The following is a 243465-nucleotide window of genomic DNA, read 5'->3' as shown; positions in this document are numbered from 1 at the left end:
ATTTGTGCCATTTATTTGCATGTTATTAAAATGTCAACTCTTATATCACTATCATTAGGACTGCAACCACAGAACTGAGCTAATGTGTCAGAGGCAGCAGCAGTTTCTGTTTATACACAACGTTTAGTTCAGTCTTTGTTATCAGGCACTTCTGCGAAGAAATCTATAGTATCTGCTTATTTAACTGTATTGATTAGCCTATTGTGAATGTTTATGTAAATTTTAGTGCATTTCTGCTGTGTGAACTCACTTTATAGTATAGCTCCATAAGTCCTACTGTTGTGTGATTCAGTCTAGACTTTTCAGTTGTTCCATGTCGTATTTCTGTAGGCAATGAAAGGATGGTCTAGAATGCTGGTTGTCAAACGTTTTTACTCAAGATCAAATACTAATATTGTGTGGTGGCAACTCAGACCAAATGTGTATCTATCATATTATCAGTAGGTAACCCACATAAATTAGTGGCCCCAGTAGATTAGCTACAGTATGGGCACGATAATTTGGACACTAGCCTGAAAGAACTGCTGCGCATTTTGCACTTACTTCTTTTGTTGATTAACTAAAGTATTTTTGCTCCAGTTTCTTTGCTGTTACCTTCCTTGTACCTTGTACGTTGTCTCTCCAACTTTTGTGATTGATATTTTTGGTATATCCATCCCTCTTCAATTTTATTGCGTACTGTGGTTTTCACTATTGCTGCAGAGAACTTCAAACTTACATAATCATTCCTCAGGACTTCAGTATCCCATTTCCTACTATGCTGACTCTTCCTGATGAATCTCCTAATCCTACTCTTCATCATTATTAAATCACTGTCTGAAACTGTATCTGCTCCTGGGTACACCTTACAGTCTAATATCTGATTTCAGATTCTCTAGCTGACCTTCTCCACTTCTGAATTTTGAACAATGTATTCGCTGTTACCACCTGAAGTTAACTGCAGAACTTTAGTAGTGTTTCCCCTCTCTCATTCCTACTACCATGTTCTCCTTAACCTTGGCTCTGTTCCTTCCCCCACCTCGAATTTCCATTCATACATGATTATTAGATGTTTGTCTCCATTAAGACCTGAATTACAGCTGCAATATCCTCAGATACTTTCTCTCTCTCTTCATCTTCAGCCTGTGACTTGAGCAAGTATTCTTGAACAAATGTTGATGGCGTATGTTTGCTACCAATTTTTATGAGAATAATCCAGTCACTAAATTGTCAAAAAGAATATGCTCTCTGCACTACATTCCCATTCGTGATGAATCCTAATTCGATTATACCAATTTCTGATGTGGTAGATGATACCCTATATTCATCTAAATATAAATCTCTATTTTCTTTCCATTTCACTTCACTGATCCACACTATATCTAATTTTAGCCTTTGCATTTTGCTTTTCAGATTTTCTAGCTTCCCAAAGACATCCAGACTACTGACATTCCTTCTGCCAATGGAAAAATCATTGTGACACTTTTTCACATAAAAGCCATATATCCTGTGGGTACACATTGTGCGTTTTTAATATACAGAGTGTACATAAAGTCTGGGAACGCTACGCTTTCAATTATTTATTGCACAAGAACCAAACATTGTACAGATATCATACATATGTAATTTTGAAGAGAAACTCTGAAAGTTTTTTTCGTGTATACCGCCATAGCCTAGTTTGGTAATTTGCTGATAGTCAGCGCTAGTCGCAAACATGGCGAGATCAGGTGCAGAGTGAACTTTCTGTGTGTTGGAGTTGGACAAAAACAAGTGTGCTACGGCTGTTCAATGGATGTTTAGAACCAAGTACGGTAAAAAGCCACCAACAAGGAAGGCCATTTACCACTGGCACAACAAATTCGTTTCGAAGGATTGCTTGTGTTGGGAAAAGAGAAGCGCATGTCCCAGTGTGAGTGAAGTGAGTGTGGATGCACGTACGAGAGACGTTCGTAAGGAGTCCAAAGAAATCGGTGCAACGTGCATCCTGTGAACTTGAAATGGCTCCAATGACAGTGTGGAAAGTCCTGCGACAGAAGCTGTCTACGAAACCATTCAAATTGGAGCTAGTGCAGAAGCTCAATGACGATGACAAAGACAAGTTTTGTTCACAGTTGCAACAACTGAATGAGGATGGGGATGGCATTGCTGATCGCTTAATTTTTGACGATGAAGCCACTTTTCACACTTATGGGAAAGTGAACAAGCATAACTGTCGAATCTGGGGTACAAAGCATCCACACGAATGCATTGAATTTGGCGTGATTCCCCAAAGGTAAACGTTTTTTGTGGCTTGTCACGTCGAAAACTGTATAGGTCATTTTTCTTTGCCCAGAGCACTGTCACTAGATATTCCTACTTGGACATGTTGCAGAAATGGCTGATGCCTCAAATGCAATCGTTCTCTCCATTCATCTTTCAACTGGATGGCGCCTCACCCCATATTCATTGTGAAGTTCGTGGGTACCTGAACACGAAGCTGCTGCATTGATGGATCATCCGTCCTACAGAAGGGGACAGCTGTTTCATGAAATGGCCTCCCCGATCACTTGATCTCACTCCGTTTGACTTTTTTCTGTGGGGACACATTAAAGATCTCTACTTTGTGATGTAGCAGAGCTCCGGAAGAGAGTACACGAGGCAACTCCCACAGTCGACTATGTCATGCTGGAACATTTATGGCAAGAATTCGATTACCGTATTGACATTTGCCGGGTCACTCATGGTTCATATATCAGATGTATGTAAAAAAAAAATCTTTCACAGTTACTCTTCAAAATGCAATATGTGTGACATCTGTACAATATTTAGTTCTTGTGCAATAACTAATTGAAAGTGTTCCCAGACTTTATGTACAGCCTGTATGATATTACTTAGTAGGTGAAAAAAATTTTGTGAAAAGAAGGTCATTTTAAAAATTTGTAAGAAGAAGCACATATTTATTAGCAAAACATAATTGCAATCTTACATGAAAAACACAGTGGAATCACTGACAACGTCGTAGAAGCATTACAGGAATAGAAGAAAGTGGACCTTTACAAGCTTTCCTACATACCTTTATGAGATGGTCTCTTCTCCTGCTCTGAGGAAACAGCTGTGAGCTGTACGAACTGGTTGATTTCTATGAGAAAAAGGAACAGTATTTTGCTTAATTTATGTGCAAAACATACAATATAAAATATACAAGTGTTAGCGACTTAGTTAATCGTCAAATATTTCAATACAAGCCAGTTCTGAACCAAAAAAGCACTTTATTTTAAAGATCGACTAATCTTCCTTCATGATTATCTGGAAGGAAGTTCCCAGACAAATAATGTTTTTATTGTTAAACCCATATCAATTCCTACAGTTCCTATTTCAGTACTTCTTCAGGCTACATATACACTTTTTGCCTTCAGAGCAACATAACTTCTGTCATTACAACTAAAAAGTTGGTAGGGCTTAACCACAACAGAACTTACTGAGTCTGAAGTATGCTACAGAGCTCACTTCAAAAAATAGAAAATATTCTCCGCTTGTGAGAAGCTCCTCTAGTTTTAATCATACTAAATTGTTTTGAGCAACTTGCCCCACCCTTCTACTCATGCTGAGGACATTCTTGGATGAAGTATATTTTCTGTCTCACTTTATTGATGCAACCGAAATTTCGAGTATGAAGTATATTCTCCATTTTATTCAAATGCACGAAGGTGGGTAACAATGTGTTTGCAAACTAAAAGGCCACAGATACAAAGCAATGGTTCAATTCGCTAAATGTTCTGGTTCCATAAAAACTCTCAGCAACTAAATGGTCTGTAAAAGATACACTCCAAGTAACACAACATAGTACTAAGCTGAAGGGCCCAGCATCTTATAATGAAGAAATATATAAGATTATGGGCTACCTAAAGTTCAACATCCTCTTAACACTGTGCTAATTTAAGCCATGTATTTCCATACACCCTATGATGTGTGTAATGAGAATGTGTATTTTATATTTTATATCTGGTCTGTTCTTCTTTGGATTGCATCATTGTCCTTTAGTCATCTCAGCAATAGCATATTGTGGGCGATCCTCTGTAAGACACTAGTTTATTGTGGATTTTAGATTAGATTAGATTAGATTAATACTTGTTCCATAGATCATGAATATGACACTTCTTAATGATGTGAAACGTGTCAGGTTAGTAAAAGATGTCTGTACAAGATATTACATTACACAAAATATAGCATGACACTAATTTTGGTTGGTTATCTGTCAGGATTTTGATGCTGTTTGGTAGGTGACCAAAGACTTTTGTGGCAGCATAATTTACCCCTTTCTGTGCCAAAGTTAGATTTAACCCTGCACAGTGAAGGTCATCCTTTCTCCTGGTGTTATAGCTATGCACACTGCTATTACTTTTGAACTGGGTTGGATTATTAACAACAAATTGTATAAGTGAATATATATACTGTGAGGTTACTGTGAGGATCCCTAGATCCTTAAATAGATGTCTGCAGGATGACAGTGGTTGGGCTCCAGCAATTATTCTGATTACACGTTTTTGAGCAATGAATACTTTTCTACTCAACCATGAATTACCCCAGAATATGATGCCATACGAAAGCAGTGAATGAAAGCAGGCATAGTAAGCTAATTTACTGAGATTCTTATCACCAAAATCTGCAATAACCCTAAAAGCATACGTAGCTGAACTCAGACGTTTCAGCAGACCATCAATGTGTTGCTTCCAGTTTAACCTCTCATCCAGGGCCACACCTAAAAATTTTGAAAATTCTACCTTAGCTACAGACTTCTGTCCAAAGTCCATATTTATTACTGGAGTTGTGCCATTTGCTGTACAGAACTGTATATATTGTGTTTTATCAAAATTTAAAGAGAGTCCGTTTGCTGAGAACCACTTAATAATTTTGTGAAAAACATCATTTACAATTACATCACTTAGTTCTTGGTTTTTGGATGTTATTACTATACTTGTATCATCAGCAAAAAGAACTAACTTTGCATCTTCATCAATATGGAATGGTAGTCATTAATGTACATCAAGAACAGTAAAGAACCTAAGACCGAACCCTGTGGGACCCTGTACTTGATAGCCCCCAGTTTGAGGAATCAGCTGTTGTTTTAACATTACATGAACCACTTATTTCAACTTACTGCATTCTTCCAGTTAAGTATGAATTAAACCATTTGTGCACTGCCCCCCTCAAACCATAATGATTTAGCTCATCTAAAAGAATTGCATGATTTACACAATCAAAGGCCTTTGAGAGATCACAAAAATACCAATGGGTGACGTCTGGTTATTCAGAGCATTTAATATTTGATCAGTGAAAGCGTATATATCATTTTCTGTTGAAAAGCCTTTCTGAAAACCAAACTGACATTTTGTTAGTACTTTATTTTTACAAATATGGGAGGCTACTCTTGAGTACATTACTTTCTCAAAAATTTTTGATAGAGCTGTCAGAAGAGAGATTGGGCGACAGTTGTTGACATCCGACGTATCCCCCTTTTTATGCAATGGTTTTACAATGGCATATTTCAGTCTATTGGGGAAAACACCCTGCTCCAAAAAGCTATTACATACGTGGCTGAGAATCCTACTTATCTGTGGGGAACAAGCTTTAAGTACCTTGCTGGAAATGCCATCAATTCCGCAAGAGCTTTTACTTTTCAGTGAGTTTATTATTTTACTAATTTCAGTGGGACAGGTTGGTGGAAATACAGTTGTTTTAAACTGCACAGGTATAGCCTCTTCTATTAGTAGCCTTGCCTCTTCTAGTGAAGATCTAGTTCCTATTTTCTCCACAACATTTAAAAAATGATTATTGAAAATATTTTCAATTTCTGATTGTTTGTTAGTACACTTGTCATTCAATTTTATGGCACTAAAGTCTTCCTGTGCTCTTGGTTGCCCTGTTTCCCTTTCAATAATATTCCAAATTGCTTTAATTTTATTATCAGACTTACTGATCTCAGACATGATACACATGCTTCTGGACTTTTTAATAACTTTTCTTAGTACCGCACAATAGTTTTTATAATATTGAACAATTTTGGGGTCAGTACTCCCTCTTGCTGTTAGATACAGTTCTCTTTTACGGTTGCAAGATATTCTTATTCCTTTAGTTAGCCAAGGTTTTTTACATGTTTTCTTGGAATTATGTTTAACTATTTTCTTGGGAAAACAATTTTCAAATACCCTTAAAAATGTATCTTGAAATAAGTTATATTTCAAGTTTGCATCAGGTTCCTTATACACTTCATCCCAGTCTAGCTGCTGTAGGCTTTCCCTAAAGTTTGCAATATTTATATTGTTAGTTGAACGTGCTGCTTTGAAATTCTGATTTGATATACTGCATGGAGCTATGTCATGTACTGTAACTAGCTGTGCACCATGATCTGAAAGACCATTATCAACAGGATAAGCATTTATGTCCTTAAACTTATCTTGGTCTGTAAAACAGTTATCTATCAATGTCCTGCTGTTCTTTGTTATCCGAGTAGGAAAATCAATGATGAAGCTCAAATTGAAAGAACTGAGTAATACTACAAGGTCATTCTTCCTATTACACACTTTCAGGGAACCAACATTGAAATCCCCTTGTCTGACAGATAGCACAACAAAGCATCCAAGTTTTCTAGAAATAGCTGGAAATTCCCTGAGGGGGACCTATACACTGTTACAATTATGAAAGTGCCATGATTTAGTTTAAGTTGAGTGGCACATGCTTCCATATGTTGCTCTACACAAAATTTTTTAGTTTCTAAATTTTTTACACTGTGGAAGCTTTTGACACATATGGCAACTCCTCCTCTCATCATATTATCTCTACTTACATGTGCAGCTAATTTGTACCCATTGATGCTAACCTTATGCATATCAGTGACAATGTGATGCTCAGACAGGCATAGTACATCTGTTACATTCTCAGTTTCTATATCTTCTAAACAAAGCAGAAGCTCTTCAATTTTATTCTTCAATCCCTCAATATTTTGATGAAATATACTAACATTATTTTTCACTTCACTTTTGAGAGTATCTTGAACTTTTTTAACATCTTTAGTACTTGCCTGGCTGAGTTTCCCACTGGACACTGATCTTACACTAAAAAAGAGTTTCCACCATGAGATGTAGTTCCTCCCCCCTTTAGATTTCCTGCTATCAGCCCAGCCAGTTTACCCTTCCCTTTCTTGTTGAGGTGTAGGCCATGTCTAGTATTGTCCCACCTACAGAGTGAATCAACAGGAACCACACCAATGTGTGACCCTGCACCAGATCCAAGCAGCCATTCCAACTCCAAATTAACTCTCCTGACAGAAGAGCTCAAATGAGGTCGGTCGTGGCGCTCCAGAACCGACACAAACCCAACACTGGTATGACTCGATGTTGATGCAATCTTTGTCAGGTCACACTCTATGCTGTACCCTGGATCTCTGTCAATACTGTTGCCCGGCCCACCCACAATAAACACGGTATCTTCCTTAGTAAAGCCTCTACATAGTGAACCTAAATCCTCTGTAACCTGCCCCAGTCCAGCACTAGGTTTGAAAAAACTTGTGACCTGGTATTCTGACCCTAATTCATCCTGCAGAAGTTGGCCCAGACCCCTAGCATGCGAACTACCTAGCAACAAGACTTTCTTTCTCTTTGCAGACATCCCTACATTCTTATTCAATCTGCTGCTGAAAGCTTGTTGAGCCCTGTCTACATCTACTTCTGTGAGAGGCTCATCAGTTTCTGACTGAAGCAACAGGTCAAACCTATTTTGTACATTAATAACAAAGCTGTCAGAAGAATTTCTTGGCCTGTTCCTTATGCCTGTTGCCACTTCCCACCCCTGTTTACCCTTCTCCCCCCTTAACCTGCCCAGTTCTCGCCTAGCCTCATCTAACTCAGCCTGAAGGGCAGCAATTTTCCCCTCCTGTTCCACAATCTTTCTATCTCTACTGCACTGATGAGTCTCGCTCATTTTCCCAGTTCCCACGCCACTACAATCGCCCCAATGAAAAAAGTTACTACATCCATCACACCAGACCCCGGAGCTAAAAATTCTATGGCACGTCAGGCACTTTACACTCATGGTACGAATCGATTTTAGTGACAGAAAGACAATTAAGTTACCGGAAAACAATGAAAATACGTATACGAAAAATTAGGCCAACTCGCGACAACGTAAACAGTGGTTCAGAAGTTTATTACTAGAAATTACTTAAGAGATTAGGATACTCTACAGATATAAAGGGGCAGCAAACGTATTTAGCACACTAAACAATCAGTAAATGCGCTTAAAATTGCGGTATGAAGTTTAATCTGAAAGCTCAAAAGTTCGGCCTGGCCGCGATATGTAAACTAAACGAACTTCACGAGATTACTGTGAAAATACGCGAGTAAGACAAAAACCTTTAATGGTACGCTTGAAGAGCACTATAGTTAACGTAATAAATTAGTTTAAAGTGTTAAAAACAGTTTATTACTACTTAAATTACTTATCTTGTATGAGAGCTGTGACTCAGACGTCTGTATAGCAGGCGCAGGGCTACCAATAGAAAAAAATGAAACAAAAGATAAGACAATGTTCCATTCCAGCCTGTGTATGACTACCATGATGCATTTTTGTTGTTTGTTTATGGCTGTATCCTTGATAAGTACTGTGTTATCTTCATATGTTTTTGTTTTATCATTGTATTCTTCAGTAATGAATAACCACCAATTTGTACTTGTTAATAACTACTATACAATGATGTATTTATTATCTTTATAATATTTGGCTAGTATTTTTAGCAGACTGTCATAGGTTGTAGCTTTTGATAATATTCACCACTTCATTCCACTTTGTATTTTTTCTGTAGGCTCATCACGTCTACTTTTATATATTGTCTGTTTCCTTGACATGTGCTGTGCGACTTTCTTAAATTTTTATTTTATCATTGTATCCTTCAATACTGAATCATAACCAATTTGTACTTGTTAATTACTATTATACGATGACACATTTATCATTCTTATAGTATCTGACTATAGGACTTTTTCATTGATTGACATAAGTTATAACTTATGAAAATATTCTCCGTTTCATGTCACATTGAGAATTTTCTGTAACCTCATCACATCTACTGCTATTTATTTTGTACTCAACTAGTATTAACACAAAGATACATGTACTTCATCAACATAGTTATTTTTCTTCCACATCCCTCATCTTTATCACCAAATTATCTGTGATGATTGAATAGTCTGAGCTGGCAACAGTAACTATTGATTTTGTTCATTAATTAAATTATATCACTTTTCCTAAGAGGACTTTTTAGCAGTTCCATAATAATGTTGGTGTAAAAAATGTATGCACTAGCCTCTTAATTTATTGTTCTAATAGTGAGTTACGTTTATCTGTCCTTGATACAACACTTAATGTTGTTGACATTTGAACACTGTTGTTTATATGGGCTTCATTTCTTACCTTGCTTTATATGTATCTATAACTTTTGGTTTTTTACTAGATTTTAACGTGTTCATCACAAAGTTGAAACTCTTTTGTACTGTACTCTAGAACAGAATCCAGACATTGTTTACTTCTAAACAGAAGAAACTAGTCAACAATTCAAAATAGTGTATTATACTATGTAATAAAATTGTAAAATAGACGCTGCAAGAAATAAAAGGTGCAAATGATTAAAAAAAACCTTGAACCAAAACCTAAAAAAATATTCAGTAAATAATAGCTACTATACTGTAAATGAATATTTAAAATAAATATAGATTTACCTTAATGTTAATGAACATCATACTGTGTAACAATTTATGATATGATTAGAAAAGTAGAACTAAGTATTGGAGCTATGAATACTGTAAGCGGAATGTTTATTTTAATAAGAAATATTGTACAAACGTTTGAAAACATCCATACAAATTTGTATTGTTCTATGGATGAATAAATAAATTAATAAATATGCCTAGTTAATGTCGATTTCTGCTTTCCACTGTTTCTCGTTGTAGTCTATGTGCTTTGCTAACACTGCTATTCCGTTGCCTGTTTACACCTCACTTTTACTAACGCAACTCGTCCTGTCGGTTTCTAATATCCTGTTATGTTATTTTTCAACCTGAACCTTGTGTCAATGAATGTACCAATAGCTGCATTCCTAATGTTTCTACTTTTGTAGTATATAAGGTGTATTTGTTCAAATTCTGTAAGTACTATAGTGAACTGTCATTTATATTTTATTTTTGTGATTGTAGTTATATTTTTGTAACGTTACTATATCAAGCTAAGATCCCCTGGGGACACTCTGACATGGGCCTGTAGAAATGAAGTAAAATAATTATTTAATATAATTACTTTTTATTTAGAACACAATTACATGGAATATGTTACAGCAGAAGTAGTCGGAACACCATGAGATTCAGAAGATTTCACTTTTTCCAGAAATTATTTTTTCCCTTATACATATTTATAAATTCCCATGCAAGTCAGCTTGTAGTTAAACTGGCACTGTGAGATTGGTCCTGGGTGTAGGCTGCTTTGTGGTGAGTTTGAGGCCATGATACATTGTGGCATCCAGTTTTATGGTACAGTCAAGGGAACTGAAAGATTGATGACACTTGGCAACTTTATAACCTGTTGTTAGTTCTGCAGCAGAAACAAGCAGTTTCTCCTGGGTATCTTCTTTAATCATGAAGATAGAAATGGGCTTGATGCCAATGCTACCGCGAATCTATTTGTATGATTCTTTTTAGAAGTGTAATGCCTCACATCTGTCTTACCTCCATGAGGTAGTGTGATGAAACAGCTACAAATCTCACACAACACTTCCTGATCTGTACGACCTTTCTTGACAAAAGACCACTCTTTTGTGCAATCATCCGAAAAGTGAAACTAGCTCTTTCCTTCCTAGAGCATTTTCGTAAGTTATTGTAAGTTTATTAGATGGTAAACAGTCGACAATAACATTTTAGTCATCGAAGTACTCATCACTATATGCTTCACGCCCTATATACCGCAGTAAACGCTTCAAATATTACTAAGTTGCCCTCATTGTTCATATTACGTTTAGAAAGAACTGTCTTATCTGATCACTATTCAAATGGGAACTGCCCGATTTTTCTGCATGGTGCTGCTTAAATAGTTCCAGCCCCATATTACTGGAGAAGTCTGACATTTTCTCGAATGATGGCGCTGTATCTAGGAGGTGCTTGCATTATCGATACAGGTTACGCAACATGCAACGCCATCTGTGAAATGACCTTGTCAACATAAACTTGTTGACATAAATAAAACTAACTGAGGCTGCATTCACATGCCACGCTAACAGATGGCATTACTCTGAGCCAAGATCATAAGAGTATTTTGCAAAATCGGGACAATATTGAGTCTTGTCAGGATGTCAGGACAAGAAGGTCCATAATGCTGACAGTGCTGATATATTGGGATGGATGGCAACCCTATATTCATGACACATGTTCCAGTTACGTTGAGAAAACCAGATGATGAAACATCCTGGCATACTAAAACTGTGTGCCGGACTGAGACTCGAACTAGGGACCTTTGCCTTTCATTGGAAAGTTCTCTACCAGCTGAGCTACCCAAGCACGACTCACAACCCATCCTCACAGTTGTGCTAGGCCATGTCTCCACAACTCCCTTCTCCCATGAGCGCGAGTTCTGCAAGGTATGCAGAAGAGCTTCTGTGAAGTTAGAAGGTAGGAAACGAGGTATTGGCGGAACTGAAGCTCTGAGGACAGCGTGAATCATTTGTGCATTATGATCACATGTCTGCAAGTCAAAAAATATTTGATCAATTAAGTTTCAGAGGTCTTTCCCAGTCTAGAGTATTTATGGGATGGTGGGTGATAAACTATGTGAATATAACAAATTAGTCAGTTTAGGTACAGTTTGAAAGGTTATTTTAAAGTTTATTTTGAAATGCCAAACTACAATAATATTTGCTTTGAAATTGCTTAATTCACTAAAGAGTCTTTCTACACTGTCCAAAAAGGCCATAAAATTACGTGATGAGGATCAGTATATGCACATAATGGTTCTCAAAGTTTGCAAACACGATCTTCAGACACTTTTTCAATGTTATTTATGTTATTGAAGTAATTTCTTTGCATTAAATTCCTTGCTTGATGTATGTGCATGGTCCTCCGCCTATAAAAGTCTCTCTACGGAAGCTACTAACAACTTCTAGCCCTAGCAGTACAAGCTTGGTTTTCTTTTAACCATTGTGCACTCATGCATGAAAGTGGAATACCCTTTAGCTGATCAAACATAGATACTTCTAATTCAGCAGTCGTACTGGTCACACCCTGAACATTCTGATAAAATATTGCGAATGATTTATTGTCCTTGAGAACTGTTGCACTACTCACCTCAATGTCTGGTTTCTACTTGTCTTCAATCAGAAAATCCTTATAGAATCCTAATGGTGACACTCTTCTTTTGCTTGATGGGTGGATGGTTTTTACCACTTCAGTTGGTTCAGTTGGTACTGTTGTTGCTGGTGACAGTGATGTAAGACGTCTTGTTGCTTCTGAAGATGATGATTGCTGTGCACTGGACCATGCTGTTGACTGACAAGCAGAATGTGGGAGAGTACTGGGGTCACTCTCTTTGCATCGTCCTAATGAATTTATGAGGACTCCGATTTTGTGGCATAGTAGCGTCTTACCATTAGTATTTAGATGTAGACCATGTTGCGTAAAATGTTCTCTCTCATGGGAATCTACAGATAAAAAGTCAGTTCTGGAATGCTTTGCAAATCTTTCAAACTGTCTAGCGGCGTTGATGATTTCATAATTCACAGATGAAGTGGTTATAAAATTGTGTCTATGAGGAATTTCAATGGCTATTACTGGTGTTCCCCTAGTAGAGTTCAAAACTTCTTTGAAATTGTTAGTGGCTTTGAATAATCGGTTTTGTGCACATCATTAGCATCCCCCATAATTGCTGTACATTGCAGTTACGTGGAGAGATTGTCAGCACTAGTGTTGCTTGTGATTTCTGCCAAACGTGCCCCAGGTTTTACAATGGAAACAGCATTTACTTGAAAATCATCACCTAAGATTCTAGCAAGGCCGCTTTCAAGACTACCAGGATATATCGTTACATTAAATCTGGAAATTTGCGAATTAAAATTCGTACTTATGTGCACATGTTTGTTTGGAAAGTTTGCCATACCTGAAGATAACTCTGCCTTCTATATGCTCTGTCCTTTGAATATTATATTTTTAAGCATATGACTGTATGTAGGCCTACTGTGTTCAGCAGGCATTTCAGATTTACCTGCACTCATTTCTGCCTCAATTGCACGACTGTTTACTGCTGAATTAAACATGTTTCATAGTGTGTAAATTGCTATGAAAGCTTGTCATCACTTTTAAGCAATTCAGGATACTGTTCACACATTTACACATCAGACTGTAGCGAGGTCAGTACACTTTCCGTTTGTCCGCTGGCGAACATTTCAAATGCAGACTGACGTCCTTTACACATAAACACGCCGTACTCCAAATTTGACCAATTTAAGTTATTATGATCAAAACAGTCTGTGTGGTACAGCTTTTGTAATGTAGAAAAAATTTGGATTCCTTTAAGAACAATTTTATGACATAATACACACTTTCAAGAAACACAAAGAAATTGGTTTTCACTGAATGATTTATACACACTTCAATACTGGACGCCATCTTGCGTTCTTTATCTTACAAATTAGAACATATGTCACACAATCTGATCTTTTAACATTGGGGAAGGTTCTTGTTAAGATACATATTTAAATAATGAGTATTTAGTTGGGAGTTTCTCATTTTCAAAGAAAGAAAAGGCAACATTGGTTTCAAAAATTGCAGTAAGTGTACCAGTTGAAGATATAATCCCTCTGTTTACATGGGGCTCCCAAAACTGGATTTTGTAAACTGATTTTCCAATATCACTTTTGGGTGATCATGTAAACACTTCAAAATCAATTTTGAAAATCTGCTTCTGGGATGCCGATTTTCCAATTCCGCAATCGATTTTCGCTCCCATGTAAACGCAATCGGTCTTGAAAAGTGCTTCAGCTGTTAGGTTTCGTCTTGTTTTTACAAATTTTTGGGCAATATGGATGGAGTGGCGTTCTGTACAGTGAAGTCTAAGCAGAAATATTAGACTGAAGTTGTTTACACCTAGTGTAATTGAAAATAAAAACGATTGTGCTGACTAAATTGCAGACTGTAACAGCTGTTTTCCAGGCGCCATATTTTACTGTCTAGCAAATCTGCGTCGCTTCAGGCCTTCACATATAAACGCGACAGCGAAAAATGGTTTCCGAAATTCAGTTTTAGTATTCCTGAAGCTGTGTCACATGTAAAGGAGATTACTGCTTCAATTCGAGTGCAAGATTGGCTGCCACAGTCACAATCACAAGAGTGTTATGCTAATACCACATTAATTATTTCAATGTACAAAGCATGTAAAATTTTATATATGTAACTATATAACATTGCTTTATATATATTGTACTCAAATGAATAAACAAATAAAATCAAGTCAAATAAGGCGAGGCAATATAGGATGTATCCATTGGCGTACATTTCCATTTATTAATACACACAGAATTTTTATACATTGCAGATAGCCCTTCCGAAATGAACCTAACCTTGTTGCCCACACATTACTTTGAAGCTTGGAAATAATTAAGTGTTGTAAACATCAAACAATTCCATTAAGTCACAGCAGCAAGGACACCAAATGCATGCTTTGTTCCAAGGAAGGCCTATCATGCTAAGACTCGATGCGGCTATAAAAGTCGATAGACATTCCCAATGTTCGAAGTTGTGCACGGGCATGTAGGTATCACTGCAGTGAACCTAATGTCTTCCATTTCAGGCAGTGACTATTTTTTGGGGAGACATTAGGTTCGTCATAATGATACTTCAATCAGTGATTTTACTACGATGTGAAAGTGCCCACTTTCGACTGTCTGGGATGTCTGTCGACCTTCATGGTCATATTAAGTGTGAGCGTGGCGAGCCTCCTGTGTGAGGATATATTAAACTATGAGTTTCTGGTTTCAGTAACTTCTGTGGACATTATCTTTCAGTAACTGCAATTTGTTACTGTTTCAAGTTGCAGTTAAGAAATTCACATCTATTTATACCTCTGCAACGTTAAAAGGCGATTTCTGCTATTTATCAACATAGATTTTACGCTGTGAGTGGCATGCAGTAGCAACTATGGCGATAAATTGCAGAAATAGCCTTTTAACATTGAGGAGATATATCAGCTAACGGGTATTTGTGGCGACACAAACCGTGCCAATGCAACAGAAGTGATTTGTTTTTGTCTCGAAAGTGTGTAAACGGAATAATTAAACAGTGTGTCATTGAGATCTTTTGGAATATGAAAGCGATAATAAATAAAAGTTAAATAAACTGAGCGAATAATGAAAATGCCATTCTCCCCTTATTATCTATTGCACAAGAATAATTACAGAGAGAATTGTATGGTTACGATTTCAAAACTATGTTTCATGGGGTCCACGAATGGAAAATAGGTATTAAAAATAGTCTAGTGTACATGTTTTGGAAAATATCATATGCATATTCAAATATACATTGCACAAGTAGAGTATGATGTTTTGGTGAAAATCGTACGGAGAAATATATCGGAATTAAATAAAAATTGCTCTTTTTATTAGCAGCAAAAGTGACACTGTAACCACAATGACAACAGAAAATCGAAGATATATTTTTCTGAAACTTCCTGGCAGATTAAAACTGTGTGCCGGACCAAGACTCGAATCAGGACTTTGCCTTTTGCGGGCAAGTGCTCTAACCAACTGAGCTACTCAAGCATGACTCATGTCCCATCCTCAGCTTCACTTCTTCCAGAACCTCGTCTCCTATATATTTTTTCTATTGTCACAGAAACGGCTATGCACAGAATAAAATATAAACATCTGGTGCACACATGTTACGAATCTATAAAATAAAACCATCAACAACGCGCAATACAACAAGCTCATATTTTTCAACACTCCCACTCTTGTTTTATTGAGTTTGTTTTTGAGAAGACTGAAAGATCTTTACTGTTCGACCTGAATTCGTTCCTAGCTAAAGGTTTGTAAACAAATCTGCCAGCAGTTAATCAGAACAAACATAACAAACTTCAGTCTCATTATTTTCAAAACATTCATGTACATAATGGTTTTAATGTTTATGAGTCTGATGCGTTTGTGATGTGTTTTTAATCAAGTGAAAAGCACTTTGATTGACGACATAAAATGTGGTTGGTTTTTCTAATTGAAAACCAAATTCGCTTAGAAAACTGCGCAACCTAATGACTTCAGTAGCAGCATCTGATGCTGCTATGTATTCAGCCTCTGTTGTTGATCTGGTTACAAGTTTCTGCCAGCATGAGCACCATGTCACAGGCCTGGGCTGCTAACAAGCTTACATAGCCTGTTGTTGACCAACGTGTGTCATCGTCATCAGTAAAATCGAAATAAGAGTAGACCATCACTCCAATCGATCCAGTCGGCTTTGTACCTCATGGCCAAGGCCTTGGTCAGGCCCTTGCTTCTCTGCAGATACTTTATAATGCTTTTAACAGCATGCCAATTATCAAGGCCTGGAATATTTAGAAACCTACTCACCATGTTCACAGCGTATATGATGTCTGGCCATGATGCAGTTGCTGCAAGCATTAAGCTGATGACTGTTTTTCTGTACAGCTTGCTGTCCACCTTATTTACCTAATTTGCGGGAGATTCTTTACCTGATTTGCAGGAGAAGGTCCACTGGGATTCATGGTGCCAGCCTCAAAAGGAGTAGAGTTCGGGTAGAAATTCTGAAGTAGATAATTGATGTTTCCTTGTTGAGCTATGTAGATTTCTTTTGCAAAATGGTTGTGTTCAACTTCCAGTTCACAGAAATATTTTCCATTGCCCACTGTAATTTAAAATATTGATGCTATGGTTGTCGAAAATGTTTTCCAATATTTTTGGCTTCTTACAGAGAATCCTGATGTCATCCATATAAAGTGCCAGGTAGATGACAGTATCAGATTTATAGCATGGAAAACGCATTTGTCTGCATTCAATTGCTCAAAACAACACTTTTCAGAAATTCTACAGAATTTTTATTCCAATTGTGTGGTGATTTTCTGAGTCCATACAGATTCTTATTCAATTTTCAAGCAATATTTGAGTCTTCTAAAACAAATCATTTTTGTTGCTACATATAGCTTTATTCTTTCAAATCCTCATTAAGGAAAACAGTCTTAACATCAAATTGTCTGATCTCCATAGCTCGTGAAGATGTTATGGATAATAAAAATCTGACTGAGTTGTACAAGACCACAGCAGAGAATGTCTCTTCACTCCTTCTCATTGCGAATAGCCTTTTGCACTTAATCTAGTTGTCAGTTTTGCGCTCAGAATTCTGCTTCACACTATAGACCCCCCTACATTCAGTTGCCTTATGCTTGTGTTGTAATGCTACAAGAACCCAAGTTTTGTTCTTCTTCAAAGGAGCCATTCACTCTTCCATTGCTTGCTTCCACTTTGATGATTCCTTTGACGCCATTGCTTCTTCAAAAGTTTGAGGTTCAAAGATAATGGCAGAGAAGGCTACGTCTTGCTCCCAAAAACAAGCAGGTGCTTGCAGATTAGATTGATTTCTCAGATTCATCCCTTCATTTTCTTCGACATGTTCACTAGTATCGCCTTCTTCAGAGTCCTATTGAACATATTCTGCAGGATGGTCCCCTGGGTAAAATTCAGCATATCTATAATCCATGATTAAGCCAAAGGTTCCTTCTTCACTGAGAAAGTCACTGCAGGAAATTGTTATTTTCTTCGGGTCAGGTTTGTAGAAGTGGTAATTGGTACTGCATCCATCACAGTGAACCATGATTTGTTTCTTCGATTTACTATCCCACTTTGACATAAACTGATCAGGAACCTGTACCCATGCTGATCAAATAGACTTCCTCATGTGTTTTTCCAAACCATATTTTCAAAAGGTGTAAAACTATTGTTTGCTTTACATGGTTGTCGATTTGAGATATGCTCTGCACAGTCCACTGCCTCTGCCCACAATTTGTGAGACAAGACTGTACTCAATAACACAGTCTATGCACACTCAGCAATGGACCAGTTTTCTCGCTCAATTCGGCCATTCTGCTGTGATGTATAGGGACTTATATTCTTATGTACTAGGGCGCCGATGACGTTGTTGCTTAGCGCCCTCACCCACAAATCATCATCACCATCTCATGTATTATTCCATTTTACTTGAAATAATCTTCAAATTGCTTGTTGATGGATTGGTTCTATTGACATATGCACAATTCTGATACTGATTCCAGTTTGTCTTTCTGGCAGTCTCTTAAATTCCAAAAACACAGGGAAAGTGTCATCCTCACTTTTAAGAAAATACACAAATCTGTATAAAGTGTAATCATACTTGATAACTATGTACAAATGGGCACCTCTAAGAGACGATTTTATCATCCATCCACCCAAATGTGTATGAATAAATTTGATAGGAACTTTTTATCTTGATTTTACAAATAAATGAAATGATTTTTTCTTCAGCTTCCCTCACTGACGTGATTCAGAACGATGATCTTCATCTTTATTCACATTGAAACATGAATTTAGTTCATGTCAGCCATATTCTTCAGACCTATGAAAATGATGTGTCCAAGTCACTCATGCCAGATGATTGTGGAACTAAAATAAGTAGTATTTGTCTGTATTACATATGGACATTTACACAACATTTGATAAAACTGACTGTCCATTTTAATTCCTATTGCAACTAGATCTTAATTTTGATCTTCCATTCTCTTGTCATCAAAAATAATTTCCATTCCTCTTTCTGTGACTGCTCCCACTGAAAATAAATTTGTCTTTACCTTAGCTTTGTATAATGTGTTTTCCAAAGTTTGAGGTTGCCATTTTCCCTCAACTAACGATAATACTTGGATGGATTCAGTCCCTTCCTTAACAATCAAATTGGCTCCAATAGGAGTGACATCATATGTTTTCGTGCAGCACTGTCAGCTAACCAAATATTTTAACAAGCTGGAGCAAAAACATTCACTTGTTCTGCACTCAAAGCTTGGGACTCATGAGTCTTAGTCTTGATATCAAGTTTTACTAAATGTTTTCTGCACTCAGATTTCAAATGTCCCCTTTCCATGACAGTAAGAATTTTCACCTGACCATGATCGATGAATTGTCATTCTTTGAATTGAACTTTATTATTTTGTCCACGTTAAACTCTGTGGTACCACTTGAATTTTCCTCCCATTCTAAAAGCTGTTAATCATCTTTCAATAACATTTTGGTTAAATTATCGAGCGTTTGTTGGTCTTCAGCACACGAGTCCCATCCTCACAAACATTCCAAATTTTGCCGACAGGCTTTCTGACATTTTATCGATATTGTCAGTTACTATAACAGGTTCTGAATATCAGCTAATGCTTGTACCATAGATTCAACTTGGCTTATTTGTTGTGCAATTGTGTCTACTGGCGACATTCCATAATCAGAAAATTTCCTCTTCAAGGTCATTTTATTAATTGTGGCCCAACTTTCAGTTGTTTTTATGCACATCATGTCACATTGTATTTGGTCAAATACCACTGCAGTAGAGAGAATAAACATCACCTTCGCAATTAAGTCCTCCCAAGCTATTTGACTCTAACCTGCATTCAGTTTGTTTAGACTTCCCCTCCACAATGACAATGAAGGTTGTCCACAAAAGATGAACAAAATACGACAGTTCCAGGATTCAATTCTTAAAACTTATGCATCATGGTTCTCTTGAATAAAACTCTGATCAAAAGCACTGCATTCACAAAAGAAAATACGTATACAATAGCCTGGGCCCATAACCTGATCCCTTACTAAAAACCACAGGCAGAAATAAAATGGAGAAAGTAAAAACTGCTTTCTTATTAAAAGCAGAAGTGACACCATAACTGCAATGAAGAAGAAAACCAAAGATATAGTTTTGTAATCTCACAGAAATGGCAATGCACAGAACAAACGAAAATGTCTTGTGCACTCACATTAAGAATTTTGAAAGCAAAGCCATCAGTAATAACACTCAATATAACAAGATCACTCTTGCCAACAGAAACATACTAGGTGATAGTACTCAGTGAAACAATTTTCAAATTATTCTGTATATACAAAATAATACTTTGAAATCAAATTTTTTAATTATAAAGTGAAAGAGACATATGGTATGTAGTGTATACATCACTTGCAAAAATATTGCTAATGCCAAAATACTCATAATTTGTAAATTATGGAAATTGTAGAAGCAGTTACTATCTGGCACCAAACACAAATATGTGCCATATTTTGTGCACATCACTTTTGTTGTTTTTTGACATTTGTTACATTTACATCGTGGAGATCTATCACAATAATTCGGCCAATTACCGCTTCTGTCCTTTCTGGTATTAGTATTTGGTTTACTTGCCTATCTTCTCTTTCTTGTATGTTTGCCTGGTGAACTACCCAGTGATTTTCTTTTGGATGGTTTTCCTGATTAGCATAAGGATTCAGCAACATCAGGCTTGAAATCAGAGGCTTCTGCTTTTCTCTTCAATACTATTTTCATCAGAAACTCTGTTACAGAGTAACCAAGCAATAACACAATTCATATCCAGGAAACAAAATAACAGCCTCATATAATGTTTCTTTGACTTGTTCTTAGTCATATACAGAGCTAGTGGAGAATCAAGGGTGTTGACAACCCCCCCCCCCCCGCCCGCCCTTAAATTTATCGTACACCTTCACAATTGTTGAGAATTATATTTGGGCACATTGTTTTTTGTCATATCTTGTAATCTGCTTTTTTGGGTATGTGCTGCTAAAGTGCTAAGTAGGATAACACATCTGTTGTCTTGCCATTTCATAAAAATCAAGTCTTGTACAGATGCTGAGGTAGTCAGTTCAACGGATGAGTCTCTTCCCTGTCTCTTCAAAGAAATGCCATCAAATTACTGAGCGATCCCACTTTTGCCAGCTTTTTCAAAAATCTTTGAAAAGGTTATGTTCAAATGTCTACTTAAGCACCTTAGTGAAAATAACATACTGTCAAAGTCACAGTTTGAGTTTCTTAAGGGTTCCGATATCGAGAAGGCTATTTACACTGGCATTGAAAACGTCCTTAATTCATTAGACAACAAATTAGAAGCAACTGGCATATTCTGTGACCTGTGAAAGGCTTTTGACTGTGTGAATCACAGCATTCTTTTAAGCAAATTAAAATCTTATGGCATAACTGGTAGTGCAGCAAAATGGTTTCAGTCATATCTTACCAATAGAAAACAAACGATGTCATTACGTAACTCTTCAGCAGTAGGCAATCAGACATCATCTGACTGGGAAGAAATTATCTGTGGTGTTCCCTGAGGTTCCATACAAGGTCCACTACATTTTCTTGTATATATTAATGACCTGTCATCTACTACATTACCAGATGCGACGTTTGTCTTAGTTGCAGATGATACGAACATTGCAATAAATAGTAAATCAAATATATACTTAGAAAGGGCAGCTAATCAAATTTTTACTGACATTAATAAGTGGTTCATAGCTAGTTCACTGTCATTAAACTTTGAAAAGACCCACAATATGCAGTTCACAACTTCCAAGAGATTTCCTTCTAGCATGTGTATAAAATATGATGACATAGAAATAGGAGAAGTTGAGAGTGTAAAATTCTTGGGATTACAACTTGATAATAAATTCAGTTGGGAGCGACATACTAAAGAACTGCTAAAGTGCCTAAACAGGTCTGTGTTTGCAATGCATATGGTGTCAGACATAGGAGATATAAATATAAAAAACTGGCATTTTAGGCCTATTTTCACTCCATGATGTCATATGATACAATATTTTGGGGTAACTCCACAAATTGAGAAAAACGTTTTTGGGTGTGGAAGCGTATAATAGGAGTAATGTGTAGTGTAAATCCAAGAACATCATGTCGAAACCTATTCAAAGAATCGGGCATACTAACCACAGCTTCTCAGTACATTTATTCCTTAATGAAATTAGTTGTAAATAATACATCGCTTTTTCCAACTAACTGCTTAGTACATAGTATCAATACTAGGAATAAGAACAATATACATAAAGATTTAAAATCATTTACTCTTGCCCAGAAAGGAAAAGTACTCAGCAACGCATATTTTGAATAAGTTACCAGCAACCATTAAGAGTTTAGTTTCAGACAAGGCACAATTTAAGCATAATTTAAACGAATTTTTGGTGGCCAACTCCTTCTATTCCATCCATGAATTTCTCAACAAGTGCAGTAGACCATTTTAATGAAAACTTATTATACTTTAATTTTTCACAATACTTGGTTTAACAGCCAAGAAACTAGCTACTATGTGAATGATGCAAGTATTAAACTTCTAAATATTAGAAGTTAATTTTAATTCATTTACATAATTTTACTGTATATTGACTGAGGATCATTAAAATTAATGAAACTCAAGTTTTTCTAATTACATTTTTGTAATTTGTTTATCTGACATGATTCACTCCCAGGAGGATCTCCTCTTTTGTGGGTCTATGGAATGAATAATTAATCTAATCGAATCAGATCTAATCTTCAGCATCCTAAGCACAACATTTCCACTTGCATTTATAATAGAAAGATGACTAGGTTGATCAAAGGTCCAGAAAAGACTTCAGAATCATAAATAATATCACCAGCACTTGCTAAGCAAAATATCATGTAATCCAATTTCCTGGGTTTCTGACGCTATTATGGCCTTTGAATGGCAAGATTTGTCCATCCACTGCAAGATGTTCCAAAGTTGGTATTTTCAATAAATTTTTTCGCAGAGTTTCTATTAGCACTGTAACACTGAGTATGTATCAGATGGATTAGGTAACTAAACACTGTCAACAAAATGTGAATATGTATTGTGCCTGCTTGTAAAGGCATTGTTTTTAATTACTCCAATTCCCCACCCCCACCCCCAACGCCCCTCACCTGTCACTATGTTATTTACACTTTACATGTGGACTCATAACAGCTTATAGTTGTGGTAAAGGCTTTCATTTCCAGAATTGGCCAATGACCTCTGGTCGTTTTTATTTTGTTTTATCTGTTGTAAAATTTTATACATTGTGTGTTCTGATTATTATACCAATAGCAGTATGACACTTATTCTTTGCAGATGTACACATTCCTACAAACATTTTTATTTTGTTTTGTTGTGCTAATTTGTTGGCACTAAATGTTTAGTTCTTTTTAATTATTTACACCATGCCGTGCATGTAGCTATATTAGCTCTTATGCACAGTGCTTTTCATTTAACAGGGATAGAATTGCACTCTTCAGGTAATTCGTTCTGCACTTGTCATCTTAAAGCTTTAGGGAAAACTTCATTTCACTCATACCGAAGTACCCCAGTCATACTGTAAACATTTGTGGAGTACCTATCACTCGACAATTAACTGGGAAAATTGCAATTTTGTTAGTGGTGGCCTTGATAAGACATCATGTGAAACATTACTAAATACCTTCTCTGTGCCTTCTCTGAAAAGCACCTAGAACCAATAGTTAGGAACCGCATTCATGATGAAACTATTTGAAATCTATTGGCAACAAATAGACCTGACTTCTCTGAGGATGTCCACTTCGAAAATCGTATCAGTGACTATGACACAGTTGTGGCAACAATGATCTCCAAAATACTGAGGACAACTGAAACAAGAAGAAAACTACATATATTGTGAAAATAGATAAAACATCATTAGAATCATACCTCAATGAAGAACTTGAAACTTTCAGCACAGGCCAGGAGCATGTAGAGGAACTCTGACTCAAGTTTGAAAAAATAGTTGACCATGCACTGGATAAATAAGTACCCAGTAGAACAGTTCACGAGGAGTGGGACACTCCATGATACATAGTCGCTGTAAAGAAACCTATAAATAAAAAGAGATTACTGTGTAATAGGTGTAAAACGAAGTGTAGGACTATAGATAAAGAGATGTCAAATGATACGCATTTGGCTGTGATGCCTCCAATAACTACTATAGTGGAATATTACCAAAAGGTCTTTCACAAAACTCAAAGATATTCTGATCATATGTAAAGGCTGTTAGTGGCACCAAAGATAGTGTCAAGTCCCTAGCGGATGAGACCGGAATTGAAATTGAGGGCAGCAAAGCAAAAGCTAAAATACGTAACTCTGTTTGCATTTGTCCCAGTTTAATTCTTGTACAACTGAAAATATGAATGGAAGAAGGATTTTTGAGAAACAGCTAAAGTCGATAAAATTCAACAAAGCTGCAGAGTCTCACTCGGAAAACCATGACCAGTTCTTGGAAAAAAGTAAAAGTCACACCCCTCTACAAAAAGGGCAGTAGAAGTGATCTGTGTAACTACCGTTCAATATCCTTGACATCAATTTGTTACTGAACCTTATTAAAAGCAGAAGTGACACCATAACTGCAATGAAGAAGAAAACCAAAGATATAGTTTTGTAATCTCACAGAAATGGCAATGCACAGAACAAACGAAAATGTCTTGTGCACTCACATTAAGAATTTTGAAAGCAAAGCCATCAGTAATAACACTCAATATAACAAGATCACTCTTGCCAACAGAAACATACTAGGTGATAGTACTCAGTGAAACAATTTTCAAATTATTCTGTATATACAAAATAATACTTTGAAATCAAATTTTTTAATTATAAAGTGAAAGAGACATATGGTATGTAGTGTATACATCACTTGCAAAAATATTGCTAATGCCAAAATACTCATAATTTGTAAATTATGGAAATTGTAGAAGCAGTTACTATCTGGCACCAAACACAAATATGTGCCATATTTTGTGCACATCACTTTTGTTGTTTTTTGACATTTGTTACATTTACATCGTGGAGATCTATCACAATAATTCGGCCAATTACCGCTTCTGTCCTTTCTGGTATTAGTATTTGGTTTACTTGCCTATCTTCTCTTTCTTGTATGTTTGCCTGGTGAACTACCCAGTGATTTTCTTTTGGATGGTTTTCCTGATTAGCATAAGGATTCAGCAACATCAGGCTTGAAATCAGAGGCTTCTGCTTTTCTCTTCAATACTATTTTCATCAGAAACTCTGTTACAGAGTAACCAAGCAATAACACAATTCATATCCAGGAAACAAAATAACAGCCTCATATAATGTTTCTTTGACTTGTTCTTAGTCATATACAGAGCTAGTGGAGAATCAAGGGTGTTGACAACCCCCCCCCCCCCCGCCCGCCCTTAAATTTATCGTACACCTTCACAATTGTTGAGAATTATATTTGGGCACATTGTTTTTTGTCATATCTTGTATTCTGCTTTTTTGGGTATGTGCTGCTAAAGTGCTAAGTAGGATAACACATCTGTTGTCTTGCCATTTCATAAAAATCAAGTCTTGTACAGATGCTGAGGTAGTCAGTTCAACGGATGAGTCTCTTCCCTGTCTCTTCAAAGAAATGCCATCAAATTACTGAGCGATCCCACTTTTGCCAGCTTTTTCAAAAATCTTTGAAAAGGTTATGTTCAAATGTCTACTTAAGCACCTTAGTGAAAATAACATACTGTCAAAGTCACAGTTTGAGTTTCTTAAGGGTTCCGATATCGAGAAGGCTATTTACACTGGCATTGAAAACGTCCTTAATTCATTAGACAACAAATTAGAAGCAACTGGCATATTCTGTGACCTGTGAAAGGCTTTTGACTGTGTGAATCACAGCATTCTTTTAAGCAAATTAAAATCTTATGGCATAACTGGTAGTGCAGCAAAATGGTTTCAGTCATATCTTACCAATAGAAAACAAACGATGTCATTACGTAACTCTTCAGCAGTAGGCAATCAGACATCATCTGACTGGGAAGAAATTATCTGTGGTGTTCCCTGAGGTTCCATACAAGGTCCACTACATTTTCTTGTATATATTAATGACCTGTCATCTACTACATTACCAGATGCGACGTTTGTCTTAGTTGCAGATGATACGAACATTGCAATAAATAGTAAATCAAATATATACTTAGAAAGGGCAGCTAATCAAATTTTTACTGACATTAATAAGTGGTTCATAGCTAGTTCACTGTCATTAAACTTTGAAAAGACCCACAATATGCAGTTCACAACTTCCAAGAGATTTCCTTCTAGCATGTGTATAAAATATGATGACATAGAAATAGGAGAAGTTGAGAGTGTAAAATTCTTGGGATTACAACTTGATAATAAATTCAGTTGGGAGCGACATACTAAAGAACTGCTAAAGTGCCTAAACAGGTCTGTGTTTGCAATGCATATGGTGTCAGACATAGGAGATATAAATATAAAAAACTGGCATTTTAGGCCTATTTTCACTCCATGATGTCATATGATACAATATTTTGGGGTAACTCCACAAATTGAGAAAAACGTTTTTGGGTGTGGAAGCGTATAATAGGAGTAATGTGTAGTGTAAATCCAAGAACATCATGTCGAAACCTATTCAAAGAATCGGGCATACTAACCACAGCTTCTCAGTACATTTATTCCTTAATGAAATTAGTTGTAAATAATACATCGCTTTTTCCAACTAACTGCTTAGTACATAGTATCAATACTAGGAATAAGAACAATATACATAAAGATTTAAAATCATTTACTCTTGCCCAGAAAGGAAAAGTACTCAGCAACGCATATTTTGAATAAGTTACCAGCAACCATTAAGAGTTTAGTTTCAGACAAGGCACAATTTAAGCATAATTTAAACGAATTTTTGGTGGCCAACTCCTTCTATTCCATCCATGAATTTCTCAACAAGTGCAGTAGACCATTTTAATGAAAACTTATTATACTTTAATTTTTCACAATACTTGGTTTAACAGCCAAGAAACTAGCTACTATGTGAATGATGCAAGTATTAAACTTCTAAATATTAGAAGTTAATTTTAATTCATTTACATAATTTTACTGTATATTGACTGAGGATCATTAAAATTAATGAAACTCAAGTTTTTCTAATTACATTTTTGTAATTTGTTTATCTGACATGATTCACTCCCAGGAGGATCTCCTCTTTTGTGGGTCTATGGAATGAATAATTAATCTAATCGAATCAGATCTAATCTTCAGCATCCTAAGCACAACATTTCCACTTGCATTTATAATAGAAAGATGACTAGGTTGATCAAAGGTCCAGAAAAGACTTCAGAATCATAAATAATATCACCAGCACTTGCTAAGCAAAATATCATGTAATCCAATTTCCTGGGTTTCTGACGCTATTATGGCCTTTGAATGGCAAGATTTGTCCATCCACTGCAAGATGTTCCAAAGTTGGTATTTTCAATAAATTTTTTCGCAGAGTTTCTATTAGCACTGTAACACTGAGTATGTATCAGATGGATTAGGTAACTAAACACTGTCAACAAAATGTGAATATGTATTGTGCCTGCTTGTAAAGGCATTGTTTTTAATTACTCCAATTCCCCACCCCCACCCCCAACGCCCCTCACCTGTCACTATGTTATTTACACTTTACATGTGGACTCATAACAGCTTATAGTTGTGGTAAAGGCTTTCATTTCCAGAATTGGCCAATGACCTCTGGTCGTTTTTATTTTGTTTTATCTGTTGTAAAATTTTATACATTGTGTGTTCTGATTATTATACCAATAGCAGTATGACACTTATTCTTTGCAGATGTACACATTCCTACAAACATTTTTATTTTGTTTTGTTGTGCTAATTTGTTGGCACTAAATGTTTAGTTCTTTTTAATTATTTACACCATGCCGTGCATGTAGCTATATTAGCTCTTATGCACAGTGCTTTTCATTTAACAGGGATAGAATTGCACTCTTCAGGTAATTCGTTCTGCACTTGTCATCTTAAAGCTTTAGGGAAAACTTCATTTCACTCATACCGAAGTACCCCAGTCATACTGTAAACATTTGTGGAGTACCTATCACTCGACAATTAACTGGGAAAATTGCAATTTTGTTAGTGGTGGCCTTGATAAGACATCATGTGAAACATTACTAAATACCTTCTCTGTGCCTTCTCTGAAAAGCACCTAGAACCAATAGTTAGGAACCGCATTCATGATGAAACTATTTGAAATCTATTGGCAACAAATAGACCTGACTTCTCTGAGGATGTCCACTTCGAAAATCGTATCAGTGACTATGACACAGTTGTGGCAACAATGATCTCCAAAATACTGAGGACAACTGAAACAAGAAGAAAACTACATATATTGTGAAAATAGATAAAACATCATTAGAATCATACCTCAATGAAGAACTTGAAACTTTCAGCACAGGCCAGGAGCATGTAGAGGAACTCTGACTCAAGTTTGAAAAAATAGTTGACCATGCACTGGATAAATAAGTACCCAGTAGAACAGTTCACGAGGAGTGGGACACTCCATGATACATAGTCGCTGTAAAGAAACCTATAAATAAAAAGAGATTACTGTGTAATAGGTGTAAAACGAAGTGTAGGACTATAGATAAAGAGATGTCAAATGATACGCATTTGGCTGTGATGCCTCCAATAACTACTATAGTGGAATATTACCAAAAGGTCTTTCACAAAACTCAAAGATATTCTGATCATATGTAAAGGCTGTTAGTGGCACCAAAGATAGTGTCAAGTCCCTAGCGGATGAGACCGGAATTGAAATTGAGGGCAGCAAAGCAAAAGCTAAAATACGTAACTCTGTTTGCATTTGTCCCAGTTTAATTCTTGTACAACTGAAAATATGAATGGAAGAAGGATTTTTGAGAAACAGCTAAAGTCGATAAAATTCAACAAAGCTGCAGAGTCTCACTCGGAAAACCATGACCAGTTCTTGGAAAAAAGTAAAAGTCACACCCCTCTACAAAAAGGGCAGTAGAAGTGATCTGTGTAACTACCGTTCAATATCCTTGACATCAATTTGTTACTGAACCTTAGAACATATTCTTAGCTCAAACACAATGAGGTATCTTGAACAGAATGACCTCCTCAATGCCAATCAGCATGGATTCCGAAAACCTCGATCATGTGAAACCTAACTCCCACTTTTCTCACATGACATACTGAAAGCATAGGGTCAAGGCAGTCAGGTAGATGCAGTACTTCTTGATTTCGGAAAAGCATTTGACTCAGTACCACACCTAAGCTTATTGTAAAAAATACTATCATATGGGGTCTCAAGTGAAAAATTGTGACTATATTGAGGACACAATATGTTATCCTGAATATAGAGTCATCGTCAGTTATACAACTAACTTCAGATGTGCTGTAGAGAAGCGTGTTGGACCCCTGCTGATCGTTTTGTATATCAATGGCCTTGTGGACAATATTAATAGTAACCTCAGAATTTTTGCAGATGCCGCAGTTACCCATGATGAAGTACTGTCTGAAACAAGCTGCATAAGTACTTAGTCAGATGGTGATATGATTTCAAAGCGGTGCTTTAAATGTTCAGAAATGTAAAATTGTGGACTTAACAAAACGAAAAAACGTAGTATCCTGTGACAATAATTCACTACTGACCATTAAAATTGCTACACCAAGAAGAAATGCAGATGATAAACAGGTATTCATTGGACAGATATATTTTACTAGAACTGACATGTGATTACATTTTCACGCAATTTGGGTCCATAGATTCTCAGGAATCACTACCCAGAACAGCCACATATGGTCGTAATAACGGCCTTGATTCGCCTGGGTATTGAGTCAAACAGAGCTTGGATAGCATGTACAGGTACAGCTGCCCATACAGCTTCAACACGATACCACAGTTCATCAAGAGTAGTGACTGGCATATTGTAACGAGCCAGTTGCTCGGCCACCAATGACCAGACTCTTCAATTGGTGAGAGATCTGGAGAATGTGCTCGCCAGGGTAGCAGTCGAACATTTTCTGTATCCAGAAAGGCCCATACACAACCTGCAACATGCGGTCGTGCATTATCCTGCTGAAATGTAGGGTTTCACAGGGATCGAATGAAGAGTAGAGCCATGGGTCGTAACACATCTGAAATGTAACGTCCACTGTTCAAAGCGCCATCAATGCGAACAAAAGTGACCGAGACATGTAACCAATGGCACCCCATACCAGTATGGTAATAACGAATACACGCTTCCAATGTGCGTTGACCGCGATGTCGCCAAACATGGATGCGACCATCGTGATGATGTAAACAGAACCGTAATTAATATGAAAAAATTACGTTTTATCATTCACCTTTGAGTACATGCTACTGCAAACGTCGTCGAACTGTTCGTGCAGATGGTTGTTGTCTTGCAAACGTCCCCATCTGTTGACTTAGGGTTCGAGATGTGGCTGCACGACCCGTTACAACCATACGGATAAGACACCTGTCATCTCGACTGCTAGTGATACGAGGCTATTGCGATCCAGCACGGCTTTCCGTATTACCCTCCTGAATCCACCGATTATTAGATTGTTTTTATAGGTTCTGGGACAGTAGGACAATTTTATAAAAAACAAAAAAATCTCTCATGAGTGCATCAATCACAATTTTCTTATTTTTCACAAAATTGTCCTAATCTCCCAGAACCTACAAAAACAATCTACTATCCCTTTTACCTTATAATAATATAATATAATAAAATAATATAATGATAGCAATAGTAAAAATCATATAGATTTATGACTTCCTGATTTGATAAACTTTCATCAAATTTAAAGAAAAATCAATTAAAAAATATTAAGAAGTATTTTTCTCCAGAATTATTTAATCTAGTAATTAGAAAAGGTGTTTATCTATGTGATTACATGGATTTTTGGAAAAAATTGAAGAAACACAATTACTAACAAAAGATAAATTTTATAGTGAGTTATATGATTGTGATATAAGTGATGAAGATTATGAACATGCAAAATAAATTTGGGAAAAATTCAATATTAAAAATCTTGGTGAATATCATGATTTATATCTTAAAACTGATGTATTATTGTTAAGTGATATTTTTGAAAATTTTAGAAAAACATGTATAAATACATATAATTTAGATCCTTCTTGGTATTTTACGGCACCAGCTTTATCATGGGATGCAATATTAAAAATTACTAATCAAAGACTTGAATTATTATATGATTATGATATGTTTCTAATGGTTGAGAAAGGAGTAAGAGGTGGAATATGACAATGTTGTAAAAGATATGTAAAAGCAATTAATAAATATTTAAAAGATTATAATAATAAAGAAATATCAAATTATATAACGTATCTAGATGCAAATAATTTACATGGTTATGCTACGAACCAATATTTACCATATGTCGGATTTAAAAGGGGAAGAACCAAATAATTTTAATTGTACAAAACTAAGCAAAATGTCAAACAATAATCAAGATGGATATATATTTGAAGTAGATCTAGAATGTCCAAAAGAATTACATGATTTACATAAAGATTTACCAGTAGCTCCTGAATCAAAAATGTGCCAGGTACAAATGAAAGTAAATTAAAAACTACTTTAGATAAAAAGTATAATTATGTAGTACATCATAGAAATCTTAAACAATATTTATCCTTAGGAATAAAACTTACAAAAATACATAAAGTTTTAAAATATAAACAATTTCATTGGTTAAATAAATATACAGATCTAAACACACAGTTAAGAACTTAAGCTACAAATGATTTTGAAAAAGATTTCTTTAAATTAATGATAATCCTGTATTTGGTAAAACAATGGAAAATCTAAGAAATAGACAAGATATAAAATTAGTTTCAAATAGTAAAATATGTGATAAACTTGTAGCTAAAGCAAACTTTAAACATAGAACTATATTTAATGAAAATCTAGCTGCTATTCATATGAATAAAACAAAAATAATATTTAATAAACCTATTTATGTTGGATTAAGTGTACTTGATTTATCTAAAGACTTAATGTATGATTTTCACTACAGAGTTATGAAACCTAAATATGGAGAAAATACTGAATTATGTTATCAACATACAGATAGTTATATTTACAATATTAAAACCGAAGATTTCTATGAAGATATGAAATCAATGATTGATTATTTTCATACAAGTGATTAGCCAACAGATAATATATATAATATTCCACAAGTAAACAAGAAAGTTGTTGGTAAAATGAAAGATGAATGTAATGGAAAAATAGTGGAAGAATTTTGTGGTTTAAGAGCAAAAATGTATGCTTATAAAGTTGGTGACAAAATAGAAAAGAAATCTAAAGGAATTAAAAAATGTGTTGTTAAAAACAAAATAAGTCTAGATGATTATAAAGATAGTTTATTTAACAATAAAGAACAATATAGAAAATTTAATTTAATTACAAGTGAAAAACATGAAATATATACAATCAAAGTGAACAAAAAAGCATGATAATAAAAGATATGTTTTAGAAAATAGAATAGATACATTACCATATGGTCATTACTCATTATTGAAAATCTAAGAAAAATTATTATATATAAATCTGATAAAATTCATTCTATATAAATGGAGACTATAATTTAGAAGCTTAATGATGTTAGTGTCTCAAAAGAGATTAAAAAAAATAACTGAACTAGAGATTAATGTTTATATAATGTTACTGACTGTGAATATTTAAATAGTAGATATGGAGAAAATATTTGTATGGAACTTAATAATCATTTTAAAGTAATTTTACCAAACAGATATATCAAATTAATTGATCCTTGGGAACTTGAAGTAATTAAAAATAGACGAATGAAAGTAAAATATAAAGGAATGAAGAAACTTAAAAATAGAAATAATGAATTTCATGATACAGAGTTCACAATGTAACAGATTTACGTCTGTTAACTAATACATTTACTTATGTTCACAATGTAAAATTTTTAAAGTAATTTACTTTCGTTTTAATCAGTTTGTTTGCATTCAAAAAGTAGGTGGAAGTAAAGTAATTTTCATACCTATCTGATTAAGATTTTTTTAAAAATTCAAGGTCTAAAAATGTAGACCTTGAAATAACATTTACTTCATCCATTTAATCTTATGGCTGCAAAAGCAGAAAGTAAATAATTTCATATACTTATTCGTTAATCCAATTTTAAAAAACACATTTTGCACAAAAGTTGGAAATAGGATAATTTTTGGAGCTAAGAAAATGATCTAAAAATGCTTTTTTAAAAAATTTGTTTCGAAAATAATTTTAAAAAACGTGTTTTTCACAGAAGTAAAAATAGGACGATTTTTAGGGCTAAGAAAATGATCTAAAATGCTTTTTTAAACTATTGTTTTGAAAATAATTTTAAAAAACACGTTTTCCACAAAAGGATAAAATAGGACAATCCTTGGGCCTAGAAAAAGTTGTAAAAAATAATTTTTATGTACTTATTCTTTAATATAATTTGAAAAACACGTTTTTCACAAAAGTCAAGAATAGGACAATTTTTGAAGCTTAGAAAATGATGTAAAAAATACCTTTTTTAAAAATTGTTTTTTAAGATAATAGTTAATTACCTAATATATTTAATTACCTTCCATTCACCTGTGGGAAATTTAAGTAAAATAAATGAATTTTACTATAGCTATTATTATATTATTATTGGGTAAAGGGATAGTAGATTGTTTTTGTAGGTTCTGGGAGATTAGGACAATTTTGTGAAAAATAAGAAAATTGTGAGTGACGCAGTCACGAGAGATTTTTTATTTTTCATAAAATTGTCCTAGTGTCCCAGACCCTACAAAAACAATCTACTCCGAGCCCATATTCTGCTAACAGTCATTGGATCTCAACCAACACGAGCAGCAATGTCGTGATAGGATAAATCGCAATTGCGATAGGCTACAATCCGACCTTTATCAAAGTCGGAAACGTGATGTTATGCATTTCTCCTCCTTACACGAGGCATCACAACAATTTTTCGCCAGGCAACGCCGGGCAACTGCTGTTTGTGTATGACAAATCGGTTGGAAACTTTCCTCATGTCAGCACATTGTTGGTGTCACCACCGGCGCCAACCTTGTGTGAATGCTCTGAAAAGCTAATCACTTGCATATCTTCTTCCTGTTGGTTAAATTTCGCGTCTGTAGCTCGTCATTTTCATGGTGTAGCAATTTTAATGGCCAGCAGTGTATTAATGAGTCACTGTTGGAATTGGCCAACTCATACATATACCAGAGCGTAATAGTTTGTAGAGATATGAAATGGAATGATAACATAGGGCCAGTTATGGGTAAAGCACATAGTTTATTGATAGAATACGGGGGAAGTTCAATCAGTCTACAAAGGAGACTGCCTACAGATAACTCTTGTGACTGGTTCTAGAATATTGCTCAAATGAGTAGGATCCATACCATATAGGCAAACATGGGATACTGAATGTATGCACAGAAGGGCATTATGAATGTTCACAGTTTGTTTGGTCTGTGGCAGAGTCTCACAGATTACTGGTGGAAATGAACTGGAATACTCTTGAAGATAGAAGTATAGTATTCTGAGAAAGTATATTAACAAAGCTCCAAAAACCAGCTTCAAATGATGACTCTAGGAATATATTACAACCCCCTACATATCTCTCACATAGGGATCGTGAAGATAAGCTTAGAATAATAACTGCATGTGCAGAGACATTCAGACAATCATTCTTCCCCTGCTACATACGTGAATTCAGTGGGAAAAACCATCATAAATAGTGCAATGAGACGTACCCTCCGCCATGCACCTCCTGGTGGTTTGCAAAGTATAGATGTAGATGAATATGTAGATGCAAACCACACTTATTTTTATAGTGATGGCTATTATTTTTTTATGTTTTATGTTTGTATGTACCACCAATAAAGCCTGTGTCACTGTGTAGCTGTATACTTTAATGTGCAACACCATTTGGCATCTAATACTTGTACCCTCGTTAGTTGTTACATTTTGAATGCTGTGAATTATACTAAGTAATTATTTTGCATTATGCTTATCCTCTGTAAACTTTTCTCACTTTCATTCTCATTCTTGGTTTAATTCTCTTTGTAAGTCATATATAAATCATACAATGGTGCTGCAGGCTGCCACACCCACTTTTGCAGTGCCATCTAGTGTTCAAAATTTGTTTTCTCGCATACTGTACTGCAATCTTTCATCAGTCTGCTAATGTTTGTCATCATTCCAAGATGTAGCTATTATGTCAACTGGTTACTTACAGTTCTAGGGCAGGCTGATCCAGCCTGAGAGCTCAAACTGGAAGCAGGCACGCTGCCGCAGGCACTGGCAGGCAGGAATGAGCAAACAGCTTGTGTATTTGCTCACAATCTGACTGGTGGACAAGGCTTGCCAAGCAGCTTACATGCAGCACTCTGAACAAAACACTGCCTAGGGAGAAGACCATGTACAAGGCAATAAGGGTGACTGATTATAATTAATAAAAAAACATTAATGTAAGCCTTAGTTACTTTAAGAAATACATTCTGCTTATTCACGAGTAATGAAATATTGGTTGTCAGTCCTCGAGCTGCCGCAAGATGCAGAATACTCGTAAGAGATGGTTCGTGCAGCTGGGACTTTTCTGCAGTTTTTACTCTCTTCATTATAGAAAACAGTTGTTCACAACCATATGTCGAGCTGAACAAAGATGTGATGTCAGCTGCATTCCTGAGTAGTTTGGGAATATCTGTTCTTGAGCAGTACGCTGTTTCAGACATCTGTCAGTTCTAGTTACATTTATGAAATATCAGTATGTGGCAGAACTGAAAATGGAGTGCCAAATAGTTTGAACTCATTTTGTAGGCATCGAATCTCTTGAAACCTCGCTTCAAAACGTTGACAAAGTTGTGCAATAATTTTTGATAATCACCAAAACTTATTTCTTCAGACAGTTAAAGGGATGAAAACCACTCAAAGTTTCAAATATCAAGTTGCATTTCAGATAAATCAAGTTTGTCCATGAATGAATTAATTTTATCGCATACATTAACAATTAATAGCTCCTTTCCTTGAAGTGAAGCATTTAAGCTATTTAAATGTCTTCTAATGTAAATTAGGAAAGCTAGGTCCACTACCCATGCCTCGTCACGACAGTTGCCTCTCTACTTCCATTTCCATAAACAATACAATCTCTTCACAAATTGCGAAAACTAGCTCAAGAACTTTGGCTCTGCTGAGGCACCGTACTGTGCAGTGATAAAGAATATCACCATAGGCTACTTCCTGGTCGTGCGAAAAGTGTTTGAAGTGGCTGTGGTTGACGGTGTGGCACCTTACAATATTTCACCGCAACCTTCATGATGCTGGCGCATTTTACACTTTCAGCACAAAGGGCTTCCTGGCGCACAAAACAGTGTATGCTTGATATTTCTTTCTGAAATTTCGTCTTGATGTTTTCCTCCAGACAAGTCACAAAACCTTGCTGGCTCCCAACCATTTGCAGGGCCTGTGTTCTGCAGACTCACAGACACCCTCAGATATGTCATGAACTCTGGTAGTGTATTCCATCAGTATCATCACTAGTGGCTCCTCGAAAACCTGTAGTCCCAAATTAACATCCCTCACAAATATCGCGAACTGAGCAACGTCTGTGACATCTGTGGTATCGTCAAGGGCTAACGAAATAGTTTTAAAAGTCTGGCAATTCTGCTTCTGTTGATTTTCCAAATGTGTGCTGATATTGTGGATCCTACGAGTTAACCATTTGCTTGGAGAGGTAAACTCCTTCAAATTCCATAATGTTTGCTGGTGCTAAGTACTCGACGACGGTGGTCAGACATGATTTCACCAAGATACCCACTGATAATGGTGTTCCAGTTGTTGCAATGATGTGTGCAGCATTGTAGCTCGCTTGAAGCGCCATATCATTTGACTATTCGTCGATATGAGCAATCTACAATAGTTGCATAAAACGTATGTAACAAACAAAATCAATAGATATATGGAAAGTATAGAAAAAGTGTGTATTCATTAGTTATATTTACTTATTTATTTTGGGTTAGTTTTACCTGTTGCTGAACTACGCCCGTCAGTTGCTCACCCTTGTGTTTCTTTCTTACGTTACTGTCTAGCTCTTCGTACTGTGTCATGTGAAGAGACATTTAGCGACGCTGTATATTATACTTCTTCGTCTTATTCAGAACTTGATGACACACTAGACACTGACGCAACACTTCTTTCTTAACAGACAAAAACCGTCCTTCTCAACTTGGCGAAAATGGGAATATGCTCTTCTACAACCCGTTATCGCCACTACATCCACTATGATGCCCTAGACGTAACTAAGCGACAGGTACTTAACGCAGCAGTGACCATGTGCATTGAAATGGTCCCTTGTGGGAGGCTTACCGCCTAGCGACTGGTCGTTGCACGAGCCCTTGAGCACTTACAGGTGGCCGTGCCCCATGGCGCTGACTGGGAACAGCTTGCTCTAGGGTACATAGCTTCTTATTATTGCAATGTTTTTAATTCTACGTCTAGATTGGTGTTGTAACCCATTTTTATTTCATATGTAGTCATGTGATTTATTTTATTTTAACAGATATCTGATGATGGAAACCCCAAAACACGTAATACTTGATTAATGAAGTCATTTTCCATTCAGTCAATGACGTTTTTCATCAGCGATCTTTACAGCAGCTTGCAGACTAAATAAATTTTTCAACATGGTCTCATATCTCCAAGGTGACTTTACATCACAGCTATGGGACATCGCAGTATCAAGTGCAGGTGAATGGCTCAGGTACACTATCTGAGCTAACATGAGATTTTGAAAATATGTATACCTAAATAAACACCTTGCAGTAGAATGTTAAATTTGTCCCACACAAATAGATTTTCTGTTGTTCAGCCGTTGATAAAGTCTTAGTTAAAACAAACCTGGTCCCATAACCTGACAAATTTTCTGTTTCTCATACCTAAATAACATTCACAGAATAATGACTCTATCAGTTGATTTTATTCAATTGAAAAAAATAACTGAAACAACTGAACAACGAGAAATAGCAAAAACCATGCTTTTAAATCTTTGAAGTTACTTAATGTAAGTCACAGATATAATCATTAAATTCCAATCTTGACAGTGCGTAATTTGTAAATTATTGACAATGACATTTCACTCCTGAGAGAGAGAGTGTTTTTATAATATACATGAAAATGAACATAAGATCTAATATAGGCCAATTTACTGTTGGTTATCACATTACATCAAGTCAAAACATTCCATAACGCATTTCAAATGGCAGAATTCACACAGGTCGTCAACGAGCCGCTGCGTTGCATCAAGATTTCTTCTGACAAAGTTTTGGGGGTCTCGTCGTCCGCTAACATCAGAAGTTAAGCCATTTTCGCTGTGCTGACTCGTCTTATAGTTGTTAATATTGTACTTTTGGGTTTTCTTAAACTTTGCTATTGTGCTATTCTTTTGGTGGCAGATTTTAAATGCCTCATGATGATTTGGATATTTTTTCCACTGATTGCTCTTCTTTATATGAAGTCAGCTATCCGAAAGTGGAAAATTATTTAGGTTTCACTATAATAAAATAGAGTTGATGCATACACTATATGTAAACAAAAAGGCATGTTGGTGAAGCATTTTTCATTAAATAACAATTCAAGCGAAAAAGTCAGCTCTAATGAAGAAGAAGAATACCGTTGTTTATGACTTATTAGTTATGTAAGAAAAAAATATAATAGATAAGGTAAACAGGCTCTATTTATTACATTATAAATATTTGTTTACATGTTTGTATGTAGAGAAGAGGCCTGTACCTTGGGCCAGCATGTACCTTGAGACAATGTTATATCTCTGGTCCTTACTCTGTAGCTTTATTCTTTTTCACACCGAAAGTTGCCCTCTATAATATGAATAGGCCCTATAGCCAGGTGTTGTTAAGGCCTGTTCTCAAGAAGCGATCTTTCTGTGCAGATATCTGCACAAATATCTGTGCAGATGTGGTATGTTCACACGACCTAACTTCTGTCACCATCTGACAGTGTAGAAAAGAAAAGATATTTCAGGGGCAAGCAACTACAACCTTAAAGTTTATTTCATTTATTCAGAAATGGAGGGAATTCTATTATGGTCTGTATTTGCAACTTGGGTTGCAAAAAACAAAAAGCGAACAAAGTGCCAGAAACGGAAAGACAGATCAAAATGGTCTAATAGTTGCTACTTAAGCAACAAGCAATGAAGTTTACGCACATAAATTTTTTTCCCGAGTTGTAGGGAGAACTAGACGACTGGCCTAATTATTGCAGGCTAGATGTAGCTCATAACTCTTACAGGAAATACTTTGTGAGGAGAGCAATTTCTCGACATATATGGCTGACTGTGACATTGAGATTCCTGGCAATAGGAGCTACAAGGACATAGAATTTGCTATTTCAACAGCAGAACAAGTGCTGTATGAAATCATACCCAACTTAGACAGGGATTCATAGTACCAGGTGATCAAAAAGTCAGTACAAATTTGAAAACTGAATAAATCATGGAATAATGTAGATAGAGAGGTAGAAATTGACACACATGCTTGGAATGACATGTCGTTTTATTAGAACCAGAAAAATACAAAAGTTCAAAAAATGTCCGACAGATGGCGTTCATATGATCAGAACAGCAATAATTAGCATAACAAAGTAAGACAAAGCAAAGATGAAGTTCTTTACAGGAAATACTCATTATGTCCACCATCATTCCTCAACGATAGCTGTAGTCGAGGAATAATGTTGTGAACAGCACTGTAAAACATGTCCAGAGTTATGGTGAGGCATTGGCGTCAGATGTTGTCTTTCAGCATCCCCAGAGATGTCAGTGGATCACAATATACTTGCGATTTCAGGTAACCCCAAAGCCAAAAATAGCACGGACTGAGGTCTGGGGACCTGGGAGGCCAAGCATGACGAAAGTGGCGGCTCAGCACACGATCATCGCCAAACGACGCGCGCAAGAGATCTTTCACGCGCCATCTGTCGGACATTTTGTGAACTTTGTTTTTTTTTGTTGTAATAAAACCCCATGTCATTCCAAGCATGTGTGTCAATTTTTACCTCTCTATCTACATTATTCCGTGGTTTATTAAGTTTTCAAATTTATACTGACTTCTTGATCACCCTGTATATCTGGAAAGTTGTATTATTGTGGTAGTGAATTCTACAGTTCACTTCTAAATCACTCTTGTTGTGAAATATATATTGCAAATAGCTCTTTAAGCTATCCTGAAGGATGATTTCATGAAGGCAATTACAGTACTGTACTGGCACCTCAGTTCTGACAAGTTACGTATGATATTTACATTGTTTTAGACATGTCTGAGAAACAGCATAGTCTTAGAAGCTATAGTTCAGTTTGTTCCTAAGACGAGATTTTCAATTTCCTGCCACACGTCTACCAGCGACATTTGCACCTGAATATAAAATTCCATTCTGAACAGGAATTCACAGCATAACTGGGAAGTTTTACTTGTAGTATCATGATAGTGAATTCTATAGTTCACCTCCAATTCACGCTTGTTATGAGCCACGTTTTGTATTAGAAAGTAAAAGAAGAGTACTAATAACTAAGTCCTTGAAGGCACTGTTCCAAGATCTTCCGTTATCAACTTAAAACAATATTCTCACTGCAGTCGTCTTTAGAACAAATAGGACCAACTTCTTTTTTTGCTATGCTCTCACATCTCTGAGTATGGCATAGAACAGTATACTGAGTGGAAGTATGCTAACAATCTCCTGGCACCAGATCGAATTGATTCCGATACTTTGCTTAGCTCTTTGTGGTAAGCAGTCCACAACGAATGTTTTTTTTTTTTCACTGTGTGGCGTTTTCTTGCTTGCATTAGTGTCATCTGCTCGTAATTTTTCTGTAAAATAGTTATAAGCAGCTGACTTCTTTTTCCCATCACTGTATTTTCTGATTTTGATTTTCCACAAAAGTAGATGACTTCTATACGTTTCGATCAATTCGGCAGTGAACTATCTAAACCACTGGCGTATATCTGTCATTTTAAAATTCGCTTTGCACACACAGACGAGAAACAACCAAGTCTGAAAAACAGCTGAGTCAATACGTTAGAGTGTCAGATTTGCGAAGTCTCTTGTCCACACACTCAAGCTTGTCTGTGCAGATATGATTTGATCCCACAGATTTGAGCAATTTCGCTCAAATTTCCAACTCCAGCGTCCAGATTTGTGTACATCTCATACCTGCACATATCTCCTTTCACACACAATGTGATGTGCGCAGGCAGATCATTCTGTGTGGGTGGGCCTTTATAGGAGTAATGAGCAATTACTTCTGGTTACTACATATATAATTGTGTGCCACACAGAAGCGTGTGCTTCTGTTTGTTCTTAATTCGAGTCTATTCCAGCTACACATACACAAATAGAATTCAAATGTTTATTAACATGAATTTTTAAGCCTAATTTATTTACCAGAAAAATAATTTTTATACATGTTTATTTGGATCTTCAATTTATGTACTTATGTTCAATGAAGTCTATTCATAATACATGCCTTGTTGACTTATTTTAAACTGAGACTCATCGTACAAGAGCACATTGTACTACCTCGAGCCAAATATAACATTTTGAAAAATTGTTTCATTTAATAAACTGATGATGTACTGCGATTCGTTTGATGAGAAATAAGACAAATGGTTGAATAACCATGTCAAATTTCGTGCTAATAAATGTCGATTTTTGGAAATGATGTTTCAATTCTCAGCACTTTACATACATAATGGACTAAGAACATACTGGTACCTTATGAAGTTTGCTTTGGCAATTAATAAACTTTATCACTGTTACTTCGTCAATTCCAATACTATAGTTTTTGTATGATAGCTGGTGACTCCTAACTTCACTTTCGCCATCTGGTACTAGGCTAAGTGAATTGACATGAAAAACAATGTAAATACACATGATGTGATGGTGTCATGATGTGATGGTATGGCCACTATGAATGACCTTGTGTACTTTCATTAAATTAATGAGAAGGTCCCAGAACCTTTTAGAAAAGCGCAGGAAAAAGATACAAGCAGTAACAGAATGTGAACCAATGCATCAGCTGCCTCCCAATTCATATGTTGATACCCTTATCTTCTATGCCACTGTGAATACATTCAGTACATGACTGTGTTTTTTAACTTACACTCCTAAAGACTTCAACTGGCGATCTGTCATTATTTTAATTTAATTGTAGCAAACTGTACCTATACTGACTCATCTTAGAAAGATCCTCAGTATTTGAAACAGGATGTATTAAGGGACAAGTTATAATATAATCCCCATGAAATATGAGCTTCAACTGAATTGATGGAATCCAGTACATCATGTTCTCAGAACTCAGTATGACTACAAAACTCGACAGACATCCCAATATTATGGGCATCATAGTGACATCACAGAGAGTTACCACTGGAGAGAGTTAATTAGTTTAGAGAGATCTACTTCAGATATATTAATTATTTATTCAAATCATGACCTGTTTTGGGATTTTAAAATACTGACACTGGTCATGGTTTGAATAAACAATTAGTACAACTGTAGCAAATCCCCCTAAATTAATTATCATGCCTCTCAGTTGCAGATGTGCTACATACCAAATCTATGCCATATGCCTTGTCTGTTCTATCTCCAGCGTCGTCAAGTATGGGTAACATGGCTATGAAAACCCACAAAAGGTCTAAAGTAATATACTGCATTATCAAATTGTGTGGGAAAAGAAAAATAATGTCGAAAAATACCTTCAGTCAAAGCAACACTTAATACATCAACGGGAAATTGCTGCTACTTCTCAACAGAAACAATCAATTGTTGAAAGCTTAGACAGAGCCAAGAGAAGAAAACAAGCAAAGATCATGTCAGATCACAAGTGCTGAAATTTTTGCAAAAGCAACATTCCATTCAGAAACCTCCATAATCACTTTTTGTTTACAGGTGATTTCAAGGTACTAAGCTTTGTCTTCTGGTAATTAGCATGACAACCTTTCATATTTATATAGCTGATCATTAAAAAATACAAAAGAAATTAGATGTGAATTTTTCCAAAAGTAGAGGCTAAATTTAGATTTATATATCTGATCATTTACAAAAAAAAGAATTAGATGCGAATTTTTCCAAAAGATTTCAGTTCCATTATAACACAATTATTATTCATTTGTATGAATGCAAGCTGTCTGTTCTTTTAGACATGTCTGAAAGAACCGATACCATGTGGAATCCGCAGCTGTGATATGTAAACCGATGGTGGATGGAGGGGGGGGGGGGGAGACAAGAAAGGGAAGGCGCTATCAATGTCAGTTGTGTTGAGGACTTTAAGTGGAATCAGTGGCAATGAGTGGAAAAGGGTGGCACACCAAGGTTTGAACCCAGGATCTCCTGATTACTAGGCAGTTGCATTAACCACTGTGCCATCCAAACACAGTGTTTATCACAATTGCATGGACTATCTCAGCACACCTCTCGGCTGACCCATATTCCCATATAGCACCACCTACCTGCAGTCTCCATCCATGACCTCCATGCTCCCTACTTTGAGACTCCCACAGGAGGTCAGACTTAATTGTGCACCAGCACTGAAGGTGGTAAAGTCATTGCTCATCAAGGCAAATCGATTATATGAATTTGTGGTTGTCTGTTCCTTCGGACATAAGCAAAATAATAGATACTGTATGTAATCTGCAGCTGTAACATATATTAACTAAGTTGAAGGTGGAGGCGGCGAGAAAGGAAAGGGGAGGAACTGTTGATGTCAGCTGCACTGGAGCTTTATGAGCGTCAGCGGTGATGAGTGAATATGTGTGCCTGACTGGGATTCGAACCTGGGACCTCCTGCTTACTAGGCATTGTGTTGACCACTGCACCATCTCTGTATGGACTACCTTGGCATGTCTCATAGCCGACCCACAATCTCACATAGCGCCACTTATCTGAAGTCCCTGTCCAGATCCTGCATGATGATGATGATGTTTGGTTTGTAGGGTGCTTAACTGTGCAGCCATCAGCGCTCATACAAAGTCCCAATTTTCACACAGTCAAATTTTTTCACATTGAAATCTAACCACTGTCACAAATGATGATGATGATGATGATGATGATATGATGAGGACAACACAAACACCCAGTCTCTGGGCAGAGAAAATCTCCAACCCGGCCAGGAATCGAACCCAGGAACCAGTGATACAGAGGCAGCAATGCTAGCCATTAGACCACAAGCTGTGGACCATGTCCTCCATGCTCGCTACTTTGAGTTTACAACAGAAGGTCGAATGCAATTGCACACTGATGGAGTCATTGCCCATCCAGGCAGACCTCTTATTTCGGACAAGTCTGAAGGTACAGGCACTGTGCAGTATCTGCAGCTGTGGTACATTTTATGTACATTAGCGAGACAAATCGATTATATGAATGTGTATTGTCTGTTTTTCGGAGAGGTCATATAGAACAAACACTATGCATTCATATAACTGGTTGGCTTTGATGGGCAATGGCTCCTCCACCTGCAGTGCAGTGTGCAATTGTGTACGGCCTCCCGCTGCAATCTCAAGATAGCGAGCTTGGAGGACACAGAAAGTGTCTGCAGATAAGTAGTGCTAGGTGCAAATGCAGGCTGGCCGAGTGGTGTGCCAAGATAATCTACTCAATAGTGATAAACAATGTTTCCAAATGGAGCAGTGGTTAATGCAACTGTACAGTAAGCAGGAGATTCTGGGTTTGAATCCTGGTCTGGTACACATTTGCGCTCACTGCCACTAATTCTGTATAATGTTTTGAATGCAGCTGACATCAATAGTTCTTTCCCTTTCCTGTCCTTCCCCCCCTTCCCCCCTTCCACCTTCAATTTACATAATAGTATTCATTTCCTTTATCTCAAGATAAAACAAGACTGCACGATTATTCAAAAAGATGGAACCAATTTAATTAACTGGCATTTCACAACATATATATGGGACATGAACAGCCTGTATACTGTAGGGAAGAGGAAGGTCCAATGTTTTTTTTTGTTTACCACTAGTTGCATAATATAATGCCCTACCTGCGATGTAATAGCATACTATTTTCTATCTAAGTATTAAGATTTAACGATATAATTTAAGCACTAAGTCATGAACTGTGCTGGAAGTCAGCGGATATGTACGCCAGGAATAATATGAGCGGCGTATCATTATTATCTGTGTTTTGTTCAAAGAATGGGCTCCGGTCTTTTCTCTCTCTTCTTCTTTAATTCTCAATGTTGTGCGCCTTTCTGACATCATCTTACGCCATCAGGCTCCTATTTTCTTCCAATTTGTTCAAATGAACTAAACTTGTATTCCTGTTAGGAATTTATTTAATCATTCCATTGTTATCGCCAACTGCGACTAATGATAGGATCTCATTATAAATACTTTATTCTTTCGCTCCAGAGTTGGGCTAAGATTATTGTAATTTCCAAGTATTTCGCCGAAATACGACACAATCTTTGCTATGTTCAAAACTGTGAGAATTATTCACAGAATGTTAGACTTCAGTTCAAAAAAACTTATTTTGTTAAATAATAATTGTTTAATTTAACATTTCTATTTCATTTCGTAGTAGCAATCACAAATTACCAAATTAAAAATGCTATAGATTTTTTTATAACATTTTTTCTTACGATGCCAACATGATACTCACGAGATTAAATTAAATCATTCTGAATCTCTCGCGAGGCGAGAAGCTGGTTAGAGTGTTCCTTGAGGTTACAAAAACGCAAATTAAACGCTTTTCAGCACACTACAAGTCTACTGACCTTCACTTCAAGGAATGAACGGCAAAAAATAGTAGAATAAACTAAGAAGTGATCATCTTATGCATTCGATAGTACTGTGCGCATTTTCTGATAAAAATAATTTTTGTTCGAAAAAACTAAAAAGTGGCTTGTGTGAAATACTTAATACGTTTACTTTTAGTTAATGATAAGGAGTGATACATCTAATTAATCCACATACTAATAGTTGTGAGAGATGTTTAAGTAATAAAGATAAGCAGTCTCATGTTCATAATTAAAAACAAAACAAAAAATCAAGAATAATTGGGACACATTAAGTTGAACAAATTCTGCTTAGTAATCAAAAAATGCTAATTTGTCCAAATTACGATAAGAACTTGAGATTTCGTCAGTCTGCTATTTCGAGACATAATTAGTTTGAAATATTTATTCAGTTACTGAATTATTACAAATATACGAATATACTTAAGTTTATTTTACATCTATTACAATTTACGCTAGCTGGAGCCTAAACTTCCATAATTCCACAATCATATTTATGAAATACCATAGTTAAAAACGTTAGTATATTTGGCGCTCAAAACGAGTGGCCACACGTAAGAATAAATTGTACCTAAAAATTTGAATGTCAATTTCTATTATAAAACTTGTATTTCTATTACATATATCCATCTGATGTACTGTACCACGACGTGGAAACAGTCAACCAATCCTGTTTATGACAAATTGTACATCTTTAAGGTAAAAACTGATTCAAATGAATTTTTGTTCTGTCAATATAGTAACTTTCTTTTATAGCATTCTTTTCCTTTGATTCTCTACAGAAAGTAAAATCTTAGTTAGTTGTAGTTTAGCTCAGTGATTTTGGAAGGGTGTGTTACGAAAAATCCAATTTTGCAAAAATCGACGTAAGATTGTTTTGCGCGTGAAGATAGAGAACATAAAATGGCCGATTTGGCCGCTCAATGATAAAAGAGCATCGTAGTCAGGAATATTATTTATTGTATTACTATTATTTACTGTTACTTATACATGTATGTTACTGTTAAATATTACTAGACAACATCAGATCCGAGTTAATGAATATGAAACAAGCTTCTGCACCTATTTTGAGCCAAGTTAATAAACTGGACAGTGATGTTGAAAATCTAAAAACTTCGCATTCCGCAGTAAAGTCGGATGTGGAAGAGTTAATATCTGCCGTTACAAATCTCAAAGTAAATAACCAAAAGATTTAAGACGAACAGCTACAATCTCACAAAAAGCAAATAAATATTGGAATATCCAACTGGATAACCACTAAGGAGACGGAACTTGATGCAAAAATTAATGTTGCCGGCGACAACGCTGTGCAGCGCGCACGGGAAAAAATATGTTCTGCCGTACTAGCGAATTTAGACGCCGCGTACAATGCGCGAGACGAACAAAAAGAATCAAACGAAGAAGTGCCTATGTGGAGACGGGAGATGAACAATCGCGTCCGAAATTTGGAGAATGCCGTTTCAACGGACAGCAGAACGGAAATGAATTTTCCTATGCAAGCAACCGACGAACGACGACAATGCACCGAAAACGACATTCGGGAATCAAAGAATATTCCAAATGCCAGACTTGTCGCCAGCAAAATGTAATTACGAAGACGAACGTATAATGAATTCAGCGAAGATTCTACTCAAACATCGCCATTTTCAAACATTTGCCGAGGAGAAGAAGTCCATTCAACCAATTGTATTTATACGTGCATTAAGGAATATCTTACCCAGATACTGGTCTGAATATCAATAAATTCAGTTCGTGATGTCACACATCACTGGTGACACGGCACTATGGGCAAGTGAAACCGCTAAACTATGCAATACGCTTGCGAATTCGAGAAAGCTTTCCTCGCAAGATATCGGTCAACAGGAAGTTTATACCCCGTAACTGTGCAATCCGAAAAAAGAGTGTTTGCGCAAGTATTTTGAACGATATATTGAGAAAACGAGATACTGGTCTGAGCCTATCTCACACAAAGAAGTACTACGTATATTAAAGACAAAATTACCGATCAACCTTAGGGAGAAGTTAATAACTGTACCAGATGAAGATTTGGAGCATTTTCTTTCGGTGATCGACTCTTTAGACCTAATTCAAGAAGACGCAAAGTCCTACAAAGCATTCATGAATAACTACAATAGTTGTCACCGTGTTGATAATCCGAGTAGTAATGAACAGAGTGAACATAATCAGCGCAGAAAAGGTCAATACGGCAAAACGAAGGTACCTGGTTACAACAATAATCCGAGCCATGTTTCGAATGACGCGAATACCGATTACGTAGCCAATAAACGGAATTATGGCGACGGTAACTCGGGAAACGGCACGAACTGTAAGCGCAAGGTCGGAAATGGAAATAATTACCATGACGCTAACCACGATAAAGACACCGTGGAAAAAGCTGAAGGAAATCAATGGAGCAACAACAACGGTCCTCCGAATCAGTCAAACACAAATCACAGCGAGTAGAACTACTCGCTATGTTGGCAGATTCGCAAATTTAGTCCATTTTCTGAAGTCTGTCTCTCCTAATTGGATCACTAATCTGCGTCCATTTTTTTAATATATTTGAGGATGTTCTATACTATGTTTCTACATTGTGGCATGTGACAACGTATTGTTCTATTAGTAAAAAATCGCCGATCCGCAGCTATTTCCGATCTTTTGTAATCTCAGTCTACTAGGCCTAATGCGCCAGTTAATTTGTAATCACATTTTAGACAAATACGTATGGCATCCGATGTGACATTTCACGATGATGAGTAATTACTTGTGGCGGTTTTAGTTAGGTCTATGAATAATAATTTTCAGAAATGTTACGAACACAAATTTATTTTATTACTAATGAGAGGGTGGTGATTACGGTTTCTTGGCTATATATTTTCTCCAATTTGTACAGAGACTACGGATTGTACCTACGGTTTATTTCGTAATTTAACAGTTTGTAGTACGCCTCTTGCGCCTGGCAGTGAAACGTAGAAGAAACGGGACGTTGAAACCGGCAGGCATTTGTATTGGACTGTGACGGGTTGGGGGCGAAGGGTACGAGGGTTTGGAATCGGGAAATCCTGTCGGCGGCCGGTTTAAGGATAACGGCACTGAAGAGAACCAAGCGGAAGGCTCTGCCGAAAAGCGAAGCGGGTACTGAGCGGCCGAAAAGGGAATCGGACACTGAGCTTTTTCCAGTTTTTTTTTTTCTAATAATTCCCTGACTTTTCCCGGTTTTCCAGAACGCTGGACACTCTGTATTATTAATTTACGACTTTCAATATCTGAGGAAGGAAAGGAAGACAGGAGCACCAACAAAAATTACGTGTGATCTGAAATATCCCCACAGCACCAATAAATGGTGGGCTCAATGTTTAACTGTCTTCTTACGGTGATATGAATGAAGGTATAAAAATTAACTTACAAAATTTCAACCAACAATGAAAACTCCATTCTTACATGTTTATTGCGGCTTAGTCACAGGCACATTTGGGAACAAAAACAGCATTTAGTCAACATAGTGATTTTCAGTAACATATGACTTTTTTTATCATATAATACAATCTTTTGCAACACATACATGTAAGTATAAAAATAATATTTTCTTTGTGTTTTCATGTTACTATGGAAATAATTTACAATAAAAAGATAGCTCTGTTGTTATATCTATTTTATATTTCATACTTGCTTCTTTTCTGGTAACAATTTTTCATATTATCCTAAATTCTGGAAAAAAATGCATTGCATTTAAATTAAATCCACAGAACATTGTTACAAAAAATATTCAAGACGCGACACATTTGTAACTTAAATTTGTAGCAACCTTGTTGCCAATATGGAATAAATAACATTAATAAAATATTTACAAAATAAAACATTTCTGGAAAAAATACTGCTCTACAGGCCTTGTACAAATTTCCCTACAAAATTATGGATTGTGAAACAAATACACAGTCGTGTTGCTAAGTGATCTTTCAGCTATTAACCTTTCAGTTCAATTAAGATATTAACCTTTCAGTTCAAGCCCATAAATAATTACACAGTGTCAGATCTTACACAAAACTTCTTAGCTGATACCTTTCTTCATAAACTTTGCAAAAGTGATGTAAGAAAAATATATATCTATAAAAAAACAGAACAAGGCAGTAAAAGTTTTCTATCATTTAACATTCAATTACAAATCCCCTACAAGGCCAATTACAAATTAAATTCTTGTGCTGCTACACATTTGGAGTTCTCATTTGTAAACTAATGTATGAAAAATATCAGATACTTTCATTACAATTCTTTCATGGCCAAATTCTCTGCACTGATGACAATCTTAAAAACACTCTTTTGACTCTCTAAAATGCAAGAACTCTACAACAATCTTACAGGTAGGGAATATGGACATACTTGAGATAAAACCATTCTATACTATTTATGGATCAGTGACTCAAGATTTTACACAGCAAAAACCTTTTTGATTAATATCACTACACAGTAAACTGCGTTAGGAGAGCACCCCATGGGAAATTGAGAAATCTAACTCTAGCATTTTTCTAAATTTTCTGGAAATCTTGAAGATATGCAAACAATTGACTTGTTGTACAGATTAAGTAGGCCACAAATAGCTGTAGTGTCAAATGATACAAGTAATGCAACAATTTATCAGTTCACAAAGCTAACAAGCACAATATGCACATTCTTTAATGATCAAGTGGTGACAAGTGTATACACAAATTCTCAGCTTCCACACTATATTTTTTTTATATTTAAGCACCAATTTAAAAATCAATCTGATAAAAATATACCTTTCTATTGTCATCTTATAAGCAATACAACATTCCTTACGAAGAAGGCAATAATGCCAGCATAAATATTTTGCAGGCAAGTACTACAAAAGTATCAAAAAAGCAGTATTAAAGCTCACTGACACTGTGAGCTCTGGGAAAAAATTATTGTATAACACAATCTAAAAAAAAAATTCCCTCTAGAAATTTTGCCTTTTCAACGAAGGCAATACAGAGCAATGTGTGTTTTCTTGGTCACTTCCACAGATTAAATAGTTCAAAAAATAAGATTGCACTGACAAGGTACTAATTAGTTAAAATGTGATAAATAGGCCACAATTCAGTCAGCATTTCACAGAAATTCTTGCATCCTACAAGTTTAAGCATCCATAAAACAATTTGTTCCACACAGACAGTTATTTTGGTTCTAATACATCAATAGGTCCCATGATACATGGGCATAAATGATATTGCTACGCGAACATAACACATATTGTTATATTCTGAAAATTGTCAGAATTTTCTTAAGCTAACATGAAATAGTTGCACATTAGAAGAACTACTAACACATAATTCATTGTTCATGTATCCTAAAGAAATGTAAAATTGTGACAGAAAACTTTCACAAGTTTATTGTGATTAAAACAATGAATAGCTTTAGGCAGTGTTCCCACCAGAATGCGGCCATATAATGCCCTCGACAACTGCCAATACTTTTGACAGCTGGACAATACATTTTTGAGGCACAAAAACTAGAGGTTGATGTACATGGCAACTTAAATCCTCAGTGGGCGGGGTTACAACAACTAGATAGAAGAGATGATATATGGAAAAAGACAACACAAACTGTAAACAACTTGCATCAACAAAAATAACAAACACCAAACACTATCAATAGTGAAGTTTTTGTTAAATGGTGTGGAAGTAATGTTACCTCTACTCCTTTGTTGCCTGAACAGGGAGAGATATGGATTCTGGGCAGAATGTAACCAAAAACCTCTACCTCTATTGATTAAACTGGGAAGTCACCTTATAAACAGAAATAGAGGTTTTTGCTTAAATTCGCCTAGAATCCTGCTCTCTCCCTGATCAAACAACAGAGGGAATAATTAGCACACTTCCTCATCTGCTGTTAATATATACTTCACTACTGTAATGTGTGGTATTGGTTATCTATAGTTGCGTGTCGCCCCCAGGTGTTTGCAGTTTGTTTTGTCTTTCTGCACACAGTCTTTTGTTTCCGGCTGACGTGACACCATCCACAAGGGAATTTAACATTCTGTGCGCAGTTTCATCTTTGCCCCGAAAATGGCAGGGTGTTCACTTGAAGTATTGGCCTTTGTCAAGTATGTTACCCGGCTGCATTGCTGTATGTTATTTGAACATATGATACACTGGGAGATGCTCAAGTTTCACATCCTTTGGCAGTATTGATGACAGATAATATAAAAGTAAAATGAAGTCTTACAGAAAAGATTACTACAAGAAGAAAGAAAAAAAAATATTTGTATTTTCAGCATAGTGAAAATGATTGTGGGCTTTGTAGTTCTTAATTACTGAGTAAACTGCACAGTACACATTCTCAAACTTTTAATATGATGGGTGAGGGAAAGTGGTGAGATAGCACAGTAATTAGTCTTTCATATTTACACACATCTTTGTGACAAAGCATTTTAACAAAAATAAATTGTACATTAAGATAAATGAAAAAGTCTGAGTTAATATGTTTCACTGAATCTGTACAGAAATTTGAATCTGTAAGGACAATTTGGAAGCTCAATGCTTAAAACTGTACAGGAGATTCCTACCACAACAGGAACTCTCATCACATTAGACCAACTTGTCATGTACTATTCATCTATGTTAGAGAAGATAACATAAAACAATTACATCTTTTATCACATAACTTCCTCTTGAAGTACTTACTTAATCATGTACATTTACTGTGTGAGCAAAAAGAAACCTCATGCATTTAAAATCAGATCACCTACAATATGAAGGAGAAGTGAAGTAATAAAGGAAAGAACAGAAACATTTCACTGCCACAGAAACATATTACACATTATCCATAAACAATGAACACAACCATGGTAGGGGGGATCAGACATGGATTTCACACAGCTTCTACAAATAACTACACACCAACAATGTAAATAAGCTAATGAGGAGCTTCCTGTGGTTGCGGTAGCTGCTGAGGTACAAATTCTTCAACTTCTTTGTAGACAAGTTCTGGAAGCCAATCACAAACTAGTAAAACAAGGTGAACTGCTACATGGTGAAACACATATTTCAACAAAACGTATAAGTTAATGATCTTTAGTAAGAAAGCCCTAAGTTACCTTTCCATTGTTCAACCGTTAATTCCATATCTTCAAAACTCTGATCATATGGTGCTGAAACAGGCTCATCAGTTGGATCAGCATACTGACTCAAGTACTTGTGACCCAGAGCTTGCTCTGCTGTGATTCTTTTGTCAGCATCCAGCTCCAACATTTTTTCTAATAGGTCAATAGCTTTAAACAAATACATGCTGAAATTACTTGACAATAGGGCTATAAATCAGAATGAAAGATTATATATATCTTTTCTCCACTATTAGTTTAAAATCTATGCCTAAACTTCTGAAATCAACAAAATAAGTAATCTATTCTTGTAGTTTCCTCCACACATTTAAAGTTAAGAAACAACTGTACCAATCTTTACACCAACAATCACTGTTATTACACACAGCTTCTGAGCGATTACAGTTCATAAATATTAAACAAGAAACAAAATTCAATGGCATTTGGATACTGATGCTGCACCTGCTGAAATGAAAACAAAAATTTAAATAAAATCAAGGTATATAAGGTTTAGGCAATAACGTCACCTCGGTGCTGGGCTCAAATGTTGCAGCACAACAGGAAAAGATTATTGCCGATAAAGAGATACCAGCAACAGACAGAGATCTGGCAACTCCAAGTGATACACAGAACATGCAACCAAAGTCGAGAGCAGAAGAGATCGTAACTTACACATGACAAAGACCATAGAATAAGAAAAATAATGAGAATGAAAAAGAAATTAAAACTATACAAAGAGAAAGCAAATGTGAAAAACAGATAAATGTCTGGACAAGAATATGGGGACATGACTTTGGCAGGGATAGATGTGCATCAAGTTTTCAAATTCTGTCAACAATGAGGTCATTAGCAATCAAGTAAAGCCACTTACAGGGCAAAGGTGGAGAAGAATATCAAGCATGTCTTTTCCAAAATAATAGCCTTTTTACAAATATCTCAGCTGTTGATGGCAGATAAATGAGAGCCCTCACTGACTTCGTAGATGCCAAAAAATGCACTAGAATACCAATACAAACTTTTTAGTCACAGTAGTAAATGACATTGAAAAATCTTGTGACCTGACGTGCCTGAGTTCATATCGAGTTCAGTCTGTGAACTCTATTTCCCAGATTTTCTTTCCTTCAATGAAAGATGAATACTCATGACTCCTGACTGCCACACTGTCCGATTCCCAGTGCTATTTGTGCAGAATGGTACTGATGAACAAGATTCGAGATTCATGTACGGCTCTACCTTAAGCTGCCTCACTCTTGCAATTTACGGTCATGCGCCCTTAATGTTGACATTTATATCACACATACAAATTTAACTTAATACACACAAGATCAGTCTTGGCGTGTTCCAGTAATACTTGGGCGTTGCAGGCAATTGTAAGAGAGAATTGTTTAAAACTCACCATTCATCCACTTCATTATGTTTTTTACATCATAAATACCTAATTTATCTTAAAATTTGGACATCCGGCTGCATTAGGTTTCTGCATGACAATGCTCTTATTAAAGTTCTGGATATTGTGAAGCTAAGCAGGTTAATGCATATTTGCCAAGCCATTCCACCATTCGTAATTGGATGGTGTGTAGAGACACAGATGTAGCTACTACAACTGTTCCATTTCTTGATCGACTTAAAAGATTCCTGCATTACACTGAAAGCTTTTTGAATATAAAAAAGATGAGATCTTTTTAAAGGACCCCATACCATGTTTCAGCATAAAGGAAACATTCTGTAACAGCATATATTCTGCCAACAGTTCATTGATTTCTTCACCATCACTGTTCTTAGAGGCTACATTCCGAAGATTTTTGGTTGGTTGGACATTGCTTCCAGAAAGGACATCCATTCCCCTGGATGTATTTTTAGGGAGATACGAATCATTAAGATTTCACAAATAACGAGAGGAAATACATGTTGACCTGAATAAACATTATATGTCTAAGGTTTGGCATGTGCCCCTCAGATAGCTTGGTAACAATTGCTTCATATTAACAATCCTATACCCAACTGGCACATAATACTCCTCGAATTTAAAGGGTTTTTACCAACTCTATGATCTCATTGGTACAGTCTAGATCTCTGTTCCCTATAATGGACAACATTACACTATTACTCTGCATGGTGCTCACTTCCGAGAGCTCAAGGCTATAGTTACAGAGTACTCACAGAATTTACCACAGTCCAGTTAAGAAATTCTGGTTTCACTAAACTATAATAATAATAATAATAATAATAATAATAATAATAATAATAATAATAATTATTATTATAGTTTAGTTTATTATTATTATTATTATTGTTGTTGTTGTTGTTGTTGTTGCTGCTGCTGCTGCGGCTTTTGTAATCTTCACTCAATAGACTGGTTTGATTCATCTCTCCACACTACTCAATCCCCTATAAGGCTCTTTAATCTATGCGTATCTACACCCTACATCACATTAAACATGCATACTGTACATCTACATCTACATCTACATTTATACTCCGCAAGCCAACCAACGGTGTGTGGCGGAGGGCACTTTACGTGCCACTGTCTTTACCTCCCTTTCCTATTCCACTCGCGTATGGTTTGCGGGAAGAACGACTGCCGGAAAGCCTCCGTGTGCGCTCGAATCTCTCTAATTTTACATTCGTGATCTCCTCGGGAGGTATAAGTAGGGGGAAGCAATATGTTCGATACCTCATACAGAAACGCACCCTCTCGAAACCTGGACAGCAAGTTACACTGCGATGCAGAGCGCCTCTCTTGAAGAGTCTGTGATGGTGCTAAACATCTCTGTAACGCTATCACGCTTACCAAATAACCCTGTGATGAAATGCGCCGCTCTTCTTTGGATCCTCTCTATCTCCTCTTTCAACCCCACCTAGTACGGATCCCACATTGATGAGCAATACTCAAGTATAGGTCGAACGAGCGTTTTGTAAGCCACCTCCTTTGTTGATGGACTACATTTTCTAAGGAATCTCTCAATGAATCTCAACTCCGCCTTACCAACAATTACTTTTATATGATCATTCCACTTCAAGTTGTTCCGTACGCATACTCCCAGATATTTTACAGAAGTAACTGCTACCAGTGTTTGTTCCGCTATCATATAATCATACAATAAAGGATCCTTCTTTCTATGTATTCACAATACATTACATTTGTCTATGTTAAGGGTCAGTTGCCACTCCCTGCACCAAGTGCCTATCCGCTGCAGATCTTCCTGCATTTCGCTGCAATTTTCTAATGCTGCAACTTCTCTGTATACTACAGCATCATCCGTGAAAAGCCGCATGGAACTTCCGACACTATCTACTAGGTCATTTATGTATATTGTGAAAAGCAATGGTCTTATAACACTCCCCTGTGGTACACCAGAGGTTACTTTGTCTGTTGACGTCTCTCCATTGAGAACAACATGCTGTGCTCTGTTTGCTAAAAACTCTTCAATCCAGCCACACAGCTGGTCTGATATTCCGTAGGCTCTTACTTTGTTTATCAGGCGACAGTGCAGAACTGTATCGAATGCCTTCCAGATGTCAAGGAAAATGGCATCTACCTGTGAGCCTGTATCTAATATTTTCTGGGTCTCATGAACAAATAAAGCGTGTTGGGTCTCACACGATCGCTGTTTCCGGAGTCCATGTTGATTCCTACAGAGTAGATTCTGGGTTTCTAGAAATGACATGATACGTGAGCAAAAAACATGTTCTAAAATTCTACAACAGATCGATATCAGAGATATAGGCCAATAGTTTTGCGCATCTGCTCTAAGACCCTTCTTGAAAACTGGGACCACCTGTGCTCTTTTCCAATCATTTGGAACCTTCCGTTCCTCTAGAGACTTGTGGTACACGGCTGTTAGAAGGGGGGCAAGTTCTTTCGCTTACTCTGTGTAGAATCGAATTGGTATCCTGTCAGGTCCAGTGGACTTTCCTCTGTTGAGTGATTTCAGTTGCTTTTCTATTCCTTGGACACTTATTTCGATGTCAGCCATTTTTTTGTTCGTGCAAGGTTTTAGAGAAGATACTGCAGTGCGGTCTTCCTCTGTGAAACAGCTTTGGAAAAAGGTGTTTAGTATTTCAGCTTTACGCGTGTCATCCTTTGTTTCAATGCCATCATCCCAGAGTGTCTGGATATGCTGTTTCGATCCACTTACTGATTTAATGTAAGACCAGACCTTCCTAGGATTTTCTGCCAAGTCGGTACATAGAATTTTACTTTCGAATTCACTGAACACTTCACGCCTTTGTCTTCCATTGCAATTTTAACCCACGACACATCCCTCCATTACCAAATTTACTGTTCCTTCATTATTCCAAGTGTGATATCAACCTGGGTTCTTTCAGTCAAGTTGTGTCTAAATCTTAAAAGTTCGCCTGACTCACAGTGTGAGAGTAATGGAAATGCTGAAAACTTTAAATTGGCAGACTCCTGAAAATAGGTGTCAGTTATCTCATGAAAGACAATTTACAAAGTTTCCAGAACCAGTATTATGTGAACACTAAGAGATATTATTCATCCCCTCATCTATCTCTCCAGTAGGGAATGTGAACATAACAATAATTACAGCACGCATGGAGGCCTTTAAGTCATGATTCTTGTGCTTTATATGGGACTGAAATTGGAAGAAACCCTAAAACATGGTATCATGCTAAGTGCTCTCTGACATGTACTTCACAGTGGTTTGAAGAGTACTGACGTAGATGCAGACCTACATGCACATCATCCAATCAAGGAAGGAACCTCTACAAAAGTTTCTTAAGGGCAAGTACAGAAGTAACCAAGAGAAATGATACACAGTAGGCAATGGCACACACTGTACTTAGAACATGAACTTAATAATATTTCAAGTTGCCGTTCTGGAAAAGAACAAAAATCAAAGAAATTACCTAGTGGATTGGCTCCTTTAAATACTTCTTTGAAGTCTTTCTTCTTTAATGGTGGTAATGACTGAATATAATTTCTTGCCTAAAATAGAAAAATAACACGGGTGAAAAACATATTATACCTACAGAAATAAAGTAAACACAATTTAACCATAAAATACTTAAAACTAGAACAATACAGATGACAGTGGGGCCTCTGATACATGACGCACTATCTATGGATTTCAACGCAGAAACAAAAAATTACAAATCAACGTTCTTACTTCTTATTTTGTTTCTGCATTGTTAACCATAATTTAAAGAGGCCAATGTCTACTTCAAGAAATATAATTCAACTGAATTATTTATCATTTAATTTTTTTCAGCTAGCTTTACAGTTTTTAAAGATGTCCCAAAACAAAAAGTTAACTTTCTTTAAATTCAAATCCTAAAACTCTAAAAAGAATCCAGTCAACAAGTTTCAATATTATGAAATTTTCATTCAATGTAATCCACAACACAACAGACGGAATATTTAATCTCATAAACAGTGTCAGCTTTACCTATAATATAATTCCATTCAGGTTAATACAAAACAACTGAAAAATAGGCAATTACTTTCAAACAAAAGCCACTGATGTACTTTCACTTTAATATCTTGCAGAACTGGAAATGGCTTAAACACACAGAACTAAGAAAGCTTGCTGATATTCACGATTTACTTTGAATATACAGTAAAAACCAGCAATATAAAACCAACATACAAAAGATAGTGAATATTATTTCCCAGTCTGATTCCAACAACAAATACACAAATCTGCTACAGACAGTGGAGGAACATCAGCTGTGATGTTTACCTCTAGCACCATTGCTATCATACAGGAAAGCAGTGAGACATTGCATGAGAAAATTTTGACCAGCACAGCATGTTAAAAACATGAAGCTGTGAACTGCAAACCTCACTTTTATGTATGCACCACTGTGAGGTACCCATGCTGTACAGACAAATCCATTCATTATCATGTGCACATTTTTGACTTCCTGGATAAACTTTAGGCTCATGCTCTTTGCTTGGTTGGAAGGTACCTTGTTAATGAGCTGACTATTCCCAGTGCAGTGTTTGGCTTATATCACAAAGACCTGCACAGCAAGTCTAACAGTGTACAGACCCTTAACAGGAATTGTTTTGATATTTATCATGCAATTAGAGATAATATTAATGAGACTTAGTAAAAGTAATTGAGAAGTTGCAGTATTTTGTGGCTACAATACTGAGTTCATCTATGACAGCACTAATTGTGGGCACCTAAAGTTACTGACATCCAGCTTTGGTCTGTTTCCCACAGTAGCACTGACAACAAGATCAGAAGAACATAGTGCAACAGCAGATGATAATTTATTTTTAAATCCAAAAGTGTGTCATGAAGCATATGTGGTTCCACAACAAATGATCTACCTGATGATGATAATCAAACAGCAGCAATGGATCACACCCTTGTCAACCTAGTTTAGCTAAGAAGGAAGAAGTACAGTTCCATGTGAGCATAAATGCTGATTCTGTAACACTATAGAGAGAGAATTTAGTAGACAGACAATGTAAAGAAGTTAACCACGCACACATAATAGAAATGTAATACTTTCCTTATAATATTCTGGCAACAGAAAGAACTTCCTTTCACAATAAATCAGGGACAGACAGTGTGTAAGCAGTGAGAAAGTTTGGGTAATAACTGGGATCAAATTATCCTGTGCCAGGAAGATATCAAGCATGAAATGAATCAACTTCGTAAGGCAAATCACGTTCAGTTCCCTGATGACAATAATGGGAAGACATATGATGTTAGATTCCAATTATTCAACACTAAATTAATTTTTTTCTAACAGCAGTAGAAAGCAATGGGACAAAAATATATCATCAACAATGGATCCATGAGATTTACTAAGGCAGGCCTTGCATATTCCCACAACAGGCATAACTTTTGCCAACTCAACTACTGGAAAGATAACAAAAAGCTTTATGTCACTGAGAAGCTATAGCTCTTCTAGCTACGAAGGTATATCAACCAAAGTACTTGATAGTACTCTCCTTGAGTTATCTTCATAATTACTCAATGTGTAAAGGTGTATTTGTTGAAATACTAAACTATGTAATGGTAACACCTAATTATAAAGCTTAGGATAAACAGTGACCTCTTAATTATAAACGTATCTCCCTCCTCCATGTACTCTCAAAATTTTCAGAGAAGCTAGTTAATAACAGAATACTGAACCACTTTTCTGACAACCTTTAAAAGGTGCCCAGTTTTGCTTCTGTAAGGACTTCTCAACAAACAAATCAATAAAAGATCTCATGAACTCAGGTCCGGTAGAACTAAAGAAAATTTACCCCAGCACCATTTTCTGTGACATCACCTAGGTCTTCAATACTGTGTGGATCATAAAACTCTACTAGGCAAATTACAGAGTTTTGGCATTAAAGATATCTCCTTTGCTTGGATGGAATCATACTCAAAATGTTGATATTAAAAAATAACACAGCAATAAAAATTAATTTTTACTGGAGTAATGTTAAATAAAGAATCTGATCTGGCTCACTCCTACAAATACTATTATGCTTGCAAGTGGTAAAATTATATCAATAAAGGACCCAAACACATCCGTACCTGAACAGTCAGGAGAACAGTGAAACAATCATACAAATGGTTTATGGCAAACATCTGAGCTTTTAACCCTACAAAAACCAATGTTATGCAAAAAAAGAGTTACAGGTACCAGACAGAAAGATCAACGGGAACACATTATGTGAAACAAAATGTATGAAACTTCTAGTCATCGAAACAGATAAAAAATGAGGTGGCACCAGCACAGGGATACATTAATGGGAAAGCTAAGTCTTACCTGCTTTGTGCTTTGTACATAGAAATCTTTCTCACTACAAAAGATGGGATTACTACCATACTAATAGTGTACTATAGCATAAATCTTTTAGGACAATGCACATGACGAGAAGCTGATAGCTTCTTACAGAAGCCTCTTCATGGGCAGTAGAATTCTTACATTTATTGACAACAGAATTACTCTGCAGTGGTATTTGTGGTTAGTAATAGGAGAAAATTAAAGACAAATTGACTTTCTACAACTTCTTCAGTAACAACAGCATCAATCAGAACTACAGCAAAAGAAGATCCAAGTGCTGCACAAACTACTGGATGAAGTGGAATCTGCTTTGCTCCCATAATTTGTGATTAGCAATAATAGTGAATTAAGGATAAACTGAGTTTCTGCAACATCAGTAACAACAGCACCAATCAGAACTACGACAAAAGATCTAATTCCTGCACAAACTATCTAAAGAAGTGAAACCTGGTCTGGTAACATAACTGCCTCCATTCAATTAAACAGCAGAGGTGGGGGGATTCCTATTTATGTTGCTTACAGTACCATTTTCACACTTTTCAGGAAATTTCCCTTTAATTGCTAATACCCAGTGACTCAACAATATAGCAAGGACTTCTCGATTAGAGAAGTTGGTTTTGCCAGACAAAAACATTCACTCCATGAGAATGAAGCTATTCAACACCACCTCGAAAAAGTTCTGTCAATCATTTAAGACTCTGAAGTCGCAACATATTGCAAAACAGAATATGGAAGTCAATTACTCATATTGCTAAACAGAATCTACATAATAGTTTGAATGTTATAACACTCCTCATTCACCTACAGCACCTGTTACAACCCACTTATAAATGGACAGGAGTATACCCTCCAGAGGACTTAGGTGTAATATGTGGTACAGTCATGAAGCCACTGTTTAAAACCACACACATACATAGAGTATCCCTCACAGCAAGAACAGCAAAAAAATTTCTCATCCAAGGTAGCCCTCTTGCCCTGGTCGCTTTTTAAAATACGTACTCCACAACTGACTGAACCATAGCAAGGAATATGCATATTGCCACATGATAATTTATTTCTTATTATCTGCCACACCTACTTTGCAAGATAACATCTGCCTTCCATAGGTGATACACCAACTACAAACATTATCAAGACAAGATGGCACCAGCATCTGAATACCAAACAAGCTCATTATTTATATGCAGATTAATATCTGTCTGTCTCCTACCAAATGGATATAGATGTATCAGGTTCTCTTAGGGGCTGAGCAATGTATATTCACGGATGTTCGAATATTAGTCTTTATAATTAAGAATTAAATTTTGGAAAATAAAATGACATTCAAAACACACATATCATGGAAAAGCCATTGACAGTGTCTTGTTTTTTCCAAACCTGACTCATTTTGTACACCATTAAGGACAATCAGATTATAATAGGGGACCTCAATGCACATGTTGGCACAGACAGGAAAGGATTCGAGGAGATAATGGGACCAGAGGGCTGAGGGAACCGAAATAGAGAAGGAAAATTGTTGCTGGAATTCTGCAAGAGGAATGGGCTGGCGATCGCAAATTCCTGGTACAAGAAGAGAAGTAGCCACAAAATAACTTGGTACAGTGGAGACTGGTCCCAAACTTCAGTAGTAGACTATGTACTAGTGGATAGGCAGATGATGAGCAGCCTCACAGATGTTAAGGTCATTCCATCTGAGGCCTTAGACAGTGACCATCGGCTGTTGGTAGCCACCCTGAGAGAGAAAAAAGATAGGAGGGCAACAGACATACAGGAGAAAAGGTTGAAGACATGGATGCTGAAAGAGGATGAACGGAGGACCCAGTACCAGACACTGATCAGGAAGAAGCTGCCAAAGGAAGATCAGAGAACAGTGGAAGAAGAATGGGGAGATTTTAAGAGGGCTCTAGTTGAGGCAGCTGAAACTGTGTGCGGAAGAACTAGCGCAAAGAGGAGAAGTAAGGAAACCCCATGGTGGAACAACATATGTAAAGAGGCAGTACTTCGAAAGAACAAAGCCTTCAGAGAATGGTTCCAGACCCGAACAGAGGAAGCTAGGGTAAAATATAAGGGAAGCAAGAAAGCGACACAGACCATAGTAAGGGCGGAGAAGAAGTGGATGGAAAAATGGACAAGAATGTTAGAAGAGGACAGTGAAGGGAACAAAAAAGTACTTTACACCATGGTAAGAAATAAGAGGAACGACAGAAGCGAGTGCCTGAGGATCATGGATAATAATGGAAGAGTTGTGGAGGAAATGCATGAGCTCAAAAAGATTTGGAAGGAGTACTTTGAAGATCTGTTGAATGCCGTCAAGCGGGTAACTAACAGCGATGGAGAACCTAAGGCAGCAGACGATTATAATAGTGGGGAAATTGATGACCTAACTTGGAATGAAGTGGAAGAAGCCATAAAGAGGATGAAAGGGGGCAAGGCACCAGGTTGGGACGAAGCAACAGTGGATATGATACGAGCAGCAGGAGAAGTAGGAACCCAGTGGCTATACAGAGTGCTGAGGGTGGTGTGGAAGGAGAACAGAATTCCTGAGGATTGGAAGAAATGAATTATAGTCCCGATCTTCAAGAAAGGGGATAAAAGGAGATGTGAGAACTACAGAGGAATCACCCTGCTATGCCACTGTGGAAAAATCTATGAAAAGATCCTGGAGAAGAGAATAAGAAGCAGTATTGAAAGTAGACTGCAAGAGGAGCAGTATGGTTTCCCACCGGGAAGATCAACAACGGACCTCATATTTGCGGTAAGGCAACTGCAGGAAAGGCACTATGAGTACGGGAAGGACTTAATCATGGCCTTTTTAGATATTGAGAAGGCGTATGACAGTATCTATAGGGACAAGCTCTGGCATGTGCTGAACGCAAAAGGGATAGATGAAGAGATAACACGAAAAGTCAGAAAAATGTATGAGGGAAGTGAGAGTTGTGTGAAAGTGGGGAGGGAACGTACTGCATGGTTCAAGCTGGAAAATGGGCTGCGACAGGGAAGTGCACTTTCGCCTTTATTGTTTATTATTGTTATGGATGAAATCCTACAGCAAGTATCAGATGCAATTGGAGATCATAAAATGAAAGCAGTGCTTTTTGCCGATGACCTGATGTTATGGGGAAATTGCGAGAAGGAGGTGCAAGAGCAGTTAGATGTATGGGAGGCAACGGCAGCACAATATGGAATGCATTTCTCTGCAAAGAAAAGTGAAATAATTGTCACAACAAGGAAGAAGAATAGGCCAAATGTGGATATAACTTGTGGAGGGGAAAAACTACAAGTGGTAGAGAACTTCAAGTACCTGGGAAGCATGATTGAAAGTAAGGGGGGAAACGCAATGGAAATAAATGAAAGGTGCAGAAAAGCAGGGCAGTTCTTCAAATGCATTAGGGGGCTTATTTGGAGCAAGGAGGTGCCACAGAAATCCAAGGGAATTATATACCGAACCTACTTTGTCCCCATATTGGCATATGGAAGTGAGACATGGGTAATGCACAAAAGCGACAAAAGTAGAATACAAGCTAGTGAAATGAAGTTCCAGAAGAGCAGGTTGAGTGTAACAAGACGAGACAGATTGCGAAATGTGTATGTGAGGGAAAGACTAAAGGAGGAACCAGTACAGGACAGGATAGAAAAATCAAGACTGCAGTGGTATGGACACATGAAGAGAATGGATGAGGGAAGAATTCCAAAGAGGATGTTTGATCTGCAACTGGAGGGGAAAAGGCCCAGGGGAAGACCAAGAGATAGATGGGCGAAGGGAGTGAAGGAATGTGTGACGAGAAGAGGAGAGAACTGGACGAAGGTGGAAGAGGGGGAATGGTGGAAAGACAGAACACGATGGAGAGGCTTGTGTTCCCGACAGACCCAGCCAGTGGCTGGAAACAGTCCAAGATGATGATGATGATAAGGACAATGATCAACTAGATCAAATCGAAACAGAGGCCATAACGATTTCCTATAAGGCTTGAAAATCTCAGTTTCCTTTCTGGTACCAAATTCCACCTTGTTACTGATTTATCTGCTGTTGGCCTTTTTCAGCCCCAGAGCTTGCTTGTCACGGAAGACTGATTGCTCAGCAACTATTCAGGAAAACCCCCACAATACTCCTAAAATGAGAACACTAATACATTTTTCAATTTCCCAGAATGGCCAGAACAGCTCCCAAAATGTGGTTTACTTCCAGAATGATGCAGAAGTCTTACATACCCTTGAGCACTTCGCGATTCTGAGTGCCCAGATTGGCAACAGTCACAATGAACCAGTGCAATTTCGACATGGGTACTTCCATTCATGCGACTTGTCAGTATTTTGAAAGAGAATTATATTATTTCTCTGTGAAATACTGCAAACTTTTCCCTCATATTTTGGCAATAACAGCAGACAGCTGAGGACTGCCTCATGTGTAGAATGATCAAACTGATTAGAGGATCAGTAAATATATCTTGATGGATTCTGAGAAGCATATACTGCTTGAAACAGCTTAAAGCAAAACAGCACAGAATCACTAAAGGAAAGCATAAATGGCTGTTTTCTCACACACAAATAATAGACAAATGACTGACAAGCTGAGTATTATTTAAGTACTGGTGCTTTAGGATTCAGGTATGTTAATGCCTGTGCTCCCTTCAACATGATTAAACATCGCACATCATGGCTGGGCAATTTATTGGAATCTGGTACAACAATAGTCAGTCAAAGCATTAGATTAACTAATGTCAATAGTCATGATTGTAGGGCTGCTTTCAAATAATTAGAAGCATTAAAACAACAACAGAGTACTGTTGTTTTTGAGTAGCAGTTCCTACCTCTTGCTCACATTTCATTAGAACTCTTGCTCACATCTCATTAGAAATATGCCACAGTGAAACTCAACTGAGGTGAGCCTTGCAAACAGTAACATTATAGCACTTCCTCCCACAGAGCTTAACTGAAGAAGAACAAACTGTGATGTGAGGAGATTAATATAATGATAAGCATTCACCCTGAACTGGAATCTTATTGAACATTCCTGTGATTCATTAGGAAGGTGCAGTGTAATACACAACACTTCTAACGATTGTCCCAGAACTTAAGCTACCCCTCTTTGAGAAGTGGTATAACATTCTCCAAAAATTCATCAAATCCTGACAGCAGGTGAGAATCAGCGTTGGCCAGTTATGATCATTGTGAACTATCAGGAAAACTTTTAACTTTTGAAGCTTTGCAAGACTGCAAACTATTTAACTAGTCCCAAAACTGTCATCTAACACACTGAGTCATACGGATAACATACACACAACACATACGTCAATATATTTCAACATATTATAAGCATCTCTTCCTACAATGGTTGATACCTCCACTGAGTTAACTGTTTTCACCACTGTACAATTGTTATGTAATAATGTATGCCAGCAGCATGCACATACTGAAATAAGTTAGAAAGTATACCACGTTACTTACATTACTTTACAATTTACAGACAAGAAGCAAACAAAGCATCATGTGATTTACCTGAATTACAAACATATTTACAAAATGCAAAATAAAACTATAAAAATAGCTATTAAAAATAAGTTAGCTTATGACAGTTACCTCCTCACTTGTTATTTTATCAATTGTCTCCTTAGTTGGAGTTCCACAAAGCACTAGAATGCGTGTTAAATGATCAATGTCTGCAGAAAAACTTTGTTAAGGATTCTAAGCATTACTAGCTACAATGGTTAAATATGTTAAAAATAATCTGATTCATAATGTTTACCAGTTGTAGTGTACTCCATACTCAACACAGGCAAGACAATGTGTCTGCACCACCTACAATCCTTGAAAGAGCATAATTCTCACACAGTAATTCCAAATATCGTCAGGGAAAACATAAGCCATTTATAAAATTACGCCCAAAGGTTATCGAACACACAAAATCCAATGTAAAACTATGAAATAGAAAATTTATATTGCAAGCTCTTATTAACCATCTACATCTCCACTTGATGAAACAAAAAAACGCAACCAGTGGAATATCTGCACGCAGAGAAAATGTTTAAAAGACTGACACTAGGAGGAATGTATTTTTGTGTTAAAACATTGTCCCTTTGTGTCTATATGATCTTCACTTTGGACTTCCTCTATGAAGTTATATCAGGGGAATGCCTGGAAAACTGAAGACTGTGAAAATAACTTATTGTTGTCATCTGTTCTAAACATTATAGAATCTCCGTGTCATATCACATACACTTCAAGAACAAAAATGTAATTTTGGACTTGGAAAGTTCACAAAAATGGAAACTAGTGTTTGACCAGTCGATCCTTAAAATACAATTGAAACCATGGAGCAAACAGTGGTCTTGTCTGCATCATGTCAGTACTAATTAAAAAGGGGATTTATTTTGCACTCTCGGAGCATGGTGCAAGGTGACAAAAACGTAATGATTCCAGCATATTTTTTAATTTTATTTAAAATTCTCAGCCTGCTCATTTGTTTCTCTTTCCAAATCTGCTAAGAAGAAACCACTCTTCTGAGACAAACTCTTCCTGCTGAAACAAATATTATACAGATAATTTGAGGTCACATTAAATTGGCAAGCAAGTATATAACTGAAATTAATTGTTCTTTAGAAGTTTTATAGAAGTGTTCTCCGGAAGATTCCTACAACTTCACTGCCAGTAAAAAAAACTAGTGCACCTAGAAATATGTAATCAATGTTCATCCAATGATGACATATGCCAACTGGAGGATAGCAGACATACTGATAATGGTTTCAACCTTGTTCGCCAACAGACAGTGAGGTGGCATAGCTACCAGTCTACCTCTCTCTACCCTCTAATAGGGAATGCTCACAGCCCGAAGGCTCAGTGTGATGCAAATGTTGAAGCAAGCAGGCAACCATGCCACAGAGACACACTCTTGCTTCCTACAAACAACTAAGAGAGTTTGGAAGGGGTCAAATTGTTGCCTTCTGAGTGGTGGGATGGTCTTTTCAGAGTACTGTCACACACGTGCTTCCTACAGCCAACTAAGTACGTTTGGAATGGGTTAAATTGTGGCTTTCTGAGTGGTGTAATGGTCCTTTTGGAGAATTGCCACACAATTTGAACAGAGTGCATCGGGTGTGCAATGTTGCTGGTATCAGTGCTCAGATGAAATTCTCATACCTGTAGACAAGGTTTTGTATGTCTGTACAGCACAGACATCCACCAAGATCATTGTATTTTAAGTGCAGCAATGGCAGATCATACAGCTACCACAGCACAGATAAGAGGACTTGTGAGCCCAGACGTGTCAACACGAGCTGTTGTGAACCAGTTATTAGCAGTGGAGCTATGAGCACGCACACCTCCAGCCTGTCTTCCAATCATGCCACAGCATTGAATGGTGCCATCAGAGAATCACTGGGAAGATGTAATGGCACGCGCTGGTCGCCAGTGATGAAAGCATATTCTGCCTGCATTCAAGTGTAGGTGAGTGCTGCCTTGTACAATGCATCTGTCCAAGACACACTAATCTCACCCCAGGCCTTATGGTCTGAGGTGTGTTAAAAAACAACATTCTTTCACTTTTGGTGTTTCTGGAGAGGACACTAACCAGCACTTGATATGTGCATAATGTTGTCAGACCCGTTCTTTTGCCATTCTTGCTACGGGAAAGTGATGTATCATTCCAACATGGTAATGCTCACCCACACAGTGCCTGTGGAACTCCATGTGCTCTATGCTCTGTAAGACGTGCAGCCACTTTCCTCACTAGCATGATCTCCGGACCTGTCTCTATTGGAGTACATGTCGGAAATGATGGGACAAGAATTGACTCTTCCATCAAATTTCGGGTGTGCAGCCGCATACATTCCACTTCTTCCAAACACTGACCAGCCGAGGTGACTGGGGCTCCAGCATTTGCTCCGTCCTTTCAGACCGTTGGACCGCACCACTGCGAATTTGGCCACAGATATACAAGATGCCACAGACATTGATTGGCAGCAAAGAGGTATGACATGTTGTTGTTATTGTTGTGGTCTTCAGTCCTGAGACTGGTTAAATGCAGCTCTCCATGCTAATCTATCCTGTGCAAGCTCCTTCATCTCTCAGTACCTACTGCAACCTACATCCTTCTGAATCTGCTTACTGTATTCATCTCTTGGTCTCCCTCTACAATTTTTACGCTCCACACTGCCCTCCAATGCTAAATTTGTGATCCCTCGATGCTTCAGGACATGTCCTACCAACCGATCCCTTCTTCTAGTCAAGTTGTGCCACAAACATCTCTTCTCCCCAGTCCTATTCAATACCTAATCTTCAACATTCTTCTGTAGCACCACATTTCGAAAGCTTCTATTCTCTTCTTGTCCAAACTATTTATTGTCCATGTTTCACTTCCATACATGGCTACACTCCATACAAATACTTTCAGAAACGACTTCCTGACACTTAAATCTATACTTGATGTTAACAAATTTCTCTTCTTCAGAAACGCTTTCCTTGCCATTGCCAGTCTACATTTTATATCCTCTCTACTTCGACCATCATCAGTTATTTTGCTCCCCAAATAGCAAAACTCATTTACTAATTTAAGTTTCTCATTTCCTAATCTAATTCCCTCAGCATCACCCGATTTAATTTGACTACATTCCATTATCCTTGTTTTACTTTTGTTGACGTTCATCTTATATCCTCCTTTCAAGACAGTGTCCATTCCATTCAACTGCTCTTCCAAGTCCTTTGCTGTCTCTGACAGAATTACAATGTCATCGGCGAACCTCAAAGTTTTTATTTCTTCTCCCTGGATTTTAATACCTTCTCCAAATTTTTCTTTTGTTTCCTTTACTGCTTGCCCAATATACAGATTGAATAACATCGGGGAGAGGCTACAACCCTGTCTCACTCCCTCCCCAACCACTGCTTCCCTTTCGTGCCCCTCGACTCTTATAACTGCCATCTGGTTTCTGTACAAATTGTAAATAGCCTTTCGCTCCCTGTATTTTACCCCTACCACCTTTAGAATTTGAAAGAGAGTATTCCAGTCAACACTGTCAAAAGCTTTCTCTAAGTCTACAAATGCTAGAAAAGTAGGTTTGCCTTTCCTTAATCTTTCTTCTAAGATAAGTCTTAAGGTCAGTATTGCCTCACGTGTTCCAACATTTCTACGGAATCCAAATTGATCTTCCCCGAGGTCGGCTTCTACCAGTTCTTCCATTCGTCTGTAAATAATTTGCGTTAGTATTTTGCAGTTGTGGCTTATTAAACTGATAGTTCGGTAATTTTCACATCCGTCAACACCTGCTTTCTTTGGGATTGGAATTATTATATTCTTCTTGAAGTCTGAGGGTATTTCGCCTGTTTCGTACATCTTGCTCACCAGAGGGTAGAGTTTTGTCAGGACTGGCTCTCCAAAGGCCGTCAGTAGTTCCAATGGAATGTTGTCTACTCCCGGGGCCTTGTTTCGACTCAGGTCTTTCAGTGCTCTGTCAAACTCTTCACGCAGTATCGTATCTCCCATTTCATCTTCATCTACATCCACTTCCATTTCCATAATATTGGACATAGGTATGACATATGCATGGGATATTTACGCACAAGTAGTTGCCACCATCCTTCGCAGATGAGGAGTGTACTCAGAACTCTGGTACACAGAGCACACGTCATTGCTGACGAGAGCAGTCTGGATGATGAGCTTTTACACCTGAGAAGAGTTTTTGAAGCCAACAGTACTCTCCACAGTAGATACATAAGGTACTACAAATGAAACCAACAGCGAAATAAGAAAAGCAGAAGAAGACATGGAAGGTTTTTAATCCATGACTTTTCTGCCATATGTGGGAAGCCTATTGTCAAAAATAGGACGGATCCTCAGTAAACACAAAGTGAAAGTGATTTTCCACCCTCCACCAAAGACAGCAGCACTGCTGGATTCCGTTAAAGATGATCTGGTGCTTCGGAATCCTGGGGTTTACAAGATCCCCTGTGAGTGCGGCCGTTCATACATTGGACAAATGACACGTACAGTCCAGGAGAGAGGCACAGGGCACCGCAAGTACACCCAGCTCTTACAACCTAATAAATCTGTGGTGGCAGAGCACTGCACTGTCACTGGGCACTCGTGGTGTACAATAATGTCGAAATTTTAGCCTCAAATTCATCTTTCTGGGACTCAGTAGCGAAAGCAGCAATTGAAATTTGGTTGGCAATGAATTTAATTAATAGAGATAGTGGCTTAAGCTTGGACAAATCATGGAATCCGGCAATTCCATAATAAACTCACAAAGACATCATGACGGTGCAGCTCGCAGTGATACATTGATATCACTGCATGGATCGACTTCGCGCTCATACAGCTAATTCCATACGTATGTCATACCTCTTTGCCACTGATCAAGGTTTTTGGCGCCTTGTGTATCTGTGGCCGAATTGGCAGTGGTGCGATCCGTGGGTTTAAAAGGATGGAGTAAGTGCTGGAGTGTCATTCACCTCGACTCACCCTGAAGATGGCTGGATGGTATTCAGCCGAAATATTAGAAGATAAAAGTCGAATGTATGCGGCTGCACGCCCGAAATTATTGGAACAGTCCTTGCACTGCAAAAATATGAAGATGCACGACAAGCATTGACTCGTGCGACTCATCGACCAACAACTCTTACAGAAATATGTGAACAGGACGAGCAGGCATGGCACAATGCATCCCAGGACAGGATTAGCCATCTGTACGATGCCAGAGTCAGCGTCTGCATTACCACACGTGGAGGCTACACCACATATAATATGGGTGTTTCACCATGGGTTGATACCTGGTACATCAGAACTGCTTGTGCTATTGATCTGTAAATGTAATCATTTTATGCACTCCATATGCACCATGCAACAATAAATCTTGAGTGGGTTGGAATCATCTAAAAGGGTGTAATAATTTCTTTTTTGCAATATAGATCAGATCATGCATTTAATAAGTTCTAAAACAGTTACTGTGTGAAGTAGCAGTCAGCATACATTAACATGCAAGTGTGTGAAGAACACTAATCGAGTATAGTGAAAAATTAAATTTAAGTGAATTTATGTACTTTAGCTTGATTTGTAACACATAGGAGTTCATATCTTCGTTCAGTGCTGCTGCAGATTTTATCCTCTGAAGAAGCAATCACTGTGGATGGTGGAGGGAGGGAGAAGGTAATAAATGAACGGATTCTCACAAAAACACTGACCAAAGTTCTGTTTGTGAAAACTATATAAATTTTAGCAGAAAATGTACAGTGAAAAACAAAGATGCTGTAACTTACCAAACAAGAAAGCGTTGGTATGTTGATAGACACAATAAGAAAAACACACACACACACACACACACACACACACACACACACACACACACACACACACATCCATCTGCACATATACAGACACAGGCAGACATATGTAAATGCAAAGAGGTTGGGCAGAGATGTCAGTCGAGGCGGAAGTAAAGAGGCAAAGATGTTGTTGAATGACAGGTGAGGTACGAGGGGCGGCAACTTGAAATTAGCGGAGGTTGAGGCCTGGTGGGTAACGTAGGCAGCACCTATGTTTTATATCAAGAAAATTCTACTATTTGCCCTGTGCATAGAAAAAATGGAGACCCTGAGAGACGACAGCCTTCTTGAATGATTAAATCAGTGTCATAAACACAAAACAAAGTTACTCCATTGTTAAATAAGAGAGACAAATTTCTATAAGGAACATTCTATATTCTACGGAAGTGATTATATGGGATCCAGTGGAAATTGTAACTGATACACAAATAACAGCCTCATAATCTTGAAGAGGCACTTTTTTTGAGGATTTTGTGTCCATTGCAAATAAAATGGAAGTAAGAAGCAATACTTCCTTTATGTAGAAAATCCAACGGACACACTGTTCAGTTTTTTGGGATCTGAGAAAGAAGAAAAAGAAGAAAACAAACAAGTTTCACTTTCCAATAAGGTGTATAAACTAAAACATAAATGAAAACTGTCGTATCAACTGACTGGGTGTGCATCAAACACAGATAATGCCTTCTGCTAATATGTGCTGTTCCTGCCTGATCTCACTGAGATTTCTTTCTGCAAGCAACTCAGCACTTCTGATGATGGGGTTTAGTGAGAAAGGAATTACTTACATTTAAGGCTGGTGTAAACAATGAAACGTATTTTTTAAAAGTCACAGCAGCATAATCTATTTATATTCAATATTGGCGAAAATTGGTCATATGAAATTGTCCCTCAATTTTAATCACTCTGTACAGTATTCTTTTTAATTCCAAATGATGGAATCTCAAGAGAGTAACTACATCAAACAGCTTCATCATTCACAGAAGTCTCATAAGCCATAATGAAAAATAACTGTAGCATGGAATATGTCGCAATGAGCACGAGAGGTGGGTGGCACATACATAGTGATGATAGGGGAAGATTATAAGGACACACCTAAACTACACTTCCAAATACTTACTTTATTCCAAGACTTTGCAGATTTTTAGCTCATCACATAAGGATTGCTTGAAAGCTAATCTAGTTACCATTTAGCCAATAACGAATTTCCACTCTGTAGCACAGAGTGCTGCGTTGATTTGAAACTTCCTGGCAGATTCAAACTGTGAGCCAGACAGAGGCTTTAATGTAGGGCCTTTACTTTTAACATGCTTGTCTGCCACTTGGCCACCAGCAGCAAAACTGCATGCTCAATGCTGTGTGGCTACCACTGGTCATATCAGAGCCTCATGCTTAGTGCCGTATGCCTGGCCTGGCAGTTAAACATCCATCACTAAACATGCAGCAATCAACATGTTACAGGGCAAGAGCTCCAATGACAGAGCTATCTGAGTGTGACTTCTGACCTGCCCTCACAGCTTTAGTTCCACCATTATGTCTGCTATCTTTCAACTGCAAAGCCTTGAGGGACTATCACTCCAGGAAAGAAAGGATATTGTGGAGAAATTTCAGGAGTGCTACACAAGATACGCACGAGAACTTCTGTGCAAGTTTTGAAGGTAAGAGAGATGTACTGGCAGAAGTAGGGCTGTGGGGATGGGTCACAAGCTGTGCTTGGATTGCACAGTCAGTAAAGCAAGTGCCCTTGGCAGGCAAATGTTACAGGTCCACACAGTTTTAATCTAACAACAAGTTTCATTTTTCACATGTCTGTCAGTGTTTTAGAATGACTGATATTTTGTGGGTAATGACCTAACTTCATTTTAATATTTTGCAGTGAACACATAGTGCGTACTGGGGCAATCACTCTGGTGTAGAAATAATTCAAAAGTCAAGATCGCCTAAATACTGTTTACTGGATAACCGGCTTCAACACATTAAAGATGCCATCATCGGATCTGAATGGTTTATATATGTTAATCTACATTCAGATCCGATGATGGCATCTTTAGTGTGTTGAAACCGGTTATTCAGTAAACAGTATTTAAGCGATCTTGGCTTTTGAATTATTCCTCATTTTAATATTTAGATTCCATCCAAGATTTCAAACTGATCTGGTTGTTCTTATGGATGACTTGTACAACTGCTGCTTTGGACTTTAAATTATCTGTATAGTGATGTTATCAATAAACACATATCAGATGGAGAGTTGAACCCAAATCCTTACCTATCACGATCCGTACTCTTACTTCCTGAGCTGTCAACATACGACAACCTACAACCAACCTTCACAGCCTCACTTCTACCATTACCTCTTTCATACTTTTAACTCCACAGAAATTCTTCCAAATTCCTCACTGAAATAGCACTCCTGGGGAAAAGGATGCAGTGGCTTAGCCAAAGCCTAAAGGCCATCCTCAGCTTTAATTTGACAGGAAATTTCTTAATAGTGGGTGTCTGTGTGTGTGAACACACATACTTTTGCCACAAAAAGAGCAGGAGCTCAACAGCTAGTGAGAACGCTGTTTCCTGTTACTTCTTTCTGTGCTCCATGTATCAGTCCAATGTAGGTGAGTGGTTGTCCTTCCCTTATTTTACGTATTACATAAAAAACACAAGATATTGTGCACTAAAACAGCACTGAAAATATTGTAGAACACCCTATAGACTTGTTTTCATTGGTAGAAGGCATTCGTTGAATACTGCTCTCTTTCCTCCCCAAAACACAAACATTCAAAACCACAATCTCAGCATTACATAATTTATGTAAATGAGTTGAAAATACAAATAAAAAGAATGCAGCATAGATAAACCTCTTGCAGAATGTGGACAAAGCTGTTGCATCAAGAACCATAATTATTTTGAAGGCACATAGGCCCTACGACAATCTTTCCAGGTGAAAAATCATTGTTCTGAGGACTATAGCTAAACCCCTAACAATAAACACCCAGAGAAATATTCTCTTTGTTCAGGTTAATCTTATTTTTACAATAACTAACCCAAGAATGTAATATATTATGTTATATCTGAAGCTGTCACTGTGATTGTCTGATGAAATTTTCCTAGTTTACAATCAAGTTCATAAATCTGTTTTTGTGTAGTGCCTTTCAATAACTAACCTAGCTTTATCTTCTTCAGGTGTTGCAAGTTCTGGTTTGTGTTACAATGCCTTCAATTTAAGTGAGACTGCGGATTTGACACCACGTATACGTGGATCTTTCTTGCCTTTTCAACTGTGTGAGGTGGAAAAAATGAAGGCGGATGTTTCACAGAACAACAAAGGGCACATAAAAAAATTCTCTTTGAAAAGATATAGAAGATGTCAGGAGATAAAAACTGTGATAAATAGCAGTGCGATGCAAAGTACAATTAACAGTCTCCTGGGAGCCCAGGCATACACAAGACCACCACTTGCAGCATCTGATCAACCATCCAAATAATGTGCACAACAGAATCATCAATTCAGCTGAAAAACATTGTATCAATAATGTAAAATATGCTGTAGGATTTAAGAGTATGTTTAAAACACATGAATGTAGCTGTATTTCAGCAGATTATGAAACAGAAAACTTTGTAATACTCTCCTTAATTCCAACAATATTAGTAAAGGATAAATTGCTACTCTCTGTAAAGATGAAATGTTGAGTTGCAGGCAGGTGTGATGAAAAGACAGTTACATATAAGCTTTTGGCCAAAGCCTTCTTCAGAAAAGACATACACACACATTCACACAACTGAGCACACCTCACACATGCATGATCGTACCTCTGGCTAGACTGCAACAGAAACACAGTAAATAAGAGCATCAATGAGTGTGTCAGGGAAGTGGGAGGAATAGTAGGGTTTGGGTTGGGCGGGGAGGGGGGGGGGTGGAGGGGAGAGAAATCGGTGCAGCTTGGTGGTGCATGCAGGGACTAGAGGTGGTGGGACAGGGCTGACAGAGGTGTGGATGGAGCCATCAGACACACGTTCTCCACTCCCAAAACCATTCTGGCCTCAACCAATGGTATCCTACTGCCCCACACCCTCCAAGCACTGTTTCCGCCTCCTCTGTCCTGTCACCACCTCAAAAATTGCCTCCCTTCATCCTCACTGAGTGCTGCTCTCTACCAGTGCATCAACTGATCTTTCCCCCTTCTCTGCTCTTTTTCTTTCCTTCTCTGCTCCTCTCCTTTCCGTGCCCAATTTTTTCCACCTCCTCTGTCCCCCCCCCCCCCCCCCCCCAAATGCTGTACCTGCCAGCACCATCCTCCCACCTCTAGTCCCTTTATGCCATGCCATGCAGTGCCAATTCCTCTCCCGTCACTCATACACTGCTATCCTTCCCCCTTTCACACCACACTCTGGATTGTCTTGCTCTGTTTCCAGGTGTTTCTGTTCCAGTGGCTGGAGGTAGTGGTCATGTGTGTGTGTGAACTATTCTTGCTTGTGTGAATGTGTTTTCATTTCTCTTTTCTGAAGAAGGCTTGGCTAAAAGGTTATTTGTACCAGTTTTTTCATCGTGCCTGTCAGCAACTCAATGTGTTATCTTGATGTTAAGTAGCAATCTATCCTTTTCTAATATTGTTGATATTCCTACCTGGACTTTTCATTGTTTGTTTTCTTCATTTTAGTAATTCACCGAGCTATTGCTCATCACCCATCATCATTATCTGTACACCATTAGAGAAATCCTAATATGAGGAAACATCATAACTTCCACTCAGACCTCTAAAAGAATTTATCATTCATCACTGAATTTTATTACACATGAAAAGACACAAACTAACTGGAAAAAAATAAATCTAAAGGGCATTCACATATTTACAAAAATGTGTCCCAAGGGCATACTGCTCCTTTTAACTTTCCATTCTGTCTCAATGTGCTCCATCACCTTCTATCAACATAGTGAATCAGACTTTCCACATCCAGTTCAGAATTTTCTTTCTGTTTCAGTACTTTTATGTCTTTCCTTCTCTTTGTTTATTATCTGCTCCTGATAAAAAGAGGTAAAAATCCTGAGAACTACAGATTAAATTTTTGCATTTTCAATTGTACGCCTGATATTTGCATTGTGCAATAAATATTTAAGTTCTGAGTGAAACTGCAATTTTGTTTCTGTCTGAGGAATGTCGCTTTACACTTGTCCATCGTGATTACTTAGTTTTTTTGTTTAACTGATGTTACTTCTTGTGGAAATTTGTTACTTTTTAAAGTGTCACTGATTCGATTATTTCCAAGCTAATTCTTTGCTTTCAACCCCTCACTCTCAGTTACAACGGATAAGTTACTGGTGGGCAACCTCTGAAAACTTATCAAAGAACATGGACAGATTCACTCTTCATTTACAGCTGATTTAACTGATTATATGGAAAGACTTTTAAATGTTTTACAACCATTGGTAAGTGACATTATAAATATGGTTTCTTTGTTACAATCATGATGCTACATTTTGATAAGACATCTATGCCTTAAACTTGGTTATTCATTGACGGTTTATGAGAAATGCATGAAGCAAACCTGCAGTATAATTTCAATGCTGTATTTTGTAAATTTCGAATTGCCAAGAAATGAAACTGTGGAAAATAGATATCACTACCACAAAACAAAACTTACAAATGATTTCCACATTCAAATAAATTGACATCATAGGCACAGAAATTAACTACAATGTATCCTTATGTAATCATGACTGGACAAAAATCATATTTTCATTTGCTATAACATATCTCCATGGAAAAATACTGTACCATAATTAATCAAATAGTGTGAAGTGAAGTGATTTAATGATTAATTCGTGCAACTGAACAACAGCAGTGTGTGTGGGGAAGGGACCTAGTGTCTTTGTCCAATGTCTAATTTGAGCTAAATCTGGCATTTGCTGTAAGTTGTCACACTTATCTCACAACTTAATAGTCAGGCAGGATCTTGGGATTATTGCACTCATTATACATCACACAGTGCAGAAAGGTGAGGACTCCATTAACTGGTTGATGTTGGAAATTCATGGGTACATGCTTCATAAGTTGTTGTTGTTGTTTGAACACTGCCACACTCAAGTAAGTACACACACATACATGTCAAATTCTAAAGCAAGGTGAGTCTTATTCCCCAATTGTAAAATAGAGTTTTTTATGTATTATGTGACACAAAATAATAACAAGGTACTTTCAGCTTGATCATAACCCTTAAATTCTGACTGTTGGAAAAACTCTAGTAACTGGAAAAGTTTCTGCACCATTAATAGTTCCTGTACACTTCTTATGACAGAACCTGTTGTTTCAGTCCAACCTTAGTTCTACATCAACAGTCACCAAATTTGAATCAGTACAGTCATCCCCCCCCTCCTCCCCCAAAGTGAACTGGTAGCTTTCACCTTGAGAAAAAGTTCTTTTACTAGATAATCTTTTTGGATGTGATACATTAACTGTACAGTCTTACTAGCAGAAAATTTCCCTTTATCCATTTCTGATTCTATATGCCCCTTTCCTACTGCAATATGTTCAACATTCATCATAAGTCACTGCTCTCCATTAAGTATAATACAAGGCCACAGTAAATACCAACTATGGACAGCATGTCAGAACATTCACCTGCTATTCAATGGTAAACTTTCCTCTGTAAGAAAAGCAATGTCAAACTGACAAATTCTTTTCAGTTTTCCATTTAGTGCTTTCTATTCTCCAATTACAGCTAATGGCATAAGAATCTTTATGCTAATAAAAGCAAGTCTGCACTGACTAATTTATTTCCCAATTGATTTTTTGCCAGCTCAGAACATATTCCAATGGAGAGAGCAACAAAATAGTACCAATTTTTATTTAGCAATTGTGCCTCAAATCTTTGTTGTGGCAAACTACAGTTTCAACTGGTTCATTAATCTATGTCTGCTATTTCAACACCTCTCTACAATTTGTCTCATATTAAATTTCAGACTGTGTCACTGTGTTTATTAACACTTTCTCACACCACTCTTACCATTTATGCAAGAAAGTGTTAACAACAGTCAGATATTTATGTATTTATTTTTTTTATTTACTGCTTCACTACCTATCAGTAATTTGTTTGGGTAATGAAGTCTTAACATAAATATTTACACGTCAACTTTACATGAAGTCTTCTGCAAGAGCATCATCACCACCATTATATCTTACTTCATTTATAACCCTTCGATAAAAACCTTGAAAAATAAATTTTGAGTTTACTCTTTTCACTCTTCTTTAAGGTTCTGGTATATGCCAGAAGTTTGACACAGCCCACTTTTATCAAGCGTCAATCCTCTAATAAAATATCCATCAAGCTGCTTGTATCTACAGACTCTTTCATATTTAACAGTACTGTGTGAAATTTTAACAACTTTTTTGCACTTAAAAGATTTTGGACTTTGGCCATTTACTTCCTAAAAATCAATAAAATGATAGCAAATGTCTACTGGTACCCAATGGCTCCCAATCCAATTACTGTTAATCTGTCCATAATTATCATGAAAGCAAAACAGCACACTTTGTTGTGCATCGCATCTCCCCTCAGATTGCTTCTACAAACATTTGCCTCTCAATCTTACACAGGCCAAACAAAAATACTTAAACAATTCACAGAAGATATACTCCATGAGCAATTGTACTGATGCTACATTCGCTATGAATTTTACATCTTAAATTCTCATTCTTATTCAATCATACTCTGAATTTACTCCTCAAATGTTTTAAAAATAGTTTGGAATCAGTAGAACTTTTCTACAGTGCTTGCACCCTTTGCTGGGCACTTTCTGAAAGTCATACGTAATTGTCCCTTGCCTCTCACTTCTTTGATGCTTCATACCTCATTTTATCACAAAGGACCATGCCCATGCTTCTGTAAATCAACTGCCACAGCTAAATACATGTCATCAAAGAATGGTGGCCTCTGAGGCAATACTGACCCTACAATTTATATTACAAGGAAAGAAGGGTGGGGTTGACTTTATGAAATCAGGTATCACGTCCTGTAGACTTTCACCTTAGTGGGCCCTCATTCAGGAGTAATTGATGAAAAAGAATTTCTGAATGTCTTGTGATCTTCTACAGCCTTTAAAATAACACTGAATTAGAGGAAGGTGCCACAGCATAGTGGTAAAGTTACTGTATTGATGAAGATTGTGGGTTGGAAACCTGTTGAGTACAATCTACTTTTTTATATCCTTATCAAAATAACTGCAATCATTATTTTTATTTAATAATTGGTTTAAATACAATTTTTTCATTGCTCATTCTTTACCATATTATTTTAATAATCCTATTAACTTTGTTTCTTTTTATTTCCCTTTATTTTTTTCATTTGAATTTTTGTTCAAGTGATCCTAAATATTTTTATTTAGCTATTGTGAGTCTGTCCCCTATGTTATTCAATCTGTATACTGAGCAGCAAGCAGTAAAGGAAACCAAGAAGAAATTTGGAAAGGGAATTAAAGTTCAGGGAAAAGAAATAAAAACTCTTCAGTTTTTCTGACAAAATTGCAATGGTCAGAGGATTTTGAGCAGCAGCTGAACAGAATGGACAGTGTCTTGAAAAGATATTATATTAGGTTGGTGCACAAGTTCATAGCATCTTTTCTTATGTTTAATAAAAACAACAGATACACATAATAGAGACTTAAGTCATCGGTAATATATTCTCCTCCACTTTTTACATCAGTCTACTAATGCTGGGGTTATTTTTTGATTCCGTGACTGTAGAAATCACTTGGTTTCGAGGCGGAGAACTCACCGAGTTTGGAACATATTTTCACTCAGAAAGGAAGTTCCTTGAAGGTTGTTTGATAGAGAATGGAAAAGTTGCAGATCTGAAGGCACAAGACCATGTGGATAAGGTGGGTACGGAATGACTTCCCAACCCAACTTGTGTATAGTGTTTTTTGTCAGTCTAGCAGATAAATGTCAGCAGCGATGATTACACTCTGGGGGAAGCAATTTCTAGAACACCACACCATCGCTGTTCAATCAGATGCATAAAATTATATTTTGGGGATGCAGGAAGGTCTCTGGTGGGGAATTGCTGCTTTGTTTGGGCTCAATCATTCCTCTCTTTTCCTTATGTTAGCATAAAGACACCAGTAATGATACAGGATAGGAATGGTCAGTGTTGTTTGTAAGCCAACTGCACATATGACCATCCACTGATTTTTGCAATTTTGGCTTAGTGCATGTGATACTCATACACCCAGTTATTGAACCTTCCCCATTGCATGCAAATGTCACATGATGGAATGATGACAGTTCATCACAGTCACCAGTTCTTGAGCACACTGATGTGGATTGTTGTGGATTAATGTGTTTAAAGCTCTTCATCAGATCCCAAAAGTCTTCTGAATGTGGAGATTCACTATTGCCAAAACAATCCTCCTTAAAACAAGAAAACAATTTTTTTGCTATGTCTTGTCCAATGACATTATCTCAATATACTGTGCAAATGTGTCTGACTGCCTCCACTGCTGTCACCCCTCTATTGAACTCAAATGGAAGAATAGTTCCAATTCTCCATTTGGCACTCCATTTTCTAGCATCTACTGCTCCACTCACTATCCCTATGTGACAAAATGAGTATATGTAAACTGAAATAGCACCAGTGAACTACAAATAAAAAATTACAATTGATAAATAAACCATATCAACCGGAATACCAACATGCAAAATAAAAACACTACCAACTTATGCACCAACCTATTAAGATGAACACTAACAAAAGTGAAACAAGGGTAATGGAATGTAGTCAAATAAAATCAGGCACTGCTGAGGGATTTAAATTGGAAAATGAGACAATAAAGGTAACAGATGAGTTTTGCTATTTGAACAGCAAAATAACTGATGATGGCTGAAGTAGAAAGATCATAAAATGCAAATTGGCATTAGCATGAAACATTTATGTAAAGAGAAAATTGTTAACAGTGAATGCAAGTTTAAGTGTTAGAAAGTCTTTTCTGAATTTATTTGTCTGGAATGTGGCCTTGTACAGAAGTAAAAACTGGATTATAATTAGTTCAGACAAGAGGGCCATACAGGATTTGAAACTTGGTGCTATAGAAAAATGCTGAAGAATACATGGGTAGATTGTGTAACTAATAAGAAAGTACTAAATAGAATTGAAGAAATAAGCAATTACAACGAAATGAATACCCCTAGCTGCATACAGGCATTGATATAAGTCAACGGGGACAGTTGAAAATGTGTGCTCCGGCCGGGACTCGAACCCGGGGTCTCCTCTCTATCCATCTGAGCCACCAAGGACCAGAGAGGATAGTGCGACTGCTGGGACTTATCTCTGACATGCCTCCTGTGAGACCCACATTCCCAACTTATTGTCCCGCACTATATTCATAGTGGCCCTGCCCATTATACTCATTACTCACGGCTTTTTGCTGATTCCCGTAAGAGTTCGGGCACTGTTTGTGCATCCCCACAGAAGAAGAAGGTCAAATGGCTGGTGAGCCTTATATATATAAAGACGGTATCTGTTCTTTCGGACATGTCCGAAAAGCTGCAGTAGTTATTCAGACATGATGAGGCTTACACAGGATATAGTAACATGGAGACCTGCATAAAACCTGTCTACGCATTGATGACCACAACAACTCTTCAGTGCTTAATTCTTGATAGCCATTTTACATGTTTCTCACCTACTTAGCTGTTGAGTGCATCTCCTGTAGCGCTTTACCTATCAGCAGTCCTTTATTTGCAGAATAATGATGTTTGTATCTGATGATGTACTACTTGCTCACAACTTCAATCTTGTCATAAACTTTTTCAAGCTATAGTACGTGCACACGCGCACGCGCACACACACACACACACACACACACACACACACACACACACACACACACAAAAGCGCGCGCGCGCCCCACATCACAGTGTCAGCTGGACACACAATCCTGTGATTGCCATTCGACAGATGGGGGTTACACTGGGTGGTGTGGTTAAGAGGGATGAGGAACAGGGGCAGGAACAGGAGAGGAAGTAGTATGGGCTAGACATGTGAGGCACATGTGCCAGAGCCTGGAGCAGAGTTATGCATGATGAAGGTGATGTGAAATGGGAGGGAGTAATATAACAGAGGAAGGGGGAAATTGGGTGGAGGGTGTGGGGACACTGGGTTAATGGAGACTGAGGCCAGGAGGATTAAGGATGCAAATGACATGTTGTAAGATAACTCCCATCTGCGTAGTTTACAAAAGCTGGTGGTGGAGGAAGGATCCAGATGACTTGAGTTGTGAAGCAGTTATTGAAATCTAGCATGTTGTGTTCAGCTCCATCTCATACCATGGGCAGTCACCTTTGTTTTTGGCCACAGTTTGGCAGTGGCCATTGATTCTGGTGGAGAGATGGCCCATTATCATACCACATCAAATGCTGTGCTGTGACTGGGTGGTTGCTTTTACTGGTGGCCCTACTTCTGATGGGTTGGATAAGCCCTCGACAGAACTGGAGTAGAAAGTGTCGGGTAAGTGGTTTGGGCAGGCCTTGCACCTGGGTCTTCCCCAAGGATATGATACCTTTAGCAAGGGGTTTGGATTGGGAGTGGCATAGGGATTGACCAGGATGCTGTGTATGTTGGGCAGGTGACGGAATACAGCTTTAGGAAGAGTGGGAAAGATCTTGGGTAGAGTGTCTCTCATTTCAGGGTATGAAGATAGATAATCAAAGCACTGCCAAAGAATATGGTTCAGTTGTTTCAGTTCAGGATGATACTGGGTAACAAAGGGGCACTGCTTTCTAGTTGATTCTTGGGGGTGGTGGTAGGATTAGGGGTGTGTGAGTACACAGCATGAAAAATTCGTTTGTGGACTAGGTTTGGGGGTCAGTGCCCATCTATGAAGGCCCTCTTGAGACCTTCAGCGTACTGAGGAATGGACTTCTTGTTGCTGCAGATATGTTGTCCAAGGGCGTCAAGGCTGCTTGGGAGGAATTATCTCGTGTGGTAGGGATGATAGCTGTCAAAATGTAGGTCCTGTTGGTGGTTAGTGGATGTATTATGAACAAATGTGTGAACGGAGACATCAGAGACGTGGAGGTCCCTAGGAAAGTGGCACACTGAGTTGAACAGGACCACGTGAAGCAGATTGGAGAGAAGTTGTTGAGGTTGTGGAGAAACAAGGATAGAGTGTCTTGTCCCTGAGTCCAGATCTTGAAGATATCATCAATGAACCTGAACCAGACAAGGGGTTTGGAGTTTTGGGAGGCTAGGAAGATTTCCTCTAAAGCCAGAAAAAAGGTTGGAGTAGCACGGTGTCCTGTCGGTGCCCATGGCTCTGCCACAGATTTAGCTATATACCTGGTGGTTGTGTGTCAGGATCTAGCTCGTAAGGTGAATGAGGTAGTGGGCTTGGTGTCTGAAGGACAGTGGGTGAGATAGTGTTCGATAGTGGCAACACCAGGGGCATGATGGATGTTGGTGTATAGGGTGACGAATAGAGATCCAGGAGGTAAAGGGGTGGGGATGGTGGAGAGATGGTGAAGAAAGTGGTCAGTTATCTTTGATGTGTGAGGCTACATTTGGTGCAATTGCTTCGATGTGTTGATCATGAAGAGCAGAAATTCTTTCTGCAGGACCACAATAATCAGCTACAAAGGGGCCTCCAGGACTGTTGGGTTTATCAATTTTGAGGAGCATGTTGGGTTTGGTGTATGGGGTGATGAGGCAGATGGACTTGGGGGAGAAGCTCTGTGATGAGTCTAGCAATTTCAGAAGGGACTGGAAGTTATGTTAGACTTCTGGGATGGGATCATTATGACAGAGCTTGTAGCTGGAGGAGTCAGACAGTTGGCAGAAGCCTTCTGTCAGATAGTCACTGTAATTCATCACGACAGTGGTGGAGTCTTTGGCTGCAGGGAGGATGATTAGGCCAGCATCTGTTTTGAGACTGTGTATGCCTGTCCATTCTTTTGCTGAAAGGTTAGTGTTCGTCACAAGGAACCCTGGGAACGCTTCTGTTATTCGGTGAGTGATCTCCCTTACTCCTGAATTATTTACATTCCACTAGAACTTTCTTACTATAGTAATCACTTAGATTGTTCTTGCCTTTACAGTATGAGACCGCACTAATCATATTAGTTACAGAGAAATCACAACCATCGTCTGATGGATATGCCATGGTAACATATAGCTGTTGTGTGTTAAATATTATATTTATGATACAAACTGGTGTCAAAAGACTGAACACAGAAAAGATTTAGCAAAGACAAAAGAAATAGGTTCACATAAAGCAAGGAAGGTATCGTTCAATCATGTCTCTCAGAACTTACCGATTCACTGGAAATTTTGTTCATAAACTCATCACAAGGGGTTCCAAGTATCTCCATAATAAGATTTAACTGATGGATATCTAAGAAGTGCTAAGGGTACCTCAAAGAAATGGTGCAGTATAAGTCATGCTTAAACAAATTCATATAAGTGCGGATAAATTAATACAACAAATATACACAAATAAAAATGGACTGGATTCACTACTAGAAATATGAAAACGCTACAAAGCAAACTATAACATAGTTTTAATGAAAAAAAGCATTCAAGCTATTTTGAAATTTATTGACTATGTTATTGACGTATTCTGAAATACAGTTCTGCCCACTCCAGGGAGCTATGAGTGCCTACATTGTGCTATCTATCCAACAGTCCATATCTACAATGAAATATGGCTATCATATTCATTACATTGTCCACTACAAAACCTCTAAAAACTGGCCAACACAAAAAAAAATGTTTACGCTATAAAATCTGTAACAACATCACTAACATGTATTAAAACTAGCATGAAAATTTTCTACAGCATAGTCCACACTTATATGAACATCAGCATCATATGTGCCAAAGCATTAAAGCAATGTTATACAAAAATGAATCAACATGCTTGTAAGTAACAAAATCAATGCTAAATATTAATTAAAGCTGAAAGAAACAAGCGAAAACACCTATACACTGTAAATCCATCAACAGCATGCTGAATTATTTTTATAGCAGTAAAATGAGGACCATCACATCTACTGAATCTGTATGATTTAACTTCATCAAGATCAGTACAGAATTCTTCATCTATATTCTAAGATTTTGCTGAATGATGGTCAGAATTCTTGCTGCATACATCGTGATCAATGTAATCTTTAATTCAACAAGCTGACACATGCAAAATTCATTTTCACACACTAACACACAGAACATCACGCCTCCACCCCTCTTATTGCCAGCAGTATAAGGGCAGATTATTAAATTACATTGTAATGTTAGATGATGCTAAGAAGAGCCAGAAATAGCTATCGCTAAGTTTAAAACTCTGTAAGAATTGCTTCACAATATGTTAGCCATATGACAGTCTTCCAGTTCTCATTCACAGATACTGTATAATTAAAGAGTCACCGCAGTTTTCTGCAGTGTAGCATCTGCTATGTAATTAAGTATAATAAAGTAAATCTGTGTGTGTCCCACAGTTCACAGTTACTGGAGTACAATTTCTAAATATACCAACTCCTGATCCAAAAAAAACTTTTACTGAGGGTTCACAGAACAGTATCTGCAGAAACAAAGATTCTAATAATAAGAAACAGATAAGTTCACCACATATGTTACTGATACATCAGTCCATTTCCTTTGACATATCGTGTATGTAGCTGAGCACATTTACATTTCCTACAATTGTTTGTAATGAGCCAGTTATGATCACTATTGTTTGCCTCAATACAGTTCTGTCTATTATGTCCACAAGCAAAAAAATAACCTACAATGCAATGTGAGCATGCATTTTGTTGTTATGAAGCAGCCACTTTGTGACACACAATTATTCTTCTTCTTACAACAGATATCAACAGAGAGGTGTAGTTCAAAAGTTGGCATGTCCTTTTATTTATTTTTAAGCAGAGAGACAATACATTGCAACCTATTTTTCAGTTCTGTTCAATTGTTTGGGATCTGTACCAGGTCACATTAAGAAAGAAATTAAGAAATTCAGAGGCGAGCTGCTAAGTTTGTTACTGGTAGGTTTGAACAACACGTGTTACTGAGATGCTTCAGGAACTCAAATGGAAATCCCTGGAGAGAAGGCAACATTCTTTTTGAGGAATGTTACTGAGAAATTTCACAATCTTGCATCTGAAGCTGACTGCAGAATGATTCTGTTGCCTCCTACATTCACTGCACAAAAGGACCATGAAGATATGATCCGAAAAACTGGGATTCATGTGGAGGCATACAGACAATTATTTTTCCCTCATTCTATTTGTGAGTGGAACACGAAATCAAATGACCAGTAGTGGTTCGGGATACCCTCCATCACATGCCATAAGGGGGATAGCAGAGTATCGACGCAGACGCAGATGAACAGTCTCAAGTAGGTATGCAAGATTTCTATGCTCATGTAGCTTCCAGTAATTACATTTACACACTTATGACCTATTGGCATGCATCCTAAATGAAACAAGACACTATGTGTACATTATTAAAAATTAATTGGACTTATCGGTTTTGAAGTAACATATTTTTGGCACCGTTTCCACAAGTTTTATGGAAAATTTAAAAATGTATTTTCACTGTGAAGTTAACAATTCTTCAAAATGTTAAAAAAGGTTTTTTTTTGTTTTTTTTTTTTTTTTTTTTAAAGAATGTGGACTTATAATTGATGTATGTTAATTACTAAGGGAATGAGATGATATCACACAGCAGTGATATTACACTGTCAATTTTTACACCGATTAGCCAGAACATTATGACCACCTGCTTAATAGCTGGTATATCCACTTTTGGCACAGATAACAGTGGTGACGCATCATGGCATGGAAGCAATGAGACCTTGGTAGGCCACAGGAGGAAGTTGGCACCAAATCTGCACATACAAATAACGCAATTCCCATAAATCCATAAATTCCAAGGAGGAATTTTTTTTTTTTGGGGGGGGGGGGGGGGGGGGAGGTGGGAGGGATGCAATGAGCTCTGATGCCATGTTCAATCACATCCAAGATGTACTTGATCAGGTTCAGATCTCGTGAGTTGGGGGGGGGGGGGGGGGGTTGGCAAGGCAGCGCACCATTTGGAACTCGCCACAGTGTTCCTCAAACCTCTCCGTCACACTCCTGGCCTTGTGAAATGGTGCATCATCTTGTTGAAAAATGTCACTGCCATTAGGTAACATAATCGTTATCAAGGAGAGTACGTGGTCTGCAACCAGTGCACGATACTTCCTGGTAGTCATGGTGCCTAGCACGAGCTCCACTGGACCCTTCAATGCCCACATAATGAAGCCTTCACCAGCTTGTCTCCGTCCTGTAGCACAGGTGTCAAGGATCTGTTCCCCTGGAAGTGATAGATTCACATCCTCCCATTGGCATGATGAAGGAAGTATCAGGATTCATCACACTGTGCAACGCTCTGCCACTGCACCAATGTCCAGTGTCGATGGCCAAACACCCATTTAAGTCGTAGTTGCTGAGGTCATGGTGTTAACATTGGCACACGCCTGGGTCGTTGGCTGCGGAGGGCCGTCATTAGGAGTGTTCAGTGCATTGTGTGTACAGGCACATGTCTACTCTGCCCAGCATTAAAGTCTGATGTTAGATGCACCACAGTTCGCTGCCTGTCCTGTTTTACCATTCTGCCCAGCCTACCATGTCCAACACCTATAACGAGGGATGGTTACTCGACCCACAACATCTGGACATTGTTTCATCTTGGTTTTGCCATGTGTTGAAGACACTCACCACAACACCCCTGGAACACCTGACAAGTCATACAGTTTCTGAAATCTCATCCCAAGCCTCCAGGCCATCACAATCTGCCCTCGGTCATACTCAGACAGATCACGTGCCTTCTCCATTCTATACACGGACAACACACTCACTGATGCAAGACGCATTGTGCGTGTGTCTGACTAGCAATCATTCCTCGCCAGGTGACACTGCTATTGCCCGGATGGGTTTATATCGATAGGTCAGTGCTCATGAGGTTCTGGCTGATCAGTGTATATGTGCTATTATAAGATAATAGTATCTGTCTGGCATGTAGCTGTAAACCTCAAACTCCTTAGTACTCATCACCGACTACAGCTTCTTAATAATACTGTTAAATGTTAGTGGCTTCAAACAAGTGAGTAAGCACAATACATTCAGAATATCGTAACAAGATTTTTGTCACAGATATTGACTACTACTTTACACAGTTCCCCAATTCCCTTCAAAAATTGCACAACTGATAACAAATTTTCATTTTGATAATATTTGATACAATGCGTCTTGAAGATGACATCTTTTACTGCTTCCCCCACCCCACCCCACAGGTACAAGTGGTAATCATAAATTTTTCACTACTACTTAAAAGAAAACAGTTAATTAATCAATTTATTGTCTGTTTGTGGGCACATGGCAGCAGCCCTGATACAGACTGGAATCCTTGCACTACATTAATATAGCATGCTGCCAAGAGCAGCCAAATCAAAACTGTGCAGTCTATTGGTAGTGTGGACTACTGTGCAGTAATTAATTCATTTCCACTGCTGATGAAAATTAATTACCACACAATACTATGCATTATCGATGGTTTGCACAATTTTGTTTTGAGTGTTCTAGCAGCTTGCTGCAATATTATGGTATGAGGATTTCAGTATGTACCAGGACTGCAGACAGGCACCTGCAAATAAAGTAAAAAAAAATTAAAAAATAATAATTATATAACCTTTTTTTTAAGGTGACAATTAAAACTTTATGAGTAGCCTCCCATAGAAGAAGGGGAGTTTAATTTTTTCTATATTCCTATGCCTATGTTTACAATGCAAAGGTTTTTATGGTCCTTGTTGAAAAGGTGCTTCCTGATATTCCAAAACCAACATTTGTTACGATAATGAGCCTATTTCTTTCAAAGTCTGACCACTTCCACTGCAGATTTTCTGTAAACACACACAAACACAAACACACACACACACACACACACACACACACACACACACACACACACACACACACACAAAAAACAGAGAGTGCATGTTGCATTCAGTAACAGATCCAACAAATGTTCTTATAAGATTCCTTAACAAATTATGCCAATACTTTTCTACCTGATATCAAGGTTATTACATTTCTTGTAGGGAACAGACTTTGCTTTCATAAGTTGCTGTGGTAATTTAATTTTCTACTTTTCATATCTGTTAGTGCAACTACAGCTTATAGTTGCACAGACAGGTTTTAAATACCTTTAATAACTGTAAAGCAACTACAGCCAGAAAATTAAGAACTTTATACTGCTCAATTATTGTAACGCAGTGTTAGAGCATTAGAAATGGAGATGATCTTTACATAACTTATATCATTGGTTGTGTAATGCCACAACTAATATTTTATATGAAACATGCAAAATGTACAAGTTGCAAGCAGATAAAATAAATGCAACATTTTACAACAATTAAAATGAAGCTTCATACACAAGCCAAGGAACAACAATGCAAACAAGGATTTATTTTTCTCTGACTGCATCAATGAATAAATAGAACAGGAAGGGCATATTGCAACCTTAAGTTGTGTATTAAAATTCTGGTGGACATGGTTATCCTTGCCGTGATGTAGCATTATGACTTGTGCCAGAGTTTAAATAATAATTGCTATTTGTGAATCTTTTCCTTTCCTCTAAAAACAAACATACTGGAAACATACCTATTGAAGTTTCAGTTGCATACAAACAGATCATCACCTGCATAAAAAACACTACTACCATGTAAAACAAAGCAGTAATATTTGCATTCAAGACCATGAACTATTAAATCTTAAAATATGTAATTTTCTGAAAAATACTCAATCTGAGGTATACAAAAATATCACCTACAAAGCACTAAACACCTGCAACTCCACTATTAATAAGAACAAAAAGGGGAGGGTGTTAAGAGTAACCTTTACTTACTGAAATGAGGAAAATTGTAAACATTAAATAGCCAACATTTCATTTCACACTTACACAGTACACAATAGAATATACAATGGCATCAACAATTATGTAGCAGTAAGCCCTTTTTAAATATAGTTAAATTTATACTACGATAATCCACGCACTGAGAAAATCAGTTTTTAAATGTTCATCATTCAATAGCAGTCACCTAAAAGCAAAAGGGAAATACAAAGACCCACTAAATTTGTTGCTCATAACTTTTTTTCTGACTGTTGATGAAGCTATGTAAATGCCTTTGATACAGTTAGCTTAAGAACTGAGCTGCTTACGAGTAATAATCACTTATCAGAAGTGAAATTAGCATTATTATACTTACCATGCATACCACTCTTTCTCTTTATGCAGGGAATTCAAACTGCCAAGTTTTCCTGATCAGCACAATGCAGAAATTAAGAACAAGAAGCACAGTTTTAGAAATACTGTATCCAACGTACTTAAAAAATTGAAAGAAGCTGGTACTGCATACAAATTTGCATAATGAGCAAATGATATTATTGAAAATGCACTGATATGCAAACAATGCTTACTCCATTTTCAAGAAGAAATGCCACATTAAGCTAACTAGCCTTTTGATGCAGAAATCTTGTATGGTAATTTGAGTTGAAAGTTATTCTTTCAAATACTTCAAGGGGTTCTTTCTCACATGTACATTAGTCTTTCAATTAACTCAATAGAACATAAATTTTATTTAAACATCAAAATTTATTTTTTACCCTCCTGTAATCATTCAAAAGAGTTAGTGTTACACTTCCTGCTGGTTCCATTGTTTTTGTAGTAACTTTCTTTTCTATTTTTTCTTTCTAAGAAATTTTACTGAGGCTTTTCCTTGATACTCTGTTATCTTAAATTGATCTCATCAATCACATAACTGTGTAATTACAGTGAAGAGCATGGATGAATAGTATTTTCTTAGAATCTGCCAACCATGAAATAAAGGAAGATTGCAATTTAACATCCTGTCAACAACAAGGTCAATAGAGACATAGTATGGGCTACGATCTGGGAAGGATGGCAAAGGAAATGGCTGTGTCCTTCCCAAAGGAGCTGTCTAGGTATTTTCTTTTAGCAATTTAAGGAAACCACAGCGAGCCTGAATCTGGCCATCTAAATGGGGATCTGATCTGCTGTCCTCCTGAGTGCAAGACAGTGTCTTGCCACTAAGTCATCTGGCTCGGTGCTTACCATGGGTCCATAAATAATACATCAAGTTGAATGAAGTAACAAATCCTGGTAATCGTCTCAACAGGTGAAATGCAGCCTCAAACCCTCTGCAGGAACCTACAGAAGTTGTAGAAGCTGCAGTCACACATAACTCTGCTCACTCTACTTTTCCAGTGCTGGTAAATAGTGAAACTAGAGCTGAATGCACGTTTCCTAATTTCTGGAAACCAAATTACATGGTTCCGCAATATTACAAAGTGAACACAAAATGATTTTTTATAGAATTCATACCAGAGAAAAGACTAGATTCAATATGTTCTAACCGAAGGAAAATAGTATATCGTTCTGAACAAGGAGACCTATCAGAGGCAAAACTAGTAAAATACTAAGCTCCAGAAAATGTGCTCGGAAAATCACTGTTTATGTTATGTAGGACTTTTACATTTGTTTTGATATAAAATCTCTTGTTTTACACAAACTAGTTTCAGCGTGATCTTTGAGTCATCAGTAGGTTTTCAATTGTTTTCCTTCACCTTTCCCATTTATCGCTAAACCATTTAAAAAGCTTGTGTTTCAAGATACAGAATCCCATGTAATTTAAGTTCGTTGGTTGGTGAATAGTCAGTATCTTCACTGAGATGAAATTTTGCTTTTATCGACACGTTCACAAACATAAATGTGTGACTGACTATCCATCACAGCGGCAGCATCAACATGGGATACACCTTAGGATAAAATCTAAGCATTTTGCAACATAGTAGACAAATCAATAACAACATGTTTGTATCGGCCCAGATAACGCAGACAATTCACAATGTCTGTAACAGACTTGGCCTGTTGTACAGTGTGTGTTGACGAATTCTAGCGAATGAACTGAACATCAAATGAATTGCAGAGGAGTTTGTCCTGTGCATTCTCAGCATTGACCAATGAAACCACAAAACTTAGACGTGCACTGAGCTGCAGTAAGATGAATCTTGGGTCTACAGCTATGACCCTGAAACGAAGCAGCAATCTTCACAACAGAAAACGACATCTTCTCCAAGACCAAGAGAAGCTTGATGAGTTGACAGCAACATAGAGTCAATGCTGACCTTTCAACATTCGGGGAATAGGGCTTAAGGAGTTTGTTCCATCTGATCACACCGCCGATGGGTAGTTTTACTGCACAATATTGAAGCGACTGAGGGAAAATGTTTGACACAAATGGCTAGAGTTGTGGAAAAAGAAAGACTGGTTGGTGCATCATGACAATGCACACCTCGCTTGTTTAGAAGGAATTCCTGGTCAGAAACAACATGGCACCGGTCCCCATTGCTCCCTCCTCACCAGATCTAGCCCCGTGCCACTTCTACCTGTTCCCGATGATGAAAATTACATTAAAAGCATGATGTTTTGACTCAATTGAAGACCTCCAAGTGGAATTGCAATGGGTTCTGAATATCTTTCATCCTGTAGGCTTCCAGGAGTGCTTCCAAAAATGAGAACAACACTTGGATCATTGCAGACATGCCCGTGGTTACTAATTTGAACATGGCGGAGGAAATTAGGACGTAAGAACAGTTTTCCGATTTTTACAATGAAATTCTCAGATATTTTGTGTAGCACCTCATACATAACACAAAGAGTCTCAACAAAATTAAAGGGGTGAAAAGATGCTGCATTCTTTAACTCCCCCATACTGGTTAGGCCTTAAGAGAAACACATGGATTCATAACAATAATGAAAATTCTTGGCTAGAACATCACATAAAATAAGGGAAAGGCAACCAGTCACTTACAGCAGACTGGTATGGGACACACAGACGCACATGACAACAAATAGTATTCACACTAACTTCAAGCTCTTGCTTTTTTTCTAGCAAAAGTGTACACGTACATGCACATGCCCCCGTGCGCACACACACGCACGCACGCACAAAGCATGCAACCAATCTGTCCGCTATAGGAGCATGGTGCCTTACCCTTATTTTATGAGTTTACATTCGGTACTACTAGTCTGCACGGATTTAAAACTGAATCACCACGTAAGTCAGGGTCAGAGTTGCTGAAACAATTCTTAGAAAAATATACTAAAATGACATTGCTTAGAATTCTATTGCTCAATCAAGTATTGAACCTTTAGTATTATTGCCCCATCTGGGTTCTTCCAGTGTTAACACAAGAGAGGAAGTTCAATGAAGACCAACATTATTTGCCTCGAGATAGATTAGTGTACAATATTAGACGCTGCCTCAACATATGCCAAAATGTTCAAAATAAGTGAAACCCACTCTTGAAATTTTAAAGCTGATTCTTCTGTCAGTGACAGAAAATACCATTGATCTATGTCTTCTATCGAAAGAAATATTTCAGTGGCAAAATGATAGAGAGTGTAGATCAAATGTTCATAATTCACTATTATAAGATACAAAGTTCACTACGGCACATAGGAATGGCAGCCCAGTTTTCATAAACTGGCATCAGTTGGAATTACAGTTTCTTTGGTTCATTTACAACATAAAGGTTTGCAATGATAGGTACATTTTTACGATAAATGATATTGCTCAGAGCATAAACTAAATCAAGAACTTTTTGGTAAAGGATACGATCTGTTCCTGGAAATAATGTCCTTCCTGTCAGCAACTCTGCCATTATACAGCCAACAGACCAGATATCAACTGTTAAGATAAATATCATCATTATATTTACATACTTTCTAATATATCAAAAAATAATAAATTTTTGAAAATAAAATATGATTCAATTGATAAAAAACTACTCACCAAGTGGTGGCAGGAGAATACACAAATAAAAGAGCTGTGCAAGGTTTTGGAGCCACTGGTTCCTCCTCCTGGCAAGATTGAAGGGGAAAGAAGAGGGAGAAAGGGAAGGAGTGGCGAGGGTTAGGGAATGGGGATAGTTCAGAAAAACTACCCAGACCCCTGGCTCAGGGAAAACTTACCGGACGGGATGAATAGGAAAAACTGATAGTTGGTAATTGTGCTGGATGAGAGTTGAAAAACTGATAGCTTTACGTTGCAAAATAGGGCAATAAGCAGGACAAGTTACTGACAAACCATCATGCAACAGTTAATAAAAATGGAAAGCTAAGCGGATCATATGAGGTAGAGGTGGGGGTGAGGGAAAAAAGAAAGGCATAAAATAAAAGGTATAGAATGCTGAAAGTGAATGATGAAAGGAATATTTGCTGAGAAACAATTCTGAGGCTGAAGAAATTAAAAAAAAAAAATTAATGTAAATTAAGGCCACTTGTGTGGCAAGAACCATGGACATTTTTAATGCCAGTTCCCATCTGTGGAGTTCTGAGAAACTGGTGTCTGGGAGAAGAATCCAGATGGTATATGTGTTGAAATGGGCACCAAGGTTTTGGCTGTCATGTTGTAGAGCATATTCTGGAAATCCCATATGTTGCCAGTGTACACCTTCTGTCAATGCCCATTTATCCTAACTAATAACTTGATGGTAGTCTTACCAGTACAGAAGGATGAACAGCGTTTACGTAACAGCTGGTACATGATGAACGTCATTTCACAAGTGGCTCTCCCTTTGATAATATATGTTCTGCCACTTGCAGGGCTGGTATAGATGGTGGTAGCAGGGTGCATAGGGCAAGCCCAGCAGTGTGGATCACAGAGGAAAAAAGGCTTGGGCGCAATAGGAGCACATGCTCTGAACAGGATAATGTGGAGATGGGGGTGGGGGGCTAAAAGCTATTCTAGGTGTGGCGGGAAAAATGCCTGATAGAATGGACCTCATTTCAGGGCATGATTTTCGGAAGTCATAACCTTGTTGAAGTAGCTGACTAATAGATTCAAGACCAGGATAAAACTGAGTGACAAGACGTGCATTCCCACGTTGTTTTTTGGTGGTATCAGCATTACCTGGACTGGATTGAATGGCCTGGGAAATCTGCTTTTCAATTAACCCAGTGGGGTAATTATTTGACATGTAAAGGATGGCAACAGTCAAAATGTAAGTACTGTTGTTTGTGTGTAGGTTTAATTTGAAGAGAAGCGTGTAGCTGACACTTGGTGCAGATGAGGTCAACATCAAGGAAAGTGGGATGGGATTCAGAACAGGATCTTGTGAAATTTAATTGTGAGAATGTATTAGGAGATACCAATAATTGTAAAAGGGTATAGCCTCACCATGAGTCCATGTGGCTCAGATGTCCTCAATGTATCTATACCAAACCTAAGGATCCCAGGAAAGGCCCCTCCAAGCAACCCATTTTAAGATTGGAATAAGAAGGATCATCATGGTTCCCATGGCTGTGCCCTTAATTTGTTTGTACGTCTGCCCCTCAAAAGTAAAGTAGTTGCTGGGAAGTATAAAGTTGATTAAGGTGAGCAGAGAGAACATCATAGGTTTGAAATAAGATGGACTTTGGCTGAGGTAATGTTCATCAGCAGACTGACCACATACATGGGAGGATGTTGGAACAGAGAGAGAGCAATGTGTGTGGTGGGAATGGGTGGGTGGTCACAGATTTTGGATGATCTTGGAAATGGTTAGTGCCTTTAATATAGGAGGGGAATCTTTGTAGTATATGTTGCAGGTGTTGATCAACTAAGGCAGATATATATTCAGTGGATGCTTGGAAGCCAGCAACAATGGGACGACCAGGGTGATTGGGTTTGTGGATCTTAAGAAGAAGGTAAAAGGTGAGAGTGTGTGGTTTGAGTGGGGTAAGAAGTTCTATGGACTGAGGTTTTAGTCCTTGTGAGGGGCCTGAGGTTTTAAGGAAGGACTGCAGGTCAGTGTGTACCACAGGGATAGAATCTTGATGGCAGATTCTGTACATACAGGTGCCAGAAAACGGGTGTAGTCACTCACTTACATGCTCCCGTAAAATGTATCACAGTGGTAGATCTCCCGAATGTGGGAAGTTTGGAAGGTAGGAGACGAGATACTGGCAGAAGTAAAACTGTGAGTACCGGGCGTGAGTCGTGCTTCGATAGCTCAGATGGTAGAGCACTTGCCCGCGAAAGGCAAAGGTCCCGAGTTCGAGTCTCGGTCGGGCACACAGTTTTAATCTGCCAGGAAGTTTCACAGTGGTAGATCCTTTGTCCACAAGCAGGCTATAATTGAGTCATCAGATTTTAGTGAACAAAGAGCCTGGAGTTCAGCAGTGGGGAGGATGCACATTTCTTTAGCCCCTATTTGTGTTTTATCCTGCCGCCACTTGGCGGGTATATTTTTTATCTATCCAATTATATTATATTTACACACTTCAACAGAAATTGGTGACTCCCTACTATTTAAAGACAATTTAACAAGTGTTTTTAGTGTTCTTTGGTGACATGAAACACTTGTGATATATTCTGTATACAAATCACTTAAAACTTCTCAGATAAAAAAAAAAAGATATCATTAAAGAGAGTTATAAGAAGTCTTATCAAGAGAACACTATATTACCTGTTTGATTGTAGTGCATCCAATTAAGCATTATCTCTGGTGCTCTGTACCACCGCGTAGCCACATATCCAGTCATTTCACTCTCTGTTGGCCGAGCTAAACCAAAATCTAGTATTTTCAATTCACAGTCTTCATTCACTGCGATATTCGATGGCTTAAGATCCTATTTAAGACCATCACAACAACATTAATTATCTTTTATTTAGTTTTATTATTATTACTTTTTCATAATGAAAAATTCACAATCAAAATTCTCATTCCAAATAGGCAACAATATAAGGCAAAGCAAATTGTCTCATCTCTTAATATACAGAAGTCATTTATGTTTGTTTGAAGTAAAAATTTCTGGAACTAACACAACACAAAGCATAATATCACATGCAATTAAAACTGTATTTCTAACTTAATAGTAAACTAATGGAAGAGGTTTTGATGACAAAGTAACATGCAGGACAAACCCAGCTGTGAAAAGCCGAAGATCATAAAGTATGAAGAAGTATTGAAGAGGCCTATGTCCAGCAGTGGATGATAAATAGTCAATAATGATCTCAGATGAATTGCTATTTTGAATGTGCATATAATTCAAGAATAAGGTACAAAGGAATTTGGCTTTCAGGACCAGGTTTTCTATGTTTCTGGTAGCTGAAGGCAATGATTTTTGTCAATAGACATTTTATTAAAAAAAAAAAGTGGGGGGGGGGGGGGGGAACCTCATAAGGCCTCATAGAGATATATGATTCAGTAAGATTTCAACAATAACACAATTATTTGTTAAGCACAGTGGCAATACTGGTCAACACGATTGTACACCTTCATATGCTCTAAGTAGTATAGATGAAATTAAGGGGCTTACTGGTATCAAACTATTGAAAGAGTACATGACAAACAACACACTATAATAATCTTCGCAATTTATGCTGTCTACAGCTGCACTGCCAGCCACAGCAACTGTCAATTCAGTTACATTTGCTTTATTTTGTGAACACTCATTCTTTTTATAGCATCTTTATCAAAATTTGTATTGGAGTTTCCTTTCTTTTGTGCCCGGGGAGGGGGTATCAGGGGTAAGGGTGCAGAAGATATGGCAAGAAGGCAAGGATCACACCTAATCAGCTTCAGGAGCATTAATAAACTATTGTTTTGTTGTGAGAGTGACTCTGATATTCTTATACTGTGATTTAGGAAATCTCTGTCTAATTGCCTGTCTTTGTCACTATGCAGTCTTCAGAATAACCAGTCTTTCACTGTTAATCTACAAAACTTGATAGGCACGACGATAGTATCTTCTAATTGTCCCATATCAAACTTTATAAGCGTAAAACTATGAATGTTATACATATTGCAAACTACATATGTAATGGAAAGTCCTGTGTGGAATACAAATAATGGAAATAGTAAAGGTAGCACCTCACTGTATATTTATATTGAGCCATCAACACACACACACACACACACACACACACACACACACACACTGAAAATGTAGACGTATTTCTCTGGGCCCACGGGACAATACAACAGCCATGCATGTGTGTGTGTGTGTGTGTGTGTGTGTGTGTGTGTGTGTGTGTGTGTGTGTGTGTGTGTTTCTGTCACCAGATCTGAAAAGTGTTCGAAAGCTTAGTAATGTTTTCAGTCTTGTTTATGTGACTATTGATGAACCAAAGCCTCCTCTATATGGTGATTTGTTACCTTTATTCCTTCCATCACATACTGCTAACTCTGCTATATAGACTTTCTAGACAGTTAAAGTTAATTACAGAAGTCGGATCTATACCACTATCCAATAATTACAACTGTAAGTACTCATTAAAGGAACAAAATAAGGAAATGTGGAGAAGATTTACATGGCATGGTGGGGGGACTGAGCACACAAAGCCACAAAACTCAAGGGCCATGCAACCATATAAAATAGTGAAAGTAAACTCACCCTATGAATTATTCCAGCTGAATGGATGTATTTCAGACCTCTCAGTATCTGATAAACTAGGAACTGTACGTGGTCATCAGTCAGTTTTTGTGTTCTTACAATATTGTTTAGGTCAGCACCCATTAAGTGAGTCACCAAGTAACTAAAACAAAAATCTTATTACAAACTGAATTTCAATATAAAAACAAGCAATGTAACATTACATAACATAAAGAAGACAATACGTCACATTACTGCAAACAAAAGATTAAATAGCGATAAGTAAAATAAGGGTAAGGCGGCCACAGATTGATGTGTGGCACATAGACACATCTAACACACAATTGTATTCACATTAGGTTTTGATCTTGTTCTTTTTCTAACAAAAGTACCCACATTCACACTCAACTAAACTGCCACCCAAATGCATGCCCCACAGCAAGACTGATTATTGAGAACAGTTGCCTAGGCAAATGGTAGTGGGGGGAGTGTAGTGAACAACACATGAGGCTAGGAGGGGAGGGGGGAGAGGGAGAGAATGCCAGGAAGCAGGAGGGAGAAGAAAGAGTGGCGGGAGAAGGCAGTGCATAATCTGGACGGGGAAGGAGTGGTGCACACCAAAGAGAAGGGAAAAGGTAAGTGAGGTTGTGGAAAATAGGCTAGTGGTTAACTAACAGTGAGTAACTTCAATGGTGTGCTTCCGGGTGTTCTGCAGAGTGGTTGTTTCCATTTTATGCACAATATATAACACAATTTACAGCTTGTTTTACAACTCAATCACTACATAAACAGCTGAATGCATTGTTGTAATAATTACACCGATGCCCTCTCAAGATCTTACCTCAACCAGTAAAATATACATAAAATTCAAATACCCAATTTCACAGCCAATCCCACTATTGAGACACTAGATTTTAAGTCAATGGCAGATGATGAGAAATGGACTAGACTCTTTATTGCAGAGGTTGCAACACTTACTATAATAGAAAACACTCACACTTACAATACTCTTCTGAGGGACACACTTCTCCTCCAAAAAAATTACCTGAAAAAGAATTCTTATCTCCATAACAGAAAAACTGTGCAGACAGAGACTTTTTTTAAATGCCAGCGACAGCCCTCAACTAACTTAACATTGTAGACACTTCAAGAAGTCAAAACAGATGTCCACATGCTGTTCCTTCCAAAGAAAAAACTCTTGTGCCACAGTTTATATCAGAGTCAGGTTATCAAGAGTTGAATGGTATGGGCATTCAATATGTTACAAATCTGCAGTATTCACTCATTCATCAACATTTAATAAACTGTTGTTATACAGAATTCATCAGAGCATTCAATCATAAAAACATGAGGTGGTGAGAAGAAATTCTCTGAATATTAAGTAACTGGATACATAAAAAAAAATTACTATCCAAGTGGCAGCAGCAGAAAACACACACACAAAAAAAAAAAGGTTTTACTTTGCAAGCTTTCAAATCCAGTGGCTCCTTCTTCTGGCAAAAGAGTTGAAAGGGAAGGAAGAGGGGGCAAGGAAAATGACTGGAGAGGTTTAGGAAAACGGGTAGAGTTCAGAAAAGTTACCCCGAACCCCAGATCAGGGGACACATACTGGGCGGGATGATAAGGAGCGACTGACTGTTCCTTCTCATCCTGTCCAGTAAGTGTCCCCTGATCCAGGCTACCGAATTCTACCCCTTTACCTAAGCCTCTCCCATCCTTTTCCTTCATCTCTCTTCCTTCCCCTTCAACCTTTCTGATGGAAGGAAGAGCCACTGGCTTCAAAAGCTTGCAAAATAAAACCTTTTTTATGCATCAGTTCTCATGCTGCGATTGGTGAATAATTTTAATTTTTTATTTATTCAGTTACATTCTATATTTTTAAGTGTAAAATTTGTTTCCACGATCACAGGTGGCTAGGCTGTATGGTAGGGACTCCTCGGTATGGAATGAGTGGCAGCTGTCAAAGTGGAAGTAGTGCTAGTGCTTAGTAGGATTGACATGGACAGAAGAACTGATGTAGCCATCTTTGAGGTGGAGGTCAACATCTAAAAAGGTGGCTTGTTGGGTTGAGTAGGACCAGGAGAAGCAAATGGGGGAGAAGTAGTTGAGGTTCTGGACGAATGTGAATAGGGTGTCCTCGATCCAGATTGAAAGGATGCCAACAATTAATCTGCAATTCCTTCCAAAACTAAATTTGGTGATCCCTTGATGCCTTGAAATGTGTCCTACTAACCGATCCCTTCCTCTAATCAAATTGTGCCACAAATTCCTCTTCTCCCCAATTCTATTCAGTACCTCCTCATTGATTACGTGGTATACCCAACAATCTTCAGCATTCTTCTGTAGACTTCCTGACACATAAATCTATATTTGATGTTAACAAATTTCTCTTTTTCTCAAACACTTTTCTTGCCATAGCCAGTCTACATTTTATATCCTCTCTACTTCAACCATCATCAGTTATTTTGCTTCCAAATAACAAAACGCATTTACTACTTTAAGTGTCCCATTTCCTAATCTAATTCCCTCTGCATCACCCGATTTAATTCAACTACATTGCATTCTTCTTGTTTTGCTTTTGTTAATGTTCATCTTTATCCTCCTTTTAAGACACTGTCCATTCCGATCAGCTGCTCTTCCAGGTCCTTTCCTGTCTCTACAAACCTGAAAGTTTTTATTTCTCCTCTATGGATTTTAATTCCTACTCCAAATTTTTCTTTTGTTTCCTTTACTGCTTGCTCAATATACAGATGGAATAGCATCGGGGAGAGGCTACAACCCTGTCTTACTCCCTTCCCAACCACTGCTTCCCTTTCATGCCCCTCGACTCTTATAACTGCCATCTGGTTTCTGTACAAATTGTAAATGGCCTTTTGCTCCCTGCATTTTACCCCTGCCACCTTCAGAATTTGAAAGAGAGTATTCCAGTCAACATTGTCAAAAGCTTTCTCTAAGTCTACAAATGCTAGAAACGTAGGTTTGCCTTTCCTTAATCTATTTTCTAAGATAAGTTGTAGGGTCAGTATTGCCTCGCGTGTTCCTACATTTCTACAGAATCCAATCTGATCTTCCCTGAGATCAGCTTCTAACAGTTTTCCATCTGTCTGTAAGGAATTCTGATTAATATTTTGCAATCATGACTTATTAAACTGATAGTTCGGTAATGTTCACACCTGCCAATATCTGCTTACTTTGGAATTGGAATTATTATGTTGTTCTTTAAGTCTGAAGGTATTTAGTCTGTCTCATAATCTTGGTCACCAGATGGAAGAGTTCTGTAATGGCTGGCTCTCCAAAGGCTATCAGGCTATCAGTAGTTCTAATGGAATGTTGTCTACTCCCATGGCCATGTTTTGACTAAGATCTTTAATTGCTCTTTCAAATTCTTCGTGCTATTTCAAATTCTCAAGCAGTGCCATATCTCCCATTTCAACTTCATCTACATCCTTTTCCATTTCCACAATATTGCCCCCAAGTACATTGCCCTTGTATAGACCCTCTACATACTCCTTCCACCTTTCGGCTTTCCCTTCTTTGCTTAGGATTGGTTTTCCATCAGAGCTCTTGATATTCATACAGGTGGTTCTCTTTCCTCCAAAGGTGTCTCTAATTTTCCTGCAGGCAATATCTATATTACTCCAAAGTGATATATGCTTCTACATCCTTACATCTATCCTCTAGCCATCCCTGCTTAACCATTTTGCACTTCCTCTCAATTACATTTTTTTAGACGTTTGTATTTCTATTCGCTTGCTTCATTAACTTCACTTTTATGTTTTCTCCTTTCATCAATTAAATATCTCTTCTGTTACCCAAGGATTTCTACTAGCCCTCATCTTTTTACCTACCTGATCCTCTGCTGTCCTCACTACTTCATCCCTCAAGGCTGCCCATTCTTCTCCTACTGTATTTCTTTTCCCTGTTCTTGCCAACTGTTTTCCAATGCTCTCTCTGAAACCCTCTACAGCTTCTGGTTCTTTCAATTTATCCAGGTCGCATCTCCTTAAATTCCTACCTTTTTGCAGTTTCTTCAGTTGTAATCTGCAGTTTGTAACCAATAAATTATGGTCAGAGTCCACACCTGCTCCTGGAAATGTCTTACAATTTAAAACCTGATTCCTAAATCTCTGTCTTATCATTACATAATCTATCTGAAAACTTCCAGTGTCTCCAAGCCTCTTCCATGTACACCACCTTCTTTCCTGTTCTTAAACCAAGTGTTAGCTATAATTAAGTTACACTATGTGCAAAATTCTACCAGGTGGCTTCCTCTTTCATTCTTTAACCCCCCCCCCCCCCAGTCCATATTCACCTACTACTTTTACCCAAGAGGACACCATCATCATTTAACCCTTGGGAAAAATTACAGCTGTAGTTTCCCCTCACTTTCAAGCGATTGCAGTATCAGTACAGAAAGATCAGTACAGAAAGATCATTTTGGTTGACGTTACAAGGCCAGATCAGTCAATCATCCAGACTGTTGGCCCTGCAACTACTGAAAAGGCTGCTGCCTCTCTTCAGGAACCACACATTTGTCTGGCCTCTCTGTTGTGGTTGCACCTATCTGTATCACTGAGGCATGCACACCTCCCTACCAACGGCAAGATCCGTGGTTCAGGAGGCCGCAGCATATTACCTTGAAAAAAAAAAAAGTAATGAAAAGGCTTAGGTCACAGAGATTGCTGCTGTTTGATATCACAAGCAACTGATCCTACACAGAAATTGTTATGTGCAGAAACATGATTTGTTATAGTCTACAATTATCTGCTACCACAGATGCAATAAGATGACAACACTTCATCGCACTAAACCATTAGTGTTCCTGAAAGTAAAACTATTTCCAGTAGTTTGGTATCCTTCAATATAAAAATGAACATGAAATTCTAATGGGAGAATCCCTTGAAATATCATTTCATATAGGCCTCATTAACTTTACAAGTTCAGTACTCTCACATAAAACAATTTAGAAATAGATTTTCCAACTGCCAATAATTATCACTGAGCTTGGGCCCGAATTGGCGGTCACGTGTGCGCAAGGTGTGCTTGCTTGTGTGAATGAATGGTGTGAGTTTCTTTATCCGATGAAGGCTGAGGCCAATAGCTTATGTGCAAGTGTCTTAATTGTGCCTGTCTGCCAATTAGCATGTTATCTTTACGGTAAGCAGCACCCAACTGCTGATATTCATACTGGAGTTTCCTTTCTTCAGTATACCAAATAAGATACTCCAATACATCATTCACATTATCCAACTCAAATACATGTAAACCCAATCAAGCTTCAACTATCTGTCAGTGTTTTGTTACAAATCACCTAAAATTCACCACTTGCGCTATTCTATTTCTGCACTATTTTTTGCTTCTGTATTTTCTCTATATAGGGTGTTACAATAAGGTACGGCCAAACTATCAGGAAACATTCCTCACACACAAATAAAGAAAAGATGTTATGTGGACATGTGTCCGGAAACGCTTAATTTTCATGTTAGAGCTCATTTTAGTTTCGTCCACCTACGCTCAATGGAGCAAGTTATCATGATTTCATACAGGATACTCTACCTGTGCTGCTAGAACATGTGCCTTTACAAGTACAACATAACATGTGGTTCATGCGCGATGGAGCTCCTGCACATTTTAGTCGAAGTGTTTGTACGCTTCTCAACAACAGATTTGGTGACCGATGGATTGGTAGAGGCGGACCAATTCCATGGCCTCCACGCTCTCCTGACCTCAACCCTCTTGACTTTCATTTATGGAGGCATTTGAAAGCTCTTGTCTACGCAACCCCGGTACCAAATGTAGAGACTCTTCGTGCTCGTATTGTGGACGGCTGTGATACAAAACGCCATTCTCCAGGGCTGCATCAGCGCATCAGGGATTCCATGCGACGGAGGGTGGATGCATGTATCCTCGCTAACGGAGGGCATTTCAAACATTTCCTGTAACAAAGTGCTTGAAGTCATGCTGCCTCGCTAACGGAGGACATTTTGAACATTTCCTGTAACAAAATGTTTGAAGTCACGCTGGTACGTTCTGTTGCTGTGTGTTTCCATTCCATGATTAATGTGATTTGAAGAGGAGTAATAAAATGAGCTCTAACATGGAAAGTAAGCGTTTCTGGACACATGTCCACATAACATATTTTCTTTCTTTGTGTGTGAGGAATGTTTCCTGAAAGTTTGGCCGTACCTTTTTGTAACACCCTGTATAAGAGCAGTACCTGATTATCACTTCCTAACATCACTTCGTCATTCAAATTTATCTTTTGTCAATTTTCAACACAACTGTTACCTTTCTAAAAATGTATTGTTTCCTTATTTCTAAATACTGTTGCACTCAAATAATAAGCTATGCTCGCACACGAAAAAGAAGTGAAAGTACATGATATGGTCAAGAGTGTGGTGTTGCTCTTCATTTACAAGACTGTTTAGAGGTCTACCATACTCAGTAATGATACTTCCTGATATGTAAAACAAACATACTAGCTGATATATAGGGTGAAGCGAAATTCGTGCACTCGGGTTTCGCAGTGCGATTCCTCACATGACAGGTGGTAAAAAAAATGCTCTCACAAAATTTCGTCTGGCACGTATATCCAGCGAAAAAGGACATTACAGAGTGGCAATCTGGCAACAGTGTAACAACACATATGGTAACTACCTCTGAAAGCACATTTTAATCATGCTGCATAGTTGGCACAGTGGATAGAGTTTTGGGTTAGCATGCAGGAGGTCCAGGGTTCAATCTTGGGTTGGAGTGCATTTTTTTTCCCTAATTTCATTCTGACATTTCATACTGTAATATACACCATTTATTACTTCACATGCACCCTAAATTTACAACATTTTGTAATGCTGAACACAACAAATACGTGGTTAGACAAATAAGAAATAGGCAGTTGACACAATTAATGGGACCATAGTGATAACACATACAAATAGTAACCGAGTTTGGACATTATTCGCAAAGCACATGCTAGTCCTACTGGTAACGTAAGGTCCTAACGAAATGTAATGGACCTGAACGAGGCAAGAATAATAGTTGGTACTAATCTATGTGACCACTGGAGGAGGGCACAAAGAAAACAGGTTTTGCTTCTAGTAGAGGAAGTGGTGCAAATAAACTCAAGCCCAAAAACATATTCTTGAACCCAGGATCGAACCCTTTACCTCCTGCATGCTATCCACGGCACCAACTGTACAGCACAACCTTACATGTTGACAGAGCTAGTTACTATACATGTAGTTACAGTGTTGCCAGATTGTCACTCTTTACCGTCCTTTTCTGCCGAATTACTCGAAGGACGAAATTTTGTGACAGACATTTTTTTATTGCAGGCATGTGAGGAGTCGCACTGCAAAGCCCGAGTGCACAAATTTCACTTCACCCTGTATATTACATCCGATTTTACATCAACCAGTACGATATTTCAATAAAATACATCACTGGGTAACACAACTTACGTGTTTAAACAATGCCCCATAATGTCTACACTTTATTTTCCACTTCACTTAATTCTACTGAGTCCACAGGTTCGTACAGGAACTGGACTTTTCCAAGTAAGTAATGTAACAAAATTAACAGCATACAATGATCACAATTAAAATTGTCATGATAATCACAAAAATCTAATTGCAGGCAAGAAAAAATTGTTCAATTCGAACTGTGAACTTACACATGTTGAAAGTCAGTTAAGGAAGTTCCTGGATGAAAAACATCGAGAAGCCCAATCACCTGCGAAAGACAATAACAGAAGTTAATGCGAATACTGGAGACGTGATTCAATACTATTGGTAATACTGACAATAAACATATACAACAATATAAATATTTTCTAAATATCAATTTACCATTTTACTGTTACTTTAACAAAAATATTTCTACATCTACATCGATACTCTGCAAATCAACTGAAGTGTCTGATAGTGGGTTCATCGAACCACCTTCACAATAATTCGTTATTATTCCACTCTCGAACAGCATGCAGAAAAAACGAACACCTATATCTTTCTGTGCGAGCTCTGATTTTCCCTTATTTTATTATGATGATTGTTTCTCCCTATGTAGGTCAGCGTCAACAAAATATTTTCCCATTCAGAGGAGAAAGTTGGTGATTGAAATTTAGTGAGAAGATTCTGCCACAGCGAAAAATGCCTTTGTTTTAATGAAGCCCATCTCAAATCCTGTATCATGTCTGTGACACTCTCTTGCTTATTTTGCGATAATACAAAACATGCTGCTCTTCATTGAACTTTCTCGAAGCATTCCGTTAATCCCACCTGGTGAGGATCCCAGCCACACAGCTGTACTCCAAAAGAGAATGGACAAGTGCAGTGTAGACAGTCTCTTTAGTAGATCTGTTACATTTTCTAAGTGTTCTGCCAATAACACGCTGTCTTTGGTTTGACTTCCCCACAGCATTTTCTATGTATTCTTTCCAATTTAAATTGTTCGTAATTGTAATTCCTAGGTATTTAGTTGAATTTGCAGCCTTTAGATTAGACTGATTTATCATGTAATCGAAGTTTAACCAATTACTTTTCCTTTTAGCACCCATGGATAACCTCACACTTTTCATTATTAAGGGTCAACTGCCAATTTTCACACCATTCAGATACCTTTTCTAAATTTGTTTCACAATTTGTTTTGATCTTCTGGTGAGTTTACTAGATAATAAATCATCTGCAAGAAACCTCCAAGACGGCTACACAGATGGTCTCCTAAATCATTTACATAGATGAGCAACTGCACAGGGCCTATAACACTACCTTGGGGAATGCGAGAAATCACTTCTGTTTTACTCGATGACTGTATCAGTTATTACGAACTGTGAGCTCTCTGACAGAAAATCATCACAAAACCAGTTACAATAACTGAGACGATATTCCATAAGCATGCAATTTCACTACAAACTGCTTGCATGGAATGGTGTCAGAGGCATTTTGGAAACCTAGAAATATGGAATAAATTTGAAAGCCCTTGTCAATAGCACTCAACTCTTCGCGTGAGTAAAGAGCTAGTTGTGTTTCACAAGAACAATGTTTTCTAGATCTGTGTTGACTGTGTGTCAATAGACCGTTCTCTTTGAGATAATTCATAATGTTTCAGCACAATATATGTTTCAAAACCCTGTTGTATATCAACGTTAATGATATGGGCCCGTAATTTAGTGATTTACTCCTACTGCCTTTCTTCAATATTGGTGTGACATGTGCAACTTTCCAGTCTTTGGGTACGGATCTTTCGTCAGGCAAACAGTTGTATATGATTGTTAAGTATGGAGCTATGCATCAGCATACTCTGAAAGGAACATAACTGGTATACAGTCTGGGCCAGAAGACTTGCTTTTAATAATTGATTTACGTTGCTTCACTACTCCTAGGATATCTACTTTTATGTTACTCATGTTAGCAACTGTTCTTGATTCAAATTATGGAATATTTACTTTTGTCATCATGGTGGAGGAATTTTGGAAGGCTGTGCTTTTGCAGCACTGTTGTTGGTAGTATTTCCATTGCTATCATACAGAGAAGGCATTGACTTTATCTTGCTGCTACCATACTTTACACACAATACTCTTTGGATTCCCTGCCAGGTTTCGAGAGAGAGTTTCGTTGTGGAAGCTATTGTAAGCATCTCGCATTGATGTCAGCGCTAAATTTTGAGCTTCTGTAAAAGATTGCCAATCTTGGAGATTTTGCGTTCATTTGAATTTGGCATGCTTTTTTCGTTGTTTCTACAACATGTTTAGTGCACATATCCTGCGGGGAGCATCTTATTACAAGAGTGGTACATCAAATGATTAAAAAAATCATTAAGAACTTATAGATCATAACAAATCAAAGCAACTGGCAACAAATACTGTTGTTTTAGATGACTGAGGGGACAGAGGTAACGGATAGCATAAATACATCAATTTGTTCTAAAATGAATTCATTACATAATATTCTGGATATACAATGGCTTCCAAACTTCAGAGATTACAGAAGCCCTTGTGGGAATTGACACTCAATTATGAGTACAGGTAACACACTATAAAAATTAATTATGGTTCTGTAAGTTTTGTTTTCTGATGAGAGGCTAGAGGCGATACTAGCGGAAAATTGGTGCTTCAATGTGCTTCACCTCTTGCTTTTCTGGTTGCAATATCACTCAGCTGAAAAGAATAGGTGATCTGAATTATCAGGTAATGCTTAGTCACACGAGTCAGTTTCTCACGCCTATCATATGGAGATGACGGGAGGAAGCAGTCATGATAGACTTTAAATGTTGTCTATTGGTTGGTTGGTTGGTTGTGTTTGGGGAAGGAGACCAGACAGCGAGGTCATCGGTCCCATCGGATTAGGGAAGGACGGGGAAGGAAGTCGGCCGTGCCCTTTGATTTAGTGAGCGATTTAGGGAAATCACGGAAAACCTAAATCAGGATGGCCAGACGCGGGATTGAACCGTCATCCTCCCGAATGCGAGTCCAGTGTCTAACCACTGCGCCACCTCGCTCGGTGTTGTCTATTGGATGTCATATTAAAAACTACTATCAATGAGCAAGGGATGGGAGAGAGGAGTTGGGTTCTCTTAGAGGCCTGTATGTAGCACAAAGCTGCTATCCACATCCACAAGTCCTTCACCTGCATCACCAAGTCGCTCACCTATCTTATTCAAATCTGGGGATATCACGGTTAACATTTGGGAAGATTAAGATATTGTTAATCATTTTAACATGTTACGTATGAAAATGAACTTAAAAAAAAGGAGGTATGGGTGAAGAAGCGGAGAGGCGTATGTATTTAAGTTTCAAGAACACTGCTGAATGAAATAAAATGAAAAAACTTTGCTCACATTAACAACTTTCCGAGTACATCATATGCTAGTTTCGAACATTTATACCCTTTTGTACAGTAAAATATTTGAAAACAGGATGAAAAAATGCAGAAAGCTGTATCACCAAGAGATGACCTTTTCATTACTCTTTGATTTTTGCAAACAATATTTACTACTTTTATTAGGCAAGTGTAACACATTTATATTTATGTTAACATTAAAAAATCAGCTAAAATTTAAAGAAATCAATACTGCCAATTCTACTTTCCCTTCTGGTGCAACAAAGTAATCAGTGAATTCATTTTTCACGTCAAACATTGGAAAATCCAGGATGGAATAATGACAATGTTATGAAAAAGTGTAGATTGCTACTCACCATATAGAGGAAATAAAGAGTTGTAGACAGGCACAACAAAAAGACTGCTAAACAAGAAACCTTTCAGCCAAGAAGCCTCCTTCTGAATTTGGCAAAACACACACACACACACACACACACACACACACACACACACACACGAAGTGCAACTTCACATATATGACCACTGTTTCTGGCTGGCGAGACAAGACTGCAAGCAACTGTGCATGATGGGAGAAGCAACCTGGGTGATGGGGGTAAGGAAGAGGCTGGAAGGTGGAGGGATAGCAGGGAAGGGACGTCGATCTGTTGTAGGATTTTAGAACATGTTTTTTGCTCGAGTATCATGTCATTTTTGGAAACCCAGAATCTACTATGTAGGAATCAACACGCATTCCGGAAACAGCGATCGTGTGAGACCCAACTCGCTTTATTTGTTCATGAGACCCAGAAAATATTAGATACAGGCTCCCAGGTAGATGCTATTTTTCTTGACTTCCGGAAGGCGTTCGATACAGTTCCGCACTGTCGCCTAATAAACAAAGTAAGAGCCTACGGAATATCAGACCAACTGTGTGGCTGGATTGAAGAGTTTTTAGCAAACAGAACACAGCATGTTGTTATCAATGGAGAGACGTCTACAGACGTTAAAGTAACCTCTGGCGTGCCACAGGGGAGTGTTATGGGACCATTGCTTTTTACAATATATATATAAATGACCTAGTAGATAGTGTCGGAAGTTCCATGCGGCTTTTCACGGATGGTGCTGTAGTATACAGAGAAGTTGCAGCATTAGAAAATTGTAGCGAAATGCAGGAAGATCTGCAGCGGATAGGCACTTGGTGCAGTGAGTGGCAACTGACCATTAACATAGACAAATGTAATGTATTGCGAATACATAGAAAGATGGATCCTTTATTGTATGATTATATGATAGCGGAACAAACACTGGTAGCAGTTACTTCTGTAAAATATCTGGGAGTATGCGTACTGAACAATTTGAAGTGGAATGATCATATAAAATTAATTGTTGGTAAGGTGGGTACCAGGTTGAGATTCATTGGGAGAGTCCCTAGAAAATGTAGTCCATCAACAAAGAAGGTGGCTTACAAAACGCTCTTTCGACCTATACTTGAGTATTGCTCATCAGTGTGGGATCTGTACCAGATTGGGTTGACGGAGGGGATAGGGAAGATCCAAAGAAGAGCGGCGCGTTTCGTCACAGGGTTATTTGGTAACTGTGATAGCGTTACGGAGATGTTTAACAAACTCAAGTGGCAGACTCTGAAAGAGAGGCGCTCTGCATCGCGGTGTAGCTTGCTCACCAGGTTTCGAGAGGGTGTGTTTCTGGATGAGGTATCGAATATATTGCTTCCCCCTACTTATACCTCCCGAGGAGATCACGAATGTAAAATTAGAGAGATTAGAGCGCACATGGAGGCTTTCAGACAGTCGTTCTTCCCGCGAACCATACGCGACTGGAACAGGAAAGGGAGGTAATGACAGTGGCACGTAAAGTGCCCTCCGCCACACACTGTTGGGTGGCTTGCGGAGTATAAATGTAGATGTAGATGGGATATGGGATGGTAAAATACTGCTTGTGGGGGGAGCATACAGGGATGATATCGTGAGAGTGTAGGGCAGCTAGGGGCAGTTGGAAGATTAGATGGGGGGTGGGGTTACAGGAGGGGGGGGGGGGAGGGGTGAGACGTAAAAATACTGGGAACGTGTTTGTGGAAGTGAAGGCTGTGTATCTGAGTGATGCTGCAAATGGCAAGAGGGACGGGGATAGGTGGGCAAATGACAATGGCTAATGAGGGTTGAGGCCAGCAGGTTATGGGAACATAGGATATATTGCAGGGAGAATTCCCACCCGCACAATTCAGAAACACTAATGTCAATAGGAAGGATTCAGATGGCACAGGCTATGAAGCAGACACTGAAATGAAGAATGTCGTATTGGGCAGCAACTATGTGGCCCAGCTGTTTCTTGGCCATAATTTGTCAATGGTCATTCATGAGGACCGACAGCTTGTTGGTTGTCATGGCCACATAGAATGCAACACACCACTGTGTGACAGTTGGGAAGGATAGTGAGTAGGCTCGACCACTGTTTTGAGCACAAGGTTTACCTGGCAGAAAGACTCCGCCAGCTGTCAGATTCGTCCACTTACAAACCCTGCCAACAATGACACATTCCAGACATTCAGCAGGATTCCCAGTCTCTCCTCAAATCCTTAGACCCATCCCAGAACCTCTCCCCAAAGACCCCCAAGAATCCCTGCTCTCATAAACTAACACATTCAGCCTACTACCCGCAACCTACCCTCCTACGTAGAAGATACCAACCAGTGCCTCTAACAACTCTCCATACTACCTGTTCCTTTACCACACGGTGCCCTGCATGTCACTACTGATGCCATCTCCATTTACACTAACATCCCTAATGCCCAAAGCTTTGCCACTATTGAACACTACTCTTCCCAACACCCAACAGATTCCAACCCTACAACCTCCTTCCTGGTGATCATGACCAACAATGTCCTCACCCATAATTCCTTCCCCTTTGAAGGCATCATCTACAAACAAATCCAGAGTATAGCAATGGGGACCTGCAAGGCAGCATTATATGCTGACCTATTCATGAGCCATCTAGAGGAATCCTTCCTGACCACCCATAATCTAAACCGCTCACCTGGTTCAGATTCACTTATGACATCTTCATGATCTGGATAGAGAGTAAGGATACTCTATCCACATTCCTCGAGAATCTCAACACCTTCTCCCCATTCACTTTACTTGGTCCTACTCGACCCAAAAAGTCACCTTCCTTGACGTTGACCTCCACCTCAAAGATGGCTACATCAGTACCTCTGCCCATATCAAACCTACCAAACAGCAATATTTCCACTTTGACAGCTGCCACCCATTCCATACCAAGATTCCTTTCCGTACAGCCCAGCCACCTGCAGTCACCGCATCTGTAGTGATGAGCAGTCCCTCTCAAAAAACACCAAGCATCTCACTGAGGCCTTCACAGACCATAATTACCCCCTCAATCTTGCACAGAAACATATCTCCCATGCCTTATGTCTTCAGTCACCCACCACCTCCCAAAGTCCCACCATCTGGCCACAGAGTAGCATTCCCCTCATGACTCAGTACCACCCAGGACTGGAGCGACTGAATCACATTTTCACCAAGGTTTCAACTACCTCTCATCATGCACTGAAATGATGAATTGTCCTGCCCAGTATCCTTCCCCACTGTAACAGACCTGGATGCAAGACCTGTCCCATACATTCTCCCACCACAACCTACTCAGTCTGGTCACAATAATCACCTATTCCATAAAAAGGAGGGCTACCTGTGAAGCCAGTCATGTGATCTACAAGTTAAGCTGCAACCACTGTGCTGCATTTTACGTGGGCATAACAACCAATAGGCTGTCAGTCTGCATGAATAGCCACCAACAAACTGTGGCTAAGAAACAGCTGGACAACCCAGCTGCTGAGCAGCACTGCCCAACACGACATACTTCATTTTAATGACTACTTCACAGCCTGTGCCGTCTGGATCCTTCCTACTGACACCACGTTTTCTGAATTGCGCAGGTAGGAATTCACCATGCACCACATCTTTAAGTTACCTTAACCCTCCTCGCCTCAATCTTCGTCAGTCATTGTCCATTGCCCACCTATACCTTTCCTTGCTTTCATTCCAGCACTACATAGCTACACAGTCTTCTATTCCACCAACGCACCCACAGTCTTTTTACTTCTCTCCTTTTCTGCCCCTCCCCCCCTCCCCTTTGCCTATCCTCCCACCTGCGCCTAGCTGCCCCACCCACTCTCCATCTCCCACAAGTGGCACTTTATCATCCACCATGCAAATCCTGCTATCCCTTCCGCACCCAGTCTCCTCCTTAGCCCCAGCACCCAGAGTGCTTCTACCACCATATGCAGTTGCTTGCAGTCTGGCCTCAGCAGCCAGATGCAGTGGTCACATGTGAGATTTGCATTTGTATGAAATGTGTGCATATCGTTTTTGTTTAATTCAGAAGAAAGCTTTTTGGCTGAAAGCTTATCTGTTTAACAGTCTTTTTGTTATGCCTGTCTGCAACTCTACATTTCCACAATAAGGTGGATAGCAATCTAACCTTTGCACTTCCTTAGCTTTGATGGCAAATTATAAATGTTTGGGGGTTCCAATGGCACTTTTGTTTCGGCCCAGCCGCCTTTGCACGTTTCTCCTTTTCAGCATTAACATTTTCGTACCAGTACTGAACATGCTAAATTGTTGCAAGTATTTGCTGAAGACACAAAAAAAAAGTTTCCACTAACTTGTGGAATCTACTTCTGCAGCTGACAAAACAGTCATGATCTGAATGAGGACTGAGCAATATGATGCTGCCAGGAGATTATGTGAAAAGAAACATATGATTGATCAGTTATTTTTAATCTGTCTGTGAACACTTCAATCACACCGGACTACTGAATGCAGAAGACTTTCACGAATACGTTGCTAATTTTTTGTGTTTCCTGTTCTGAGAAGAAATTAATGTTGCACGCAATGAGTAGCTCAGAAAAAGGAATTTTGAAATCTTGGTTTGTTCATTGAAATGGACAGTAATAAAGCATTCCTATTAAAACGTAATTGCTATTCACAAGCAAAATTTCTTTTTCCAACAGTGAAATGATAATTTGTCTAGAGAAGCTAGTGTAGTTGTCCTAGTTTCTGATTAACTGAGTGCTAAAAAAATTTGGATTCTCCACAACAAAATATTATCTGCTTCATACATATAACACCTGTGGAAAGACACTTCTGCTGTTTTACAGAAGAGAGTCCAAGGAATCATCTGGTCCCATTTACTGAGAGTAAATCTCAGCTTCATCTGTATATACTAGTGAGTGATAACCCTAACTTGACATTTTTTGTCAGCCAGTAGTCCAGTATTACAATAGGAATGACAGTATGATACAATCTCTGACATGTATCCTCACAAGAGATGTGGCCACTGGGTAAAAGTGAAAATTGTCTGCATATTGATGTGTTTAAGGCATCCTGCCAGAGAAGTATGGATATCAACCGTATATATGGCACATATTAATGGGCTAACGATAAACTTTTGAATGAAACCCTACGATATTTGATATGGGCCTATTACCTCAATGCTCAATCAATTGTATCCTCATTGAGCATGAAGCAGCCTGTAAGATGCTTGTGGTGCTGGTATCTGTAATTTTAAGAGTATGTAGCATATGTGCTATGCTGGAAATAGCACCTAATAATACACAACTGAGATATCAAAGAAAAGTGTGGCGAGATGGCAGAACTGGACAAACACAGTCAAAATGTCAGTCATAAATACTGAATGATTATCGCAAGTCTACTTTCCTTTTCTGGAGACATTTTGAGTACTAAGAAGTGCAAAGTCCCAAGTGACTGGAAAAAAGTGCAGGTGATTCCTATTCATAATACGGGTAAAATAAGGGACCCATAAAATTACAGACCAAATCCTTAACAATGATTTGTAGCAGAATTCTTGAACATATTCCAAGATTTAATGTAACAAATTTGCTTCAGGTGCAAAAGCTTCTGTCCACAAATTAGCATGGGCTTACAAGCTGACATGGTGCCCCACTGCAAACTATTAACAAATGTCTAAACACACAGAACAGGTTCCTCAACATGTGAGTGGATTGAAGACTGTAATAGAGCTGAGTGTGTTGTCCTCGGTGGTGGATGATCATTAGTGACAAGGGTACCTGGATGGACTGCCCCTGGGAAACATAATAGGACCACTCTTATTCCCTATATAAATGACCTGACCGACAAGGTGAGCAGCGATCTGCAGTTGTTTGCTGATGAGGCTGTGCTGCACAGGAAGGTGTAGTTCGTGAGTGACTACAGCAGGATTTTTTTTTTTTTTTTTTTTTTTATTTTTTTTTTTTTTATGAATTTGGCCAGCTATGGACCGCATACAACTTAAGACTTATGTGTTTCTTTTTCTTCCGTTCTTCCCAGTACTTCTTCATTTTCTCGCCAACTGCTCGTCTCTGCTCATCTGTCCACACTCTCTTGGGTCGAGGTTTTGGTGCATCTTCTTCATAGTTTGCGTTTTCTATAAGTAGCCTAAAGTTATTCCTGTCACGTATTATTTCTTCTGTAACACCTATTTTGTTGGCGTCTTTCTTCACTGCTTCTATCCACCCTACGGTGTTTTTCAGCTTACTAACGTAATTAAAAATTTTCTTTGTAATTCGTGTTTCTTCCATTCTTTTTAAATGTCCATAAAATTTTAGCCGTCTCTTCCTCATTGTATCTGTGATCTTTTCTGTATTTTTGTATAGGTCTTCATTTCTCCTTTTAATCCACCTGTTTTCCTTGTTTTTCTCAGGACCTAGAATTTTTCTTAATATTTTTCTCTCTCTTTTTTCTAGTTCTCTTAATTCGCCTTTCTTATTCAATGTTAGGCACTCTGATCCATATGTTGCTTGTGTCCTAATAACTGAAGTATAATGTTTAATCTTTGCTTGTATGGATACTGATTTTTTATTGTAGTAGTTTTGTGTTAATTTATATGCAAATTCCAACTTTTTTATTCTTTCTTTATTTGTTGTGCTATCCAGTCCATTAGCTTGGATCCACTCCCCCACGTATTTGAATCTATAAACTCTTTTAATTTTCCCATACTTTGTTTTCATAAACTTTTCTGTATTATGCTGTCAACAGCAGGATGCAAGATGACATAGACAAAATTTCTAGTTGGTGTGATTAACGGCAGCTTGCTCTAAACATAGAAAAATTTAAGTTAATGCTGAAGAGTAGGAAAAGCAGTCCTGTAATATTCAAATACAGCATTAGTAGCGTGTAGCTTGACACAGCCACTTCAATTAAATATCTAGTCTTACTGTTGCAAGGCAATATGAAATTGAATGAGCACTTCTAGTTTGTAGTAGGGAAGTCAAATGCTCATCTTCGTTTTGTTGGAAGAATCCCGTAATGTTCAAATACAATATAACAGTCACATTGATTAAATATCTAGGTATTACACTGCAAAGTGAGACGAAATAGAATGAGCATGTATTGATGGTAGTAGGGAAGCCAAATACTCATCATCGGTTTACTGAGAGAATTTTAGGAAAATATAGCTCACCTACAACAGAGAATGCTTGTAGAATAGTAGCGTGACATACTCTATAATGCTGCTAGAGTGTTTGGGATCCCATCAGGTAAGTTTAAAGGAATACATCAAAGTAATTCAGAGGCATGCTGCTAGATCTGTTACCAATATGTTCGATCATCATGTGAGTATTACTGAGACACTTCATGAACTCAAATGGTAATCCTTGAAGGGTTGATGGTGTTCTTTTTGCGCATATTCATTGATGATAACTTCACAATCTGGACTCAGGGCCAAGACAGCCTATCTTTGTTCCTTCACAACCTCAACACCTTCTCTCCCATCCACTTCATATGGTCCTCCTCAAAGCAGCGTGCCACCTTCCTAGATATTGAATTCCTCCTCTCTGATAGCTCCATCCACACCTCTGTCCACATTAAACCCACCAACCACCAACAGTACCTGCATTTTTACAGCTGTCATCTCTTTCACACCAAACCATCCCTCCCATTCAACCTGTCCATCTGGCAACAGCATAGCTGCAAGGACAGAAACTCCCTTGCTCAGTATGCTGAGGGTCTCACCAAAGCCTTCACAGACAAGCACTATCCTGCAGACCTAGTCCGCAAACAGATCTTCTGTTTCATTTCAGTTCACACCCCCAATCCTCCCACCAACCCCAAGAACCAGCCACAAAGGAGTGTCCCTTTCATCACCCAATACCATCCCAGACTGGAACAAATGAACAACATCCTTCACCAGGGCTTTGATTCTCTATCATCATGCACTGAAATGAGGAACATCCTACCCGTGATACTTCTCAGCCTCCTAAAGAGGTGTTCTGTCACCCAGCCTATCTCCACAACATCCTAGTCCATCCCTATGCCACTCCCAATCCCAACCCCTTTCCACAAGGATCATATTCTTGTGGAAGACCCAATCCATTCATCCAGCACTTCGCATTCCAGTCCTGTCACAGTTTTATCCTATCCCATCGGGGGCTGAGCCACTTGTGAAAGCAGCCGTGTCATTTATCAGCTCTGCTGCAACCATTGCACAGCTTTTTATGTTTGTGTTACTATCAACCACCTGTCCAGCAGGAAGAACAGTCACTGTCAAACTGTGGCCAAGAGGAAGACAAACCATCCTGTGGCACAATATGCAGCTGAATGTAACACACTCGATTCCAATGGCTGCTTCACTACCTGAGCCACCTGGTCTCTTCCCTCCACCACCAGCTTTTCTGAACTGTGCAGATGGGAGTTATCCTTACAACACATTCTCCGCTCCCACAATTATCCCAACCTCAACCTTTGGTAACATACTGTCCCCGAAACCTCCACCCAACAGTTTCCAACCCCTCTGTCCTACCAGCTCCTCCCCATTCTCATCTCCCACTCTGTTTATTTGCAGCCCCCTGTCAAAGTAACCATATGTCTTTCCCCATTCCTCTCCTTTTTTCCCTACCTCCCTCCCCTACAACTTCCTGATGGGGTGTCTGTTGACAGTCTAGTCCCTGCACACTCCAACAGACAGCATTCACTTCTCTCTCCACCCCTACACTACATCTCTTCCCTTTCTTCACCTCATCCAGATTGCTGCTTGCATCCCAGATGATAGATGCATTCCGGCCTAAGATGCCGGAGTTAGCAGTCATGTATGCATGAGGTGTGCTTGCTTCTGTGTGTGAATGGTATGTGTTGCTCTTTTACTAATGAAGACTGTGGCCAAAAGCTTTATGTTGCCTGTCTTCAACTCGACAAATTTTTCCTGCACTGTTGATATTCCTGTCTGGAGTTTCCATTGTTTGATTATAATTATTGTATCAATACTGAGATAAGGAGAAGTCTGGTCATACCATATCTTATAGTCCTTTCTCCCTAAGCTCCTACATCATCAAAACTCTGAAAAGTATTGTTAAAACATGACTGATTGGTATACTAGCTGTAACACAGCTATGTTTACATACACACTCTGAAAGCCACTGTATGGTGCATGGCAGGTGTACCTTGTACTACTACAAGTCATACAAAGAGAAAGAGAATGAGCGAGAGAGAGAGAGAGAGAGAGAAAGGGGGGGGGGGGTAGGTTTTTTTATTTTTTATCTGTGAGTGGAACAGGAAAGGAAATCACTACTAGCAGTACAAAGTATCCTCTATAATGCACCAAACAGTGGCTTGCAAAGTATGTATGTAGAAGTAGCTGTGTTCCAGCTAGTATACCAGTCAGTCATGTTTTAAAAATACTTTTCAGAGTATTGATGATGTAGGAGCTTGGAGAGAAAGGACTGTAAGATATGGCATGTTCAGATTCCTCCTTGTCTCAGTACTGGCCCAATGTCTTTGTGATCTGTGTTGTCAAGAGAGATTATGGAGGCCACATTTCATTGAAGACATGTAGCAGAAGTGTTCAAACTCCTGATAGCACATACGTGAGCATCAGGTAAGAAATGTCAACCCCAGGGGAGATGTTAAATTTTTGCTCAATTTCCAGTTGAAGTTCCTACATACTAACATTTTAACGGGAGTGCATAAACATTAATTTTCCACCATGGGACCAAATAAAACTTCTTGTGGCTTAATAGATAAGTGGTGATTATGTCCACAAATTCTTCTTTTCAACTTGAAACTCCATTTGTAATGTTACGAGCATATTTCCTGTTCATAAACCTCTTAAGTTTCCATCATATGTCTATCATGTTAGAACTGTAGTTTAGTAAGGTACAGAATGACAGCAAACTGTCTCTTTTGGCATTGTTTCAAGAATTACTGCTATCAACATGTTTGTATTTTGGAAAATGTGTGTGGATTGCTGTCTAAATACTCTAAATATTGCTCTAGCCCTCACCATACCAAACAATAAGACTGATTACTGCAATGCAATGTTTTTGGAATGGTCGTAGAAGTTGCTCTCTCTAATGTAAAAATAAGCAGGCACCTGTCATACATCTAATGAGTTAGGGAAGGAGATTAGTCATTTTCGTTTAACCATGTCAAATGGCCTTCACTATTCTATTTGTCACAGTTCATTTGACTGGATCAATTACATGGTGCAGGGGAGGCAAGTTTGCTATTAATGTGATCAGGATGAAATAATGATTCAATCACATGAGGTTTTTAAAGACTTCATAGTCACGTATCAGAGTGAGGGATGAACAGATAAAAATAGCTGCAGCTGAGCTTGTGAAATAAGAAGTTGATACCAAAATGTGGAAAATGTCACTTAAGAATAAAGGTTTTTGCTTTATGTTGGTAAGAAAATTAATGAGTTATTAACGTAACAATATTATGAGAAGGAAAGTTGCTACTCGCCATATAGTGGAGATACTGAGTTAGTCTGATCACAAATGTCTTTCAACTGGCAACCTCTAGCTGTAAAATGAGCACCGAGGTTGCTACAAAGTAATTGTGATGGTTGGATCTCTGTTAATATTTTCTGCCATACAAAATTTAAGTAGCTGATCTATGTGGACTGCTAAGGGTTGAAAATACAGTCTTCTAAATGTAACAAGTGGTGTGGCATTTGGTTCCAGTTGACCTCAGTCAGCTTGATACATTAGTCTTAAGCTGAGCTTACATACATCAGGTCTTGGGAATTATTTTGAGTCAGAGTATTGTCCCTAAGGTGCTCCAAACTTGGCTGATATGTTATGGACAGTTTAAGTATTGTGAATAGTTATGGTAACAAATCGAGTACTGTTGAGTTATCTGGAACCATGTTGTTCTCTCCTCCTGCCATTTATGAATAACATGGGCTTGTGGCACCCTCAAAAACATGCTTTTGCCCATCACTTGCAATCTCAGGCAAGGGTAGGCTTTGATGACTTCACTGCCAGGAAGTGTTACTAATCTCACACATTTGACGTGACATCTGGGATTTGCCTACTACTTGTGACATTTGAAGCTGGGAAATAATGTGGACCACTCTTAACTTTCTCACTGTATGGGTAAGAATCTGCCACTCTAGACCCCCTTCTATTCTGGTACTGTGAACTACATTCACATTCTAAGCCATTCTTCCTCTACGATACTCTATGCCCAGTCTGTCTGCAATAAAATGCATGCCATTTCTGTTAGCACATAGCTTTAGGTTAGCATGGGAGGAGAAGAGGGGGAGTCTCACCACATTCCAAATGCTTAATTAGGATATACTCACTAGCTGATACGTCAAAAGTAGCAATAATTACAGCACAGGCTTAAGGTGGTAAAATGCGTCGATTCAGGTTTTACGTCACTTTTTAAGAAAACGATTTTTGTAATTCTTGAGCATCAACAGTCAATAATATATGTGAAGATCAAAATATGGGTTTGCTTATCTTTCATTGGCTTCTTGGCACATTGCTTTATGCTAACAACAGTAGCAGCTGGCTGTTGATTTAATTCTGTAAACAGGCTTATTTCTGTCAACATTTTGGAGGACTCCTTGGCTGGGGAACCACATGCTTAAGAACATAGGCATCATCAAAATATTTTTCCTGGCATATAATACTTGCATTCACTAACACGTTAACACTTGCAGATGATTTCATTTCAATGGGATTATGTTCTTGTCAGTGTTATACATGTAAACAATATCATTTATGAAAGGTGACAGCCTTAAAATAGTTTCCTAATAATCACAGGGTGTAATTTCCCTCAGTTCTTGTCCTTTCCCCCCATCAAAAACGTCCATGATCCCACACCCATGACTGCACATGCGCTTCTGAAATGCACTTGAAGGACCAATATTTGCTATGGGAGTAATCACACTTTTCACCATTTCATCCTGGTTATAGGATGAGGCACTGGCTGGAACAACTATTGAGTCCTCATATCTCCACCATGTTACTTTATTTTGCACTGCGTAGCATGGCAGCATTCTTGCTTGGTCATATTCAGCACTGGTCAACTTGGATTGGGTCTGACATGGCAATGTCCATGGTGCATCCAATGAAATGATATTGGTAGATGCGACAAATACCGGTGGATTGACAATCCGCAGGGTATCACATAATTCTTTCGCTAACGAGTTTTCGAGAGTTCCTGACAATGACTGTAGGTTTTCATCATACCAACAAATTCCAGCTAACATAGTGGTTTGCTGAAAGTATGGGAACATTACTTTAATATTGTAGTATCAAAAAACCTTGGGTGTGAGTAATAATGAGTGGTTGCTTTCAGACAAAAAGCCTTCAAAAGGTCACGGAAATTGGGAAACCTTGAATACGATGATGGGAACTCAGTCGAGTAATAATGCTCTACTAAGAGAGAGAATTTCAACACCATGTACAGACTTTCATGTGAGTACTGACATTCATGTTAAGATATTATGTGGTACACACTATACTGCACTTTCACTGTCACTCTCCCATGAACATGTCTGGACACCTCTTAACCATGTTTCCTTTAATAACAATCTGGAAAGGAGAGATTGCTACTCACCACATAGAGGAGGCATTGAGTCACTGACAGGCACAATAAAAAAGAACTTTCGAACACACACACACACACACACACACACACACACACACACACACACACACACACACACACACACAGCCATTGACTCTGGACACTAGGGCCAGACTGTGACTGACTTTAACATGAGCAGCAATCAAGTTGAGCTGAGTAGTGGAGATAAGGGAGAGATGTGGGGTGTGGAGGGCAAGGGATAGCAGGGCAGAGGCAGCGCGGAAGGTGCTACTGCTGCCAGTAGGGCATGTGGGAATATGAGTAATGGTTGACAATTCATAATATGGGTCATAATAAAATATGTTAGAATAATTTTGCAAACACTTCATTTCATTAGAGTAAGACAATAGACCTATAACAATAGGAAGAATACTTTCGGATTAATCTTTAACAACTAACTCACTGCTGTTATGTTGATCTTTGCCCTATAGAGAATACTGATACTGACAAAGTTTAATTTTCATTGTTATTGAATGTTTTAACAAAAGTACACACAGTGAACTAATAATAACAGTAGAGCAGCAAGGATCACTAATGAAAAAAATCAAACGTACTACAGAATAAGACCTGAAATTACATCAAATAGTAGCAAGAAACACCACCTGCAGTATTGCAAAGAGAGAATTTTTTTGAGTTTGCAATGGCCATTTATTGCAAAATTGTCACCTGACTTAGATTTCTAGCTGATAAGTGTAACAGACTAGAAGCTTTCTGACAAATGACATTCATAGTTGAAGATTGTAGAAAAAATGAAAATGAGGAAATGATTTGTAATCTATTAGTTTCACGCATTTTTCAATTGATAGTTAACGATTTTCTTCAGTAGCTAAAGCTTTCACTGACCAACGAGACACCTAAGAATGGAATAATTAAACGTTAGTAATTACCGTCACATTAGGGGACTGGACAGCTCAGCCATTAGTCCCTTCAACTGTAGGATGCTGGTACACCAGTCGTGACAAAGTGATGGAAAGGTGGCACCTTTCCACTGAGATTGAGGTCTTGTTGCAAGATAAGTTACTGCAACATATCATGTAAAACATGGGCTAACCAGAGAACCTGAGTTCTATGTTGATGATTGTCTTGGAGACTCAGGATGCAAGAGGGTTTACCTGGAGGTTCTACAGGTCATTTTTTAAGGGAAAGGCACACCATTCATGCATACCTGGCTCAAATTAAAGATTGGTGTTAAGATGTACTCAGGTCATTCACAATTTTTCATCTGGAGTAAAGTTGGTACTCCACCTTAACAGTACACATATTAGACCAACAATATTGTGACGAGTTTAGAGATATCGGGGGTAGATGGAGAACCTAGTTGGAGATCCATTCCAAACTGATTCTTCCTTACCCAATCAATCCATTACGGAACTCGGGAGATAATTAAATTTTTGTGGAAGGAGTCACTTCCTTTCATGACAGAGACAGCTCACCTGACAGTAATTTCATTGTCAGGTGTATGGGGAGTAAGCAGTTGTTAAGATTCAACTTCCTCTTCAGGTTGGACAAGAGTGTGCACTCTGAGTACATGGGCAACTGTAGAGGCAGTACCACATTAGCACTGGGGTGGATCTGCTCACCGTGGGATAAAGTTTGGACACACCTGATGTGGCAATGTGAAGTCTGTGTATTGTGGCAGGTTCTTTCGTAAAGGTCCATTTACAAGTTTTGCAATTGACCATTGTAACGTTAAATATTCTTAATTTCTAAGTGATTGTTGTGGCTTGCCACTGTCCTTATTATGCCTTTATGATGAAATACCACAGTTGTACTCTCATATCAGTGCAACACATTGCAAGGTCTTTTGATTACTGTTTTACACTCCTAGATTTCAATGACAATTTCATTTCCTAAAATGCCCATGTGCCTTGGTAAGTGAATAAACATGATCAGGATGGCATCTCTGTCTGCAAGTACTGAGATTTATGCCTGTGTGATTTACTGATCAGTAACCTGTGGGGCAAGTCATTGCATCACAACACTGGAGGATATTCTCATTTGCTCGGTATTGATGTGTTTTAGAGGTCGAGTAATCGCTACGAACTCAGCAGAGAGCACAACTGGTTGTGGCACCTTTGGGTTCTTTCACCTGCTGTTCTTTCTTATTTGGCTATGTTTATTGATTTATTAAGTGGTGCAGCAATAGACTGGCTGGGTGAGATTAAGATATGTGAACACAAAATAAGCAGTCTCGCATATGCAGACGACTTAGTTGTGATGGCAGATTCGATTGAAAGTTTGCAAAGTAATATTTCAGAGCTAGATCAGAAATGTAAGGTCTATGGTATGAAGATTAGCATCTCCAAAACGAAAGTAATGTCAGCGAGAAAGAAATATAAATGGATTGAGTGCCAAATAGGAGGAACAAAGTTAGAACAGGTGGACAGTTTTAAGTACTTAGGATGCATATTCTCACAGGATGGCAACATAGTGAAAGAACTGGAAGCGCGGTGTAGTAAAGCTAATGCAGTGAGCTCTCAGCTACGATCTACTCTCTTCTGCAAGAAGGAAGTCAGTACCAAGACTAAGTTATCTGTGCACCGTTCAATCTTTCAACCAACTTTGTTGTATGGGAGCGAAAGCTGGGTGGATTCAGGTTACCTTATCAATAAGGTTGAGGTTACGGATATGAAAGTAGCTAGGATGATTGCAGGTACTAGTAGATGGGAACACTGGCAGGAGGGTGTCCACAATGAGGAAATCAAAGAAAAACTGGGAATGAATTCTATAGATGTAGCAGTCAGGGCGAACAGGCATGTTACACACATGGGAGAAGCAAGGTTACCCAAGAGACTCATGGGTTCAGCAGTAGAGGGTAGGAGGAGTCGGGGTAGACCAAGGAGAAGGTAACTGGATTCGGTTAAGAATGATTTTGAAGTAATAGGCTTAACATCAGAAGAGGCATCAATGTTAGCACTGAATAGGGGATCATGGAGTAATTTTATAAGGGGGACTATGCTCCAGACTGAACACTGAAAGGTATAATCAGTCTTAAATGATGATGATGTTGTGCAGCTCCACAGTTTCATTTGTAGGTACACAAGCAGATATTAGTAATCATATAAAAGTTTCTGTGCTGGCGATTTTGGAGTGATATGTTTGGCCACTGTTGTAAATGACTTCATACACACAATGGGCTGTGCTGCTTTGTGTCTCTCTATGGCATCTGCTGATTATTTAGTAGATTCTCTTTCTGTCCACGAAGGCTGGACACTGTCAAATATGGGCACTCTTTACGTTACTCTTGGTGGGCTTGTGTGCAGCCCCAAATGTAATAACACTGAACCATCTACATTGAGCAATAACAGTCTGGTAGCTTCTGTCCACTGGAAGTGAGTATGCTGCTCATTCTTTTCTTTATATTTCTGATATCCACTACTCTATCTTCCTCCACCTTCTATAGTTCTTTTGTGGTACTGACCAAAATATCCTTACAGTATATGACTCCTTCATTGGAATTACGTCAGGTGTGCTATTGAGGTGGCCAAATTCAGTCATCTTTGGGAACTAGATCACTGGAGGCTAGTCTTTCATGGGACCCATTCATTATTATTCATTCATCATTCCTTTTTATCTAATTGCACAATAACATGTCTGTATAAATTTTAATTTATTTTTATATTACTAGTAATTAAAAGTAAAAGACATTATTTCATTAAAAATGTAATTCAGTATTTGGTAATTAACATGTCCATATGTTAATATATATGGAAATGCAAGTAAAAAGATTACAGTTAGTTACATCTGAAAAAGTAACTTCACATTTACAAAACTGCTACGCTACACAATCAGCTATTGGTACCTATACAGATGACAGAATTGTTTTACTGTTAACAGAGTCCGATAACTCCCAATTTTCAAAGCCAATTTATTGAGATTTTTGACAATTGCTTAGTGCTGCTTGAGGAAATCAATCTCGGGAATAGACTTTCAAATCCTAAAAGTAAAGCAAACCGAAATACAACAGTCTGTAAAGTCCTCTCATTAAATATCATTTGTGCGTTCACCTGAAGACAGAAACTGGAACAAAAAAAGTTGGAGACTTGAGTAAATGAAGCAGATTAGAATGGACCTGAGGTAGTCAGACTGCCCTTTAATCCCTTCAAAGGATTAGCAGGTCTGCCTCAGGAGCTGAAAAGTGAAGGTGGCATAGGGAACTGTTTTGATAAATTAACTTAATTTCATACTCCACTTGCCTGTCCTCCTCCCTGCTTCCATTTTAGTACTACACACATCTTTCCTGCCAGTGCACCTGCATAGTACTTTCCCCTTCTCTGCTTACTTCCTCCCCCTCTCCCCCTGCACCCCTTCCAAGCAGACCTGTCCTGTCTCCACCACATCCCCGCACACTCCCACAAGTAACACTAATGTCTTTCCCCACCTTACCCTGCTATCCCCCCTCCTCACAGTCCCATACCTCTCACGTACACCTACTATCCACCCTAGCAAACATTGCTAACCCTCTTAGACGCAATCAGCCCTTAGTGCCGAGGAGTGATAGTGGCCGTGTGTGTGTGAGTTGCACTTGTGTGAATGTGTGTAGTGTTGTACATCTGATATAGGACTTATTCTGACAACTGAATGTTTATGGCATTATTTTTCACTGTGCCTGTCTGTGACCAAACATATCCTCTATGTGGTGAATAATAGTTTATCATTTTCATAATGTTGTTATACAGCCTGGATTTCCACTGCTTGATTCCAAACTAAAATAAAGTTACAGATAAATGTTATTTGTAAATGCCTAAGTGGCATTTCATTTTCAAAAAAATGCGCTGGCACATAAAAAATAATACAGTCAACAATTATAGCAAAATTATAAATTATCAGTCATGGATGCTGAACAGTGTAAAAGAACTAGACGTAATGATTCTGAGAAAGGTTTGAAACTAAACAAGAATAGGTGAATGCAACGAATGAAATGAGCTGTAATTGAATATAAGAAGTGTGCAGCTAACACTACTAATGAGTGACCACCCAAAAACGACAACAAATAGAACCAAGACCGACCAAACAAAACCGAAGTCGGAATACGAGGGACCTGAAGGGAATAGTGAACAATCTTTTCTTAGAAGTCATTCCTCAGTTCTTCCACTCAGTTCAGTGAACTGTTCCCTAGTGAATGACCCATCTCTAGTGTGTTACAATGAGTGTATAACACACTCCACAGGCTGTTTAGCACCTAAGAGCTATGGTACTCGATCAGCCATGTTTTTTTTTTTTTTTTTTTTTTTAAGTGAGAACATAGGTTTTTCATTCTTTTCAACAATCCCGATACAGTTTCTAAAACTTTGCGCACATTGAAGGGCGACAGTTATTCATAGGTGCCTCTGTCTCTTTTGAGAAAAAGGCAAATGTTGATTACCACTATGGCTGACCTGTTACAACTATTTTTATACATGAAACTTCCTGGCAAATTACAACTGTGTGCCAGATCAAGACTCGAACTTGGGACCAGTGGTAGAACACTTGCCTGCAAAAGGCAAAGGTCCCCAGTTCAAGTCTTGATGCGGCACACAGTTTTAGTCTGCCAGGAGGTTTCATATCATAGCACGCTCCGCTGTGAAGTGAAAATTTCATTCTGTATTTTTATACATGTTAAATCTGTTGTCCTGAAGGCTATCTATTTGATCTCATTTTGGGTGTTGTACTGCTGACAGTAAACTCTTACCATGAACAGTGGTTCTGGCTAGGTTAGTAGAATCCATAGTTATTCCACAAGCAACAGCTGGGGAAAGGGTGATAAATCTATGCAAAGCCCCACATCTCTGGTGGAAAACAGTGTATATAGACAATGTCTCCAATCTATCAGTGGTATGAAAGAATATAATTATACACTGTATTATGTGTATTGTACTATTATAAATATAAGCTAAATTGTTTTACACTATAGAGGAATCTACTTGTAGTGCCCTTTTGAAAAATAATATGTACAGACATGTGACTGATCCATATGTTGTTATGAAAGAATGTAAATATTTTACTGTATATGTGTAATGTAATCTAAATTTTCCTGACAATGTCTGAAAACTTTTTATTATATGGACAGAAAATAAATAAATAAATAAATAAACAAGCCTAAAGAGAACTGGAATGTGACATGCCCTAAAGTTGCACACAATGACTGTTCCTCCTCAGAGCCATCATCCACATTGGCACACAGCTCACCTTGAGGTTGTGGTTTATATACACAAGTGTTTACTGAATTAAGCTCAGAGCTTAAGGCATAAGACAGCTGACAGTGTTAATCTGCAACCCCCCTTCCCATCTCTCCCTCCCCCCCTTTTTTTTTTGGAAATCCCAGAGCCACCAAATGTAAGCTCCTTGGGGAAAAAGGAAGTAGAGGACAGTCAGAAGCTCAGATTATATTCCAGAATAGGTAATACCATTGCAATGGCAAGGGGCTCGTGTTCGCTCACAGTCAAACTGTGAACCCCTTGCACAAGAATCATTTAGAACTATGTGTCTTTTTCTCTTGACGGGAAAAGAGGGAAGGTATGAAAGAGAGGGGTGATCACGCAGATTATCCCTGCTTCCTTTTACTCACCGTCCACCATATTGGGCTTCCTACTCTCTCTGTGAAGATGGAACTGATTCTACCGAAAGTTGGGCTTTCCTTGAGTGTGTCTTGTATACATATTTCTACAGGATGTACTTGAAGTTGAAAATACTGTCTTTCTTTGTGCAAAATTAACATTTCTGTATTCCATTTTTCTTGTTTCATGAAATTAGCATCTACTACTTACATTTTCATGGTTCATGTGCTTCAACATTCTCAGTTCCCTATATGTTCTTTTCGCGTGGATTGCAGACTGGAACGGACGTGCTAGTTTTTTTATAGCAACCTTTATTTGAAGTTTTGTATCAAATGCAGAGCTGAAAAAAGAAAATGAACAATAAATGATTAATTTTCAAGGAGCATCAACCAAAATCACTGATAACACAACCACATATTGGAAGCATAGGCACTGATCTAACAATAAGACTTCTGTCCTATAATTATGTTCACACCAGGGTAATTCCATGAGAAGCAGAGGTTTTATTACATCTGTAACGCTTACTGCACGTTTGTTTAGTGGCAAATCAAAACAGCCTGTTTCATCAAACTTTGGCTATACATTGTTCATATTTTGGTCTATCTGTTTATTTTCATGTTAATACATCTTTGTCGATTGACAAATGTAATGTCCATAACCACAGAATCACCCAGCAGCAAATTAAAGCAAAACAAAAAGTTAATAATTGGAATGTGTCACACTTCAGCAATGTATAAACCCTACAGTCAAAAGATCATGTGTACAATTAAGTTAACACTAATATTACACACTTTTAATAAGAAAATTTGAGTATGTTTTTCGTGCAATTGATTTAAGAACTATGACAGCAACAAACTTTCTCAACTTTGATAATATCATAATTTGCACAACATAAAAGAACTTTGACTGCAAGAAGGTTCAAAATACAGAGCATAGAAATTTTCATTCACTTGTTATCAAGAGAAAGGTGGGTAAAAGTTTCTCAGATGCATGAATCTACAAGAAGTTTGAGAAGTGCTGATATTTTCAATTATTATTTTGAAACATTGTTTCTTCTCAAAACACAGGGGTGGTAACAAAAGTCCAAAAGTACAGACATGGATAACAAGAGGCATAAAAGTCTCAAGCAGCACAAAAAGAGAACTGTTGATTTTTTTAAAAAAAGTACCACAACATATCCCCTCTCCTTAACAGTTATAAAACAAAATATATTCATATAATAGAGGGAAACATTCCACGTGGGAAAAATATATCTAAAAACAAAGATGATGTAACTTACCAAATGAAAGTGTTGGTATGTTGATAGACACACAAACGCAAACACACACACACACAAAATTCAAGCTTTCGCAACCCACGGTTCTTTCCTGATGAAGCAACCATGGGTTGCGAAAGCTTGAATTTTGTGTGTGTGTGTTTGTGTTTATTTATGTGTGTCTATCAACATACCAACACTTTCATTTGGTAAGTTACAAAATATATTCAGATACACAAACAAGTCATACAACAGACAAAAAGAATGGATAATGATAAGTTTGTGTCACAGTCAGAAAATAAAAGCACTAGTGAGTAATTAAACAGGAAGTAAATAGCAAAAAGGAAAATATCGCCCTGAACTGTGACAACAAGAGATTGCAAATCTCTTCATTCAGTTCTATGCAGACAAAACTAAAAATCTAATAATCTAATAATCAGAAGTAAGAGAGGTAGTCCACACATCCACTAGAACAAAGTAAATTCTTGCCTCTATGCAATCTCTCACTATGAAACAACCCCAAAAGAAATCATCCACATAGCAAAAACCATCAAAAAATGTCCTCGGGAACTGACGATCTTTCAGATTTTATAATTTACAAACTGTAGACCAGTCTCTTTATTATCAAGTTTTGCTAAAATCACTGAAAGAATCATGTGTAACAAGGTTAATGAAATTCCTGGACAAGAACATATTCCTTATTGATGGTCAGCATGGCTTCTAAAAAAATAAATCTATGACTAATGCGCTCTATAATTTTTTACAAAACACGCTAGAAGCAATGGACAAAAAACAAAATGCTGCTGGAATTTTCTTAGATCTAAGTGAAGCTTTTGACATTTTGGACTACAAAATCCTGTTGGAAAGGCTAGAAAAAAGTATGGCATTACAGGAACTGCATTATAATGGTTCTGCTCATACTTAACAAATAAGAAACAGAAAGTAATAACAACACATGAAACTAACTGATAGCACTAAGAAAATATTTTTCAGATGCAGGAAAAATAAAAAGTGGATCCCTCAAGGATCCACCTCGAGCCTAATCTTTTTCCTTCTGTACATAGCCAACTCGGATCTAAGCACTGAATCACAAATAAATACCATGTTAGCAGATGATACTAGCATCTTTGTTACAGTGAAAACCTCCAGACAACTACCAAACATAAATAAAGCTACAGACTGGCTAAATGACTGGTTAGATGGAAATAAGCTAATAATAAATACATCCAAAACAACTTTTTAAAACTTCTGTTTAATGGGGGAAGTTGCCATAACTTATGTGACAAATGTCAGCGGAGTAATGACACCCTCATTGGAAACATAATGTTTAGGAATATGGCTTCAACATGATTTTGAATGGTGAATACACGTAACAAAAGCAAATGTGACACAGAAAAGAGTATCCGCCAACCTACATTTACTTCCACACAAAGCAAGATTCCACACTGTTTCAACTGCACACTTTGCCCAGTTCCACAGAATTCTAAAATATGGGACTACATTCTGGGGTAGTGCAACTGTTAGCTCAGTCATCATCTTGAACCAAAAAACAACTACTGTATAAGAGCAATGCACCATGCATGACAAACAGATTCCTGCAGACCCCTCTTTCAAAAGTCTTCAGTCCTCCCCCTTCCTTGCATCTTTTATTTCAGAAAAACATAAATAAGTTATAAAGAATTTAAAAGAGATAAAACATAATATCACGCAAAATACAAACTACATTCCAGTCAGTAAGGACAGCAACCTGGGAAAAACAACTGTCTGTATGCCTCTGCCCCCCCCCCCCCCCCAAATCCCTTTCGATCTAAGAAGCCTGGTACCTAGACTGAAGAAACTGGAAGCAATGTTGCTAATGCAGATTTACAGATACAAATGTGCACAAATCAGGCAATTCAAATGGACTTTATATTTTTAGCTTTTTTTGATCCAGACTTTTAGCAACATTTACTTCACTTTGCTGCTTCATTCTTCACTTTTCTTAGCTCTTACATCTTTTACCCTCAGCTCTCAACCAAAGAGCTTACACCTACTGACCAAACAATCAGAGAAAAACAGTGTGGTCACTAATGACTCATGTCAACATGAGTAAATGATGGAGTATTAACAGTGTAACTGTTTTGAGATACACAATTGTGTGGCAGGTATAAACTAAATTTAAAGAGTATTACAGTTTTTAAATTTGTTACACTTCTGCAACTTCATCATTTAAAAAACTATTATAACGAAGTTTTTGGTATCTCAAAGAGTACCCCAGCTAGAACTGTTTCAATACTTCATATATTTTTCATATTGAAAAATAGGTATATATAACTCTGGTAAAACAAAACAAGATATGTAGCAAGTATTCAGATTGGAAATATGAGTCAGGAGGCATAACGCAATAAACCTGATGGATAAGCAGTATCTACGAGGGGAGACTATCTCACTTATCACTAAATACACAGTAAAAATAAACTCACATACAAACATGAAAGATAACATGTGATTAGTCTACTCAATACATGTAATTCATACTCTTGACACAAGAATAGCATCTTTCCAGTGGGCCACTGGGCACTTTAACTAAACATGATTCTGATTTATTCTCAGCCAGGTCTAAAGAAGTAATCCATATCCCAAACAATGGTTTTGTGCCCTAGCATGGTTCAATAAGCAAAGTCTCATTTGAAGTGGTATATAACTGTATTCTCCTAGCAAGTTATGAGAGCACCCCCCCCCCCCCCTCTCTCTCTCTCTCTCTCTCTCTCTCTCTCTCTCTCTCTCTCTCTGCTAGGCATCAAAGTTCTATCAAGTGCCTGGAAAAAATTGCCAATGACCTGACAGTCATGTCTTTAACCTTGATTATTACTAATATGACACTTAGCTGATGAACACCAACCGACAACACAGGGGAATTAGTGTGACCAAAAATCTGACAATTTGGTGCTGTAAATACAAATTACAACCAACTTTGCAAATAACATTGTGTCAAATATTTTTCTCTGAAATTAACAACTTTGTTCTAGAAGTACAGCTGGTGATATAGCCTAATGCGTGAAAACTTCCGAAATGGAATTTTCAACCCGTAACACAGTGTGAACTGTTGAGTAACTTCCTGATAGATTAAAACTGTGTACCAGACCAAAACTCAAATCTGAAACCTTGCCTTTTGTGAGCAATGCTCTGACTAACACTGTTTGACTATCACACCTGGATGAAAGGCCAACATTGAGGATGGCTTAGGTACAGCCTATGATTTGTTGGTTAGAGCATTGATCACAAAATGCAAGGTTTCAAGTTTGGGTTTTGGTCTGCTACGCAGTTTTACCCTGACAGGAAGTTACTCAACAGTGTGTTTGGGAAGTAGCTGAAAAGTTACTGACAGAGTTAAAGATGCTGCAGTGGATCACAAGATGTGCTTGTACTGCTCAGATGGTAAGAGAATTGTTGATTTGAGTCTTGGACTATCATACGGTTTTGATCTGTCAATGTTTCATGTGAAAGCTTCTTTTAAAACCTTTACCAAATGTCACTTTGCCACAATAAGTGTGGCAAAATACTATATCAAAACACCTGTATCTCCTATATGATAAACCATCTGGACTAATGTGCTAACTCTAATGTACCCACATCACCCAATCATGACAAAAACTTTCACATCCAAGTGTCAACATATTTGACTAAAAGAACTCCAAGAAGTATGGACTGCATACTGAGAGCTACAATGTTGTACAATTACCAATAACAAGGACAGAGAGATACATGTCCAATATTTGGTAAACAGAATCCTAAGTTGTAAGGTGGGGATGATTTCTAAAATGAGACTTTACATGGAATAACTCATTATGAATGTATTCAGTAGACAAAATCTTAGTCGCACTATCAAAATAGTGTATCAGTTGAGAGTAAAGCACTGCTCAGACCCTGTTAGTACATATAGTAATAAAAAAAACAAACACACCACCCAGGAAAATATACATGCAAAAATGTAATTTTGAGTATGAACACTTTAGTGTAAAAATTCAATCTGGGCACCTAGTCTCACTGGAGTGAACATTCATTCCAACCCTGGGTCATTAAATTCATATATGCTCAGTCCAGCACCACAAAGAACTGTTTAGTATGGATTATGATTATAACGGCTGTTCCCCAATAGCAGCCCAAAAAATAGATAAGCAAGAACACTGACTGTCAACAACAGCAACAGTGATAATATTTTCTAGGTAGTTCTAGTAATGAATTGGTGTCATTGTATCGCAAAATATGGCACTCTAGCCTTAGCACAGCAGCTCTCATGATGGGGATAGTCTAAATAATTCAGATAGATGATTCTTTGCAATTTGTGACTAATACTGCCTTAGCCTGTTTTGGAACTGTTGAGAACGACCATTTTAACTTGGGTCCATGGTGGTTGAAACCAGTCATAAAACTGATGAAAAAATTTTTAATTGGCTGAAGTTCACAACCTTTAGAGTGGTATCCACCATACATAATCCAGTTAGGTTTAAAATCCGATGTGGTTGCTTAAAATCTACATGTATTGTTTACTCAGATAAAAGCTTAAAATCCACACTTTTTGGGCCACTTTTCCAACCAAATATTATGAACTTCAGTTGGTATAACGTAGTTGAAAATGACTGGATGTTTAACAGAAAAATCAACTACACTCAGAGGGTGAAATGCTGTTAGCAGCCATATAAAAACAGATTAAGAGTTTAAACACACACTTGAGGATCAACACTCCCTCACACTAAAATGTGCAACAGCACTTGACATCACCTGCCGGTCCAAGTAATATGCTGCAAGAGAAGAATAGAGTAGAGTAAAATGAGTAAGTATCTTTGGAAGCTCAATTCATGAAACTACTAAAGCATATTACACCTCAAGGTAGTACAGTAAGGTTACTCTAAACAGGGGAAAAAAAACAACCACCAATAAGATGGAAGCCAAAATTAAAGATTTTTTTCTGATCATTAGCACAAGAGCCAAGTATCAGATGGAGAAAAATATAGTCAAATCTTACACTGAACAAAACAGTACCTATTTCAGAATCCATCTCAATCAATTTAGGAAACTATACAAAACCCAGATGGAAGGATGAGAAATTGGACCAGTGATGTCACCATCAGATTTCTTTTTAAGACTGAGTTGGCAGGACTGATCTGTAGCACAGCTTGAGGTCTGTGTTAGTTGAGAGACAACTGGCTGGGAGTTGGCTAAGCCAACAAATGTGATACAACACTAGGCTATTTCTTTAATGAAGCTTATACTGACACGACTAACAACGTAACACAGCAAAAACCAAGGTCTAGGTTATCTAGAACGTGTAGAATATTTTAAGAATTACCTTTACCACGTCTTGGTCTTTTATGATGTAATTTTGTTTTCGTAACCCTAAAAGCTGCATGGTTTCTTATTAACTGACTCCACTTGAAACAACTCATAGATGCACATACTTATCTCTGATTGGCAAGGGATACTCCTTGCTCCAACAATCAACAAGATGTATTCTGAAATGTCTGAATGATTTTGGAATGTATGCAATAATGGCTTAATCTGTCAAAGCCTCAATATAACCTACCACACACCAGGTACAATCTTTATGGTGAAATACAGGAATCTGTCTATACAGAATCCAGTACGCCTAGCTAAGCATACAGTTTTGCGTTTTATGATGATCCCTTTCCATCACAGCTTAATAAAGAAAAGTGGGTAGTAATTTGAATACAAGGCTTACTCTGTTCCAAATTGAACAGTGTCAACAGAAGCAGAAGGAGAGATCAACTGCTAATGTCTATCTTTTTCCTATGGATGCATTTCATCTGTTTAATTTAAAAGGTACATATTGTTTAGATGATCTTTGGGGAAAGGGCAGGGGGCCGGGGGTGGGGGAAGGGTGAAGACGATGAGGAGGAAGGCATGCACAAAATGGCATTCAGAATGAGATATTTTCACTCTGCAGTGGAGTGTGCGCTGATATGAAACTTCCTGGCAGATTAAAACTGTGTGCCAGACCGAGACTCAAACTCGGGACCTTTGCCTTTCGCGGGCAAGTGCTCTACCAACTGAGCTACCCAAGCACGACTCACGCCCCGTCCTCACAGCTTTACTTCTGCCAGTACCTCGTCTCCTACCTTCCAAATTTTACAGAAGCTGTCCTGCGAACCATTGTCTTTAATGGCCATGAAATGGATGTGTGATCACTGATATTATTTTCCAGAGCCCAAGAAAATAATACCCACGTATGTGCCATAAAGCAGAGAGGTGAGAACAGAACATGAAACATGTAAATAACTAACTTAGTCTCCTTTCACTCCTGTGAGACATACTTTTAATATGTCCCTAAATTCGAATGGGCTCATTAAGAATGAAAAGGGCTAAAGACATACTATTACAACTACAGTGGTAATTCCACCTTACTATGGCATGTAAAATACTCTCTATGATATTGTTAATAACACTTGGAAAATGTACATAGTACATCCTGGTAACTACCCAACAAGCATCTGCAAGGTACGAATGATGAGTATCAACTGAGAACGTTGGGTGCTGACCACCTGGTGTATCATTTTGGTGCATTATGGAGGCATATGTAATCATCACACTCCTCTCTTGTAGTCATTTGTAAATGACACATTTATTTCAAGGAAGCTATGGGAAAAGTTAGTACATCTAATATTTTTATTGACAATCACACAAAAGTTTTATACTGTTACTGGTCACCAGTGGCACCATCAGAACAACTGAAGCACATCAGGATTGGCTTCAGGTAGTGCTTCTAATGGTTAACAGTATAAAATGTTTGCGTGCCTGTGTCAATGAAAATTTCGATTGTACAAAATGAAAGAACCAATCAGTCTCCTGACAAGACATACATATTTTTTTTCCCATGGAAAAGATGTGATGAACATCACAAGGACTTGCACAAACTTTTCACTGCCTTTAAATATACAAATGATATAACCCACCAAAAGAGCCTTTGCAGTTATCATGAAAATGTTTCAAGCACTCAAAGTGCTGATTAAACTAACATAATTGGTGGCAGGTGAAGAGGTAAGTCAGAGGTTTCAAATGAATTGCAAGCTCAGGTGCAGTGATGCGTAAGTTTACTCACTCTAAGGCTGGAAAGGGTCATCAAGAACACAGACAGAACCAGTGCAACAGAGTAGAGTTGAAAAGACATTGTGACCTGTGAGTCAACACAGAAAACCATTGTGAGTGTTGAACTAAGACAAACTGAAAAGTATGACAGAAAATATTATGCAGCATGCTGAAAAAGTGAAATTATGGACCAATGAATGACTGACTGTGTGTGTGTGTGTTGTAATGTGATGGACTACATTGTCTGAAAGTGGACTACTAAGGTTAAAATATGGAATAAATTCAGACACCTGGGAGTTTAATTCACCACTTTTACTGAACTGGTCCTTAATTCAAAGGAGACAAGGCAAATGGAAGAAGACTATTTTTCAGGCCTGCTCTCCCCCCCCCCCCCCCCCCACACACACACACACACACACACACACACACACACACACACACACACACACACACACACACACACAGAGAGAGAGAGAGAGAGAGAGAGAGAGAAATCCAGTCAAGTTGTACAGAACAAATGTAAGATCTACATCAATATCATTCACTCAAATGAAACTAACAAAGAGAAGGAAAGTAGCTACTCACCATATAGCAGAGATGCCGAGTCGCAGATAGGCACAACAACAAAGACTCGTAATTAAAGCTTTTGGCCATTGGCCTTCGTCAACAATACACACACATAAGAGAACACACGCACGCACGCACGCACGCGCGCGCGCGCACGCACGCACGCGCGCGCACACACACACACACACACACACACACACACACACACACACAACTGTAGTCTCAGGCAACTGAAACCACACTGTGAGTAGCAACACCATTGTATGATGGGAGTGGGGACTCGTTGGGGGTAAGGAGGAGGCTGGGGCAGGGAGAGGGAGGGATAGTATTGTGGGGGTGGCGGACACTGAACTGCTGCAGGTTACACGGAGAGTGGGGGAGAGATCGAGAGGGGGTGTGGGGTGGGGAGTAGTGGAAAAGGAGAGAAATAAAAAGACTGGGTGTGGTGGTGGAATGACGGCTGTGTAGTGTTGGTACTTTGTTGAATCAGTGCCACCCTCTAAGTGAAGTTTATCCCACAACAACACGCTTTCATGCTGGCAAATCGTGCTGTAGTTAGAGCTTGAAGCTAACCCAGCACACTGAAGATGGTTTTGAACGTGGTGAGAGTATTGGAGTCGCTTTTGTTGATCTAACAGCTGCATAAGACACTGTGAAGCATAAGAAACTGTTTAAGAAATTATATAACCTTACTAAGGACTACCAACTAACATCCCTTATTAGAACCATCCTTCAGAACAGAAAATTCTAACTTCATTACAGGGTAAGAGGAGTAGATGGTGAACACAGAAGAACAGACTTCCCCAAGGCAGTATGCTTGCTCCAGTACTGTACAATATATACATAAACGATCAGCCAATACCAGCAAGTAATACGCTCTTTCATCTATGCCAATGACACAGCAGTAGCTGTTCAAGGGCCAACCTTTAAAGAAGTAGAGGGAAAACTGTCTCTAGCAATGGATGAACTCTCCAAGTACTATGATGCCAACCACCTGAAGCCCGATCCCAGTAAAACTGAAGTAGAAGGCACTTCTACGTACAAAACAGGGAAGTGCTGCAAAAGCCGGACATCATACGGCGAGGAGAGCAACTGTAAAATTGCCCAACACCAGTCTACCTAGGTGTCACACTGGACAGGGCTCTAGTGTACAGCTCACACTGGACAGGGCTCTAGCGTACAGCAACGTCTAAACATAAAGTCATTGCTCGCAGTGGGATACTTAAGAAGCTGATTGGCAGCAGCTGGGGAGTCAATCCACACCTTGTAAGGACTTCTGCACCTGCGCTTTGTGTATCAGTCACTGCATATGCTGCTCCCATGTGGAACGCTTCAACTCATGCTAAGCAAGTCGATATCGTGGTCAACAATACTGCAAGGATCATCTCAAGATGCTTGAAGCCAACACCAGTGCAGAAACTGTATCTGATTATTGGAATAACCTCACCCAATATCCAGAGGGCCACTGCTGCAATCCCGCAAGTTTCCTTGCTAGGACTGCGCCACTGGAGACAATTCGTCTTGCAACATGGAAGAGCTCACTGCCCGTAGATGTACCACCAAAAGAACTAGCTCCTGGTGCAAACCTACAATAGCTTGTGCAGAGGTTCCTCAACAGCCTTCAACAGCCTAAGTGTGGGCGCCCAACCGATGCAAGACCAATCTGATGAAATGGGGAATCCTTCCAGCGAGTGCAGACACCTCTTGCAACTGCGGGGCTGAAGAAGACACAAGCCACCTACTTGTATGCCTCTCCTGGACACTGGAAAAACCGTGCTCAATACAAGATTTTTACGAAGGAAATGACAAAGCTATCGCAACTGCTATTTTTAGCAAATGCTGACTGGAAATGGGAATGGATGGATGAATGAGTGCTGGTGTGGGAACAGGGAAGGGACTGGATAGGTAAGGACAGTGACCAACGAAGGTTGAGGCCAGGATGGTTACGGGAACGTAGGATGTATTGCAGGGAAGTTCCCACCTGTGCAATTCAGAAAAGCTGATGTTAATGGGAAGGATCCATATGGCACAGGCTGTGAAGCAGTCATTGAAATGAAGGATATCATATTTGCCAGTAAGTTCAGCAACAGGGTGGTCCACTTGTTTCTTGGCCACAGTTTGTCTGTGGCCATTCATGTGGACAGGCAGCTTGTTGGTTGTCATGCTTACATCGAATGCAGCACAGTGGTTGCAGCTCAGCTTGTAGACCACATGACTGGTTTCACAGGTAGCCCTGCCTTTGATGGGATATGTGATGTTAGTGAGCGGGCAAGAGTAGGTGGTGGTGGGACGATGTATGGGGCAGGTCTTGCATCTAGGTCACCACTAGTACTACACTGGTCCTTAATTAAAGGAGGCAAGGCAAATGGAAGAAAGACCAGTTTTCAGGCCTGGTACCCCCACCCCCTTCACATGCTTCCTAAAGTCCATAAACCTAACCACCCAGAACGCCTCATTGTGGCCAGTTACTGTGCTCCCACTGAGAGAATCTCTGCATTCACAGACAAACACCTTCAACCTATTACCCGGAACCTACCCTCCTACATAAAAGATACCAACCATTTCCTACACCAACTTTCCACAGTTCCTGCCCCTTTACCACATGGTGTTCTGCTCGTCACTACTGATGCCTAAATTACACTCTTCACCAGGGTTTCAATTACCTCTCGTCGTGCCCTGAAATGAGAAATGTCCAGCCCACTATCCCTCCTACCCCTCCCACAGTGGTATTCCACTGTCCACTGAACCTACACAATATGCTTGTCCATCCTTACGCAACCCCTGCTCCCAAACCCTTACCTCTTGGCTCATACTCCTGTAGACCTAGATGCGAGACTTGTCCCATACATCTTCCCACCACCCTCTACTCCAGTCTGGTCACTAACATCACCTAGCCCATCAAAGGCAGGGCTACCTGTGAAATCAGTCATGTTGTCTACAAGCTAATCTGCAACCACTGTGCTGCATTCTATGTAGGCATGACAACCAACAAGCAGTCTGTCCAACATCAAACTGTAGCCAAGAAACAAGTGAACCATCCTGTTGCTGAACACGCTGCTAAACATGATATCCTTCAATGAGTGCTTCACAGCCTGTGTCACATGGATCCTTCCCACCAACACCAGCTTTCTTGAATTGCACAGGTGGGAACTCTCTCTGCAATACATGTTACGTTCCTGTAACCCTCCTGGCCTCAACCTTCGTTACTCACCGTTCTCACACATCCAGCCCTTTCCCTGTTCCCATTCCATCACTATACAGCCGTCATTCCACTACCAGACCCAGTCTTTTTATTTCTCTCCTTTTCCACTACTTCCCCCTCTGCTGCCCTCCATCTAACCTGCAGCACCTCACTGTCCGCCACTTCCACCATACTATCCCTCCCCCTCCCTGCCCCGATCTCCTCCTTATCCCACCCAATTGCCATTCCCATCATGCACTGGTGCTGCTGCTCGCAGTGTGTCTTCAGTTGCCTGAGACTGCAGTTTGTGTGTGTGTGTGTGTGTGTGTGTGTGTGTGTGTGTGTGTGTATTGTTGATGAAGGCCAATGGCTGAAAGCTTTAATTGTGAGTGTCTCTTTCTTGTGCCTATATGCAACTTGGCCTCTCCGCTGTATGGTGAGTAGCTACTTTCCTTCCCATAATGTTGTTACATTCCATCCCGGATTTTTCAAATGAAACGAAATGATTCCAGAGATCTTTTGAAATCTGAAACATCTACTTGTGATGTATATGAGCAGACTGAAGTGACGAATGAAAATTTGTGTCAGGCCAGGTTTCAAACCTGGGTCCCCTGTTCATTAGGTAGATGCACTTACCATTATGCCACCCTGGCAGAGTGGCTTTGCACAACTGCACGGATGCCTACCTCCTTAGTCAAAATTCCCATTTGTGTCTCTACCCACATAGTATTTCCCTTAAACTCTAACAGCATTTGATCAAAGCACCTATGTCCGGTTTCAAGCAGAATCCTCAATTTTGTTCGATGCATAGGCACTATTCCAATAGTTGGAGAGACTCTACACTGCTGTTTGAATTTAGGGGGACTATCTAGTAGGCTGAGGTGCGAATGGGAATTTGGATTGAAGAGGGACGCATTTTAGAGCAGTCTGAACAGCTGTGCAAAGCCAATGTGCCAGTGTGGCATAATAGTTAGCATATCTGCCTAGTGAGTAGGAGACACCGGGCTTGGTATGAATTTTCATTTGTCACTTCAGTCTTCATAGATACACCATTCACCCAATTGTAACCTTGAGCATGAAACTTTGGCACACCATGAAATTGGATATCTTGGAAATAAGAATGACAAGAACGACCTTCAAACCTAATAGAGACAGAGAAATACTTACAGAATAGAGAGAAGAAGTAGTTCTGTCACAATGTCATCCACAGCACTGTCACAATATTCATACTACTGTTAGGAAAAGTAATAATTAACACTAAGGCTGGATTGCAAATAATACCCATTTTGAGTTACTGAAATCCTCAATGTGTTTTGTTACTGAGGTTTCACTAATCACGGGACAACCATCTAGGTGTTAACACTAATTCTATGTGGATAAAAAATACATACATTAAACTATGGTGGCAAGAAAACGCAATGAAGTTTCTCTCTAGGAAGAAAATCAATCACAACATACAAAAACAGTGCTCTAATTACTAAACACCATGGAAAAATTCCATCATTACAGGTAAAATATACCCATTTGTATTATGGTTTGTGAAAGATATTACCTACCTGTTAAGTATGGCCTTGTCATACTGATAGAGTATTTAAAAATTATATCCATAGACCACAATGGACAATGTGGGCTAAAGTCTAAATTACAGCCTATGGAAGAGACAGCAGCATTTCTCTACTGCTCACAGGTTGGCAACATCAGTTTTGTGTAGCTGATCGGATAATACTTTCACATACCCAATGAGAGGAAAGGAAAGAGGCAATGAATTTATAGTGCCAAAATAGAAACCATTCTCTTCTTAGCCTTTTTTTCCGATGAGTCACGAATTATGAGGCTGTGTTAGGCTGGGAACTAATAACACAGCTTAAATAGCTGTGATTTAAAGGAGCAGCAATTCACTGTCACAAATGTGACAGTTTTTTCCAAGCATGTCATGAATTACAATGTTGGGGTAAAGTTGGAATGTGATAGTTCGGTTGAGAGCTGGTGTAGCCAACAAATGTGAAAGCTAAAAAGCATTGTGGTGACAGACTGATCTGTAGCTTAGCCTGAGATTTAGGATGTGTTGGAATGTGAGTTTCATTGCGAGTTGGCGAAGCCAAAGAATGTGAAAGCTTAAAAACCTGGCTGTGGTGACAGACTGATCAGTATCTTATCCGAAGGCCTAGGTTGGGTTAGAATACAACACTTTCACTTCTCATAAATACCTGACATTGTCATCTGGATAGTGATCAGTTAAATCAATGTAAATAACACTTCTGATATGAAGTTTTTTTTATTGCTTTCACCATGTGTATGTACACTGGGTTACTAGTTCTGACAGGACTAAGTTGCCATCTTAAGATCCACTGAGAACAGGTTATGAAATCATGCTGTGCAATAAACCACACATTTATGTTTGTACCATCATAATGGGTTCATAATAAAAAGTGGGTAGAATATTAAAATAATATAGCTGTGTCTTCATGGCAAGACAGAGTCATACAAGTGTGACATATCAAGAAGTGCCACATGTGTCTGGCTTGTAGCTGGCAGCCAAACCAGATACACGCAGCACTTCTTGATATGCCACATTTGTATCACTTTGTCTTGCCATGAAGACACAGCTACACTTTTTAATGTTCTACTCTCTTTTTATCATGAATCCGTTATGATGCTACAAATATAAATGTGCACCTTACCACACAGCATGATTTCATAACCTGCACTCCAGTGTATCTGAAGATGGCAGCTTAGTCCTCTCAGAACTAGTAACCCATGTACATACACATGGTCAAGGCAATAAAAAACTTCATTTCAGAAGCTTTCTTTACTTTCACATACATTGGTTTCTTCTGTATACATCACAAATTATGAGGCTGTGGTTAGGTTATACCCTAACAGTACATCTCACATTAAATTAATAATCTCAGGTGTCAAATAATATTTACCTGTTCATTCCCAATGTGTTTACATTTCAGAGGTTGTGATCTACTGCCATGAGAATGTGACAATATCCCTCTAAACACACCGCCTGTCAATCAAAACACAAATTAATTAATGACAGTAGCTAGCAATGGCACTGATTTAAATCAATGTGGAAAGTTGAAAATTTTGTGCCGAACTGGGTAAACAGGAATTCAGACTCTGAATCCCACCCTAGCACAAATTTTCGACTTTCCCCATTGATTTAAATCAATGGCCACTGGCAGCTAATGTCATGAGTTCCTTTGTGTCCTGACTAATTCATAACGCCTGCAGAGTCAAAATCATGTGTGTTCTTTCCGACGTCTGAAAGTTGGACATGTCCAAAAGAAAAGGCATCACATATACATCATCCGTCTGCTGTTCTCTCTTTGGCTAGGTAGACCCAGCGGCTGACACTCCCCTTTGCTTCCCATCACAACTCACTAACAGCAAAGACAACATCGCTGTATGAAACAAGCATGCCACTAGCCCTGACGTAGAGTTTTATCAACAACAGGAGTAACCGTAAAGACAGAGAAGGCAGCTACACATTAGAATAATTTGATAACCATTAATGATTAAAACAAAAGGTACTGGAAATTACATGCCATTATTCTAATTCCAGGAACTGAATCCATCCAGAAACAGGTTGTTAAATACTCACTTTACCTGAACAAAGAGGCTATACTGGGGTGTTCCATGAAAAGCAGCAACCACATGTATACTTTAAAAATATATTTTTGAGTGTTACAAACTGTATGAAAGAGTAATGAAATAAACCAACAGCAGTGCCCTACATAATACTTCAGCAATTTTCATTTTATGAGTTGGCAGCATTATGTTAAAGATGGCTGCTCATCAGCTGATTTGTGCATGCTGAATTAGTACATCTTCTTCAAGTCATACAGCTGCATGCCTGGGGTGTGAAACACCAAAAGTGGTTCTAGTTTCTGATAACAGAAAGCACGACTATACTCAACATGCATATTTTATTAACATATCTATAGCTTATGACCACATGATTTTGAGTTCATCCAAAATCAGTTCTGCATGTGACAAAAATGAGGTTATGATTCAAATTGCATCCAGGGAAAAAGTTTGAAAAGGGGATGGCCCTATTTCCTAAGACAGAGTGGAAGTACTGACATATGACAACAATAGTTCAATTACGTGTTCATATATATCTTAATTTTACTTTTGTCCCACATGTGACATCATATGCATATGAATGTATGTAAAGGATACTAATTTTATTTAAACAATGCTGTAAGAGTATGAATTTACTCCTTTCTATCCACATTTAGCTTCAGCCATAGGCAAATAATTTGATTTTAAGATGTTCTTAAGTTTAATTTGGATTACGTTTTGACAGAAATGGCAGATCAATCAAAGAAGATGCTCACAAGTGCAGCCAGAATGAGGAAAATGAGAAGTCGCCACAAAGAAGAAAAACCACAGTTTCAGAAAGAAGGAAATAAAAAGATAAATAAAATTAAAACATAAAGAATATACCGTATGACAGAAATGGAACTCTGTTGTTGTTGTTGTGGTCTTCAGTCCTGGGACTGGTTTGATGCAGCTCTCCATGCTACTCTATACTGTGCAAGCTTCTTCATCTCCCAGTACCTACTGCAACCTACATCCTTCTGAATCTGCTTAGTGTATTGATCTCTTGGTCTCCCTCTACGATTTTTACCCTCCACGCTGCCCTCCAATGCTAAATTTGTGATCCCTTGATGCCTCAAAACATGTCGTACCAACCGATCCCTTCTTCTAGTCAAGTTGTGCCACAAACTTCTCTTCTCCCCAATCCTATTCAATACCTCCTCATCTAGGAGCTTTTTTTTTAAAAAAAAAAAAAAAAAAAAAAAAAAAAAAAAAAAAAGAAGAAGAAGGAGCTTGTTCGAGAGCACCTTCAGAGGGCGAAAAAGAAGAATGCTATTCGTCTAAACATCCCAATGCCAACTATATCATCATACCAATTTCCTCAGACATTTGGCAAGGCTTTATCAAAGCCTATCCAGGCACTTCCTACATCCCCTTGGAAAAACGTAGCTGTAGTTGAAGGACTTGTGAAGAAAGTTGGCCTGACCCCTGCAAATGAAATGCACAAGAAAATGTCCTCTAATCGCAATAAAGATTATTCCAAGTTGCCGTGTTCTTCTTTCGCCCAGATATTTTATTACACATCCAGGGATGAAAGAGACTAAGTGCGTTTGGTTAAACAGAAAGAAACAAATTTGCAGAAGTATTATCTGGCCATGTTTTGACAAGAGGACTTCCACATCTTTAAGGAAAAGTGTAGTACAGATTTACATATAGGCTTTTCAAAATTCTGCTCCTCAAAACCACTGAATGTTCTACTTCTGAAGTCTACTCATCTTGACCAAAGCTAATGTAAAATTCATGAGAATTTCATTCTGAAGTTGAAGAGTCTGCAATACCACTACAGTGATGACTTTTGGAAGTCCCATTTGTGTCATTCTATTTTAAATTCTAATTGTTGGCAAAATAAATGTTCCACATGTAGTTCTGGGAGTAAACTTATGGCGCCAAGTGAGCCTGAAAAGAAAACAGCTTGGAAAAACTGGAGAAAAAATGAAGTTTAAGCTCCTCTGTGAGGAAGAGTGTTTGGGAGGATTGTTTGAAGTACTCATAGGATAATTCCCTAAAATTCTGCATCACATGAACATAAAATGCATACAGCATGTAGCCTTTGAAAGGGATAAAACAATACAAAGCGGGAGAGTAGTCCCCCTCATGTAGATTTTGCTATGTCACACTCCTGTGCATATCAAAATGAGATTCAGAGTGCATTGTGGTCTAGAAGAAGTGTTCTTTTATTTACTGCAGCCACATTCTACAAGGGAAAATGTAAAACTTATACGTTCAAATATGCACAGAAATACAGACACACAATATTTGTCTTTATGAATATACTGTATGATACTATTTGCCAAAATGAACTTTAATCTAATTCTGAAGAGGTGGTAATTTGGAGTGAGGGCCCATCCTCAGACTTTAAAAATCGATTCATGATTAGACTTCTTGATTTTTTTGTTTCCAAAGCATTCCAAGAAATTTACCTAGAAAGATTTCGCCACTTCACAGGGAAAAGATGTAGTGGATGAAGTGGATGGAAATGCAAAGCATCTTGTATGCCAGCAGAGCATGGCCCAGGGTGAGGAAGCAACAATTGTCCAGCCCGCCAAGGACTTCTACAAAGTGGCATCTGAAGCTTGCAAAAATACTGCCATACTCTAGTGGACCAGGAGACAATTAAACAAAATATTGAACAAGAGAAACATTGGAAAAATGTTCCTGAAACTGCAGGAGTATTACAGTCTCATGCAACTGAAATAAATAAAGAAAGAATAATATTCCTTAGACTGCAATGTAATTTACTCCTGCAGGCACAATCAACATGACAGCTGGTCAGCTGGAGATCAGGTAATTGTGTCATACAATGCACAAAAATATCCTGGAGAGACTTGTAAGACTATACCAAAGGGACCAACATATCAGTTATGCACAAAGCTGGCTCAAGTACCTTCAAGTGGCCAGTTCCCCCGACTGCATTTATTGCAATGATAATGGAATTGTGAAGATTGCAATCCGAGAAATTGTAAACAACCATGGACACTTCTGCTTCACGGGATACATTTAATTGTCACTGTCTGTATTATCTGCTTTCACTTCACATTAAACTGAAACTAACAACCTTAAAAAGTGTTAATTTTAAATACTGCATTTTGTTTATGTCAGTATTTTTACAAAATAAATGTCAGACTGATGACACTGTTTTCGAAACTGTTCTCTAACGACTTCCTTCATCTGTAGACCTCACATGCTACATACACTAGACATGTGTAGTCTTGGGATATAGTTAACTGATCCCATCACGTACCTGCATCCTACCAGATGTGTGTAGAGTCCGTACACGTGACAGAAATAAATTATTGTTTTCTAATTTCCAGGACTCATAAATTTTAGCAGTACTTCATTTATATGATGTGAGACACTCCATATTCTCAAGAAAAAATTGTCTTCTTACAGTAGTATTTTTCAATTAGCAGGATTTTTTGATTAACTCTTCACATGTACACGTATTTCATGCAATGTCCTGCACGTGGCATCTGTATAGAGCACGTCTTCAAGAATATGTAAAAGTACAAGACAGTAATTTATAACAAGAAAAATAAAGAATTTGCCCTACTTTAGATATGCAACACTGTTTTGATAATTTTCACATTCAGTAGCACTCAACATTGTCTCTCTGCACGCAGTACACAAACAGCAACAAATGAAAATTTCACTTAAATTTGTGCGGCTTGATTGGTTGGGAGACCTTAAAGAGCAGATTAAGCCACTAATTGGAGAGGTTTTACTGATCCTTTGCACGCACTGACACCTTGCTTTTGAAGCATGAGATTTGTATGGTAACATATCTGACATATAGATGACTGTGTGTGTGTGTGTGTGTGTGTGTGTGTGTGTGTGTGTGTGTGTGTGTGTGTGTGTGCGCGCGCGCATGTTTTTTGCACTGTGTATTGTCATTTTTGCACTGTATGATGATCAGAGTATGAAGAGGGTGAAACCCAGCATTGGAACATAGCATATTCCTCTCGAATAGCACCAAGGGGGCTGCCGAGCTTAGTACCTCATCTGATGGATGGGTCACCATCAACAATATCACAAGCTCTCACTCCAAGAGACTCTACAGAGGTTTGGAATTTAATCTGGGGCATTGATGCGGAGTCTGGAAAGCATCACTTGAAATGTATCTCAATAAATTCTATTCTTGATCCACAAAATATGGAAGTTATAAATTTCCAAAGCAATTATTGGATTTCTTTTAAATCTCAATATAATTTGGGGTAGCTCAATAGTTATGTTACAACAAAATCAAAACAATGGTTTCAAGTGTATGTAATTTTAACATATCCAGATCTCTGATACCATACGTACAGTGCAGACATAATAATTTTGCTACATGCAACCACAATATTATAATATGAACTATGAAGCACCATCCACTCTCATTGTGAAAATGGTTCAAATGGCTCTGAGCACTATGGGACTTAACATCTGGGGTCATCAGTCCCCTAGAGCTTAGAACTACTTAAACCTAACCTAATGACATCACACACATCCATGCCCGAGGCAGGATTCGAACCTACGACCGTAGCAGTCGCGCGGTTCTGAACTGAAGCACCTACAACCGCTCGGCCACAATGGCCGGCTTCTCATTGTGACTAACAGCTCTTTCAGTAATGGACATTCTGAGTTTCGATCCTAAATTGCCACAAGATGGAACAAATACAACTTAAATCGAGTCAGAGGGACCATAAATCCTGCTATCACAGAATGAAATACCTAGCAATCGCATACAAATGAGGTATGATAGCACAGTGGTTGTCTAGTAGACAATTCAATATTGCTGCATCATGTACAAAACAACTTTCTTTAAATTTGATCATTTGTGAATAGAAAAACTGAAATGGAGCAATAATGATATTGCACATTCCTACAGTAATAACAGTTGTATTGCTTGGATAGCCTTATAGGATTGACTGGAAAATGTCAACTTTACTGTTTTTGTAGGAAAGGAATCACTGATAAGGCCATGAGCAATATTGGAACAACTAAATATCTAGGCTCCTATTAATTAAAAGGATAGGTTTTTATGTTAAGCCTTATTAATGGTAACACATCAACATACAATTGACAATCATAGCACATGTATTATTTCATGTGAAATTCAATTAAAATGTGAAAATGTTTCCGGAATTTTCCAGCAGGCCACCCATTTTTTTGATACTGCCCCATGATTACAAGAGTGTCAAGCATCTTCCTGATGCAGTCACAGATAAGTGATATACATTGGAGATCACACAAAGAAATGTGTCTGAAAAGCGTGTAGAAATTCTGAAGCAAATGAAATATGTGAGAACGGAGATGATGGTCGAATAGAGGCAGAAAGGGTGAAGCAGCGAGGAAAGGTTAAAGGAGGCGCAGGTGACAGGAGCCGAAAGAGAGATAAGGATCACAGGGATGGAATGTTGGGAGAAAAGACGCAAACTGTTGAACTGCGAAACAATATGTATATACTTTGAGTGTGACGAAATTACTCGTAACTTAAATTTGCACAGCTCTCACACATTAAGTTGGACATTTCATTTGACGCCGTACTAATAAAAGTAAAGTGCCAACTGAACGCTGATAAAATAGCTTTGATAGCCTAAATAAAGTTATGAAAATTTCAACTCCAGTATTCTTTCATTAATTGCATGGACACTGATAAAACTATAAAGTATAAACGTTCTTTTCTGCACATACCAAACTTGGCCATAGGCACCTGAACCTACTGCAGTAAGCATCTGGTATCGTTCTGGCACTTCCCATTCCGTCCTGTTGATTTCAATTTTATAAAAGGAGGGCATTTTTTAATATTTTGGGTTGTGACAGTAATGATACTTTTCAAACAACAGAATCAACAACACCACAATCACATCCTACACCCTACTCAAAATCCTACGGGACAACAAAGATATTACGTACTAGAAAATATTCCATAACTCCCGCAAAAATTGGCACCTTATTTTGTCGCAAAGGTGATAAACATATCTCGATAGTCGCAAAGCAAAATTTGCTCCCCTAACACGAAGTTAATTATTCTCTCATATGTCGCTAACATGCAATCCATATCACAGATCAACTTGATAAAAAAAGCGGTCTGACAGAAGTGCAATCTTTAATTAATCTTTAGCCAACTATAAATTATCTCCGTCTGCTCTTGTTAGAAAGCTACGCAAGGATCCGTTTCTAGAACGGTATATGTGCTTTCTTGTTATTCGTCATTACACTGAAGGAGCTATACATGGCATCAATCATTAAACACCTATCAGAAACCGACGAAACTCAGTGACGTTTGGTAATTTTTTTATTATTTAGGGCGTCTCTCCCAAGAGCCGTCAAGCGCATTTTCACTGCTGTTTCAGCATAAACTTGCAATTTCGTTTTTGCAACATGTGGCTAGAGTCAGCTCAAACATATACTGCTCATCACGTTTTTAATCGACTCCCAGGTTCTATGGAAAGCGTCAGTTTGGTTCCCGTTAGAAAAAAATGGTTTTTAAAATGGAATTCTACGTGCCCATTCGATACAGCTAGTAAAACACGAAGAATAATTATTAATGTTCCAGCAGCGATAGCACCACTCTGGCCTGCACTGACTGCTACTGTTATGCAGTCGCTGCTGGAGTATTGATTATTCTTTGTGTTTTACTATTTCTGTTAATACATATAGATAAAACGAATAAGGCACTACACTAACTTAGGACCGCTCTACCTAATGGGCTCACAAAATTTCGATTTAAAAATCGTGCTGTTTGTAATTTCCTTCGATACCTGGCGTCCTACATAAGAATTGGTGAGCAGTTTTTGTTTGGGTTCAAATGGCTCCAAGCACTATGGGACTTAACAGCGGAGGTCATCAGTCCCCTAGAACTTAGAACTACTTAAACCTAACTAAACTAAGGACATCACACACACCTATGCCCGAGGCAGGATTCGAAACTGCGACCGAAGCAGTCGCGCAGTTCCAGACTGAAGCGCCTAGAACCGCTCGGCCAGAACGGCCAGCTTTTGTTTCGGCTGACTCCTAAAGGTCGGGACACACACGTCCGGGCCGTGTCAGGGCCGAGCGTCGGACGAGTGACGGCCGTACTCCGGTCCGTTCCTGCAGGGGCCACACATGACCGGGGCACGTCCGTGTCTCTGTTGTTCCTTGTAGTGACTCGGACGCGGTGAGCTGTGTTTCTGTTTGTGAAAGCTGTAAAACATGTTCACTAATTTTCGTAATAGTGAATTAGGACTTATAGCACTTGCTTTAGACGAAGAGGAAAACGAACGAAGGCAAATAAGAAGAAGAAAATTATGGATCCACAGTGCCTGGAAAACAAGACCAGTACAGGGAGAGTTTCGAACACTATTTTCTCACCTCATAGATGATGAGACTAAGTTTTATGAATATTTTAGGATGACGCAGTACACCTTCTGTGAACTTTTAAAGAAACTAGAACCAAGGCTGAGAAAAAATGACACGTTCTGGAGAGTATCAGTTTCACCCAAAGAACGACTGGCTGTTTTTTTACGGTAGGTTAAAGAAAAGTACACAGAACACAAATAAATAAGAAGTTTTAAGGACAGCATTTTTATTTTATTACTTTAGTAATTGAAAGATAAATACATAAGTTAGTAAATAATACAGTTAAATTTCTACTACCCTAAGAAAAACAAATGAGGACTATTCAGTGAATTAGTTTCTGAAGCTGATGAGGATGCAGGGGAACTTGGAGGATGATGGCTTTGGTTATTTATATACGAATTGTGCGAATCCCTTTGCAGGTCCAAAAGCTGCTGTGTAGGTTCTGTTGACTCGTTTCCCACAGGTGAAGGATATGGTGTTGAAACAGATTTTGCTGAGGAATTGGAGGATGATGGAGTGAATTGATGGACTGATACGTCATTCATGAGTTGCTTCAGTTCAAAGTCTTGTACAATTGAAAAAATCCTACTTTTAGCTTGATGAAACAGTAGTGGATGCAATGATTTTAGGGCTGGTGCTATACCAGCCAAAAAAGCATCAACTGGGTTTTGTATATCTCTCTGTTTTTCAGCTTTTTTTTCTGCCAAAATGTAAGCCATGAGCTGGCTCGATGCAGATTCTTGTGGTTTAACCTTACGCTGAAATTTTCGTTTCAGTGGTGGTTTCATAAACGTGTTCTTCTTTGAAGTGACGGACGAATGAGCTGAGGGCGTCTGGGAATGCCGAGTGTGCTCTATCAAATTCTCTGTTTCACTATCCTGGGTTTTAATGATCCATTCTTCATCTGCAATGTCTTCTTGTGTAGACACTTTTTCGATTTCAACAATCGACTGCTCCTCTTGGGAATCTGTATTTGATTCTTGTTTATGCTCATTATTGTCTTGCGTGTAAGGAACATTGGAAACTGTTTCTTGTTCTACCATGTAAGGTAGCAGGAACGTTAAGAGATCTTCATACTTGTATTTATGTTGATGAACAGCAGCTTGTCCTGAAACAGTTTTCCTTTTCTGCAAGGTCTTCCTTAGTTGGTCACGAACAGATGCCCATTTTTTTTGCATTCCTCTATTCCACCTGTAGCAAAAATATTTTAAATCGCGTATTTATATTACAATGTTTAAAATGCTGCAAATATTTTATAGGTTATACAGTATTTCTCATCTTATACATTCAATTTTTTTCAGGTTCCTTGCTACAGGAGATTCCTTTAAAACTATTTCCTTCAGCTACAGGTTGGGAAAATCCACAGTTGCAGCTACCGTCCATGACATCTCTAGAACAGTTATCGATTTATTGTTAGAAGAGGTGATGCCTGTGCCGAATGAAGAAAAATGGAATGCTATAGCTGAGGAGTTTTGGACAAAATGGCAGTTTCCAAACTGCATTGGATCTTTAGATGGAAAGCACGTAAGAATACAGGCTCCAAACAACTCAGGAAGTCTCTATTGGAATTACAAAAAAACATATTCCATTGTGCTTCTTGCTCTGGTTGACCCATGTTATAATTTTATTGCAATAGACGTGGGAGCGTACGGAAAAAACTCTGATGGAGGCATTCTAGTAAATTCAAATCTTGGAAAGTCATTGGAAAACAATACGCTTAGCGTCCCAAAGAGTAAAACTTTACCCGGAACTGATGTTGAACTTCCAATGGTAATTGTAGGCGATGAAGCTTTCCCTCTCAAAACATACTTGATGCGACCATATCCTGGCACGAACTTAACAAATGACAAGGCTATATTTAATTATCGTTTGAGTCGGGCAAGAAGAATATCCGAAAATGCATTCGGTATATTGCAACAGAAATTTCGAATATTTAGAAGAATCCTTCAGGGAGATCCTAATAACCTTACAATGATTGTGACGGCTGCGTGTGTACTGTACAACTTTATTCGAAAAATGGAAGGTTATAGGGTGCCCGAACAGAGGATGGATCAAACGGAAACTGCTGAGGGATCCGGAAGTTCATCAAATCTTCGAAACCTACCTCGAATTCGTGGGAGATCAACATATGCTGCATTTGCTGTACGGGAACAACTCAAAAAATTCCTGAACTCTCCACAAGGGACTGTAGAATGGCAAGAACATGTCGCCTTGGCGATATAACGATGACATAAACCAAACATCTGTTTGTAAAATAAAAAGTAAATAAATATCTTTCGGGTATTAAAACTTGTATAGTTTTTATCTTACCTTTGGCTTGTAGATCTGTTGCAATTGTCTTCCAAACTCTGTCTTTGTACTCGATATTCCTGTAGTTTTCACTTCCCTGATCGTAAAGAACAGGAAACTTACGAACTTCCTCTATTAGTCGTTCCACATCCATGTTTTGTACACAGAACATTTTTGCGCAGTTGCACAGCTCACAAGACAACCCCACCGTCAGGCCGTGTCCGTCACGTGAAAATTTAAACAAGGCGAATCCCGCCCGGCCCGGCCCCGGCCCGTTGACGTTCCCTGTGCACGGCCCGGTCAAGTGGGGCCCGCTGCATTTGTTTCAATGTTGTATTTCGTAGTCGGGGTGACGGCCGATACTCGGACGTGTCTCGGCACGGACACGGTCCTGACATGTGTGTCCCAACCTTAATACGCACTGAAAAAACGAAACTGCAAATATCTGTCGAAATACCAGAGAAAATACGCTTGAAGGCCCATAGCAGAGACACCCAATATATTTCAAATTCGTCTTATCCAAATGGTATCATACCATTTTCGCCTTATTACCAAGTCATCATCAGATGATTTCACTATTTTGCATAATAATCCGTCAACTGATCAGGACCAGAAATGTGCTCACAGTTTGGTTGATGAGTTATTAAGTTAAGTTTAAATCATTTGATGACGATTTGATAGTAAATCTAAACTGCTAATGATGACCTGAGCCTGAAACAGATAATACAAGAAAAACTACATGCATTTAATTTTTTGTGTGATGCCTGATGATACCTACAAAATCTTTTGTGAAATTGAGAGAACAATGTGCTGATAAAATATAAAATGGATACTGACGTTGTCAATGCTTGCACTGGGTTCCTTGACATCAAGAACAGAACACCTCAGTGTTCTGTACATGGGCCATTACTTTTCATTCTTTACACAAATGGCGCAAATGTTGTTGAGGGAGACAAAGTCATTATGTAAGCTGACAACACTTCTCTTGCTACTTACTGTAACACAGTAAAAGTACTTCAAAAACAACCATATCTGAGTACTGGAAAAGCAAACATATAATTCAGCAGCAACAATAGTTTAAAATGGAAGCAAAACAATGTACATGCAGTTACACACCAGCACTGATAATTCTAGCCTTAGTCTTGGAAACTCAGCGGTACAGGAAGCAAACAGACATAAATTCTTGGATGTGGTAGTGGACAGTTACGTGACATGCAAAACTCATATAGATAAGATTTGCATAATAGTACTACTTTTATGAGGAAAACGTCTAGTACAGTAAATAAAGACACTTTATCAAAAATATGCTACAGTCTCATACACACATGTGTTCTGGTCTGGGATTGTGCTACAAATGTGCATATACAAAGGTTGCTAAAACTTCAAAAGAAAGCCATTAAGTGTATCACGAAAACAGGTCTTACACATTTTTGCAGAGAGGAAATTAGAGATCTCCAGAAATTAACTGTTCCCGCATCATACATAAATGAAATCATTGCAGAGGAAAATTTAAAAATCTCCAGCTTATGAAACCATTCCTTTTTTAAAGTATCACTGCTCAGCCAAATTAAACCAAGATATACACGATTATAACAGTAGAAATAGGAATGATTATCGTATAGAAAGTAAGCTTTTAAAAGTAACGAATAAAAATCAAGTAAAGGTAGTAAGAGTTTTTAAAGAATAACATTTCATACAACATAAAGAACGCCATAGTGTTGTTCGCCTTAAGAAATAAATTGAAGCAGCACCTCAGTCTGGTTCACCTGTACACCTTTATGAAAGATCTAAATTTAAACTTATTATAGCAGATAAGTTTTGCATAACTTTGGTTATAAGAATGCTCACTGTTTCTATTTTTCATTTGCACTTTTCTAAAATACACTAGCAGCTATACCTACCACTGCCAATGGAAGAAGAAATGTAGTTCAAATATGATACAGAGTGATGGTGTGAAAAGTTCCACTTCATTGTTATCTGTGATATGGGTCTGCCTGCTGTTGCCATTGATATTACATCAAATGTAACATACATTGATGTGAGCAACAGATCTTCATGAAACAGTGTCTGGCAGCGAAATGCAGTTTCTATGAGTGGACTTTACGTGCCCTTGTAGCATGACATTTGACATTTACATATATATTTTTTCTCTACATTTAGGTCAATTTATTTCTATAATGTCTTTGTTGACATATCTCATATCACTGTTAAAAAGAAGCAAACAAGCAAATAAATAAATAAATTTTCTTAATTGACACCAGTAATTTCACAGTATGTTGTTACACTGAGATGACTATAAATTCCAAGCAAGTTCTAAAATATGCACATAAGTTACATCCATACACTATTAAGGATGATCTATGTTGCTGATACTGAGTCACTAATCTTCCTATATGATTTTTTTATTTCAGGTCTCAGACAAAGAAATGGGTCTTTTTTATTTTCTTAAGAATGTGCCACCATAGTTTGTCTTTTTTTGTTTCTTTAGTTACATATCATTTCTGAAATGGCTTTGGATTTCTTTTGTGAACCTTTGATTATCTTATCACTATTCATTGCCTTTGCTTTCGCAATCACATTCTTTTGAAGCCTTTCATAATATTCTATCTACTTAATTAGTTCATAGCATTTATGGTAAACACAATAACAATGGTGCGTTCCACTGAGCAATGGCAGGCAACAACAAATAGATGTCATAATTTGTATTATAAATTTTACATGAAGCATTGTATTAAAATCCTATGTTTGTTATTTGTTTCAGGTTATACGATCGACTCGAGACAAGGTTCCAGTGCTGTGCCCACAACATGGAAACAAGTACTCTGGGCTCCATTAGAGTCCAGCCAATGATCAGTGGGTGGCAGAGAACTTGGCAGACATGGTCAAGATCTATCTTTTATTATCAAGATGTCTTGCTAATAGAAGTAAATTCTTAATTTGTATTCGCTGTTGTACATGATGTCAAACTGTCAAAATTGTTTACTATCAGATATGTTTCTACTAGTGATCTCTAACAAGCAAGAACTCTTCTGAAGAAGTGATGAACTAGTTCAAATGAGATAAATATATAATATAAAAAAATGTAACTTTGAGGGATTCTATTCGAAGGAAGATCTGTCAAGTAACTTTAAGAAAATTTTTTAGAGTCCAGAAGAAGTCTATGGAAGTTCTGACTGAAGAGAAATGACAGTAAGTGCTGTTATGCATCATGTGTGATTGGAAGTGATAGCACTGTTTCTGATTCTAAACAGTGAAAGGACTTGAATGATAAATTAGCATGTAAGTTTTCGGTCATGTACTGAATTGTGAATGAAGCTTTCAAAGTGTTGAAGCTCGTTTAGCTATCATGAGTAATGATTAGACAGTCAAAGAGGACTTATTTAAGAGGAAATAGTGTCAGATTAAAATTTTCTTCGTTTTGTATACTTGCTGCAGTGTCTGTTCTTGTCACACAACTGAATATTAGCTTCCCAGCTGAGATTGTTCTTAAAAAAGCTTGTTGTTTAGCTTAAGTCCCGATAATCGCGATATAACCCGAAATTTTGCGTTACAAACACAAAACATTCTATTCAAGTTTTCTTGATAGTGCAAAATTCGTTTAGAAAAGACAACTACTAGTTTCATCAGTTTCTACTGTCGCAATAAAAGTGTAATTAAACGCTTCTAAATCGTATTTAACTAACACATTTCGTATTGTTTACTAGTAAGACAGACGCGATCTAGGCCTAAATTTTCCGAGTTATAAACGTTTAACAACCTCACCAAACACGCCTGATAACGTAAATTCTGTATAATCAGAGTAATTACAAATTTATTCTTCTGTCATTGTATCTCTAAATCAGTACAAAAACAACAACCACCGCACATAAGACCTTTGTGTCGTTTTTTGTTTACACACAGCCAATCTCGCGTCCTTGACAAATTTAAAACATCCTTTAAACGTAATTATTCTTTCGAAACTGACCATTAGAGAGAAATGTGGGTGCCGTTATAGGGTAGTGAGTAGAGGGATTTGTAGCCAGCCTTGTAGGAAATATTTTCACTGTAGGGGGGGGGGGGGGGGATGCAGTGGGGAGAATGTTGGGAGAACAGAAGAAGCTCTCTCCTGGAACTGCAGAGTATGCATTAAGAAACTTTTGATTGGAGAACAGGAAAGGAAAATCTGTGCCCTTCAGGCACAGTTGGAGAAAGCAAGGAAGGAACTGATAAGGATCAAGGGGGATAGGTGGGAGGAAGGTGATTGGGAACTGGCAGCTGGTAGGAGGATAGGAAGAAAGAGGACGCTATCTGACAGTTTTACCATCAACAGCAAAAATAGGTATCTACCACAGCCAGAGTTAAGTGGAGAAGAGCCTCAGGTAGAACGAGGAGCAGGAAATGTGCAGCACACTACAACCGACGCCAAGAAGCCTAGGAATGTACAAAGGAAGAAGAAAGTGCTGCTGCTAAGTAGTAGCCATGGGCGAGGTGTAGGCCCTCAGTTACAGGAAAGTTTAGGGGCAGCGTACCAGGCCACCAGTATCTTCAAGCCAAGTGCAGGGCTATGTCATGTGATAGAGGACCTAGGGTCTTTATGTAAGAACTTTACAAAAGAGGGCCATGCAGTGATAGTGAGTGGGGCGGAAAACAGTTTGGACAGGGATGGGGCATATGACATAGGTGGTTACCTGGACAAGATAGCTTCCCTGACTCATGGCACCAACATACACTTTGTTGAGGTACAGCGAATCAATGTGGGGTTAAGGATAGCTCTGAGTACAGTCAACTTTGCTCATGTTTCGGTGGTGCCCATTGGGACTATCAACAGATGGGGTTTCACTATGCATGGCCTACACCTAAACAGGACTCGGGAAGGGAAGATTGGTGCAGCTGATGCATGAAAGTATAGGGGGTGGATCTTGGGCCACACATGGTCAAATACCTGTTGTTATTGGTAGGAAAAGTAGGTCTTCTTTAGGATAAATGCAGACAACAGGTACCCCCGCTTAAATAGTATCTCCATCAGTTTAAAAAAATACTGAAGCAATCACTCACAAGACAGATTTTAACACTTCAAATATCACACATCCCAGATGTCACAAAGAAAAACAGATCATTGGAAAGAGTAACATGGGGAATTTCACAGACTTAACGATCCTCCACTAAACCATAGAATCATTAAAAAATAAAATACAACTATTAGAAGTTTAGCTCCAATCTTTGAACTGCACAGTAGTTTGTATTACTGACCACTGGTGTAGAGACACAGAAATCCAACATGTAGTATTATCCTTGAATGAAAGGGCAAACTCTTACTGCACAACTACTTCATGAAGTGGAGGATCATCCATTTACATAAGAATAGGAACATAGTTTAAATCGAGACATGTCCCCAGTACAGTAAGTGAAGACAAACACTTTGAAATATCAGATATTGAATTAACAGGGCTTGATATCATCAAGAAATTAATCATTTTGTGTGTGTATAGATTTCCCAGTGGTAGTGTGGATACCTTTTTCAATAAATTAACAGAAGTTCTAGATAAAGTCTCATGTACAAAGGTCAACATAATTCTCCACTTTGTTTAAAGTGAACTTTGAAATGGCATTTCCAAACGTATGCTTCTCTGTATCAATATCCCACAAAACAGATGGATACCAGCAGGTGTTAAGAAGTCCTCCCAAACACTTAAACACCTCAGTTCCATGACTAAGATTCGCAATGATCCAGAATTCTTAAATTTCTATCACAGATACAAAAAGATCTATAGGAAAGTGCTGATTGCTGCGAAAAAGACATTTAATGACAAACTAATATATAATACAGAGAATAAAAACAAAGCAGTGTGGGATGTTATAAAAAAGAAAACGAGGAGAGGCAAACAATCACAGAATAACATACTGCTAAGGGAGGGGGATAAGGTAATAAATGACCCACAACACTTAGCAAAACATGTAAATGAGCACTTTTCAAGTATTGCAGAGAAGTTACAGCAAAAATTCCTCAAAACAAATATAACACCTTTAAATAATGTTGCACTAAATACAATGATGTTACTTCCAACCACAGAGAATGAAGTCAATAAAACTGTTCAAAAACTAAAAAATAACAAGTCAGTAGGTTTGGATGAAGTACCAATGTGTGTACTGAAACAATGCATAGGGATTATACAAGGCCCCTTAACAAATATCGTAAATGAATCCTTCACATCAGGGACATTTCCAGAGCAGTTAAAACAGGCAAGAGTTGTATCTTTGCTTAAGAAAGGTAATGCAGAAGACATAGGAAATTACCGACCCATTTCTCTGCTGTCAGCATTCTCAAAAATAATAGAAGCAATTATGGAAGACAGATTAGTGAATTACCTGAATAAATACAATCTTTTAAGCGAATCACAGTTCAGTTTCCAAAGTGGCAAAAATATAGAGTCAGCCATAGTAGAATTCACAAAAGTTGTACTTGATGCTCTTGTTAAAGATAAGAGTGACACAGGCACATTTTTGGATCTTTCTAAGGCGTTCGATACAGTCGACCACAAGATTCTATTAAATAAATTAGAAGCATTAGGAATAAGAGGGGTAGCTAATAACTGGTTTCGATCATACCTAGCAGATAGGGTACAAAGAGTAGAGACAACACATACTTCCAATAGATCTAAACAATTAATAAAGCACTTATCAGAACCAAAATACATTAATATAGGGGTTCTGAAAGGTAGCATATTAGGACCAATACTATTCCTGACATACAGCAATGACTTTCCCAGTAGTGTTATGTCTTTGCTGATGACAGCAATACTACAGTCACTGAGAAAACAAGAAAACTCCTTGCCGAGAAAGCAAATGAAACTCTTAAGGATGTTTATGGTTGATCAATAAGCAATAAAGTGACATTGAACATAAAGAAAACTAATGCCATGAATTTCAGTTTGAAGAGGAAAAATGACAATGATAAATTAAATGTAGATGGCACATCTATAGACTGTGTAACAAATGCAAAATTTCTAGGAATGCATATTGATTCTCAGTTGAAGTGGTGCGAACACACAAAGCGGAAGCAGAATGTCATCAGCATTACGCCCTTAGAATCCTACCATCAGCGTGTAACTTGCTGTGTCTTTTAGTTTCATATTATTCACATGTACACTCAATTCTTAGTTATGGCGTTCTTTTTTGGGGAACAAATGCACAAAATATGAACAAAATTTTCAAACTCCAGAAAAGAGACATAAGAATAATAACCAAAAATACTGGTCGAGCTCATTGTAAAGATCTGTTCAAAACACTGGGGATTTTAACTGCTCCATGTGATTTTAACTGCTCCATTTCCGCACAAACGGCTCTGTCCATGACCATGCAACAAGAGATAGACTCAACTTACATATACCAAGAAAAAATAAACATAAAACTCAAAACAGCATTTTCTACCAAGGAATAAAACTGTACAATAAATTACCAAAACAGATTAAAGAAATTATAAAAACACACTTATTTAAAAGTGCAGCTAAAAACACCTGTTGTGCAATACATTTTATACATTGAAGCATTACTTAGATGAAACAGAGTAGGGGTTTGATAAAAAATGTTATACAAATAACTAATAATAATTGTAAAACATCCAACATTCCACATAACACCTTCGCTTTATGTTTTTTCCTTCTTTTTTCCTTTATAGAAATACCTACCCCCAAGCTATACATAGCACAATACTAACACCTCCTCCTCTTTCTGAGTTCAACATCTCACTCACTATGGAGGGATGTTAACTCAGTTTTTCATGATAGCAAATTGGAAGTTGCAGTGCAGAAAATTGCCCAGAGATCACCAGCGCGCGTGTGTGTGTGTGTGTGTGTGTGTGTGTGTGTGTGTGTGTGTATGTGTGTGTGTGTGTGTGTGTGTGTGTGTGTGTGTGTGTGTGTGTGTGTGTGTAGTGAGTGAAGGCTTATGAAACAATGTGTGCGTAGTGTATGCAGTGATTGATAGTGAGATATGAGTGAACAGTGTGGCATTACATTATTTTAACAACTTATTTGTAAAAAAGTATTGTATACCAGGAGTGAATCAAATGATTATGTCTAACTAGAAGTCTGTAAGTATATATGTGTACGAATTAGCTTATTTTAAATTGATCTAAACTTGTAAATACTTTGTAATGGCCTATATCCTTGTAAAAAGAGACATATGGATGAATAAAGCTACTAATACTACTACTACTACATTACAAAAGTTTAGCACTTCAGTTTTTGTGAATTTAGGCTGAGTGATTTGAATCGAGCTATTATCGGCAATTATAGTCAGACAAAGGACTTTATGATTGAACAGTGAATGTTACAGGTCAGCTGCAGTCTTTTAAGTCATCTTTAACAAATACCAGACTTTTTTTTTTTGGCACTTCGTATCTAGTCTGAACATTGACTTTAACCTATATTAGCGAAGTCTGGGAGATGTAGCAAATGGAGGCGTTTATTTAAGCGCTGCTATACTCTGGAGAGGCTTATTGGAATAAATTATCCTCATAAAATGTATATGAAAGGAGAAATTACAACCAGAGGTTAACGAACTGAGTCAACATCGATTTACTGAGATGTCGTTTGTTTCACAGAATTGCAGACTTTTTACGCATGAGCGAAATTAAACATTAAACTTAGGAAATATTTACTTCTTGTTAGTGAAACTGGGCTGCTATTGTAGAATTGGACTTCACAGAAGGAGAATTAATTGCATGACGACAGATACATATTCGTCTTTTTTGTGGTTAAACTATGATTATGCACCTGCGATGTGGCGACACATGGTCATATTAACTGTACAAGAAATAAAAGTCCTTATTCATTAAATAACTCATCGCAGGAAGCCTGTAGATGTCATCAGAAGCTGGCCAGAACAGCGCAAGTTGTGGATATTTGCTTAGTCTTCAATGTTCATCAGATATTTCAGTATTTGGTTTGAGACTGGTATGCCATATGTTATTTCCTGTTTGCTATTTCTTTTACATAGTTTAATTTTTATCATTTTTTGGGAAAACACATTTTAAAAAGTCACACAAATCTCATCAATAAAGTACTGAATGCTTTATCAGTGTTAAATCTTAGTATACTTGGTCCCATTTATTTTTTTAGTAAGTGAATAAACCCTCACTGTTTTCAGAGATGCCCTCCCTGTTATATTTTCAAGAAATTCTATTTGCCTTTGGTAATGAAGAATACTAGTGTAGGTTCACTATTTATAATCTGTGGTCAAAAAATCCTAGGTCTACATTTATTGCCTCAGCAGCACTGTATTCAAAGCTGATCAAAATTTTGTCTATAAAAGAAAACGCATTTTCATCTATTCTAGTGAGATTTAAAGTAAGAGGTTTTGTGCAGAACCTGTTCAGAATACCCATTTGTTCACTTTTAGATCAACATTAAACATCCTGCATAGTATTAATTTAGGTCTTTTATTATGTAGGTATTAAGGGTAGTGCACAGATTCATAAAAAATATATTTTTATCTACAAAGGAAAATCTGTAAAATACTGGGGTTATTACATTTTAGTCTGTTTCCAGTTTGTACTTCTATAGTGGATGTTATAAAATGCTGTTCGGTACTGAGATGACCAACGATGTTGGATCCCACAGACAAGCTAGAAGTTCTGAGGGTAATGAATCCGAAAAAATGAAATATCTTCTGGCTTCCATGTTACAAATAATATATTTCAAAGACAATTTTCTAGAGAGATTAAAATTTACCAAAATAGGCTCCTACTTGAAAAGAGAGACGTGATAGAGGTAGGTAACTACATACCCATATCATTTCTGCCAGTCTTCTTAAGATCTATAGAAACTGTCTTGGAAAAACGTATCTGTAAAATCTGACCCTCCTCTCTATATTTCTATATGGTTTTCATAAAGGTAAGAATACTGAATAAGACAGCTCAAAATGTTGTTACCACATGAAATTACTTTTATCTGACCACAACTATGAATTCCTTGATTGCTCTGGGAGAAGACTCATCAAACTAGAATGTGAAATATTAGTTAACTTTATTGCATTAATGAATAAAGATGTACTCAACTGCGACACACTTGTTTGCGACAGGAGTACTGGATAATTTACGACTACTTTTTTCTAAAAACGTTTCACTTGATGCACTATGCAACAAACTGTTCTCTTGATGTGCAATATTCGACGTTTATGACAATACAAATTCATTTGAAACTTTAACAACTCGTTGGCCCTACACCACGATCTTGACTCCTTCAGATGAGGTCACAGACTGTCAGAGCTCTTTCATGCTCAACACGATATTGACCTCAGTGCGAGGGAACTGTAACGCTGAGAGGGAGGTGTGGTCCTCTGAAGTGTCTCCCACTGATTATTGCAGATTGCAGTGAGCCCTCGCTAATGTCTGTGGTAATGGTTTGCATTGCTTACTTTGGATGTGGCACTGCGATCTCTGGATGATAACACGCAATTCATAAAAGGTATTTTGATAAGGAAATATGAAGAAACTTGAAACAGTATGGCACAATATCTTAAAATAATTTAGACTGAAATTCAGGGTCTCAAATAAGTTAATATCAAACAACTAATCAGTTGAAGTGGGAGCTCAACAGGCTCTACAAACAATGCACAAATTACATCGCTTACTGATGACACAAATTTTGTAATAAGAGAAGTATATAAGGTGTTATGAAACACTGCCAGTGGCGTACTGGGGTATAAACAAGACTGATTTGAATAAAACTGGACGACTGTAAATGTTTCTAAAACGAATTTAATTCGTTTAAAAAAAAAGTCTCAGCAAGATCTCGTTATCAGTAATAAGCATGTAACGACAGAGAGAACCTATGACTGAATTCTGGGTTTATATCTAGACAGAAACCTAGACTAAATGACAAAAATAAGCTGAATTCACTTTTTGACTTTACGTTTCATCACAAGCAAGTGGAGAATAGAATGCACAAGGGCTTCATATTTTTCATATTTCCGTTCTGTGGTACAGGATTGAAACACTTTAAGAAAATGAGCTGTAAGAAAAAGCATGAAGACTTTCCATACTAAGATCTTCTAAATAGGTTATTGTTCAACTAAATGTATATCGTTTGCAAAATATTATGGAGTCCAGACAAATATTGTTGCAAATCAGTGCCTTGGTAAATAAAAAACTACTTCAGAAGTATGAACATCTTTTTTCATTGGGCTCACAACAGGTTTTGTGGCATCACAAGCACATCTGCAGGTTATTATGTAGATATAAACATGTAACCACTGTATTTTCCCTATAGTATAAATGCTCAATCCTAAAATGTACCTGTAATAGTGGGTAGTCACATATCTCAAGTCATAAGATGAGCAACAGTAGATTTATATGAAAGACTAAATATTCGTCATTAATTTTTTATCATTAGGTTAATATACACCTGCAATAATTTAATCATTTTCCTGGAAAAAAGGAAAACAAAACTTTTTTTGCTATTTCCATCTCGTATTAATAACTGCAACTGAAGTTGAATTTAACCTGACCAATTCCAGACCAGTTAATGTCCACATCACTTTTCATGGCTGCACGCACACTTTTGTCTGTAGTGCATGCACTTCACTTCTTTTCTCATCTGGGTTCATTGCTTTCGCTATTCCTTCCTACTGACAACACTATTAGTTTATTTCTAAGTTCTTAGTCAGCTGATTATTTTTGCATCTTTAGTATTAGGCTACCCGAGGATGTGTCCACTGGACCTTGTTGGACTGAGTGCCTGAATAATGGTGTTTTCTCATCTGGGTTCATTGTTTTCGCTATTCCTTCCTACTGGCAGCACTATTAGTTTATTTCTAAGTTCTGGTTTTTCTACAATGGAAATCCAGTTTTCGACCTATCACTGACTTCCACTATTTATCTTCTGAACTAGCTGTCAGTTATACCATTGGATTATAGCTTTTGATGTGTTGTTTGTATTTGATCCTATATTTTATTTTGCTATTTAACTACATAAGGTCTGTGTGATTTTGTCAGCTGTCACACAGCATGTTACTGTGTTTATTAGGTATTATCAGTTAATCAGTGATCGGATTGCTGTCTGTGGCTTTTATTTTTGATGTACCACATCTTTAGTAGTTTCGTTCTAACTCTAAATTACAATGAATGTTGGCTCTTTCATACCACCACAGTTTCTTTCATCTTATGACCTTAGATATGTGAGTACTCACTATTACAGTTACATTTTCAGATTGAGGGCTTGTGGCTGGTACAGTACTAGATGAGCATGTATGCAGTACTGGTAAGTCAGAAACATTACAAAAGGAAACATTTCATGTACACCTTGAGGCCTGTAGGCGTAGAGACCGTGCATCATTTCTTTTTCGCTTTATGCGGAAGTATGTTAGTAACAACTTTAAGGCTGGACCACAGTAAGTTTGTATTGTGAATAGTGGGATGTTGGGACATGAATACGTTGTCTTTTGATTTTATTTGCTGTGGTTGTGCTCTGTTATACATGGGGAGCTAATGTGTTTTATGTAGGTCCTCCTCTTTAAGAGATTTTCCATCTGGCCTAGAAACATGTGAGATAAATTTTTTGTTTGCATGCCATGTGTCAGGTAATCACTATATTAATTCCTGTTAGTTGACTTATATAAACAATCTGTATGTATATGTGTATACTCTTTAGAATATTACTACAAGTTACCTCGGGTCTTCTAGAGGTTGACAGTTGAGAAATTTCAGTTGTAATTTTTCACATGCATGTGAAGATGGAATTGCTCGCCTGAAACCCGGTTGTGTTCACCTTCTATTCAAAAATAAAAAAAAACAACTGTGGCAGATGTTGTCAGTCATGAATAACTGTGTTCAACAGATTTAAAATATATCATGCAAAAGTCCTTTTGTAGTAAGAATGATTACATGCATCTAATGCAATAAATATTTATTGAATCTTACAAGAAATTATTTACAAAAAATAGCATGGAACTATGCAATAATTTTTTGCTACCATACTCTATTTCTCACACACTTTACAGCCTTTTGAATTTATTGTATTGACAATGAATCACACTGTATGGTTTTTCTACACTACACCTTGCAATATTTCATTTTTACTGCATTTACTCATAAAACCACAATAAGTTTTATTGCATTGTATATTCCCTATTGTATCGAGTTTCGTGTTTGTTTGATGACGTCCATACAATATCACTATGTACCTGGATGAATAAATGAAATTAAACTTATTTTAATTAATTACAAATTAAATTATCAGATAGTTTATTTGAAATACATCACAAACAGAAATATCATCAAATATTAAGAACATGAAACTCATTGGTTGTGGAATGCCACTCATAAATTCCTTGTACATAAACAAGTAATATTTCTGAAGCAGAGCTACTATATTTGGTCTGAATAATTGAGGCATTGAGATCGAAAATGGGATATGACACCCAATTGATGTTCTGAGATATATTGAAAAACTGTATAATTCTGAATAGCATTATTCCCAAATCTTATAGTTAGTCCCACAGGCTCGTGAGGAAGAATGAAATGTTATACCAACAACCTGTAATCATTGGATGAAGGCAACTAATAGAAAATTACTGAAATATACCCTTTTTGATTTAAACAACAGTCATTCTACTGAAATATTGTATAATGAAACAAAATACCACATCTACAAGCAAAATATTATTTGTAATCTCTTCAACATATTCATACACATGTAACATGGGAGAGTTAATTCCACATGTTTTACTTATTAAACAACCCTTTTTACATTTGTCTCGATCACTGTCCCAAACTTCACTTCCAGATTCATTGACATCAGTTTATTGATGTCACTTTGTTTTAGAAAGCTATCAAAATAATCACGAAACTGCAAAGGTATAACGTCAATAATGCATACAATATCCTTCAGTTTCTCAGGTTTCAGTGGAACGATGTCCATGGATGCTCTTGGCACATTATGGAAATGAGGGACTGTCCTAGCCTTAACCAAATGACAATCATATTTCACAATTCTACTGCTACTGCGTGGAACACAGACGCATTTTGACTGGTCAGTGTACTCTAATAGTTTGTAGCGTGTAACGGCCCATTTTTCTCCTTTCACAGTTATAGACTTTCTGACAGTCAAGAAATGCGTCTTGTGTGCATAGTTCAATATTCATGCGTCTCCTTGCTTTCTGTAGTACTGTAAACCATTGGTTGGGAGAATACACAATGTCCAGTTTCCTTTTCTGTAATTCCAGACTTGTTAAGTCCCTGTCACAAGCATTGTAGGAATACCCACTGGTTGGAAACATGTGGAAAACGTTGGAAAATCTACCACTATGAACTAAAATCGAAAAAAGCAAAACGAGGATAATGAAATGTAGTCGAATTAAGTTGGGTGATGCTGAAGGAATTAGATTAGGAAATGAGACACTTAAAGTAGTAAAGGATTTTTGGGGAGCAAAATAACTGATGATGGTCGAAGTAGAGAAGATATAAAATGTAGACTGGCAATGGCAAGGAAAGCGTTTCTGAAGAAGAGAAATTTGTTAACATCAAGTATAGATTTAAGTGTCAGGAAGTCGTTTCTGAAAGTATTTGTATGGAGTGTAGCCATGTATGGAAGTGAAACATGGACGATAAATAGTTTGGACAAGAAGAGAATAAAAGCTTTCGAAATGTGGTGGAACAGAAGAATGCAGAAGATTAGATGGGTAGATCAAATAACTAATGAGGAGGTATTGAATAGAATTGGGGAGAAGAGGAGTTTGTGGCACAACTTGACGAGAAGAGGGGATCAGTTGGTAGAACATGTTCTGAGGCATCAAGGGATCGCAAATTTAGCATTGGAGGGCAGCGTAGAGGGAGACCAAGAGATGAATACACTAAGCAGATTCAGAAGGATATAGGTTGCAGTAGGTACTGGGAGGTGAAGAAACTTGCACAGGATAGAGTAGCATGGAGAGCTGCATCAAACCAGTCTCAGGACTGAAGGCCACAACAGCAACAACATGAACTAAAATGTACCAACATTGAACCATTGTGCGTTTCCTGTTCTGTCCTGCACAGGCATCTGAAAATGTATACGTTTTCACACTAGAGGCCAAATGTTTAGTTATGAAATCCATAAGAAGAGAAACCATTGTATTAGGACCCTTCTTAGCGGTTACTTTATTAAAGATATAAATGAAAGCTTTGTTATCAGAAAATCTATGAATCCCAAATATAAATACCCATGGCTGACGCAAACAGAACGTATCAGTTTCCGGTATGTGTGGAACAGGCATGTTCTGCATGAAATCAAATGTGATCATTTCTGATTTTTCCACCTCTTCTCCTTGTAGAAGTTTTTCACAATGTGCCATGATATCATAGAACTGACATGCCTGAAGCTTATGGAGTTTCAATTCATTTTGCGCTGCAATCTTGATAGCAGGGTTGTTCTCTCCAATTGTACATGTAAGCATTTCACGTTCACCATAGACATCCACTCGAGGACGACAAAAGCCATAGTTGTAATGATTCTTGAAATAATCAAAAAAATGACGATATCATACCTTTGATGAGACCTATAAATTAATTACATTTCAGGGTCGTATTTTTCAAGAAACATTTCCCACATGGTTTTCACAGATAAAGAACTTGAGAGGTACCTCTTCCTCCTACCACAATGTGCATAATGTGCTGCACAGTCTCTTTACTTGGTATTTTGTTATTCCATGGAGTGCATTAAAAGCTTTCTTGCAGACCATAGTTTCCTTGAAGCCAACTTTAACCTGCAGATACAAGTGAATTAGCATCATAAAACGAAAATCTACATAATCGTAATACTGTAACCCTATTAAATATATGCAATAATTCGGGAACGAAATAGTTATTAAAGTAATATTACAGTTGTCATGCCAGTTACCTTATAATAATAGTTTGCTGTCCTTCCACGATTGGTAATGCAATTTGGGAGTAGTCTCCTTGCTTTTGGAATGAAGGGAAGGATGTGAACACTCAAGTACCCATCCTGTCCATCTTTGTTAATCATGTTGTTGAATTCTGTAAAGAATAGTTCCTCAGCAAATGAGAACATCTCAAAAAATTTGCGCCGGCATCTGTAAACAAATATTAGCGTATTATTAACCTATACAATCGGCAAATAACATATTTTTACATATTTCCTGTATTACAAATAACAAAAATTGAAACTTTGCGTCCATGAATGGAATTTATATTCACATTTCAGTGCAATGTTTCTACGCAATTTGCCTCTGCTACAGAATATTACATTATGTACAGAGAATTCAAACAATGAACATTGTATGACTATTTACCTGTAATCTGCACCTGTTTCCCTCCTAGGAACCATGTGTCCTTTCCCGTTGGTATGCTCCAAACCCTTGACCTTATTTTGTTTAATCACGTTCCTCTTCCACAATTCAGGGCGTCTTTTCTTCCTTCTAAATTCATGTAAATCGTCTTCGGACTCGCCTGACGGTTCCATCACCAAAGCCATTTTGAAATCTCACAGCTGATTACTGCAAATCGCTACAGAGCTGCCCTCAAGCCTCACGTTCATTCGTGTAATATAAGGACTTGCCTTTGTGACAAGTTGTCTTTCTGCACGAAACTTAATTTCAATACTGAGTTTGACAGGAAAAAAAAACCACTGAACAAATCCCATTTTAGAACCAACAGATACGGAATCGTGTGAAAATACCAACTATGGTAATAACTCATATACCCCAAAACTGATGACAAGACCCGTTTCTGATCTCAACGCCTCAATTTCTGCAGACACTTTAAGCTTTGAGGTTTCTACTGACATTGAGGAATACCAGTATGTTTTACACTATTATGTCCTTGAAGCAATCACTGGTCGGTTAAAGAAGATACAACAGTCTAATAACATGACTGGTAATCATATTTTTGTCATCAAATTGTTCTCTATCTTGTTTGATGAATCATTACTAGTGAGAGGGAGACACACGGCGAGAATGGTGGCTATAGATTGAGCAGTCTGTAACATAAAAGCTGTTTGTCAGCTGACCACCACAGAAACTAAGCCAGAGTTGTTCACATTAGGGGCCAGTTATCTTGGCCATCTCTGAAAATCCTATATCCATCAGTCTACAGGAACTGGCCACACTATAGGATGTGGAGGCAGTGTTTGCGATTGCTCGAGCTGTTTTTGTGTTGTAATCTGCTTATAAAGGTCGTGCTGTGTTACCACAAAGTCGAGAGTTTGAACGCACTCCTTTCTTGTTATTTTAAACCGTATGTCGTCTGTAGGCTTCCTCTAATAATGATAAGAAGAAAGTGCAATTTGCAGATAAAATATGTCAGTTCAGAAAAGAGATGAATAAGCTTCTTCTATAGTGCCGCACATATTGTAAAATGTTGTCATTTGTACTGGACGAATTCCCTATAAGTCGTATGTGAATGAAATTTCTCGAAAAAAGTAATGAGAAGAATGGGGGAAGATTACCGACTCTCTGTGCCGAGTTAAATGTTACAACTTGAAGTGTATTTGCACGATACTTGTAGCCAGCACAGAATGGAAAAGCATGTGCATTGACGAATGTATTAACTTTCGTCACGTGCAGTTCAAAGCATGATATGCTAGACATCACCATTGGGGTAACTCAATTTAAATATAATATGTATAGGAGAGCCTAGCATCCTTCAACGACTAGTTGTTAGTTATTATGCAGTGCCCACACGAACTCAGTGAAGTTGGATTCTTTTATACCAGTAAAGGTGATCAAACCTTGTGTTTCCTTTGTGGTGAAGGTTTGAAAGGCTGGGAAGAAAACAAGATCCATCGGTTCAATATTCTCTGTGACTTTCTAAGTGTTTATTTGTGATCCTTGTGAAGAGTAAAGATTTTATAGATCTGTGTGGCAGAACAAATCTCTATTAATTACAGCAAGGGATGCAGCTAATGTAAAATTTACTCTGAATCTGTAACTCTGTAAAAGCATCAAGTGACTCATCAACTGAACTGCATGTGACTATTACGGTTCTTGATAATAGTCGACCATGCAAAACATTTTCCTTGATGAGACTGGAGTGCTGTTCTATCCATGCAGGCATATTTCTGTTTGAGTTAAATGCCCCCCTTCCATTTTGTGTTGAAGTCCAACTAGAATAAAAGAATTTTAGTCATAATAAACTTAGCAGCAATGAATGTTTTACTGCATTATTTTTATTAATTTCGCTTCTAATAATGAAGTGCTAAGTGCAGCAACAACTGAAAAATGTATGAACTGCTACGTCTCACTCTCTAACATTGCAACATTTGAACTGTTAAGTTTTATCTGACGTAAAAATTTACTAACTCTTCGACATAGCAACAAGTGGACTGCAAAGTCTCTCTAACAATGCTAATGTGTTGAACTACTACGACTCTCTCTCCAACAGCTGAACTCTTATGTCTCATGGGAAGTATGTATGATGGAATAAAACATGCAACTTGTAAAAATATAACTTATGATTATACAGGGTGTTTCACTAAATGTGTTTGCCTCTGTAAGTTACGAAGTAATAGGCGACGGAAGTATGTATTGCGATAGTTGACCATAAGAAACGTTGCACTGTCTGCGAAGCTATGAACATAGTTTATTGTGTTATTATCCAAAGAGTTAAAGCAAAAAGATGCAATTTTTAAATGGAACAATAGTTGTTTCTATCATGCACTGGAATCAGTAACACCAGCTGTGTATACATCAGTTTAAATTACATTCCTATCACTTTTAGTTTGGGATCTACAACCCTTCAGAGTTTCAGGGGCAAATACTACACACTGTACATAATACGTGGCTGTGTGGTGGGTGATGGATGTTCTGGTGGTGGGAAGTTTGTTTAAATGAGACGTTCATATGTGTGTCCATGTTCCTGAATGAACAATGCAATGCGCCTTCTAAAGGATCTGTGACGAGATGTAACATCGCTGGTGTCACAGAGCAACATGCGTCCTAGATGCGCCGTTTTGGATCATCTGGAGATGTGGGCTCAGTGACATAAACACGATCCTTTAGATATCCCCACAAAAAGAAATCTAATTATGTTAAATCGGGCGACCTTGCGGACCATGAATGAGGACCATGGCGCCGGAACCACCTCCCTGCATACCTGTTGTTTAGTTCTTCCACAACAGCACACACATAACGGGCTGAGTGACCATTGTGCTGCATCCACATATGGACTCTTGGATGTAGACACACCTGTTCAAGGAGACCACCCGAACTGTCGACTATAAGCGCGCTATATAACTCACCTGTCAATGTATCTGGGAAGTAGTGTGGACCGATGATTTCATCCCCTAGGATGACCACCTACGTTGACAGTCGACAGATCGTACCCACCGAGGATTGTCTGCGGCCCAGTAGTGCACGTTATGGCGATTCACTGCACCATAATTTGTGAACATGGATTCTTCAGAGAACATAACACCTAGTAAAGACTCCAGCATGAAATTACGCATGGACCATTCAGAGAAGTAACTCTCGCACGGAAATCGTTCCCATGTAGCTCCTGGGTCAGTGACAGGCTGTATGGGTGAAACCTTTGGCCGTGTACTATATGCCACACAGATATGAGACTGACGCCAGCGACTGCAGCAATGGCTCGTAAGCTGACATGAGGATCGTGGTGTACTGCAGCAAAAACAAACACCTCCATCTCCTCACTTCTTGCAGTTCTTCATCTGTTACTGCAGTGCGTTACCAAGCTGCCTGTTTCCTGAAGTTGTTGTTCTGCGCGTAAGAATGTAATGGCTCCCGGAGCCCTTTGCCTAGGATATCTCACGGCATATGCCATGGCTGCTTCAGTGGCATCGTGTCGGCATTCGCCGAGCAACAGCAACATGTCAACATGCTGGTTATTCGTGTATACCATCTTCATCCAATGTCAGTAACTGTGGTATATTGAGTCCCATTTGTTTGTGTGGCTCGAACTGTCGGGTATACGGCCGTGTGCGGCGACAGTCGGCAGTCTAACAGCGCATCGAGGAAGCTTCTCGCTCCGTGAATCCGGCGACGTTATAACTCAGTCGCACCACATTTAGAAGGCGCATTGCGTTATGTGCAATGTGTGTAGTATCTGCCCCTGAAACTCTGAAGGGTTGTAGCTCCCAAACTAAAAGTGATAGGAATGTAATTTAAATTGATGTATACACAGCTGGTGTTACTGATTCCAGTGCATATAGAAACAACAATTGTTCCATTTAAAAAATTACATATTTTTGCTTTAATTCTTTGAATAATAACACAATAAACTATGTTCATAGCTCCGCAGAGAGTGTAAAGTTTCTTGTGGTGACCTACTGCAATAAATATTTCCATCGCATATTACTTTGTAACTTACAGAGGCAAACACGTTTAGTGAAACACCCTGTATATATTTTGATGCAACTTTTACACGCTGTTGATATACATTTTTGTTCTTTCTTAGCTGTGGTAAACAGAACACTGTCATTAAAACATAGTCATTCTTTTTTCTTCAAGAAACATATTCATCACTCTGCAATATTTTGCAAATAACTGTCTTTTATATTCTTTAAATTCAGTTTGTATTGCATCCAAACCAACCGGAGCATTAATAAACTTACATACACTGTCTGTAAACTCTGCTGTATGGAATTTCTATTTATAGGAGCAATAGTAACAGAGTTAAGTATAGACAGCGATATGAGCATGTTAGGTTGATAGTAGGGACGAAGAGTGGTGCACTTCGTTTTATTGAGAGAATTTTTGGAAACTTGAGCTCAACTACAGTGTGTAAACTTTCAGATGGCAGGCCTCTCCCTAGTCCTGAATCTGTAGAAGTCGGTAAACGTCGGGAGGCTTCGGTATGCACGCAGTTTCGACTGCTGCCAACATTACGTAGCTGACTGTGTTGTACAAGGTAGCCATTGTCGTCTGCTTCGTTATTGTTTTGCGCTGTACTGTTCTGCGTGTTTTTATTGTGCAGTTGTGCTAAACATTATCAAAATGAGTGAAGAGGCAGTTGCTGGCCCATCTCGCGTGTCGCCAACATCCCCTACCGGTAGGCCTACGGTTAGAAGGAAATCAGTATTACTTAGCGATGCTCGCAAAATTATATTGCGTGTGATTGAATGCTGCGAAAGGGAAACGGAGCAGAAAAAATTGCTTCACCCCATTTACAAATACTTTTTTTAACACGTTTGCGAAATGTGTTGCGAATAGTGTTAATAGTGAAGAAATAATAGAACAAAACGTCATGCCTGACGCGGCACTTTTTCACGCATCTCGATGTTTACCACGTCATATCTCGTGTATTATATGTCGTAAACCCTCCGACAGTCGCGCGTGTATTTGTGAGATACATGACCTACTTTTTCTCTAATATTACCGCAATGAACAGTGGTAACGGTTTGCTGGCCCACGACATCTTGTGTCATGCCTTTCTTATTGCTTCACAGGAATTTCAGTCTTATACCGATACTGACAAGGTCATAAATGAGTCAGGTGTGGGAACGTGTACTGCCTGTATCTCTCGGGTAACGCTTTGTCGCCACTAATGAGTGCAGCTGTTGCATTGTTTGCAGCGTACGCAAGTCGGCAGTTGCGTTGTTGTCTTCTAAATGAAGCAACGTTTCGTTGTAGCTACGTGTACTCTCTTTCAAAATGAGTAAACGATATGATCTAGAAAATCCTAAGGATTTGGAAGAGGTAGATCGCCTTCTTCTCGACGACGAGGTATCTATTGAAGATGAAGATGATCTTGCAGAAACTGATTCAGAAACCGAAGATATACTCGAAACACGATCTGTAGACTCAGACACAGATCATCAATTTGATGAAGAGGAAAATAATGAAGTGCAGGAAACTGATGAACATTACTATTTTGGTGAGTAGAAAAGACAATAAATATGATTTCAGATATAATAACAATATCTAATAATGGTGTAATGTACTTATTTTTTTATTTTAGGTAAGGATGGAACTAAATGGAGGAAAGTGCCCTGGAACGCAACACAGACATGGCCTCATAATATACTAACCAAACTGCCTGGGGTAGTTGGAGACGCAAAGAAATGGTAACTGAAATTGACTGCTGGAGCCTATTCATCAGTAATGATATCCTAGATCTAATTGTGGTCAACACTAACAGGCGTACAGCTGATCTAAAAGGAAACTTTGATCGCGAGAGTGAGTGCAAGGACACAGACGCAATCGAAACAAAAGCCTTTCTTGGCTTGTTATATCTTGCTGGTGTGTTCCGTGGTGGGCGACAGAATGTTCACGACTTCTGGACAGCAGATGACCTTGGTCTGAATGTTTTTAGAATGACCATGTCCGAAAAACGTTTCCTGTTCCTAATAAGATGTGTTCGTTTTGATGATGGAGCCACAAGACAAGAACGGCGCAAGACAGACATATTAGCAGCCATGAGGGAAATGTTCACCATGTGTTTGAATAACTACAAGACACATTACTCCCTCGGTCAGAACGTCACAGTTGATGAGCAGCTACCAGCATTTCGACGCCGGTGTGGATTTCGCCAGTTCATACCATCCAAATCATCTAAATATGGCATCAAAATTTTCTGCCTATGTGATGCCAAGCTTTATTATACTTACAACGTGGAAATATATTTTGGATTACAACCAGAAGGACCCTTTCAGAATAACAACTCCGCCAAAGAAATAGTTCTGAGACTTGCCGAACCAATATATGGGACGGGTAGAAACATTACAGCAGATAACTGGTTCACTAGTTTGGAGTTAGTAAGAGAACTGCATAAAAGGAGACTGTCGTTTGTAGGCACAATTAGAAAAAACAAGAAGGAACTGCCATTGAATTTCGTAGCACCAAAAAGTAGACAGCGATATGATAGCGTATTTGCCTACAGCAACAATGAAACCCTTGTGTCGTATGTCCCGAAAAAAGGGAAAACTGTAGTCCTCCTTTCGAGTATGCATGTATCGTCAAGTGAGGTTTCGGAAGGTTTAGAGAAAAAACCAGCAATTATTCTACATTATAATGACACCAAATCAGGAGTTGATGTAGTTGACAATTCCTGTGCAACCTACAGTGTAGCTAGGTCAACAAGAAGATGGCCTATGGTGATATTTTTCCACCTGTTGAACATTGCAGGCATCAACTCAAGAGTAATGTTCTTGGGCAACAAGAATAAATACTCAAATCGGCGCGAGTACCTCAAAACTTTGGCTGGCTCTGACCCTACTGCAAGATCATCTCAAAAGAAGAGCTCTTATTATGAATCTACCTGATGATATAAAGTCAATGCTAGTAAAGTACAAAGCTAAAGGAAAAGAGCAAGAAAACACTGAACAATCCTTGCAATCAGAAAACAAGAAAAGAAAAAGGTGCCAGTCATGCTACAGGAAAACAAAAAAGACTTGTCTCAGCAAGTATGCATGTGAAAAATGTGGTACACATCTTTCTTTGCAAAAGCACACAAAAATAATTTGTGAACAATGTCTTTCTGTAGAGGGCAATCAGTAAAAAGAGACATGCTTTGATTAGTTCAATGATTTATTTGTATCTATAATAAAATCAATTTTTAAAAGAATTTCATGTGCTTCTCCATTACAAAATGTCAAATATTTCTGTTAATTTGAAAGTGTAATGAGCCTGATGTTCACTTCTGTATTTGTAAAATCTGTAACAATAAAGGTAACTGCAATTTAAAACAAAAACAAAAGAAAAAGAACCTGTAAACAAACAAAAAACCACAAAAATCGTCGCATGTATCCACGAGATACATCGCGACTAGTGGCGTCATGAAAGTTGATGCACCTGCTGGAGGGTAAAGAGATATAAATTTGCCAGCGCATTTACTGATATATGTTGATACCGTAAGCGAAATATGTTGCGATTAGAGTTAATAGTAACGAAATAATACATTAAAACGTCATGCCTACTGCGGCAGATTTACGTTATGTACTGAGAAAATGTAGTAAGCGACAACCTTTTTCCCTTTCATTATTTTGTCGGGGGTGTCAGCGAGAAAATTTGTCGTAAAGGTTTGAAATTGTATGTAACGTTTGTTGCTAGTCGCTAAGTGCTCTCATTCTCAAATAGTGGATGCATAAATCTGGGTATTTTCCCGCGGTGGCGTCTCATTGTTTATGACGTCATATCTCCTCAAGAATGTGTCTTATTTCTTTTTTTTCGGCTAGGAACCTTCGTGAGCGTACGGAGAACAAATCCCCAAAATTTCATCGCAATCGGATGAATGGTTTGGGAACGCACAGAGGGCAGACATGCATAGATTCATTTTTATATATAGAGATTGACAATTACGATATACTATATGACGTGTTTAAGTATATTTAAATTTTATAATTAACAGTTTAACATTGCGGGGAATGAAATAAAATGAAAAAAAATTGCGAGCAGTGGCAATCGAACCCGGGTCCACTGCAAGACACGACTGAACCTAATACATTGCTCTATGAATACAACAGTGACCTACCTATAAAAAAAAACATTGTTCATTGTTCTTTTCAGGCGTCGGAGAACAACTCACCAAAGTTTTATTGCAATCGGATGAATGGTTTGTGAGCGCATAGTAGACAAACATACATACATTCATTTTTATATATATATAGATTTTAATGTACGAACAACACTTAAAGCGAGTTTTACTTCCAAGCCTTTCGTCTGCTTTTGTGTAAGCATGACGCGCAATTTGTGGTGTCAGCACTGCAACTGGTAGGCGTGTCTTGTCCTCCCCCCCCCCCCCCCAACGGCTCCTCTCCCCTCGCCAGCCAATGCTTGCTTCCTGCTCTCCCCGCACTCCCCTCACAACTCTCCCATCAAGAAGTTTACACACTGTATATAGGAGGCAGCATGTAGAACACTAGTGTGACCCATTCTTGAGTACTGCTTGAGTGGTTTGGACCCCACTAGTTGGATTACAGGAAGACATCAAAGCAGTTCAGAGCCATGCTGCTAGATTTGGTACTGATAAGTTTGATCAGCATGCAGGTATTATGGAGATGCATCGTGAGCTCTAATGGGGATCCCTGGAGGGAAGACATTCTCTTTGCAACACACTCTTAAGGGGATTTGGAGAACTGTCGTTTGAGGCCAACTCCAAAATGATTCTACTGTTGCATTATACATTTCACACAAGTACCACAAAGGGAAGGCAAAAGAAATGAGATCTCCTAGAGAAGCTTATAACAGTCGTTTTTCCCTCACTCTTTTCTGTGGATGCAACAGGGTAGGGTAGCGGTACATTTTATCCTCCACTATGCACAGTACAGTGGCCTGCAAAGTATGTGCATAGGTGTTGATGTAGAATTAGTAGACACAAACACACACTTACTCACTTGTCTAATTCCTCATCCACCTGTGAACTTTATGTTCCAGTGCATACCTGAGAATGTCATCAAAGAGTCGTTTAATGTGGGTTCACCATAGGTCAACATTAACCATGGTAATCCACACTGTAGTGTACGAGGCGTGCTGGGTCGTGAGAATTGGATGCTTTAAATATACACACTGTGATGGATCTTGAGGTGTTAAATTCAGCTTACCACACCCCAAACGTAGTAGAGATGGATGCACTACTGCTGGTGTTGCTGCTTAAGGTATTGATGTCTTGAGAGAGTGTTGCAGCCAGTTGTCATGCAAGCCTCAATGTATTTCAGCTTGTTGCACAGTTGATCCCTTGCATGTCAGTCAACTGTACTGTGTACCCTGCCAGACATTCCCTACTTCGAATTCAACGTCAGGTGCTATACACATTTTGATCCACTGGCTTGTTAGTTCATAAACAGTGTTGAACAGCTGGAGCTTTCTGATACTATTTAGTCACAGCTTGATGAATGGTGTGGACATTGGATATAGTGGAAACTCGAAGTCTGGAAACAGTTCAGTATTCTACTCCAATATATGAGACACTGTATCAGGGAGATTGTCTGGAAACAGTTCTGTGTGCCGATTTTATTTCTACTCCTTAATGCTGGGAGCTGTCCGCCCCTGGTAGCTGAGTGGTCAGCGCGACAGACTGTCAATCCTAAGGGCCCATGTTCGATTCCCGGCTGGGTCGGAGATTTTCTCCGCTCAGGGACTTGGTGTTGTGTTGTCCTAATCAACATCATTTCATCCCCATCGATGCGCAAGTCGCCGAAGTGGCGTCAAATAGAAAGACTTGCACCACGCGAGCAGTCTACCCGATGGGAGGCCCTCGTCACATGCCGTTATTATTATTATAATGCTTTGAGCTGCCTCAGGTGGGAGCAAAGGGCATGGGGTGCCAGTCGAAGAATCACACCACACCTCGTCGGAAACGACAGGAAATTTAGCCTTTGTGAAAACAAGTGATGTTTGTGGATGTCGTAGGAGAGCCTGAGAATCTTCATGAAAGCTTGGAGGGAGGTCAGATCGGAAAGACCAATGATGTGGGAAACAGCATTGATCCACGAGAAGAAATCCGCAGCGACGTTATTTGCACCCTTGATGTAATGGGCGTCCATTGTTAATTGAGAAACCAGGTCAAAGTGGCGGTAACGTCGAAGGGGTGGGTCCTCAGGTGGGTTGCAGAACGCTTCTGCCAGTGGGCTTTGTTCGGTGAGGACGAAAGTCCCTCGACGTCGGGGCGGCAATGTTTGATTGCCTCATAAACAGCAAGGAGCTCTATAGCGAATGCACAATATTTTCTCTGAACCGTAGATAGTTCCTTGGGGAGGAAATGAAGGGGAGAAACTGTGTCGCCCTTGTGTTGTTGCAACACTGCCCCCAACGCTATGTCACTGGCATCTGTAGTGATAAATAACTTGGCCGTGGGGGTTGGGGTGGGCGAGTGTCACAGCATGAGCTAAAGAAGACTTCAGAGCCTTGAAGGCCTCTAGCATTGGAGCAGTCCAAGAGACGGGTTTGATACCTAAAGTTTGTTTGCCTGATAGCACGTCCGTCAGGGATGCCTGAAAAGCAGTGGTGGAAGACAGTTGGCGACGATAGTAGATGGTGCCGAGGGAAACGGCGTAGCTCTTTGTAAGTAACTGGGGGCGGCAGAGACATGATAGCCTGCACGTGAGATTTGGGAGGCTGTGTTCCGTCAGCAGAGACGGTGTAACCTAGGAAGGAGACGAACACCTGTCGCAACTGAAGCTTGTCTCTGTTGACCTCGACACTGTTGGGGTTCAAGGTCTGGAGGACCATAGACAGATGATTTTCATGTTCCTCTGCTGAGCTGCTGAAAACGAGAATGTCGCCAGATAAGCAAAGCAAAACTCGAACTGTCCCAAGATAAAGTCAATGAAACGTTGCCACATTTGCGCCACATTCTTTAGGCCAAACGGTATGAAGTGGTATTGGAATAAACCGAGTGGCGTAATAATAGCCATCTTAGGAATGTCTTCTGGTGCCACGGGAATCTGGTGGTAGTCGCATTTACAGTCAATAACACTGAAACTTGTGGTGCCCGATGACATATGAGTGAAGTCATTGATGTTTGGCACTGGGTAATTGTCCATGACGGTAAGAGCACTTAAGTGTCTGTAATCGCCACACATTCGAAATGGTCAGTCATGTTTGGGGACGAGGTGCATTGGTGAAGATCAGTTGCCGTCTGAAGGTTGCAGAACACCTGCCGCCAAAACTTCATTAATCTGCTGCCGGGCCACACACAACTTGATAGGGTTGAGTCATCGGACCTTATGCCTAACAGGAGGGTCGGCAGTGGTAACTATTTTGTGTGTCATTCCATCAGTGACAGAAGAAACTGAGAACTGCACATAAGATTGGTTAATGTCCTGGAGCCGAGTCTTCGGACTTGTAGGGTTCAACGAGGCTTAGCTGTTAGCGCGAGTGGGGAAATGTAGCACGAAAGTCACATGTCTCTTACGGGAGCGTGGCGGGCGCTTGTGTGGAGGGGGTGGGTGCGCGCACAGCGCCGAGCGAAGGGGAATGAGCGGCGACTGTCTGCTGTTAACCTTGCACTGGACAACCGTCGTGGGCGAGGGCAGCGCTGGCGTCGCTCGTTGGGCTAGAATGGCCGCTGGGTTATATGGCCGGTGAGTGAGAGAAGGGGAATGTTTATCAACATACCCAGTAGCTGTCCGAGAGGTGGGAGTGGTCGCAACGCGATTGCAACTGTCATTAGCAGCACTGTTTGAAACACATGGCACTGAATGAGGCGAGCGCGATCGGGGGGGGGGGGGGGGGGGGGGGGTTGGAACGTCACATGCAAGTAAGATTCATGGACTAACCTGGTGAGAGTACGAGCTAGGCTCAGCCGAGCAATCTTGTTTAGGTGGCGGCGCCGTCGACTGCAGTTGCAGACGTGAGGTACGAGCTGCAACAAGCTTGCTGTAAGTGGATGCAATGCGTTGTTTCAGCTTCTCGTTGTCCTGGCGGAGTTGCGTTGCTGAGTCATATTCTGACAGTAGGTCAGTAACGCAGGTCACAATGTTGCCGGCGAGGGTGGAGCACTCGCATATGATATCGTATGTTGCAGTGGAAAGAGAGCGTTGGGCTTAGGTGAGGGTGCACGGTATATGAGTGTTTGTAGGATGGTGGAGCACTGAACCCTGTGCGATGTTTGGAGATAGTTCGCAATGAGACAAAAAATCCATAACGAGGATCGGTTCACCCATGTTGGCAATGTAGAACGTTCATGGTAAACGTAGAGAAGGAGATGGGGTTACCGTAACCTTTACTGAGCCTGAGGGAGGTAATGTTGTTGCGTTGACAGCTCGTAGAAGTGACTTCGCCCGTGAAGGAGCGGGTGGAGCCATCGAAGTAGGTATGATCGACACGTCAACACCAGTGTCGACCAGAAAAGCTAGACCTGACGCAACGTCAGTAACATAGAGACGACCGCTCGGCCGTGTGGACGAGTGAACGGGGTGTAATGTAAGAGGACGCCTGTTAGGTTCCCCGCAGGACTCGGCGTCTCTTAGTTCCTGTGGTCGACGTTTGGGTGTTGGCATTGGACCTGCACTTCTTGGCGTCGGCGCCGAACACTTTGTGATACCAGCAGAAAGGGTGAGCAAGGTGATGAGAAGGTGGAGACTGCGACAGTGAGGGCGGTTTGTCCTCGTTGATTTGTTCAGGTTAATAGACCGTTATGTAATATGCGTGGGCGATCCTGTAGTGCTCAGACAGCGGAGAGAGTGAGCCAACACTGCCAGGAGAAGGAGACAAGGTGATGGCAGAGCAAGCCATGCCTGTGCCGGCTGGAGGTCGGTATGCGGGGGCGGCTGTGCCCACGAACGGTGTGGAATGAACTGGGTGATGTTGCCACAGCAGCAAATGCTGTGCTGGCAATGTAGAACGTTCACGGAAAACGTAGAGAAGGAGATGGGGTTACCATAACCTTTACTGAGCCTGAGGGAGGTAATGTTGTTGCGTTGACAGCTCGTAGAAGTGACTTCGTCCGTGAAGGAGCGGGTGGAGCCATCGAAGTAGGTATGATCGACACGTCAACACCAATGTCGACCAGAAAAGCTAGACCTGACGCAACGTCAGTAACATAGAGACGACCACTCGGCCGGGTATAGGCAGAAGCCGATGGACTCAAACGAGTGTGGTAACAGATGGATCTGTAGGTCAGTGGGTAGTTTGGCAGACCACAGAGCCCATAGTGTGGTGTCAGGCATGGTATGCTCGTTCCCGAGGAATCAAAGACAGTGCCAGAGTTGTGAGGGGGTGCATTCCCCCAGGTGCTTCTCGTGGAGAATCTTGATTATTAACTCTTGTGGCGAGCAGGCAAGTCGTTCCATTATAGTCTTTTTTACGAACTCGTATTTTGGTGCAGGTGGCGGCGAAAGGAGCAGGTCACAAATCAAATCCAAGTGGTCATGGAAGTGTGTGACAAGGTAGAGAAACTTCGAGTTGCTGTCAGACACATGATGTAACTCGAGCAGATGCTCGACGAGCATGAACCACAATGCTGGGTTGTCATCATGTAAGGGCAGTAGTTTCGGTAGGTGGCCAGGAGGGGGTGATGAGGGCAGCTTCGGTGTCTCTTGGGGTAGCAGCTGAACTGAGGTTAAGTCAGAGTCTGGCGTGGTAGGCCCGGATTTAAATCAGGCGAGCGAATCCGTAGTAGCGTCAGCTGGCTTAGTTGACTGTGTGTCAAGAAAACACAGCACAGCAGGCACGGACGGTACTGTGGAAACGAGCGGATGGACGGCACATGAGGGGGGGCCCAGAAACTGGACCCTGAGTGGCGAGTGCTGGATGGAAACGCCCCGCTTCCGGAACAGGGCAAGAGACCAGCGCGGTAGACACAGGCGGTGCTGTGGGAGCGGCAGGCGGTCGAGCGACCAGAAATGGTGACCCCACAAGTGAGGGGGGTGGGGGGGGTTGAGAACGCCACCCGCGTGGAAACCATCTGATGCATAACATGCCTGCAGTGCATGTGACGGGCCACTGAGGCGAGGTAAGGGGTCCATGTTACGCGAAACACTGAATTGTGCATGTAAATTGGACACAACTGGAACACCACGTGCACGGAACGGATCCGGAGCGGGTTGTAGTAATGGCGGCGTTGCACACAGCCTGACAGTAACTGATGTAGCATGCTGGTGGGTGGCTAAACACGTGTTTGAATGGAGATCACTTTGTTCTTGAAACATTCGATTTGAAGAGACACAATTCGAAATATTGTTCAGTTCACATTTCACTGTTGGATGGGCATAATCCGGTGATACGGTGCCTGAGCGCATTGTTCGCTCTAATGGCGTAGTTGTCGACTGTTGAAAACTAATCAGGTTAGCACACGGCGTTGGTTCAGAATGCGAATCACTGTGCGTAAATGATGAAGAAATGGCGAAGAAATGACGAAACTCGGTGAGCGGAGTTGTGCTTCCACATCTTCGAACAAGGCATTGTTTGGCGTGGTCATTGCGTAGTGCATATAACGGGATCGATAATCAGGATATAGAAAACTTAATTCCCATATATGTCGTAGCTCGTATATATGTACACTTGACACTGTATCCTTACAGAATGAAGTGTAACAACGAACTGACTAAAGTAAAGTTAAGATGGAGGCTCGACAGAGCACTTAGAGTTCACAGATATTAAGTTTCGTGGTCGATACGAGCTACCGATGCCACACCCCAAATTCATCTCCCCTGACACTCGCAACCTCAGCTGGTGAAACGCTTCCTGCACAAGCGTTCTTGTTGAGGGAACCACACCTGCACCCTCAGGAATTATTTAGAAATCATATAGAACATTTGATATTATATGTGTAACATTAAACATATAGTAAAGCAATAACCTTTACTGTAAATGTTCTGCGAAATGGTCGCTGTCATGTGTCTTTTCTGAGTTTGAAACAGAGAGAATGACTACATTTGGTCCTTTGACGTACATGTTCAATGGTAGGTGAGCAGGTTTGAAGCAAAAACTCACTGATTTACGTAGAAAATTCTTTGATTTCGCTACAATAATCGCTTATTTTGACAAAATCTTAACTGATTTCGAAGCAAAATTCAGTGATGTATTCACTGTGCTGGGTATGTCCTACATTGCTAGCAAATAGAAGTATCACTCCCACCATTCAATTACAAGCACAAAAACCTTTCGCACTTGCAATAACAGAGTTTTCATGCTCGTTTTTCACCGTGAAAATGTTCACTGCCAACAAATATTACATCACTCTCTATGACAGTCATTCACGACCTGAAGACGATTATTCCCTGAGGATAAAATAATATTTTCTGAGGGGTAAAAACGAATGCGTTTGATTGTCTTTCGCTCATGAAACTAATTTATCTTTTAAAAAGAATTATTATTATCACTATTTCACACATTTTTTCCAAGTATTAGCATTAACGAAATGAAATCAATTCACCCATAACACACATACTTTCTACTATGCATCTATGAAAGTAAAACTGAGACATATATGCAGGGTGGTCCATTGATAGTGACCGGGCCAAATATCTCACGAAATAAGCACCAAACGAAAAAACTACAAAGAACGAAACTTGTCTAGCTAGAAGGGATAAACCAGATGGCGCTGTAGTTGACCCGCTAGATGGCGCTGCCATAGGTCAAACGCACATCAACTGCGTTTTTAAAAAATAGGAACCCCCATTTTTATTACATATTCGTGTAGTACGTAAAGAAATAAGAATGTTTTAGTTGGACCACTTTTTTCGCTTTGTGATAGATGGCGCTGTAATACTCACAAACGTATAAGTACTTGGTATCACGTAACATTCCGCCAGTGCGGACGGTATTTGCTTCGTGATACATTACCCATGTTAAAATCCACCGTTTACCAATTGCGGAAAAGGTCGATATCATGTTGATGTATGGCTATTGTGATCAAAATGCCCAACGGGCGTGTTCTATGTATGCTGCTCGGTATCCTGGATGACATCATCCAAGTGTCCGGACCATTCGCCGGATAGTTCTACATCTACATCTACATCTACATTTATACTCCGCAAGCCACCCAACGGTGTGTGGCGGAGGGCACTTTACGTGCCACTGTCATTACCTCCCTTTCCTGTTCCAGTCGCGTATGGTTCGCGGGAAGAACGACTGTCTGAAAGCCTCCGTGCTCGCTCTAATCTCTCTGATTTTACATTCGTGATCTCCTCGGGAGGTATAAGTAGGGGGAAGCAATATATTCGATACCTCATCCAGAAACGCACCCTCTCGAAACCTGGCGAGCAAGCTACACCGCGATGCAGAGCGCCTCTCTTGCTGAGTCTGCCACTTGAGTTTGTTAAACATCTCCGTAGCGCTATCACAGTTACCAAATAACCCTGTGACGAAACGCGCCACTCTTCTTTGGATCTTCTCTATCTCCTACGTCAACCCGACCTGGTATGGATCCCACACTGATGAGCAATACTCAAGTATAGGTCGAACGAGTGTTTTGTAAGCCACCTCCTTTGTTGATGGACTACATTTTCTAAGGACTCTCCCAATGAATCTCAACCTGGTACCCGCCTTACCAACAATTAATTTTATATGATCATTCCACTTCAAATCGTTCCGCACGCATACTCCCAGATATTTTACAGAAGTAACTGCTACCAGTGTTTGTTCCGCTATCATATAATCATACAATAAAGGATCCACCTTTCTATGTATTCGCAATACATTACATTTGTCTATGTTAAGGATCAGTTGCCACTCCCTGCACCAAGTGCCTATCCGCTGCAGATCTTCCTGCATTTCGCTACAATTTTCTAATGCTGCAACTTCTCTGTATACTACAGCATCATCCGCGAAAAGCCGCATGGAACTTCCGACACTATCTACTAGGTCATTTATATATATTGTGAAAAGCAATGGTCCCATAACACTCCCCTGTGGCACGCCAGAGGTTACTTTAACGTCTGTAGACGTCTCTCAATTGATAACAACATGCTGTGTTCTGTTTGCTAAAAACTCTTCAATCCAGCCACACAGCTGGTCTGATATTGTGTAGGCTCTTACTTTGTTTATCAGGCGACAGTGCGGAACTGTATCGAACGCCTTCCGGAAGTCAAGAAAAATAGCATCTACCTGGAAGCCTGTATCTAATATTTTCTGGGTCTCATGAACAAATAAAGCGAGTTGGGTCTCACACGATCGCTGTTTCCGGAATCCATGTTGATTCCTACATAGTAGATTCTGGGTTTCCAAAAACGACATGATACTCGAGCAAAAAACATGTTCTAAAATTCTGCAACAGATCGACGTCAGAGATATAGGTCTATAGTTTTGCGCATCTGCTCGACGACCCTTCTTGAAGACTGGGACTACCTGTGCTCTTTTCCAATCATTTGGAACCTTCCGTTCCTCTAGAGACTTGCGGTACACGGCTGTTAGAAGGGGGGCAAGTTCTTTCGCGTACTCTATGTAGAATCGAATTGGAACCAGTCAGGTCCAGTGGACTTTCCTCTGTTGAGTGATTCCAGTTGCTTTTCTATTCCTTGGACACTTATTTCGATGTCAGCCATTTTTTCGTTTGTGCGAGGATTTAGAGAAGGAACTGCAGTGCGGTCTTCCTCTGTGAAACAGCTTTGGAAAAAGGTGTTTAGTATTTCAGCTTTACGCGTGTCATCCTCTGTTTCAATGCCATCATCATCCCGGAGTGTCTGGATATGCTGTTTCGAGCCACTTACTGATTTAACGTAAGACCAGAACTTCCGAGGATTTTCTGTCAAGTCGGTACATAGTATTTTACTTTCGAATTCACTGAACGCTTCACGCATAGCCCTCCTTACGCTAACTTTGACATCGTTTAGCTTCTGTTTGTCTGAGAGGTTTTGGCTGCGTTTAAACTTGGAGTGAAGCTCTCTTTGCTTTCGCAGTAGTTTCCTAACTTTGTTGTTGTACCACGGTGGGATTTTTCCCGTCCCTCACAGTTTTACTCAGCACGTACCTGTCTAAAACGCATTTTACGATTGCCTTGAACTTTTTCCATAAACACCCAACATTGTCAGTGTCGGAACAGAAATTTTCGTTTTGATCTGTTACGTCACTTAACGAAAAAGGAAGGGTTCAGCCACATGTGAAACGTCAACCACGACCTGCAACAAATGATGATGCCCAAGTAGGTGTTTTAGCTGCTGTCGCGGCTAATCCGCACATCAGTAGCAGACAAATTGCGCAAGAATCGGGAATCTCAAAAACGTCGGTGTTGAGAATACTACATCAACTTCGATTGCACCCGTACCATATTTCTATGTACTAGAAATTGCATGGCGACGACTTTGAACGTCATGTACAGTTCTGCCACTGGGCACAAGAGAAATTACTGGAAGATAACAGATTTTTTGCACGCGTTCTATTTAGCGACGAGGCGTCATTCACCAACAGCTGTAACGTAAACCGGCATAATATGCACTATTGGGCAACGGAAAATCCACGATGGCTGCGACAAGTGGAGCATCAGCGACCTTGGCGGGTTGATGTATGGTGCGGCATTATGGGAGGAAGGATAATTGGTCCCAATTTTATCGATAGCAATCTAAATGGTGCAATGTATGCTGATTTCCTACGTAATGTTCTACCGATGTTACTACAAGATGTTTCATTGCATGACAGAAAGGCGACGTACTTCCAGCTTGATAGATGTCCGGCACATAGCTCTCGTGCGGTTGAAGCGGTATTGAATAGCATATTTCATGACAGGTGGATTGGTCGTCGAAGCACCATACCATAGTCGCACGTTCACCGGATCTGACGTCCCCGGATTTCTTTCTTTGGAGAAAGTTTAAGGATATTTGCTATCGTGATCCACCGACAACGCCTGACAACATGCTTCAACGCATTGTCATTGTCAATGCATGTGCGAACATTGTGGAAGGTGAACTACTCGCTGTTGAGAGAAATGTTGTTACACGTATTGCCAAATGGATTGAGGTTGACGGACATCATTTTGAGCATTTATTGCATTAATGTGGTATTTACAGGTAATCACGCTGTAACAGCATGCGTTCTCAGAAATGATAAGTCCACAAAGGTACATGTATCACATTGGAACAACCGAATTAAAATGTTCAAACGTACCTACGTTCTGTATTTAATTTAAAAAACCTACCTGTTACCAACTGTTCGTCTATAATTGTGAGCCATATGTTTGTGACTATTACAGCGCCCTCTATCACAAAGCGAAAAAAGTGGTCCCACTAAAACATTCATATTTCTTTACGTACTACATGAATATGTAATAAAAAATGGGGGTTCCTATTTAAAAAAACGCAGTAGATATCCGTTTGACCTATGGCAGCGCCATCTAGCGGGCCAACCATAGCGCCATCTGGTTTCCCCCTTCAAGCTAGACAAGTTTCGTTCTTTGTAGTTTTTTCGTATGACGCTTATTCCGTCAGCTATTTGGCCCAGTCACCATCAATGAACCATCCTGTATACATCACATATGCTTAAATACATTATGATAATTCCTTCTCAGTTGTAGGTAGCTTGTAGTGTTTAAAAATCGTTAATGACCGTGAAAAAAGGAAAAGAAAGAATGAAAGAAATGCAGATCGGACTTCGTATTACAGAAAAGGTATCGGACTTCGTTATTCGGAAAAGCTATTGTTGGGGTGGTCCTTGTGGCGTTTTTGAGCAAAAGTTAAACCAATTTTCACTACAAAAGTTATTGAAAAGAAACAGAGAATAACAGAATGTAACTGACAGGGGGAAGTGGCGTAGACGAGAGATCATCCTTTACCAGATTAACTTATCTTCTTTCGGGCGGCGTCCACGTCTTCAAAAATCTCCTTCATTTCAGCGTGAAAAAATCTGCTCCGAAATCTTGTAATAGTCCAGGGATCACTAATTTATACCAATTAAAATCATCTTGATACTGTATGCAATTTAATTCACTTTGCTACTTCCATCCACCGAATTTCTTAATAACTTCCACAATGTCTACACATTACAATCAGATCACGATTAGCCATTAAGTTTTTACGTCAGCATCCGATCACGCCTGCCTTAAGCTTCGGCTAACAAGAGACAAACAAAAAACGGATAGAAAACAAAAAAAGTGTTACCATTTTAGTATTTTCTCTGCAGTCGAGCGCTCATACCTCTGCGACGGGATATTTTTTATCTGAGGGAACGAGTGTAGCGCGGCGAAATTTAAAGCCCCGCTACATCGCCCCCTCGACTGTCACGCTAAAACATTTAGCGTGGCGGGCTAGCAAACAATAGAATAGATATACCTAAATGTCTATTATACATATTTTCCCAGGAAACGCTACGTGCATACTTAGAGGATTATCTTTGCCAATACTTGGTTTCTAAATCTATATACTACATACACTTGTTACAGTTTTGATCCTTTTTAGACAATTAATATATATATGTTTACATAGTGTGTGTTTGAGCAAGCTGCTCACCAGCGCAGTTATGTTGTGCGCTTCCAGCGTTGGTTTCCCAATTAATCTCTGGCAGCACGTAGTCTGTGCGCATGCGCAATAGCATCACTGAATTTCGTGTGCGGCAGTTTCAAAATCGCTGTGTTATGACAGTCTTCAACAGTATTCGCTCTCACATAGTGTTCATTACAAGTTGTTATTCCAGCATAAATGGCGTGTTAAGTTCGGTGACACCATAAGATTGAGCGTGTGCGTGATCTGAAGCAACATCCATGTCTTCTGTTACGACACAACACTCCAGGTTCTTGTGCGTTTTCATGACTATTGTTTCCGGGGCATATTTGGTCGATGTAGTTTTTAGCCTCCACATCGCCTACGACAGGTGCTGAGTTCATTGTCTCCAAGCATCTGAAGGCCGGCCAGGAACAACGGCGTCGATGTTCGCAAAGGTAGGTGTTTCACTACATTGTTTACACTTGCCAACAAACGTTCATTTGCAGTGTGGAAATCCTCATTATCGTCGAAGTAAATTGCAGTTTATATCGATTTACAAACAGTTATTTGGTTTATGCACCATAAGTTTCACAAACAACACAAAATTCGTCGTTTATAACGTTCACTGTTTAACACAGTTTGCAACACTTTTTGCCACATTTACATTTTAACAGTTCACTTTGTCCAAGCATGTTTACATCGTTAATTATGAAAGCTTACATTTCGTGGTCACGTTTCAAAATATGTTGACAATATGCAAAGTTTTAACACATATACAAATACATATAAATTTACAAGAATATACACGTGAAATATTTACACTAAAAAAAAAATTATACTAAGTCCCATTGGCTTTCTTTTATTGGGGTATTAATTTTGTTTTATTCAGGTTTGGGCGTGCCAAGGGACATCAGACTTAATACTTAAAGCACGGGCTTTCCTTCATTTATTAGGCCTATTTCTTTCTTTCTTTTGATTCCATATCTTGGCTAGTGGTTGACCAGGCTTGTAATGCCATCAATATTCAGTTTTCTTCATGTCTTTTTATTCATACCTGAAAGTTTACTGTCACACAATATATTCTTACATTCCATAAACAAACAATACCCAGCTGCAGTAGGTGGTAGGATAATGGAGAAAGAAAGAAAGATGGACTGGAAGAAACTATTCACTACCTAAAAACTGCCAGATCCTACTGCTAATACATAAAAAGAGTACACAATACGTTATAATGTTTGCATCACCTTCAAGGGGTGTGTGGAAGGGGGTGCTTACAATTTACCAAATCATGGGTAAATGTAAGTGTCCTTACGTCAAGTCTGTGTAGCATAACATCATGACAGATTCTCTGTTTGTCTTGTGACTGTTCATATGACTTAGTGTATTATACCGTAACAAATCCTTGCATGAGTAAATCACATATCTGCTCAGTACATCCTCAATATCTCCACTTCTTGTGGATACCGTCTATACAAATGGAAAATGTATCTCAGAGATTGTCTGTCTCATAATGTGTATTATATGATAACATATCAAATTTCCTCTCAAGAGTTCAACCATGAACTTTCTTCTACTTTAATGAAGGTTAAACATTATGTATGTTGTGTGTATATACATCATTTCCATCTATAAATCATAAGTAAAGAACATATTATTATAATTGACAGTAAAATGTCTCTTTCTCACTGTCCGTTGCTCGACGTCGGTTGCACGGGTGGTCACTGCTCCTTTGCACTTACCTTGCATAGCCTGAAAAGTCAAATGTCTTCAACGTAGATGTAATTTTGTCATCTGTTCGCTTAAGTGGAGGTGTTGTACGAGTCGCAAAACGGCCTTAATAACTCTCCTATTTTTTGCTTCCTCAGAGGTTTCTGTCATGTGTAAGAACTATATTTCAACTGAAGTTCCTTAAAATATCATTCTCCTGTCTGAACACGAACTATAAATGTTTTCTTCCACACAATGGCTGAACAAAACTTAACGAAAGGTTACTAAGTTACACTTCTGAAATAAATTAAAGCTAATGTGTTTCCAAGTTATATTCTTATTACACTTCTTTCAACAGCTGTAATCACCATTATGTTCACTCTGCTTTTCTTGCATTCATTCATTTTCAAGGGCACTGTAAATAGATTCACTTTTAACGTCTTGTACTCACGTGTTCTAACTCATCACAAATGTTTTCTTTCAAACTGAAATTCTTGTATAATCTTACAGATGTAGACTGTTTACTCACTTCTCTATGTAGCACAATATTACCAAAACATTCTCACTCATTTCTTACTCACATATTCATCATAATATATATATATATATATATATATATATATATATATATATATATATATATATATATATCCTTATACATTAAACATATTCCTCATCAAACATTAATATATCACATACGTGGGGCCATTTGGCACATCCTTTCTCATAAAACTCCAATAATATTTTCCTCAAATAATCTGTCTCCATCAACTACTTCACAGTAACTTACCTTCTTATATTAACTCATTCATACTGATCATTCATTCTTACGTCCTCATTCATTCTGCTACATACCTATGTCATTACTGATCTCAATAGCTATTATTTCCTCTCATTATAGTGCCTTGAAATAACTAACTAGTTGTTGATTCACCTTATAATTTACAATTAACAACAAATGTGACCTGCGTAGATCTCATTCCTATATGAATATACTTTCTCATTCAGTAAGTGTACTCACCTGAGTTTACATTCTCTTCATAATTATGTGTACAAGTGTAACTGCATTATATAATTTCCATAAATTAACGTTTGTGTTCTTACGCTGTATAACGTAATGTTCGTGTATTCAATACAAATATCTATGATCTCGTTTTCACAGCAACTTGCTCATGTTCAACTTAGCTATTATTATATTATGTTGTTTTAGTGCACAAAGGGTTTCAAATGTCTGTGGGGATGCAGCCCCCTCGGCTTGTGAGATAACGGGTATTCTAGGGAGTAACAACCTGGGTGAGGTATGCTTGCTATTCTGAATGGACCTGAATATAATAGCTGCCATTTTCTGTTCAGTTGTTTTAATTTTGTAGACTTGGGATGTGAAAGCAAAAGAACAAGGTCATCAACCTGATAGATTTGTTAATTCCTGTTCTACTGTCATTTTGTCATCGTACCTGAGGAAACAAACCGTCTCAGCCGCTGCGCTCTTACAACACCTCACAACCGAAGCATGAGCGCTTAGCTCGGTCGTCGACTGTTTTCCGTCGTCTGCTGTGTTTGGCCGGGTTCATTGACCAGCTCCACTATGTTTACATTCTGGCCGGTTGGCGCCCACGCTACTTTGTGGTGGGGAGTGCATAACTGTATTGGGAAACGGCGGCGGTTTCCGTGGAGGGTTATGATTTGTCATGCGTGAATTTTGTGTGTTCCACATATTCTGTCGGTGATTGTTGGGACTGTTATTGTTTTGGTGGTAATTATGTCTGTTATATGTCATGTTCCTGTCAAAGTAGCCTGGGTTGTACCGGTTATTCTCACGTCTCCTATTGTTGTTGTTATTGTACTGTCTGTAATTTTCATTTTGCTTGTAGTTACCATTTTGATATCGGTGATAATTATTGTTATTATTATTACTATTATTATTATTCCACGAATTTCTGCGGTTGTTCCTACTGTCATACACGTTTCCATTTGAATATGCTTCGCGCGCAGGCATCGTATTGAGTCGCGGCGCGGACGGATGGTTCCACCAACCACCGTCACTACGGTTCCTTTGGGGTGGGTACTGGTTTTGGTTACTGATATGAATAAAATTTGAATGGCGTGAATCGCCTCTGTAAACTATGTCCATTTGATCTAAGAAGTTTAAGAAAGTCTTAACGTCATTCTCCGGTACTCCTATTAATCTGTCTCGGTATGGAAAGGGTAAGTGGCTCTTTAAAGTGTCAATTATCGCTGGCAAGTCGGCTGGTTTGAACCAGTACAGTGTCCTGTCTAGGTACCTCTCAAAGTATTGTCTTAACGTCTCTTTTTTAGGGTCATAGGTCTCGGGGTTGCACACTTCTCTCCTTAGACTCTGTTGCTCATTCTCGGACCAGAATTCGTCCATGAAGGCTTGTTCGAACTGTTCAAACCTAAGGCACCGCCGCTTCATAGCGGCACCCCACTTAGCTGCTCGTCCTCTCATGAGATTGGTGACGCATCTGATTTTATCGACTTCTGACCAACTACGTGGAAAAACACCGTCAAATGATCTAATAAACACAATAGGGTGGACTTTGTGCTTGTCCTCACTGGAAAATGTCTGGAAATACCCATGTCTTACAAACGTGTCATCGGCCATGCCGGTTGGCATAACTGTATTGACGTAGTTTGTGTCACTTGCTACTCTAGGTGTCGTAACGTAATATTGCTCGTTTGGTGGAAAAGAAAGCGGCACATTGTAATTTTGACTTGTAATAGGTGATTCCACAATAGGTGTTCTGTCTGTGTCATTAGCCATGGTTTTAGATGTTTTGTCGTTCCCCGACGATGCATTTTCACCAATCACCAAACACGGCACAACATTGTCTCGTAATTTTGTCACTTCGTCTTCTATGTGTTTTGTCTCGTCTTTAACATGTGTCTTTGTTTTTGAAAGTATGTCTTGTGTAATTGTTTCAAGTTTTTTGTCCAGATAGTCGTCACACAATTTACATTCATGTACAATTCTTTCGGCCATGTTGTTGTCATCGTTTAGTGACGCGAGGTCCGCTCGATCTTCTAATTTTTCTATCTTTTCTTTGAGGTGGGTTTGTTCAAGAACTACCATTGTGAGCTGTTGGGTAATATTTCCGACTTCTTCAGTCAGCTTTTCTTGGGTGGAGCTAGCTGAAGTGTGGGCCTGAGCTAACTCTTCTACACGGGTGTTCACTTCCTGCTGCACATTAACTATTTGAGTTAACTGATTCTCACATCGGGTGATATTGTTTTTTGTTTCATGTGTGAATGTAACCAAAGTTTCTTCCTGTTTAGTGACACGGATGGACAAAGTCTCAAATCTCTGGCTGAGCTTTTGAGTGGTGTTATTTAATTCTGTCATCTGTTTTGTCGTTCGTTCAAAATTTTCAGTCATAGTACGGTTTAATACGTCAAATTTTTCGTCGCTTTTATCTAGCCTTTGTTTAAAGTCCTGACCAAGTGTGTCCAGTTTTGCGTCAATTTTCTGACTAACGTCTCGTTTCATGTCTGCAAATACCTCTAATAGTCGGTCCAGTTTGTCAGTTTCCTGTGTCCGATTTGTGTCACATTGCTGAATTTGTCTCATATTCGGTTCTGACATTGATGTTAACAATGGCGCTGACGGTCTAGTCTCGCGTCCATTACACATTTCGTCATTTAAAGTCGCCATCTGTGTATTATCACAAATGTTGCGAGTTTGAGGCAAAATCATTGCATTGATCTGTGAACTCGTCCATGGAGGGAAACGCGGACTTTTTTGTTGGTTGAAAGATGAATCTACTTCACTTAACTCATTTGCCGAAACTATCTCCACCTTACCGCGTTCCATTGTAATAGGATGTATAATAGTAAGTCAAAAAGGGAATAATATAAGTCTGATTAATAAAGATTTGACTCAAATTTAGGTTGAAATATTTTCTCGTCAATGTAAATGATTGCTCTATTGCAAACAATGATTGAGAAAGCTGCAGCAGGGCGGACAAAATTTTTCGTAACAAATGACTGTTTGGCGGTCAAATTCACGATCTTCATATGCTACAACAATACTATAATTACCACAAACTACAATAGAGATAGATAATTTTGGAAAAATCTAGAAGAAAACTACAGGATGTGTGGAAAGGGAAAAATGGATTCTGCAGTTGGCTATTGAATGCTTGAATGAAACATAATTGTGTGACTCACCATTAAATTTTCTGTCCTGCAGCGGCTGGTCAAACACTTCTGCGTAAATCGTATTCGTCAAAATATGGATTTTCTTAATACATCTCCATCGGATAATCACCAAAAGTCCTCAAAATAACAGTTTTGCATCAACATATGCCATGCAAAGAAAAACAGATTGAATTAGTTACAAAAATTCTTTACAATATTGTAGTATATTCATTTGCTTAGGTACAATAAAGTTGATGTTTTAGTTACCCTTTAAAGTTCAGGATTTTTTGATATTCTCTGTTGGGAAAAAATACAAATTAAAGTTTCAAATTTGCTCAAAAACGACACCTCCGAAAATTGCGTCCTGTCGCGGGAGCCAGTTGTAGTGGTTAATAATAAAAATGGGAGAAGAGAGACCGTGAAAAAGGGAAAGAATGAAAGAAATGCAGATCGGACTTCGTATTACAGAAAAGCTCTACTTCGTATTACAGAAAAGCTATCGGACTTCGTTATTCGGAAAAGCTATTGTTGGGGTGGTCCTTGTGGCGTTTTTGAGCAAAAGTTAAACCAATTTTCACTACAAAAGTTATTGAAAAGAAACAGAGAATAACAGAATGTAACTGACAGGGGGAAGTGGCGTAGACGAGAGATCATCCTTTACCAGATTAACTTATCTTCTTTCGGGCGGCGTCCACGTCTTCAAAAATCTCCTTCATTTCAGCGTGAAAAAATCTGCTCCGAAATCTTGTAATAGTCCAGGGATCACTAATTTATACCAATTAAAATCATCTTGATACTGTATGCAATTTAATTCACTTTGCCACTTCCATCCACCGAATTTCTTAATAACTTCCACAATGTCTACACATTACAATCAGATCAAGATTAGCCATTAAGTTCTTACGTCAGCATCCGATCACGCCTGCCTTAAGCTTCGGCTAACAAGAGACAAACAAAAAACGGATAGAAAACAAAAAAGTGTTACCATTTTAGTATTTTCTCTGCCATCGAGCGCTCATACCTCTGCGACGGGATATTTTTTATCTGAGGGAACGAGTGTAGCGCGGCGAAATTTAAAGCCCCGCTACAAGCTCCCACAATGGACGAGAAATTGCTTCTGCAACAGATAAAGTGATGCTGTAGAATGTATGTGTGTTTTATTGTACAGTTGATGTCATTTTAAACTTAGTGCAATGAGCTTGGGGGAGTTCAGTTCGGTTTCTTGGATGTCCCGCCATTTCAAACTTAGGACACATTGGCTCTTGGGTTTTGAACTGATGTGCATGGTCTGTGGGGGAAGTGAATGTTGTGCAGTGGGTGGCGTGGAAGAGAAAGACAGCTGCACTACTTCAGTCTCTTTAAACTTGGATTTCACGCCAATTTATATTTAGCATTGGTGCTACCTTGGATTCTAAATTTGTGACCCAGTGTCCATTGTCAGTATTGGGTGGATGAGGCAGTTGACTTGGTGTCAAAGCATTCAGACTTGATGACGTGGGCCAATACCGGGACCAGTTCAGTGGTGGCTGAGCTTCTGTCAGCTCACAGACCCAGTCTTCCAGCATTGGCACAGCCTGGCGTGATGTAGGATTCAGAGGCTCATGAGGTGATGGCCTTTGTGAACATTATGGCTGAGGAAAAGTGCTCTCTGTCTATCTGTCCGAATTTCCTACAAATAAAGACATAAACATTTCTGTACTGTTCCAGCTGTAAAAGTTTAACAGCACTCAGTTTCAAACTTCTGGTAAGTCAGCTCTCAGGTTTCAGAGTTAAACATTAAACATGAACATAGCACAAGGGGATTTAAACTTAGGGCAAGTGGACTCCAAGCACAAGAGAGCAGTAACGTTAATAGGAGCAGAGAAAACTTATGTTTTTTTTTAAATTTCCTACCATTTTACATGGGATAGGATTCTAAACTCAGAGTGTATGAAATCTGACAATCATGCAGTCAGTGCTTGTATCGCCAGGTCCACCATCTTGGATTTAAGTGATCTCACAACCATTAGACTCTCCTCATGTTTCCACTCGACCAAATTGTATTCTGACTCACAAAGGCTGTCCTCATATCTCCAGGTCACCATCTTCGATGGGCATCTTGAATTTTTGAATTTCACACCAACAGGGTGCAAGCTTCCAGCTCTTTCATTTGTAACCTACACTTTAATAAAATGGCAAAGATAACGTAAATCAGAACACTGGGAGGAGTTGTGGTCTACATAACAATTGATATGTTCATTCATAGCATCACATGACAAAAGATGGCTAAAAAAAGTCACACAAACATTTTTATTTGACAAATGCTTTCAATAATATGCAGTCTATGGTTAACAAAGTAATCAGCTGATGATCAACACACCACACGAAGCAGAACTAACCGCCTTATCTGACTTCATAAATATTATCCGTGGTATGGCTCAAAAACTATGCTACTATCAAGCATCTGTACTCTACTATTCTATAAAGAAAAATACGGTTCTGAAGAACAGGGTGCTGAGAAGCATATATTGGAGCCATAGCAGCGAGTACTTTACCCTTCTGCAGGTCAGGGCGTCACAGTACGACACGCTCCCCGACTGCATCATGGACAGCAACAATCTGTTACTAACGCCACACGGCAGGAAATATGCAAGTACGTGGTCTCGTGTTCAGCTGATTCAGAATGCAGATACTTCCCTATGAGCCTCTGAAACCCCTGCAGATTCCAGCGTGCAGGTGACCCGTTTGCTGGTCTGCCAAACCAATTTGACTCTGTGACAAGACTATGCGTGATGGAATGCGTCAAATGTTTAGACGGCCGACTGAAAACAAATACGTACACCCACGCATAACTAGTTGTGTGCGTAATGCCAGAAGCAGTACCTCTGACGGCTCAGATGGTGACTGGCACAGCCTCTAAGTGGCACACTAGCAAGAGACACAAGTTTCCCCATTTACATGAAGACCTGCCGTCCCTTACTAGCAAAGCGCCAGTACAAGAGTGTCTTTCTCTACCGCTTTCCTCCACAGCTCAGTAGCAAAGCACATTTGCATGCTTAGACAACACCCAATTTAGCACAAGCCAATCACGAACTGGAGCTCAGCATTCGAAGCTGGAAGAACATCCCCCTGCTCTGCATACACAGATATGACCAACCAGCGACTTTAAAAATTAATTGGGAGAAAAGAGAAAATGATTCAGATTCGCGCCCTCTTTCCCACGCATTTACACTGTGTCTTTGCTAAAAGTATGACTTGGATGGAACCACAGCCCTCCATAAAAAGATCGTTATCTCCCCTGTTGCGTCCATTTCGAACTTTCCAAAGAATGGCCATAAACTCGCTAAAAGCCTCGTGCCTTCACAAATCTGTTTTGTAGCAGAATCTGGAAGCCTGGGCACCACTGCCCAGTCCCACAGAATTCGCAGAAACTCTCAGCTGTCTCATCCGCTTTCCATTTAACAAGGGCCCATACTCTGCTTTATTGCCGCCCATCAGATCTTACAATGGGCTGATCATAGCTGCAGCGACTCCTCGGAGCTAGTCAGTCTATCTGGCTGTGGCCTCTGACCGACCAAAGCCACCCACTGTGTCTACACAACGAGTCTGGGAGACTTGGCTGTCGGCATACATTTTCTCCCAGTTTCTGCAGAAAAAAGCTCCCTTTGGCCCTCAGCCACCGTACACTTTAACTGCGATCAATTAACTCGGCACCCTCTTCCTTCGAATGCAGGTAAAGCCTATTGCTATGCCTTCACTAGAACACACAAGCAAGAGCGTTAACTATTGTCAACCATTTCATCATATGAATGAAATCAGATCGTATCAAATATAGCAATCAAGTAAAAAAGATCACCTTCCCAATGAACATCATGCAGCATGACACGATATCAAAAGTGAGAGTGCCCTGCAATCTCTCAAGGGCAATTGCAAACCTACGATGTTTTAATTTCCTGCCATTTCATAAATAGAGTAACTGGCCTATGATGTCAGACAGGAGAGAGAAATCCAGCAATAATGTATGATTACATCAGCAATGTCACCATTGGAAATCTGACAACAATGCTGACAGTCCTTGTGTTGGCTTAGCTGCACTACTTGTAATGTTAGTGATTTGTTGACTAGGTTTCTGTTCTGTGTGAAGTGCCTAACTCTTTGATTTCATTAATTTTTAATCCGTTAAAGACAATTATAATCTGTTTTCACCTTGACAAAGAGTGATCAGATGTTTATGAAACTCTAACATACCTTTTGTGGTGTTAACCTAACTGCAAATTATTAAAAAGTATATGATAACATATAACCACAATTTCTTTCAGAAAATACACTTAGAGAGTGGCACTGTTTATCTAAGCACATTACAAACACAAAAAACGAAACACACCAGCCAGGTAAAGATATCACTTCGCACCCACTGCACAATGCACTTCGATCAGCCGTTTGTAGTGATACGAGAATTTTTGTGTGTAAATTCTAGAACCATGAAATCTGATTTCGCAGGACATAGCCGATCAGGTTGTGGAAAGACGCCAAAGCCAGTTACTGTTAGTTATACAAGAACACACACAACTTTATTGCTCAAACCAATGCACAGTTTTCTCTTTAAAACAACAAAGATCAATTCATGGCTGAGGGCCCAAGTAACTTCTCCAGAATAAGTTTGAATGATTGCTTTTAAAACACCAGGATTTTATACAACGGCTGAAGGCCTTACTTAAGCAAAATTACAATATCTTCTCGGCTAAAGGCCGAAATAATATTTTAAATCACCTAAGGAATTCTTTAAAAGCCAAGCATTTACAAATTCTGGCTAAGAGAGACTTTAAAGATAAGCTTCTACGCAGTACAATAGAAAAAGATCTTAAGAAAACTTGAAGCATCAGCTGAAGGCCCAAACAATTACTCAGGAAATATTAAAGACACCCTTAAGATAAACATTTACAGAACATAGCTGAAGGCCGTTTCAAGAATTCAAGATAATTAAAGAGAAACCATACAGACAAGGATTTACACATTAAAGCCACAGATTCTGAAACAAACGCGGCTGAAGGCCTAAATACAGAGCAAACACGAATTCTAAATAAAACACGGCTGAAGGCCTTATCTTAAAGTTGTTATGAAGTTCGCCTGAAGGCCATATACTAAACATAAAACAGACAATATTAATACATGGCTGAAGGCCTGGCACAGTACCTGCGACCAACTAACATGACAGTCACAAACAACCGTCAGTGGTGCTCAGAAGTGTTCCGAGTGTCGGCCTGCGGAGGAAACTATAAGCACAGTTTAGGCGAGGCAGGCAGCCAAGCGTAACACTAAACAATTGGGTGGCAACACGACCTAGGGATGGCTGAAGAACCAGCCAACGGCCTAATCAATTCCCTTCCACCCGATACGCTCACTGCTCTATTTCAACCAACTGACTGACTACTCCAGAACGCAGACAGCATTGATCTGCTCAGTGGAAATCACAGAAGTTACACACAGTTCCACGTAAACACACTTGCACAAGAACTCAAACAATCGTGAAAGCAATCTCTGTGGAACAACAAGGACGAATAAGTTCGACACACAGAGAGTTTCCACAAGCTGTCGGCGACCAAATACACGTCATCCGATGAGACGACCGACCGAACGACCAACCCAGGTCGTTCCCACTCAAGTTATGTATGTCGTCAACGGTCGGGCTAGTCTTGGCTGTCCGAAGCTGACTGCAGCTCCAACCCGACTCAACTCCATGTCCGTTCGGAACTCGAAGACATGGCGACCAGGTACACTGGCTCGGACCCATCCGTGCAGAGGTAACTCTTGCCCATTGGTCATGACATCTCTGTGCAAGGAAGAAACCGACCCACGTTCGGCACGAAGACAAAGTGACGAGGCCCAGAAACGGTCAAAAGACCCCATACACGTAGCCCGATGAGACGACCAACCGAACGGCCAACCAACGGTCGTCCCACTCCAATCTCCTTCCGTCGGACAGTACATGTGTGTCGCCAGTGGTCGGCGAGCACTGGCTGTCCGCATCTCACTGACGCTCCATCGTTGACTCACTGCTGCTGCATCCCGACTTCACTGCTGCTGCGCTCTGACTGAGCTCCCAACTGAATTCTGCTCCAAAGATGGTACGACAGTGCATGTATCGATAAGCGCTGCTGTTGCCATTGACGGGCAAGCAAACCAGCAACCTAGTGACGCCAGTAAATCGAATTAAAGAAAAAACGAGGCGACAGAACCACAAAAACAAGATGACGAGCAATAGATGGCATGAAGGCTAGCCATTCACAGCTCAAACCACTCAGCCTTCTACAATCTTGAACACATGAAGGGCTTATTTCAATAGTGGTACAAGTCCATTTTTGTTCATCTTGAGATACAGAGTCCTAAAGTTAAATGAGCGCTGAAAAATCTGAAGTTGAGATACCAGAAATATTCAAGCATATGGCTTTTTGCTAGAGATGAACCTTTCTTTCTGTTTGTTTGGATCATTAATTTCAGAAGCATTATAGGCAGAAAAGTGGAGATAATGGACTTGTACCACTATTGAAATAAGCCCTTCACATGATATTCTACATACGAGTTTGGGATGGTAATATCCTACCTACAGCACATCACATGTTTGTGTGTGCAGGTTTAAAATCAATCGCAGAAAGAAAGTAGATGCGGCGGTCGATTGGCACCGACAAGTTCCTGTCGGAAAATCCATAGATGTGTTAGTGAGTGTGTAAAGAAGAACCATGGAATCTATATGCAGCTCTGTGCTTATTGTGTTATTGACTATTGTTATGTGAAACAAGAGCAGTTGAAAAAGTACTCTTGTAGACTCTTGAGAGGCAAGACTTTTTTCAATCTCTTTTTCTGAAAGGCATGGTGTCTAAGCAGACTTTCTTTCGAATGTAAATCAATTTGTTTCTAACATACCACTGTATGAGAGACTTACTGAAGTTACATATTATGTTGAAAATGAGAATTTTTATTGTGCTTGAAAGTCAAATACATCGTTGATTGACGAAACGTAAAGTTTGTATGGCTACTTACTTCACTAGTAGAAAGAGGCTTGAAAGTTCCTGTACCTAGCGTTATTTGGTGGAGAAGAAGTCAAGAGAGTTTCCAGCAGCCGGCTGTACAGTAGAGAAGAGTGGCTGCAAACCCCAAGTAAGTCATCTCGTAAAGAAGTGGAATGTGATTTGGGGAAATAAAGAAATATAACCCAGACCCACACTCACACTTTAAGTCGTAAGAACGTTAGACGATCTCGTGATCGCCACAGTAGCAACCTGGCCCCACCCTCCCTCCTCCCTTGAAAAGCTGTAGAGGCTACAGCTAGAATGAATGGCATGTTGTGCCTCAACTTTCTTCTACCCTCTTCGAGGACTTTGAGGGAGACAACCAACACTTACCTGTAGCAGGTTGCCAGATCAGGGACACGGTTGGGCCTTTTCAGTACGAGTTGATGGCAGAAGAACTGAGCGATCAACATTAAGTGCAGAAACATTGGTAGGAATTTCAGTCACCTGGGCGACGCTGTCCTGCCACTGTCTGTATTCACAGTAGCCTGGTGCAGTGGGAATATACAGGTACTTGCACGTGATCAATCTGCCTGTGCGTCATTACAGAAGAAGTACGAGAGGGCATGAGAGTATGACTGACTACACTTAGGTGTTACTGGTTGTCGAGTAGAGGAGGTTGTGGCTGCTGCATGTTGTTATTATGCTGGTGGTGCCAACGCCGGAGAATTGCTCCAGTGCTCGTTTGTCCATATGTCGAGGAAAGCAGGTTGAAGTCACTCAGTGAATACAGATTCATGCACTCCGCCATTGCAAATGATGCACATATTAGTTCCTCTTGATATTACTTCATATTTGTCAGAATATGGAAGAATAAGAGGCGGATGTACAGCGCCATCATGCAGCCAAACATGTGTTGAGGTTTCCAAATCTTTGAAAACTAAAGGATGATATTGTACATGGGGTTGCGGGTTATGTGGCCAAAATTCTTGTATGAGCAATTCAAGTTTCTATATAAAACCTGTGTGGCCACAGGAGAGGTGAGCTATAGGGTGCGTTAACGTGATAAACTCTCAAGGAACACGCAGCTGTTCTCCAATTACCAACTGCACTGTCAAGTAAGACATATCATCACTCACAGCTATCCATAGGCTAAACAGAGCCCATGGCAATGAATCAATCAAAGCATTGTTGTGCCACATTAGAATAGGTTCCAGGAAGCAGAGCATGCACTCCACCATGGCGTTACTGGCAGGATGACAGCTTGTGGTATGAATGTGCTAGCTATCACAAAGGTTAAGTAGTTCAGTGAGCAGAGAACCCTCTAACTGATAGTCACAGTCCACGCTGATTGTAAGAGAGTTTCCAACGCGAGAAAACCAGGCACCCACAACTTTTTTGGCAAAGTATTCAGTCATGATACCTGCAAGTGATAAGGACTCGATGAGAGCCAGCAAGAAACAGTGACCATCAATACAAGGTAACGGGCTAATGAAATCGAGATGGATGTGTGAACAACAAACTGTCAGGAGAGGAAAATCCTGAATTGTTGCGTGCACATGTTGTGAAACTTTGTTTTGCTGGCAGGAGAAACAAGAGTGTGCCCACACATGACTGTCTCTTTTAATCCCAGGCCAGATCACCTAATCTGAAATAAGTTTCACCATCGTTTTGATTGCATGGTGTAACAAGCTGTGAATGGCATTAAAGATCTCACTGTGACGCTTTTGTGGGATTAAAGACCTTAGACGACCACTGCTGCAGACAAACCACATATAGTTTGCCGATACTTCCTTTCGCACATGAGTCACTTGAAATGATGACCACGAATGACTAACTGTTGTATGAATGATTCCATTAGCTGGTCATCAGCAATTTTAGCGCAGTTCGCTATTGTTACACTGTCAATATTCCTGGAAAGGCAATCCGCCATGGTGTTGTCCTTGCCCTTGATGTGGCACGCATCTGTAGTAAACTGACACAAACATTCGGCATAGCAGCTTTGACATGGTGAAACAAGTCCAGTTCGTCGCTGTAAAATAGAAGTAAGTGTTCAGTAGGCTGTAAAAATAGTAAAATCTTGGTCCTCCAAAGTATATTGGAAATGTTTAAAAGTCTGGTACACAGTGAGTGGTTCCCTATTCATACTGCTCCATTTAGCCTGCACCTCAGTAAGAAGCTTAAAAAAATGCCAGGAGTTGCCAAGATCTGCGTATGTTTTGACGTGAGGCCATGCCCACTGCTACCTTGGTGGTGTCGACGAAAAGTCCTATAGGTGCTCCAAGTTGCGGATTTGTGAGTAGTGTTGCTTTTGCCAGTAGTGTCTTAATGTCTTCAAACACATTAGATTATCCAGTAGACTGCACAATTTTTCTATTACTGGAAGAATTTTCACCGGAGAGAGGCAGATCAACAGGCTGCTGCACAACTGCAATGTGCAGTTAATGATGATGGTAAAAATGTATCAACCCAGCAAAATGTATGGGACCTTGTACTTGTAAGGCGTGGCGTATTTTGAATCGCTACAGTCTTACCAGATAGTGGTGCCAGTACAGTGGAGGAGACCTTGTATTGCAGAAAATAAATACTCAGTTTTGTAAACGCACCCTCCTCTGGAGTTATGAGAATTCCAAAGTCTTTAAGGCGTTGTAAGAATTGTTGCAAATCTTGTAAATGTTCTTGCAAGGATGTAGGTAGGATCAATATATCATCTAGAGAACAACAAACAAATTGCAGATCACATCACACGCTCTGGATAAATCTCTGCCATGTCTGTGCAGTGTTGTGTAAACCACACAGCAAAAATTGTAATGAAGTAGCCCAAATTGCGTTATAATGGTCTTTTTCTTTGGGTCCACCTTGGCCTTGGAAATCTGAGAGTACGCTTTTGTGCAGTCGATGTAATTGAAAACAGATGCCTCACTGAAGGCATAGTTACAGTCAGCTATGTTTGGTATCAGATAGTGTTGCTTGAACATTCATCGCTTTGTGGTCGCCCATAATCTCCACATACCATCTGTTGTCTTCACCATTCGGAGTGGAGAGGTTTCGTCACTGCCTGAGGCAGACGCAATGCTTCAGATAACTTTTTATTCATTTTCCTCTGTTCTGCAACAAATTTCTCTGGAGGCAGACCTATTGCACGACAGAAAACAGGTTGTCCAGGCAAAGTTTTGATACAATGCTGCGTGGTGTGGCTGCACGTTATTTTGCTTTGAGTGGGTCCATCAGTGCAGGGAATTCGTTCAAGAACTGCGTGCAGATGGCAGCATTGGAAATGGAGCATAGCTCACTTGTCGCAGGTACTGTGACAGAAGAAACAGGTAGGTTCTCGGGCTCCACTCACGAGTGTTGTCAGAATTTTTCGAAGTACGAGTCTCGTGGAGCCGAAATACACACCATAGAAATCTTCATGCGTCTCACGCATCCATCGTGAACTGGCACCTGATAGGTAAAACATTATCTGTTTTAGTACTGACCAAACAGCCGTTCACTAGATCTGCGATGGCTTTGAAAAATTTCAGAAAATCAGCTCCACGACAGGGCTGCTGACATGAGCAATGACAAACCTCCAGGTAGGCGAAAAATTAGGACAGAAGTGTAGCGAGATATTCAATTCACAATGCGATATAATGTATATATTGTTTCCCGCTTTTAAAGTATGATTTAGGAACTGACGTCCGTTCAGAACACAGTTGCATCCGTTATTTCCATCTTTAGTAAACACCCTATTGGAATGTGTGAGCGCTGCTATTGCAGCATTGTAGCACTGTACAGTATGAATGAGTAGTAGGATAACCTTCGTTCTGGCGCACGTTTGATACCAAATTGATACAAAAATTAATAAAATTGTGGCAGCCGATTGATTTATGACCTTAACCTATTGTTCTGCTAAGTGGTTTTCCATGTAACCCCTCCCCTTAACTTATTGTTCTGTTAATTGATTTATGACCCCCTGTCGATGATCCATCCTTCTGAGAAACCCTCCAGCCCTCCTCCTCCCCCTTCACTTTCCCCACGTCTATGGGAAATCCCCTCGCTGATGAAAGCACACCTTTGATACCAAAATAAACAACTAGTTAATTAAATTGATAAATCAATTATCCCTTCCCCTCAGGCAAATACCCGTACCCCCATCCCCTCCCCCCTCTGGAAATTGGCAGAAAAAAGAATCAGTCTGTGGTGGAAAGGAAGGATCTCACTGCACATAATTCAAATAAATATTAATTACATAGCAAGGAATATACTATCGGCTTATAAAATTCAATTCACAGGTGTTGGATCTCACTTTTATTGGGCAGGTAAAGCTCATCATTCTCTGCTGTTTTGGAAGATGCAGGTCTTGTGAGATACATCGAAAAGAAGTAATTAAATAGATCGCTTTTTTCCAATGCATAATGAATACCGTCACAAAATCGATGCCATAACTCATCATGTGTAATTACATTGTTATAAATCTTCCGATACCATCTTTGCACTGACCACAGGGCAGACATGCTGGGAGCTGCGCCAGACTGCACCCACATGCTGGCCACTTAACTGAGCTTCATCATGTCCCAGTGTGCAAGCTGGCCAAAAGGCTGCCCCATGAAGGACTGCCAGCCATTTCACGGTATTTACATGCCCAGAGTGGCTACTTCCTGTCACTTGCGACTGCTTGAGGAAATTCCAACCAACCTGTCCAAACCAGCAGACCATGGTGCCTCAGAATACTGCGCTCACATTTTTGTGGTGATCCATTAGCCAGATCACACAGAAGCTGTGGTCCCCTTTGTTCCCAGAGGCGTCCTTTACCACCTCAAGTGAGTACTTCCCACTGCAGTCTGTTTGGTTCCCACCACATTAGTGGGCAGGGCTTGAGTCTATACAAAGCCTACCCCTCCACCCCAGATCATTCTGGTATCGTTCGTCGTCGGGTCAGCTCAATTTTATTCTTCCCTTGTGCATTACTAGTCTGTTTGCTTTGTCGTCATCTTCTCTGTACCAACATGAAGTGTTCTACAGCAGCATCAGACAATAGAAGCGTCAATGTCAGGGGCATCAAATGCTCGATACAATGGGTATAGCCTGTTAAGTTGACATTCAAATCGACAAGTGTAACTTTTTTTCCACTAAGAATTTAGTATTAATGATATTAAACACATTTCGTCTTATTGTTTCAGCATAATTTCATCAAATTGTGGATGAGTTGCAGCAAGAGCAACAGCAACAACAGTTTCGTAAGTAGCATGTATATTCTTCTTCGTGTACGTAACATACTGCTGTTATTTAGTGGTCACTCAGTGAGTCTTTGCTGTTGTACATGAATTCGAAAATCAAAATCGACTACTGTTACTTTTTCATTATTAAGAATTTCGTAGTATTGAATACATGTTGCTTTATTGTTTCAGTATTTGTCCAAAATGTAATTGGCGGGATGGCTGCTGAAGGCCAGCAACAGTGGCAGCATCAGCATTGTAAGTAGTATATATATTGTTCTTCTTCGTAGTACTGTGTACATGCAATATGCTGCTGTTTGACAAAAATTTCATCATGTATATAATATGGCACATATTCTTTATTGTTGTTGAAGACGATTTCCTGGCAGAAGCAGAGGAACAGGATGGGGTATGTACCAAGGATAAACAGCAGCCATCGCAGATCTCCTGTAAGTGCATATTCTAAAAATTTTTGTAGTTTTTTGCGTGTGTACATGTTTTCATTATTAAAAAAAATAGTATGTGGTTTTATGTGATATTAGTTAGATGGACAGATGGCTCTTCCCCAACTCAGGAGAGGACGAAATGCCACAGTGAGTGGACTAGATGGAGAGACATCTTACTCAGTGAGATGAGGTGTTGGATGGCTTGAGGGAGGTGCCAAGGAGCCTGAGTAAAATAGGAAATATATGTACATGTACTCACTCTGCTTACAAGTACGATTACTCAGTGTTCTTTCTCTCCTTGCGGCAGCAGCAGCTGGCAATGTCTGGAATGATGTACTTATTTCTCGTTACTTTTTCTCTACAGCACCACCATCCATGGAGTACACAGTGGTGTGGGTATCCGGGGCAGTGAAAAAACAACGATTTAGATGAGGTCTCCTGCAGCCCGCTCCACTGTGTAAGATGGACATCGTCAGTGAGAGGGAAGCCGCGGCTGCCGTGGCTACTGCCGTCGCCTCTGCCGCTACCGACCTCGCCACCAGTACCGCCATAGCACTGCTCTAATGTTCATGGGCCTCTCTGCCCTTCCTCCATCAAGCAGGTCAGGGCTGCAGTATCCACAGCCAGTCTGTTCGCACTGGCCCAATGCCACAGTGTCTCCTCCTCCTCCTCTTCCACCTTTTCGTCCTCGCCGATCTTCCAAGATATGGCAACACCTCACCCCAAGCAGCTTGATCATAGTCTTCAGCTAGTTGTAATTATATTATTTGCAATAGCTACGTAGCGGCAGTTTTCTCTCTTGTCTATTTAGTGAATGACATCAGATCAGTGACACCATACCACAGTTAGAATACCAGGCGATTGCGGACGCCTTTGAGGAGCGAATCTCGTTCACTGGGATCGAGAATCCGGCAGGAGGGCACCACGGCCCTGTTGGGTTTCTAAGAGCATGCCTTCCTGTCACGGAAACGGAGCTCCTCCAGGACGTTAATGATCCGCAGTATCCTGCCATTAAATGCAGTGCAGTGCTGTGCACCCCACCCGAAGTTGCCTCTGGCGTTGGAGAGACATGTCTTCATTATCTTTGGGAGGAAAATGCTATGATAACACAGAGCACATCAATCACCAAGTGGTTTCGTGAATCCGTCTTGAGAGCTCTACTGTGTTGGTTTTCCGAGGACCAGCTAAAGCGTTCAGCTGAATACTACATCTGGACAGCCATAAACGTGTCTATGATCCAGTAAATGCGGGATGTAGCTGTATCGAGTTACCTAAAGATATCGCAAATAGGAGGACATGCGTTAATGTTAAAAATGAAAAGGATCAGGCCTGTTTTGCATGGTCAAACTTGACTTGTGACAGAAATTACATAAAAGGTCAGTAGTGTACAGGTTACATACCATGCATATAAAAATGCTGTCCTTAGAGTGTATAACTTTGATGATATCGAGTTCCTCGTCAAGATCCAGGATACATACCTACATTTGAGATGCAGAATACCGGAATATCGGTTCGTGTTTATGGCCTGGAGAAACGCAAGACAGATGAGCAGAACGAGCATTTTGTTGTCAGCCCTTCCATTTCTCAAAATTTGTCGATGGACGTAAGACGCATGTAAACATGCTCTTATTGGTTCAAATGGCTCTGAGCACTATGGGACTTAACATCTGAGGTCATCAGTCCCCTAGAACTTAGAACTACATAAACCTAACTAACCCAAGGACATCACACACATCCATGCCCGAGGCAGGAGTCGAACCTGCGACCGTAGCGGTCGCGCGGTTCCAGACTGAAGCGCCTAGAACCGCTCGGCCACTCCGGCCAGCATGCTCTTATTTTTCAACGAGAAAATTAAGAAGAAAGGCAATTATCATTATGTTTGGAGCTAAGACGTTTCCTAACTCCTTTCCTCCCGGTTGTAAACTGATCACTGTGTAAAGCTTATTTGTTTAAGATGTCTGAATTATTTTTCCACAAGCGAGTATTTAGCCAAGCATCTAGTTCATTGCGCTTCCAAGGACCCGGTACGTGTTATTATGCCTACTGAGGAAGACAAATTCATAAAGCTTAAAAATACTCACCACCAGGAGCGATGCCTGTTTGTGGTGTTCCCCAACTTTGAATACTTCCTTGCTCCTGTGACCCGCTGTGGTGACCCCACAGCCCCACATGCCATATGCAGCAGTGTACTAAATTGCATTGTCCTATGATTCAAGTATTAACCGCTACAAAGCTTATGTTGGAGATAATGCGGCGGTTAGGCTTCTCACTGAGCTCGAAAAAATTTCATTTGAGATTAACAAGCTTATCGATAACGTTCCCACGACCAAATCTAATGAGAATGAGATCTGTACAATAACGCAATTGACTGTCATATTTGAGGGCTGCCATGAGACAGAAAAGCGGAAATTCCTCGTAGGGACCACTGTCATCTTATGGAGAAGTTCCGTAGTGTAGCCCACAATAGATGCTGTTTGAAGCTCGAGTTACCAAGACACATACCCGTTTTCTTCCATATTTAAGCGGGCATGACGCTCACATTCTTGTTGAACATTTGACTGATTTCAGCTGGGAGAAAAATCAGGTCAGTGCTTTACCTGAGAGCGTTGAGAAATGCGTTTCATCTCCAAACGAATGCCGCCAAGAATGACGCTCCATTTCCTTGACACGCTAGATTTTATGCAGGCACCACTCCAGAAACTCGATGAAACTCTACATAGGTAGGATATGCACATCACTCGAGCTACATTTCCCAACGAGGAAAAGTTTCAACTTATGACTAGGAAGGGGGTTTTCTGTATGAGTATCTGGATAGTACAGCAAAAGTCAACAAAACCAGGCTACCTGACATAACTGTGTCCTCCATTAATGTTAGAAGCGAGGCAATAATGGATCCAGAGTATAAGCATCCTATGAATGTCTGGTGGGAATTCAACATCTCCACTGTAGGAGAGTACACACTGCTTCGCATGGACACAGATGTGCTCTTGCTTGCGAATATTTTCGAGAAATTCCAGAGTCTATGAATGACCACATGTCCTCTGGTTCTCACCTTTTATTTCACAGCACCTATATTGTACGGGGATGCTATGCTCAAGATAACGAAGTGCAGCATCAGACAATTGACTGGTGATACGCTTCTTTTCTTTGAGCTAATGATCTGTGGAGTACTTTGTCAATGTGTGTATGGACCCGCCAAGACAAATAACCCACGTACGGGTGAGAGGTTAAACACATCCTCTGATATGAGTTACATCATGTACTTGGATGTCAACAACTTATGTGGACACACCATGCGACAATCACTAGCGATTGGGGAGTTTTGATGGGAGTACAAGGGATTAGGTAGGAAAATTGTGGACATAGCGGCTGATTCTGATGTGGGATATATGGTGGGGGCAGAACTCACATAACCTATTAGTTTGCATCATGCCCCAGCCAATTTGTAGCTGTGTCCAAAACAGGCTGCACCCCAAAACTGATAACAACGCTGGGGAATAAGCATAGATACATTATTTACTATCATAATCTCCAGTAGTGTGTCAGATTGGGGATTGAGCTGGTTAGAATCACATGGGTTATCTCCTTCCAGCAATCCCACTGCTAGAAGGAGTATATTGATTTGAGTACGACACTGAGGGCTTCTGCAACATGTGACTGTGACAAAGACCTTTTTAAATTAATTAAAAATTCAATTTTCGGTAAGACAATGGAAAATTTGAGGGAACATCGTTAAATTTTGATTAGAATCGAATGGGGTGGGCGTTGGGGTGGGGTATAGGAAAGCGCGTCACCCAATCGAATTTTAAACAGGTCCCAATATTCAACGAGATCTTTGTTGGTGTGGAGATGGTGAAGGTTGCAGTAGAGTCCACAAAATCTATCTGTCTGGGGATGTGCATACTAGACCCATTCAAACTTCACATGTACTGATTTCATTATGAGTTTGTGGAACCTCATTTCGCTGATCCCAAATTATCTTATATGGATACTGACAGCTCCATTTATTGCATGAAGAACTGTGATCCAAATGAAGTAATAGGGTGCCACTGTGAGGAATTTGACATGTTATCATGCTCGGCCGATAATCCTTATGGTATCATTCCATGGAGCAAGAAGGTTACCGGCTTAATCAAGGACGAGGCCAATGGGTCACTGATTGTGGAGTTTGTAGGACTGCGAGCAAAAATGTATGCATATCACACATTGGAAGGTGCCACCTAGAGGTGGGCTAAGGGTGTGCGTCATGTGGCATTGAGAGCCCTCTCTATTGAAGTCTGTTTGTGGTGCCTGTAAAGTGGTGTTTTGCAGTGCTGCACCTCAGCTGCCACATATGGTACGGCAACCTAGAATTCGTTCGAGAGGGCACTAGGTGTACACTGTGCTGCAGCCTAAATTTGGCCTGTCGCCTCATACGGTAAAAGGGACATTTGTGACGATGGGCTCTAAACTTTTGCATACTCACATCTCTCTCTCTCTCTCTCTCTCTCTCTCTCTCTCTCTCTCTCTCTCTCTCTGTGTGTGTGTGTGTGTGTGTGTGTGTGTGTGTGTGTGTGTGTGTGTGTATGTGTGTGTGTGTGGTGTAAATATTTATTTATTTATGCATATTTATTTATGCACATTATGTTAGTGAGGAATGTGTACTTTGTACACATGTAAAGACATATATCTTGTAAAAAAAATCTATGTACCATGTTCATCCATGAGAATAGTAAAATATCTGTGCACCACATATGTCAACAAAAACTGCACTTGCAAAAGAAATGTCTCTGCACCATATGAATAGACAAAAGGAAAGTGTGTCAGAAATACATGTATACTCACCTTGCATATCATGTAGACAGACAACTTTTTTTTAAGTTTCACCTGCTGCTAGCTGCCCAAGTCTTATTAACTTTAATTGTAGATATAGATATATACATAGTTCACTGTGCATCAAAATTGTTGTTGTATAACGATCATATAACTGCTATTACTGCAACTATTATAGGGGAAGAATAAAAGTATCACAGCATTAGTTTTTTGCATAGATTCATATATCTGAAAACTTTAAATATTTTAACCAGTGAATTTTTTTGTTATTATGCGAAAAAAGGATCTCTGTATTGAATATTACGACCAAATTGTACTTCAAGAACCAAATCGTATCTCAGGAATCAAATTATATCTATGAGCATTGAATAAATGAAAAAAATTCGTTACCATTTACCTTTGTTCTTTTATTTATATAAAAAACCTATCCCAACCATATACATAAAGGATGTGCAAGACACAAATAACATTAGTTTTGAACATGAAGGTGAAGTTTATCATGGAAGATAACAAAACGTATAGAATATTTCCGTGGGATTACACCTACCATGCAGCACAAATTGACTTATGGGAGCAGGAGGCATATGGCCATGTCTACTTCCAAAGACATATAGCACATATGTCCAAAATAATGTCACCAGTAGTAGAGAAAAACCATAGACATAGTATCTGGCTAAAACTGTATACTATCAACGTGGGAACAGGGTAAAGGGAAATGATACACAGACAGTGAGATAAAAAAAAATCATTTATTACTCATCCAACTTTAAAGTAATCATACATTTCCGTAAGCCAACACAATACTATTTTCACACATCTTGTTCATCTTGAGCAAGATACCTGTAGAATTCCTGGTCTTGAAAAGTAGCAAACTTGAAGATTCGACCCATCCATGTGATCTTCTCCATGTCTCTAACAGAGACAATAATATTCATGTGGTCGAATAAGTGAAACGATGTCACCAGATCCTTATAGGGTATTCCAGGATCATCTTAGTGAATTCTATGGTAGAAACGTGTTAAACACTTTAGACTCCTTCATGTTTTAGCACACCTCACAGCCTATAACCATGATTGGCACCAGCTCCTTAAATTTCAATGGTTTGGGTACACATCCTTCCTCTTCTTAGTATGAAGCATGGAATCTCATACACATATTACATGCTAGACTGTATACGTTTTCATTCCACTGCAGGTGTAAATTATCATATGGGTAGAATTCAGAGTTGAAGTAGACTCTGGCATTAGTTACCTGCAATTGTCAAGTTTGGTGGAATCATTTGTTATATTCCCTCTTCTGTTGGTCTGAAATACAAGTATGATGAACCTGGACGTCTCAAATTGTGTGGAGGTTTTAATAGACCACGTTTGTCTGTTTGCATTTGGTAGCAGTTGGTACTCTAAAACCACCCATGAATGGAAAGATAATTGTAGAAACACACCAACATTCAGAACTTTTAAAAACTTCAAACTGTACTCATCCGATACAGTGATGTGTGGCATTTTCCATGTTATTTCATTGATGGTGATCTCGTTCTCCTCTTGAGCTTCTTGTACGTATAAGTTGTTATTCGTTGCACTCCATACCAGAATAAGTTCCTGTTCAGCATTAAGAGCAATTCGCCACATGTCCTCAAAGTATCCCATAAGCAGTTTTAAAGGTATGTGTGCAATAAATCTCTTGTACTCTTCCATTGTTCTATCCACTGGCACGTCTATGAACCATCCAACGTTTTCTAAATCGTTCAGATCCAAGCGAGAAGAAGAGACATGCGTTTTAAGAGTTGATGTTATGCCCACATCGCGTGTATGGTGAATCTCGATCTCATTAAGTTCGTTTTGTATCTCATGAAACAGGAAAGCTAAGGCCTTACGTGTAAGGTTCGATGCCACTGCAGCAGTAGCGTCCCTTTTCGTAAATAATCCATCAGGATGTATGAAATATTGCATGGGAGTGTTAAAGCGTCTTGGTGTTGGCCGAAAATCCTAATTTCATAGTTCTTGGTAGATGTGGTTTATACGAGAAGTATTCCTGGCGTATAGTACAGTTGTCACATTCCACTAGGCTAGTTATACCGAACGATGTCATTGCGCGGTTTCAGCCCTACTGATCTGAGAAACTCGTAGTTTGCACCTGTTACCACCTTACTGTCCTGTTGTGAAGTACCATGCTGTGCGTTGCGCACTTCGGTTTTATACTTACTTCCATCCTGTATTCGTTGACAAAATGGGGACACTGCGATCCCTGACTGGTTGAAGCTCGCGCCCGAGGCTTCCGGTGCGGCAAGTTAAAGGTCACTGCTTCTGGCTCTAACAGGTCTCGGCTGGCTGAAGGCCGCCGTCGTCACTTTTGGGTCTCTGGACGTTCTAGGTCACCGCTGGTTTCGCTTTAGATGTAGCCATACAATGATTTCCGCGCCACAAACATCAGCAAGTTGATTATACTGGTCCACAATATGCAAATCCATATAGCCTAAAGCCTGGACTGTTATTGGGAGGTAAATAGCGTTGCTAGGGGTCTTAACCCTTTGTTGCCTGACGGTACTTAAAAGTACCAGTAAGTTTTGACTCTCATTATTTTCTCGTGGTGCAGTTTTGTGATCTGAAAGCCTGTCGGTACGTAACAGTAACTCTGCTCTACTGTTTCATATATGTTATTGTGCAATACATAGACCTCTCCGGCGGCCAGAGCTTGAAATTGTTTTTCGCGCGCTGCTGTGAAAACACAAGATTGTATGTGCTTGTTTCCGTGGTGTTGCCTGAATTTGTGTGCAATTTATTGAAACTTCCGTTGAGTTTTCCATTGTACGTACTTACCTTCTTTGCTTTTTTATAATAGTTTGAAGCATTACGTTACAAGTGAATGAGATAAAGTGGAAAATATAAGGCGGACTTATTAGTACCGTCAGGTTGTGCGAACACTTTATTGTAGCAACAATGCGTTACCTCTCACTAGTTGTTCTGTCCACTTTTTCTGACACAGAAACCCGTAAGTACATTTGCCTGTGGAACAATTAGAACAAACAGGAAAGGTTTGCCAGAGAATTTACCTAAAGAAAAATGTCTAAACCGTGGGGAATCAAATCACAGAGAGTCATCTTTAGACCTAACAGTATTTCAATGGAGGGAAAATAGTGTATTTTGCGTCAAACTTCCATGGCACTGAACAGAGCGTAGTGGCAAGAAAACAGAAAGATGGAACTAGTATGATTAGACTATGACCAGTTATTGTATGTGATTGCAATAAACACATAGGTGGTGTGGATCATGCAGACAGATTACGTTCAACTTATGGTCTTGACAGGCGATCAAAGAAGTGGTGGCACCGTCTCTTCTGGGGAGCAATAGAAATTGCTTTTGTCAATGCTTACGTCATTTTCAGTGATCTACATGGGGCACTTCCACTGCTGGAATTCAGGAGTGCTGTTGCACTAGGGCTAATGAATGAACAGCAAGTGCCAAATCTCAAAAAGAGAAACTCCGGTAAAGATGAAATAACTCCCCCAAAGAGAAGGAAGGATAACTTTTCTGTTCCGAAGAATGTACGTCTTGGCAACTGAGAAAACCATTTTGTAGTGTTCAGTTGTAAAAGAGGGCGATGCGAAATGTGTGCGAAAAATAAAATTCAGTCGACACCATATTCACAATGTAGTACATGTAAAGTGTATTTGTGCTACAATGAGAAAAATAACTGTTTCCTACAATTTCATGAGGTATCACTAACACTAAATATGTGATATGTATATACTGTCAAAAATGTATAGCTAAGTTACTATGTATTGTGAAGTTGCTCTAGAATAAATTAATGCGAAATTTAAAAAAAAAAATTCAGAAATATCATATTTCTGTTAATTAATTTTCTAATGCACCAATATTTAATATTTATGTGGAATAAAGTACAAGTTATAAAAACTGGAGCACTTTTCGGCGCATATTGTGATTCTGTCCATGGAGTCTGACGGTACTTCTGAGTACCAGGAGAGAAAAAAGTTGTGAAAAATAAAATAAAATTTTACAAAGAATCCTACCGTCATTTGAGGCCACAATAGCATAAATTCTGCAAAGAAAATGTTAAGAAGTAAATTTTTTCTTATGTCAGGAAAAAAAGGGTTAAAGCTCCTATAGCCTGTTCCCATTGATGGAACAATCCATACATTCCATTAATCAATCTGTTGTTGAGATAAGAGTTTATTGCAATGCAACATTGGACACGGACTGTACTGATAGGAAGTATGTCCACTGACTAGTTGGATATCTGGATTTATTAAGAACCTTCTTCAAACCTGTCCTTTTGTGAATCGCAGTAATCATCCTACTGACCTTTCTCATTAAAGTCAATCGTATTCATTGTCTTTATTTCAGATTTAAGCATATTGATGTTTGCATGCAGCGCAATTCCTTTTCCAGACCATTTTAAAACTTAGTTTAAATTGTCAATATCGTATGCAGCAGGTTCTATTTCCACAATTTCTTTTCCACCATTAATTTCCACATGAAGTTCATTTTTAGCCTCTGCGATATTCGGAATGCTATTGTATGTCTCCAGTCCAATCAGTGCAATGCTCCTCTCTCTGTTGCTTAAATCAATTGGTGGGAAGTAATTCGCCCATAATACTGACAAGCGTTCTTTTAAAGTCAGAGTATACTACACTGCATTAGAACCTTAACGGATGGGTGGATGTTTAACGCACTTCCTTATACACTGAAGAGCCAAAGAAACTGGTACATCTGTCTAATATTGTGCAGGGCCCACGCGAGCACGGAAAAGTGCCGCAACACTACATGGCATGCACTCGACTAACGTCTGAAGTAGCGCTGGAAGGAATTGACACCATGAATCCTGCAGGGTTGTCCATAAATCCGTAAGAGTAAGAGAGGGTCGAGATCTCTTCTCGACAGCATGATGCAATTCATCCCTGATATGCTCAATAATGTTCATGTCTGAGGAGGTTGGTGGCCAACAGAAGTGTTTAAACTCAGAAGAGTGTTCCTGGAGCCACTCAGTAACAATTCTGGATGTGTGGGGGGTCGCATTGTCCTGCTGGAATTTCCCAAGCCCATTGGAATACACAATGGACATGTATGGATGCAGCTGATCAGACAGGATGCTTATGTACATGTCACTTGTCAGAGTCGTATCTAGATGTATCAGGGGTCCCATATCACTCCAACTGCATATGCCCCATACCAATACATAGCCTCCACCAGCTTGAACAGTCCCCCTGCTGATTTGCAGGATCCATGAATTCATGAGTTTGTCTCCACACCACTGCATGTCCATCTGTTTGATACAATTTGAAAAGAGACTCGTCCGACCAGGCAACATATTTCCGGTGATTAACAGTCCAATGTCAGTGTTGACGGGCCCAGGCGTGGAGTAAAGCTGTGTGTCGTGCAGTCATCAAGGGTACACGATAGGCCTTTGGCCTCGAAAGTCCATGTCCGTGATGTTTCGTTGAATGGCTCACACACTGACACTTGTTGATGGTCCAACCTTCAAATCTGCAGCAATTTTCGGAAGGGTTGCACCTCTGTCACGTTTTTGCTTCAGTCGTCGTTGGTCCCGTTCTTGCAGGATCTTTTTCCGGCCGCTGCGATGTTGGAGATTTCATGTTTTACCGGGTTCCTGACATTCACAATGCACCCATGAAACGGTAGTACAGGAAAATCGCCAATTCATCGCTATCTCTGAGATGCTGTGTCCCATCGCTCGTGCGCCGACTATAACACCACGTTAAGACTCACTTAAATCTTGATAACCTGCCATTGCAGCAGCAGTAACCGATCTAACAACTGGGCCAGACACTTGTCTTATATTGGCGTTTGCCGATTACAAAATGGTTCAAATGGCTCTGAGCACTATGGGACTCAACTGCTGTGGTTATCAGTCCCCTATAACTTAGAACTACTTAAACCTAACTAACCTAAGGACATCACACACATCCATGCCCGAGGCAGGATTCGAACCTGCGACCGTAGCAGTCGCACGGTTCCGGACTGCGCGCCTAGAACCGCGAGACCACCGCGGCCGGCTGCCGATTACAGCGCCATATTCTATCAGCTTGCATATATCTGTATTTGAATACGCATGTCTACACCGGTTCATTGGCGCTTCAGAGTACATATTTTTCTATGTAAACTTTAGGAGGAAAATAATGCACAGATGACAGAAGAAATAGGTATTAAAGTCTCGGTTGCGATGAAAATTGAAGAATACATGTCTTCTGTCAGTGAAGTATCGTTGTAACTCTTCTGGCAGCTACAAGTCTCCAAATGAGTCTAAATTGTAGACGTTATTTGCATTTCTCTTAACACACACCACTCAATGCGTTCCTGGTCCCCCAACAGCACCTAAATTCACAATTCCAAAATGGTTCAAATGGCTCTGAGCACTATGGGACTTTCAAGTCTTTTATTAATTATTCTTAACATCACTTTGGCTGCATGTGAAATGAGGCTGATTGTCCTGTGCTCGCTGCATTTCTTGGTTCCTTGTTTTTTCGATAATGGAATCATTACTGTTGTCAGAAAGTCCTCAGGCCATTCGCCACTGTCATATATTTTATTACATAACCTCAATATTTCTCTTATTCCGTCGTGGTTCAAGCATTTTAGTATTTCTCCCGGTATTGTATCTGTACCTACCGCTTTGCCATTTTTCATTGCAGCTATGGCAGACTTTACTTCTTCCATTATGATGGTCGGTCTGTAAGGGGTCCGTAGGCCCTTACTATAAGTTTGCACTCGGCACAGGTCGAAAGGGCAAACAATCGATAGTGTCGGGTTGCGAGAGCGAGTGAGAGTTGAGTCAGTCAGTCCCAGGTTGCGGGCCAAGCGGTGTGGAGGCCGGTAGATGTATGCAAGGCTGACCGACAAAGGGAGTGGCCATCGCCGCGGTTTAACCCCTTTGCGTTAGAATAATATGGAAAAGTGAAGAAGTACAAGTACGAGAGTGATCAGTGATATTTCTGTGCCGATATTTTTGGTTTCGCGTCTACCGCGCCGGCATCATTTGGATTGCAGTTTTGGATTGCAGTGTTGGATTGCAGTGATTGAACTTGCGTGTGATGATAATGAATAGCAAGGAAGCCTGTGCTGAGATTAGCCGTTATTAAATATGTGTGACGAAGGCAGTGGCTGTCTCCTTTTTCTTGTGTTTTTGAGACGAATATAGGTCTTGATTAGTGAAGCTGTGTTGGCGTTCTTCTTGTCACCAGACATTTCATTATTACAGCATATGAGAAGGACAAAATGGAATGTAACAACTCCGCAGCAGTCCATTCCGATTGCCAGCCCCATTAGGTACACGGTCACATTAATTAATATTTATTTGGGCTGCTATTCAGATCCCGATCGAGTGGGATACATAAATTGGAGGTGTTACAGGTCCTTTCTCGTCATCACTTACACTGTTGTGTGATTCAAGTTCCAGAGTTTCTGGTTTGCTATTTGTGTCATATAGCTCTTTTATATATTCTTGCCATCTCTGGAGGACATCATCACGATCTTTGTACACTACCTCTTCGTCTTTACTCAAAATTTTCATAGTAGCACTTCCTGCTCTGTTTTGTTCCCTTGTCATAGTCTTTATTCTGTTGTATAGTAAGTCGTATCTTCCCTTCCTGTCCAGTTCTTCAATTTCATCACATTCCTCTTTTAGTCATTTTTTCCTAGCCTGCTGTTTCTCTTCGCAGTTCATTATTTAACCTTCGGTATATCTTTCTTGCATCTTCAGTGTTCTTGTTTTTCAATTTTCTTCTCTCCTCCATCTTGGAAATCATTTCTTGTGTGACCCATGGTTTTTTGACCTTTTCCCTTTTACATATCCTATATTTTGCTGTCCTGCTTTAATGATTCCTTCTTTCAGCATATTTCAGTACTCATTGGCATTATCAGGTGCTTCTTTGTCTCGTAATGTGTTTAGAAAGTCCCGAGACAGCATTTCTGTAATTTGTTCTTTGTTGGATCTTATCTTCTCTAAGTCCCACTTCTTCACCATGGTCGCCTTCTTCAGTTTTTTCTTTCTTATTTCTATTTCTGCCATAAGTAAGTTGTGGTCACTAATAATATCTGGACCTGGTAATGTATGCACCTTCTTGATTCCATTCCTGTATCTTTCTTCTACCAGTATAAAATCGATTTGGTTTCTGTATTTATCCCCTGGTGATTTCCAAGTGTAGAGCCTCCTCTTGTGGTTCTTGAACCATGTGTTTGCCGCTGTCAGCTGTCTTTCCCTGCAGAAGTCAATTAACCATTCACCTCTGTCATTTCTCTTTCCAAGACCATGACTATGTTTCCCTCTTTCCCTTCTCCCACAATGGCGTTCCAGTCTCCCATTACTATTTTACAGCATTTTTTATTTTCGTCCATTATTCTCTCTATTACATTGTACGTTTCCTCTACAATTTGGTCATCATGTTCTGAAGTTGGCATATACACCTGGACAATCAGTAAATATTTTTGTGCTCCTTTCAGCCTTACACCAATAACCCAATCATTTGCATAGTCTACATATTCCACACATTTAGCCAATTCCTTTGTCATAATCATTCCTACTCCATTAATTCCATTTACTTCTCCTCCTGAGTAGTAGAATACATATTCATCTGACTGCAACTCTCCACATGTCCATTCCATCTTACCTCAGCAACTCCTACGAGGTCCATATGATTCTTTTCCATCTCTCTTTTAAGGTTTTCTAGTTTTCCTGCTTGGAGCAAAGTTCTGACATTTCAGGTACTAATTCTCGTTTTGATTTTATGTCTCCTTTCAAGTTGTCCCCCCCCCCCCCCCCCACCCCTGGAGATCCGAATGGGGGACTATTTTACCTCCGGACACTGATTTAACATGAGAGGAAGCCATTTTTGGTGCATAAAATGGAGACTGCATTATACAGGGAAGATAACCTGCGTGGTATTCCGTTGCCTTCCGCAGTTCTGGAGGCCGCCCCTAACATGGGATACAGACGCCTTTTGCAGCCGCCCGCTCTGGGTCAGACGCTGCATGAGAAGTATAGGTTGGAAAATGAAAGACCCCTGGCCCTCGAAACCTAATAGCGTCAGGGTCGGAAAAGAACAAGAGCTGACCGAGGGTGGCCAGACAGGAAAGATAAAAGTGGGGAGCCTGGCATAAGTAAGTGGAAGTAATGCCAGGACTCAGCTCGGGGCCCCGTGGTCGCCAGCCACGTATCACTAGGTGTGACTCCCTGAGCAGATAGAACGATCAAAAATGCCGGCACGGTAGCTCAGCGTGTTCGGTCAGAGGGTTAACTCCCTCTGTAATAAAAAAACTGAGTTAATCGATCAACAACGAACTTAAACGGATGTCTTACGACGTCCGCCCCGAGCAGATGCAGATGCAACAAAATCGAACAAAATGAGGAAAAAAAAACAGTTAAGCATAAAATTCGGGTTCGAGTCCCAGTCCGGAATAAATTTTCACTGTCATTATTTTCTTGTACAGCTGATGGTTGTGTATATCCACAACTGCAAATACATTTCACGTATTTCATAATGGAGGTAGTCGCCACAGTGCCTGTTTCTTCAGATATGCATACCTGGCCAAAGGAATATTGCATCGTTCTAATTAACAACTCAGGCACTTCTATATTATATATATCTTGAACCACTGTTAGTTGGTCCCTTTTCTATTCCACTTGCATGTAGAACAACAGGAGAATGAGTATATGTCTCTGACAAGTAACTTTGAGCATTCTAGTGTGGTAAATTTCATCAATGGCGGACATATCTTAACTTCTCTTTGATTATGTTGTAAAGTGTTTGCTGGAACACAAAGTTAACGTTCCTAACTTCTGGTCAGCGTTTAATACAGGGAGCGATGTGGTCTATCATCTAGCACTGGTGACTGCTTTTTTTGCTAAAGTGTCATGTATAAGAAGGGAATGGTCCAACATCAGGAGGATGAATGTGTATCTCTTGATTTTTTTGGCATGCTCACTTTACAAGCATAGTACCTCAATTTGTTTTTTGGACTTTGAGCCTGGCATAAGGATCCACACCAAAGAAGACGAATGTGCATCTATTCGATTTTCAATTTACAAGTAGAACATCTGTGTGGGTTGTAGGTTTCACGTTTCACATCGTTTTAACTTAAGTCACGTTGGACTGTGCGCATAGCACCATCACAAACGTTACACATTGAAGCGCCAAATGGTATAGGCATGTGTGTTCAAATACAGTGATATGTAAACAGGTAGAATATGGCGCTGTGGTCAGCAACACCTACATAAGACAACAAGTGTCTGGCGCAGTTGTTAGATCAGGGACTGCTGCTTCCATGGCAGGTTATCAAGATTTATGAGAGTTCGAACGTGGTGTTATAGTCGGCGCACGAGCGATGGGACACAGCATCTCCAAGGCAGTGATGAAGTGCGGATTTTCCCGTACAGCCATTTCATGGGTGTATTGTGAATGTCAGGAATCTGGTGAAACCTCAAATCTCTGACATCGCTGTGGCCAGAAAAATATCTTGCAAAACTGAAACCAACAACGACAGAAGAAAATCGTTCAAAGTGATCTAAGTGCAACCTTTTCCGCAAATTGCTACAGATTTCAAAGCTGGGCCACCAATAAGTATCAGCATGCGAATCATTCAATGAAACATCACCGATATGGGCTTTCAGAGCTGAAGGCCCACTCGTGTACCCTTGATGATTTCACGACACAAAGCTTTACAACTCGCCTGGCCCTGTCAACACCGACATTGGACTGTTGATGGCTGGAAACATGTTGCCTGCTCGGACGAGACTCATTTCAAATTGTATGGACGTGTACAGGTATGAAGGAAACCTCATGAATTCATGGACCCTTCATGACAGCAGGGCACTGGAGCTGGTGGAGGCTCTGTAACGGTATGGGGCGTGTAGAGCTGGAGTGATATGGGACCCTGACATGTATAGATACGACTCTGACAGGTGACATGTATGTAAGCACCCTGTGTGATCATCTGCATCCATTCATGTTCATTGTACATACCGACGGAGTTAGGCAATTCCAGCAGGACAATGCGACACCCCACACATCCAGAACTGATACAGAGTGGCTCCAGGAACAATCTTCTGAGTTTAAACACTTCTGCTGGCCACCAAACTCCCCAGACATGAACATTATTTAGTATATGTGGGATGCCTAGCAATGTGCTGTTCAGAAGAGATCTCCACCCCCTCGTACTCTTATGGATTTATGGACAGCCCTGCGTGATTCATGGAGTCAATTCCCTCCAGCAGTACTTGAGAGATTAGTCGAGGCCATGTCATGTTGCGGCACTTCTGCGTGCTTGCAGGGGCCCTACACGAAATCAAGCAGGTGTACAGTTTCTTTGGCTCTTCACTGTACAGGCGGTATAGGAACGACGTGCTCCTCCAGAAACATATAAATGGTTTGTGACAGAGTGAATCTATTTTATATTTGATATACAAAGTGTTAGCCTCATCCTCTTAAGGTTTGTGAGCATTGGAGCTTTGTACAAGAGAAACTTGCTAGGTGAAGGTGTGTTAGGTCCTGGCAACGGATTTCTTCCTACAACAGGGCTCGCCGGTTGTGGTGGGAAGCACAGCCTGTCTGTGGTAGTGCCGTCCAGTTTAAACATAATCATGTGGGAGTAAGTGGACAGTCATGGCCGGAGATGATAGTAGACACACGGTTTGCTGCTTACATGTATAACAGTCTCCTTCAGTCTGTCATCTAAATTTATAAAAATACGTTTGACTTTAAATTTTATTGTAGCATAACGTCTCAAAAATGAGATCGACAGGAAGTGCAAAATGGCTAAGTAGGGATGGCTAGAGGACAAATGTAAGGATGTAGAGGTTCATCTCACTAGGGGCAAGATAGATACTGCCTACAGGGCAATTAAAGAGACCTTTGGAGAAAAGAGAACGACTTGTATGAATATCAAGAGCTCCGATGGAAACCCAGTTTTAAGCAAAGAGGGGAAAGCAGAAAGGTGGAAGGAGTATATAGAGGGTCTATACAAGGGCGATGTACTTGAGGACAATATTATAGAAATGGAAGAAGATTTAGATGAAGATGAAATGGGAGATACGATACTGCGTGAAGAATTTGACAGAGCACTGAAAGACCTGAGTCGAAACATGGCCCCGGGAGTAGACAACATTCCATTAGAACTACTGACGGCCTTGGGAGAGCCACTCCTGACAAAACTCTACCATCTGGTGAGCAAGATGTATGAGACAGGCGAAATACCCTCAGACTTCAAGAAGAATATAATAATTCCAATCCCAAAGAAAGCAGGTGTTGACAGATGCGAAAATTACCGAACTATCAGTTTAATAAGTCACAGCTGCAAAATATTAACGCGAATTCTTTACAGACGAATGGAAAAGCTGGTAGTAGCGGACCTCGGGGAAGATCAGTTTGGATTCCGTAGAAACGTTGGAACATGTGAGGCAATACTGACCTTACGACTTATCTTAGAAAAAAGGTTAAGGAAAGGCAAACCTACGTTTCTAGCATTTGTAGACTTAGAGAAAGCTTTTGACAATGTTGACTGGAATACTCTCTTTCAAATTCTAAAGGTGTCAGGGGTAAAATACAGGGAGCGAAAGGCTATTTACAATTTGTACAGAAACCAGATGGTGCATGAAAGGGAAGCAGTGGTTGGGAAGGGAGTGAGACAGGGTTGTAGCCTCTCCCCGATGTTATTCAATCTGTATATTGAGCAAGCAGTACAGGAAACAAAACAAAGGTTCGGAGTAGGCATTAAAATCCATGGAGAAGAAATAAAAACTTTGAGGTTCATCGATGACATTGTAATTCTGTGAGACACAGCGAAGGACCTTGAAGAGCAGTTGAACGGAATGGACAGTGTCTTGAAAGGAGGATATAAGATGAACATCAACAAAAGCAAAACGAGGATAACAGAATGTAGTCGAATTAAGTCGGGTGATGCTGAGGGAATTAGATTAGGAAATGAAACACTTAAAGTAGTAAAGGAGTTTTGCTATTTGGGGAGCAAAATAACTGATGATGGTCGAAGTAGAGAGGATATAAAATGTAGACTGGCAATGGCAAAGAAAGCGTTTCTGAAGAAGAGAAATTTGTTAACATCGCGTATAGATTTAAGTGTCAGGAAGTCATTTCTGAAATTATTTGTATGGAGTGTAGCCATGTATGGAAGTGAAACATGGACGATAAATAATTTGGACAAGAAGAGAATAGGAGCTTTCGAAATGTGGTGCTACAGTAGAATTCTGAAGATTAGATGGGTAGATCACATAACTAATGAGGAGGTATTGAATAGAATCGGGGAGGAGTTTGTGGCACAACTTGACTAGAAGAAGGGATCAGTTGGTAGGACATGTTCTGAGGCATCAGCGGATCACAAATTTAGCATTGGAGGGCAGTGTGGAGGGTAAAAATCGTAGAGGGAGACCAAGAGATGAATACACTAAGCAGATTCAGAAGGATGTAAGTTGCAGTAAGTACTGGGAGATGAAGAAGATTGCACAGGATAGAGTAGCATGGAGAGCTGCATCAAACCAGTCTCCAGACTGAAGACCACAACAACAACTGTGATATGCAAAGACTATTTGTAAAATGTAGTATATGTGATGTTAGAGTGCTTTGCTAATGTATATTTGTAACTTACGTAAATAAATATGTGAAATGTATAATTTACTAAATAATATTTTGCCATGCATTAATGAAATGAATATGTTTGTGTGTGTAATTTTATATATTTCTGCAAGTTGTCATTTGTATAAAATGGTACATGCTTAGGGATAATGTGTAGGATACTTGTTATGTAAAAGATGGAGTACTTCTGTACCGTACAGAAGCGACAGTGGGAATGGAAAAAGATGGCTTGAGTTTCTAGGACGCTACCTGTAGAGTGAGCAGGAACGAGAGGACATAGTCGGTAGGCAGCAGTTAAACAGGCAACACTCAGATAGAGCAGTCGATACCTTTGCTTGGAAATTGTAGCACAATAGCCGCATATGACGACTGCCGAATTATTACGGCTTCGGTACAAGTTATTGATCTAGGTAACGGACATTAAAATGATGCCAAGTCATTTAGGCCACACTTGAAGAAACTTGTATGCCTACCATGGGCAGTGTAGCCACCACTACTATCAGACACAACCAACGCTTACAGCCAACAGGCTATGGTCACTATAATTAGAACCATTAATTAAAAATCAACTTCTTTAAATAATCATTGTGTTAAAACATAAAATTTGGTTCACCCTGTTATTTATTCCTAATCATTCATCTACATAGGGTTTTTCCCTGGCCTTTGATTACTCTGAGTAAATCCGTTTTAAAAACATTTGAAGTGCTTTATTCAGTATCTACAAGCACCAGTTTTCATCTTTGAATAAATCTCTTAAAACAATTGTTGTGAATTAGTTTTTTAAAGTGAAAATGAGTAAAAAGTTTTGGGTACCAAAAAACAGATAAAATTCTTTCAGTTACAAATGAGATTCAGTAATATGGCTCAGTAACACTGAGGTATGGTTGCATATAAATACTGAATGAAAAAGTACAAAGAGAGATGAACAGAAAATTGCTTATGCTATTAGAATATTTAATTATTTAATTTTATGAAAAGTAAAGCTGCTATTCACCATATAGCAGAGATGCTGAGTTGCAGATATAATAAACAGTGGCCAAGAAACAAGCTGACCACCCTGTTGCTGAACACGCTGCCAAAGATGATATCCTTCATTTCAATGACTGCTACTGCCTGTGCCATATGGATCCTTCCCACCAACACAAGCTTTTCTGGATTATGCAGGTGGGAACTTTCCCTGCAGTACATCCAACGTTCCCATAACCCTCCTGGCCTCAACCTTCGTTAGTCACTGTCCTCACCCATCCATCCACTTCCCTGTTCTCATTACAGCACTACACAGCTGTCATCCCACCATCACGGCCAGTCTTCTTATTTCTCTCCTTCTCCGCTACTTCACCCCCCCCCCCTTCCCCAGCACTCCCCTACCCGCCATCTAACTTGCAGCACTTCACTGTCTTCCAACCCCACCATATTATCCCTCCCTCTCCCTGCCTCTGCCTCCTCCTTATCCCCACCCATTCGCCAATCCCATCATGCACTGGTGCTGCTGCTCGCAGTGTGGTTTCAGTTACCTGAGACTGCAGTCATGTGTGCAAGTTGCGTTTGTGTGAGTGTGTGTGAGTGTGTATGTGTGTCTGTCGTCTATTGGTGATGGAGACCTCAATGGCCGAAAGCTTTAATTGTGAGAGTTTTTTGTTGTGCCTGTCTGCGACTCAGTATCTCCACTATATGGTGACTAAGAACTTTCCTTTTCATAATATTGTACAGTCCATCCTGGATTCTCCACTGTTTGATTTAAGTATTTAATTTGTTGGTTACACAGAATGCAAACACAGAAGTCACCCCTGGCCAATTTTTTTGCATATAGTAATGATTAATAATTCATGGTCGATCTAGATCAAAACTATATGTATATGTGGGTGTTGTAACTAAAGGATTCTTGTGTCCTTCTCAGAATTATATCCTCAAAATTACATTTATTTGTGAAGTTATATTAGGGAATAGTAAGAAAGTAGGCCAAATTTACTTCTTCTGCTTTTTTGAAACTTAACCATTTCTTTGCCTAGATAGGCGTGCGATCGTAAATCCATTAGACAAATCACTTAATGAACTTGGTACAGAAAGGTCCTAGAATCAGTATCATTCCATTTTTACTGCATTTCTTTCTAACAGCTAGAAAACTCTTAGGAAAAGGAACTAACAGTCCAATTCCCATATCCATTTATCATACATCATGGTCAAATATGCACAGTTCGCTGTATAATAGTGTCATATGTGGCATTTTCATTAGCAGGACGTTCATTAGCGTCTTACACAGGAAAAATCGTTTCGCAGATGTGACATTATCGGAATAGTACTAATACAATAGCTGCCGATATTGTTATTTGTGGCTTTTCCATTAGCAGGACTATTTGTTGTGTTGAAGTGTAGTGCTATATGTGGAACTGATTAACGCCATGTGGAGCACAACGAGCTTTGAGCGAGCAGTGTGCAGGACCATGTAGGCGAGAGATGCTTTCTAGCATTCCTCTCTTTATGATGTGGTATTTGCTGCTCTATACATGTAGGTGAAAGCAATTAAGTCTGTAGCAGTACATCATATGCTGAGGAGAATTCGGTGCCAGGGTTTGTCAACAGTTTGAAGATGGTGTCTGAGTGTTACACAGGACTGTGCAGTTTCTGGCTATCATAATAGTGGCAGGCCAGCCCTGCCTGGCAGATCAACTATGGAAGAAACATTCGCCAGTGAGCTGTTTATTTAATAAAGACGCAAGTAGATACCTTTTCTGTTCCTACCAAACGTGATAGCGACAACCATGTAGACTGCATCAGTAGGGTAATCGTGGGGTAAGCAGTTTACAATTAGAATGATGATCTGTAGTTCGACAGTCAGCAGATTTCTCACCTTTTTAAAGAGGGGAAAAATCAATTTTCTCAACATTTTGAAGTTACAATGGCTGCTGTGGATGTGTGAATTGCTTAAACTCTAATGTCAGGGAGGATAGAGGTTGTTTAAGCATAGCACAAATGGACTTGCAGGAAATGGACCCAGCTTGGTATGGAGTGGTGCAGACACTCATAGGTGGTGAGGTTGGTGATGAGTGAAGAGGTCTTTCCCTCCCTCAGTATTTGTTTAAATAAATCATATTTGTTACCACTACACAGCATTCAGTTTGGACTTCAACTTACAGTGCTGTATTACATTTGTGCTGTCCAATCATGAACTACTGGTACTTTTTAAGCAGGGGGAATTGCTTAACTTTGACTGGCAAAATGGAAGCCACAATGACCTCACTGCTATAAATAACCCTACAGGTTTCTACAGGCAAGCCACTCCCCTTTATCCTAACATCTCGGATTCTGACGTCATAGTGCCGGTATCCCAGAACTTGGATTCTTATGTCATAGAACCTACCTCAGTATCTCAAGTCTGGGCCAATATGACAGAGTTCTACTCTGTTACAAGTAGCCTGACTGGTGTGAGCCAGATCATTATGTCCTAGAGCCAGTGGCAGTGTTCCAGCTCAGGGGGGGTGTACCAGAATGTTTCACTGTTATAAATAGCCCAATAGGTCTCAGCTGGATTGTATCATCATAGAGCCAGTTCCACATATTCCAAGACTTGGATTCTGATGCCACAGAGCTTGTACCAGTGTGCCCTGGCGCCATTTTGCATTTTTGAGTTTTCCTCCTATTTATACGTAGGACAACATCCCTCCTTCCATAGGAAACACACTAGCACAGTTGCACTGTTTTTTAATTTCTTGCCAGAATTTGAATTTCCTGCCCAAACTTGAATTTCCCGCCTTTTTACATAAGACAATTGGCCTATATCAGAAGGGGAGGGAGAGGTTGTGGGGAAATCCCACGACTCATTAATGATGTCATTGATGATGTCATGCCAGTAAATCACGTCAAAACTAGTACTGTAGATTACCATCTCATATGCACTCTCCAAGTCATTGTTTGTGACGCTCTCTATGCTGCTACTATGCAGATATTGTTTTATCTTAATGCTATTATAACTACTGGAGGGTTCATCTGGCTCATTGAGTTGGCAACCTATCCTTGTCTGCATGCACAGCCATTTTTGTACACATTATTAAGACATTTCTCAACAAACAAAATAATTTTCTATCACTTTTTGTTGTGTTGACTCGCAACAATGCACTAAAACGGCGAGTCGTTCGTCATAGTCGGCGTGTGTAGCTCGCCCCACTGCGGTTCGTCCAGCTAGATGCTTCGCTGCACCTCTCCATCTGTGATGATCAAGCCAAGAACTGTGGGACACCCTGTTCCGCGCCAGACTTCCGTGGCCCTTTGTTCTGCCTTGTTGTTTCTGGTGGGCTCTATTCCAAGCGCGTGATCGGTATTTTTACGCTGGTGGCTGCTGCTCAGTGTTCTGTCACGCTGTGGGACAATGATTCCACGCATTGGAATTCTGATGCTGTATAACTAATTCCTGATAATTACTAATTACATTTTCTTAGCTGACATTAACCTATCTTTTTATAGTTGATTCTGCACTGAGTTTCAAAATTCATGTTACGCATTTCTACAGGTTGTAGAGAGGACCTAGTAGATCAAGTTTCACATAGCGAGACATGTCTGGGAACCTCATCCAACAATGCCACAGAGACTCAAAGATACAGGCGCCAGCGCCTGTAAATGTATCTGTATACATGGTGATTCCACGATGACGTTACAAACTTTCTAGGATGATGGAGAAGGATAAATGTATCAATTGGAGGTAAGGGTTCCTCTACCAGAAACAAACGAGTCAAAACTTATAAGCAAGAACCTTTCTGACACCTCTGTCAGCGGAATACACGTACTGGTACTGTTGTTGTTGAGATTGTAGGGTAGGCAACTTTCAGAGGTGGTAGTATGGACCAACAAAAGGAAAAAAAGTCTAGCAAACGTGGGCTCTAAAGCGCATACCTTGGAAGCGATGAGCCCTTGTTCATTTTCTCTTCTGTGAAACACATCTTCTCTATTGAACAAGTGCTCATAGGTGCATAAAGCATGCATTTTAGAGGCCATGGTTACTAGACATTTTTTCTTGTTTTGCTTCACATTACCATCTCTGAAAGTTGCCTACCCACAATCTTAGCAACAATAGTACCAGTACGTGTATTCCATTGCCAGAATTGTCAGAACAGTTTTTGTTTACAATTTTCGATTCGTTCGTTTCCAGTACAGGGACCCTGACCTCAAACTGATAAATTTATCCTTCTTTATCATTCTTGAAACCTTGTAACACGATAACGGAATCACCCTGTATCTATATACATTTACAGGCACCACCGCCTAGAACTTTGGCACTCTGTAGTGGATGGAGTTTCCAGACATGGGTTCCTATGTAAAACTTCATCTACTAAGTCCTCTCTACAATTTCTAGAAATGTGTAATATGAATTGTGAAACACCCTGTATTACATGATCTCACACCTTCTGGAAATTGTTATCTCGACCCCATTGCACAATTTAGCAACGTATTTTACGGCCGACCGCATCATTTCGGAACCTAGCATTTACAGTGGTGGACCATAAAAGGTTTCACCTGACTATCTCAGTAACTGGAAAAATGCTATTTTAATTTCAAAACCTAAACAGAAATGTGTTTCAATCACATTGGTTGGATGCCAGTGACCAGTTACTTGAATGCTAAGGTGCCACTCCCTGCCTTCAATTTACAAGGCAGGCAGCAGACCAACAGTTTTCTTACGTTTGTGAAATGCCACGAGCGCCAAAAACTGCACTATTTCACTATCTTATTGAGAAGGTACTAATGGATGGCCCTGCTAATCCCTTCTTGTAGGTACACACTTCAATTATATGAATCATAATTAAACTATGGTGGCCTGGGAAGGAGGACTGGTTAGCCACGAATAAATAAGACAGAACTGCAATAAACCTTCAAATGTAAATGAGAGGTGCATTGTCCTCTAATAAACAGCATTTACAGTAGCAAGGAATTGATAGTTAACAGTTGTGTTTGTCATCTATTGTTTAAGAAGAGAGTGTATGAGAGACAGCACTTCCATCACTCATGTTAAATATAATTCTCCTTCGAAATAAAGTATTCACATTAGCAGTTTCTAGAACTCCAGACATCCGTCTTAAGCATTTGGTAATTTATGAACATGGAAAAATAATATGTAATAATACTGTCACTTGCAATAATTAATTTTGCACTGACACAAAGGTCTTTCAGTAGTGGTCTGAACTATACTCTTCCTCATCTGCGCATACTAAATGGAAAGGATCAGGTTCAAAACTTTCGTCACACAAGCAGTAGACCATCTTTGTGGTTAAACCTCAAAGATACAACCAACAGAAATCTCACAAGCGCCAACTCATGTGCCAATGTCACTTACCCACTGTCTTGAGACAGCATATTGACTTGAGAACTCTATCCTACTGTCCTTCTAGTAATAATCACAGTTGGAAGTGATACTTGCACATACATTCAAAGTCATTCCTACTCGTGCATGATATTGTGTGTAATGTTTGTGGAATAACCTGTCGCTACTCAGATGCTGTTTCACATATTAGAGAAGTGTCTGAAAAGCAACAGTACTCAAAAGTACTATACTACTTCAAAAATGAACATTTTTGTCAAGCGTTCAGCTGTGTGAGCTGCCTCTCAGTAAGCCAACTAGCACTTAATGTTACGAGCGCTCTGACACCTTAGCTGGTGCCCCTCCATTGAACATATGTTCCTGTGCTTGTGAGTCTCAGCAGATGTATCGATTTTGGAAAATTAATAAAGACATACATTCAAACAGATGAATCTGACCCAGTAGATATCATCTTCTATTACCTTCTTTAGATTACAATTAAAATAAATAATTCTTAACCTGAAGGGCTAAAAACTCCTGGAACTATTTGTGATATATCGATCTATTGTATAGCAGACTAGTACTGGGGCCCCCCTTCAGCATAGCCATTCTGCACACCTTTAAGGTGACAAAGCTATCTACACGAAAAGTCTTGTAGAACATTCGAGAATTTTCTGCATTCCCATGCAAACGCCACACAGATATAACCTTGGCTCTTGCATCTTTGCACTCTAAGCAGCTCTCCGCCTTCCTTATATAATATACAGTCATCTACCTGCCCAGTGTCATTCCAAGTGCTCCCTATTACTTTAGTTGGAGTACATAGTAAATAATTTATTTCACATCATCTAATAGGTGGAATGAAATTCTTCGCTCTGAGTTAAGGTGAATTCTTTCGTTATTATTCTAATTATCAAATGTAAGTAAAATAGAAAAATTGAGGAGCGTATATTTATACACTACTACATCATGTGGTTGCTATGCTACACAGTGGGTGAATGTTGCAACTAGGTAACAAACCATTCATTTAAAATTTTCAACATAAAAATTTTTTGTGCAAATGATTACTCTGGTCTGTGTTAATAGTTATGTTGGAAGATTTTTCTTTGTTTTGGGAACTTTTGCTCCAGGCAGTAATAATAATTTATGTGCATCAGAACCTTTGACATATAATGTTAATTTTATGCATCCACAATTCGAGTACCATGTGATGGCACTATTTTTCATATCAAGGGAAAGTTGTACACTGTGTGTGAAGTAAACATGAATAACAGGAAGAAAATTAAGCTTCATCAGCAGTCCAACTGTCGCTCAAGCAACGAAACAATCATTTGAATCATGTGATAAAAGCCTTGCATACTACACATTGAAGAAAGTATTTCAGTGTTTAACAGAGTATCCTGTGAAAATGAAGAGTTGTCTCATCAGCTTGCCAAGACAACATGTTCTTTACTTCTTGCGAAATGTGGATCAGCTTTGAGGTGTTTTACATAAAAGCTGAACTTTTATTTTACAAGAGCTTATTATTAAGTGAAGGTTATATTTGATACTTTCTTCTTGCATCCTAAAACAATCAGTAGCAGTAATGTGGGGCACCTGGCTTCACAAGATATACTATACGTGTGCCCACATTATTCCACTGGTTTAATCGTTAGTGAAGGTTTGAGTTAGTGTTTAAATAAGACTTTATTTCTTAACCTGAGAGCTCATGTGAGACGTCAGTCATCACTTGATAATGATATGGTATTACAGTCTATATGGTTCATGCAGTGACAATGCTGAAAGTCTTTCTCACAAAAACAAAAGTGAATGGGAATACAGTAATCTAACTATCTTTGAAGGAAATTGAACTAGATCTGTGATAAAGTATGCTGTTTAATAAGCTACTAGTTCGTTTTGTTTGTGAAAGTGAAATAAATTATTTAATTTCACAAAGCACTGGAGTATTGTTTTGTGATCATTTATGTGTTAAAACATTTGTTGTTGAAATTCCTTTTTACAGACATCATAATTGAATATACATGCTCTAATGAGTGTAATGGTGATCTAAAATCATGACTGAAATATGTATTCCCAATTATGCAAAATTGTCAAATGACATCGGTACTGTGTAGAATGACCTAGACTTTCTTCGAATGGGAAAATGAGTGAGAGAAACAATGATAAGCTGTATCTGATATTAAATGTAAGTTTTTAAATTAAATGGTGGGCTCAATCAATAGTTTTCCTATAATACTATCATTGTCTACTCCATGAGTAAAAAGTGTCATGTCAGTGTTTATATTCTGATTATCACACATTTTGGTAGTGCAGTGATGGGAAGGATCTTGTGCAATTTGTACTGACAGCTATTAAAGCGAATAGTTCGATTTAACTGAAATGATCAGCTGCTTTGGCGCGAAGCAGTCAATGTAATAGCTAAAAAGACTAATTTATGGCCTAAGCTCAACAACATCCTGTAAAAAGCTGTTCAAGGAACTGGGTATTCTAACCACTGCTTCTCAGTATATTTGTTCCTTAATGAAATTAGTTGCAAATAATATGTCTCTGTCTCCAACCGATAGCTCAGTACATAGTATGAATACTAGGAATAAAAACAATCTACATAAACACTTAAAATCATTTATCTTGGTCCAAAAAGTGGTCCAACACCCAGGAGCACACATTTTCAATAAACTACCAGCAATCATTAAAAACTTTGTTTCTGATAAAGCACACTTTAAACAGAGTTTGAAAGACTTCTTGATGGGTAATGGCTTCTACTCTGTAGATGGATATCTTAACAGGATCTGTTAGACCAGCTTAAGTAAAAATGTCTGCTATATTTCAGTTTCGACTCCACAGTGAATAGAATTAATACACTGTCAGAATGAAACATAGCTATGCACTTTTAATAAATTTGTCATACATAAAGTACTTAATCTTGACTGTTGTGACCAAACGGAGTCAAAACTGTTTTTCTGAGAGTTTACTGTAATGTATTCACTTATTTTGACAATCCCCTGACAAATGAACAGAGAAGTGAGAATTATATTAAAATATTCTGTGTTTTTATGCTATAATTTCTGACTAGCTCCACACTCATGAGAATCATCTAATTTTTTGGATCTATGGAACGAAAACTGAATCTAATCTAATCTAATGCTCATTGAATGAAATTTCTCATCAACAAATAAAGTTTTCAGCTCTGCGATTACACACATCAGCAAACGTTTTGCATCACCTCGGTTCCGATAGTTCCAGAATCCAAACAGAAAATTGGAATAGAGATAAACATAAACATCATTTCCGCCCTTTTTATTGCTCATGAAAACCACACATTGGATGTTGTACCACCATACAGCGAGACCTGCAGAGGTGGTGGTCCAGATTGCTGTACACACCGGTACCTCTAATACCCAGTAGCACGTCCTCTTGCACTGATGCATGCCTGTATTCGTCGTGGCATTCTATCAACAAGTTCATCAAGGCACTGTTGGTCCACAGTGTCCCACTTCTCAATGGCGATTCGGCGTAGATCCCTCATAGTGGTTGGTGGGTCATGTCGTCCATAAACAGCCCTTGCTTATCTATCCCAGGCATGTTCGATGGGGTTCATGTCTGGAGAACATGCTGGGCACTCTAGTCAAGCGATGTCGTTATCCTGAAGGAAGTCATTCACAAGATGTGCACGATGGCGATGCGAGTTGTCGTACATGAAGACGAATGCCTCGCCAATATGATGCTGATATGGTTGCACTATCGGTAAGAGGATGGCATTCACGTATCATACAGCCGTTACTGGGCCTTCCATGACCACCAGCGGCGTGCGTCAGCCCCACATAATGCCACCCCAAAACAACAGGGAACCTCCACCTTGCTGCACTCGCTGGACAGTGTGTCTAAGGCGGTGAGCCTGACTGGGTCGACTCCAAACATGTCTCTGACGATTGTCTGGTCGATGGCAAATGCAAAACTCATCAGTGAAGAGAACGTAATGCCAATCCTGAGCAGTACATTCGACATGTTGTTGGGCCCATCTGTACCACGCTGCATGGTGTGATGGCTGCAAAGATGGACCTCGCCATGGACGTCGGGAGTGAAGTTGCGCATCGTGCAGCCTATTGCACACAGTTTGAGTCATAACACGACGTTCTGTGGCTGCACAAATAGCATTATTCAAAATAGTGGTGTTGCTGTCAGGGTTTCTCCGAGCTATAATCCCTAGGTAGCGGTGATCCACTGCACTAGTAGCCCTTGAGCGGCCTGAGCAAGGCATGTCATCGACAGTTCCTGTCTCTCTGTATCTCCTCCATGTCCAAACAACATCGCTTTATTTCACTCAGAGACACCTGGACACTTCCCTTGTTGAGAGCCCTTCCTGGCACAAAGTAGCAATGCGCACGCGATCGAGCCGCGGTATTTACCATCTAGGCATGGTTGAACTACAGACAACACAAGCCGTGTACCTTTTTCCTGGTGGAATGACTGGAACTGATCGGCTGTCGGACCCCCTCCATCTAATAGGCGGTGCTCATGCATGGTTGTTTACATCTTTAGGCGGGCTTAGTGACATCTCTGAACAGTCAAAGGGACTGTTTCTGTGATACAATATCCACAGTCAACGTCTATCTTCAGGAGTTCTGGGAACCGGGGTGATGCTAAAACTTTTTTATTGTGTGTATTAGTGATCCTCGATGAAAGTAAGTCGTATGTAACTAGATACTCTGATGTGACTACCAATTCTGTAGCATTAATTAGAGATGGTAAGATTCACATAGGATTTAAATGGAGAGACGCTTGTTTTGGTCTCACAAAATGGCGGACTGCTCTGTTCCCTGAATTCTGCCAATGACTGTTCTCAGCAATGATAATGCCATCTCCCTTTGTTGTAACCTCCTTGTCTCGAACGAACGAAAAAAGATTAAGAGCAACTCCACCTAACAGGAGTTTCTGAAGGTGTGTGATGTTGAGGGCAGAAGGTGCAAGTGGCTATTTGACGAAATATAACGTCAAAACATTGCACAAATTATTTCAAAAGACGGCATCCACACAGGCTGTCAACGGAATGGGTACCTGTGTCAAGATTCCACGAGAAGAAGGTTTTGACATTGGTCGAGGAGGCAGTATCGTCTTCTGCTAACGTCGAAAGTTAAACTGTTCTTATTAAGCCCATTCAAGTTAGACAGTGGATTTTATGCTTTTGTTTCTTCTTGGTCTTTATTTTTGTTTGCTTTGTTTTTTTAGCACTTTGCGAAAGTTCTACGGAGTTTTAGATATTTCTTCCTATGAGTGTTCTTCCACAAAAACGGTCACATACCAAAAATCGAAAAAAAACTGTTTACGTTTTACGACATTCGAACAAAGAAAAAGCCCACTCTATACATAAATAAAAGTAGGAATGAATGAAACAGTTTTCATTTACAAACTTCTTTGACAGTGAAAAATTTATCGCTATTGAAGTAGAAAAATAAATGTAACATATGTCTCTACTAAATATTGTTTGATGTGTTTGTATGTATGTATTTTCTGACGCAAATAACTGTCTGTTTTTGAAACGTCTGGATAACGTTTTTTCCATCGCTTCATCTCTCAGTAGACTGCCATAAAACTTCGTCAACACCATCCATTACGATTTTGCTTTGCCCTTTAATATACTTATCATTGATAGTAGCTCAATTCTGTATTCTGACTTTTTGTATCATTGATGGTATCTGGTAAGCTCATTTTTTTCAGCTCAGTACTTGACTCAGCCAAGTGATGTTTGTGTTGAAATAATTTCTGGTGTGAGTAACGATTTAAAATTTTAACTCCTAGGTTGTGAATAAGAAATACTTTTACAATGATAATAGCTTAATTCTATATTCCAGCTTTTTGTATCAGTGACGGTATCTTGCAAGCTTATTTTTTTCCTCTCAGTACTTGACTAAATGAAGCGACGTTTGTGTTGAAGTTATTTCTGGTATGAGCTACGATTTAAAATTTAACTCCTAGGTTGTGAATAAGCCAAACTTTTACATTTATGTCGTCTTCAGTTCTGTTGATGGTCAGTGTGAAATGGCCTTAAGTTAAATGGCTTTTATTCTTAGTGTCACTTTATCTTGCTTGACAGGGAACAAATGGGGTGCTTCATTGCTTCCTCAGTTCAATTGGGTGGCAGGTGTGGTTGTGGGGGATGCACCGGCGAGTTTACTTTGCATGTGGTACTTGTGACTAACACGGGTAATTTTTGTTATTGTGACTGTTTCGTCACATTTGTCCACCAGTCTGTGGATAGATATGTAGATGCATGCACGTTATAGTTTGACAACTGGGTTACACTTTCGTTTGCCAACTTGCTAACAAGCCCATGACAAAATTTTCCCTACGTTGTTAGGTTTTGATAATTGTGTGCGCATTGATGACAAAATTGTTGCTCTTCGTATATTATCCACTCCCCATTTGCCTTCCGACTATCGACTCGGTCACGCGTAAAGGAAGCAACGAGAAAGATTGGCCGTGGCGCGTATGTCACAGCACGTGACACTGCAGGTCTTACGAGTGCCAGCAACCGTGACTGGCAGGGAGCACGTAACTATTTTAGACGAGTTTAATAATTCTTGACAGCATGTTTCAATTTGTGCAGCTTCTCGACAGCACATGACAAAAGCAAGACCTTTAGTGGACATGTTTTCAGTTAGAAATTTATTTCCCATGGGTACTGCACGGAGCTGAGCGTTCGCGAAGTGTAGCAGAAAAAGCCGACTAGTTTGACGTCACAAGTTCCTTGCAGGGCCCGTATATCTCGTTGGCCCCACACGCATCAGTCTTCTCAGTTCGCTCAGCAAGATTGTTGAGAAGGTGAGCCTCAAACACATCACTACGCATTACATAACAAATGACATCCTGAAACCGGAGCAATTCGGTTTCAGGAATCACCACTCCACAAGACAACAACTCTTATGGGTCGTTGAACATATAACACATGGTTTCAACATAAACAAAGGAACAAGGGCGGTGTTCCTGGACATAGAAAAAGCTTTTGCCCATCTATGGCACAACGTTCTCATTTGCAGACTCAGCGATGCAGGGTTCCCCGATGGGCTGGTGCGTCTCATACACACATACCTCACAGACAGGAGTTTCAACACCGATGTGCAGGGAAAACAATCAACACGGCATGATATACATGTGGGAGTACCCCAAGGAAGCATCCTAGGGCCCCTGCTGTTTAACCTCTACATAAATGATCTCCCAACCACACACAACACAACGATGGCAATCTACACTGACGACACTGCTATCCTTGCACAAGATTTGAAACCATCAAACATTACATCACGATTACAGACCGCACTCAGAGTGGCTGAGCCTTGGTTAGAGAAAAGGCGTGTTAGAGTAAACATTGACAAGTGCGAAGCCGTTCTGTTCACTCGAAGACCGAAGCAACTGTGGAAACATCGAGACTGCAGACCAATAACACTACATGCACGCCCAATACGTTTCCGTGAGAAAGTCAAATACCTTGGTGTCTGGCTGGACCGGAAATTACTCTGGGGGGACCACATACAACACATGACCAACAGAACAAGCGCAAGGCTCAAACAGCTCTACCCTATGCTCAACAGGCATAGCACACTGAACAGACGGGTGTCGAGGTCCATGTACATGACACTTATTCGACCCCTGATGATGTACGCAGCTCTTGTCTGGGGATACGCTACGCCCACATGCCTGCTCCGTCTGCAGAGCATACAAAACAAGGTGCACAAAATCATAAGCAATGCTCCACGATAGACATGCATCGCTGATCTTCACCGGGAATACAGATTTGAGACTCTCACAGAGGTAATCCACAAATTCACCACAAGACTATACAGAAACTCTAGACATCCGCAGAACCCGTTCGTTCTGAATCTGGGGAACTACGACCACAACCGTAGATGGAAACATAATAGACCAAAAAACATACTTGCAAGGACCTAAAATCTATGGCCAAGTACACGCAAACAAAACAGTACAGGTAAGCCCCTGTTTATCCGCCACCATTACTGGATATCCAATTGGACCACACCTGTCGAAAAACCGGCACCACGCAGGGAAGCCATACCACACATTACACCGTGGGATGATCTATGGCCGATCTCTCACTAATATATAACGATCTTGACTGTTCCAGGAATGCAGTGGCTACAGCAAACTGGGATACATCGCCATCTCCTGCCACAGTAATGATGCATGATACTCACACTAACAAACCCAACCTTGCATGAACTATCGCAGCTAGTAAGCCACTACTGCTCTTACTACCCATCCCACTGTCGCAGAGGTTTTTTCCCCTCGGCACGAGTCTTGGCACTTTTTTCCCTCTGCTCTTCAAATCACTACCCTCATTCGCGTTTCGTCCACAATCTATCACCTGATGGACCATGTTAATGCGCAATCTTACCCAGATACACGGATAAAATCACAGCCCAGCATCCTGAGATCCACTGATTAGACTACTAACATGTTGAAGGAGGTACACAGTAGAACTTTTGGTTTGGTCACCACGTTGGTGCGGGCGTGGAGGGGCCCCATCTCTCTTTGTTTTTTAGATGCAAACATGGCATCAACGTCTTTCCAATCGTGACTGTGCATGAAGACGATAGCGATAATGATAT

At 39.2% G+C, this 243465-nt stretch overlaps 2 protein-coding genes across 3 annotated transcripts; one reads left to right on the top strand and one right to left on the bottom strand.

Moving 5' to 3' along the window:
- Positions 1-49118: 49118 nt before the first annotated feature.
- LOC124794859 (mitogen-activated protein kinase p38b) lies at positions 49119-151186 on the bottom strand. 2 transcript variants are annotated; one of them, XM_047258528.1, is made up of 10 exons: positions 150982-151186; positions 129821-129950; positions 107001-107059; positions 99350-99491; positions 97420-97582; positions 94587-94658; positions 85171-85250; positions 57677-57755; positions 52802-52975; positions 49119-52691 (listed from the first exon to the last, which is right to left on the bottom strand). In XM_047258528.1, exons 1-10 carry the CDS (start codon positions 151083-151085, stop codon positions 52621-52623), a joined length of 1074 nt encoding a protein of 357 aa, XP_047114484.1. In that variant the 5' UTR covers positions 151086-151186; the 3' UTR covers positions 49119-52620. The 2 variants fall into 2 exon arrangements, with proteins under 2 accessions (XP_047114484.1, XP_047114485.1); XM_047258529.1 differs by lacking the exon at positions 85171-85250 and adding an exon at positions 66146-66225.
- A 2675-nt stretch (positions 151187-153861) lies between these two features.
- LOC124795608 (protein ALP1-like) lies at positions 153862-155160 on the top strand. The gene is made up of 3 exons (XM_047259679.1): positions 153862-153890; positions 153933-154826; positions 155007-155160. Exons 1-3 carry the CDS (start codon positions 153862-153864, stop codon positions 155158-155160), a joined length of 1077 nt encoding a protein of 358 aa, XP_047115635.1.
- Positions 155161-243465: the final 88305 nt, after the last annotated feature.

This window comes from Schistocerca piceifrons, chromosome 4 (genome assembly GCF_021461385.2).
Source record: "Schistocerca piceifrons isolate TAMUIC-IGC-003096 chromosome 4, iqSchPice1.1, whole genome shotgun sequence".
Lineage (NCBI taxonomy): Eukaryota > Metazoa > Arthropoda > Insecta > Orthoptera > Acrididae > Schistocerca > Schistocerca piceifrons.
The sequence above is the reverse complement of the archived record's forward strand: the minus strand, read 5'-3'. Positions and strand labels throughout refer to the sequence as shown.

What these genes read in the sequence shown, in the direction of transcription:
- LOC124795608 (XM_047259679.1), top strand. Translation starts at nt 153,862, where the DNA reads ATGTTTAAAATGCTGCAAATATTTTATAG. An exon ending in ATGCTGCAAATATTTTATAG is followed by an intron (nt 153,891 to 153,932) that starts GTTATACAGTAT and finishes AATTTTTTTCAG; the next exon opens with GTTCCTTGCTACAGGAGATT. An exon ending in CCACAAGGGACTGTAGAATG is followed by an intron (nt 154,827 to 155,006) that starts GCAAGAACATGT and finishes ATATTCCTGTAG; the next exon opens with TTTTCACTTCCCTGATCGTA.
- LOC124794859 (XM_047258528.1), bottom strand. Translation starts at nt 151,085, where the DNA reads ATGCCCTCCTTTTATAAAATTGAAATCAACAGGACGGAATGGGAAGTG. An exon ending in GATGCACTACAATCAAACAG is followed by an intron (nt 94,659 to 97,419) that starts GTAATATAGTGT and finishes TTATCTTAACAG; the next exon opens with TTGATATCTGGTCTGTTGGC. An exon ending in ACAAAATTTCCAGTGAATCG is followed by an intron (nt 57,756 to 85,170) that starts GTAAGTTCTGAG and finishes TTTCTATTTTAG; the next exon opens with GCAAGAAATTATATTCAGTC.